Source organism: Capricornis sumatraensis, chromosome 20, assembly GCF_032405125.1.
Source record: "Capricornis sumatraensis isolate serow.1 chromosome 20, serow.2, whole genome shotgun sequence".
Taxonomy (NCBI): Eukaryota; Metazoa; Chordata; class Mammalia; order Artiodactyla; family Bovidae; genus Capricornis; species Capricornis sumatraensis.
The window spans coordinates 55,764,982-56,045,239 of record NC_091088.1 but is presented as its reverse complement, the minus strand read 5'-3'; the positions used below and the strand labels follow the sequence as shown (position 1 = coordinate 56,045,239).

The window sequence follows — 280,258 nt, the reverse complement described above, 5'->3', positions numbered from 1 at the left end:
CTATTTTATTATATTTGTAAAATGAAATTTGGTTTGTTCCCAGTTGTAGGCACTATGATTAAAATGAATAGGAGTAACACAAAATTGAAGTAATCTGGAAGCAAGTCCAGCCATGGGACTTTCTCCCCAAGGTCGTTGGAGATTTCCTGGTCACCACAAATTATGTCGAGATCGAAGAATCAAAAGGGAATCATTTCTTAAAGAGATAGAGGAGTTAAGACAAGTATATTGTTTGCAATTAATACAAGTTACAGAACATAGAGTCCTATTAGATTGTCAATGTTATGCCCAGAGTCCGAGTCCCCAAAACTGAGAGAATAAGACGTCCACAGCAATGCAAAAGCATAAAGGGGTTTATTACTAGCTCGAGCCAGGGCCCAGGTTTTATCCAGCACAGTGGAATCCGACAAAGGCCCCGAGCTCTGAATCACATATACTTTTATACAGACGGTTCTTTGTTTCTGTAACAGCATAGCTGATTGGTTAAACCATACGCGCACGCGGGACTTTTAAACCTCGCATCCCTATCTGGATTGGCTCGGGTCTGGCGGGGGCGGGGGGCTACGGGGATTTTTTTGATTGGTCTAACTACACTGCCTGTGGGCTTGCCCCTTAGAGCCTGTCCTGGCTTCAGTTTGGTCCTAACAGTCAATTTCCTATGGCTGTAACAAAAGGAAGTGGGACACAGGCCTGTATAACATGTGACTGATTATAGCGAAAGAAATAGTTACTATGACCACGACTGGTCCCTGTGAAATGTCCGGTCCAAGTTCCAAGTTCTTCGGTGCTCAAGCAAATGTGCAAATGTCCCATTGTTCAGGCCCCTCCGTTTCTCGAGGAGGATCCTACTACGAGGTGGGGCTAATCCACTGGCAAGCCACCCAAGAAGTCCTTCGTCATGGTAATGTTCCATCATAGTGTCAGTGACCTTCCATGTCACTTGCGTAACAGTCACACACCGTGCTGTTAACATCTTCTGAGCAGTTAGATAACCACATACCATGGGGTCCCCAATCAACAATTGTATGATTAGCCACAAACATTAATTTTCCTGATTTGGCTTGACATTAGTCCCAACGAACAGGAGTATATGTAAAGTTCTTGTAAGGAAGTGAAAGTGAAATCGCTCAGTCTTGTCCGACTCTTCATAACCCCATGGACTGTAGCCTACCAGCCTCCTCTGTCCATGGGATTTTCCAGGCAATAGTAATGGAATGGATTGCCATTTCCCTCTGCATAATGTTCTTTGTTCTTTCCCTAACACTTTCCCTAAAGTCTCAGTAGTATAAACATGGTTTACAGACAAAGAAAGGGCAGTAAATAATCCAAGCAACATCTGAAAATCCTTTTTGGGAGGCAGGGCGAAAGCCCAAGTTTGTCCGCTAAGGTTTATGCACAATTCTGCTGGGCCCACGCACAGGGGAAGGACTTCATAGCCTAAAGAAATGTTAATTAGTTTTCCCTCCTCCCCAGGGTGTGAGGGCCCTTTCACGTTCCAGGGAGGGGGCATGTGGGTGGAGTCAATGGTTGATAAGATCTGTCTTTTCCGGTCCATTCTACGTCCTGCAATAGAGGGGGGTTGCTTTTGTAAGCTCAGTAAGTGTGATTAGTCAGAGCTCGAGCGGGGGAGGTACAGGCCCAAAGACTGAGCATTGCCAGGAGAATGTATTCAGGACTCCGAGGCATTCCCTGTAGAGAGACCAAATTTTCAGCTCGATTAGTAAGGGTTTCTATTTGTCCCCAAGTGGGGAGATCATAAGGATGAGGCCACCGAGGGAGGTGCTTCTTGGAGATCTTCAGAACCGACATGGCCCGTATTGGAATTTCTTCCTCCTGGGGTCCCTGTTGTCCCGTCTCCATTTTGAAGGCTGGGGGACCCCTTGGGTCAAATCTTCCGAAGAGGAAGCCATGTGAGTTCGTTGGATCCATCTGAGGAAATACAAGGATATCCCTTTCTCTGTAAGATTAGTTTCCCCGATTTCCATTTTTTCATTAACCCGTCCTGGTACCAAATGGGCAGAGGAAGAGAAGTGTCCTTCAGTTCCTCGAAATGCTTTTCTGCCCTCGTTAAAATATCTCCCTGTGGTGAGTTTAAAAATTTTAAAACAAAGCTGTATTGACAGTAGTTATAGGTTTAGAAAATATCTTATGTTGGAATTGTTAGGTAGAATAGGGGAAAGGAGTCCCAAATGGCGGTGGCTAGAAGACAAGCAAGGGAAAAGCCCGCGAAAACAGAACAAAAGAAGGTCCGAGGACCGGAGTGAGGACTTCAGGTAGAACAAACAGCTCTCCTGGCTGAGCCCAGTTTGCATAAGGCAGACCCAGGGGGAGGAAAACATATAGAAGGAGGAGCCAAAGCGCTTTCTCTCTCTCTTCCTCTCCCACGTGTGTGCGCTCTTTCTCTCTCCCTCTCTCTCTCCCTCCCCATGAGCTCCTCTACCTTCTTCTCTTCAGATCTTTGGGTTGGCATGCCCTCACGCTTCGAGGATGGATTCTCCTGCTATCTTCTAAATAAAATGGAGCTGTAACACTGATTTGCCTAACAGCTATAACACGGTTTGTCCAAGACCCGAGAGCTGTGACGCGCCGAGGGCTTTAATGTCCGTCGCTCCAAATCTTTGTTGTGACGAGACAAAGAACCGAGGAACATACACTCTCGTGACAGAATCTAGTAAAGTCTGCTTTAAATAAGGAAGACAGTAGTGTTCCTGTGTATTCCCCCTTTTAAAATTTTTTTATTTGCAACTTTAGTGTGTGATGTGCTCATTCGACTATGCCTTGTGCCTGTGGATTATAAGGAATACCTGTAATATGTTTAACAGAAAAAGATTGTAAAAATTGTTTAAAGTGTCTAGAAATATAGGCAGAACCATTGTCTGTTTTTTATAGAACTAGGAGTTCCCATTACAGCAAAACAAGCCAGTAAGTGAGTTATATTCACTTTTCACTTTCATGCATTGGAGAAGGAAATGGCAACCCACTCCAGTATTCTGGCCTGGAGTATCCCAGGGACGGCAGAGCCTGGTGGGCTGCCATCTATGGAGTCGCACAGAGTCGGACACGACTGAAGCGACTTAGCAGCAGCAGCAGGAGTTCCCATTACAGCAAAACAAGCTAAGAAGTGAGTTATAACGTGTTGTGTAGCCTCACCGTGAAGAGGTGTGGCCCAAATAAAAGAAGTATTAGTGTCGATACAGACATGCAAGAAAGAAGATGGAGAAAGTTCACGGCAATGAGTTACATCCATTTGCCATAGTTCATTAGGTTGCAAACCACGAGGATTAATACCTTGTGCAATGAGTCGAAGATGTAGAGGTCTACAAGTAAAGCAATTACTAATAATTTCTTTAGCCTGGCGGTATGGGATTTACCATAACTGGTGTAGGGAGCCAGCACTGTTATACAACAGAGCATGCTGTTCCTCTGGAGTCGCAAAGGAAACCAGTTTATCAGCTTGCTCATTACCGTAAGTCATGGGACCAGGAAGACAAGAACGTGCTCGAATATGTGTAATATACACGGGAGAATTGCGGTTTCTAACAACAGATTGTAGTTCGAAAAAGAGTTGTTGAATAATAGGTTGATTGGAGTTTATGGTGGAGGTTTCTATATTTTTTAATACAAAATATATAGAATCAGAGACTATATTAATGTGCGGGGGACGACCCGTGAAGGGTTAAATCCTGGGAGCTGCTCCACAGGTATGCGGAGCCTTAGGCGTTGTCCTAAGCTCCCTGTCCCGCCACCCTCAGGAATTTCTGTGGCCCTTAAGGCTCCAGGTCGTCTTGCTCCAGGAGGTCTTGTTCTTGCAACATGTCTTAGAAGATAGATTACTTATTATACTCTGTACATAATGGTAGGGGTCTGGTGATTGTATTTTGAGATTAAAGAATATCCCTATACATGTCTTAAGTCACGTACTTTACCCTATAAATACCGTGGCCTAATAAAGGAAGGCATCAGACATAGTGGGTCTGATCCTCTCAACCCCATCTTTTGTCTCTCTCTCTTATTTTTCCATGCGGGGACGCTCCGTTTCTCTCCCCTTGCAGGTGCGACTCTTGCTTGTGCTGGCCGCGGCAGGTGGCGCCCAACGTGGGGCCAGAGATCGACAGCTTCTCCTCGCCACTGCTCATATTAAGTCGAAAAGAGTGAGTATATAAGTATACTAGCGACTATCAAGGAAGGAGCAGTAAGGTATATCGTTGAGAGTATAAATATGGGACAGACGCATAGTCGTCAACTCTTTGTACATATGCTATCTGTAATGTTAAAACACCGGGGAATTACTATTTCTAAACCTAAATTAACCAATTTTCTTTCATTTATTGAAGAAGTTTGTCCTTGGTTCCCCAGAGAAGGCACGGTGAGCTTAGAGACGTGGAAAAAGGTAGGGGAACAAATTCGGACTCATTATACTTTACATGGCCCTGAAAAGGTTCCTGTAGAAACTTTATCTTTTTGGACACTAATTCGGGATTGCTTGGATTTTGATAATGATGAATTAAAACGTTTAGGAAATTTATTAAAACAGGAAGAAAATCCTCTTCATGTTCCTGATTCGGAGCCCACGTATGCTGTTCCCAAGGGAATTAAAGGTGACCCTCCCTTTTGTAACTTGTCGCGTCCGCCAGATAATGATGATTCACTTTCCTCCACAGATGAGGCAGAATTAGATGAAGAGGCTGCTAAATACCATCAAGAAGATTGGGGTTTTTTGGCACAAGAAAAGGGGGTGTCAACATCTAAAGATGATTTGGTTGAATGTATAAAAAATCTCACTGTTGCCTTGCAGAACTCAGGAATTAAGTTTCCTAGTAACAGTTTAAAATCCCCTTCTGCTCCCCTTCTCCCTCCTGCCTATGCTCCTTCCGTTGTTGCTGGTCTCGATCCCCCTCCGGGGCCTCCTCCTCCTCCTCCATCTGAGATGGTGTCTCCGCTACAAAAGGCATTGAGACAAGCACAACGACTTGGTGAGGTTGTCTCCGATTTTTCCCTTGCTTTTCCTGTCTTTGAAAATAATAACCAGCGTTTCTATGAAGCACTGCCTTTCAAGCAATTGAAAGAGTTAAAGGTCTCTTGTTCACAATACGGTCCTACCGCTCCATTCACTATTGCTATGATAGAAAATCTGGGTACTCAAAATCTACCCCCAAATGATTGGAAACAAATAGCTAGAGCTTGTCTTTCAGGGGGAGATTATTTATTATGGAAATCTGAATATTTTGAACAGTGTGCCCACATAGCTGATATTAATCGGCAGCAAGGTATACAAACCTCCTATGAAATGTTGATTGGTGAAGGCGCTTTCCAGGCTACTAATACTCAACTTAATTTTTTGCCTGGTGCATATCCACAAATATCAAACGCAGCCAGACAGGCATGAAAAAAACTTCCTAGCTCCAGTACTAAGACAGAAGATCTTTCAAAAGTCCGACAGGGACCTGATGAGCCTTATCAGGACTTCATAGCACGACTCTTAGATACTATAGGTAAGATAATGTCAGATGAAAAGGCTGGGATGGTATTAGCAAAACAATTGGCTTTTAAAAACGCTAACTCTGCCTGTCAAGCTGCTTTACGACCTTATAAAAAGAAGGCAGATCTGTCTGATTTTATTCGTATTTGTGCTGACATTGGACCCTCCTATATGCAAGGCATTGCTATGGCAGCGGCATTACAAGGAAAAAACATTAAAGAGGTACTTTTTCAGCAAAAAGCCAATATCTCCTTTTATGGTCTTACTACGCAATATCCTATGTGCTTTTCTTATCAATTACAGCATCCTCACTGTATACAGGTGTCAGCTGATATATCATATCCTCGAGTGACTATTTCTGGCATCGATGAAAAAACCGGGAAAAGATCGCATCGTGACGGAACTGGACCTCTCGACATTCCGTTTTGTGGCAAACATCTAAGCATCCGCATAGGAATAGACACTCCTTGGACTTTATGTCGAGCCCGGGTTGCGTCGGTGTACAACATCAACAATGCCAATACCACTTTTTTATGGGACTGGGCACCTGGGGAAAAGCCTGATTTTCCTAAATATCGAGGACAGCATCCACCCATTCTCTCTGTAAACACTGCTCAGATATTTCTAACAGAACTGTGGAAACTTTTTGCTGCTTTTGGTCATGGTAATAGTCTATATTTACAACCCAATATCAGCGGGAGTAAATATGGCAATGTAGGAGTTACGGGGTTTTTATATCCCCGAGCTTGTGTCCCTTACCCATTCATGCTGATACAAGGCCTTATGGAAATAACATTGTCATCAAATATTTATCATTTAAATTGTTCTAATTGCATACTTACTAATTGCATAAGAGGTGTTACAAAAAGAGAACAAGTTATAATAGTAAAACAACCTGCTTTTGTAATGTTACCAGTTAAAATAACTGAAGCTTGGTATGACGAGACTGCTTTAGAATTGCTACAATGCATTAACACGGCTCTTAGCCGCACTAAAAGAAGTGTGAGCCTGATTATTCTGGGTATAGTATCCTTAATCACCCTTATAGCAACTGCTGTTACTGCTTCTGTATCTCTAGCACAATCCATTCAAGCTGCTCATACTGTAGATTCCTTGTCATATAATGTTACTAAAGTAATGGGAACACAAGAAGATATAGATAAAAAAATAGAAGATAGATTATCAGCTTTATATGATGTGGTTAGAGTTCTAGGAGAATAAGTTCAGAGCATTAGCTTTCGCATGAAAATTCAATGTCATGCTAATTATAAATGGATTTGTGTTACAAAAAAGGCTTATAATGCATCTGACTTTCCTTGGGATAAGGTGAAAAAACATCTACAAGGAATTTGGTTTAATACTAATGTCTCTCTAGATTTATTGCAATTACATAATGAAATTCTTGATATTGAAAATTCTCCTAAAGCTACTTTAAATATTGCTGATGCTGTTAACAATTTTGTGCAAAATTTATTTTCTAACTTCCCTAGCTTGCATTCACTGTGGCGAAGCATAATTGCTGTGGGCGCGGTTTTGACTGTTGTGCTTATCGTGATTTGTCTGGCTCCTTGTCTTATTCGTAGTATTGTTAAAGAAGTTTTACATGTCAAAATTCTGATACATAAAAACATGTTGCAACATCGACACCTTATGGAGCTTTTAAAAAATAAAGAGAGGGGAGATGCGGGGGACGACCCGTGAAGGGTTAAATCCTGGGAGCTGCTCCGCAGGTATGCGGAGCCTTAGGCGTTGTCCTAAGCTCCCTGTCCCGCCACCCTCAGGAATTTCTGTGGCCCTTAAGGCTCCAGGTCGTCTTGCTCCAGGAGGTCTTGTTCTTGCAACATGTCATAAAAGATAGATTACTTATTATACTCTGTACATAATGGTAGGGGTCTGGTGATTGTATTTTGAGATTAAAGAATATCCCTATACATGTCTTAAGTCACGTACTTTACCCTATAAATACCGTGGCCTAATAAAGGAAGGCATCAGACATAGTGGGTCTGATCCTCTCAACCCCATCTTTTGTCTCTCTCTCTTATTTTTCCACGCGGGGACGCTCCGTTTCTCTCCCCTTGCAGGTGCGACTCTTGCTTGTGCTGGCCGCGGCATTAATGGGATAAGGATGTAGGCAAATAACTTGAATAAGAGCATATAGTTCATTTTGTTGAGCAGAAGGAAATTTAGTATAAAGGACTTTATATTCCTTAAGAGACCAGAATGAAGCTTTGGCGTTTTTAGTCCCAACTGTATAAAAAGCCTCGGCCTGTGGTACAGGCTGTGAGCTGATAATGTGAGAAACAATAAATTCAGTATTTTTGAAGAAATTCCACAGCTTACCAGAAGAATAATGAAATGAAATTTCTCCAAAATATTCCAGAAAAGCTATTTGGAAATCGGTGGAAGTTTGTAATGAGTTCTCAAATTGAGATTTATTGATAGGTATTATAATTTTATGAGGATCAGAGCCGATTAGAGTTGTAGTCCTATTTCTTCCATTGATAATGATTAGAGCAATTAAATCAGGTAGGGGGTAAGTGACTTTATTCCCCTAAAACGAGTATAGATCCAGTCTATGGCTGTTCTTGTTGGGCAAGAAGTCCTGTGGGAGAAAGAGGAGAGGGGAGTATCAATTCCAGAGGTAAATCCATTTTGATGCGAGTAGGAAATTGTTTTTGTGATTTATTTTGCACCAAATAGAGTTCCTCTCATGCCTCTTGAGAAAGTGAACAAGGGCTATTTAAATCAGGATCTCCTTTTGAAGTATTAAATAGGTTATTCAGTTGATAATTAGCAATGCCTAAAGAAGGTCTGGAGAAGGCGATGGCACCCCACTCCAGTACTCTTGCATGGAAAATCTCATGGACGGAGGAGCCTGGTAGGCTGCGGTCCATGGGGTCGCTTAGAGTTGGACACGACTGAGCGACTTCACTTTCACTTTTCACTTTCATGCATTGGAGAAGGAAATGGCAACCCACTCCAGTGTTCTTGCCTGGAGAATCCCAGGGACGGTGGAGCCTGATGGGCTGCCGTCTATGGGGTCGCACAGAGTCGGACACGACTGAGCGACTGAACTGAACTGAACTGAAGGAAGCTCTAATCCAATTTGTATCACCTAAGAGCTTTTGAAAATCATTTAAGGTTGATAATTTATCAGTAGGGATCTGAGTTAGTTGGGGAGTAGAACATTGTTTATTAACAACAAACCCCAAGTAATGGTAAGGTGTAGAGGTTTGAAATTTTTCAGGGGCAATGATTAATCCAGAGCTTTTAAAGCATAGTTGAGCTATATCAAACATGTGTTGAGTTTCTAAGATAGATGGAGCCGAAAACAATATATCATCCATATAGTGAATAACAAGAAAGTTAGGAAATTGCTTTCTCACAGGCTCAAGGGCTTTGGCTACGTAGTACTGACCCATGGTGGGAGAATTCATCATCCCCTGTGGCAGTACAGTCCATTGGTACCGCTTATGAGGTCCGATATGATTAGGGTAAGGGAGAGAGAAAGCAAATCTCTCTCGGTCTAAAGGGTGTAAAGGTATATTAAAAAAGCAATCTTGTAAATCAATAATAATAATATGCCAACTTTGAGGAATAGTGGTAGCTGATGGGATTCCTGGTTGTAATGCACCCATAGGTTTCATAGATGCATTAACTTTTCTAAGGTCTGTTAGGAGATGCCATTTGTTAGATTTCATTTTTATACCAAAAATAGGAGAGTTCCAAGGAGAACAAGATTCCTCAATATGCTTTAATTCTAGTTGTGTATCTGTAAGTTTCTTAGCTACCTATTATTTCTCTTTCCTGAGGGGCCACTGCTCTATCCAAATAGGCTCGTCATTCTTCTGAGTTGTTTTAATAATTGTATTGTTTGTTAAATGAGCAGTGGCCCCTCAGAAAAATGTGGAATGTATATCTGAGTTTGCCATTGCATAAGTAAATGTCTTCCTATTAGATAAAGGGGTGCCTCTATCACATAAGGTTTTAATGTTGCAGGTTGGCCTTCTGGTCCCTCACATGGATAAATTTGAGTACTCTGATAAATCTCTTGTACTTTGGTTTGAGAAATCCCTGCAATTCGGCAAGAATTTTTTTGTAGAAGCCAGGACTGGGGGCCATAAATGTTTGGAAATAACAGTAATATCAGATCCAGTGTCGAGGAGACCAAAAAAATCTTTTACCATTAGTTTTGATATTTATAGTTGGTCGGGCAAATTCGGGTACTAATGATGTCCAAAAGGACGGTTTTTGATCTGTACTGCTGAATCCGCCCGTCCGTACATCATTAGAAGAGTTAATAGAAATGTAAGGTAAAAGGAGTAATTGAGCAATTTTATCCCCCCTTTGAATTGCCATAAAACCTGAGATGACATCATAATTTGAATTTCTCCTTTACAATCTGAATCAATTACTCCAGGGTGAACAGTAATTCCTTTAGAAATCAAACTAGATCGGCCAAGTAAAAGACCAAAGGTTTGTTGGGGGCAGGGGTCCAAAAAGTCCGGTAGGTATTCTAGAGGGGACTGCCTGGGGGTAAAGGAGAAAGGCATTTAGGGCGGGTATATCGACTGCAGTGCGGCCAGCTGTTGAGGGTTTGAGGGAAAAGATGGAATTTGCCCCTGGTTTTTGTTGAAAGGGACCTGGGGGAGTCCCCTGCTTGGAGTTTCCCCGGAATAGGTTTCCCTTCAACGTCAAATTTAGATTTACAATCTTTGGCCCAATGCATTCCTCTACGACAGTGAGGGCGGATTTTTGGAGGTTTTTAACTTTCTTAAGGCAGTCCCTTTTTAAATGGTTCTTATCTCCACATGTAAAGCATCCTTCATTTCCCTTTCTTAAGGCAGCAACCATTGTTTCAGCTAGCATTTGCATCTTTTGAGATTCTGATCCTAGATTGTGACAAGCCTTCAAATAATCAATAATAGTCCCTGTCTCATGAATTGGAGCTATAGCTTTTTGACATTCCTGGTTTGCATTTTCATAAGCAAGCGATTTCTCTAGTTGCCTTTTGGCTTCTTCTCCAATTACAGTATGTGAAATAGCAGTTTCTTTAGAGATACCAAGGGAACATTTCATGCACAGATGGGCTCAATAAAGGACAGAAATGGTCTGGACCTAACAGAAGAAGAAGATATTAAGAAGAGGTGGCAAGAATACACAGAAGAACTGTACAGAAAAGATCTTCATGACCCAGATAATCACGATGATGTGATCACTAATCTAGAGCCAGACGTCTTGGAATGTGAAGTCAAGTGGGCCTTAGAAAGCATCACTACGAACAAAGCTAGTGGAGGTGATGGAATTCCAGATGAGCTGTTTCAAATCCTGAAAGATGATGCTGTGAAAGTGCTGCACTCAATATGCCAGCAAGTTTGGAAGACTCAGCAGTGGCTACAGGACTGGAAAAGGTCAGTTTTCATTCCAATCCCAAAGAAAGGCAATGCCAAAGAATGCTCAAACTACTGCACAATTGCACTCATCCCACATGCTAGTAAATTAATGCTCAAAATTCTCCAAGCCAGACTTAAGCGATATGTGAATCGTGAACTCCCTGATGTTCAAGCTGGTTTTAGAAAAGGCAGAGGAACCAGAGATCAAATTGCCAACATCCGCTGGATCATCGAAAAAGCAAGAGAGTTCCAGAAAAACACCTATTTCTGCTTTATTGACTATGCCAAAGCCTTTGACTGTGTGGATCACAATAAACTGTGGACAATTCTTTAAGAGATGGGAATACCAGACCACCTGACCTGCCTCTTGAGAAATCTGTATGCAGGTGAGGAAGCAACAGTTAGAACTGGACATGGAACAACAGACTGGTTCCAAACAGGAAAAGGCTGTTAATATTGTCACCGTGCTTATTTAACTTATATGCAGAGTACATCATGAGAAACTCTGGACTGGAAGAAACACAAGCTGGAATCAAGATTGCTGAGAGAAATATCAATAACCTCAGATATGCAGATGACACCACCCTTATGGCAGAAAGTGAAGAGTAACTAAAAAGCCTCTTGATGAAAGTGAAAGAGGAGAGCGAAAAAGTTGGCTTAAAGCTCAACATTCAGAAAACGAAGATCATGTCATTCGGTCCCATCACTTCTTGGGAAATAGATGGGGAAACAGTAGAGACAGTGTCAGACTTTATTTTTTGGGGCTCCAAAATCACGGCAGATGGTGACTGCAGCCATGAAATTAAAAGACGCTTACTCCTTGGAAGAAAAGTTATGACCAACCTAGATAGTATATTCAAAAGCAGAGACATTACTTTGCCGACTAAGGTCCATCTAGTCAAGGCTATGGTTTTTCCTGTGGTCATGTATGGATGTGAGAGTTGGACTGTGAAGAAGGTGAGCACCAAAGAAATGATGCTTTTGACCTGTGGTGTTGGAGAAGACTCTTGAGAGTCCCTTGGACTGCAAGGAGATCCAACCAGTCTATTCTGAAGGAGATCAACCCTGGGATTTCTTTGGAAGGAATGATGCTAAAGCTGAAGCTCCAGTACTTTGGCCACCTGGCGAAGAGTTGACTCATTTGAAAAGACTCTGATGCTGGGAGGGATTGGGGGCAGGAGGAGAAGGGGACGACCCAGGATGAGATGGCTGGATGGCATCATGGACTCGATGGACGTGAGTCTGAGTGAAGTCCAGGAGTTGGTGATGGACAGGGAGGCCTGGCGTGCTGCAATTCATGGGGTCGCAAAGAGTCGGACACGACTGAGCGACTGAACTGAACTGAACTGAATCTAGCTAAAAAATCAGCATATGTTTCATTGGGTCCCTGTCATATTTTAGTATAGCTACCTGTAGGCTCCCCTTGAGGAGTAATTCGATCCCAAGCTTCAAGAGCCACTGTTTTTAATTGTTCATGTAACAAGGGAAGGCACTGTATTTGAGCTTCTATACCATCAAATTGGCCTGTACCAGTTAACATTTCAAAAGTAATTTGATTTGGGGGAGTGCCAGCTCAAGCATTCCTGCTAGCATCATCTCTGGCTATATCACAAAACCACATCATCCACTGAAGATATTCTCCTGGTTTACGGAGAGCTTTTATTAAAGTTCGCCTGCTGCTGCTAAGTTGCTTCAGTCATGTCCGACTCTGTGCGACCCCAAGAGCTGGCAGCCCACCAGGCTCCCCTGTCCCTGGGATTCTCCAGGCAAGTACACTGGAGTGGGTTGCCATTTCCTTCTCCAACGCATGAAAGCGAAAAGTGAAAGTGAAGTTGCTCAGTCGTGTCTGACCCTCAGCGATCCCATGGACTGCAGCCTACCAGGCTCCCCCGTCCATGGGATTTTCCAGGCAAGAGTACTGGAGTGGGGTGCCGTTGCCTTCCCCAAAGTTCACCAATCATGGGTAATAAAATTTCCAATAGAGGATGTTATAGAATTTAGAAGTACTTTAGTAAAAGGTGAACATGGGCCATACATAGTTATAGCTTTTTAAATTTGTTGCATGTGATAAAAGTTAATACCCTCATATTGAGGTATTATGTGCCCTTGAGCATCAGGATTTCTTAAAACTGGAAAGGCGGAGAAACCATTTGCTTCAGAGACCTGTGATTGCAAAGCCAGCAATTCAGAGAGCCTCTGTCATTAAGGAGAGTGAGTGGGTAGATTATTGTTATTCAGAAAGGTGTTGTCGGTTTTAATGTCAAAAGGTGTCTTAGGGGAGTTGTTGCCAGAATCATTAGGTTCTAGCAAGGGAGGGACTTTGAGATTTGTGCCCACTGGCAGGGGAGGAGCGCTTGGAGCAACCAGGGCAGGGCTTGTAGGAAAATTCTGAAATATTTTTATTTTGTTCTAATTGGGCCCTTCGTAAGGTTTCATCGTCTAATTCATATTCATGTAATAAGTGTTCTGCCTGTTGCTGAATATCAGGAGGGCTAGAATTACGTTGAAATGGCAAAATCACGGCTTCAGTGAGAGCCCATAGAGGCCAAAAATCTATTGGGATATTTTTTCCCTGTCTGGTGGCACGTTCAACATTCTCTTTGGCCTGGTGCCAAATTTCTAAATCAAAACTACCTTCATCAGGGAACCAAGGGTTACATTTAACTGCTGTCCGAAGGCAAGCCTCTATTTGCTGAGACAAAACTGAAAATCCCTGAACTTTAAATAAGTGCTGAAGTAAAGTGGAAAAGTGATAGGGCTTTCCAGCCATTTGACCCATGTCTAAGTACTTACCCGCCTCAATAAGCCATGGGGTCACTCCGTCCGAATCTGCCACATGTACCAGGTACCTGTTCTGGGCACCACTTGTTGAGGTCCTTTAATGGACCGGAACCTGGTGGTCCGGAGTCGATGATAAGAAAGTAAAAGAGAGAGAGAAAGAGGCTGATATTCCTTGGTTTATGCAGAAAACCAATCAAGTCCTTTGACACAGGGCTGTGTCACTCACGAAGGCACCTGGCGCCCTCTCAAGGGGGGTGAAGGCACAGGGCACCTTCTTAAGAGGGTCTTAGAAGCTTGGGCAGAAGAGTGGGCATGACAGGTCTCTGCGCTCCAGAGAATTAGCCTGAGAGAGAGAGACAGAGAGACAGAGAGACACGGGATCAAAGCTCTAATGGAGCAATGTTGTTTTATTCAACATTGTGTGGGTATTTATACTGTCTTACAAGATAGCTATTTTCAGCAGAGATAAAATCAAAACTTATAAGTTATCAAGGAAACATGAGGTCATCCATATGAAAGAGAGAGGGTTGTAAATAATCCCTTTTACTGTATGGTTCATAAAAAGGAAGAGGGTCGTAAATAGTTACTTTTCCCAGCATGGAAAAACAAACGAAGGAAATGCATGCATTCCTCAGTCCCACCCCCGCCCCGCCCCGAGTATTTGCTACTCCACTTAATTCCTGAATATTCAGGAATTAATAAGGGACAGAGGATTCATGACAGATCCAAAACAGCACACAGGAAGCCTCCTGTTAAATGCTACCTGACAGTAATAAATCTTCTTACGTTACATTGTATGATAATTGTTACTAGGAATAATATAGATATTCTAGTGATTGAATGGAGTTCCTAAAAATCTAGTCTATCCTAGTGAAATGTTATCAGTCATAATTCTAGTTATTATCTGAAGGTGTTGTATGTCACAGCAGCAACCAAGCTACTTTGTCATTTGCACTGTAATCAGATTTTAAACATGCTTTCTTCTTTTGTCCTTATAGACACAGTTTCACTACAATGCCTTTGCAAAAATGCGTCCTCTTCAAGAAGGTATATAAAAAGAGCTTTTGGATAAATACAGGTTTCTGACTTTCAGACCATAATGCTGAACTGGGGAAGAAACTGAAAAATTCTAATGAAAAACCTGATGGCTTCATAGAAAGTTAACAAAAGGACTGAATGCACTGTTTATATTCACAGGACTGAGTGAACATGGTTATAATTTTTGTGGTCTCTATCTGAAAATTTACTGGCTTATCATTTATAATGTGTCCCTAGCTTCTTGGACTTCTATATTTGGATCAAATGCTTTTCTATCATATGCATGCTCCTATGCTACTTTTAGAAATCAATCCCAATTGTTGAGTTTCTGGCCAATTACTTGCATCTAATACGCTTGGGTTACTGGGGTAAATTTCTCCACTCCAAGGGTCTAATTGTTTGGCCCTGAGGAAATTTATTTTAAAAGAAAGACTATAGTCATGCTCAGGTCACTATTGAACTTAGTAGATGAAATCCCCTCACCTGGCCAATTAACAATGCCTGCCCTGGAGGACCTGGTGAGAGTGGGCATGGACCACCTGGAGTACCTCCATGGGAAGGCCTTGTCACTCATCTTCTTGGGATTCCTGCCCTGGAGGGACACCATGCTGTTGTGTGCCATGCTGGATGCCCACCCCAAGATGCAGTGCTGCCAGGAGACCCACATCATCCCCCATGTGCTGGCCATGCACCAGGCCTGGTCCAAGTCTGTCAGGAAGCATTTAACAGGAGGCTTCCTGTGTGCTGTTTTGGATCTGTCTTGAATCCTCTGTCCCTTATTAATTCCTGAATATTCAGGAATTAAGAGGAGTTGGCAAACCGCTCCCGGGGCTGAGGAATGCATGCATTTCCTTCGTTATTTATGACCCTCTTCCTTTTTATGAACCATACGGTAAAAGTGATTATTTACAACCCTCTGTCTTTGATACAGATTGCCTTATGAGTAAGTCTGGAATTTTGATTATCTTTGCTGAAAATAGCTACCTTGATGCTGGGAGGGATTGGGGGCAGGAGGAGAAGGGGAAGACAGAGGATGAGATGGCTGGATGGCATCACCAACTCGATGGACTTGAATCTGAGTGAACTCCGGGAGTTAGTGATGGACAGGGAGGCCTCGCGTGCTGCGATTCATGGGGTCGCAAAGAGTCGGACACTACTGAGCGACTGAACTGAACTGAACTGAACTGAAGACTGTATATATACCCACACTATGTTGAATAAAACAACTTTGCTCCATCAGAGCTTGGGTCCCTGTGTCTTTCTCTCTCTCTCTCTCTCTCTCTCTCTCTCTCTCTCTCAGGCTAATTCTTTGGAGCGCAGAAGCCCACTGAGCTCACTTTCTTGCCTGGGCTTCTAAGACCTTCTCGAGAAGGCACACTGTGCCTTCACCCCCTTGAGAGGGCTCCTGGTGCCTACGTGTAGCAGTGCAAGCTCTGTGTCAAGAGCTTTATTGGTTTTCTGCATAAACCAAGGAATCTCAGCCTCTTTCGCTCTCTCTTTCTTATCGTCAACTCCGGACCACCAGGTTCCGGTCCATTAAAGGACCTCAGCACAAGTCCAGCCAGGAGAAGCTGCAGCTGGATGAGGTGGGCATGACCGATGAGGTGCTGGATGTGGCCATGCAGGCCTTCAGCCTGGCGGTGAGAGCCAAGCACGGCAAGCCGGTCGGCATCCTCTGCCACAAATGCCCCTCCACACTCGAGTTTTCCGTCTACCTGTTGCACCTCCTCCCTGCCGGTGGTGCAGGACAGTTGGGCCTCCACGTACTCCATGGTCACCTGCCACATCACCATTGCCAGCTTCAACCTCGGCAGCTACCACGACTACCTCACCAAGTGGAGCCAGGCCATGCAGGTGATGTATGCCCTGTGCATAGAGGTGGGCAAGGACACGTGCCTGCCTCTGTACTAACAGCAGGTGGCACTGCACCCTGGTGCGCCCTCTAGCTCATCCTTGACCTCCTTGCCACCACCTGGAGCAGTACTGACCTGTGTGACAAGGACTTCATCAGCAAGCCCAGCAGCATTTCCCAGTCCAAGATCGAGTGATCCACAGCCCAGGTCATCACGCCTGTGGATCTGGACTCTCTCTCCAAGTGGACAGGCCACATCCCTGGAGATGTGCCCTAGGACATGGTCCAGGTCCCCCCTGCTGGCTCAGCTCAGCTATGACCCCTACACAGACCCAACCCCATCATCATCAACAATGCACACCAGGTCTTGAAAGGGGACTGTAATCAACTAGCCATTCTGAAAGGCTGTTTTCAAATGAACAAGAATCACCTTGTTAGGAAAATTAAAATGGAAGTAGTCTTGTTCAGGTTTCAGAAGTAGGGGAGCAAGCCTCTGACCAACTTCTGGCCTTTGCCTGAACCCTGCCTGAACTACATGCCTGCCCACAAGCATACCAATTGTTACCAATAAGTTAGATAAGAAAGGGAGTGAGTCTTGGGAATTTCTTAAGGCCCTGGAGACCTGGCCAGTCCCCCAGCGTCTAAGGAATCTTGTGACTTACAAGGTGAAACAAACAGCATTATAAGTTAAAGAAAAACCAGAGATGCACTTTTGCACATCAGTTAGTGGCCTGGGATTATAAGCGGGAACCCCCAAAGCTGCAATATGAAGTCTCACCTGTGGATGCACCACCTGGGACCTTTTTCCCAACTGGGACTCCAAATTGCTGTTATCTGGGGCTTCCCAGTGCTGTTCAAGTCTAGATGTAGGTTTTGGCCCAATTTGGTGGTGTAAATCTCTCCCTCTTGTGGTTACATCTCTCTATTATTTCTATTTTTTGGTTTGCTTGTTTAATGACCGTATATTGAAATTGTCACATAACCCACTATTAAATATTGAAATTGTTCAGTGTGTGTGTGTGTGTGTGTAATGAGTGATTTCGCTTGTTAAAAAAATCCTTCAAGACTAAAACAAAAATAAAACTTTTGGCAAAATACACCTTCTCTCTCCTAGGAAGCTCATGATTTCCAAATCTCTGCAAATGGTTTTGTTGCCAGAAGAGAAGAAACTGCATTCAAGTGGAAATATGACCTCTAATCCAAGAATATTGCTTGCTATTCATCGCCAAAACAGGACTGCTAATGGGGAATGTATTTGGATATGTTTGCAAAAGATGAATCCTTGAAAACTTACCTTGAAATACTCTCTCACGACAATCCAAGGTAAAGAACCAAGAGTTTGGAAATAGTCTGGCTTTTGAAACGTTTGTTGTTCGGTTGTGTCCAACTCTTTCTGACCTCGTGAACTGCAGTACGCCAGGCTTCTCTGTCCTTCACTTCTCTCCCAGAGTTGGCTCAAACTTATGTCCATTGAATCAGTGATGCCATCCAACCATCTCATCCTCTGTCATCGCCTCCTCCTCCCACCTCCAGCATCAGGGTCTTTTCCGATGAGTCAGTTCTTCAAATCAGGTGGCCAAAATATTGGAGCTTTAGCTTCAGCATCAGTCCTTCCAATGAATATTCAGGATTGATTTTCTTTAGGATTGACTGGTTTGATCTCCTTGCTGTCCAAGAGATTCTCAAGAGTCTTCTCCAACAACAGAGTTCAAAAACATCAATTCTTTGGCAATCAACCTTCTTTATGGTCCAACTCTCACATCTGTACATAACTACTGGAAAAAGCATAGATTTGACTATATAGACCTTTGTCAGCAAAGTGATGTCTCTGCTTTTTAATACACTGTCTAAGATCATAGCCTTTCTTCCAAAGAGCAAGCGTCTTTTAATTTCATTTCAAACTTAGGTATTTTATATATTCCCCCTTGAGAAATTTTTTTAAAGAAATGGATTTGCCATCCTCCTTAATTTGCAAGACCGCCTTGGTAGCCTGGTTTGCTGGGACAAGGCTCACTGCCTGTGCCTCCTCTATTGACTCTTACTTTTAAAATCAAAGAATCTAAGAGTTTAATATATGAGGCTCTCTTTGATTCCTCCTTTGTTCTGATCTCGGGTGGCCTTAGCCTCCAATGGCTTGAAGTGGAGCTTCAACAGACTGAGATCCCAGAGACTGAGGACAAGTCACAGCAGTGAAAGCACCAGATCCTAGCCACTAGACCTGTGGTCAGTGACAAGAGCCCTAGCCCTTCAGGTCTGCAGAAGAGAATTTCCACCAAGATGGAAAGTAGTAAAGCAGGTAGAGTATTTATTAAGAGGAAAAAGCGTAGTACTTGTGGATGGACACATGGGCAGACTCAGAAGGAGAGTCCCTGTGTTGCAACCTCACTTCAGTTCAGTTCAGTTGCTCAGTTGTGTCCAACTCTTTGGGACCCCATGGACCGCAGCACACCAGGCCTCCCTGTCCATCACCAACTCCCAGAGTTCACTCAGACTCACGTCCATCGAGTCCGTGAAGCCATCCAACCATCTCATCCTCTGTCATCCCCTTCTCCTTCTGCCTTCAATCTTTCCCAGCATTAGGGTCTTTTCCAATGAGTCAGTTATTCGCCTCAGGTGGCCAAAGTATTGAAGTTTCAGCTTCAGCATCAGCCCTTCCAATAATATTCAGGATTCATTTCCTTTAGGATGGACTGGTTGGATCTCCTTGCAGTCCAAGGGACTCTCAAGAGTCTTCTCCAACACCACAGTTCAAAAGCATCAATTCCTCAGCACTCAGCTTTCTTTATAGTCCAACTCTCACATCCACACATGACTACTGGAAAAAACGTAGCCTTGACTAGAGGGACCTTTGTTGGCAAAGTAATGTCTCTGCTTTTGAATATGCTGTCTAGGTTGGCCATAGCTTTTCTTCCAAGGAGCACACTCCCTTTAATCTCATGGCTGCAGTCACCATTTGCAGTGATTTTGGAGCCCTCAAAAATAAAGTCTGTCACTGTTTCCACTGTTTCCTCATTTATTTGCCATGATGTGATGGGACCAGATGCCATGATCTTAGTTTTCTGAATCTTGCATTTTAAGCCAACTTTCTCACTCTTCTCTTTCACTTTCAAGAGGTTCTTTAGTTCTTCTTTGCTTTTTGCCATAAAGGTGGTGTCATCTGCATATATGAGGTTATTGATATTTCTCCCAGCAATCTTGATTCTAGCTTGTGCTTCATCTAGCCCAGCATTTCTCATGATGTACTCTTCATCTAAGTTAAATAAGCAGGATAACAATATACAGCCTTGACATATTCCTTTCCCTATTTGGAACCAGTCTGTTGTTCCATATCCAGTTCTAACTGTTGCTTCCTGACCTGCATATAGATTTTTCAAGAGGCAGATCAGGTGGTCTGGTATCCCTATCTCTTGAAGAATTTTCCACAGTTTGTTGTGATCCACACAGTCAAAGGCTTTTGGCAAAACAGAAGTAGATGTTATTCTGGAACTCTCTAGTTTTTTTTCAATGATCCAATGGATGTTGGCAATTTGATCTCTGGTTCTGCTGCCTTTTAAAATCCAGCTTGTACATCAGAAAGTTCACCGTTCACGTACTGCTGAAGCCTGGCTTGGAGAATTTTGAGCATTACTTTGCTAGCGTGAAGTGAAGTCGCTCAGTCATGTCCGACTCTTGGCGACTCCATTGACTGTCGCCTACCAGGTTCCTCAGGAGAGAGTCCATGGAGTTTTTTAGGCAAGAGTACTGGAGTGGGTTGCCATTTCCTTCTCCAGGGGACCTTCCTGACCCAGGGACCGAACCTGGGTCTCCTGCATTGCGGGAAGACGCTTTACCATCTGAGCCACAGGGAAGACGAGTGCAATTGTGTGGTGTGTGAGGGTTGTACCCTCATGGCAGTTTGAATTACTTTCATGGGGCATTTCTTCTGAGTTTTCTTTGGCCAAGCATTTTGTCTTGCCTGGTTCACAGTCCATATTTGCTGTATCTCAGGATCCTCCCATCTGTGTACACACATCTCTTAGCCCTGATGGATTCTACAGAAGGGACCTGTGTAACCTGGCCTTAGTTAACAATACTCCCGTTTGACCTCCAAGGAGGCTTTTTGTACATGTGAGGTCAGGGAGGTCTCCCAACTTTGAGAATGAGAAATATGTGGTCTGGGAAGGGCCCAGCCTCCTCCCTTAATTGTCCTGCTATTCTCATCTTGGAGCTTTGGTTCAAAGGGAATAAATCTCCAGTCACTTTACCCTGGGGTTGGGGTGGAGGAAGAGAGGGCATCTGCCTCTTGCCTCAGTTCTACTCAGTTTCAAGAATTTCTAGGGTTCCAGTGGTCAGGACACAGCACTTACACGGCTGAGGACCAGGTTCAATCCCTGGTTACAGAACTAAGTTCCTGCAAACTGCACAACTCAGCAAAATATACAGAAAAATAAATGTATTAAAAAAAAAAGACAACAGCTCCCTCACAAGACTGTCCCCAGCCTCCTTTGGTCACCAAATCTCAAAATCCCCAAAATAGAAATTATTAGTGTGGCAAAAGGGAGAAAAGGGAATAAATTTCAAAGGACCATCAGTTCAGTTCAGTCGCTCAGTCGTGTCTGACTCTTTGCGACCCCAGGGATCGCAGTACACCAGGCCTCCCTGTCTATCACCAACTCCCAGAGTTCACTCAGACTCGCGTCCATCGAGTCAGTGATGCCATCCAGCCATCTCATCCTCTGTCATCCCCGTCTCCTCCTGCCCCCAATCCCTCCCAGCATCAGAGTCTTTTCCAATGAGTCAACTCTTCGCATGAGGTGGCCAAAGTACTGGAGTTTCAGCTTCAGCATCATTCCCTCCAAAGAAATCCCAGGGCTGATCTCCTTCGGAATGGACTGGTTGGATTTCCTTGCAGTCCAAGGGACTATCAAGAGTCTTCTCCAACACCACAGTTCAAAAGGATCAATTCTTCGGTGCTCAGACTTCTTCACAGTCCAACTCTCACATCCATACATGACCACAGGAAAAACCATAGCCTTGACTAGACAGACCTTTGTTGGCAAAGTAATGTCTCTGCTTTTCAATATGCAGGATGTGGCTAATATGTACAACCAGGACCAAAAGCAGCCTACTTCTGAGCTAGGATCTAAGGAGTCATGTGATAATGGACTACAAATCTGAACACAGGGAGTGTGTCAGCATGGCAGGGACTTCCCAGGTGGCTCAGTGGTAAAGAATTTGCCTTCCAATGCAGGAAATGTAGGAGACATGGGTTCGATCCCCGTATCGAGAAGAACCCATGGGGAAGGAAATGACAACCCACTCCAGTATTCTGGCCTGGGAAATTCCATGGACAGAGGAGCCTGGTGGACTACAGTCCATGGGGTCTCAAAGAGTTGGACAGGACTGAGTGAGCAGGCATGAAGGTCAACATGGGGACTACAAGTAACAGTGCAGTATAATAAAATAACTTGTCAGGTCTTTGCCCCTGGTCCTGTAATTTCCCAAGTTATAGGACTGTCTTTGGTGTTCAGGAGTTCCTGGACCCCTTCAGAGTTCATGCCAACACTATGGCCCAGCTTGGGGGCCCAGTCATCCCAATGACCAACCTTGCAATTAGGAGATGAAGCTTTGGCCAGCCTGTCATCTAGGGATGGAAGTAAGGGTAGACATTGAGTTCAATATCATGGCCCGTGATTCAGTCATGCCTGCTGATGTGATAAAACTCAAATGAACAGTTTGAACACCAATGACCCGATGCGCTTGCTTCAGCATGGTTGAGGGTGATATGTCCTGCCTGACTCTATGGGGAGAGAACATGGGGGAGCTTGCATGTGGAACCTACCCTGTCTTCGACCTAGAACTCTCCCTTTGGCAGCTTCCAAATTGTGGCTCTTGCTATAATAGTAATAATCATAAGCAGAGTATTTTCCTGAGTTCATGAGTTATTCTAGCAATATACCCAATCCGAGGAAGTCATGAGATTCTGAATTTGTAGCAACTGGGTCAGAAATGTGAGTGGAGGGCTTCCCTGGTTGTCCAGTGGTTAAGAATCTTCAAACGCATGGAAACACGGGTTCGATCCCTGGTTTGAGAAGATCCCACATGCCTAGGAACAACTAAGCCTATGTCCCACAACTACTGAAACTCATCCTCTAGAGCTCGTGCTCCCCAACAGTGAGAAGCAGGAGCACTGCAGTGAAGAGAAGCCCCCACGTGCTGCAATTAGAAAGCCCGTGCACAGCAACAAAGACCCAGCAGAGCCAAGAATAAACTTAAAAATAAAAATTAACAAACAAACAGGGACTTCCCTGGTCGGCCAGTGGTTAAGATTCTGAGCTCCCAATGCAGGTGGCCCAGGTTCGATCCTGCATCAGGGAACTAGATCCCAAATCCCGCAACTAAGACCCAAGGCAGCCAAATAAATAAAATTTTAAAACAAGCAAATAAGAAGACAATGAAGCATGAGAGTTTCATGGCCTCAGGCACTATCCGTGTCTCTGATCTCTCAGGTCTCCAATACTCCAGGCATGCTGGACCACCCTCCAGAAGGAGGGTACATTATTATATCTGTACCTCCTTGAAAGATGCTTTATGGAGCCTCTGGTAGGACCTAATAAGAAAGAAGTACAGAGTCCTAGGAGCAAGGCCACGCCTCTAGAGCAATAGAAAAGCAGCTCCTGGTTTTTCTATTTTTAAACAGGGGAACCTCGCGTGCTGCAGTTCATGGGGTAGCAGAGTCGCACACCACTGAGCAACTGAACAACAATTTTTCCATGGGTCAGAGTTTGGGGGGATGGTTTCTGGATGATTCAAACACATTACATTTATTGTGCACTTTATTTCTAATCTAATGCTGCTGCTGATCTGTAGGAGACATCAGTCTACATGAGCCAGAGCTTGGGGACCCCTGGGCTAGAGGATGATGCAAACCAGGGACATCTGTGACTTGCTTTCAGAATATCTGAAGCACTTGGGTTTTCATTGATTATTTTTTGGCATGGTCAAGCTTGCCATTGGAGGACTCTTTGAATTTTCAAACAGAGCCCAATGCCGCAGAAACCCTGCAGCATCTCAAAATAAAGCAATATTATAACCCAAAGAAAACAGGTGATTTCAAGGGCAGCTGAGCTAGCCTGCATGAGCCACATCCTTCACAGCCCCCAGGAGATGCACACACGTGACCTCCTGCTGGCCTATCCTGTTCTGTGACCCTCAGCTCCCTCTAAACACAAGTTCAGGCTCTCAGACTGCACTCACTGACCACAGCCAGACAGCCTTCACAGAAGTCAAATTATCAGAAGGAAATTGCTCTGGATGGGAACCAAAGGAGAAGGAAAACAATGTTATGTCCCAAATTGGTGGCCTTAATGCCTTCTGTGCTTTAGTTGCCCAAGACATGTGGAATCTCCCTGAACCTGTGTCCCCTGCATCAGCAGACAGATTGTTATCCACTGTACCACCCGGGAAGTTAAACACAACCTTCATTATGTTGAAAATTTTTATCAAAAGCTTTTTCTGCATCTCTTGAGATGATCATATGGCTTTTATTCTTATTGACTGATTTGCAGATATTGAAAAATTGTTGCATCTCTGAGATAAATTTCACGTGACCATGATGTAAGATATTTTGAATGTATCATTGGATTTTGTTTGCTACTATTTTGTTGCAGATTTTTGCATCTGTGTGCATCAGTGATATTGACCTGTAACTATCTGTTTTGTGTGTGATGTCTCTTTCTGGTTGTGGTATCAGTATCTGGTTGCTGGCCTCACCGAATGTGTTCAGAAGCATTCCTCCCGCTGCAATTTTTGGGAATAGTTTCAGAAGAATAGGTATTATCTCTTCTCTAAGCGTAGACTTTTGTTTGTTGGAAGTTTTTAAATTTCTGATTCAGGGACTTCCCTGACAGTCCAGTGGTTAGGATTTTCCCTGCCAAGGGCCCAGGTTCAGTCCCTGCAGAGGGAATTAAGATCCTGCAAGCCATGCAGTGCAGCAAAAAATAATAATAAATAAATAACTGATCAATTTCAGTACAGTAAGTTCCTTACATGCAAACAAGTCCCATTCCAAGAGCATATTTATATATCTAATTTGTTCATAATCCCAACAAATTTAGCCCAGGTACCAAACTAACATAATTGGCTAAATAGCACTGGACTGTAATAGGTCTATAATAGTTTCCACACAGCTAACAAATAGAAAACAAACACAAAAAATGAAGGAAACATTTTTAATCTTACAGGATAGAGCCTTGAAAAGTGCAGTAGTACAGTACAACAACGGGCATACAGGGCCTGGCATCGAGTGAAAAAGCAAGGAGAGTTACTATCTTTCTAGTTGGGAGAGAGGATATTCCCAGAGAAGTGAGATGCTGCCAGATGTGAGAGTCTGTGCTCCCGCAACCCAGCCCTGACCCCTCTGTCTGTGCCTCCCCCCATCCCAGCCCTGCTCATCTTGGCTAGTTCTATGTGTTAAGGTGTGCCCCTCAACACACCTTGCTGGGCTGAGCACTTGGAAGGGCAAACCTGGTGCTTTTGTCACTGCTGGATGTAGCTCAGTAACTGTGGCACTGAGGACAGCACCAGAAGAGGGGCTGCTGCCCACACCCACCCAAACTCCCTGAGTGTTTGATGAAGGTGACTCCCCCGTAGATGTCACCTCTATGACCCAGGACATGGTCCAGAGCAACTCCCACCCAGGCATCAGGGGCTACTGGTCATGCTGTTTTTTTTTTTTTTAATACTGACTTTTCTGTATGGTTGCGTCGGGTCTTCATTGCATCATTCAGGATCTTTCATTGCTGCGCACAGACTCTCTAGTTGTGGCACGCAGGCTCCATAGTTGCAGCGCGTGGGTTTAGGTGCTCCTTGGCACGTGGGATCTTAGTTCCCCGACCAAGGATCGAACTCAAGTCCCCTGCTTTGCAAGGCGGATTCTTAACCACTGGACCACCAGGGAAGTCCCCTTGCTGTTCTTGAATAGTAAGCATTCCTTCCCAAATCGCCCCCATCGGAGAGCTGTCTCCCTGGGCATCTCTTCTAAGAATGTGGACTTAGGCAGGAGTTAACAGAAGCAGCCCTACTTCTCTTCGGCAGCTATCTGCAGATACCTGCCCATCTCCTGCAGGTGGCGCTGTGACGCATTTGCATCGCGTCGGGGAACACGGATGAACCCTCGCGGCTCATCTGCTGACATCCACATTCCATTTTCAAACATCTGAAATAGTGCGGCGCAGGACAAATACGGTGGGAGCCACTTATGTAATTTCAAGTTTTCTAGCAGTCATATTTTTAAATGTAAATAAGAAATGGGTGAATTAGCACAAGAAAGGATGCTCAACATCATTAATCATCAGGGACTGACTGCAGCCCGTCAGGCTCCTCTGTCCATGGGGATCCTCCAGGCAAGAATCCTGGAGTGGGTTGCCATGCTCTCCTCCAGCGGCCTTTCCTGGGATAGAACCTAGGTCGCCCGCATTGCAGGCAGATTCTTTACTGACTGAGCCACCAGGAAAGCCCAATCATTAGGGAAAGGCAAAGTAAACCCACAATGAGATACCATCTCACACCCACTAGGATGGCTATCGTGAAAAAAAGGAAAGAAAATAACAAGTGTTGGCAAGGGACTTCTCTGGTGGCCCAGTGGTTAAGACTCTGCACTTCCAACACAGGAGGCGTAAGTTTTATCCCTGGTTGGGAACTAAGGTACCACAAGCCTCGGGGCACAGCCAAAAAATAAAGATAATAAAATAACAAAAGAATAATTAAATATTAAAAAAAACCAAGTGTTGGCACGGAGGTAGAAAGTTGGAGCCCCTGTGCACTGGTCGTAGGGATGGGGATCGTGGTCATGGGTGTGTGGGTGCAAATGGCATAACCAACAGCACAGCACTTCTCAATTAACTAAACAGAATCACCCACAGCCCAGCAATCCCACTTCTGAGTATATACCCAAAAGAATTTTTAAGAAAAGGCTTCCCTCGTGGTCCAGCGACTAAGGCTCTGCGCTCCCAATGCAGGGAGCCTGGGTTTGAGCCTGGGTCAGGGAACTAAATCTCACGTGCCACAGCTAAGATTGGAACAGCCAAATATATATATATATTTAAAAAGAAAGAAAGCAGGGATTTGGACAGATATTTGTACACCCTTGTTCAGAGCAATGCTGTTCACCATCGCCAAAAGGTAGAAATGACCCAAGTGCCCATTGACAAATAAACGAAATGTGGTTGTTCATACAATGAAATATTATTCAGCCTCAAAGAGAAAGGAAACTCTGATACGTGTTGCAACATGGATGAACAAACCAGTCAGGAAAAGATACATACCGTGTGATCCCATTTACATGAGGTTCGTAGAGTAGGCAAATTCATAGAGACACAAAGCAGAAGGGTGGTTGCCAGGGGCTGGGAGAGGGCAGATGAGGAGTTGTAAAACAGGCGCATTTTCAGTTTTGCAAGATGAAAACACATTCACACCACAACGTGAATGTATTTCACACTACTGAATGGTAAACTTTAAAATATGGTTAAAATGGGGGCTTCCCTGGTGGCTCAGCGGTTAAGAATCCACCTGCCAGTGCTGGAGACACAGGTTCGGATTCCTGGTCTGGGAAGATCCCATGTGCCTTGGAGCAACTAAGCCCGTGCGCCATAGCTTCTCAGCCTGTGCTCGAGAGCCCGGGAGCTGCAACTGCTGAAGCCTGTGTGCCCTAGAGCCTGTGTACCCTAGAGCCGGTGCTCTGCGTCAAGAACAGCCACCGCAGCAAGTCCGTGCACCACAGCTAGAGAGTAGCCCCTGCTCTCCGCAACTAGAGAAAAGCCCGTGCAACCACAAAGACCCAGCACAGCCAAAAAGAATCCATTTAATTTAAAAATACACACACAGGGCTTCCCTGGTGGCTCAGTGGTAAAGAATCTGCCTGCCAAAGCAGGAGACACGGCTTCGATCCCTCATCTGGGAGGATCCCACATGCTGCAGAGTCACTCAGCCCGTTCACCACAACTACTCAGCCTGTGCTCCAGAGCCTGGGAACACCAGCTACTGAGCCCACATGCTGAAACTACCGAAGCACACGCGTGAGAGTCCATCCTTCAACACGAGAGAAACCTGTACACTGCAACTAGAGAGGAGCCCCCTGCTCGCTGCAACTAGAGAGAAGCCCACGCCGTAAGGAAGACCCAGCACAGCCAAAAATAAATAAATAAATATTATTTTTAAAAAATACAAACACAAAAACAACAGCTAGGAGAAAGGCACCCTGACTTCCCCTTTGGTGGTGATTTAGTCACTAAGTTGTGTCTGACCCTTTAAAAATGGGTAAAAGGGTAACTTTTATGTTATGTGTCTCACCACGGTAAAGGAAATTTACAAATAAACAGGTGAAATTAGCTTTAGTCATATTTTATTTATCCCAACATACCCCAAATATTATCATTTCAAAATAGAATTAACTTTTACAATGATTGAAATACTGAATATTCTTTTTATCAAACCCAGCTTGGAAATTCAGCGTGTGTGTTACACTTACAGCAGACCTCAGTTAGAGCTAGCCACTCTCCAAGTGCTTACTAGCCACCTGTACACATCTCCATCATATTTGCAAAGACACCAAGAGTTTCTCTGCAAACCTCCCACGGCATCTAGAAACACACACACCATTCAGGGACCCACCCCTCAATCTCATCTCAGACACTTTCAGAGAAAGCACTTGCTCAAGGAGCACATGACCGTACCAAATTGGACATCTGCAGGTCAGTTAGACCTGCAAATCCCTCCCTTCCCCTGTCTTCTTACATAAATTTGCGTATCATTCACATGTCCATTGGAAGCACACTGGCAGGGCCTCAGATAGTCATCTCAAAGTCAGGGGGGCGGTGGTGGCCGGGGACTGGACTGTAGGCTCCCTCCAGTTTCCCTTTCAGCTCTCTGTCCTCCTCCTCTTCCTCGGTGTTCTCCTCTGCCTCCTCTTCCAGGAAGGCCACCAGTTCCTCCCGCAGTGCCCCCATCTCCAGTCCCAGGCTGCACAGCTGGCCCAGCAGCTGGACATCCACTCGGCGGAGGTTCCCCTGGGGTGGGAAGGGGCAGTCATGGGCGTGCCACTCCAGACGGCAAAGGGTTAGTGTGCCTCTGCCTGGAAACCTGGGTGGGAGCAGCTCCCAGCTCAAGTCCCAACACAGATTCTTTGCCTGACCAATCTTTAGTCAGGGTCCTGAACATTTTCTAGGGCCCATCAATTCTTCTTTGTATCAGTAAAATCCAGTTTTCGCAAGAATCCCCCTCCTTGTATGTTTTGGGCTTCCCTGGTGGCTCAGACGGTAAAGAATCTGCTTGCAATGCAGGAGACCCCAGTTCAATTTCTGGGTCGGGAAGATTCCCTGGAGAAGGGAAAGGCAACCCACTCCAGTATTCTTGCCTGGAGAATTCCATAGACAGAGGAGCCTGGCGGGCTACAGTTGATGGGGTCGTAAAGAGTTGGATGCGACTGAGAGACTAACAGCACCCTCTTCCATATCTGATCAGATTCCTCGTCCTCCCCACTCCTCCGTCCCCCAGGTAATGGCTGATCACCCTGGCCTGCCTTCAGCAAGAATCCTGCTAGATCAGTTTAGCCAGACTCCCTCCTTACCCCTGAGGTTGACTCTTAGGAATTTTTCTTTTTTTTTCCCCCCTTTCGGCTGTGCCACTTGGCATGTGGGGTCTTAGTTACCCCACCAGGGATCGAACCCAAATCCCCTGCATTGGAACCTCTCTGAGGCTTAACTACTAGACCTCCAGGGACACCCCAGCCTCTTAGGGATGTTCTATCCCCTGACCCTGCTCCTTGGCTGTCAATTCCCAATTGCCCGTGCTATATTCAAGGTTCAGCCCAATCTCTCTCCTCTACTACAAAACCCCATTACAACGGGTCTTTATACCTACAGCCTTGCCATCTTTAGCTGCTGCTGCCGCTGCTGCTAAGTCGGTTCAGTCATGTCCAACTCTGTGCGACCCCATAGATGGCAGCCCACTAGGCTCCTCTGTCCCTGGGATTCTCCAGGCAAGAATACTGGAGTGGGTTGCCATTTCCTTCTCCAATGCATGAAAGTGAAAAGTGAAGGTGAAGTCGCTCAGTCATGCCTGACTCTTAGCGACCCCATGGATTGCACTCTACCAGGCTCCAATTACTTTTTCTTTAACAGTCCCGGCCTACAGCATGCGGGTGGACCCCTCACTGTGTCCCTGGACTCTGTCAGCCTGCTTCTGTCCTGTCTCCCACTGCCTTGGTCTCTCCATTTCACTGTCCCCCGCTTTCTCCACCTCTCTGGTTCTCCCTGTGTCTTGAGTCTTAGTCTCCGTCTCTCTTATTAGGTCTCCCCCTCTTGTTATCCGTCTCCATCTCTCTGTCTCTGCTTGGCTGTCTCCCTCTCTGTCTTTCTGTCTGTCTCTATTTCTCTGCCCCTGCCTTTGACTTTCTCCCTCTCTGTCTTCCTGTCTGTCTCTATTTCTCTGCCCCTGCCTTTGACTTTCTCCATCTCTGTCTTTCAGGTTTAATACGAGCCTGCCTTTGGCTCTCCGTCTCTGCTTTCCTTCTCTTGTCTCTCTCTGTCTCTGGCTCTATTACTGTCTCACTCTTCGGGTCGTTCTGTGTCTCTGTCTGTCTCCATCTCACCCTGTCTGTATCTGTCTCTGCCTCTATTTCTCTATTCCTGTCTCTCACTTTCTGTCGTTCAGTCTCTGGCACCTTTTATTTTCATTCATCCCCATTCATTTATCCACTCCCCATTCCCCCATCTCTGATTCCTCCGAACCCCTCACTCACCAGCTCCTCCCAGATCCACAGCAGACTCTCCCTGGCACCTCCAGCGCCAGCCCCTGGGGACGCGAGGGTCTGACCCACCTGCTCCACTGGGGGGACTCCCCTCAGGGCGCGCGGGGGTGGGCCCAGCCCCGGGGGCACCAGTCCAGCCTGCCTCAGCTGCTTCCAGAGCTCCATAGCCTCTGAACTGCGGCAGCCAGCAACAGGAAGTAGCAAGGTCCAGAGTGACCTAGCCCCTGGGTAGCTGGGGGCGGGGGGAGGGGAAGGGCAGTGGAGGGAGGAGCACCCCCTGGCATCACAAAGTCCGTTCTCCACAGAGAATCAGCAGCTTCGTGTGTGTGTGTGTGTGTGTGTGTGTGTGTGTGTGTGTGTGTGTGTGTGTGTGTGTGTTTTAATTGAAGTGTAACATCAGGTCTGCTCACAGGGATCCAACCTCAGCCTCTCTGGCCGGAGGTCAAACTCCACCCCTCCCTGCCTCTTCTCAGATGGACCCCTCACGGGTGAGCGGCTGCCCCGCCTCTTCTTGCCCCGCCCCTCCTGGGTCCCGCCCACTGCTCCTCCCCAACGCCCCCTGCAGCCCTCTCCTCCGCTTGCCTCTATCTTCCCCTGCTTTGATCCTTGCCCGTCTTCTCCATCTGACCCTTGCAGGGCTTCCCAGAACCTGTGCCTGAAGAGCCAGGAGTGGCTTCCAGGAGAACGGTCCCTCAGCCGGAGTTCCTTGGTGTTCAAGCTGCTGGCCCAGGCTGAGCAGCAGTTCTGCCAGCCCTGGACCTGTCCACAGACATTATCACTAGCAATTGAGGCCTCTCCATGAACTGCAGCACACCAGGCTCCTCGGTCCTCTACTACTTCCGGGAGTTTGCTGAAACTCATATCCATTGAGTTGGTGATCAATCCCTGGGTTGGGGAGATACCCTGTAAAAGGGAATGGCAACCCACTCCACTATTCCTGCCTGGAGAATTCCATGGACAGAGAAGCCGGATGGGCTAAAGTCCATGGGGGTCACAAAGAGTTGGACATGGCTGAGCAACTAACATTTCCTAATGCCAGTTACAGAATCTAGGCAGTGACTTACTGTACAAATCTTTGATTTTTCTGCATATTTTCAAATTGTCCTACTAAAATGTTAGGAAGCTATGATGCTATTGGTCTCTGTCTCTCAGTGGAGACAGTTGATTCCTTTGGGAGAGTTCACTGGTTGAGATTTTCAACCGATGGGAGTTGAGTGAGTGCTCACGACTGGTGGAGAGTGTAACAGAGCTTGACTAAGCCTTTCCCTCCAAAGATGCGGTTCTACTGCTGTAAGCAATGGAAAGTAACTCAAATTCATTTAGGCAGAAACGGGGATCTATCTTTAGGAGCTCTGGGGCAGGCCAAGAGCAGACAGACATGCTGGATTCAGGCTTTGAATGATGTCTTTGTTGTTGTTCAGCTGCTCAGTCATGTCCAACTCTTTGCGATCCCATGGACTGCAGCACACCAGGCTTCCCTCTCCTTGACCATCTCCCAGAGTTTGGACTCATGTCCATCAAGTCAGTGATGCCATCCAACCATGTCATCCTCTGTCATCCCCTTCTCCTCCTGCCTTCAATCCTTTCCAGCATCAGGGTCATTTCCAATGAGTCAGTTCTTTGAATCAGGTGGCCAAAGTATTGAAGCTTCAGCCTCAGCATCAGTCCTTCCAGTGAATATTCAGGGTTGATTTCCTTTAGGATTGACTGGTTTGATCTCCCTGCTGTTCAAAGGACTCTCGAGTCTTCTGCAGCATCACAGTCTGAAGGTGTCAATTCTTCAGCTCAGCCTTTTTTATTGTGATGAAGTCTTTAGCAGCAGTAGTAGTTTAGTCGCTAAGTCGTGTCCGACTCTTGCGACCCCATGGACAGTAGCCTGCCAGGCTCCTCTGTCCTTGGGATTCTCCAGGCAAGAATACTGGAATGGGACTCGGGTTTTCTCAATCTCTCTGCTCTCTTTGTCTCTTTTGTTGTCTGGTATTATCCATATGGATGTAGGAGAGTTGCTGGAAGTCTCGTCTGTGGTAGATTGTATTATTTTCAAAATATTTTCTTCCCTCCCACTGGTCCTTTCCTTAGGAGAGGATTTTGTTTCCCTCTTCCCCACTGATGAGTTTGTTGTGCAACTTGTTTTGGCCGTGACTCCTGTTGGCCTTCGTTTGTACCCATAGGTTTCACGGGGTTCCGGGGACTGCTCTCTCCCTTTGACCCTTCAAGGATAAGGGTGTAACGGAGCCTCTCTGCGGCTAGTTTACAGGTGTTTCACCATCCCTCATTGGATACCCCTCACTGTGTAAGTAGTGCTATTATTAGATGCTCTATTACCTTACTTGTGTGTGACTTACTTTTCTGCTGGGATCCTGACTGACACAGAATTCTATTGGATAGATCTACCACAGTCTTTTTTTTCTTGGAGGGGCTTCCCTGGTGGCTCAGCAGTAAAGAATCTGCCTGGCAAGGCAGGAGATCTCTGGGCGGGGAGGATCCCCTGGAGCAGGGAATGGCAACCCACTCCAGTATTCTTGCCTGGAAAATCCCTTGGACAGAGGATCCTGGTGGGCTACATGCAGTCCGTGGAGTTGCAACAGAGTGGACACGACTTATCGACTGAACAGCAAAACAACCGCCACCACAATTTATCGGCTGTATCTCATGCTCTGCTGCTGCTGCTGCTAAGTCACTTCAGTCGTGTCCGACTCTGTGCAACCCCAGAGACAGCAGCCCACCAGGCTCTGCTGTCCCTGGGATTCTTCAGGCAAGAACACTGGAGTGGGGTTGCCATGTCCTTCTCCAATGCATGAAAGTGAAAAGTGAAAGGGAAGTTGCTCAGTCGTGTCTGACTCTTTGCAACCCCATGGACTGCAGCCCACCAGGCTCCTCCATCCATGGGATTTTCTCTTTTACCTTCAATCTTTCTCAGCATCAGGGTCTTTTCCAATGAGTTGGCTCTTCACATCAGGTGGCCAAAGTATTGGAACTTCAGCATCAGTCCTTTCAATGAATGTTCAGGGTTGATTTCCTTTAGGACTGACTGGTTGGATCTCCTTGCTGCCCAAGGGACTCTCAAGAGTCTTCTCCAGCACCACAATTTAAAAGCATCAATTCTTAGGCTCTCAGCTTTCTTTATGGTCCAACTCTCACATTCGTACATGACTACTGGGAAAACCATAGCTTTGACTAGACAGACTTTGTCAGCAAAGTGATGTCTCTACTTTTTAATATGCTGTCTAGGTTTGTCAGGAGAAGGCAATGGCACCCCACTCCAATACTCTTGCCATAGCTTTTCTACCAAAGAGCTAGTGTCTTTTAATTTCATGGCTGCAATCACTGTCCATAGTCAGCATCTAAGATCTGTTAGGACTTCCCAGGTGGTCCAGTGGTTAAGAATCCACCTGCCGGCTGCTCTCCAGGCTTTGCTACGCCGCCCAAGGACGACAAGAAGAAAGATGCTGGAAAGTCGGCCAAGAAAGACAAAGATCCAGTGAACAAATCTAGGGGCAAGGCCAAAGAGAAGAAGTGGTCCAAAGGCAAAGTTCGGGACAAGCTCAATAACCTAGTCTTGTTTGACAAAGCAACATATGGCAAACTCTGTAAACAAGTTCCCAACTATAAGCTTATAACTCCAGCTGTGGTCTCTGAGAGACTGAAGATTCGTGGTTCCCTGGCCAGAGCAGCCCTTCAGGAACTCCTTAGTAAAGGACTTATTAAACTGGTTTCAAAGCACAGAGCTCAAGTGATTTACACCAGAAACACCAAGGGTAGAGATGCCCCAGCTGCTGGTGAAGATGCATGAACAGGTCCCACCAGCTGTACATTTTGAAAAATAAAACTTTATTGAAAAAAAAAAAAAGAATCCACCTGCCAATGCAGAGGACACAGGTTTGAGCCCTGGTCTCGGATGATCCCACATGCCTTGGGGCAACTAAGTCCCTGTGCCACAACCCCTGAGCGTGCACAGTCTAGAGCCTGAGCTCCACAACAAGACAAGACACCTCAACAAGCCCGCACACCACGACAGAGGAGCTCCTCGCTTGTCACAACTAGAGAAAGCAAAGCCTGGGCGCAGCAACAAAGACCCACCACAGCCATAATAAATGAACAAATAAATAGAATCTTCAAAAAGAAAATATAAATCAGACCATGGCATGCCTGTGCAAATGGAATAAAGCACAGTCAATTTCTTGCCCACTTCTCTGACCCAGTCTCCCACACCTCTGTGCAAGCTGGTCCCAGCTCGGGCCTTTGCACTGGCTGTTACCTCTGCCTGAAACACTTTCCCCGGAGGCCCTTGAATGGCTGTTTCCTTCTCATCCCTCAGTTCAGTTCAGTTCAGTCGCTCAGTCGTGTCCGACTCTTTGCGACCCCATGAATCGCAGCACGCCAGGCCTCCCTGTCCATCACCATCTCCCGGAGTTCACTCAAACTCACATCCATTGAGTTGGTGATGCCATCCAGCCATGTCATCCTCTGGCGTCCCCTTCTCCTCCTGCCCCCAATCCCTCCCAGCATCAGAGTCTTTTCCAATGAGTCAACTCTTTGCATGAGGTGGCCAAAGTACTGGAGTTTCAGCTTTAGTATCATTCCTTCCAAAGAAATCCCAGGGCTGATCTCCTTCAGAATGGATTGGTTGGATCTCCTTGCAGTCCAAGGGACCCTCAAGGGTCTTCTCCAACACCACAGTTCAAAAGCATCCATTCTTCGGCGCTCAGCTTTCTTCACAGTCCAGCTCTCACATCCATACATGACCACTGGAAAAACCATAGCCTTGACTAGACAGACCTTTGTTGGCAAAGTAATGTCTCTGCTTTTGAATATGTTGTCTAGGTTGGTCATAACTTTTCTTCCAAGGAGTAAGCGTCTTTTAATTTCATGGCTGCAATCACCATCTGCAGTGATGTTGGAGCCCAAAAAAATAAAGTCTGACACTGTTTCCACTGTTTCCCCATCTATTTCCCATGAAGTGATGGGACCGGATGCCATGATCTTCGTTTTCTGAATGTTGAGCTTTAAGCCAACTTTTTCACTCTCCTCTTTCACTTTCATCAAGAGGCTTTTTAGCTCCTCTTCACTTTCTGCCATAAGGGTGGTGTCATCTGCATATCTGAGGTTATTGATATTTCTCTCACCAATCTTGATTCCAGCTTGTGTTTCTTCCAATCCAGCGTTTCTCATGATGTACTCTGCATAGAAGTTAAATAAGCAGGGTGACAATATACAGCCTTGACGGACTCCTTTTCCTATTTGGAATCAGTCTGTTGTTCCATGTCCAGTTCGAACTGTTGCTTCCTGACCTGAATATAGGTTTCTCAAGAGGCAGGTCAGGTGGTCTGGAATTCCCTTCTCTTTCAGAATTTTCCACAGTTTATTGTGATCCACACAGTCAAAGGCTTTGGCATAGTCAGTAAAGCAGAAATAGATGTTTTTCTGGAACTCTCTTGCTTTTTCGATGATCCAGCAGATGTTGGCAATTTGATCTCTGGTTCCTCTGCCTTTTCTAAAACCAGCTTGAACATCTGGAACTTCATGGTTCATGTACTGCTAAAGCCTGGCTTGGAGAATTTTGAGCATTACTTTACTAGCATATGCGATGAGTGCAATTGTGTGGTAGTTCGAGCATTCTTTGGCATTGCCTTTCTTTGGGATTGGAATGAAAACTGACCTTTTCCAGTCCTGTGGCCACTGCTGAGTTTTCCAAATTTGCTGGCATATTGAGTGCAGCACTCTCATTCCTCACCTCCACTTAAAAGTCACCACTTCACAGAGGTCTTTATCGATGGCCCTGTGCCTCAGTCACTCCCTATTATATGGCTTGTTTTTATTTGCCTCTTATCAAACACTGTCTGCAATTATCTTGCTTATTCATTTGTTTCTTAACCATCCTCTCACTGACTGGAATGTTGGCTCCATTCCATTCCTTGGTTCCATGGTAATCTCACAACTCAGAACAGTGCCTGCCACATGGTAGGGACTCAGTAAATATTTGTAGAATGAATGAATAATTCTATCCACAAGACTTCGTAATGAATTTTCCCTTGAGATGTAGCCTTGAACTCCAAACTGAAATTGCCAACACACCACAATACTAGTCTTGAAATTCTGCCTCTGTCCCTTACCTTGAAATCTCAGATCACCATCTATTCGATCTTTACCTTCCCTGAGCCTGCTTTAAAGAAAGATGCGGGGCTCCCCTTGTGGTCAGGCTGAATGATGGGGAGACCACAGAAGGGACTTTCCACAGGAGAGAGTGAGCAGGGAAGTGAGGAGCCTGCACATGTTAATTCTGGACAGAAAGAGGGGCTGCATGCAAGGACTCAGAGGGGATCTGAGCCTCTTCTTGCCTTCCCCCTCCCCTGCAGGGCAGGAAGCTGACCTGGAACACAGGGGTCAGTCTCCCCAGCCCATTCACCCTTGGTGTAAGGTCAATGTCCTCAGGGGCCTTGTGAGACCCTAAGGAGAAGTTCTGCAGCACGGAGGTAAAGATGAGAAAGGGCTGGGAGCAGGCCAAACTCTCACCCAGACAGAGGCATTTTCCTGCAGGTGTAAGGGAGAGAGTGTCAATGAGGGGAGCCCTGCAGAGCACTTGGTTGCCCAACCTCGAAAATCTAAGGATATTTGCATGCTCATTTACATAGATTTACATGTCAAGTACTTCTGATTCTATGTTGGTGATGGTTAGTTGCTAAGTTCTGTCCAGCTCTTCACAACCCCACGGTCCTCTGTCCATGGGATTTTCCAGGGAAGAGTACTGGAGTGGGTTGCCATTTCCTCCTCCAGAGGACCTTCCCAGAGGGGTAGAGGGGAGCTGAAACCTCTGGCCCACTCTGGTGCAGGCAGGGACTTGGCTGATCAAATACTGACCTATTTCTGCTCAGTGGATGCACAGTCCTTGCTCTAAGCTTCTGAGTGTCTGCACTCTTCTGGTCACTTTGACCCTCCTCCCAGGCCCCTGGTCCTGCCCCGCATCAGCAGTCAACAGAGTCAGCCTCCCAGACCCAATCCCCACACCCCAACCCATGGAAGTAGTCTAGTCATGCCCACATCATGATTGATAGAGACTTTAAATAATACCCTGCCCACCTTTACACCCATTTTTCTGAGTCTCATGACCACTCCTCACATCGTCCTGCCACACGAGGTCAACTATCACCAATGGGTCCACCATGTAGGTGGAGCCCTGAATATCCTCGACCCACTTTAGCACAGGCTGTGTCCACTGGAGTAACCAAGAGAAGGACCAGCATGTTCCTGGGTTGAGCAAGAGTTTCATCTGCATCTTGTTGACCCGCAGTCTCGTGGGAAGGAAAGGAGCCCAGAGAGCTGCCTTGTGTGTGTGGCAAAGTTCATTACTGTTCGTTCATCAAGTATTCCCAGTACATCTCTTGGTGCATAAACTTCTCTGCCACATTGAACTTGGATGGGATTTCCTTTATCTGGTGAAATGAGGTCTAAACTTATGCATGTCATGCATTTCCCCCTGTTTCTTCATATATCAGGAAAGAGTCCCCATTAGCCCCCATTTCTACATGACTGTTATGGTCAGGGATGGGCATGTTGCATGAGCAGGAAAATAATAACCTTTTAATTTTAAGTTGTTGAGATGTTCAGATTACAGCCAAGCCCTGCCCTGACCTCCACAGAACATGACTTCCTACCCGGCCTTGAGCAAGTAACCTGCCCACCCAGCCAGCCTCTCTTGTTCCACTTTGACAACAGAGAATGATTCAACACTGAGATAGCGACTATTTTTTAAGTGATCAAAGGAGGAAGACAATTTGATCCTCTTGACAAGAGCTGAAAAGATTATTAATACTCAGTGTAATATCTTGGTTAAAAATTTAAGAATTTACTGTAAAATATGGAGGAGAAAAACATTTCCTTAGTTTGATTTACAGTTGAGAAAAATATATGGTAGACTAGCCATAAACTATCTGGAATAGGCAATAGCCAGCATTCAGCTTCATAGAGAAAATAAAAATATTCTCCTTAAAGTTAGGCCTTGGACAAGATTGCTCACTATCAGTGCTATTGCTTCACATGATTCCAGAAGGGCTAGTCCTTGATATTTGGGAAAACATGACATGTGACCTTAACATAAGAAACAATTAAGTCAAAATATCATCATTTACAGCTGCTAACATCAGTTCACTCCACTCCAGTACTCTTGCCTGGAAAATCCCATGGACGGAGGAACCTGGAAGGCTGCAGTCCATGGGGTCACTGAGGGTCGGACACGACTGAGCAACTTCACTTTCACTTTTCACTTTCATGCATTGGAGAAGGAAATGGCAACCCACTCCAGTGTTCTTGCCTGGAGAATCCCGGGGACGGGGGAGCCTGGTGGGCTGCTGTCTGTGGGGTGGCACACAATCGGACATGACTGAAGCAACTTAGCAGCAGCAGCAACATCAGTTATTAGGAAAATCCAAGAGAAAAAAATGAAACATTGTTAGGTATAAAAGTAGTATAGGGAATTTGTTCAATTATGACAGAAATACACACCCCAAAAGATGAGTGGATTTCTGATATACTTAGTAAGACAATTTGAAATGCCTTTAGAAGAGTGCTCTGGACTGAAGCCTGTGCTCCCAAAATTTATATGTTGCAGTCCTGATGCCCACCGCGGTATTTTGAGAAGGGATCTGGGAGGTAATTAGGTTTAAATTAGTTCAGTAGGGTGGGGTCTCCCTGAGAGGAGAGCGTTCTTAGAAGAAGTGAGACCACGGTCCCCAGGCTTGCGAGTCCACAGCAAGATAGTGGCTGTGTGCAAACCAGGAAGAGACCTCATCAGAACCTGACCATGCTGGCTCCCTGATCGCAGACTTGTGGCTTCCAAAACTGTGAGAAAATGAATTTCTTTTGTTTAAGCCACCCAGTCTACGGCATTTTGTTACAGCAGCCCACAGCTGAGCTGACAAAGAGGTCCTACAAACAATAGCCACAATCTTCTCCCATGTTTCTTAGGAATAAATTTAGCAAAAAATATGCAAAACCTAGTTTTAGAAAAGTTCAAGATGCCAGCAGTGGTACAAGGACTAAATGAACACACTGCCTTTTATGCTGCTGCTGCTGCTTAGGATATATCAAAAATGGGCTTCAGGTGGTGCTCATGGTAAAGAATCCGTCTGTGAATGCAGGAAACATAAGAGACGCCTGTGAGATCCCTGGGTCCTGGGTCGGGAAGATCTGGAGAATGACATGGCAATCCACTCTGGTCTTCTTGCCGGGAGAATCCCATGGACAGAGGAGCCTTGCAGGCTGCAGTCCATAGGGTCGCAAGAGTCAGACATGACTTAGCGACTAAACCATTACTATCAAAGGTGGAGATTTGGCAAAGCATCAGAATCAAAATACAATTTTAGATTAATCCTAGTAGAACCCCAGTGGGATATTTTGGGACGTTGACAAAATAATTCTAAAATACACTCAAGAAAAATAAAATGTGTTACAAACAAAAAAAGGAAGAGTAATGTCCCCTAGAAAACACTAAAATATATGTACAGGTATAATATTAATAATTCAAAGAATATTATATAGCTGAAAAAGACAGATTGGAGAATCAGTGTGAATATGGATTATTACTCCCCCAAAAAGAATGCCAAAACAGAAATAGACCTGAGGAGAATAACCACTTCAAATATGATGAATTTCAAGTCAGTGGCTAAAACTGAATTATTTCATAAATGAAGAATACAGAATAACCCTAGGAATGCATATTGAATCAGGGTTAACCGAGGACTGAATATTCCTCACATTTCTGTGCCTTAAGTGTCTCATATATCTCACTCTAGTCTTGCTTATATTTTTAAATATGAAATCAGCTAACAAGAAACAAATTAAGGAGTTTTCTTTCTTTTTCTTCCTTTCTGTTCCCTTCCTTTCTTGTTACTTTTAATTAAGTTACCTACCTATTATCTATTTACCTACCCACCACCTACCTTTGTGTGTGAGCAAATATTAATAGAATCAGTAAAGGCCATCCTCTGTAGTACTAATAGGTCAGGTTTAGTGGTGAATTACGGACGATTTTCACCTTTACTTCATACTTCAATTTTTGTATGAAAATGAGAGAAATGTCGTTATTTAATCTTGAAAGGAAAGTTGTAAACGCCTTTCCCCATTCTTGCCACATGGCAGGTGCTCAGTACTGGATCCTTGGTTTGTCTGTTCTCTGTGTGCAAGTATGTTTCTCTGCCTCTCACTTTATCTCCATCACTGACTGAGTCTCCGTCTTCCTTCCCCATCATACCCCATCCCTATCCTTCCCCCTCACACTGTTCTTATCTCTGAAGTTGTCTTGCTTTCTCTTCCCTTTAGACTCCTCATCTTTTCCCAAACTGTTCACACAGGGCTTGGAGTTGGATCAAGAGAGAGAGTCACATACAGAGTGGGAGTGAGCAGACATTCCCACGGAGGAGAAAGAGCATGACTGACTTATGGAGAATGGAATGAAGACTTGTGGCTTCTTGAACTTGCCCTGAGCATCCAGGAAGCAGCCAGGGTAGAAGGCATCTGGCTTCTCAAAGTGGCGTGGGTCATGGAGGGCAGAACTCAGGATGGAGTACACAGTAATGCCCTAAGAGGACGTCAAAGACAAATGGGCCATCAACAAAGAGCGGCTGAATCCTCAGCAGATAAGGAGCTTCACCTGCTGTGTGGCTCTACAGTTGTTGGCAGGAATGTTGAAACAATTCTGCCCTATTTGGTCAATAGTGTCCCATCCCTCCAGGTATCCTCACCAACCACCCTGATTCCTCCTCCCCAAGACCCTGGGTCTTCTTTATGATCCGTCGACTGAAAGGTTCACATCTGACTCAACAGAGCCCTATAAGAAGCTGACTCCAGGACTGGGGCCTGAATATAATCGGGTGGGTGCTGTTCATTGGGCAATTTGATACTCTTCATTGGGCAAATTGATACATTCTATCAACTTGATACACAAATATCAGGTGTATCTAGATGCACCTGATCACCTAGATATCTAGGTGATACACCTAGAAACACCAATACTCAGCAGCATAATCAAGGACGAAGATAAGAGTTAGAACATAGGCATTGACCTGAAAAACATATCTACAGAGTATGGTTATATTTCAAAATGAAAGCCACACACACAAATTGCAAATTGTATTGGTATGGACATAAAGACCCGAGGGGAAGGTGACATGAACGCAGGGCACATAAACTGCACAGTAACAGATGCAGTAGGGCCCACTCATTGTGTATATAGGTATATATAAACATATGGGTTCATATAAAGGAGAGAGTAGAACACAGATTATAAAACCAGTCAGCTGTATAACAAGTTTCAATAAGTACATGGTACTTTTTTCAGCAAACGTAACATCTTGTAAAGGTAAAAAAAAATAAAAAGAACAAAAGGGAGAGGACTTTTCTCTTTCTAAAATCTCCCTCCCTCCCACAAAAATCTGGAAATAAGAATTCTTCTTATAGTCACGAACCAGACATGAACCATAAGACTGGGGGTGGCCAGCACCTTCCAACCAATATTCTCTGGCCCTTCTGGTCTCACCTTTGGGAGATAATATCCCCGGAAGTGAGTGTCCCTGATGGCGGAGTGGGGTAGGCCAAGTGGGACAGAGTCACTGGATCTCCGAATCTCACGGATGACGGCATCTGTATAAGGCATATTTACCCGCTCTTCCAGTGCTGGGAGACAGGGTGCACCATTACTCTGTCGATTTGTGCCTGGACTTCCTCTGAGAATGGTTAGGGTGGGAGGTGGGTATGTCGATAAATATCCATACCAGTGGACTCAACCAAGTGACCTAAAAATGACCTGCAGCCTGATGGGAGGATCTTGTACATTCTTTACTAAAGATGTTAGGCTACCATTCCTTCTTAATGAAAGCATCAAAAAGGAAGTTAGAAGCTTCTTTGAGGGAAGTCTTGTGTGGTGTTTCCACTCTAGTTACAACATGAGGATAACTTGGATAAAGATGGGTGGGTGGAAATTCATTCAACACTTCAGGGTGTGTTTTTTTTTCTTTTCAGCTAAAAATGAGTTGCAGGTAAAACGGGTGTCATCTCTTTTTGTCCCACTCACATGCTATGTAATTTTATGTATGTCACTCCCCACTCTGGCCCTAAATTCATTCTTGTTAAATAACATGTCTGACCAGGTGAGAGCATCTCCAAGTCGGATCTGCAGAACATTAACTTGAACGGAGGGGCTCTTTAATTAGTTGTAAATGAGCAATTTACAGACTAGTAAATGGGCAATTTACAGACTGAAACAGACTGGCTCCAGATAGGAAAAGGAGTACATCAAGGCTGTATATTGTCACCCTGCTTATTTAACTTCTATGCAGAGTACATCATGAGAAACTCTGGACTGGAAGAAACACAAGCTGGAATCAAAATTGCCGGGAGAAATATCAATAACCTCAGATATGCAGATGACACCACCTTTATGGCAGAAAGTGAAAAGGAACTAAAAAGCCTTTTGATAAAAGTGAAAGTGGAGAGTGAAAAAGTTGGCTTAAAGCTCAACATTCAGAAAATGAAGATCATGGCATCTGGTCCCATCACTTCATGGGAAATAGATGGGGAAACAGTGGAAACAGTATCAGACTTTATTTTTTTGGGCTCCAAAATCACTTCAGATGGTGACTGCAGCCATGAAATTAAAAGATGCTACTCCTTGGAAGAAAAGTTATGACCAACCTAGACAACATATTGAAAAGCAGAGACATTACTTTGCCAACAAAGGTCCATCTAGTCAAAGCTATGGTTTTTCCAATGGTCATGTATGGATGTGAGAGTTGGACTGTGAAGAAAGCTGAGCTTTGAAGAATTGATGCTTTTGAACTGTGGTGTTGGAGAAGACTCTTGAGAGTCCCTTGGACTGCAAGGAGATCCAACCAGTCCATTCTGAAGGTGATCAGCCCTGGGTGTTCTTTGGAAGGAATGATGCTAAAGCTGAAACTCCAGTACTTCGGCCACCTCATGCGAACAGTTGACTCACTGGAAAAGACGCTGATGCTGGGAGGGATTGGGGGCAGGAGGAGAAGGGAATGACAGAGGATGAGATGGCTTGATGGCATCACTGACTCGATGGACGCGAGTCTGAGTGAACTCCGGGAGTTGGTGATGAACAGAGAGGCCTGGCGTGCTGCAATTCATGGGGTCGCAAAGAGTCGGACATGACTGGGCGACTGAAATGAACTGAACTGAACTGAAATGGGCAATATACTTCAAAAAGTCAAGTTTTTTGTCAAACTCAAAAACCATGTACTTTCATAGACTGGTAAAATCCACTTCAAATGCTTTGTGCTTTTATTATAAGTCCCAATAGAAGTGATTTTTTATTTTTCAGACTACTCAGGACAAAAGTTATCTGTCTTAGCCCATCAGACAACCACCTTCCCGTACGGCCTCAGGGACACTCACCCCTCCATCGTCCCCACCTCCCATAAGCCCAGCTCACCTGAAGACATCGGGATTTTTAAGAAGGAGTAGAAACCCATAGCTGAGAGTGGCGCTGGAGGTCTCTGTGCCAGCAATGAGCAGTGAGAGCACCGTGTTAAGGAGATTTTTCTGGTGAAACTCACTCTCAGGATCTGAGCGCTCCGAGAGACAGTGATGGGTGCTTCCTAAGGTCTCGCCTTGCAAAGATTTCACTTTTTAGGGTCTTCCTCCCTCTGTACCAGCACCATGTTCCTCTGTGCCCGTCATTCTCTTTGGTGATCTGTTTTTCTCTAGCCAAGGCCTATAAGATACTAAAAGGGTGAGCTCTGGAGCCAAAGCTCTGGATTTCAAACTCAGGTCCTACCATCTTTGTGCAAGAAATAAAAATTCTATGTGCTTAGTTCATCATGTGCGTTGTCACGATATAATGTATAATAAGCTCAATGGGCTTCCCTAGTAGCTCAGATGGTAAAAAAATCTGCCTGCAATGCAGGAGACCCGGGTTTGACCCCTGGGTCAGGAAGATCCTCTGGAGAAGGAAATGGCAACGCACTCCAGTATTCTTGCCTGGAGAATTCCAATCTGAGGAGCCTGGCAGGCTACAGTCCATGGGATCACAAAGAGCTGGACACAACCGAAAGACTAACACTTTTACTTTCCAGCCCAATGAATGTAGAGTTTAAATTGCTGACATTGTTGTTCTTGTGTTGTTGCTTTCCTGTCTTTGGGTGTCGTTGCACTCCTGTTTGGCCCTTGCAGCTGACATTCCAGGGATGCGAATGAAGACATTGAACAACTGGTATGGCACTTGCCAGGCTTCCCTGGTAGCTCAGCTGGTAAAGAATCTGCCTGCAATGCAGGAGAGCCCACTTGGGTTCCTGGGTAGGGAAGATACCCTGGAGAAGGGATAGGCTCCCCACTCCAGTATTCTTGGGCTTCCCTGGTGCCTCAGTCAGTAAAAAATCTGCCTGCGATGCTGGAGGCCTGGGTTGGGAAGATTCCCGCTGGAGGAGGGCATGGCAACCCACTCCAGTATTCTTGCCTGGAGAAGCCCCATGGACAGAGAGCCTGGTGGGCTGCAGTCCATGGAGTCACAAAGGGTTGGACACGATGAGCCACTAAACACAGCACAGCACATGGCACATGCCCGACCAATCAGAACAGACATTGGTCTCTATCATCTGAATATACGAGGAGCCTGACCAATCAGAACAGACTGGACTCTCAGAACTGGGGAAGAAGGGAGCTGTGTCTCAGAGAAAGCTTACTGGACACATGTTAACTGCTTAATTACCAGCTCTTTAAAGGCTGCTGGAAGGAAGGCTTGGGGAGGCATAGGAAAAAATAGCTGGGGACTGTGGATCTTGGCTTTCTTCTAATCCTTAGGGAAATATTTCAACATTTAAAAAACATGTAATCGCACCCAAAGATATTAGTTCAATGTCAGTACGGTTTCCATCACTCTGTTTCCCATCCTCAACGCCTATCTGGGCCAGGTCTTGCCTTGTCCATGTGAAGCAGCAAGGAATCCTTGAGGTCCTTGGGGCCACTGGGATCCAGCGTCTTCTGGCGCCTCTCCACGTTCTCAGTGATAAATCTTTCACCTCTTGGATCATGCTGTACAAGCACGTGTGTGTGCCAGGAAAGTGTTTTCAAGATGCCCGGGGAGATTTCAAACTCCTACAGGGTGGCAGACAAGGCCCCAGACCCATTATATTCGCTGAACTGGTTCTGTGAGTGTTGATGTTCTGAGCTGCACATATAGCAACATCCAAAGGCTATTATTTACCCCACAGACTTGGAGGGTGTGGCTCCCACCTGAGCACACTCACACACACAAACTCACACACATACACTGACACTCACACACACACACACTCACACACACAGTGTTGCATGGATCTCTGAATCCAGCCCCAGTCACTGTCTCATCTGCTGAGGTTTCTTCTCTCGAAGCCCATCCTTGTCCAAGGCCTGATTCTGACACCCAGACTGACGGATGGCTTCACCTGGGAGGGGTCAGGGCTTGGAGTGCGCACATGAAACTGATCTCTCAATACCTTCTGCCTTTGGTGATCAGGACAGAAATCATCTGACCTCTTCCCAGGGTCTACCCACCCTGATTCCTGGCGCACCGTGGAGTCTTTAGCCTCACCTGGCTATAGAAGGGGCTGACAATAACAGAGCCCTCATTCATTAAATGTAGGAGCTGTAATAATTGAGGGTCCTGGTAATTAAAGTGCTCGTCGAAGACAATGGAGGAGATGGTGTTCGCAGTGATGGAGTTAAAGAGGAAGTGGGGATCCAGGTAGGCCCCTGAGGAGGAGAGGTCTGTCATGGGGGTCCCCTGCAGTGTCCTTCTAGGGGACTGACCTGACTGGTGCCAGCCTAGCTTGTTTGATGGTTTTCCTCTTTTCTTCTTTGCTTTCATTGTTCCTCTCTGTCTCCCCGGAATGTCCACATCTGTGTCTCTTGTAGTTTTTCTTGCTCTCTGTCTTGGGCTGACTTTCTCTGGTCTTATCTTTGACTCTATTTCAGGCTCACCCCTTCTTCTCTGTTCTCTCTCCAACTCCCCATCTACCCTCACGGCCCCTCTCCTTGACCTCACTGGCATTCCATGTTCCTCTGACTCTGTATCTCTCTACCTTTATCTTTGTACGGCTTTTTCTTGCAGCTTCTGCTCCCGGACTCACTCATTCATTCAGTGGCCTCAGCATCTCTCTGTCTCTTGTTTTCTCTCTGCCTCTGGTCTCTTGTGCTTCTGGCTGCTTTCTCTGCCTGTTTCTCTCTCTGCCTCTGCTGGTCTCACTTTGTCTCTCTCTCTACCATCTTCTGTTTTTCTGTTTATTCCTGTCTATCCCTTCTCTCTATTCCTGAACCTGTCTCTGCATCTCTCTCTCCCTCTCTCTCTCACCCCATCTCACCCCCACCTCCACCCAGCCCACACTCACCCAGCTCCTCCACCAGACACTGAGCCCCCTCCTTGATTCGTTCCTCAATACTCCGCTTCCCCATCCCAAGTCCTTCATGGTGGTCACAGAGAATTGCTGTAGAACCTTCCAAGATATTCCACTGGCAAACCCACACCTGATGGTGGGGCGTGGAGGGAAGGTTTTGAAGGCACATGGGATACTCCCTCCCCCTCTCCCTAATCCTCACCCTCGTCCCCCACTCACCTGTTCCCTGGAAGACAGGGTCAGTGATGGCGATGTGCCCTCGGCCAGAGAACGCCACAGCCTGATCCACCAGGGCCTCCCTCATCGCCTCGTACCCCCACAGGATGACAGCGGGCCGAGACCCCAGGTGTACGGTAAAGATATCCCCGTATTTCTCCTGGAGCTATGGGGGCAGAGTCCAGGTCTCACTCTCTGATTCAAGAGAAGGCTCTCCACCTCACCCCTGCATCACACCTCCCAGCTAGCTTGCCCTGCAGGGTGCAGCCCCATCAGGGAAGAGCAGAGACTGGAACTCTGTGGTCTTTTCCAAGCCTCACATATATCACCTGACCCCCAGCATCCTCCTCTCTTGGCTTTTCCAAGAGCCCTCCCAGCTTTGCTTTTAAGAATTACAGAGACTCCCCACATCCAAGCTATGGAATCTCTCCTTCTCAGCACACACAGGACCACAGCTCAAAGTCTCAAGTCTATCAGAATCTCTCTCTCCAAAGGAAAGCCTCCTACACTGTTGGTGTAGCCACCATGGTGCAGCCACCATAGAGAATAGAATGGATGTCCCTCAAAAATACTAAAAATAGTTTCCGTGTGACCCAGCCATCCCACTCCTAGGCATATGTCTGGAGAAAACCATAATTCAAAAAGATACCTGCACCCCAGTGTTCATCGCAGCACTATTTACAAAAGCCAGGACGTGGAAGCAACCTAAATGTCCATCGATAGAGGAGTGGGTAAAAAGGTGTGGCCCATATATCCAATGGACAATCACCCAGCATGAAAGAGAATGAAGTGACGCCGTTTGCACTGACACAGAAGGACGTGGGCCTGGCAAACCGAGTGAAGGAAGGCAGATGGAAAAGGCAAACATGTGGTGTCACATATACGTGGAATCTAAAAAAATGGTACCAGAAAGCCTATCCAGAAACAGTAATTGAGTCACAGATGTAGAAAACAAACTTATTTACCTAGAGGGAAAGTGGGGAAGGGTAACTTGGGAGACTGGTTTGACATATACTCAGGCTAATATACAAAATAGGTAACTGATAAGAACTTGCTGCATAACACAGAGTGAAGTAAGCCAGAAAGAAAAACACCAATACAGTATACTAACACATATATATGGAATTTAGAAAGATGGCAATGATGACCCTGTATGCAAGACAGCAAAAAAGACACAGATGTGTATAGCAGACTTTTGTATTCAGAGGGAGAGGGAGAGGGTGGGATGATTTGGGAGAATGGCATTGAAACATGTATACTATCATGTAAGAATCGAATCGCCAGTCTATGTCCGATGCAGGATACAGCATGCTTGGGGCTGGTGCACGGGGATGACCCAGAGGGATGTTGTGGGGAGGGAGGTGGGTGGGGAGTTCATGTTTGGGATCGCATGTACACCCGTGGTGGATTCATGTCAGTGTATGGCAAAACCAATACAGTATTGTAAAGTAAAATAAAGTAAAAAAAAAAAAAACTTACTGCATAACACAGAGAAGTCTGCTCAGTTCTCTGTAATGACCTATATGGGGATGGAGCCTAAAAGAGAGTGGATATATATGTGTGAGGGCGGCTGGCTCAGTTTGCTGCACCAGAAACCAACATGCCATCAGAAATCAACTATACTCCAATAAAAAGGTAATTAAAATTGTGAAACAGAAATGGTCACAAATACAAAAAAAGAAACTTACGGTAACCAAGGATAAAAGAAGGGAGGGATTACTTGGGAGACTGGGATTAACACATGTACATTAATATACATAAAATAGATAACTAATAAAAATTTACTGAACAGCACAGGGAACTCTACTCAATACTCTACAGTGACTTATATGAGAAAAGAATCTTAGAGTGTGTGTGTGTTAGTCACTGAGTCATGTCCAGCTATTTGTGATCCCATGGACTGTAGCCCACCAGGCTCCTCTGTCTCTGGGATTTTCCAGGCAAGAATATTGGAGTGGATTGCCATTCCCTTCTCCAGGGGATCTCTCAACCCAGGGACTGAACCTGGGTCTCCCACATTGCAGGCAGATTCTTTACTGTCTGAGCCACTAGGGAAGCCCATAAAAGGAGTGGATACATCTACATGTATAATTGATCCACTTTGCTAGCCAGCAGAAACTAACAAAGCATTCCAAATTAACTAGACTCCAATATAAAGTGATTAGAGAAACAAGACAGGACTTCCCTGTGGTACAGTGGATAAGAATCCTTCTGCCACTGCAGGGGACACGGGTTTGATCCCTGGACCGAGAGGATGCCACCAGCTACAGAGCAGCCAAGTCCATGCACCGCAACCACTGAAGTCCACATGCCCAGAGCCCGTTCCCCTCAACAAGAGAAGCCCCCACAACGCGGAGCCCACACACCTCAGCTAGAGAGGAGCCCCTGTTCTCTGCAACTAGAGAGAGCCCACAAGCAGCCTCAAGACTCAGCTCGACCAAAAATTAAAAAATGTATTTAAAAAAAGAAGGCCTGAAGGAGCAACTCTTTCACTGCACCTTCCAAAGTCCTAATGATCATTGTCTATCCTTACTATGACTACTTTTTGAAAACCCATTTGGCACTTGTTATTAAACTGTACGGGGAACTGTGTTAAAAGTTTTTTTTTCTTTTTTAATAAAAGACTCTTGCACCCTAATGTTGACTGCAGCACTATTCGCAGGAAGAAACAGAAGGAACAGAAAGCAATGTACTTGTCCATGGACAGAGGCTTGGGTAAGAAGATACGGTGTATGTATACAGTGAAATATTACTTAGCCATAAAAAAGAACAAAATAATGCCATTCGCAGCAACATGGATGGACCTAGATTATCAAACGAAGTGAAGTAAGAAAGAGAACAAGTATCTTACGATGTTGTCAATATGTGGAATACAGTTTTTTAAAATGATACAAATGAACTTATTTCCAAAACAGAAACAGAGTCACAGATGTAGAAAACAAGGTTATGGTTACTGAGGAGAAAATATAAGGCAGGGAGGCAGGACAGGATAAATTAGGAGTTTGGGGTTAACATACACACCCATATATATTAATATAAAACAGATAATCAACAAGGACCTCTATACAGCAGGGAACTCTACTCAATATTCTGTAATAACCTATATGGGCAAAGAATTTGAAAAGAGTGAATATATGTATATGTTTAGCTGAATCACTTCTCTGTACATCTGAAACTAACACAAGAGTGTAAATCAACTATGCACCAATAAACTATTTTAATAAAAAAAAAAAGGTACTTCTCTCTTCACTCAACCCATCCTCCACTACTTCTCATAGGAATTCTGGTAGCTTCTCTGTCCCATATCTAGGGCCAGATCATGGCTGGAAGAAGACAGCTCCCAAGGGAGTCTGGGGAATCCCATCCGAAGTTGATCTGCCTCCCCCAGCTCCCTTGCTAACTGGGAGCTGTTTCCCATTCACCCCACCTCCTGGTGCCCCTTCCATCTCACCGCCTGCAATGATTTGAGTAAATCCTTGGGGTTCATTTGCAAAATGTTTCCTGGGAAGGGCAGAGGCCAATGTCCAGTGGGGAGGCAGCCCCAGGAGGCAGGGCAGCCCCAGAGGAGCAGGAGGCCAATGAAGAGAATGAAGAGCAGGATGGCAGAGAGAGCCATGGTCCATGCCTGCCTTCCATCCGATGTTCCTCTAAAAATTTAGGTGTCTCTGTTCTTTGTTATTTTGCCCGATGGGTGTGGAGGTTGTGCTAGGATCCTGCCTTGGCAAAACTTGTACTAATTCTCCAGAGGCAAGAGAGAGCAGGGGTTGCAGAGGCCACGAGGTTTTATCATCTCAGCAGATGCCAAGCCAGCTCCCACGGGCCTCTGAGGGGCTGGAGTCGTCTTGGTGGGCGATGCCATTGAACAGAGAGCACGTCCCCCATGGAAGAGGGGTGGTGCCAGCTGAAGGAAATCGTGGAGGCTGCACTTAGGGTGGGGGCCCTGCAAGGGTGGCTCTCAGACATTTTATCGGTGAGTGGCATTGCAACATAAGAGATTAAGCTTAGCTGGCCAGCAGAAGCGGGCGTCCTGTGCCCACTGGGGACAGGGGTGTGTCTGCGCATCTGTGAAGCGTGAGGTGCAGAGGAGGAGGCGGGGTCTGATGGAAGACCTAACTCCGTGTGGTCTGGGTTTAGGGGTTCATTGCTTTTTTCATTCATCCATCAGCAAATATTGTAGATACCTGTCACCTACCACACACTGCCTCAGGTGCTGACGGTAGAGTGTTAAACAAGACAATAGGTTTTCCCTCAAGGAACAGGCAGTTCTCACCTTCTGGAACGATCTCCAGTGATCTGACAATCTGTGAGTCATCTGTAAGCTGGCAGGGATCACCACCAGACCCAGGGATGTCAGGCTTCTGATGTTTATTTGCAGCTCGGGGCATTGGAGGGGGGATGTCAGGGAATCCAAGACCCCTGTATAGAGCCACACAGCTCAGGGGCCGTGGGCTGAGGTCCTTCATGGGAGGAGGGAGGCGGGAGAAGCAGGAAGATAAATAAGAAGGAGGACCACTCTGTGTAACCCATGGTCTACAACATGGATGTACCTCAAAAACACCACACTAAGTGAAAGAATCCAGACACGAAGGAACACACATTGTATGATCCGTTTATGTGAAATGTGCAGAATAGCAAGTTCACGGAGACAGCAAGCATTTGGTTTTGCCAGGGGTTGAGCACAAGGGAAAATGGGGAATGACTACTAAGGGGTACCAGGTTTTCCTCTGGGTGATGAAAATGTTTGAAACTAGATGATGGTGATAGCCAGGATTGTGAATGAACCAAGTGCCACCTCATTATACACTTGAGATTGGTTAGTTACAAGACATGAGCTTCATCTTCATTTTAAACTCTATCTCGGGGACAGAAAGGAGCTGTGTGAAGAGTTTAGGTTCAAGAGCCAGGGACCCAGAGTGTGAATCTCACTTCTCCACCCACTAGCCAGGTCACCTCAGACCATGCTGGCCATTGCATGCCCTCTGTTTACTCATCTGTACAATGGGCATGATCATTGTACTCACTGCATAGGGCTACTGGAAGGACTCAAGTGAGCTCATGGATGCACAGATTATGGAGCCCAAGGTGTGGAGAAAGGGAGGCTGTGGTTATTCTCAAGAGGGGAATAGTCACCTGTGTAAGCTCTGGCCTCAGATGCAGAAATGCCGAGAGATACTGAGGCAAGTTCTCATTCTTTGCCTCATTTATTTAGCCAAATATATATATCTATACATCACTTGTGGAATTCTATTAATAGGTGAAAGGAAAACACCTCCTTGAGTTTAGAAGAGTGCAAAGGGATGGAAGGAGGTGAGACGCAGATGGGACTTTCCCATGGAGGTGGCATCGATGGAGGGGAGGAATGCTGGCTCACAGCACAGCTTTTCCAGAGGCAGAAAGACAGGGAGAGAGTTCAGGAGCCATTCTCTGCAGAGGTGGGGACACATATGACCCTGGCATCCTTGATCGCCTTCCCTCAGCCCCTTTGACGGGGCAGGAACTGGATCTGGTAGTTTGGGGGCACGTTGCCCACCCCACTCTCCTGGGGAGTAAGGTCGATGTCCTCAGGGGCCACGGGGCTGGCCACGGAGAAGTTCTGGAGGATGGTGGTGAAGAAGAGGAATAATTCGGTGCGGGCGATGCCTTCGCCAAGACAGATACGCTTCCCTGTGAGGACAGAACAGAGGTTCACAATGCGGACACGAGGCACAGACTCTCGGGTCACGGTGTGCATCGGGGCAATGCACATACTTTGCCTTGTCACACCCCACAGCCCAGACACCTGTGTTCATTGCAACAAAGTTGTGTGGGATTAGCCTTTAACCTGTAGTCACAGTAGACTCTTAGAGGATTTCAAAACTCTCTGAAAGCCAGTGCCAATTATGGGCTGAATGTACCTTGCTCATTTTTCTGGGACAGAGTTTGTAAGCTTCTGTTCAATTTCCAGAGAGTTCTGTGGCCCCAGAGAATGGAAGGATGCTTGACTCTATGTGTGTGTGTGTGTGTTCATCTGCCTGCACATACAGACTGGTGCATATTTCTGACTTAATATTTTCATGTCTGTCATACCTAATATGGGAAGAATGGTACCTATCTAGTAGGGCTCTTTTGAAGATAAAGAAGTTAGTGTTTTCTAAAATTTTTAGAAGACCTGACCAGTTCAGTTCAGTTCCTTTGCTCAGTCATGTCCAACTCTTTGCAACCCCATGGACTGCAGCACATCAGGCTTCCCTATCCTTTACCATCACTGAGAGTTTGCTCAAACTCATGTCCATTGAGTCAGTGATACTATCCAACCATCTCATCCTCTGTCACCCTCTTCTCCTGCCCTCAGTCTTTCCCAACATCAGGGTCTTTTCAGATGAGTCAGTTCTTCTCATCAGGTGGCCAAAGTATTGGAGCTTCAGCTTCAGCATCAGCCCTTCCAATGAATATTCAGGCTTGATTTCCTTTAGGATTGACTGGTTTGATCTACTTGCAGTCCAAGGGACTCTCAAGAGTCTTCTCTAGCACCAGAATTCAAAAGCATCAATTCTTCAGTGTTCAGCCTTCTTTATGGTCCATCTCTCACTAATGAAAAGCCATAGCTTTGACTATATGGATCTTTGTCAGCAGAGTGATGTCTCTGCTTTTTAATACACCGTCTAGGTTTGTCATGGCTTCTTCCAAGGAGCAAGCACCGTTTAATTTCATGGCTGCAATCATCATCTGCAGTGATTTTGGAGCCCAAGAAAATGAAATCTACCAGTTTCCACTTTCTCCCCATCATTTTGCCATGAAGTGATGGAACTGGATGCCATGATCTTCATGTTCTGAATGTTCTTTCACCCTCATCAAGTGGCTCTTTAGTTCCTCTTCACTTATCTTCTTTGCCCTTCTCTTCTGTAACCCACATCCCAGTCTTCCTGAGTTCTTTCTCAGATGAGCCATGCCATCTCCACATTCAGGCTCTGCTCTTGCTTCTCCTTCTGAGAGAACATGCCTTCCAGTGGCTGGTTGATACTCCCCCATGATGTCATAGCTTAGAAGACACTGTTTAGGGTAAGCTTTTCCTCACCGACCCACCAGGAGTAGTCAGTATTTCCTATTTGATGCTCCCAAAGCCCCCGTTAGAGCAGTTGTCATAATCATGATTCGTTACATGAATAAGAGTGGGCCTCTGAGCACTTACTTTAGTCAAGGAGTTCTAAGCCCATGGAAACATTTACTCATTTAATTATAGACTTTTCTGTAACCATATGACCCATGCTTATCTCCCTTGTTGGGCTGTAAACTTCCTGGGGCAGGAACTGTGTCTCTTCATGACTTGTCTGATGTGTTATCTTCAACCTCTGATAAAATGTTTGGCTCATGGTGGTGCTCACCAGATTTGATACCTGTGTGTAGAGAGGTATAATTGTGCCCCTTACAGAGCTGTGCCTTTGGGACATGATCTTGGTTCTCAAGCCCCCTCTAGCATTGGCGTGAAGATGAGATGAGTTAATACAGGTAAAGCAACTGGCACAAATAAACTGCTCAATGAACAAAGACCTCTCTTTGATTGTCTTCAAGAGGTCACAGCACCTGCACTCTGGAATGCGGGCCCAGCTTACCTATGGAGAAGGGCATAAAAGCATCATTTTTCTTCACTGCCCCATTGGCATCCAGAAAGTGGTCAGGGTTGAAGTCATCTGGTTTCTCAAAGTAACGCGAGTCATGGAGAGCAGAGCTCAGGATGGGATAGACTTCTGTGCCCTGAGGGAGGGTCACAAGATTGAAAGATATCGTCATTTCCTCCTCCAACCCACCCCTACATATAATAAACCAAGGGTGAGTGATAAAACCGAAAAGAGGTCAAGGTTGGCAGATGAGAGAGAACCCAGGAGACCCACACAAGGGAGAGATGGGAGCCCAGTGAGGTGCTGTACCTTGGGGAGGATGTACCCTCGGAAATGAGTGTCTTTAGTGACCATGTGGGGCACACCAATGGGGATGAGGTCCGCAAATCTCTGAATCTCATGGATGACTGCATCCGTGTATGGCATTTGGGCTCTGTCATCCAGGGCTGGAGGGCGATCTGAGCCAATCACCCGGTCAATCTCCTTGTGGACTCTCTCTGCACAGAAGAATGGGACCAGGGAACCTCATTTATGTTTCTATGCTGGAACACAGTTCAATGTTCTATGAACCTTGGTCCGTTCATTTCCAGGCCAATGAGCCCAGAAAACCTATAGGAAATGGTTAGATCATTGACACCCCTCTGAGTAACAAGCTTGTGGCAGGAGGTGAAGTAGGAAAACTGTGAGTTCTCATCCGCTGGTATCTAATGAATGTTATGGATCCTCTCCCAACATACACAAGCAAACACACACACACATGTGCACCCCAGTTTTGCTCAGAATTTCAGACTAAGAACTCAAGGCTATGAACCTATCAAAGTTCCTCCTCTAAGATGAGTAGAAAGTGAGCTAATATTTATTGCGTGTATATTATAGACAGGCACTGTGCTAGGTCCTCAGGAATATAGCTGTGAAATACACCAGTGGATTAACCCATAAACAGCTGGGTAAATACATGAGTACATCAATCGTAGATCGATCGGTAGATCAATTCATGAGTGGAAAGACTGGTAAATGGGAGAAGGCTAATGAGTGGATGCATTATTAACTCATCAAAGGTTAATTTATTAGTAAATGATCCATAGACATATAAATAAGTGAACTTGATGAACCAATGACTCGTGCGAATGGCTGGGTGGCTAAATTCACGGAAGAACATGTGAACGAGTACATTTCAAGGGACAGGTGAGCAGAGGAATGAATGGGTGGTAGGAGGGACTGAACGACAGACGTATGAATCAAGGTGAATAAATGAGTGAATTATTAAACAAACAAATGAAAAGACAGATGGATGAGGATGGAGTGAAAAACAAGCAATGGAAGAATTAAGGTCTGTAACCAATTTTAGAAAAACAGATGGACGCATGAAGGAAGGAAGGAACAGACGACTCAGTGACAAACAGTTCGTTCAACGAATCGCTGTTTCAAATGATCAATAGATGAGCCAGTCTGTCCAAATAAAGCATGGATATATATATCCTAGATGAGTCATAGATGAAAGAATCTGAGTGCACAGGTTGATTGATGAGTTGAAAGGACAGATGGATAAATGATGGGTCGATCTTTAAGTGATAGGAGAAATAGTAGGAAAACAGATGGACAGATTTTTTTTTTTTCTGCTACACTGTGCTACTTGCCAAATCTTAGTTTCCTGACCAGGGATTGAACCCAGGGCCATGGTAGTGAAAGCACTGAGTCCTAACCACTGGACCTCCAGGGAACTCCCCAGATTGACAGATTCTTCGTTCATCCACCCACCAACAGGGCTGGCTTAGTTGGGTAGATCATTCAAGACCTGCACTGCTCAGGGGACTTCCCTGGTGGTCCAGTGGTTAAGACTGCACACTGCCACAGCTTGGGGTGCAAATTCCATCCCTGGTCAGGGGTCAAGTGAAGAAGAAAAACAGAAACAACCTTCAGGGCTCCTGGTATAAGAGGGGAATGCTGCCTCTCTCATTCACCAAAGACCTCTAGCCCCATTTCTGTACCTGCAAAGGGCTCAGAACCCCTCCGCAGCGTCTGTCCCCAGCTTGCCCACCTGCAATGTGGGGGTATTTGAGCATGAGCAGGAACCCATAGCGAAGCGTGGTGCTGGTCGTCTCCGTGCCGGCAAAGAACAGCGACAGAGTAGACATGATGAGGTTCCGATGATTGAACTGGCTGCGGGGGTCGGACTTGTCCTGCAGCCGGGTGGGTGGGGTGCCCATCAGGGGAGGCGGGGCCTGCTGCCCTCACCTCTTCTCTCCGGCCCCTCCACCTGGTTCTGGGTCTCACACCGTCTGGCCCTTTCCCCTTTCCTCTATGCTCTGTGTGTCCACCGTCTCTCAGTCTCCGTCTCAATCTCTCTTCGCTCTGTCTCGCTCTGTTTCAGTCATCTCGCATCTCTTTGGCGTGTTTGTCCCCCTTCCTCTCCGTCTCTTTCTGCCTCTGCGACTCTTCTCACCAGCTGCTGCAGTTTTCCCCCTTGTCCTGTATTTCCACGCCTCTGTCTCCTCCCTGCCATCTCCCCACTCTGTCCTCTCTCCCTCTGCTCCCTTACGACTCTCCCCTCCCCTCTCCCTCCCGCCGCTGCTCCACTCCTTTCCCGTCCCTTCTCACTCCGCATCTTTTGTTCTCCTCCCTTCCACCCCCATTGCCTCTCCCAAATCCCACTTTTTCCATGCGGAGCAGGTAGCAGTCAATGAAATCCCGGGGGGCACTGGGGTCGAGGGTCTCACGGTGCTTCTCCACACTGCGGTCAATGAAGACGTTGACTTCCTGCAGGTTTTTGTAGATTTGCCTGTGTGAGCCAGGAAAGTACTTCAAGAAGCTGGAGTAGAGCTCGAACAGCTGCAGGAGAGAAGGGGCTGTGAGGCTCTTCTGGGGTTGAGCTAGCTGGTCACAGAGAGGGACAGCCCTCCTGGCCCCCAGTACCTTCACAAGGGATCTCTGTTTTCTTGCCTCTCTCTGCCTCTCTGGGGTGTCTTGGTCTCCCTGTCCCTGCCTCTGTCTCCCTCCGGCCCTAACTCTGTGTCTGAGCCCCTCACTCACTGCTTGTGTGTCCCTGCTGTGTAAGAGACCTCACTTTTCTCTTTCTGCATCTCGCCCCTCTCCTTGTGTCTTGTTAGTCTCCGGCCCACCTCTCTCTCTCCTTTCCACCTCTCCTCATCTCCGTGGGTCTCCTGCTCATCCACCCTCTGCCCTGTCCCTGCCTACCCCAGCCAGTTTATCTGTTCTGCTCAAACCTCTCTCTGTCTCTTTCCACCTCTTGCATCCTTGTGTGTCAGGCGTTGATAACATGATGCTTACACAGAATGAAGCTGCTGACTATTTGGGAGCATATGTCTATTGCTTTGCCTAATGAGAAATGTAACATCTAACTTGTTGCCAACAGTTGCAAAAAATGCAGGATAATATAAATTATGCTGTGGAATTTCTCCTTCACCTGTCCTTCTAGAGATAACATGGTTAACTCTTTGGCAGATCTCCTTCCAGACTTTTCCCCTCTCGGTGGTTCTCTGTGAGAGGAGAAAATTGAAACCCCATGTTGGACTTCTGCATGTACTCATCTGAACTTCCTTCCAGATTTTCCAGGCCTGACTCTCCACTAGGACGTCATGGGAATTTGTATTTTCGATATTCGTTCCTGTGACTCTGACCTGCACTCTCGGTTGAGAACAATAGCCAGGCAGACTTTTCTGAAGTTTCACTTTTTAATTTAACATACAATAGGGGTGGGGCTTCCCTGGTGGCTCAGAAGGTAAAGAATCTGCCTACAATGCCGGGGTCTGGGTTAGATCCCCGGGTCGGGAAGATCCCCTGGAGGAGAAAATGGCAACCCCTTCCAGCATTCGTGCCTGGAGAACTGCATGGACAGAGGAGCCTAGCAGGCTACAGTCCATGGGATCACAAAGAGTTAGACATGACTGAGGACTAGCACTTTCACTTTTCACAATGGGGGTATTTCTAGGTTGACTGGGAAAGACAAACTTTATCATTTTGTTTTAAACGAGGAGCATGCTCATGTGTGTGTCTTTGATTCTTCTCTCTGTTTCTCCCTCTTCCGTCACTCCCCTTTCTTCCTCTCACTCTCTCAGTCCTGTCTCACCATCTCTCCCTTCCCCCAGTCTCTGTGTCCCTGTCTCTCTGTCTCTGTCTGTTGTCTTTGCCCTTCTTCTGGCTGGAAGCTGCATTTCCAGTTCACAAAAGCAAATCACCCCTCTCCCCTGCCTGGATGTCCACCTGAGCTCTGCCCTCTCAGACCTGGCTGGACAAGGAGCTGATGAGCACGAAAGATTGGAATAACAACTCCAGCAGCCTCAGGAACTGAGGATCTCTGTAGTCAAAGCGTTTTCCGAAGACAATGGAGCAGATGATGTTGGCGGTGATGGAGTGGAAGTAGAAGACGGGATCCTGGAGGGCGCCTAGAGGGAAAGGGGTGGGTCGCAGGGCACAGACTCAAATGCCTGGGGACCTGTCTCTGTGTGACTCTCCTCTATCACTCAGTCACAATAAATAAATTGAAAAAACAACTGGCATCGTAACAGCCAACACTCACTAGCCTGGAAGTTGTGCCAGGCCCTATTCTAAGCACTTCACATATTATTTTATTAAATTCTCATCTCAGTCCTGTGAAGAAGGTACAGAGCAGATGTTCAATCAATTGCATGTGCCATTTACATAGCTCAGTTCTCCTGGTCCCTTAACTGTCCGCCCTGCCCACCCCCCATCTTTTTCGTCCACCTCTAGAGTTCTCTGGTCTTTTGGGAACTGTTCTGCACTTGATTGTTGATGTCTAGATGTGCCAAGCTCGCCCCAGTTGGAGGGAGGGTGGGCTGTGCACCCAGGAGTGTCAGCTCAGTGCAGTCTCTCTCCCTGGGGCTCGCCTGTCCATCGCCTCTTGTTCCCTTGCACACCCTTTCCTGAGCCTGTCTCTCTCTAATCTTCGTGCCTCAGTTTCTCTCTGTCGTTGTTCCTTCCTGCCTCTCTGAGTCTCTTCTCTTTTTGCCTCTGTCCCTCCATCCCTGTCTCTTTCTTCCTCTCTGTGTCTCCATCTGAATCCCTCTGTCTCTTCTTGTCTTTCTTCTGAGTCCCTCCGTCCTTCTACCTCTATAGCTCCCTGTGGCTCCGCCTCTTCCTCCCAGACTCTCCGTTTATGTCTCAAAATCTCTTAAGAAAGCATCTTGTCACCTCTATGTCTCAGACACACGTTTCTGAGGAATCCTAAAACCACTGGAAGTGCCCACTTGAATTTCTAAGAGCAGAAAACCCTGACTGCGCCCCCTTGCTCACTGCCAGTTGTTCACCTAAAGAAAGGAAAACACAATTTGTCCTTTAAAAAAAAATGTCTGTAGTTTTCTCTTTTTCTCTCTTTACTTTCTTTTTATTGAAGTCACATTTTGGCCCTTGACAGATGCAATCAAACCATGGACTGGTTCGCTTGAACACAGGCAGTTGACGTGCTATTTGCTGTCTGAGTCGTCTTCGCGTTCCTCTTGACACCGCACTTCTGTATCTCTCCTGCCCCTGCATTTCTCACCTACCACCTCTGCCCCGGCTCTCTGCCCCTCTCTCTGTCCCTGCTCCTCTGACGGTCTCCCAAGCTCTGTCTCCTCTCTGTCTCTACACCTCTCTCTCTGCCCACCTATACCCTCTGTCTTTGGGCTACAGTCCTCACACAGCTTGCCGTGTTTCTCTCCTGCCCACCCCCCGCCCCAGGGCTCACCCTGGGATTTCCGCAGCTCCTCCACCAGACACTGAGCCTCCTCCTGAATCCGCTCCTCCACGCTCCGCTTTCCCATCCCGAAGTCCCTCATGGTGGCCAGAGAGAATCGCCGAAGGGCCTTCCAACGTTCCCCATTGGCAAAGACAACACCTAGGGTTTAGGAGAGGCTTGGGTTGCAGAGGAATTTTCAAGGAGACTCTGGGTCCCGCTCCACCCCTTCCCTTCCCTTCCCAGCCTCACCCTCCCCAATCCCCATCCTCCAGCCCCTGTCCCTTCCCAGTGGCCCTGAGGCCCTTACCGTGTCCCTGGACAACTGGGTCAACAACGGCGATCTTCGCTCGGCCAGAGAAGACCTCGGCCTGGTCCACCAGGGCCTCCCGAATGGCCTCTGTCCCGCATATTACGACCACTGGCCTTGGCCCCAGGTACACCGTGAAGACATCCCCATATTTCTGTTGGAACTGCCAAGCACACCCACAGCCAGGGTTGCTATTAGTCGGTATGCACCTCTGTCGCCATCTCCACTTTTAAACCAGTAAAACACGTGTGTGTGTGTGTGTGTGTGTGTGTGTGTGTGTGTGTGTGAGTCACTCAGTTGTTTCTAACTCTTTGCGACCCCATAGACTGTAGCCCATCAGACTTCTCTATCCATGGAATTCTCCAGGCAAGAATACTGGAGTGGGTTGCAATGCCCTTCTCCAGGGGATCTTCCCAAACCAGGGATCGAACCTGGGTCTCCTGTATTGCAAGCAAACTCTTTACCATCTGAGCCACCAGGGAAGCCCTAAGACACTTGTATATAGATTGGTGATTAGACACTTGCATATGGATTGGTGACTAGACAGTTGCATATAGATTGGTGACTAGATACTGGCATATAGATTAGTGATTAGACACTTGCATATAGATTGGTGACTAGACACTTGCATATAGATTGATGACTAGCCACTGCCCCAAGACCTTACACCCCAGTCTGCCTTTTTGCTTCCCAGAACCCAGCAGTTAAAAGATTAACCCATGACCCAGCCCAGTCCACACTGGTTGGCTTGGCTGGTGTCTTAAGCAGCGTGTGTGTGCTAAGTCACTTCAGTCGTGTCCAACTCTTTATGATCCTGTGGACCGTAGTCCGCCAGACTCCTCTATCCATAGGATTCTCCAGGCAAGAATACTGGAGTGGGTTGCCATGCTCTCCTCCAGGGGATCTTTCTGACCCAGGGATCGAACCAATGTCTCTTACATCTCCTGCATTGACAGGTGGGTTCTTTACCACTAGCACCACCTGGAAAGCCCCCCAAGAATCACTGATGGTTAAATATTCCTATTAATAATTTCACCCAAGCCCAGGTGATATTAGTTGAGTCTGGTGAGATCTCCCTGGCATCTCAACTAAAGAATCATCCTTCTTGGAACTTCCCTGGTGGTCCACTGGCTAAGACTCTGAGCTCCCAATGCAGGGGCCCATGTTCAATCCCAGCTCAGGGAACTGGATCCCATTAAGTATTTGCATGCTGCAGTGAAGAGCAGCTAAGACCTAGCACAAGCAAAATAAATAAATAAAATATTAAAAAAAAAAATCATCCTTCTTGTGACCCACCTTCAACCCCCATCTGCCTCCTAGCAATTTCCCCAGAGAACCACCCACCCACTTGGGAGGCATGAAGGTAAAGTGATGGCCTTCTGGGGGTTATCATGAAATTTGAAAAGTCATAAGATCAAGTCTTGCCACTGGGGCAACAGCTCCACAGTGTTTATTGAAGCTGGAGGCAGGTATACTGAATAACTCAGCCACTTCATTCCCAGAAACACACTCAACTAAAATGCATACATGTGCTCAGCAAAATAAAAAACAAGGAGATTCATAGATGCCTTATAATAAATGCTCTGCAACATAGGGAATAAACAGCTAGTGATGAATTCATATTGTGGACTACTATGCAACCATGAAAAAGAACAAACCACTTCTACAACCAACAACAAGAATGAAACTCACAGATGTAATGTTGAGTGAAAGCAACTAGACCCAGAAGAGTTCATATGTCATAATTGTATTTTATGAAATTCAGAAACAGATAACAGGAACTTATAGTGTCAGAATAATAGGAGGGTAGTGACTAGAAGTGGAGAAGGCAATGGCACCCCACTCCAGTCCTCTTGCCTGGAAAATCCCAAGGGCGGAGGAGCCTGGAAGGCTGCAGTCCATGGGGTCGCGAAGAGTCGGACACGACTGAGTGACTTCACTTTCTCTTTTCACTTTCATGCATTGGAGAAGGAAACGGCAACCCACTCCAGTGTTCTTGCCTGGAGAATCCCAGGGACGGGGGCGCCTGGTGGGCTGCCATCTTATGGGGTCACACAGAGTTGGACACGACTAAAGTGACTTAGCAGCAGCAGCAGTGACTGGAAGGGGCCTTAAGGGGGTATCTGGGCATGAGCCAAGTTGTTACGTATCTGTATGTCAACTCCATCAGTATGTTCATTTGAGAAAATTCACTGAACTGAGCACTTAGGATTTGTGTGCTTTACCCTAAAGGTTAAACTTCAATTACAAATTGACTTACAGAAGAAGAAAGACCAACAACATATGATATCACTTATATGTGGAAGCTAAAGTATGACACAGTCAGGGAACTAAGATTCTGCATGCTGCACAACGTGGCCAAAGAAATAATAATTAAATTAAGTAACACAGTGTGAAGGAATAAAAGTGACACAAATGAAACAAATATGACACAAGTTAACATATCTAAGAACCAGAAACAGAATCGCAGACACAGAGAACAGACTGGCTGTTGTCAAGGGGGAGGACGCGTGATCGGAGAGGGAGGCTGGGCAGAGCAGATGCAAGCTTTCACATATGGAAGGGATAGACAATGAAGGCCTATTGGACAGCACAGGGAACTATGCTCAATATCCCAAGATAAACCATAATGGAAAAGAAGATTTTTTAAAAGGAATGCATGTATATGTACAACTGAATCACTTTGCTGTACAGCAGAAATCAGCAAAACTTGGTAAATCAACGATACTGCAATTTCAAAAACTGATTTTAAAAGTTGACTTAAAATTATAAAATGGTTAAGTTTATTGAAAACTCTCACAGTGATCTCTGCAAACCTCTCTTGCTGGTCTCCTTACTTCCTTTCCTGTGCTACCCACAATCCTTTCACTGCACACCCCACCCTATCTTGAAACCAGAGCGATCTGATTAAAATGTAAGTTAATTAATATCCCTAACCTGTTTCAAACCACCCAGCACTCCTACTCCCCTGAGTAAGACCTGAAGTTTCCCCACGGTAGACAGAGCCTACGTGATGTTGCCCATCACCCCTCTGACACCTCCACCCACTCACACAGGTCCTTTGATCACACAGATCCAGGCTCCCTGGGGCTCCCCAAACATGCTGAGCTTGCTCCTGCTTCTGAGTTCTGGCACTGATACCTGTCACTCATTGATGTCTTCCACAGGCATCTTTCAGGGTGTCTGATCAGCAACAAGGCAAGATGGAGCCTTTTCTCCATCACTCATTCTAAAGTAGCTTCAAGTAACTCTGGTCACTTTTAAAATATATATATTTATTTTTAATTAGAGGACAATGATTTTACACCATTACATTGGTTTCTGCCGGATGTCAACATGAATCAGTCGTAGGTCCACCTATGTCCCTTCCCTCCTGAACCTCCCTCCCCGCTCCTGCCCCATCCCACTGCTCCAGGTTGTCACAGAGCCCTGGTTTGTAGCTCCCACCACTCTTGAAAATATCACCTCGCTTTATTTTAATGATAGTTCTTACCAACCCAATATTTCCTTCTCTGTGTGTGTGCCCTGTCTAATGCCATATCATCAATGCCTAGAATGTTTCTGGGCACACAGAAGGTGCCCAGTAAGTTACCATTGAATGAATGAATAGATCGAGTATTAATGAGCACTTACTGTATACCAAGCTCTACGCACTGTCTAGTCCTCACAACTCTCTTATGAGGCAGGCATTCTTATCATCACAACCTCATCTTGCTGAAGAGAAGCTAAGATTCAATGAGTAAGAGTTGAATCTGGAACACAAACCCTCATCTGTCTGACTCCAGAAGGATTTGGATATAAATCATGACACCTACTAACCTATGACCTCTCTTTCCTTCCCTCCCTCCCTCTTTCTCTCCCAACCTCTCTCTCTCTCTCCAAAGACGCAATGGGAATGGAGAATCATGGGGAATTCCCTGGTGGTCCAGTGGTTGGAATTCCAAGCTCCCACTGTAGGGGGCACGAGTTCAATCCCTGGTTGGGGAATTAAGATCCCACACGCCGCATGACACGACAGGAAACAAAGAGGATCACGGACACACAGAGAACACTTGCAAGGACTATAGAAGAGATTTAGGGGGTCTGAAACTAGCAAAAATTTATGCAAAATGTATGGAATATTTGCGGGGGAGGGGATCCACCGTGCCTTAAACTCCCAAAGGATTTAGTGATCCCCAAGTTGTCAGGAGACACAGGAGAAGGGGTTTCGATCCCTGGGTTGGGAAGATCCCCTGGAGTAGAACATGGCAACCCACACCAGTATTCTTGCCTGGAGAATCCCATGGACAGAGGAGCCTGCCAGGCTACAGTCCATGGGGTCACAAAGAGTCAGACACGACTGAGTATGCATGTGATAACAATAAATAAAATAACAAATTGTTAGGCAGCTTCCATCTATGAAGGAGAAGAAAAGGCCTCTGTGCTGGACTCGCACATCCCCTCTGTGAAGTCCCAGGGTGTAACTACAGACCAGTGCCTTCCCCAGGCTGCCCTCACTATCTATTTCTCTAAGGTGAAGGCCACATCTCTTCTAGCCCACAAGGCGTTGTAACCAAGACCTGATGAATTCCCTCCACGATACAAATAAATCCAGCCACACAGTTCTGAGTGAAGAAACTAAGTCCAGGTATTTCCATGAAAGTCCATGGTGTTTACCCTTGCGATGAAAATGAAATAATATACACTTGGGGCCTCCACATCTGTGATAAAACACTCTCCCTTAACATCAAAGGGTGGTCCAGTGGTTAAAAATCCACTTTCCAATGCAGAGGACACGGGTTCGGTCCCTGGTCGGGGATCCACATGCCACAGAGGAACTAAACCAGAGGGCCGCAGCTAAAGAGCTCTCGAGCTCCGAGCCTGCGCACTCGAGCCCGTGCGCTCCAAGTGAAGCTGGCACAGCGCAGCTAGAGGAAGTTTGCACACCACAGCAAAGAGCCAGCGGAGCTCAAAAAAAATCAATCACGTGACAAGCCCAAGACTCAGGAGTGTGGTCGCTGCAGGGGTTGAGGGGAGGGGACAGAGGCACCTGGGGCTGCTGGAAGTTACTGTCAAGTGTTCCCTAAGCCTAACCTGTCGGGGAGTGGGCTCACGGGTGTAGATTACATGGTGGGTGTGCTCGGTTGCTCGGTGATGTCTGACTCCTTGCAGCCCCATGGACTGTAGCCCCCCAGGCTCCTCTGTCTATGGAATTTTCCAGGCAAGACTACTGGAGTGGGTTGCCATTTCCTACTCCAAGGGATATTCCCAACAGAGGATTTGAACCCACTGACAAGCAGATTTTTTACCACTGCACCACCTGGGAAGCCCATGGATTACATTATTAATACATAAATAGATCATCAGTCATGAAATCGTGCCTAGAGAGCAGCGATGCAGGACCTGGTAAACACTCCAGTGTCAGCTACTCATTGCACGTTAACGTTTATGATTAGTAAGAACTTTGGACCTGGCCTCCCATTCTGTTCTCCCTCCCTCCTCCTCTTTGTCTGGCGCTGGCTGGGACCAATCTTTGACAGCTTTTGTTGGCAGAGGAGAAACCTATTGACGGGTACTACCACCCCTTTTCTCCCTCTCTCCCTGTGGCAGGCGGGGACTCGGGAGAAGGGGACAGAGGAGCAGGGGTTTCTACACCCCTGGCTCACACCCAGACACCTCTTCACGCCCGCCTGCCCTCTCCAGGGACAGTGCCCACACCCTTCCAGATGAGCAAGGGACGCCTCTGACTGCCTGATCGCCATCCACCACACTTCAGCTCCACATCCCTTCCTCACCGAACTCCCCACAGCCCACCCCTGAGCCTGGAAGGGTGCCTCACATCTACTGGTGAATGATCCCCAGGGACGGAGGCAAGCAGCCACCCTCAGATCCCGCCCCCCTGAGTCTCACCCTCAGGAAGGATTTGAGCAGGCCTTTTCTGTCCATCTGCAGTAGGTTCCCCAGGAAGGGCAGAGGACGGGGGCCAGGCGGGAGGTGGCCTCGGGCCTTTGGGCGGCCTCTGGCCAGGAGGATCAAGAGTCCGGTGAGCAGCGCAAAGAGAAGGAGCACGCTGAGCTCCATGGCCGAAGGTTGACGGTCTTCCAACCTGCTGGGCTTCTGGCTGAGCCTTTTATACTAAGCTTGTCCCCACACCCAGTTATGTAACATCGTCCGTTCCCTGGCATCCTCCAGGAGTGTGAACTCAAACAGAAGGAGCACACACTTCCTGCTCCGACAGTCAGCTGACCTGCTCCCCTGATACCTCTACAGCCCCTCCCTAGATGCTGGCAGAGACACCGCGGTAGCAATGACAAGGTCCACATGAGTCGGTTTACTTTTGTGGGCATGGAGAGCACCCGCTGTCTCCCTGCTTTAGCTGTGTTAGTGGGTTTGTGTTTACATACTTCGGTGCATACCTGCTTGCGTGTGTGTGCTTGCGTGATTCTTACACGTGAAAGAGGGTTTGTACTTATGTGAACATGCCTGTGTGTTTCTGTACATGAGTGTGAGCGTGCTTGTGCATGTGTCTCCACACGTGTGTGGACTTCTATGTATTTATGTGGGGTCTCACACCTGAAGGTGTGTCTGTGTTTTCGCGGTGGTGGTGGTGGGGTGGGTCTGTGTGTGTGAGTCTGTGTATGTGTGTCTGCATCCCAGCAGTCCCTGTCACTACAGGGCTTGCAGACACTCAGCCTTTCTCTCTCCAGCCCGCCTTCCTTCACCCCCCCTTCTGTGAGAGCCACAGATGGGAGAGGCGGGAGGAACAAAGCCATAGGGCAAGAGACAGTTCTCAGGTCTTCAGATCTCTGATTGCCCTGAGTTTCCTCCCTGCCTCCTGCTCTGTCTTCACAGCTGCAGGAGTTTTTTCCGTCCCTCGAGGATATGTGTGCGTGTCCCTCTCTCTCCTGCTATCTCTCTCTGTCTCCGTGTCTCTGTTTAACTCTGAGCTCCAGGAGCACAGAGACTGCGTGCAGTTTGATCAATGCCCACTGAGCTTGCCTGTCTCCAGCATTCCCCTGAGCCTTTGGCAGGCTCAATTTGTATTTACCAAATATGCTCATGATTGTGTCTGTGTCCACTTGTGGCCTGGGTCTGACTTTCCACCTCCCTCTGTCTCTCCTCTTTAGAAGGAGGGTGGCAGTCTCTTTCTTGCAATGTTAGGCAAACGTCTTGAGAACCCAAAACTCTGACCCCAGCAGCTGAGTCAGACTCCTCCAACCCAGTGTCCCTTGATCTCTTGAAGAGGTGGGACCTATACTTTCCTGACCTTGGAGAGAGGCCACCATGAACTTTCCTCAACCCAGGTCCTGGGTTCCGCTGTGCTGTGTGAACTGGCACTGAACTTGGGTCCTTATTCCAGGCCCAGGAATCACTGATGGGGAGGCATGAAGTGCTTTATACAGAGGAAATCACCTGATCTTCACTCCGTTAATGGAGTGAATCACAGAGAGGTTAAGATCTTGCCCAAGGTCACACAGCCATCCTGTGGCAGCCTCAGGAGTCAAACCCAGACAGTCTAGCTCCAGAGTCTGTTCTTCCAACCGTTTGACTGGGCTGCCTGCAGAGAGAGAGGCAGAGATGCAGAGTGAGATAACAGACAGAGAGCAGCAGAAGGGAAAAGAAACGGAAAGGGTGAGACGCAGAAGAGGGCAGAACGTTCTAAGGGAAAGACTTCTCTGGGTAAGTAAGCGACGGAAAAACCTTGGTTAAACAAGCTGCTTTCTTTCCTACAGGGCTTCTCAGAGCCCTTAGATTGCTAACACGAGCTGTCCATAACTCATCGAGAGGGGAGGGGACTTGACAGGAGCTCCCAGTCTGTTTGGAGGTCGCATCACAGTCTCTCGGGCAAGTGTCTGCTGCTCTTTGAGCTTCAGGTTTGTGCATCAGGAAAATGTGGGTACCTACCCTGTAGGATATTGATGAGAATGAAAATGAGACCCACTGTGCAGGGGGCCTGGCCCATAGCAAGTGTGCTATGGATGCATGGTGGCCACAGAGAGAGACTCAGGGACCAAGACTGAGGAAGGCAGAGAGACAGACCCAGAAGGAGAGGCTTGAGACATGACTGAGGGGCACCCAAGACAAGGCTATGGTGAGACCTCAAGGACACAGCACACAGTTACTCATCCACTCAACAAGCAATTATTGGGTACCTACTGTGTGCCAGGCCCTGTTTTAGGCACTGGGGACACAGCAGTGAGCAAAACGTGAGCATCTTCGCTCTCACAGAGCTAACATTCTAGAGGGAGGGTCAGATAACAACAAAATGGTGATACATTCAGTAAATTCACATAGTGACAGGCAGTATACAGGCATCAAGCCCTGGGCTGTCCTTCCTGGTTGTCTTATCACCCGTGCGCATTTTGTTTGATCAACATCCACCTACACTGGGTACATGGTAAGTTTGATAATCACCCCGGGAGTGTGATAAGTTTTATTGTCAGGGAAAGAGGCACAAAGGTCGAAATGGTGATACCTGTGATTGTGCGAGGACAGCCATGGCGAAGAGGCAGGCAGAGAGATAATGAGACATGATGAGGGAAACACAGAAGCCCAGGGACGGGAGGACAGAAAGACAGACATGAACATTGGAGAAACGAAGGCACTGGTAGTTGTATAGTTGCTAAGTCATGTCCAACTCTTTGCGACCCCATAGACTCTAGCCCTCCAGACTCCTCTGTCCATGGGATTCCCCAGGTAAGAACACTGGAGTGGGTTCCATTCCCCTCTCCAGGGGATCTTCCCGGCAAAGGGATCGAGCCCGTGTCTCCCGCATTGGCAGGGGTGTTCCTTACCACTGAGCCCCCAGGGAAGCTCTAAATGAAAGCACACTAGAGGACAGTGAAGGACAGACGTGTGTCCTGAGAGAACTGGTGAGGAGCTGAGGGACTAGCGATGGGCTAAAGGAGGGGCTCTGGGCTGAGGGAACCCACGAGGGGCTCAGAGAGCTAGTGAGGAGCTGGTGGAACTGGTGAGATTCTGAAGGGAAAGTCAGGGGCCACCTGAGGCAGATTGAGAGGCTCAGGGTAAAGCAACGTGACACTCAGAATCAGAGACATAAAAACACAGAGACACGGAGAGACCCAGAAGAGAGGGCAACACCGTGCGATGAGACCCAGGGCAGCCGCAGTGACAACTGCCTGTCCAGAGACCACGACGGACAGACAGGTGGGTGCTGGTGTCTCGGGCCACCCCCCGTCGCCACAGCTGAGGGCCTGGCAGGGCCAGTGTTCACGGGTCGCCTGGGCCCAACGCCCACGGTCATCGCTGTGTGGCTACCAGGCAGTGTGAGGCTGCTGGAGAGGTGGGTGCCTTCACTGGGCACTTTGGGCACAGCCATCGCCCAAAGGACCCTGTGGGTCAGTGGTGAGATGGGGGCATCCGGCTCAGGGGTCACTTCACACCCAGCAGGTCCCCTGCAAGATGCAGCTCAACCCAGTCGTTAAGTGCTCAGGCCCTAGAGTCAGAGGTTGCTGTTGTTTAGTCGCTCAGTCCTGTCCAGCTCTCTACGACCCCCGGGACTGCAGCATGCCAGGCTCCCCTGTCCTTCATCATCTCCCGGAGTTTGCTCAAACTCATGTCCATTGAGTCAGTGGTGCCATTCAACCATCTCATCCTCTGTCATCCCCTTCTCCTCCTGGCTTCAGTCTTTCCCAGAATCAGGGTCTTTTCTAATGAGTTGGCTCTTCATGTCAGGAGCCAGAGGACCTGAGTTCAAACCCCAGCCCCACCAGCACTGTCTATATGCTGGCTCGTTCTCGAACCTCTCTGTACCTCTCTTCCCTCACCTGTAAAACGGGGATAATGTCCAACCCCATCCCCAGGGATGTTGTGAGAGTTCAATCAGGTGTTACAACTATACGTGTTAGACCCTGGTGGTCCAGTGGCTAAGACTCTGCACTGCCAATGCAGGGGGCCCAGGTTCCATCCCTGGTCAGGGAACGAGATCCCACATATCACAACTGATGATCCCCCATGCTGCAAACTAAAGATTCTGCATGCCACCACTAAGACCCAGCACAGCCAAATTAAAATTAGAAATAATTTTAAAAAAAGAAAAAGCAACTTGGATAGATCCTAGCATGTAATTCCCATTACACACCTGTTTTCCTGCTAAAGTCAGTTGAGACATTGGGAGGTTTGCTCCAAACCCTCTTTGCCCATTCGCACGTGAAGGTGCACGATGGCTTCGGAGGAGCGCTTGTAGCGGCATAAGGGCACATCCCTTCAGGAAGCCAAGCACCCGGTGTGGCTGAGCCCCTCTGCTGTCCACCTGGGATTATCTCACATCGTTGCCCATCGGCTGTGTGCTCCGCTTTGTCGCTCAGTCGTGTCCGACTCTTTGCGACCCCGTGGACAGTAGCCCGCCAGGCTCCTCTGTCCACGGGGATTCTCCAGGGAAGGATACTGGAATGGGTTGCCATGCCCTCCTGGTTAGTCCGCTATACCCCAATACAAAATAAAGTTCAAAAGAAAAAAAAGGCAATTTTTAAGATATCTAATATTCTTTGTATACCTTTATAAAGTTTTTTTAGCATAAATAAATGTCAAACCAGAAAAAGAAGAAGTTAGTCACACAGAGTCACACATTGCACATGATTCCATTTACATGAAATACCCAGAACTGGCAAATCTGGGGACACAGAAAGCAGTTCAGCAGTTGGCAGAGACTAGGGGAGGGGAGAATGGGATGTGCCTGCCTAATATATACAGGGCTTTCCTTTGGGGTGATGAGAAGGTTCTGGAACTAGACAGTGTTTTACAACATCGTGTGTGTACTTAATGCACTCAATTGTGCTTTTAAAAATAGTAAACCTCATGTTATGTTTGCTTTACCAAGATAAAAATTTAATTAATAAGATCCCCACAAAAATCAATTTTATTAAAAGCAAAAACAAACCAAATGTGTGATATAGTGCATTCTTGTCAGAAACGTGCTCAAAAACAAGATCTAGGCATCATCTTAGATTGGTGATGAGTCTAAATGATATTTCTAGAGCTGCAATTGAAATGTGCCACGAAAATATCTGTGGTTTCTGGGGACTTCCCTGATGGTCCAGTGGTTAGGACTGCAGCAGGATTGAATGGGTTCCATTCCTGGTGGGGGAAATAAGATCCCAAATGCTGCAGGGCATGGCCAAAGAGAAGAAAATGTCTGGTTTCCATTGGTGACAAAGCCACTGTTACTGCTGACATGACTGCAATCTGCCTTCATAATCGGGAGAAAGGCTAAATTTCAGAATGAGTTTAGTGAAAAACATGCAACTTTGCTTTCCATCCAAGTTCCTGGGGGCCCTGAAATCTAGGGCTGCCTGGACCTCACTTAAAGACTTCCAGGTCTACAGGCTTCAAATCTAGGCCCTGGAGTCCTGTTAGCCTGGATTTCAACACTGTCTCTGGCACATATTAGCTTTGAGAAGTGACTGCCCTCCCTAGGCCTCCATTTTGTCATCTATAAAATGGGGAATGTTTTTTTTTTTTCTCATCGTTTTTAAAATTTATTTATTCTTAATGGAAGGATAATTGCTTTACAGTATTGTGTTGATTTCCGCCATACATCAACATGAATCAGCCATAGGTATACCTGTCTCTTCCCGCTTGAACCTGCCTCCCACCTCCCACCCCCATCTCACCCCTCTAGGTTGTTACAGAGCCCAGGTTTGGGTTCCCTGAGCCATATAGCAAATTCCCAATGGCTGTCTATTTTGCATGTGGTAGTGTGTATTCTTCCTTGCTACTCTCTCCATTCACCCCACCCTCACCTTCCCCTTCCCACCCCCACGTCCCCAGGTCCATTTCTATGTCTGCATCACCACTGCTGCCCTAGAAACAGGTTCATCAGGGCCCTCTTTCTAGACTCCGTATATATGCGTCAGTATGCGACGCTGGTCTTTCTGTGCCTGACTTACTTCACTCTGTGTAATAGGCTCTAAGTTCATCCATCTCATTAGAACTGACTCACATGCGTTCCATTTTATGAGTGAGTGATATTCCTAAAATGCGGCGTTCTAAAATTGTTTGTATGCACTACATGAGGAATGTGGCTACTCAATGAATCACACAGGTCACACAGCACACTAGGAACCGTGACCTGGGGTCAGGAAAGTCCACGGTGGCACCTCTCCAAGGTCAGGAAAGTGCATGTTTCACCCCTGTGTTGAAATGCACCATAAGACCAACAGGAAACAAAGGTCAGGAAGCTGAAGAGTTTGCAATGTGTAACTCCCCCGTCCCTGTAGGGCACAGATTGAATGTGTCTGGTGTTTCCAGTGCCCAGTTGGGCGTTTGGGTCATGGCAGGGGCCCAGAAGAATATTGTGACATGAATAACAATTTTCTGGGGTTTAACTGTGTCACCCCCACAATTGATACATTGAAGTCCGACTCAATGGACATGAGTTTGAGTAAATGGGAGCTGGTGATAGACAGGGAGACCTGGTGTGCTGCAGTCCATGGAGTCGCAAAGAGTCGGACATGACTGAGCGATTAAACTGAACTGAATTGAAGCCTTAACCCCCAGTACCTCAGAATGTGACCTTATTTGAAGATGCATTCATTCATTGCAAATGTAAACAAGTTAAAAAGAGGTCCTTAGTGTGGGCCCCAATCTGGTTTGACTGGTGTCTTTATGAAAGCGGTAGTTCAGGACACAGACACATCCCAGGGAGAATGCCATGGGAAGATGGAAGGCAGAGATCAGGATGATGTTTCTAGAAGTCACGGAACATCAAAGATGGCCAGCAAACCACCAGACACAAGGGGAGAGTCCTAGAATAGATTCTCTCCCATGGCTCTTGGAAGGAATCAACTCTGATGACTCCATGGTCCTTGTTACAGCGGACTTAGCAAACTAATATAGACTGGGATGACCCCAGATGGAAAGTCACATGATATATCAGTTTCCTATGGCTGATATAAAAAACAATCACAAACTCAGTGCCTTCAAATAACACAAACGTATTATCTTACAGCTTATTTATTTATTTAGCTGTATCATCTTACAGCTTTTTTATTTATTCTTATTATCTTACACATCTTCAGTTTCTAGATGCTGCATCTCTTGGTTCATGGCCCCTTCCTCAGTCTTCAAAGCCAGGAGCGTAGCATCTTCTTTCTTCTCTGACCTCTGCCACTGTCCTTAAATCTTCTCTGTGTCTGATCTTTCTGCCTCTTTCCTTTTTTTTTTTTTTCCCAGGAGGACATACCACATGGCTTGCAGGAACTTCGTTTCCCAACCAGGGATAGAACCTGTGCCTCCTGCAGTGGAAGCATGGAGTCCCAACCACTGGACCACCAGGAAATTCACTCTGCCTCCCTCTTATAAAAACTCTTACTCTTACATTGGGTCCATCCAGATAATCCAGGTTAATCTCCCCACCTCAAGATCCGTAACTTTGTCCCATCTGCAAAGCCCCCTAGGCAATGAAAGATATTTTAACATATTCTCAGGTTGTAAAGATTAGGACACAGAGATCCTTGGCACAAGGTGGGGAGATACTACACAGGACTTTGCAGGCTGGGTCCATGGGAAGTGACCCTGAGATGGACATTCGTGCATAAGACCCCTGTTGGTTCTCATCACCAACTCAATGGACATTAATGTGAGCAAACTCCAGGAGACAGTGAAGGACAGAGCCTGGCATGCTGCAGTCCATGGGGTCACAAAGTCTGCTAAGTCAGACACGACTTAGCAACTGAACAAAAACAAATTCCTGAGGAAGGACCTGGGAGCCATGGAATGGCTTTGAGCAGGAGAGTGAGATGGTCAGATGTGTGCTTGGAAGGGATCACGCTCTGGCTACTAAGCGGAGAGAGGCTGGGAGAACAGCTTGCCTCTCTCGACCTTGGCACAGGTTCATCCTCCCACCCCACCTTCCTGATCTGCTGCTTGGTCTCCAACATCATCTGATCCATGACCTTTGACCACTGTTTGGACTCCCAGGATGAAGACTTCCTAGGGCTGCTGGCTGAACACTTGCAGCAGGTGGACGATTTTTGGGTGAGGTATCTGCTGAAGCCACCCCAACGCCAATCGCACAGACCTTCCTCCAAAGTCCCTTCTTTCAGTTCAAACGTCTGCCAACATAAATAAGCCTATACATGTGTTCAGCTCTTGGTTGGATACTGGAGACACACCAGGAGCCAAGATATACCTAGCTGTGTCATCATGGGGCCACAGTCCAGTGGGGTAGACAGACATGTCACCAAACCTGATAGCCCAGAGAGACCAGGACCATGACAGATTGAACAATCATTCAGTCCATGCTCACTGAACCTGCTATCCCGTGCCAGCCTGCACAGGCCAACCTGCGGAAGACACAAGGGTGGCCCAGACAGCCGTAGTGGCCCTGACCTGGCAACCTTGAACTCTTTAATCAATATGAATTGACTAGAGACCAGAGGAGAATTTCAGGCAAGGCTTTTTGGGGGGCTTAGGCTGCAATACCAAAAAATGAAAATAGGAAACAAGTTCCTTTGCTCTCTCCAAGGGGGTGGGGCAAGCTGGTTTCTTAAACCGGGTGAGGAGGATAGGGGCGGATAGGTGGATTGGCCAGGAGGCGTAGCTTAGGTGGTCTGCCCACTCCCTCGGCGGTGCTGTGAGCGGGGCGGACCATGCGCAGTACCCTGCTTTTCCTCTGGGCATCTCAGAAGTTGTTGTTGGTTTGTGGCCTCTTTGTATCTTTTTCTTCCTAATTGCCCCAACTGCGCATGCATGTAGTTATTTTCAGCAGCTTCTACTTTGTTTTCTGTTGCTCCCGGAGATGTTTGTCCAAGAGCTAGCACTCCAGTAAAGGGTCCAAGGTCCAAGCCAATCTCACTGGGACCTGCCCTCACAGAACTCTCATCCCAGAGGGGAGATGGAACAGTCAGCAGACAGTGACATGTCGGGGGGTGCGGGGCGGGGGGAGCTGATGCTCACGCAGCCGTGACAGCACAGAGAAACTGCTTGTCATTGTCTGGAGGTCAGGGAAGGCTTCCTGGAGGAGGTCACATCCAACGTGAAACCTCAGTGATGAACAGGACTAAACCAGCGAAAGTGAGAGGAAAGACGGGGAACAGGGTTTCAGGCAGAGGGAATAGCATGTGCCAAGACACATTCTCTCCAGGGCCTCTTCCCCCCAAGATACAGAGCCTTCTCCCTGCTTTTCTGAGCCACTTTCCTGGTCCACGCAGCTGTCTCTTTGAGGTCTTTGAGAAACAGAAGGAGCTTGTGGCTGGAGTGTTGAGGAAGCGTGAGGTTTCCTTGGACCCGGCTCAGTCCCCGGGATTTCATGGGTGCCTTCCTCACTCGCATGCAGCAGGTGAGACTTGGAGCAAGAGGCAGTGCATTCTGGGATCTAGTAAGCTGAGGGTCTTGGGGTCTGAGGGTCTCATCTTTGGATGAGACTCAAGAGACTTGGGCCCCAGATTCCCCACTCTTTCAGTTTACTGTGTGAGAGGGTACAATTCCCCGCCACATCTCTGAGCCTCTGGTTTTCCATCAGTAAAGTAGAAGTTCTGATGAGGCAGCTTTTGTTCTAGCTCTGGAACTATAAACAGGCTTCATTTTGGGTGTCAACTTTGTTCATCTGAGAAGGATTCTGAGGTTTAGTATCAAAGAGTTCTGTGATTGATTGGTGATGCCTGCTGTGGTCAGAGAGTCAGAAAGGAGACGTGTAATCAAGGATCTGAATAGATCTTTTAGCTATCTGAAAAGGCTCTTTTGGCTCCTCTCTAATTCCAGCATCCTGTGTTTTTGCATATAGGAGGAAAGGGACCCCCCCACACTCAGAATTTAGGAAGAGAATTTGCTCAGTTGTGCTCTCGACATCTTTTTTGCCAGGGTGGAGACAAGCAGCACCACCCTCAGATATGGGCTCCTGGTCCTCCTGAAGTACCCACCAGTTACAGGTTAGGACCAGTCCTTTCTCTTCTGATGTTGTCAAGCTAGGTATAAGGATCAAGTTCTAATAACACCTTGCTTGGAGGCTAGGGGAGTGGGGTGGGGTGGAGTACCCATTTTTAAAATTTACTTTTCGATGCCCTGGGTCTTCCTTGCTATGCATCAGTTCAGTTCAGTCGCTCAGTCGTGTCTGACCCTTTGCAACGCTATGAATTGCACCACTCAGGGCCCAGGCGGGCTGGCTGACTGAGCGCAGGCGGCTGCGAGCCGGCTGGCTGACTGAGCGCAGGCGGCTGTGAGCCGGCTCACTGAGCGCGGCCGACAGGAGCTACCCACGTCCGAGTTCAGGGGCAGCAGCCTACAGTGCCAGGCTGCATTGGCGCAGGAACAGCCGAGAGGAGCTACCCTGCATCGGAGGTCAGTGGCGGCTCGGAGGAGCTACCCCGAGTCCGAGGCCAGTGGCGGCTGGGAAAAGACACCCCGCATCCTAGGTCAGGAGCGGCCAGGAGAAGTCACCTCGCGTCGAGGCCAGGGGCGGTGACCTTGAGCCACCCCGAGCGCGAGGCCAGGGACGGCAGTGGGAGGAGCCACCCACACCCGAGTCCAGAGCCGGCAGCTGGGAGGAGCAACCCGAGGAGTGGTGGCTGTGCAGGCACAGGAGGTCCTAGAGGAGGTATTCCACGTTGAAGGTCAGGAACGGTGGTGGTAAGGAGATACCCCTCGTCCAAGGTAAGGAACAGTGGCTGTGCTTTGCTGGAGCAGCCGTGAAGAGATACCCCACGCCCAAAGTAAGAGAAACCCAAGTAAGATGGTAGGTGTTGCAAGAGGGTATCAGAGGGCAGACACACTGAAGCCATACTCACAGAAAACTAGTCAATCTGATCACACTAGGACCACAGCCTTGTCTAACGCAATGAAACAAAGCCATGCCAGCGGGGCAACCCAAGATGGGCGGGTCATGGTGGAGAGGTCTGACAGAATGTGGTCCACTGGAGAAGGGAATGGCAAGCCACTTCAGTATTCTTGCCTTGAGAACCCCATGAACAGTATGAAAAGGCAAAATGATAGGATACCAAAAGAGGAACTCCCTGGGTCATTAGGTGCCCAATATGCTACTGGAGATCAGTGGAGAAATAACTCCAGAAAGAATGAAGGGATGGAGCCAAAGCAAAAACAATACCCAGCTGTGGATGTGACTGGTGATAGAAGCAAGATCGGATGCTGTAAAGAGCAATATTGCATAGGAACCTGGAATGTCAGGTCCATGAATCAAGGCACATTGGAAGTGGTCAAAGAAGAGATAGCAAGGGTGAACGTTGACATTCTAGGAATCAGCGAACTAAAATAGACTGGAATGGGTGAATTTAATTCAGATGATCATTATACCTACTACTGTGGGCAGGAATCCCTCAGAAGAAATGGAGTAGCCATCGTGGTCAACAAAAGAGTCCGAAATGCAGTACTTGGATGCAATCTGAGAAACGACAGAATGATCTCAGTTCGTCTCCAAGGCAAACCATTCAGTATCACAGTTATCCAAGGCTATGCCCCAACCAATAACGCTGAAGAAACTGAAGTTGAATGGTTTTATGAAGACCTACAAGATCTTTTAGAAGTAATACCCCAAAAAGAAGTCCTTTTCATTATAGGGGACTGGAATGCAAAAGTAGGAAGTCAAGAAACACCTGGAGTAACAGGCAAATTTGGCCTTGGAATGCGGAATGAAGCAGGGCAAAGACTAATAGAATTTTGCCAAGAAAACTCACTGGTCATAGCAAATACCCTCTTCCAACAACACAAGAGAAGACTCTACACATGGACATCACCAGACAGTCAACACTGAAATCAGACTGATTATATTCTTTGCAGCCAAAGATGGAGAAGCTCTATACAGTCAACAAAAACAAGACCGGGCGCTGACTGTGGCTCAGATCATGAACTCCTTATTGCTAAATTCAGACTTAAATTGAAGAAAGTAGGGAAAACCGCCAGACCATTCAGGTATGACCTAAATCAAATCCCTTATGATTATACAGTGGAAGTGAGAAATAGATTTAAGGGCCTAGATCTGATAGATAGAGTGCCTGATGAGCTGTGGAATGGGGTTCATGACATTGTACAGGGGACAGGGATCAAGACCATCCCCATGGAAAAGAAATGCAAAAAAGCAAAATGGCTGTCTGGGGAGGCCTTACAAATAGCTGTGAAAAGACGAGAGGTGAAAAGCAAAGGAGAAAAGGAAAGATATAAGCATCTGAATGCAGAGTTCCAAAGAATAGCAAGAAGAGATAAGAAAGCCTTCTTCAGCCATCAATGCAAAGAAATAGAGGAAAACAACAGAATGGGAAAGACTAGAGATCTCTTCAAGAAAATTAGAGATACCAAGGGAACATTTCATGCAAAGATGGGCTCGATAAAGGACAGAAATGGTCTGGACCTAACAGAAGCAGAAGATATTAAGAAGAGGAGGCAAGAATACACGGAAGAACTGTACAAAAAAGATCTTCACGACCAAGATAATCATGATGATGTGATCACTAATCTAGAGCCAGACATCTTGGAATGTGAAGTCAAGTGGGCCTTAGAAAGCATCACTACGAACAAAGCTAGTGGAGGTGATGGCATTCCAGTTGAGCTTATTTTAAATCCTGAAAGATGATGCTGTGAAAGTGCTGCACTCAATCTGCCAGAAAATTTGGAAAACTCAGCAGTGGCCACAGGACTGGAAAAGGTCAGTTTTCATTCCAATCCCAAAGAAAGGCAATGCCAAGGAATGTTCCCACTACCGCACAGTTGCTATACACAGGTTTTCTCTAATTCCAGCAAGCAGGGGCTCCTTTTTCTTGCGGTGTGTGGGCTTCTCTTTGTGGTGGCTTCTTCTGTTGCAGAGCATGGGCTCTAGGTAGTAGTTGTGGTGCACAGGCTTAGTTGCCTGTATCATTTGGAATCTTCTTGGACCAGGAAAATCGAACCCGTGTCCCCTGCATTGGCAGGTGGAGTCTTCACCACTGGTCCCCCAGGGAAGACTGGATATCCGTTTTAGAGCCTGCAAGGTGACTGCCATTAATGCAATCCTGGGCTTGAAACCTGGGAAGTTGAGGGTAGGGGTGGGTGCCCAGGATGACAAGCCTTCCCATGGTCAGGACTTCCTTTTTCCCACCCTTTTCTGAATGGAGCAGAACTCATACAGCAAGAGATTGACCGTGTAGTGGGGCCAGAGAGGTGGCCCTGCCAGGGGTACAGGGCCCAGACGCCACACACAGATGCTGTCCTCCATGAGATCCTGAGGTTTGCTGACATCCTACCTCTGGGCGTGCCCCGTGCAGTCACCCAGGACACCCAGTTCTCGAGATACCATATGCCCAAGGTACAGGCTGGGTATGGATCCTCTGGGTTCAGCTGGTGTTTCCAGCCTCCTAGGTAGAGCTGCAAGACTGGGCCTCTCAGTGTTAGGTTCCTGGATCCATCCATAGTTTGACCCTCACCCCAACCCAAAGAGGTCTGGGATTGCCAGCCCCTGATGGAACACCAAAGCACAACCGTTGAGAACTAGGCCTCTGGAGTCACCTAGAATCCCTGTACCTCCACTGCCCAGCTGTGCAATTCTGGGAAAGTGACTCAACCTCTCTGAGCCTCAGCCTTCTCTATGATCCAATGGATATAATAATACTACCACAATACTCTGTATGGTTGTGAGGATTCAGTGGATTGATGGTTCATAGTAAATGCTCAAACATGTTAGCTATTTTGGTTGTTTTTCCAACTATTGTCAACACCAAAGCCAGAGTGGTCTAATAACTCCTCTTAAGTCATATCCCTCCTCTGCTTGGAGAGCTTCCCTGACGGCTCAGTGGGTAAAGAATCCCGCCTACAACGCAAGAGCCACAGGAGACTCGAGTTCGATCCTTGGGTCAGGAAGATCCCCTGGAGAAAGAAATGGTAGCCCACTCCAGTATTCTTGCCTGGGAAATCCCATGGACAGAGGAGCCTGGTGGACTTAGCCCAAAGGGTCGCAAAGTGTCGGACACAGCTGAGCGACTAATCACTCCTCTGCTTAACTCCCCGGTGGCTCCCTTCTCTAAGGACAGACCAAGTGGACCTGCATCAGCCGCCCTCCAGCCCCCTCTGTGAGCTCACCTCCTGCCTTGTCTTCCTGGCTAACTCCAGCCCACCTGACCTCATTGTCCTTGCATGTTCCAGGGCTTCTCTCATTTCAGGGCTGTGCACCGGGGGAATGCCCTTCACTCAGAGACTGTCATGGCTCACTCTCTCCTCTCCTAGAACTTGCTAGAAGTCATCTTCTCCAGAAGGCCTTCCCTGGCCCTCAGATGAACAAGCACATAGTGTAGAGAAAAGTGTCTGTCTGATTTCATCCACATGGGGCATTTGCGTCAGTCACCGTGAAGGAGAGAGGAGGCTCCTGGGAAATCGTGTTTTGCCTTGGAGTTGCCTGGAGTGAGAAGTCCCAGGTCTACGTCTACTCTTGTTGCCGAAACTCAGCCTGTGTTCACCACTGCCAAAGAGAAACATGGAGACGGAATTTGGAGTGAAGTAGAAAAGAGTAGCTTCAATTTTTTTTGCCAGGCAAAGGGGGCCACAGTGGGCTGATGCCCTTAAGACCATGTGGCCCACCCTGGAGAGGGTAGTAAGGAGTTTTACGGTGTTCAGGGAGCAGAATGTGGTCAACTCATGGCCAGTTCTTGGACTGGCTGGCATCAAGGCGAAGTTTCAAGCATCGTCAACCTTCCGGTTTCAGCCAGTCCAGGGTCCGTGTCCTTGTGGTCAGCGCTTTTCATCTGGGTGGTGGGTCTTCTTTTTCATTTGGGGTGGGGGGAGGTCTTCTTCCTGTAAGAACAGAAACAACTTATGAGTGTGTGTCGGGCTTTATCTATGTCTTTCAGAGAACCAGGAGTTTGGTAACTCTTACGTAGCTGAGTTACCATCTAAATTGTTACAGTTCCTTAGCCCAACAGCTATCCTGTTTCTACAGCTTCACTTTTCCCAGTCATTAACTCTTGAGTCAGTATTTTGCTTTGGGGCACCAGGGGCTTGAAGACAGTTTCACTGTTGTGAGCACAGCGTGTGTGAGGTTGGTTTCCTAGAAACAGACGGCGAGATGGAGATATGCATGCAGGAGTTTCACCAGGGAAGCCTCCAGGGAGTGACCCCCTGGGGCAGCGGGGTTGCAGGATGGGGAGCAAGTGGTAGTGGACTGTGACTCGGCTGCATAGAGGCCCCGGTCGGTCCCATCTGGGGGCTCTGCGACTGTGGGACCCACAGGGCTGTCCCAAACCAGAGCAAGGGACTGGCTTCATACTCCTGTATCAACAGTGGCTGGTCATGGCTTTCTGCGGGGAGGGGCCCTGACCAGGGCAAGGTAAGCTTCCTTTGTCAAAGGCAATTCTTGGAGAGGGATCGGGTCTGAGTTGTTAGCAGCAGACGTTCCCAGGAGCTAGAGTTAATGCTTCAGTCCCGAAGGAGGTGTGGGCGGCCACCATAGTGTCCACTACGTGGGGCAGGACACCAGGGGAGGTCCAACCTTCTCTAAGTATGTGGAGATGAACGAACAACCATTAGATAAAGCGTGCTTCCTCCTCCTTCCCTGACAGAGAGAACTCCCCAGTGACGTGAAAAGCAAAGTTTATCTGGATAGTCTCAGACTTCCTCAAAGGAATGGGACAGTTCCGGGGAGAGCTAACCCTGGCCCCAGACCCGTGCCTGCCTGCTTTCCTTCCCACGTACAGCTCCACCCTACACCGCAGCCTGAGTGAGCCAAGCTCCATCCACACCCATATCCAGCCGCCCCTTTATTGAAACCCTTTGTCCCTGCTTCTCTTTTATGGTTACTTGTTTGTTTTCTTTTGTCACTAAGTTGTGTCTGACTCTTTTGTGACCCCATAGACTGTAACCCACCAGGCTCCCCTGTCTGTGGGATTTCCCAGACAAGAATACTGTAATGGGTTGCCATTTTCTTCTCCAGGGGATCGTCCCAACCCAGGGGTCGAACCCAAGTCCTGCTTGGCAGGCAGATTCTTTGCCGCTGAACCACCTGGAAAGGTTATATGTCCCTAATAATTATCCCATCTGTTTGATGGTTAAAAAAAGAAAATGACAAATGACAAAGAACTGAAAGAACTAAGGCACAAAGGCCAACTTCATTAACATTCTAGTAAAAATTTTACAAGGTCAATAGTAAAAGAATTGATAAAATTAGGATTTAATGGCTTCAATGATCCTTTCAATTTTATTATTTTTAGGCATCGAGATTACTGTCTTTTTTAGAAGGAGAAATTTGCTTTAGGGAAATTTGGCACAGGGTGATATGTTCAAGGTAGACTGAGTCTTGTTCTAAAATCAATTATCTGTGTTCAACTTACCATGTTATTAAATTGCTTTAAGTCTCAGTTGCTTCATTCGTCACACATGGATAACAAATTATTTCAAAATATTGTTCTAGGAACTAAATAACTTCATGTATAACCTACTCAGCTTGCAGTTTCTGTCATGTATTACAATACCTCAGAGCCACGTGCCTGCATCTGAACCCTGGCCATGACTCAGAATCTTCATAACACTGGAACAGTTACATACTATAGTTGAGCCTGAATTATTTTTTGTGTATAAAAATGAGGACAATAGTATATGCTTCTTGGAGTTTTTATGAGATTAAGTAGGGTATAAGCAAAATATTTAAAAGAGTCTAAAACATGGTAACAATAAGGAAACACTAAGCACTTATTTATAGGTGGTAATATCAATAAATGTTTCTCTTTACTTCCTCCTTGTATTAGAAAATAGAGGTTTAAAAACAAGGGTGGTCAGAAATCATAGAGTTCCCAGGTGACTCAGTGGTACAGAATCTGCCTGCCAATGCAGGAGACTTGGGTTCGATCCCTTAGTTGGGAAGATCCCCTGGAGGAAGAAATGGCAACCCACGCCATTATTCTTGCCTGAGAAATCTCATGGACAGAGTAGCCTGCTGGACTGCAGTCCATGGGGTCACAAAGGGTCTGACGCGTCTGAGGGAGGTGGACATCAGATCAGAAACCAGCGCCTCCTCCACCTTTTCTCTTTTAGGGCCGCAAGCTATCACTAGTAAGGGTTAAAATAAATAAGCAGGGGTTTCCCTGACAGTCCATTGGTTAAGGCTTCGCCTTTCAGTGCACGGGGTGCAGGTTGAATCCCTGGTCAGGGAGTTAAGATCTCACATGCCTTGTGGCAAAAGAAATAAAATAAAATAGAAGCAATAGTGGCTTCCCTGGTGGCTCAGTGGTGAAGAATCTACCTGCCAATGCAGGAGACGGCTTCCGTCCCTGGTCCAGGGAGATCCCACATGCCTTGGAGCAACTAAGCCTGTACAGCACAACTATTAAGCCTGCGCTCTAGAGCCCAGGAGCCACAAGTACTGAAGCCCGCATTCCCTAGATAGAGCCTGTGCTCTGCAAAGGAGAAGCCGCTGCAATGAGAAGCCCTTGCACTGCAGCTAGAGACTATGAAGGAAAGTTACACGGCTCAAATTAGCCTGGGATTAAAACTCCCCTCCAGGTCCTCCCACCATTCTATGCAAAACAAAGAACTCTCTCACCTGAAGGGGAAAAAACGGACGTTAAGGTTGATTACACCCAGCTCCCAGCCGTCCAGCCTCTGGCTGATCTCCAGAATTCCTTGCCCCAGCCATTTAAGAGATAGCTGCTCCGAACAACCTTGGAGAGGAACAGGCCCCCTTAAGACAGACGATTTCCACATATATGCCTGCATATACTTACTCTGTCTTGGGTTAGTGCAGCAGCTCACTAATCTGACTGCTGCCCCTTCTCTCCTCATTAAAGGTGATCTGTTCCTGTAAAGCGCCGGTCTCAGTCTCATTCTTTTTCTGAACCTCGAACCTCGCCTTCTCTAACTCCATTACCCTACAGAATAGCCCTCACTCTCCCCAACTAGAGAATGCCCACAGGCAGCAACAAAAACCCAATACAGCCAAAAATAATAAATAAAAAATGTAAAAAATAGAAGCAATAATGTACCAAATTCAATAGACTTTCAAAATTCAAATATACACTTTAAAAAAATCTTTAAATAAATAAAACTATGCCTGAAAACAAATCTCCCTAAATCTGAGGATAGATCTACCTGGATACACCACTTTTTATGTGTGGAGTGGGGACTTTCTTCCCCCTTCAATAGCAAGGGGTGAGTAGTGCTAAGGAGGAGAGAGGCTGCCAGGGGAGTGCCTGAACCTTGGTCCTCAATGGCCTGAAAGTTCCCAAATGTCCTTAGTGTTGACTGGGATGTTTGCTTGTTTGCTTGAATTAATGACACATGTACTCTTGGGTGGAGAGGTTAATAAATCTATACATTGCTCAAAAGCCATCAGAACAGGTAAACATGATCTGAAACAGGCAAGTGTTTTCACCAAGGGCTGAAATCTGTTTTTGTGGTCAGAAACCATGTAAGTAACACCAGAGGAGCCACCAGCTTTTATAGTGCATCTTTGTGATAATTAAAAAAAAAATCTTCTCTGAGCAAGTGACCTGTGGATTGCATGGTAAGAACAAAAAGAGCCCTTCTGGGATTTCAGTCCTGCTGTGGTGACAGCCCATGTGATTGTTGTTGTTGTTTAGTTGCTGCTAAGTTGCATCCGGTTCTTTTGCAACCCCATTGACTGTGGCCCACCAGGCTCCTCTGTCTGTGGGATTTCCCAGACAAGAATAAAGGTGCAGGAGTGAGTTGCCATTTCGTTCCCCAGGAGATCTTCCCCACCCAGGAATCAAACCCATGTCTCCTGCTTTGGCAGGCAGATTCTTTTCCACTGAGCTACCAGGATAGCCTGCTCCATGTGATAGCCCTGAATAATAATAGTCATTTATTGTCACGCGAGTGTATGTTCCTCGATTTTTTGTCTCTTCACAACAAAGATTTGGAGTGACGGACATTAAAGACCCTTGGCGTGTCACAGCTCTCAGGTCTTGGATAGACCGTGTTATAGCTCTCAGGTCTCGAATGGACCGTGTTATAGCTCTTAGACAAATCAGTGTTACAGCTCTATTTTATTTAGAAGATAGCAGGAAAATCCATCTTCGAGGCGTGAGGGCATGGGCGGGGGGAGGGAGGGAGAGAGAGAGACAGACAGACAGAGTGCTAGCTTTGGTCTTCTATTTATATGTTTCTCTCTCCCTGGGCCTGTCCTATGTAAACTGGGCCAGCCAGGAGTGTTGTTTGTCTTACCTGAGGTCCTCACTCTGGTCCCCAGACCTTCTTTTGTTTCATTTTCGCGGGCTTTTCCCTTCCTTGTCTTGTAGCCACTGCCATTTTGGACTCCTTGTCCCTATTTTACCTACCTGACATTCCCCCCTCAAGAGATGGGAGGCCCAATTCTTTGGGATTAGGGGCGTCGAGGTCTTTCTGGCTACTTCCTGCCTAACTGGGGCGGCGAGGGGTATTGGGCCTCCCCCTCTTGCTAGTCTCAAGCCCCAGAGTCCTTATAGCGGTGTCCATCTAAGGGTGAGTGGTATTTTCCGTGGTCGGCTGTAGTTTTACATCTTTGTTGAACTGGCACTGCATGTTGTAGCTTGTTGACCTGGGCAGAGACAAAACAGGTTAGACAATTGACAGTACATGGAACAATCATAAGCGTCATCAATATAGCATAACAAGGACTAGTAGGGGCATTAGTCAATTTTAAATTCACATCGCCAGGATGGCTCAAGTCCCTCCTTGTTCAGGGATCAGAAGATCTATCTCCTGTCTGTTTTGGAGTATAATCTTTGTCAAGGTGTGTTGGCTCTTTAGAGCTGTCCTGAGAAATCTTATCCCCAGAAACTAGATTTCGGGTGTGTTCATTAGAATGGCACTCATTGGTAGTCCTGAATAGGTATCTGAGATCTCCCAGGGGCTCACAGGTGTATTGAGTGTCCTCTTCTGTCTTCTTCCATGGCTTGACTCATGAGTAGTGAATCCAGGAGTCATGTCCTGGCACCTTGACTGCTGTGGGGGTAGAAAGTATTACAGGGTAGGGGCCCTTCCATGTGGGCTGGAGTTGAGCTTTTGGAGACCCATCTTTCCAGACTTTAATTAGGACTTGAGTCCCTGGAGCATATAGTGGTGACTCTTTAGAATCTTTTGGGTCCTGGCTCATACCCCACAAGCGTATATCTTGTTGGAATTATCAATGGCCATGGTATAAGACTGGAGGGTCTGAACCTCTGGATCTAGGAAGAGGTCATTGACATAAACGAAAGGTCTCCCATATAGCATCTCATAAGGACTGAGACCAAGCTGTTCCTTAGGGGCAATGCGGGGGCGGAGGAGAACTATCAGTAAAGCCTCCATCCATTCCAGGGAGATTTCCTGGGTTATCTTTTTTATCTCTGATTTTAAGAATTGATTGGCTCTTTTTACTTTTCCCGAAGATTGAGGCCTCCAGGCACAATAGAGATAATAAGTAATGCCCAATGCTTTAGAGACCCCTTAGGTGACCTTAGAAGTAAATGATGTCCCATTGTCACTTTGTAATGACCTGGGCAGACCAAGTCTTGGAATGATTTCATGGAGCATTTTTTTACCACCTCCTCAGCCTTCTCAGTCCGGGTGGGAAAGCCTTCAGGCCATCCTGTGAATGTATCTATCATGACTAATAGGTATTTATACTCTTGAGAAACTGGCATCTGGGTGAAGTCCGTCTGCCAGTCCTCCCCTGGGTAGGCCCCACGTCGTTGGATGGGCTGGGCCAGCTGGGGTCTTCGAGCTCCTTGGGGGTTGTTTAATTGGCAAGTGGGACAAGAGGACACCACCTGTCTTATAGTTGTTTGGAAGCCTGTTCCTCTGAAGGACCTTTTTAGTAATCTTTGGAAGGCCTTTTCTCCTAAATGAGTAGTGGCATGTAAGGAGTTAACCAATTTCCATTGGAGGTTCTCAGGCAGAAAAAGGAGTCCCTCCTTTTGGAACCACCCCATATGATCGTGTTGAAAGCCCTCACTCTTAGCTTTAAGACTCTCACCTTCAGTATATGAAGGAGTTTCTGGCAAATTAGTCTGTGGAACGAAGGTGGCAACCCCTATTAGGTCATGGTTCTGTAACGCTGCTCTCCTAGCTGCCTGATCAGCTGCTTGGTTCCCTCGTGCCACTTCTGTGTTCCCTTTTGGTGTCCTTTACAGTGAAACCTCACTGAAACTTCACTGGGCAGATGGACTGCCTCCAAGAGTCCAAGAATTTGATCACCATATTTGATTGGGGACCTCGGGTGGTCAAGTGGCCCCTTTATTTCCAAATAGCCGCATGTGCCTGTAGCACCAGAAAGGCATACTTGGAATCAGTGTAAATGGCTATTTTTTTTTTTCTTTTCCCAGCTCTAAAGCTCAAATCAGGGCCATGAGTTCAGCTAACTGGGCTGAAGTACTGGTGGCAGAGGCTTAGCCTCTATGATCTCAAAATTGGAGACTACTGCATACCCGGCTCTTCTTTTTCCATCCAAGACAAAGCTGCTTCCATCAGTGTACCAGATTTCCTCAGGGTTGGTCAGAGGATCTTCTGACAATCCTTCTCGGGGTTTTGTCCAGTGGTCCAAGGTTTCTAGACAAGAGTGAAAGGGGAGAGAGCCCTCGGGGGTAGGCAGGAGGGTGGCTGGGTTAAGAACCTCACAAGGGGATATAGTGAGGCCTGGATTTTCCATCAGCATTACTTGATATCTGAGGATTTTTTGATCAGACATCCATAAATGGCCTCTCCCATTTAGGAGTTGTTTTACTTGGTTAGTTTGCCTCCAAAGAAGAGTTTTAAATCATCTTCTATCATGATTGCAATAGCTGCAAAATTTCGAAGGCAGAGGGGCCTGCCTCGGGTAGTTGGATTGAGCTTTTTGGATAAGTAAGCTACAGGCTGGGGCTCCTCTGCCTTCTTTTGAGGAGTTCCCCATATCAGTGGGATTGAATCATCTCGTCCCTTTAAGCTTTCATATAAGGGTTGGGCAATTAGACCATAGTTGGGTATCCAGATTCTACAATATCCAGTTAGTCCCAGGAAAGCTCCCAGTTGTTTTCAAGTTGTGGGGGAGGGCAACTGGAGGATTCCTTGTACCCAATCAGAGGACAGCCTCCTGGACCCATGTGTAATCTGAACTCCCAGGTAAGTGACCTTTGTCTCGACCACCTGTGCCTTAGCACGGGAGACTTTATATATTTTTTCTGCCAAGAAGTTTAGAACCTGAATTGCATGTTGTTGGGCACTTTTCTCATCTGGAGAGCAGATTAGTAGGTCATCTACATATTGTAATATTTTCCCATTAGGTCCCAGGTCCAGATCTAGGAGATCCCGGCTAAGGGCCTGTCCAAACAGGTGGGGGCTATCTCTGAACCCCTGAGGTAATACTGTCCGAGTCATATGTAGGTGTTTTTCTCTTGGGGCCTCCCACTCAAAGGCAAAAAGATATTGGGATCCTTTAGCCAGTGGTATGCAAAACAATGCATCTTTGAGATCCAAGACTGTAAACCACTTGGCACTGGGTGGGATTTCTCCCAAGATTACATAGGGATTGGGTACTGTGGGATGGAGGGGGACTACAGCTTCACTTATGATCCAGAGATCTTGAACCATTCGCCAGGTTCTGTCTTTTTTCTTTACTAAGAGGATTGGGGTGTTACATGGCAAACTGGTGGGGACCAATAGCCCACAAGCAAGGAATTTACTTATTAAAGGCTGTAGTCCCTCTCAAGCCTCTCTTTTGAGAGGGTATTGTTTCCGGTTAGGAAACCAAGTGGGATCTCGGAGGACAATGATGACTGGTTCAGCTTGGTGGGCTCGTCCAGGAATCCCCTGGTCCCACACCTGGGAGTTAATTTTGTCTTCCCATAGTTTTTGGTCCTTCTCTATTGAAGGTGTAATGGGTTCTTCAGTAGTAACCAGGAGCTGCAGGGCTCTAGGGGCTGAAAAACTTTTCATCACCAGGGTGGTTCCCAGTTTAGTGAGTATATCTCTTCCCAATAAGGGAGTAGGACACTCAGGGACCACCAGAAACTGGTGGGAAAATATTTGTTCATCCCAGCAACAAAGAAGAGCTCGGGTGAATCTTTTAGTAGTTGCTTTTCCTGTGGCACCAAAATGGTACAGGTTTGGGAGGAGAAGGCTCCGGAGTAGGAGATCAAGACAGAGCAGGTAGCCCCTGTGTCAACCAAGAAATTTTCGGACCTACTTGCCACATCCAGTTGCACCCTTGGCTCCAGCCCCGTAATGGTTATCTGTGACAGGCGGGCTGGCTGGAGCGGGCCGCTTCAGTCCTCTTGAACCATCGTGAGGGTAGGCTTGGCCCTTGACCTTGAGGCTCTTGGGTCCCGAGGGCAGAGTGCCGCCCAATGTCCCAGTTGATGGCATTTGTGGCAGCCGTTTTAGGAGACTTGTCACGGTTTGGACACTCTTTGGCCCAATGACCCGCCTGTCTGCAGATCAGGCATTTGTCTCGTGCCTTGTCCTTTAAGGACTCAGGGTTTGCCATAGGGCTTTTCTGGAGGGCGGCCAGCATCTTGGCATGCCTTCTCTCTTTCTTTCTCTCCTTCTCCTGGGCCTTGGCCTCCTTCTCCTGTTCCCTGTTATAAAAGGTATTGGTGGCTGTCTGGACCATCTCATCTAAAGAGGCAGCAAGGTCCTGCTGCTGTAGCTGTTGTAACTTAACTCTGATAGCTGATGCACATTGGGACAGGAATTTGTCCTTTAAAATCACCTGCCCCTCATAAGAGTCTAAGTCCAGATTGGTAAACTTTTGGAGGGCCTCTTTTAGCCTTTCCAGAAAGGCAATGGGGTTCTCATTGGGCTCCTGAGTTATTGCTGAGACTGGGCACAGTCCCTCAAGCAATAGGCTTTTTTCTGTTTCCATGGGTGGACTTCCTTAGGGGGTGAGTCTTTCTGAAGCTTATCCTACCCAGAACTGTTGCAACCTGAGAGCCAGGCGTCCCCGGGTCAGGGTGCAGATCCCCAGGCAGGCTGAGGCGTGACAGCCTCCTAGAGATCGAATCCCCAGGCAGGCAGAGGCGTGATGGCCTCCCGAGAATTGGGTCCCTGGGCAAGTCAAGGCGTGACGACCTCCTGGGACCCCTGGGACTGGCGGATCCCCGAGCAGGTTGAGGCATGACAACCTTTTGAGGACCAGATCCCTAGGCAGGTCAAGGCGTGATGACCTCCTGGGACCCCCGGACTGCAGTTTGGGCGTCCCCAAGGTCTCCAGCGTGACCAGTGGGGGGTAGAATTAGGGGTTTGGATATTATAGTGTATTTCTCTCCCAAGGCCAGCTATTTTCTGGTTGTCTTTCCAGAAGATTGTAGAGGCAACCTTGTGGGTCTGGATGGGGCTCAGGAAAAGAGCATGAAACAGGAGGGAAGAGGGCAGAGCACAACCTTTGAAAGAATGACATAGTACAAGGGTATAATGTAAACCAATTAAAAGCATTTGGGTCTAAGATGACAAGTCAAATTCAAGTAAAACTTAATCTCCAATCTATAAACCAACAGACACACCCAGAGGTGGCAGGAGAGCTCCAAGGCACTGTGAAACAGATGGAGGAATGGGTGGTTCCCCAATGGCTGGGATGATCCTCCCACTCATTAGCATATGAATTCACCCCTGTTACAAAACCTAGCCAGGCCGCATTCAATGACAAGTACCCAGGCTTTTCTGTGAATCTTAACAAGTCTACCTCTTATCTATCGCTTTGACTCTCAATGAATTTTTGTAATGCGACCTCAGAGCCTGAACTTTATTAGTTTTGGCCGGGCTTGAGTCCCCGGCGAGAGCTGAAGGACAGGAGGAAAAAGCAGTGGGAAAATGTGCCAAGGAATCCCCTTCATAGCCCGCCGGGAAATTTGCTAAATATATAAATATCTAGATCTCTATTAGCTAAAAACGGTGCTCACCGTTTCTTTGGTCTGATCCTTGGCACAGAGAAGAGAAAGGACAGAAGAACCCCCACCGGCTTGTATAACAGCTACTGGGGCTCAGCAGATAGTGCCTTTGGGACTTGCTGAGGAGTAGCCTCTCCAGAGTCCCTCAGTTGTGCCCCCTGGTGCCCGCCTGTTCGCGGGAGGTTGGAGGAAACAAGAAACGAGAGATTGTAAAGGAATTAAGATTTCGTTAGGCATGTCCCTCCAGCCAGAGGAGCGAGGACCTCCTACCTTAACTGGAGGTCTTCTGGGATCTGAGACTGGGCCGCGTGGGCTTTCCGCTGTCCCGGTTTCCAGCTCGATGGGCCTTCCCCTGCGCTGGATTTTCTTCGCGTTCCGCGTCTACCGCGGGAGCTTCACTGAGTTGGCTTCCGGCTGTGCTTGGCCTCTTCCACGCGGAGGTTGTTTCAGCCAGGTTATATCCAAGTCACGGCACCATAGATGTCACGCGAGTGTATGTTCCTCGATTCTTGGTCTCCTCACAACAAAGATTTGGAGTGACGGACATTAAAGCCCCTTGGCATGTCACAGCTCTCAGGTCTTGGACAGACCGTGTTATAGTTCTCAGGTCTCAAATGGACCATGTTATAGCTCTTAGACAAATCAGTGTTACAGCTCTATTTTATTTAGAAGATAGCAGGAAAATCCATCTTCCAGGCGTGAGGGCACGCGGGGTGGGGGGTGGGGGCAGGAGGGGGGGGGGGAGAGAGAGAGAGAGAGAGAGAGAGAGAGCAAGAGAGAGAGAGAGCGCGCGATCTAGCTTTGGCTCCTCTATTTATACGTTTATCTCTCCCCGGGCCTGTCCTATGTAAATTGGGCCAGCCAGGAGTGTTGTTTGTCTTACCTGAGGTCCTCACTCCATCCTCCGACCTTCTTTAGTTTCATTTTCCCGGGCTTTTCCCTTCCTTGTCTTGTAGCCACCGCCATTTTGGACTCCTTTTCCCTATTTTACCTACCTGATATTTACTGAAGGTTTAGCATGTGCCAACTGATTTCTCACTATTTTATGGACTCTTGTGAACAGGTGCTATGCTTATGCCCATTTTGCAGATGGAGATACTGAAGTTCAGGGAGAAGTCGCTTGCTGGGTCTTCCAGCTGGGAAGTGACAGAGCTAGGATTTGAGCCCAGGTCTGCTGACTTTGTTATAGCAATCTGATGGCAGGTTGGAAAAGACTGTCCAGACATGGTGCGTTTCAGAAAGGAGTGAGTTTATTAAGGACAAAGAACAGAGATAATGCGAACACTGCAAGCAGAGCAGACCATTCTTCTGACAGACAGGGAGAGCCAACTCTTAGAACACTGGGTCAGCTCAAGGGAAGAATCGATGCCTTTCATGGGCTATTAGCCAGTTTTTATAGCCTCAAGATAAAGAAAACTCCTGCTGGAAGGGTGGCATTAGGTGATTGGTTAGGGCCCTATAGGATGAGACCAGGGGTGGGCACTTTACCTAATATGGAGTCAGGAAGCTGGCTGGTAAGGATCAGGGGGGCTTTTGGCAGCCATTACAATGGGGCTCATCATCTCTGATGAGCTTGGGGCAGGACTCTACATCTATGGTCTTGGTGCAAGGCCTTGCACCTGTGACCTTGGTTTTGGGCTCCACAGACCCCAAAGTCCGCAGTCTCCCCACCCTGCTGTTCCCCAGGGCTGAGTAGACCGGGGCTTTGGGGTCACCGTGTGAGAAGCCCCACCTCTGGTTGCTTTCCTGGGTATGGCAGCCATGAACATCTGGACAGACTCCCTTCACAGGGCACCACGGTGTTCCCATTGCTCCACTCCATTCTCCACAATCCTGACCAGTTCCAGGATCCCTCCTCCTTCCAGCCCGAGAGGTTTCTGGATGCTAACGGAGCTTTTCAGAAGAGCCCCGCCTTTCTGCCCTTCTCTGCAGGTCAGTGTCAATGACTTTGTCCAGGCCAGGGCCTGCTGTGTGACTCCAGGGAGAATCCCTTCTCTCTCTGCACCTCCCTCTTTAACACTAGCCAATGATTTTGTGATTGCTGGTGTCAACTTAAGCACAACCTAAAAGTTGTGACACAACCTAAAAAGTTGTATAGACACAAGCTAAAAGTTTGAGAGTTATGTTTTATTTGGCAGAAATTTTTGGTACTTAAGCCCGACAGACAGCATCTCAAGTAACCCAGAGAATTGCTCCTAGGAAGTGAGGGGAAGAGCCGGATGATATAGAAGTTTTACAACAAAGGGAAGGTAGCCTGAACAGTAAGAGATTATTGTTAATTAAAGGAAACCAGATATCTGAAGTTAAGGAATTTAGTGCTTTTCTATGTATGGGATTGGGGGCAGGAGGAGAAGGGGACGACCGAGGATGAGATGGCTGGATGGCATCACAGACTCGATGGACGGGAGTCTGAGTGAATTCCGGGAGATTGTGATCGACAGGGAGGCCTGGCGTGCTGCGATTCATGGGGTCGCAAAGAGTTGGACACAACTGAGCGACTGAACTGAACTGAACGGATGTATGGGAAAATGCAAGAGTCTGGGCTCACTGAAATAATTCCTTTCATATGCATCTCCCCTATCGGGAGCCAGTATCTTGTGTTTATTCACATCCTGAGTTTCTCAGAGTTCACCATAGGGAGTGGCTGCAGCCTAATGGCTGTGGGATCACTGGTATTGTTCTCCTTCCTGGGTCTCCTCAAGGCTCAGAAGTTCACATGGAGGGCTGGAATCGCTGATCACTGTGACATCCTTGTTTGCCAGTTTGGCAAGAAAGTACTCCATTTCTCATTGGTTTGGAAAACACATGCTGGAGACCAGGCTCAGGCAAGAAGGGTAGGTGGAAAGCACAGACATACCCTAGCCACAGTTAATCCTGAGGTCAGTTCTCACTCAGGAACTATAGATTGTGCCAAGCCTGTGGAAAACACTCGAAACGTTTTTGTTGTTTTGTTTCCCCATTTGCTAAATAACGATTAAAAAAAAACAACAACTAACTAAACATAATCCTCCAACTTCCAGGTAAAATAAACAGCACATTTAATTCAAAATACAAAATGCTTTTTAAATGATCAGTTTTGTTCAGTTCAGTTCAGTTCAGTTCAGTCGCTCAGTAGTGTCCGACTCTTTGCGACCCCATGAATCGCAGCACGCCAGGCCTCCCTGTTCATCACCATCTCCCGGAGTTCACTCAGACTCATGTCCATTGAATCCGTGATGCCATCCAGCCATCTCATCCTCGGTCGTCCCCTTCTCCTACTACCCCCAATCCCTCCCAGCATCAGAGTCTTTTCCAATGAGTCAACTCTTCGCATGAGGTGGCCAAAGTACTGGAGTTTTAGCTTTAGCATCATTCCCTCCAAAGAAATCCCAGGGCTGATCTCTTTCAGAATGGACTGGTTGGATCTCCTTGCAGTCCAAGGGACTCTCAAGAGTCTTCTCCAACACCACAGTTCAAAAGCATCAATTCTTCGGCGCTCAGCCTTCTTCACAGTCTAACTCTCACATCCATACACGACTACTGGAAAAACCATAGCCTTGACTAGACGGACCTTAGTCGGCAAAGTAATGTCCCTGCTTTTGAATATGCTATCTAGGTTGGTCATAACTTTTCTTCCAAGGAGTAAGCGTCTTTTAATTTCATGACTGCAGTCACCATCTGTGGTGATTTTGGATCCCAAAGAAATAAATTCTGACAGTTTCCACTGTTTCCCCGTCTATTTCCCATGAAGTGATGGGACTGGATGCCATGATCTTCGTTTTCTGAATGTTGAGCTTTAAGCCAACTTTTTCACTCTCCGCTTTCACTTTCATCAAGAGGCTTTTTAGCTCCTCTTCACTTTCTGCCATATGGGTGGTGTCCTCTGCATATCTGAGGTTATTGATATTTCTCCCAGCAATCTTGATTCCAACTTGTGTTCTTTCCAGTCCAGCGTTTCTTCGCATTTCCTCACCTGTAAAGCGTTTCCTCACCTGTAAAGTGGGGTAATAAAAATGCCTGCCTCACAGACCATTCAACAGATTACTTATCAAACATCTACTACATTCCAGGCTCTGTGCTAGGTGCTGAGAATACCATAGCGAACAAACAGGAAAAGTACTTAACATTTGCAGAGTTGACATTTATGTGTGTTGAGGGAGGGAGAGGGGATAGATAATAATTAAGAGACAAGAAATAACTAAATGGTATGGGATACTTTCGAATTGTGGTGCTAGAGAAGACTCTTGAGAGTCCCTTGGACTGCAAGGAGATCAAAACAGTCAATCCTAAAGGCAATCAACCCTGAATATTCATTGGAAGGACTGATGCTGAAGCTGAAGCTCCAATACTTTGACCACCTGATGTGAAGATCTGACTCATTAGAAAAGACCCTGATTCTGGAAAAGGAAGGGGATGACAGAGGATGAGATAGTTAGATAGCATCATTGAGTCAACAGACATAAATTTGAGCAAACTCCAGGAGACAGTGGAAGACAGAGAACCCTGGCGTGCTGCAGTCCATGCAGTCACAAAGAGTCGGACATGACTTAGTGACTGAACAACAGCAACATGGAATGTTTGAAGGTGACGTAAAAAGCTGTGGGAGAATAAATTAGAGGGGCAGGAGTAGTGGATGGGGCCATCTGTGGTTTTCAACTCGGTGATTTGGAAGACCCTGCTAAGAAGGGGACTTTGGAAGAGAAATTTGAAGGAAATGAGAAAGCGCTGATGCAGAAATCCCAATGAAGAGTTTCAGGCCCTGGGAAGAGCCAGTGCAAAGGCCCTGGGGCAGGAATGTGCCTGCAGTTCGGAGAAGCAACCAGGTGGCCAGTGTGGCTGGCAGGATGAGTGAGCTTGCCAGTTATGGGAGAGGTGATAGGATTGTTGGCAGAGGACTTTGGCTCATTCCTTGAAAGAGATGGAAGCCGTGGAAGGTTTTTGAGCAGAGGCGGACACGTGGTCTGACATATTTTTAAAAAATCCCACTCGCTGCACACCTGTATGTCCTCAAAGTGCCATCTCCTCTGAGGCACGTGCAGACAGAGGCAGGGCCCTGGTAATCCTTTTCTCCAACTCCCAGCCAACACCCAGACCCAGCAGGGGCTCAGCCCTAGGACTGGGTTCCCACCCGTGTTCTTGCTTCTGAGCCACAGCCTGTACCGGGGAGAGGGCTCACATGCTTCCACCTGTCTTTGGCTTAACTCTCAGTCCTTGAGTAAACTGATGATGCAAAGAAACCTTGCCGGGTGGGTGAACCAGTGAGCCCTGTTTGTTAACATCAGCCAAGAGACTTGCTCTCTGCTGCCTTCTGTGGAGGGATGAGTTGTACAAGGATGACTCTTGCCCAGGATGGCATGGGGATAGTCCGGTTAACTGCCTCTTGCCCTGGCTTAATTATTCTTTGAATTAATTCATTCACTTTTTTGGCTGTGGCATGTGGGATCTCGGTTCCCCGACCAGGGATGGAACCGGTGGCCCCTGCACTGGGAGCCTGGAGTCCCAGCCACTGGGTCACCAGGGAAGTCCCTGGCTCAGTTACTAATAGCACCTCTTGCACTCTCACAGCAATTTGGGTGTAGCAATAAATTATAAGGTCTAGTTTAAATGATTTTACAGCCCAGTTATCTGGGGGTGGAGGGTGAATTTAGGGGCTATAGAAACAAAGAAATAATATTTATTTTTATCATATTTATCATAATTAAATGTTGGAATCGAGCTCTTCAAACAACCAGAATAGCTGGGCTTTATTAACCACTCCCTCTATGCCAGACAATGTTGTAAACATTTTACAGTTATTAAGTCATTCCATCCTCCCGTGACCTCAGGTGTAGGTACTGTTATCTCCATGTTACAGTGGAGGAAACTGAGCCCCAGTGGTCGCCAGCTGGTAGGTGGGAAAGCCAGGACTTGCCAAGACCCACATCCCCGTGCTATGCTGTTTCTCTCATCACAGAGCCACTACAGTTTAGAATTCTCCAGCCATGAGAACCACAACCTGTATTTATCTGCTGCTCACAGGGACCATCTTACTGAAGCTTTACAACAAGCCTGTGAAGTAGATATCATGAGCCCCCTATCAGATTTTTTTCAAATTATTGATTCATTTATTTTTAATTGTGGTAAAATATGCATACCATAAAATTTACCACTTGGAAGTGGTGTAACATAAAATTAATCGTTTTTAAGAGTGCAGTTCAGTGGCTTTAAGTACATTCATGTTGGTGCACCCGTCACCACCTGCATCTGCAAAGGTGTTGTTCATCTTGCAAAACTGTATCCGTTAAAAAACAACTCCCCATCCTCCATTCCCCCCAGGCCCTGGCACCCACCTTTTCACTTCCTGTCGCTGTGAATCTGGCTGCTCGGGTTGCCTGATGTATGAGGAACCACGCAGCATTTGTTCTCTTGTGACTGGCTTACCTCAGTTAGGGCCTCCCTGGTGGCCCAGCTGGAAAAGAATCCGCCTGCGATGTGGGAGGCCTGGGATTCGATCCCTGGGTTGGGAGGACCCCCTGGACGAGGGCATGGCAACCCACTCTGCTATTCTGGCCTGGAGAATTCCATGAACTGTGTAGTCCATGGGGTCGCAGAGAGTCGGACACAGCTGAGTGAGTTTCACTTTCACCTTTTACTTCACTTACCATAATGTCCTCAAGGTTCCTCTATGGTACAGTATGAGTATAATTTCCTTCCTTTATAAGGCTGAATAACATTCGCTGTATGGATATACCACATTTTGTTTGTCCAGTTATTCCTCTGTGTCAGTTTATTTATTCATTTACTCATTTACTTAACAAATTATACACCTAACACAGTAGCTGTGGATAAAACTGACAAAGAGTACACCGCCCTCAAAGCATCTACATTCCTGTGTGTTTGGAAACAAATACTAAGTAAAAAGCAAAAGATATGCCATATCAAACTACTATATATAAAATAAACAAGATCCTAGTGTATAGCACAGGAAACTATATTCAATATTCTGTGATAAACCATAATGGGAAGGAATATGAAAAAATATATATGTGTGTGTGTGTGTGCATGCTAAGTTGCTTCAGTCGTGCCTGACTCTTTGCAACCCTTTGGACTGAAGCCCACAAGACTCCTCCGTCCATGGGATTCTCCAGGCAGAATACTGGACTGGGTTGCCATACCCTCCTCCAGGGGAAGTTCCCCGCCCAGAGGTCAAAACTGTGTCTCTTATGTCTCCTTCATTGGCATGTGGGTTCTTTACCACTAGTGCCAGCTGGTTAGTCACTCACAGTCTTTGCAATCCCGTGGACTGTAGTGCTCCAGACCCCTCTGTCCATGGAATTCTCCAGGCCAGAATGCTGGGGTGGGTTTCCATTTCCTTCTCCAGGGGATCTTCTTGACTCAGGGATAACCCAGATCTTCTGCATTGTAGGCGGATTCTCTACCATCTGGGCCACCTGGGAAGCCAGGTATTTATACATATATATATATATATATATATATATATAACTGAATCCCCTTGCCGTACAGTAGAAACTAATACAACACTGCAGATAAACTATACTTAAAATGTAAAAATACAAATGAAAAATATATGGTGTGTCAGATGGTGGTGAGTGCTGTGATCAAAAATAGAGCAGAGAGAGGACAAAGGAAATGCTAGGCAGAGGGGGTGGTAGTTTTAAATAAGTGAGGAGAGGCTGCCCTGAGAAGGAAAGTCTTTGAGCAAAGACCTAGATGTGATGAGAGTGGGAGCCACCTGGATATACTGGGGGAGAGCATTCCCAGAAGAACCAGCTAGTGCAAAGGCCCTGAGGTTGATGGGCCCACTGTGTTCAGAAACAGAGAGGGAGCCAGTGAGTTTGGAGCAAAGTGAAATATCAATAACCTCAGATATGCAGATGACACCACCCTTATGGCAGAAAGTGAAGAGGAACTAAAGAGCCTCTTGATGAAAGTGAAAGAGGAGAGTGAAAAAGTTGGCTTAAAGTTCAACATTCAGAAAACAAAGATCATGGCAACTGGTCCCATCATTTCATGGCAAATAGATGGGGAAACAGTGGAAACAGTGGCTGACTTTATTTTTCTGGGCCCCAAAATCACTGCAGATGGTGACTGCAGCCATGAAATTAAAAGACGCTTACTTCTTGGAAATAAAGTTATGACCAACCTAGATAGCATATTCAAAAGCAGAGACATTACTTTGCCAACAAAGGTCCATCTAGTCAAGGCTATGGTTTTTCCAGTAGTTATGTATGGATGTGAGAGTTGGACTATAAAGAAAGCTGAGCACTTAAGAATTGATGCTTTTGAACTGTGGTGTTGGAGAAGACTCTTGAGAGTCAGCATCAGTCCTTCCAATGAACATTCAGGGTTGATTTCCTTTAGGATTGACTGGTTTGATCTCCTTGCTGTCCAAGGGACTCTCAAGAGTCTTCTCTAGCACCATAATTCAAAAGTATCGTTTCTTCAGTACTCAGCCTTCCTTATGGTCCGGCTCCCACAACCATACGTGACCACTGGAAAAACCATAGCTTTGACTAAACAGACCTTTGTTGGCAAAGCGATGTGTCTGCTTTTTAATACTCTGTCAGGTTTGTCGTGGCTTTTCTTCCAAGGAGCAAGCATCTTGTAATTTCATGGCTGCAGTCACCATCTGCAGTGACTTTGGAGCCCAAGAAAATAAAATCTGCCACTGTTTCCATTTTTTCCCTATCTATTTGCCATGAAGTGATGAGACTGGATGCCATGATCTTCATTTTTGGAATGTTGAGTTTTAAGCCACGTTTTTCACTCTCCTCTTTCACCCTCATCAAGAGGCTCTTTAATTCTTCGCTTTCTGCCATGAGGGTTATATCATCTGCATTTCTGAGGTGGTTGATATTTCTCCCGGCAATCTTGACTCCAGCTTGAGCTTCATTCAGCCTGGCATTTCACATGATGTACTCTGCATAGAAGTTAAATAAGCAGGGTGACCATATACAGCCCTGATGCATTCCTTTCCCAATTGTGAACCAGTCCATTGTTGCATGTCTGGTTATAACTTGCTTCTAACCCACATACAGCTTTCTCAGGAGGCAGGTAAGGTGGTCTGGTATTCCCATCTCTTTAAGAATTTCCCATAGTTTGTTGTGATCTCTGCAGTCAAAGGCTTTAGCATAGTCAGTGAAACAGAAGTAGATGTTTGTTTGGAATTCTCTTGCTTTTTCTGTGATCCAGTGGATGTTGGTATTTGATCTCTGGTTCCTCTGTCTTTTCTAAATCCCCAGTGTTTTTGCTGGCCTCAGGCTATCAATAAGCAGTGTTTGTGGTTGGACTGGCCCTTGGAGTTTTTATTATGAATGCAAGATGCCCTTCAGCAATAACCATCAGGAAACTTTGAGGGAAAAAACATAGAGATTTATTATTTACGAGACCTAGAAATTACATAGCGCAGCTCGAGCCACTCAGTGAGGTCTCTGGTATAGATGGGGAGTGGGGGGGAGTGCGGAGGGGTGGGGGGCAAACCTGGGGTTCTGCTTTTATTGGTGTCAAGAATGGGCACCTAGGGTTTCACTGGCCCACTCCTCACTGGTGAATTCAAAACAGAAGAGCATGAATTTAAAGTGTGGGAAGACAGGGGACTTCCCAGGTGGTCCAGTGGCTAAGACTCTGCGCTCCCAATGCAGGGAGCCTGGGTTCGATCTCTGGTCAGGGAACTAGATCCTACAGGCCATAACTAAAGATCTCAAGTGCTGCAACTAAGATCTGGCACTGCCAAATTAATTAATTTAAAAATCAAATGAAAATAAAGTGTGGAAAAATAAATGAAGTGTAAGAAGAGAAAAAAGCAAGCAACCCAAATGATCTAAAGTTATCCATGTCAACCAAGAGCTCTAAACATTGGAGAAGGAAATGGCAACCCACTCCAATGTTCTTGCCTGGAGGATCCTAGGCACGGGGGAACCTGGTGGGCTGCCATCCCTGGGGATGCACAGAGTCGGACACGACTGAAGCTACTTAGCAGGAGCTCTAAAACAAAGGGCCTCAGTGGGAGAAGGTGGGCTGGCTCTTCACCCAGTCCTGTGACTGGTAATGTGTTTATTTAAGAAAGGCACCTTGGAAGCAGATACCTCTGAAATGGATGCCTCTGACAATCAAAGCTTAAGTCAAGCAATTGCATTACAAAAAAAGTAAAAAGCAAAGAAAACAAAACAACCGTCAAGGTTTACCCTACACCCAGGAACAATCTCCAAGAAGTGATATTTACCTGGGCTAATCCTGAGCTCATATCTTTCAGGCATTGTCTCATTTTACACATGGCAAAACAGGGGCTCCAAGATATGTAGGAACTGGCAGGGGCAGAATTAAAGACAGGTCTCTGTTATGCTTAGTCATTCAGTCTTGTGACTCTTTGCAACCCCATGGACTCTAGCCCTCCAGGTTCCTCTGTCCATGGGGATTCTCCAGGCAAGCATACTGGAGTGGGTTGCCGTTTCCTCCTCTAGGAAATCTTTCCAACCCAGGGATTGAACCCAGGTCTCCTGCATTGCCGGCAGATTCTTACAAGCTACCAGGGTAGCCCAAGAATACTGGAGTTGGTAGTCTATCCCTTCTCTAGGGGAATCTTCCCGACCCAAGAATCGAACCAGAGTCTCCTACATTGCAGGCAGATTCTTTACCAGCTGAGCTACCAGGGAAGCCCCATAAAGACAGGTCTAGCTGAAGTTTAAGTCCATGCTCTTCCCTGCTGTTATCACACTGACACATGGAGCTGGAGTTCTTAAATTAGAGACCTTTAGCATTTTAAGACCCACTCCAGTACTCTTGCCTGGCAAATCCCATGGACGGAGGAGCCTGGTAGGCTGCAGTCCATGGGGTTGCCGGGAGTTGGACACGACTGAGCGACTTCGCTTTCACTTTCATGCATTGGAGAAGGAAATGGCAATCCCATCCAGTGTTCTTGCCTGGAGAATCCCAGGGACGGGGGAGCCTAGTGGGCTACTGTCTAGGGGGTCGCACAGAGTCGGACACGACTGAAGTGACTTAGCAGCAGCAGCAGCTTGCCCTAGAGCCCATGACCACAACAAGAGAAGCCAAAATGGGACCTGAAATGAGAAATGAGAAGCCCGAGTATGGAAACCAGAGCAGCCCACGCTCTCCACAACTAGAGAAAGCCCACCTTCAGCAACGAAGACCCAGTACAGCCAAAAATAAATAAATATTTTTAAAAATAATAATTAAAAAATAAATATGTGGAGTTTCTCAGCGCATCTTTTTCTGTTCTAAGGAAGCATTAACAGCTAGTTAGACCTAGAGGAACAGGAAAGCTCACAGGGACTGTGAGCACAGTCAGAGGGAAGGAAGGTACTCCAACAGCCTTCTTCTAAGGGAAAGACTGCTCGGTCCCATTTTAACGCCCGTTGGAAAGGGAGGTCCAACAGACTGCTAAACCCAAGAAGAGTAATAAGTGTGTGCTCCTTTAAGTAGCGGTATTTGAAAAAGCGGGAAAAAGACCTAAGGTCTCCGAAGAAGACATGCAGATGGCTAACAAACACATGAAAAGATGCTCAACATCGCTCATTATTAGAGAAATGCAATCAAAACCACAATGAGACATCACCTCACACTGGTCAGAACGGCCATCATCAAAAAGTCTATGAACAATAAATGCTGGAGAGGGTGTGGAGAAAAGTCTTGCACTGTTGATGGGCATGTGAATTGATACAGCCACTGAAGACAGTATGGTGATTCCTTTAAAAACTAGGAATAAAACCACCATATGACCCAATAGTCCCACTCCTAGGCATATACCCTGAGGAAACCAGAGTTGAAAAAGACACATGTATTCCATTGTTCATTGCAGTAATATTTGCAATAGCTAGAACATGGAAGCAACCTAGATGCCCATCAACAGATGAATGGATAAAGTTATGGTACATATACACAATGGAATGTTACTCAGCCATAAAAAGGAACAAATTTAAGTCAGTTCTAATGAGGTGGATGAACCTAGAACCTATTATACAGAGTGAAGTGAGTCAGAAAGAGAAAGATAAATATCTTATTCCAGGGCACATATGGAGAAATGGTTCTGAAGAATTTATTTACAGGGCAGCAATGGAGAAACAGACATAGAGAATAGACTTATGGACATGGGGAGAGGGGAGGAGAGCGTGAGATGTATGGAAAGAGTAACGTGTAAATTTATATTACCATATGTAAAATAAATAGCCAACGGGCAATTTGCAGTATGGCTCAGGAAACTCAAACAGGGGCTCTGTATCAACTTAGAGGGGTGGGATGGGGAGGGAGATTTGAGGGAGGTTCAAAAGGGAGGGGATACATTTATACCTATGGTTGATTCATGTTGAAGTTTGACAGAAAACAACAAAATTTTGTAAAGCAAATTATCCTACAATAAAAAATTTTTAAAAATGTTATTTGCTCAGTCATGTCCAACTCTTAGGGCCTCCGTGGACGGTAAAGACAATAGCCCTCCAGGATTCTCTGTTATGGAATTCTCCAGGCAAGCATACTAGAGTGGATTGTCATTCCCTTCTCCAGGGGATCACGCCGACCCAGGGTTCGTCCCGAGTTTGCCGTATTGCAGGCAGATCCTTCATCAGCTGAGCCACCACGGAAGCCCTTTAAGAGGAGGGCTGGAAGACGGAGGGGGCGTGGTCATAAGAGACCCGGCGGGTTGGGTAAGATGAGCCCCTTCCGGTTACACAATCCTAGCAAGATGGCGGCGCCCAGGGCGGTAGGTGACCGAAGCTTTTCGAGTCCCCTAAATTAGTGTCCGCTCCGCTGTCTCTGCCTTCAGGACCTCTCTCGGCGCCCAGCGGAGAAGGAGCGAGAAGGAGCAGGGGTCTCTCCCGCTAAGCCTCGCTCTGGGCGCGGAGACGTGTGGTCGTCGGGAGCCTGGAAGGATCGGTGCGGGTCACAGGCAGCGAAGGAGAGAAACCAATGGGGAAGCAGGGCGTGCCGACTGAGAAAGTGCGCCAGACCAATCAGAGGGAGGGATCCGACGGGCGCTGGGAGTCTGGGAACGGACGACAGTGGGGCCTGCAAAGGATGAGGGTTTGGAAGAAATTGGCAGAAAAACTGAGGTTTGAGGTCCAAGAGTAGGTGAGGGAAACTCATGGAATAGTTAGGAATTTTGATGGAAAAGCCAAGAGGTGAATTTGGGAATTCCAAGGGAAACGATCTAGGGGAAATTAAGAGGAGAATTTGCAATATTGTGGAAAGAATTTAGGAGGAATTCGGCAAAATCAAGGAATGGACCTAGGAAAATTAAGGTTGGGAGCTTAAAAGGAAGTTTAAGGAAAATAAGTATGTGGGCAAAACTATTGGGAGAATTTGGTTAAATCAAAAAGAGAAACTGAAGCAGGTTAAGAGAAAACTTTGGAGGGGAACTTGAAGAGAGTTTGGGAGCTTCAAGAGGTAAGTTAAGGATGGTTTGGCGAGAAATTAAGATTATATTTGGGAGCTTCCTTGGTGGCTCAGTGGTAAAGCACCCTAGACCCCATTTCTCAGCAACAGAAGTCACAGCATCAGAAGCCTGCACACTGAAATGGAAGAGTAGCCCCCCCATCACAGCAACTAGAGAAAGCCTGCACAGCAACAAAGACTCAGCATAGCCAAAAATAAAAAAAAATGTTTTTTAATTGTTATATTTTGGGGAAAGGAATGCCTTATTTAAGAAAACTCTGGTGGGAAGTGGATAAAATTAAGGGGAGAATTTGTAGTACATTAAGAGTTCAGATAATAGAGGTTTGGTGAGAGGCTAAGGGCTTGGGGGAAGTCAGGGGGAGACTTTAGGAAAACCAGAAGACCCTTGGGCCAAATCGAAGATAAACTTTTTTGGCAGCGCTAGGTCTTGGTTGCTGCGTGCAGGCTTCCTCCAGTTGTGACAGGCAGGGGCTACTTTAGCTGTGGTGCACTGGTTTCTCATTGCAGTGGCTTCTCTTGTTGTGGAGCACAGCCTCTAGGTCAAGTGGGCTCAGTAGTTGAGGCACATGGGCTTAGTTGCTCCCCAGCATGTGGGAGCTTCCCAAACCAGGGATCGAACCCACGTCCCCTGCGATGGCAGGCAGATTCTTAATCACTGGACCACCAGGGAAGTCCCAAAGAGAACTGAAGATTGATTAAAGGAAAGAACTTGGGGAAAGCCTGGGGAAATTTTGCAGATTCCAAAGAACTGGAAGGTCCTAAAAGAGAAATGAGCAGGGAAGCATTGAGGAGGGAAGATTTGGGAGGAAAAACGGGGGAATCTGCGTGTGTCTCTCAGGAGGCTCTGGGCTCAGCTCCTCCTCCCCTTTCCTCCCCAGTCCCTGCGGCTAGTGGCCCCGGTATGGAACAGGGGTACCAGCGGCATCCGTGGCCTGAGCAAGGCAGTGGACCCGGAGGGCAGTCAGAGGAAGGGGAGGACGCTACTCCAGTTCCTGACTGACCGCTTCTATGACGTGGAGGCTGTGAGGGAATACCTTCTCCAGAAGCAGGTGTTGAAGGTGCAAAAGAAAAATCGGTGAGAACCCACTGACCTGCCCAGCCCCGCTGTCCAGGCCTCCCCGGTCTGCCCACCCTGCCCTTGCCACTCCAGGAAGCCCTAGGGCTTCCAGTGCGAACCTTGCCCACGTGCCTCTTCATCTCCAGCCCACATGCTTCCCAAACCCTCCAGCTCATAGAGGCAATCCATTGCCCACTGTCTCCTCTTGGAGGTCTAGCTGGCGCTTCAAACCTCACATGGCTAACAGCAAACCTTGGTTTCCCCCTAAAACAGCCTTCTCACCCCTAAGCCTTCCTCATTCCAGTCAGTGGCCCTTCCATTGTTCAGACCACATTCTAAGGAGTTATCCCTGATGCCTATCTTTGCTTCCCTTTCCTCCACATCCAGTCCATCAATAAAACACCAGAATATCCTAAATTTGACCAATGGTCACCTTCTAACTGTCCGTAGCCTGGTTGGAGCCCTTTTATTTTATGGTTGGATGACTGCAGTTGTCTCCTATCTGGTCACCTTTTGGCCCCTGTTACAGTCTACACAGCAGCCAGAGGACTCGTAAGAAAGGAAGATGAATAACATTACCATTTTGCTTAAAATCCTCTTATGGTTTCCGACTGCAACTAGAATAAAAGCCAAACTCCAAGGCCGAAAATCTGGCCCCTTACTGAGCTTTGAGACCTCCACCAGGGATGCCCACTCACCTCTGCCAGCCTGGCATCCTTATTGCCATTTGTTCATCTTAATTCGAGCCTCTGAGCCTTTGCAACTGGCTTTTCCCTTGACCTGGCAGACTCTGACCCTGACCTCTGCAATCCCTCTCTCATTCAAATCTCTCCAGTTTCGCCTCCTCCAACACGCAAACCAAATCACTACCTCCATCTGCCATCCCGACCCGAGCCACCCCTAGTCTGCTCCCTCCGTATTAACTTCATCACGGAATTGCTACTCCGCGATTTGTTCTTAACTTGGCGGTTGTCTGTTTCCCCTGTGAAATAACTCTGCAGTGGCAGGGACAGTGATCCGCCTTGGTCACAACTGTCCCCCAGTGCCCAGCACTTCAGAGGCCCTCGGTAAATATTAGCCATCTGACTCAGAGTGCCTGCGTATCTCAGTCCCGTGCTGTGGACTGTGACCCTCTCAGCAGCACCCGGGCCTGGCAAGGGGTGTGGTGCTTCAAGGCTCACCCTCGGCTACTCTTCTCCCGGCAGGTCCTTCACCTACATCGAGGAGCGATACGGCCCCTACGTCGCAGGGGCCTATTTCGTCTTGAAGCAGGGAGGCGCAGTCAAGTATGAGGGCAAAGGTGTCAGAATGGGGGGAGTGGGGAGAGGCGGGAGAGCCACTTTCTAAGCCTGGGGCTCATCCGTCGGATGGGCTCATGTCAGTCCGACTGGCTTCTGTGCACACCCTGGTCTCTGCCCCCTCCTGGCCATGTGGCTGGGGCCTTGTTCCTGAGCTTCAGTGTTGTCATCTGTAAAATGGGATGGTGGTCATGTGTAACCTACAAGGTGTGCTGAAAGATTCAGACACTTTGCAGTCTGGACACTTGTCATGGGTCACAGGCCAACATAGCATGTGTGCTAGGTCAGCGCTGGTGTGTCTTTTCTTTCTTCCTTCCCCCTCCACCGCCTCTTGTTTTTCCCCCTTTATTTTCCTTCTTTTTTGAAAACACAATTCACATAGGCTTCATCTAGCCTTCCTCTTGGTTCTGATTGAGATTTTCACTTGTTTTGAGCACTTCCTCCAGGACCTTCCTTAGAAATGGTGTACCTGTCTGTAAATATCTCAACATTCACCCATCTCCAAGGATTCTTGTCTCATAGCTCTTTTTTCTCATGTTAATATCCATAATCTCTTCAACCCTCAACTTCCAGGTATGTACAATGGCCAAGCACTCCCTCTTTGATGGGGTTGTCAGGGGACCCAATGAGACCAGACATGTAAAGCCCTTAGCGCAGGGCCTGGTGTTTAGTGAGTGCAGCAGGTTCTCTGATACGGTGCTAGGAGTGTTATTAAGAGGTTGGAAGGTTGCGGGACCCTGCTGACACTCCCTCTCTCCCAGGTTTCGGGACAGGGAGTGGATGCGGGCAAATGAGCAGGGCCTTTCCTCTCTTGAGTTCCGGAAGCTCCAGGAGGTGCCCGTGGAGGCTGTGGATGCCAGTGGTTGTGCCATCAACTACCAAGGCCTGGACAACCTCTGTGAGTGGGGTGGGGTGGGATGAGGTGGAGACGGGCCAGGCTCTGCCCTTTCGTGGTGGGCTCCAGAAGGGCCGTCAGTGCCATCCGCCCTCTGCCCCCTGCAGTGGCCCTGAAGGAGCTCCAGTCCCTATCGCTGCGGCGCTGTCCCCACATGGATGACTGGTGTCTTGGCCGTCTCTACCACCTAGCCGACTCGCTGCAGGAGCTCTCGCTGGCCAGCTGCCCCCGCATCTCTGAACGGGGCCTCGCCTGCCTCCACCACCTCCAGTGAGACCTCAACTCAGGCTGGGCCCCAGACCAGGGGAGGGCAGTGCCCCCATCCCTGCCTCCTGGACAGACCTAGAGCTGGTGGTGGGTCAGCATAGATGAGCTGCGCAGTGAACCTCTGGGAGGGTGGGAAGACTCAGTCTTCCTGCCTTTTTGTATTAATGAAATTACAAGATATTTACACTGTTGTGGGACAGCAGGAGCCAGAGGTGTGCAGTTTATAATGAACACAGTGGGTCTCATGTACTTGAGCAAAGATTCTATTCGAAAGCTGGAGGTCACCCCCCCACACTCACACACACAGACGCCATCCTTACATGTGACCCCCCGCCCCCGCCCCCCCATCTTGCCTCCTCTCAGGAACCTCCGCAGGCTGGATATCTCCGACCTTCCTGCCGTGTCCAACCCGGGCCTCACTCAGATCTTGGTGGAGGAGATGCTGCCCCACTGTGAGGTTCTGGGGGCTGACTGGGCACAGGGCCTCAAGGTGGGGCCAGAGGAGCAGTCCCCGGATGCAGCCGGCAGCCCCATCCCCGCCTAGCCTTCGGCCCCTCCCCATCAAGCAGCGTCTCGGCCAGGCTGTGCTGAGCGCCCAACAGCTCATCCTTCTGGCTCTGTTGGGCTCACTCAACTCGGGGGGTCGGGCTGGGCTGAGGGGAGGAGAGCCTGAGCTTGGGACATTTGTTCTCCGCTGCCGGGGTACTTGCTGGCTGCACCCAGCCTGAAGCTCCCAGCTCCTCAGCTTGTCAGGTACCCCTCTTCACATGCTTCTCTCCTTCCCAGTTTCGGGAGCCCCCTTATCCAGCCTGGGGGAGGTAAGGGCCCTGGCTGCAAGTAGCCCTGGGGAGCTGCACTCTCCCTTGTGACTGCCCCGCACCGAGCCCACTTCTCTGGCAAGAGACTTCTCTTGACTTGTTAGAAGTCGGATTATCCCACTTGCATGTGCTCCTGTTTCCTGCCAGGGGGCACTACTGGCATTCTATAGGGCTAGTTCTTCCCTGTGTGGGACGACTCGGCTCACTGCAGGCTGCAATATGCCTGGTCCATACCCACTACCCGCGGGGAGTCCCACAGCGTTCCCCTTATTGAGTTACTGACGCTCAGCTCCAAATTCAACGTTGTTTGCTCTGAAAATTGATCTGGGCCTTTGAAGTATTCTTTGCTAACTGGCCTGATAAGGGTTGCCAGTAGAGGGCAGCCAAGAGATGTTCCTCAAGGGAGGAAAGGCTTTTGCTTTCTGGCTCAGCTCAAAGGTGCTTGCTCAGCTGCCATGCAGCACGTGGTGGTGCAGGGCTCCCCGTATCTGCTGAGGTGAATCAGGTGGTCAGCAGCTTCCCCTGGCGCCCTCCACCCGCCCCCAGCCCCCCGCAGAAGACAGCCTCCACTGAGGTGTCTCTCGGTGAATGCCCCTCCACCATACCCCTGAAGGTGGATTTCCAGTAACTCCCAGGGCCCCTTACCAATGAATCCCCTCCTTACTTCACTTTGCTGTTACAGTCATTGATTCTCTATATTAAACTTTCCCTGTTCAAATTACTGTGTGGCTTTTCTCTCTAGACTGGATCCAGACTGATAAGAGCCTTGGCATCTGGAGTGTTCCCAGAGATAAACTCACAAAGTGTTCCCAGAGATAAATTCACAAAGACAGGATTTGGGGGTTGGTTCGTTCCTGCCTTTGGCTCGACTGCACTACTGAGCTCCGTGGCAGTGGGAAATGAGACATTAGAAACCCATGGCCTAAATGTCATCAACAGGATGAATGGATAATGATGCCTTTGGCTTGAGTCCACGGCTGAGCTCCTTGGCAGTAGGAAATGAAACATTAGAAATCCATGGCCTAAATCCCATCAACAAGATGAATGGATAACAAAGATGTAGGGGGTATATGTGATACATAGTGGAATACTACTCAGCCATGAAAAAGAACGAAGTAATGCCATTTGCGACAGCATGGATTGACCGGGAGATTATCATATTAAGTGAAGTAAGTCTGACAGAGAAAAATATGATATCACTTATATGTAGAATTTTTTTTTAATGATACGAATGAACTTCAAAAACTCATAGACTTAGAGAAAAACCTATGGCTACTGGGGGAAGGAGAGGAGATAGCCTGGGAGTTTGGGATTGACATGCACATGCTGCTATATTTAAAATAGACGGAGTTCCTTGGTGGTCCAGTGGTTAGGACTGTGCTTCCACTACTGATGGCATGAAAGGTTGCTGCTGTGAGCTGTGTGTTTCACCAGGATTTGTGACCTCTGGAGGAGAGGATTTCAATCTGGGGTCAGAGATGAGGCTTGACTACTTGGGGAACTTTTTGTATAACCAAGTCTCATTAAAATACAGAGATAGGGAAAGCTTCTGACGCCGACATCAGACGGGAACAGAAAGAGTGCCCCCTTGCTAGTTTTTAGCAAGCAAGTTTTTATGTCTGTTAGAAAGCTATTAATCAGATAAGAGAGACACCTCAAGGCTGAGGGAGTTTCACCAGACCTCTACCCCAGCCATAAAACAATTGATAGGAATACTGGTTTGTTGAGCCATTATCAGCCCAAGGTTTGGGAAAAGAGGAAAATGTTAGTCTTGGGTGGAACCATTTTGAAGAAAGGCAAATTCTAAAGCAAATACATAGTTTAAAAAACATTTCCACAAGAAAAACATTGGTTAGCTCAAGGCAGGGCGTCTGCCACTTGCCATTTATTTCCTCCTGCTGCTGGGGAACCTCTAGCCTTCCTGCCTGTTACCCTCTCAGGCACACGCTCAGTCCCTGGCTGGGGAACTGAGAGAGGCCAAATAAAAAATAGGCTAAATAACCAACAAAGACCTTATGTATAACACAGCAAACTCTGCTTCATGTTCTGTAATTATCTAAATGGGAAACGAATTCGAAAAATAGCTAACATGTACATGAATCACTTTCCTGTACCCCTGAAACTAACACACTATTAATCAACTATTGTTGTTTAGACTCTCAGTCGTGTCCAACTCTTTGTGAACCCAAGGACTGTAGCTCACCAGGCTCCTCTGTCCATGGGATTCTCCAAGCAACGAGACTGGAGTGGGTTGCCATTTCCTCCTCCAGGGAATCTTCCCAACCCAGGGATCAAATGTACGTCTCCTGCATTGGCAGGCAGGTTTTTTTGGGTTTTTTTAAACCACTGAACTACCTGGGAATACTCCAGTATAAAACAAAAATTTAAAAAGTAACAACCCAAGGCATGCTGCAGGATCACAGAAATGTTATCGCCTGGGGCTGTGATGAGATGCCAGTGAGGTGCCACGTGCCCTAGGGGGCCCTGTGGCTGCTGGGCATGACGCTGGCAGTAATGACAGCTCTAAAGATAGGGTTGGGCAGACTCCCTCAAGCGCCCAGCTCAGTCACCCCCCTTGGAATTGGCAAGCTCCCATGACAGCATTTCCCCCCGCCAAGGTTACTGCTCATAGATACTGCTGAAAATACAACCCAGTGTTTAGGTTTGTGGGTTGCTGAGTTATGACACTTGAATTCCCCAGTCTGGACAAGTTTCTTCTCTGGTGGTACTGAAGGTGCTGACTGGTACACAGTGGGATCCAGAAACCTGGAGTCAGATCATCTGGTTGGATCCAGAGGAAACAGACGACCTCGAACCCCCGAGTTCCTGGAAGCCTTCCCTAACAATGTGGGGAGACCACCTGTGATCCTGCACTTGAAAACCCGGCCATGACCTCCCCTGGGGCAAATGCCTTGAAAGGGAGATCTGCTTTTCTTGAGACTTACCACAAGCGCCCCCTGCTGTCACTAGACCACAGGTCAAGCCTCAGCACGATCCGGGGAGCCGGTGCTCACGGCGACCCAGAAGGGAACAGCTCAGCTCTTACACAGAAGGGCAAGACCTGCAGACAGATGTACAGTCAACACCCAAGAAGCCGCACGGGAGCGGCTTCTCAGGGTGTTAGGCCAGTGAGAGCGGACTTCATACTGCACGGAGCGAAGCTCACTGATACAAGGGCGCTTACTGGAGACTCTGGATATAATGAGTTAGCGAGTGCAGCTGCTGTTGTCCTGACAGTTTTCTTGGTTGGCTGACTGGAACTTGGGACTCAACAGTGACCTATGGTTACTAAGGTGAGAAACTCGAACTGCCCAGGCATAAACTGGAGAGGGAGATCCAAAGACCCGGGGAGGCGAAAATGCAGGCTGGGGTCCACATTCCACCAGAAGGCACTACCTCTTTTAGTCACTCGACATGCGACCTCACCTGCTTCAGTCGCTGGATGGTTTCTCTCCTCACTGGCATGGCTGCCGACTGAGGCACACAGCAACCGAAACTGTCTGCCCCTGCTCTCTGCTCTGGGAGTAGCTAGATGACCCGAGAGTCAGGGGGCGAGACACCACCCCAGCCCAGCCTGGGGGTAAAAAGGCTTGCAGACCCCTTCCAGGGGCTCTCAGAGCCCTGCCCCAGCCCACTCTGGCTTTTACTCCATCAATAGTCCCCACCTTCTCCACACGCTCTTCCTCCATCTGGTCCCATGGGCTCCATTACTCAAACTGCTGTTGCTGACAGACAGGGTTCCTGCAGTGATTTGAACAGTTCCCAACCCAAGTGGGGGGTCAGGCCAAGCTCACCTGCGGGCGGGGGAGGGGGGTTCCCTCACTCTCACCCCAGGCTCCAGGAGGTCTAGGATGAGCCGGCCCCACCGGCCTGCCTCCCCAGACAGCTGTAGCAGCCCCAACAGCAGAGGCCCCTGTAGGGCAGGGCCGTAAACACAGGCAGACACCCTCTGGTCCCAGGCGGCCGGATGTGAGCGTTCCCGGAGTCACCGTACAGCTGTAGGCGGGGCCGGCCCAGGGCTGGAGAGGGACCAGCAGGGACGGACTGCGGCCCTGCCAGGCACCCAAGGGAATGGGGTGGGGGTGCGGAGGTCAGCCCAGCTCCAGGGCTCCCGGTGCCCCCACCGGCCACCCTTCAATGCCCCTGGCTTGGCTCCCCCTCCACCCACTCGCTCCCCAGCTCCTCCCCAGCTCTCGGCCTCTCCCTGGCTCTGGCTGTTCGCCCACTCCCGGCTCTCTTGCTTCCACCCCGAGTCCCTCCACCTGCCCCTCCACATTCTCTCCCCACCCCTTCCCCCCCGGGGTCCCCTTGTCTCCTGCGGCTCCACCTCTAGCCTCTCCTCTGGGCCTCCCTGAGCCTCTCTCTCCACCCGCCCTGCCCCTGTGGTCTCCCCGGCTCTCTGCTTCCTCAGCCAGTGTCTTCTCCTCCTCACTAGTCCCCTTCCCCGCCCCAACCCTGACTCCTGGCAACACCCCCACCTCTGGCAAGGCCCCCTGCCCTCTCAGCACATTCACTGCCCGCCTCCTCCCCTGGCCAGGCCCAACCCCTGGCCTCAGGGTTGGCCACTCTAGGGCTCTGCCTCTCCCTGGGTCAGTCTGACACTTCCCAGCCCCGGCTCAGCGGCCCTCAGCCTCACCCTCCCTGGGACTCTCTCCTAGGCCCCCGGTTCTCCCCTCCCGGGTCTGCCGGTTCCCGGTCTCACCAGAAAACCAGCCCTGACACGCCCCAGCCCCATCCCTCAGGCCTGCCTCATGCCCTCCCCCGCTCCCCTTCTCCCTCTGCCCCGCCCCAGCCCCTCCCGGCCCCTGGGGCCCTCCCAGCCCGCAGCAGCTCCCCTCCCCGCCTGTGGACCGGCTGGGCTGGGCTGGAGAACAACACCCGCACCTCCGGACCGCGGAGAGAGCCAGACCGAGGCCCGGAGCGCTGGAGTTGGCCGGGGCTGGCCCCAGAGGTAAAGAGGGAGCAGTGCCTGGGGTGGGGCCTGTCAGGCGAGGACATAACCCGTGTGATCCCGACTCCTGGTGGGGCCGGGTGGGGGGGCAGGAATGCCGGAGTCCCTGGTCTCTAGGGTGGGGATGGGGAATGGGGAAAATAGAAGGCTCTGGGCTGGATGGAAAGAGCCAGGTGCCGGAATGGCAGTGGAGCAGGGATTCGCCGGTCCAGGAAGACCGGGCGTCGGGTGGTCGGTGGAGGGCTGGGTTAGGGTCCGGACCACAGAAGCCTCACAGGAGTTGCCAGGGCCTGGCCCGGCCCCCGCCCCAAAGGCCTTGTGTCTCTTCAGCAGCTCCCACAGCCGCCCCTTCCCTGGGCCGGGTCATGCGCTGCCCCAAGTGCCTTCTCTGCCTGTCAGCGCTGCTCACACTCCTGGGCCTCAAAGTGTACATCGAGTGGACGTCTGAGCCCCGGCTGGGCAAGGCCTACCCAGGACCCCGCAGCACCCTGCCAGGCCCCACGCCAGCCAGCGCCGAGCCCACCCTGCCGGCCAACCTCTCAGCCCGTCTGGGCCAGACTGGCCCCCTGCCCTTGGCTTACTGGAACCAGCAGCAGTGGCGGCTGGGGACCCTGCCCGGAGTGAACAGCACAGAGGCGGAGGGCTGTGGTGCTTGGGGGGCCGCCGCCGCGGCTGAGATCCCAGACTTTGGTTCCTACCCCGAGGACCTCCGCCGCTTTCTGCTGTGGGCCGCCTGCCGGAGCTTCCCACGGTGGCTGCCTGCAGGCGGCGGAGGCCAGGTGACCGGCTGCAAAGATCCCGGTGATGTCCCCTTCCTGCTGTTGGCTGTCAAGTCAGAACCAGGGCACTTTGCGGAACGACAGGCCGTGAGGGAGACGTGGGGCAGGCCGGCCCCCAGGGTCCGGCTGCTCTTCCTCCTGGGGTCCCCGGTGGGCCAGGCAGGGCCGGACCTCGGCACCCTGGTGTCCTGGGAGAGCCGGCGCTACGGTGACCTGCTGCTCTGGGACTTCCTCGACGTCCCCTTCAACCAGACGCTCAAGGACTTGATGTTGCTGGCCTGGCTTGGCCGCCACTGCCCCGGCGTGAGCTTTGTCCTGCAGGCCCAGGACGACGCCTTTGTTCGCACCCCTGCTCTGCTGGACCACCTGCAGGGCCTGCCGCCCGCCAAGGCCCGGGGCCTCTACCTGGGTGAGGTCTTCACCCAGGCCAAGCCTCTCCGGAAGCCAGGAGGACCCTTCTACGTGCCCGGGTCCTTCTTCGAGGGCAGCTACCCGGCCTACGCCAGCGGGGGCGGCTACGTCATCGCGGGGCGCTTGGCACCCTGGCTGCTGCAGGCAGCGGCCCGCGTGGCCCCCTTCCCCTTTGGCGACGTCTACACTGGCCTGTGCTTCCAGGCCCTGGGCCTGGCCCCCAGGACCCACAAAGGCTTCCTCACGGCCTGGCCGGCAGACCGCACTGCTGACCCCTGTGCCTTCAGAGACCTGCTGCTTGTGCGACCCCTCAGCCCTCAGGACAGCATCCGGCTCTGGAAACAGCTGCAGGACCCTGGGCTCCAGTGCTGAGCCCCGGAGGCGGGGGCGGGGAGGGGCGGTCAGGGCAGCCCCTGAGGGGTGAGGAAGGAGGTCCTGGAATGGAGGCTACTTGAGCCCCTGCTGGGCCTGTCTTTTCGTTTTTGAAACAAAATATGCACACTCCGCATTCTGAGACCCTGAGTCGTCTCTCTTGTCTACCGGAACCTGGGGTAGTGTACAGGGCAAGGCTCTGCTGCCCCCTGACCTTCACACCAGATGCTGCCCCCAGCCTGGGCGAGGTCTGCTCTAATGGCCCAGCTGTCATGCTGGACACCAGCTCTGACCCGTTCTTCAGGAGACCAGAGGTCATCTCTGGAGGACCCCAGCCCCATGCTATTCGCTGAAGCTGACCCTCCAGCTTGTGAGAAGAAGATGACAGCTCAACAGCCTTGGCTTTACTCATCTCCAATGGAGGAGCTAGGGGAGTCCCAAGCCAGCCATGCTGGCCTCGCCTCCCATGTCCCCACTTCAGGAAACAGAAACCAGATGTGGCAGGGAGCCAAACACAGAGACACAGTTTATTCACTGCGTGCTGGCCTCATTCTGAGTCAGGTTCCACAGACTGACCTGCCACATCTAGCCCCAGCCCTCAGGGGTGTCCAGTCCCAGAGGTGCCCTCGCCCAGCCCCTGGGAGAAGACCGTGTAACTCAGGGTGGAGAAGGGGCTGACCAAGGACCCCGCCCAGTGTAACAGCCTAGCGGAACAGGAGCCGCCTCAAGTACTGCCTGGCTCCTGAGTGTGTTGGAGGCAACTGTCTGAGGAAGCTGGCACCCTGCCAATCCCGTCTGCCCCTCAAACTGGGGCTGCCTCTTGGGGTAGTTGAGGCACGACCCCAGGGGCTGTGGGGCCTCACTTCTCGAAGTGGTCCAGTGGGTAGTGTTCGCCGTAGGTCTGGAGGTGACGTGCCAGAGACTCCTGCTGCTTGCGGAGCTGGGCAGGCATCTCCTGATACACGTCCGAGAAGATCAAGTTGGGGTTGGGCTTCAGCTTCCGCTCAGCCTGCTCAAAGGCCTCCATTACCTGGGAGACAAGGGGTGGTGGGCAGGCAGCCCATCCCTCACCCAGGAACCTACCTCCTCCTGTGGGACCTCGGTGAGGGGTTAAGCCCCCTGAGCCTCAAGTTCCCATGCAGACGATGGAAATAATCACCCTAACAGTGGTGACAGTTAACACCACCAACCCCAGCTTCTCCATCCTTAGTGGAACCAGGCACTGTACTAAGAACACAGAATCATTTTGGCCTCTCAGCACCCTTAAGAAGCAGGCAACTCAGGAGAGGAGTGAGGCAGAGAGAAGGACGTGTCCATGATGTCAGAGTCAGGAAGTGCATGCTGCCCAACACCAGGGTCCACCCTGCCCACTGGGCTGCAATGTCCCTGGCATCTGATGACCAGGGCTGAGAGGGGCAGTGCACAGACTCTGGTGGGCACTCACACTGCATTTGGAGTAAGTGCAAGGCCTCAGACAAGCTTCTGAGGCAGGTACCCCGTATCCCTCTTCAGAGAGGAAAGAGCTAGGGCCAGACATCTGCTGGGACACGGCCAAGATGCACGTGTCTGGGCATTGTGACATCAGGGCTATCCCCAAGGCTCCGTTCAATGGCACTCCCCACCACGCCCCACAGCTGGGCTTCCCTGGTGGCTCAATGGAAAAGAATCCTCCTGCCAGTACAGGAGATGTGGGTTCGATCCCTGGATTGGGAAGATCCCCTGGAGAAGGAATACGCCAGTATTCCTGCGAGGGAAATCCCATGGACAGAGGAGCCTGGTGGGCTGCAGTCCATGGGGTCACAAAAGAGTCGGTTGCAACTGAGCGACTAAACAACGAACACCCCCCAGCCTCTCCATTCTTGCAGCGCTCCTTATGAAGCACCATGGCCCCTGGGGTGGGTTCCAGCCGAGGCGGGGAAGCCCTGCCTCACCTTCTTGCGGGACTGCTTCCTCCAGGCCTTCTCCTGCTCGTCATCCCACCAGCCGCGGCTCTGCAGGTGATGCCGCAGCCGGGAGATGGGGTGGTCCTGCTTGTCCCAGTAGTTGACCTCGTCCACTGAGCGGTACGCCGAGCTGTCATCACTGGTGCTGTGGTGCCCGATCCTACAGGGGGAGGGGAGGCCTGGGTCAGGCTGCGGCGCCGCAGGCAAGGGTCAGGAGGGCAAGGCTAGACTAGGAACAGAAGAGTGGGAATGGAATGGAGGCCAGAGGGTGCGGGGCAGCAGGGTCGTGCTGTGGGGACAGTGGCCAACGTGGGGGAGAAGCCGGGGACAGGCTGTCACACTTGGGGGATGATGGGGGCAGCCAGCAGGTACCTGTAGGTCATGGCCTCAATGAGGAAGGGCTGGTTCTCCGCCACGGCCCGCCGCCGGGCCTCCTTGGTGGCGTTGTACACAGCAAACACATCATTGCCATCCACGCGGATGGACAGGATGCCGTACCCGGGGCCTCGAGCCGCTGTGGGGACAGAGAGGCCAGCCAGGCCCCAGGGCTCAGTCGAGACCTGAGCCGGGAGGAGAGGCGAGGGGAGCGGAGGGGCGCCCAGCAGGGCCCTCACCGATGCCGTCCCCGCGGTATTGCTCTGAGGTGGGCGTGGAGATGGCGTAGCCATTGTTCCGACAGAAGAAGATGATGGGGCACTCGAGGGTGGCGGCGAAGTTGAAGCCGGCGTGGGCGTCCCCCTCACTGGCTGCCCCCTCTCCGAAGTAACAGATGACCACCCTGTTGGCGTTGGCCCGCTTGGCTGCGTAGGCTGCCCCGACCGCTGCAGGAGCAGAGACATGTGCGTCTTACCTGCGCTCACACCCGTGTTCCCTGACCCGGGCCTCTGGGGCTCAGGCTGGCAGTCGCCAGGCACTGAGGGGAAGAAAACACCTGAGCCCCCAAGAAGCTCCCCACCTGGTCTTCTCCCCTCAGCTGACTGCAGCTCCATCCTTGCAACCACTCAGGCCAAAACCTTCAGCATCCTTGAGTCCAGTCATTCCTGTACCCGCTCCACCTCCAAAATGGGAGTTAACATTTGACCTCTTCTTCAGCTCACCCTGGTGGTCCCAGCCCTGCCTCTTCCCTGCGTGCCTGAGCAGCCTCCCCGACTCCTGCTCCTCCCACCCACGCTGTTACCCTCTGGTTAAACCCTGAGCCAGGCCGACCGGGGACTCGCTCCTCTTCCTCCCCCAGTGGGGGTCCTCTGTGGGTCCAAGTGTGCTCAAAAATCAAGAGCCCGTATCACACCCGGGCCGTTTTCCCTGTAGGCCTTATGACGCCTGACATACTCCATGTGTTATCTGCACCAGATGCCGGCCATCTCCCCCACCAGGGTCAGCACCCAGAGGCCTCAGGGTTTTACTGCCTCTGTTCACTGCACCTAGAACGGTGCCCAGCACAGCGCATGGACTCCGGACGTATCCAACTGACTGACTAAACTGCTCACCCAAACGGAAGGTGAGGGCCCAATCCCACCTTATGGAAATTCTACGGGATGGAGATCAATGAAAATGCTACCTCCACGCAGAAGGCTGCCCTGTCCACCTCCCACCTCAGACATAAACTGCTCTTATCTAAAACTCACTAGGGGCGAACGTGCCTGGGACTCTGCTAAACCCTGCACATATCAGCTCAAGTGTCTGCCCTGGAGCAGCCTGACTTTGTCTTTGCACACTGTGGCCGCAGGCCTGGCCCCAAGCGGGTCTGCTTCCCAAGCGGTTATCTTTAATAGAAGTCACACCGGCTGCGCTAAGCATCGTGTGCTTCTAGAGTCTGCTTCGGGGGAGTCAGACTCCGAAAACAGAGGAAGACCAGGGTTGGGGTAGAGAACCTGGGCTCTGGAGCCACCTGGTCCACAACATGAGAGCCAACTCTTCTTGCGACCTGCCAGTGACCTTTAGCGAGGAACCTGGCACACACTCAGTTCCACATGGCTGGCTGTGCTGCTGAGCAGACACAAGGTGAGCACAAGCATGGGAAACAGAGAGCGACTGTGCCTGCTGAGCGCCACCAGAGCCCTCCCACGAGGGTCCCAGAAAGAGAGATCTTCTAAGTCTAGAGCCCAGACCAGCGCTGGGTCCTTGCGCCCACCAGGAGGCCCCGGTGGAGAGGTGAGGGCCCGAGGAGGGAACGTCATCAGTCTGCGTGTGCCGGGCCTGGGCGCGCATTCTCACCCTGGGGGATCTGCGTGGCCAGCGGAGAGGAGATGGTGACGAAGTGGCGCTCCCTGCAGCCGTAGTGGACGGGCATCTGGCGCCCCTTGCCCAGGTCGCTCACGTTGCCGTAGCACTGGGCCATGAACAGCTCCAGGGGGTAGTCCCGGTACATGAGCACACCTGCAGCAGGAGGAGGCAGGGTTACTCTGGTGAGTGGTATGGGGGCAGGCCAACCCCTGAAGGCTACCCCCTGGCCTGCTGCCAGGCCCCGCCCCTGTGCCAGTACAGTCAGGGAGCCGGAGCAGAGCAGGGAAGGCACGTTCGGATGCTCACAGGGACGGTGCGCAGAGCAGAGAGGCCTGGCTCAGGAGGGAGGCTGCTGTTCAGACCAACTGGCCTCTGCTCAGGAAGGCCACATGGTTTCAGTTTTCAAAGAAGGAGAAATTCAGCTTGCCTGTTTTTTTCTTTTGAGAAGCTACCTGATTTTTAAGTGTTCCTCTAATTCATTTACTTAAAAAAAAAAAAAATCATTATGAACCAAGTAAATGTATGGGCCATGTTCATGACTCCTGGACTAAGGGAGGAAATATTCAAACCTGTTCTCAGCAGTAAAACACCTGGTGGACACCCACCTCATCATCAAAAGCCACAAGCACACACCTCTCTGACCTGGGCTTCACACCACCCGGATGGCAGGGCTGGCGGGGGCCCCATGCAGCCCCTCCAGCGCGAGGCCGGCAGGGCAATGGAGACAGGCTCCGGGAGCGCCGCCATCCTCAGTGCCCTTGTTCTCCCCACTCCAGAGACGGGAGACACCGAGTCAGCCAGGCGAGCAGCTGCCCAGCCAGGATGGGCAAGCAGGGTCGGCCTTTCCTCCTGCCCTGCACAGGTGCCCCTGCAGCTGCCAGGACGCAGGGCGTTCCAGGACCCGGGCAGGATGGCTCACTCCTGCAGAGGTGGCCAGGGCCCTAACGGCCCCCGTGTGCAGAGCCCAGCTGGCGCCCGCGATGCCAGGCCCTGCCTGGAGCCCTCCCCAGAGAGAACCCCTCGGCAAAAACAGCGGGAAGCACTCGGCAAACCTGGCAGGGCCTGGCTTGTGGCCCAGTGCCCGGGGAAATGTAATGATGCTGAACCAGAGTCATTATCATGGGGCGTCTGTCCTCCCGGAATGTGTGGGGGTGGGGGGTCTGGTGCAGCTGAGAGAGGAGACAATCTGAGACGAGATGGCCATGCCAGCTGGTCCAGGCTCTGGACAGACATCCTGGCCAGGCCACACCTCCCTGAAGAGCTGTTCAGGGTGCGAGGCCCTGGCCACAGCATCGCGTCCAACTTTGAGGGCTTATTGTGCACCGTATGCCCTGTGCTGAGGGCTTCATGTCATCTGCCCAGTGAAACTGTCTTGGGAGGGGTCCCCATCCCACACGGTGAGGACATGAGATGAGGAGGCTGAGGCAAGGTGCAGTTAAGCAACCTGCCCAGGATCATGCAGTACCTAAGAGGAAGGAGCAGATGGGGCTCCCTGCTGGGTCCTCACGCCAACAACTGCTCTGGAAGCCCCAACTTCAGCTCCACTCTCCCCCCAGTCTCTCCTAAACGCTCATCCGTCTTCTTCATTCCTAGTCTGTGACCCTTCCATCCTCTCCCCCGTTCACTTAGAAATGGTTAGAACACACCGTCCATCTGCTTCTGCTGGGTGAGTGACCTGGCACCTGGAAAGAGGCTGGCAGAGCCCTGCACATGTAGACAGGGCTCCCCCAGCCCAGCCTGCCCTCACTGTAGGCTCCTGGCAGCCCCACCACGCAGGAGTCACCACCCCATCGTCATCTCTATTTCTAGATGAGAAAAATGAGGCTCAGAGAATCGAAGTGACTTGCCCCAAATCTAACAACCAGCAGGGCATGGAAAGGTTAGGGGCACAGGCGCTTAACTACAATATCGCCAGGCCTCTCGGAGGTGAAGCACCCTGAGGCTTCCCTGGCATCATGCCGCTCACAGAAGGGCACACTGGTAACTATGTAGGCCTCACCTTCTGAGCAGGCAGGACTGAGCCTGACCTGTCACCACGGAGACCACAGATCCAGAGCCCCACTTCATATGGCCCAGCTAAGGTCAGACATACCTGCCTCCCGATACTGGCCAAACACTAGGTCTGTGTCGTCCAGGGCTGCCGCGCTGCCCACGTGCGTCCCCTCTTCGCCATAGTTGGTCATGTAGAAGGATATGCGGCCCTGGGGGTAGAGGGGGGCCCGGGGGCCCGGGTTCAGTGAGGCTGGGCAACGACAGACAAGTATGCAAATGCTATCTGCTGACTCTGTGATTCTGCAGATGCTTCCTGAAGGCCGGCTCTGGGCCAGGTCACGCTGGCATTCCTGCCTCCATGGAAGAAGTGCCAGGTTGGTCAGAGCCAGGGTGATGGAAGCTGAAGGTGTACCCACTCCACCATGGAGAGGCATCATGGAGCAAGGCCTAAGGTGAGCAAATGTGGGGATGGTGGCGGTTTCCAGAGAGCCCACAACAAAGGCCAGGAGGCCAGAAGGGCTGGGATGTAAAGTGTGGCAGGGGGCGGCAAGGTTGGAGAGAGAGGCACCTGCTAGCTGGATACACCAGTGCCCAAGGGGAGCCCCCCTTCCTGAATCCCTCAATCTCAGGGCCTGGAAAGGCAGGTCCCCAGCCTCCCTTATAGTCAGAAGTGGCCACCGGACACAGTTCCAGCCAGACAAGTGGAAGTCTGCTTTTGCTTTCTTGATCAAAAAGATCACTGCAGTGCTGCCATCCATTTCCCCCACTTTGCAGAGCCATGAAGCCTGGACCTGTGGCAGCCATCTTGTGAACGTGAGGCAACAATTACAGGAAAGTCAAGCTGCCCAAGATGATGAAGCAGAAAGGTAAGAAGTCTGGATTCCTGACTGTGGTACTGAGCAGAATGGATTTCTAATTAAAGACCTAAGGACAGAGAGAATGAGAGGGGAAGTGATAGCAAGGAGAACACTGTGGGTCTCGTTTGGGTAAACGGGTGGATGGTGGCACCCATCACTGACCAACGGCCTAAGGGAGAAAGAGGAGCAAGTCTGGGAGGAAGGTGCTGAGGTCAAGTCTGGACAGGCTGAAACTGGTGAGGGACACCCAGGGTGAGAAGCCAAGTAGATCTGGGGCTGAGAGGTGACGTCTGGCTGGAGACCCGGGAGCCTGGCACAGAGATGGGCGGTAAGCAGGACTGCATGAGAGGTAACACACTCAGGCCAGGCTCTGCAGGACGCCCCGTGCCCAGACCTAGCCTCCCGTCACAATCCGGGAACCGATGAATAATACTTGCTTCCAAGTGGAGAGCCAATTAAAAGTTAATTGACCGCGCGGTGCCAAGTGAGTGGGTGGATGCTGAGCGCTTGGCTGGGCTGTCTAGGTTGGCGTGGGGAGAGCCCTGAGAGGGGGGAATCCCGAGGAAACGGGACCTGGGCTAGTGGCAGAGGCCACTGGCTGCCTATCCAGCGTCCAATCCCTCTTCTCTTTACTAACAGGTCTCACTGCACCAGCAGCCACTGCCCAGACTAACAGACTACTTTCTCAGTGTCCCTGGCAGCTGGGAGTGACCAGTGACACCTGTGGTGTTATTTGGTGGGACTACCTAGTTCTATAAATGTGGGCGTGGGGAGATAGCTGGGCAGTGCCGTGTCTGACCTTCCACCTTCCACTTCCTGCCTGGGGTGAGACGTGATGGAGGGCTCCAGCAGTCACTGGGTTCCTGAGGGGCCCTAGAGGCTAGAAGCCAGCACTGGCTGTCCAGTGACATTGTGGTGCATCAGTCCTGACCACCTGTTTCCACATTTCTTTTATGCAAGAGAAGGAAACTACTAATCTGTTTAAACTATTGCTTTTATTTTTGTCAGGATTTGGGGGGTGTTGAGGGAGGGCTGACTGCTACTTATAGCTGAGTGTCATCCAAGCTAATAAATGCTGGAACCTGATGGCCAAGCTGATCTTACTGAGGGTCCCCAGTGTTGGCCAATGGACAAGTGACCTGATGTGTGGGTCTCACGGAACTCCCACTCCCACCTTCTGGGATGTGTTCTCTTGTTATTTCTACTTTTTTTCTTTAATACACTAAAGAAACTGAGGCAAAGACAAGAAAAACCATCTGCCTAATGTCCCAGTCGTGACTTGGGTCCATGTCCTCAGGTTCCAAAGGTCCCGTGTGCACAGTCAATCCAGGGGCAGGAAGAGCCCATGAACATGAGCGGATGGGAGGCGGGGCCTGGCCCTGAGGCTGTGCAGAGGGGAGCAGATGGCTGAGCGCCACAACGGGAGACAGGGCAGACAGGAAGGGCCGGTCTTGATCTTGTGGACGACAGGAGCCAAGGGAAGTTTCTGGGCAGGGTGGCGAACCCACACACAGCGCTGCTGTGAGCTGGCTGCCCGCATGATCTGCTTGGAACTGTCCTCGGTGGGCCTGAGGCTTCAGTCCACAGTGGGGTCACCTGGGGGCTTGATGCAAGTGCAGATTCCCAAGCCCATCCCCGCTTCTGACCCAGCAGTGGTGGTGGAAGCTGAGGGACAGCCGGCATTCTCCCACTTTTCTAACAGGAACCCCGTGCCCCTGCTCTTAAGTCTCTGCAGCCCAGAAGGACAGACACCAGGCCTCTGAGCCCATGGTTCCCAGGCATGGGCACATGGCCCCGGCCTGGCCTGTCAATCTCACGGGTTGGCTCAGAGAGGAATCTGTCTGTGACCAAAGCCTGGCCAATCAGCATCAGCCCTGGGCCTTCTGCTGGAATGTTAGGGACACTCTCTTTCCACTGCTAAGCAGAGGAGATAGTAACTGTGAGGCTGGTATCCATGACCAATGCGTTTCACTGTTTCTCAGGCTATTATGTGCACCGCCATCAACCCTTGCAGCAACCCCATAAAGTAGCTAGAGACCAGCAAGCTGAAGCACTGGGAGGCTGAGCAACTTTCTCACGACCACAAAGCTGGAGGGTGACAGAATGGACTCCGACTGCAGTCCTGCTCCAGAGCCTGCACCCCGAACCCTCTCACTGCCCCTTCTGTGAGTCTGGAGCTTCCAGAGACCACTGCGGCTTGAGCATAAGGGAAGCCGAGGCAAAGCAGCGTGGAAAAGACACTAGGTGAGAGAAACAGGTTTGATAACATTTTTTGAGCCCCAGGGTACAGCCGTGCCTGAAATAGGGCCTTGTAGACTTGCAGCTATTCGAGTCAGCAAGCTTCCTCTCTGCTGACACTGCTGAGCCTCGGTCTCTGTCTGCTGAAGCTAACACTGCTGGGTGTCCCTCCACAGCACACTGGACACAGACACTCCAGGAAGAGCCGAGGGCCGCCCTGTTCTCAGGACTGCGAGTGTCTGAGACGAAGGGCCATCCAGTCTTCTCCTGTCTTGCCGCCCCCAGCACAGCTAAGCCCCAGCCCAGCAGACAACAGGCTTCCTGTGATCCGGTTCAATCTTCTGCCCTGGGGCAGGACCACCCCTCATCTTCTTCCTCCAGAGCCCCAGGAGAACCCCAGGAGGTCTAAGGACCACAATTCAGGGATCTCCATTCCACTCCCCCTTCTCTGGGTGCTGTCTTTTGGCCTAGACACAGGTAGGGTGGGCAGGGCCTCAGGTAATCCCAGGCCCCCTCCCCAGCCCATCCCCACGCACCTGCCTCTGGGACTCATAGAGGATGCGGTCCATGGTATTGAGCAAGGTCATGCTCTTGTAGAATTTGAGCACCTTCTCCTGGGGCAGCTGCAGACAGAGGCACAGACAGACATGGGCCATCTGGGGCCAGAGAGGAGATGGGCAAGGGGCTTGGGCGTGGGAGGCACGAAGTTGAGGGAGGTGGCCTCTTACATGGGGATCCTCGCTGGGGTTGATGATCTGGCCCTGCCGGTCCATGACCCGGTAGATGGGGATCCCAGAGATGACATTGGGCTGGATGAACTCGAGCTTGTCTATGAACTCCGCTGAGGCCCCTGGGAACTGCGGCTTGTCATCCAGGGACGAGAAGTGCCGCTGTTGCTGCCACCTGTGGGGGTGCTGGGGAAGAGTGTGGAGCAGAACACCCAGGTCAGGAGCAGCAGAGAGGCTCCCTGTGCTGACAGGCAGTGTTGCTGGTGATGCAGCCGCCAGGCCGCAGTGGACTCTGGGGCCTGACACACAAGGTCTCACTTCCCGCTCCATCACCTTCCCAGTGTGTGACCTCAGGCAGGTTCCTATAACCACCCTGAGTCTTGGCTCCTCAGCTGTAAAACTGGGGTGAAAATCATAGCATCTATCACACAACGTTGTTGTAAAGCTTAAATGATCTAATAAAGTGGCAGGTGGCTCAGGAACTGGTAGCTATAAGAGGCCCAAATTCCTCTCCCGGCATTCACGGACTCTCAAGGCTGACCGCAGCTAGCCCCTCCTCTCATCTCCCATGGTGACCCCCCCACACACACACCCAGATGTGCTCTTCACCGACTCCTCTACCCACAAGGAGACCACTCTAAGCCAGTCTCTCAGCTTAGCGTTTACGTCTGGGAGCCCTTAAAAGTCAGCCTGCCTAGGCTCAAATCCCTTGCTGTGACCATGGGAATGAGCGTCTCCCTCCTCAAGTCTCCCCTTTCTCACCTGTAACATGGGGAACACCTCATGGAAACACAGGGAGGTTTAGACAAAAGCACACGTATAAAACGGTGAGCAGAATATTTATACCTACCATGAAGGTGCAAAGTAATGCTGATCCTCGTTTCTACATCTCTGCTCTCATCTACACTAGAAGGCCTCCTCCCCCATCTCCTGGCAAAGAGCTCCACATGCTTCGCTGCCCTCTCCAGTCCTAACCCCCTCCAGGAGCCTAGACTGACTCATTCAACAAATATTTGAGCACCTGCTTCGTTCCACAGCCCGTGCTGGTCTGTGGGGACCTAAGAGAGGCAAGACACCTGCCCCTGCCGTGCAGCAGGGAAGACAGATCCCCAACAAGTAACACTGGGGGGCCAAGGGTGATGTGTGTTCTTCCAGGGGAAGCTGTGGGGTGACAGCAGAGTGGAAAGAGGGGACAGTTCCCCTGAGGAAGTGATGTGAGAGCTGGGACCTGAAGGATATCTAGGAGTCAGGGAAGGCGCATTCGAGGCCGGGGTAACAGAACACATGGGCTTCCCAGGTGGCTCTAGTGATAAAGAACCCGCCTGACGATATGGGAGATGTAAGAGACGTGGGTTCGATCCCTGGGTTGGGAAGATCCCCTGGAGAATGGCATGGCAATCCACTCCAGTATCCTTGCCTGTATTCTGCCTCAGATATGCAGATGACACCACCTTTACAGCAGAAAGCAAAGTGAAACTGAGCAGCCTCTTGATTAAAGAGGAGACTGAAAAATCTGGCTTAAAACTCAACATTCAAACAATGAAGATCATGGCATCCGGTCCCTCCACTTCATGGTAAATAAATGGGGAAACAACGGAAACAGTTAGAGACTTTATTTTCTTGGGCTCCAAAATCACTGCAGATGGTGACTGCAGCCATGAAATTAAAAGACGCTTGCTCCTTGGAAGAAAAACTATCACCAAGCTGGACATCATATTAAAAAGCAGAGACATTACTTTGCCAACAAAGGTCTGTCTATTCAAAGCTATGGTTTTTCCAGTAGTCATGTATGGATGTGAGTTTGACTGTGAAGAATGCTGAGCACTGAAGAACTGATGCTTCTGAACCATGGTGTTGGAGAAGATTCTTGAGTCCCTTGGACTCCAAGGAGATCCAACCAGTCCATCCTAAAGGAAATCAGTGCTGAATATTCATTGAAGGGACTGATATTGAAGCTGAAGCTCCAATACTTTGACCACCTGATGTGACCCTGATGTTGGCAAAGACTGAAGGCAGAAGGGGACGACAGAGGATAATATAGTTGGATGGCATCACTGATTCAATGGACATGAGTTTGAGCAAGCTCCAGGAATTGGTGATGGACAGGGAGGCCTGGTGTGCTGCAGTCCATGGGGTCGCAAAGAGTCGAACACGACTGAGCAACCGAACTGAACTGATTCTTGCCTGGAGAATCCCATGGACAGAGGAACCTAGCTGGTTACATACAGTCCATGGGGTCCCAAAGAGTCAGACATGACTGAAGTGACTTAGCACGCATGCACGGCAGAATAGGCAGAAGGCAGAACGTGAGGAGTGGCATGTATCTGTGGAACGTGGGAGGAGTCCTGTGGGAAACACTGCAGCCCCCGGCTCAGAGGCGGCCTGGGAAAGCCCAGGAGAAGGCCACATGCGCACCAGGAGAACTGATCCCATTTCTCAGCTCTCCAGTTAGCCCTGAACCACCTCAGTGTTACAACAGAGCCCCTTTATTAAGCCCAAGCAGGGTGCCAGGCTGACGTCCCGAGACACAGCCCTCACTGCTCAGAGCACGTCCGGGAGGCAGGGAGCACTTACTCTCGCCCTTAAGACGAGGAAGCCGAGGCTTAGGGTGGCTGTATCAATTCCTGCACCAGGCCCCAGAGCTAAACCAGACAGATAAAGTCGAGACTGGGCTTCAAACTTGGGCAGCGCTGACAGCCAGACCCCCAAGCCCAGGTTCCCCGCTTCCCACAGGTCCCCAGGGTCCTCTCTCAGCTGGCTAACCGTGGCTTCACCTCCCAGAGGAACTGAAGCATACCACCTGGGCTCGTCCTGAGCTGGGTCTCACAGGAGGGTGCGCAAATGGGTTCCCCACCCTCCCTCCTTTAACTGAGGCAAAGAGGCCAGTGGGGGAATGTGAACGAGCGTGCTTTTCTCTGCATTTGTGCTGGTGAAGAAATAAAGCAAATTATGCTCCGATGGCAGGGCAGCTGTTCAGCTCTTGCAGACCACCCCCCTGCTTTCAGGGTGCTCACGCAACCACCTGGTGGTGTCGTCTCCCCCACACACACCATGAGCTCCGGAGGCAGGGAGCATGTCCACGTGGGTTTACAGGGCACACACTTCAACAGGGAATTACTGACCCAGTGCATGAATATTCACTGGCTTGGAGTCAGACCAACCTGGGTTCCAATTTCTTAGCTCACTGCACAGCCCTCTGCAAAACACGGTGTCTCAGAATGTCTTCATCTGCGAAAAGGCTGCGCAGGGTTACCAGTAGTGCCTCAGATAAGGTAGGCAGAGGGTTCAGCACAGGTGTGGAACGCTCAAAAACTGGTAGAAGGGAGGAATAAACCAAAAGACAGGCAGAGAAATGAGAAAAACTGACTGGCACCTTGGAAAGATGGGGAAAACGGGAGTGAGGGAGAAGGACTGCCTGCGTTTCAGACCAGATGATAACTCCAGACCAGGCCCCAGTGGACACTCGAGACTGAGGTGCAGCGGAGACTCCATCTGGGGAGGGGCTCCGGGACAGGAGGCCAGGGGCCAGCAGGCCCCAGGAGGACAGTCACATGGCTCAGAGCAAACCCCAGGGTCAGGGCACGGCTATCTGCCTCCAGAGGCTGGAGGGTTACCAGCAGGGCGCTGTCCCTGGAGCCAGGCCTTGGCGGTGCCCCCGCATCCGGGGCCTGTAGAGATGAAGGTGGTACCCACGCCAAGGGTACTGTGCTGATTCCACGAGCTTTCAGAGGGCTCCACACAGTGCTGGCCCTCAGGAACGGCTCCATTACGGGGTGGGGGCGGGGCGGGGGGGGGGGTGCGGCGGTGAATCACATGCAGAGGATATATGCCTCTCCACCCATTTTCCCTTCTTTTTGGTGCAGGTGGGTTTGTCCTGGTGGAATCCTGCAGAAACTGCACGATTTACACGAAGCCTTGAAGCCATGCCCTCTCCCAGCACAGGACCAAGACATGCTCTGGACGGCCAGGTCTGCCCCAGTACTAATGGGCAGTACTTGTGGATGCCATAGCACCGTAGTTAAGGCCAAGGACTGCGAGTCCACCACTGCTTCCGGGATGTGCAACCACAGGTCCCTCCGTTTCCTTATGCGTAAAGGAGGCTGGTATGCAGATTAAGGACCTCATGCCTGGCATATAACCAATGCTGGACAAATATGGGTAGCTAACAAGTGCGCCTGATGGCTACTGCGGTCAAACAAGGCGTCAGTGAATATTTGCTCTAAGTCAGGCCCTGAACTGAGGGCTGGAGACGATGGGGAGAGATGGATGATGGACACTGAACACAGGAGTTACTATCAGGAGGAGCGATCTCAGAGGAGGCAGGATTGTGAAGGGTTTGGTCAGTTAGGGTGAGGGCTAGAGGGCTGAGTGGACTGTGCTTGAATCCTGGCTCTCCAGTCACGTCACATTGGGCAGGAGACTGCCTCCCTGAACCCAAGAATTTCTATACCAGTTGGTGGTGGGAGGGTAAAAAGCACCTGCTATACCTGGAGAAGGAAGCATTTTGCTATCTGTATCACTTGTAAGAGGAAAAGCCTCGGGGAAAAGGAAGAGGGAAGCTGAGGCCTCCAGGATGAGCAGAGGTGAGCCAGGCCAAAAACTGGGATGGGGGAACATGTCAGTTCTCCGGAAGGACAAAGGCTGAGGCCAGAGGAGAGACCCTGGCACCGTGGAGACCATCTGGCTGCAGCACGTTAATGACAGCAGTTACGGACGTGCGTCCGGGCCACACCAGGCCCTTGCTGTGTGATGAACCCGAGGAGGGCACCATGACCACATCGCCGTTAAGAGAGGTGGCCCCGAGGCTCAGAGGGGTTAGGCAACTTGTCTGCGATCCAAGGAGATCGGGAGCGGTGATGTCAGCACATGAAGCCAGGCAGCCTGACCACTACAGGGAAGCTGGAGAGGATGGTGGGGTCCAGCCTGGGACGGCTCTGTGGATGGGGCCAGGGAACCGGGTCCTCTGAAGGAGGTCCTCTGATGGCTAAGGTCACCTCAGCCAGCACTCTCTGGGATCTGAGGCACACTGCCCTCAAAGAGAGCTAAACCCTGGCTCTACTTCCAGCTGAGGAATGTCAGTGCCCTCATTAGTGGCCTCCCTTTCCTGGGGCCAGAGCGGGGTGGGGCCTGGCTGGGGAGGCCAGGGAAGGGTGGAGACAGGTCAGGCTTTTTCTGGCCTCAAGGACCCAGGAGGTTTAGGAGCACTAAGCTCCCCAAGGCACTGAAGGTGTAAAGCATCCTTGCTTTGCATCAGTCAGAACCACACCAGTGTCACTGTCCCTGGAGAAAAACAGCAGCTCCCATTTCTTGAGCCTTCACGGAGCGCATGGTGTGGGTGGCGGTAGTGGTTTAGTTGCTAAGTCGGGTTTGACTCTTTGTGGCCCCATGGATGGTAGCCCGCCAGGCTCCTCTGTCCATAGGATTTTCCAGGCAAAAATATTGCCATTTTCTTCTCCAGGGGATCTTCTCCAACCAAGGACTGAACCTGAGTCTCCTGCTCGGCAGGAGGATTCTTTTCCACTGAGCCACCAGGAAAGCCCTAGGTATGTGTCATAAGCGCTTCCTAAGAACCGTTTCCTTTAACCCTCACCTCTCTCTCTGAGGGAGGCACTGCTACTGTCCCTGTTCTACAGATTGAGAGTGGCAGTCGGGGTGGGAAAGCTTCTCTGAAGAAATGACCTGTCTGCCCACAATGGAAAGACCATATCCCTACCAAGGCAGTGGGAACTCACCCAAGGGAAGGGAAAATGCCAGTGGGGCTGAAGTACAGGGAGGGGAGGGCACCCCACCTTGCCACCAGCCCCAGGCAGAGGCTGATGATGCACACCCAGTCTGGACTAAGCAGGATGCGGTAAGACCTGAACCGAAGTCCTGCCCCTGCTCCTCCGGGCAGTTCTGGAGTCCAGAGCTCCAAGTTCAGACCTCACCTCTCTGAGCCTCAGTTTCCTCCCCTGTAACAGAAGAAAACTACCAGTACCGTACCTTGCAGTGTTAAATATAACAATGGTGTGAGTTGGCCCTGTCAATGAGAAAGCGCTTCATTAAGACACCGCCAAGAGGGAGACGACGAACTACTGTTTCATGGTGCAATATACTCTGGGCACCAACCACATGGAGATGCCGCCCAGAGCCCTGGAGTTCTAGAGCCCCCAGACACATGCCTGAACAGCAGGGTCCGAGAAATACTATTACTGATAATTCACACAGACCCAGCTTCGAGGTGCTCCCTGACTCCCAACTGGGCAGGAGGCCCTCTAGTCACCCCACCTGCTAAAGCTCAGAGAAGTGAAATGACTTGATCGAGATCACACTTGCTTCTTGGGGTGGTGGCTGAGAAAACAACTCAGGACTCCAGGACAATCAAGTTCCCTCCTCCTCTTCTCCCTGAACAATAAGACGTCTGCTAGAAACAGGACTGAGGGTAGAACCAGCCAAATGCCTCCGAGGCAACAGGGCACAGCCTGAGTAAAGGGCAGTGAAAGGAGAGGCAAGCAGGAGCCAGAGGTGGGGGCGGGGGGCGGGATGAGAAGCCTTCCTCCCAACACAGCCTGCCCCAACAACCCAATCAGTCCACTACAAGCACAACCTCCCAACCTGCCTCCAAGATACTATCTCCTGACTCCACCCTGACTGCCTAAAACTGCATCATCCAGTATGGCAGCCACCAACCTCTTCTAGCTATTTAAAGTCATTAAAGTTAAATGAGAACTTCAAGTGCTCTGTCACACTAGCCACATTTGAAGGGCCCAGGAGCCATGGGTGGTTAGTGGCTACTGTACTGAACAACGTGGATATCATCACAAAAAGTCAGCCTGCCAGCCTCCTCTGTCCATGGGATTCTCCAGACAAGAATACTGGAGTGGGCTGCCATTCCCTTCTCCAGGGGATCTGCCTGAACCAGGGATCGAACCTGTGTCTCCGGCATTGGCAGGAGGGTTCTTTACCATCTGAGTCACGAGGGAAGCTGCTACTGGACACACCAGGTCCCAGATCTTTGAGTAAATGCTACTACTCTTTTCTCTTCCCTCCAAAAAAAAAAGGTTTGTTTTTTTTTTTTTACACTTAAAAACAAGTGAGATAATTAAAAGTGGAGAAGACGAAACAGGGACTCTAAAAATACACAGAGAATTCCCTGGTAGTCCAGTGGCTAAGACTTCACGTTCCCAATGCAGGGGGCCCAGGTTCGATCCCTAGTCAGGGAACTAGCTCCCTCATGACACTAGGAAGACCCAGTGCAGCCAAATAAATAATGAAAGACCATTGCCCCCTGCTTCCCTCCCCACCAACAGAGCTCACTTAAAAAAAAAAAAAAAATGGGGGGAAGGCAGGAGGGAGAGTAGCAAGGAGTCGGAGCCAGAAAGGAAGCAGATTTAATCAGCCGTGAACGACGCTTTCCCTTCTCCCACTCAGTCAAGCTCACCCTCACTCCACAGGCTCAACCAATGGGCCCAAGGGATGGAGCTGTGGAGGATCTGACTGCTCAAATCAAACCCAAACCCCCACAGAGACCAGCCCAAAGGCAAGGACTCTCCCACCTCCCTCTTGCTCCAGTAACCTTTCTGAAACTACCTGCTTCAAGTGACTCCCTTCTTAGGTCTTCCCGCACATTATTCACAGCCCATCCTCCTCCCATTTCTCCCTCTACCAAGAGCTTCGTCCCAAATTCCGTTTTCCTTTCCTAATGGTTTGGGATAAGATGGTCAGACCCAACCCCACAAGGTCTGGACAGAATTCCCACCAAGGCCTTCGCCAATCCAGGCCTTTCCCAGGTCACCTCCCTTCTTCTCCCCCCATCTCGGAGGTGAGTTTTTGTCCCATCCCTCCAACCTCACTTTCAACAGTGGCTAACACTCCAATTGCCCTCATCATATGCCAGATTCAGTTCTTAGCACTTTACATATTTAATTTTCACAACAACTCTATGAGGTGACCATCGTTATCATTTTACAGAGAGGAAAATCAGGTCCAGAGAAGAGCAGTCCCTTGCTCAAAGCTACAGAGCTAGAAAAAGGCAGATTACAGAACACGGCCTCACATGATTTAGCATGAGCCAATCTTCTTAATCACTACTCTGTTATATGCAAAATCTCAGTTCACAGCTTTTCTCAAGTCCCCTGCTTCTGTCCCTCTAAACAGTGGTTCCCATCTACATTTCTGCTGTGCGAGCATGCCATTAGCAGCATCAATCTAAAGGGAGTCTGCTCCTTTTGACAAGAAACAAGGCATTTCTCCACTGTTTCTAAGAAATATGGACTAAGCGCTTTGCCAGGACCTCTCCCCTCATTAGTTCAACAAATATTCACTGATGACCTCCTCCTTAGAGTGACCAAAACCAACAAGGTCCTTGGCTACCGTTCTATACCGGAGGCACAGGATCCACGACTTTTTATAAGTATTTTATCTTTATTTATTTGGCTGCACTGGGTCTTAGTTATGGCATGCAGGATTTTTAGCTGCGGCATACGAACTCTTTAACTGCCGGCACGTGGGACCTGATCAGGGATGAAACCCAGGCCCCCCGCATTGGAAGCGCGGAGTCTCAGTCACTGGACCACCAGGGAAGTCCCAGAAAGATTTTTTTTTTAACGCAGTTTATTTAAAAATCAGAATTGGAGCAAAGAAACACGGGGCACCATAAAAGTTCCTGAAAGGGCAACTGATGTCTCTCTCCTCCTCCTTGAAAGTAGACCGTATTGAGAAGAAAGTCTTTCCCTTACAAACACAATTTTCTCCAGCTCCTGAGGGGAGAGGTCACACCCTTCTCCCGTATCCTCCAAGCGGCCTCCCCTGGGGATGGGCGGCAATTAACTACCTCGCTCTCTCCAAGTTTTCTCCCTCCCTTAGGGTCACAAAGGAGCTTCCTGGCTTTTCTTCTCCTAAGGAAGTGGAAGTTATTCCCTTGCATGTCCTGTCCAAGTGGTTCTCCCAGCCCTCGTCCTTTCTCTCACAGCCTTTCCTTCACTTCCTACAGGGACCTAAGGGAACCCCCTCACTCTGAAGACTGCATAAACATTCCTATACCTCTTTCGAGAAAACTCTCAGGTGCCCCAGGTACTCACAGATCTAGCCAGCCCACGAGCCCCAAGCAGCCGCAGGAGCGGGAGGCCCGCCCGTCCCAAGCCTCGACTTGGTCTCCAAACCCTCGCCGCCGCAGCCGCCACCGCCATCTTGGCTGACCATCCCTCGGAGATCCGCCCCTCTCCTCGGCGAGAGCGGGGCTGCCCCTTCATAATCCTGACTCAAATGCCAGCAACACCCTGCCAAGAAACCATACGCTACTAGTTCTGCAGCCTCTGGGACACACATGTAGGTGCATAAAGCCACCTAACTTCCCAAAATTACTCTGACCGCCTCACGTTAGTTATTCCTGTAACCGGCAAAGAAGAGGACAACCCGTCTAGAGCCTCAGGGTTTCAGGGCCGGGGGCCTCGGGTAGGACGAGCTCATGCCAAGGCCCGCCCACTCTTCTCTTCTGTCCAACGGCTTTCCTGGACTTTCGAGGCCGGAGTGGGAGGGTCCAGATTGTTAGTAAACGCCGAGCCACGTGCGGGCGCCACTCCTGGAGCCCCCGGGTCGGCGCGTGCGTACTGTGTACGCACCTCGTACGCAAGCGCGCGCTTCTGGGCGGAAGCAACAAGCCCGGGCTGCACGTGGGCTCCGGAGCTATGGAGGGGGCAAGGCAGACTGAATCGAAGATTCGGGCTGATTCTGGGACAGAGCCCAGCCCTAGGGGCCCCGGCTGTAGCCTCCGGCACTTTGCCTGCGAACAGAACTTGTTGTCCCGGCCTGATGGCTCTGCCTCTTTCCTGCAAGGTAGGAACTACTAGGTTGTATTATTTGGTGGGGCGGGGGGCGGTTACAATGTATCGCGCTAGCGGGTAAAAATCTCTCCTGAACTGGTGCAGTTCTTGCCGGGGTGGACACTACTGCATACGCAGGTAGACATATATCTCTCCCTTCAGACTAGCAAGGAGAAGATTGTTAAAGTACGCAGAATGGGAGAGGGCAGACCGCCTCTAAAGAATGAATACTCCAGAATAGGGGAAATATTCTTACCCCGGGGTCTCCCTTGACTAGGTTCCTCTCCGGTTTCCCACACACGCACCCTGGGTCCATACACCCCAGGCTGAGGCAAACCTGTTTGTTTGCATAAATACCCAGTGGACTGTCAGATCACCACTTCCGGTGTACTCCCTAGTCCGCTGGCAGATCTTTTATCCAAATAGTTACTTCTCAGGTGGATGGTGATGTCCCCAGCCCCACCTCTTGGGTAAATGTCCCTTTGACTGGGATACACAACTCTCCTTATATCCCTAAGATTGGAGCAGTTCTTACCTATTAGGGAAATATCCCCTTTTCCTAGCTAAACAACTCTGAAACTAGACTCAGTTCCCTGACCCCTCTGAGGGAAATGTTTCTCTGGAGATAGGCCTAAGGGTCACCCCCATAAATGTTTCAGACCCTGCTCTAGGGCATTACCTGAAACCCAAATACAAAACCTGCTTTCATTCATTCTTTCATTGAACATGTACCTTTGCTTAGTGTTGTTCTGGACACTGAGAATAAGTAAATAAATTTTTTTAAAATCCCTGCGGTAACGGATTTGACATTCTTATATTCTAGTCAGAGAGACAGGCAAAAGATAAGTAAAATACGTAGTAAAAAACTGGAGAAAAATACAGTAAGGGTGTAGATTGGGGTGTGCCAGAGAGGGTTGCAGTCTTAATTAGGATGGTCAGGAAAGGCATCAACTGAGATGGTACCTTTTGAATAAACACTTAAAGATGGGACTTTCCTGGTGATCCAGTGGCTAAGACTGAGCTCCCAATGCAGAGGGCCTGGGTTCAATCCTTGGTAAGGGAACTAGATCCCACATGGTGCAACTAAGAGTTCGCATGCCCCAACTAAAGATCCTGCATGTTGCAGTGAAGACCCAGTACAGCCAAATAAAAAAATTTTAAGGCAGTTTTTTTCCCTAAAATTGGCTTTTTGCAGGGGGAGCAAACCCTAAAGAGATCAAGAGGAAAGCTTATGAAGCATTAGGAACCACAGGGCCCTGAGGCCAAAACTTGCCTGGTGTGTTTGAGGAACAGTCAGGGGGACAGGGGTGCCTGCAGCGGTGACAGGAGGTGGGGTGGAGATAAGGAGACCTGCCCCTCATATAAAGTCTAGTGACTGAGAATGGAGACCTGTGACATGCTCTGAATATATTTTTTTTTTATAGATTTTAGACTTTCTGGCTGCAGTGTTGATGGCAAAGGGCACGGGGGAAAGGAGGAGAGGAGGGTGGCGCAGACCAGAGTGGAAGCAGTACAGGTGGTAAGAGTCTGAAGGTAAACTGATAAATTGCAGGTGGTTCAATATAGATGGAGAAGAGAACTTAGAACTTAGCCCTTTGCCTTCTAGCCTGAGTGGAGCTAGGAAAAGACATAGAGAAGGAGCAGCTAGTAAGGTAGGAGAAAAACCAAGAGAGGGCAGTGACCTGGAGCCCAGAGAACGTGTCTGAAATGTAAGGACCAACCAACTGTTCTGGTCCGGCTGAGAGACTGAATCACGTGAGGATGGACTAGACCTGTGGGTTGACAACCTGGCTGTCTGTTGTAGGTGGTGCAGCCAAGAGTCACTCTGGGACTTCCCTGGTGAAGATTCTGAGCTCGTAGTGCAGGGGATACGGGTTCGATCCCTGGTCCCACAAGCTTCCACATGCCTTGCATCACAGCTACGTGAGCCCACACACCCTAGAGCCTGTGCTCCACAACAAGAGAAGCCAGTGCAATAAGAAACCTACATATCACAACGAAGACCCAACGCACAGCCAAAAATAATAAGTAAAATGTAAAAAAGAAAAAGCTGTTCCGGTGGAGGGGTGGAGTCGAGGAAAAGAAAGAGTCAGTGAGCGGAGACAGCTCTTCAGGAACTTTGCTGTAAAAGGATAGGATAGATGGGCGAGGAGTTAGATGGATGTGGGGTCCAGAGGGGAGGGAATTGCTAGAGCCATGGCCTCAGGAAGATGAGAAGAGAGGCACTCTTGTGCCCAGGTGAAGCACAGACAGTGCCTTTGGAGTAACACGAAGGAAGACCCCAGTGTGGATCTATTTCTGCTTGGACAGTTGCCTCCTCCAGGGTCCATTCTCCTGGAACCAAGAGAGTCCCTCAGTTGTATAGCAGCTCTTCCTCGCCAGCCCCAGAACAAAAAAAGCCTCTGCCAGGGATCTCTCCAGGCTTAGCTCTCTTGCTCAGTGCAGGTGCCTGGAGGTTCTTAGAATTTAAGAAATACTGAGCCCCTTGTATGTTCTAAAACCCCAAAGCCCAGGACCCTGGAGCAGGGTCCTCTGCACACCCTCACTAGACTCTCCAGTGAGGTTAAAAATACCAAGCCCCAGAACCCACCTATGCCAACTAAGGCCAGCCCTCTTTGTCCTTATTGATTAGTTGCTCAGTCATGTCAGCCAGGCTTCTCTGCCCATAGGATTATCCCAGCAAGAATACTAGAACAGGTTGCCATTTCCTCCTCCAGAGGATCTTCCCAACCCAGGGATGCCAGCCCTCTGTATTATTAAATGATCTGCTGTAGCGATTCTGGTTGCAGGCCTGTGTTTTGAAACCGTGCTGGAGCTCCATGTCTTCCCACTGCAGGTTGCAGGCCCAGCTGCACGTTAGAATGGCCTGTTGGAGCTCTGAGACTCCCAGTGCCTGAGCCTCAGCCCCCAGCAATGGGATTAAGGCTCTCTAGGGGAGGGGCCTGGGCATCTAGATCTTTCAAAGTTCTGCAGTGAGCCCAGGGTGCATACGGGGTTGAGAACCACTGTGTTCACTAGTGGGTTTTTGTTTTTGTTTCCATCTTATTTCTGTTCTTTGGTCAGGTCATGTGTTAGCTGTGGTGCATGGGCTTAGTTCCTCCACGGCATGTGCGATCTTAGTTCCCTGATCGGGGATTGAACCAGCATCCCCTGGATTGGAAGGTGGATTCTTAACCACTGGACCACCAGGCAAGTCCCCTTTAGTGGTTCTTTGTAACTGAAATACAGTAGAAAATCTCCGAGTACGTCAAAGCAGTAACAGTAAAGAGCTGTTTTGGGAGGCGTTCGTTCCATTTATATCCACACAGATTTGTGTGAGTTTTGGGTCCTGAAGTGTATTTGAGTCTAAAATATATTTCTTACAGGGAGTTAGGATCAGGAATATTTGGAAACTGCTCTTGTAGTCCAGTCTACCCATTTTGCTAATGGGAAAACTGAGGCCCAGAGAAGTAAGCAAAATCAGCTGAGATTACAGAGCCAGGAGGAAATAAGCAGGTGTCAGGACCCAGCCCTAGATATTCATCCATTTCTCAGGTGTCCTGACTGCTACAGAGTTTGGGGACCTGAGCCAGAGGGAAGAGAACTCAGCCTCGGGGGAGCTTTGGAAGGAGAAGTTGGGACCAGCAGCAGTAAGAAGGAGGAAGGTTAGCACTGAGGAAGAACTTCCTGTTAAAGTTAGTAATAGTAGCTAAAGTCCTTTGGGCACTCAGCAACTTAGCAGGCAGCATCCTAAGTGTTTCTCTTTTTATCTAATTTAATCCTCATAGCTGTGAAGGATGTCCTATAGGTGTTTGCTTTTTTTTTTTTTTTTTTCCACTGCACTGGGTCTTAGTCCCAGCATGCAAACTCTTAGCTATAGCTTGTGGGATCTAGTTCCCTGACCAGGGGTTGAACCCAGGCCCTCTGCACTGGGAGCTCAGTCTTAGCCAGTGGACCACCAGGGAAGTCCCAGGAACGTACTGTAGTTATCCTCATTTTACAGATGAGGAAGTAGAAGCAGAGACATGAAGCAAATGCTCAAGGAATCGCTGCCAACAAGGGGTGGGCCAGAGTGAGGGTGACATGGGGACCCCTGGCCACCCAGCTCAGGGCCCACAATGTTAAGTTCCTCGTGTCAGACCCCAGAGGCAAGGAAGATGTGGGTGAGCTCGCCCATGCTTTCTCCCCAGGGGACACCTCCGTCCTGGCCGGCGTGTACGGGCCAGCCGAGGTGAAGATCAGCAAAGAGATCTTCAACAAGGCCACGCTGGAAGTGATCCTGAGGCCTAAAACTGGACTGCCTGGTAACTGGTCCTCTCGCCCGGTGTCCCCGTCACTGCCCTTTCTGGTCTCCACTCCTCTCAGCTCCCCTCAACTGTTTCTTTTTCTCCAGCTCTCTGCCTGTACGTCTCTTATCACTTTTCTCCCTGTCTCTCTCCATCTTCTCTCCCTGCTCCCTCCTCCTTTCCTGGCTCCATCTCTCCTCCTTTCCATTAATCTGTTTTTCCACGCTTTTACTCTCTGCCCCCCTCACTCCCCAGGACTGGGTGCACTGCGATGGGGATGGACAGCAGCACTGGACATGGGAGAGCTCTGAGGTTCTCCTCCCCCGGAGGCTCCCTTGGTGGGTGCTGGAGGTGGCGGGCATCAAGTGGGTGGCAGTCAGGCCCTGCCTCCCTCCCACTGGGACTCCTCTGTCATCCCTTTTTTCTGGAGGCTTGGGTGGGGCACATGGAGACAGGTGAGCCAGCTGGACAGGAAGAGCCTGACAGCCCAACCCCATCCCTGATTTCCGCAGGCGTAGCGGAGAAGAGCCGGGAGCGGCTGATCAGAAACACATGTGAAGCGGTGGTACTGGGAGCACTGCACCCCCGCACCTCCATAACTGTGGTGCTGCAGGTCGTCAGCGATGCTGGCTCTGTATCCTTTCCTCCAGGAAGTCCTCCAGGAAGTCCTCCAGAATCTCACTGATCGCCGACGGCCATGTACACACCCTCTCCAAGTCTGCTTGACAGATGTCAACTTGTAGGAACAGGAAACACGGCTTGAGTGTTTACTGTGTGTCAGGCAATTTATACAGTGTGGACAACTCACACTTCTAGTAACTGGCAGTGCCAGGACATGAGCCCAAGCCATGTGGCTCTAGAGCTCAAGGCCCCTAGCAGCTGGGTCCTGTTCTCATGTTTCAGGTGAGGAAACCAAGGCCACGAGAGGAGAGGTCGCTTACCCAAGGTCACACAGCTGGAAGGCAGCAGAGGCTGAATTCACACACAGGCCCATCTGACTCCAGAGCCTATGCCGTTGACCTCATTTCTGACCCTGAGCTTGGATTTGAGGCTCAACAGGGCAGGAGCCCTGAGCAGGCAGAGCCTTTGGTTCGGTAGCTCAGCCTTGGAATGTGGCCACGGTTTGGGTGCGAGAGGCAGAGGCCCAGAAATGGGCATTTCTAGACAGCTTTGTGGGTGGGTGTGGCCCTGCACTGGGCAGATACTTCACAGATGGGGGAAGAGGCGCACTGTGAACCCACTTCACAGATGGGAGATAACGGAGGGTCAGTGGCAGAGGTGGGGCTGCCTGACTGTAAAGCTGGGCCCTGGGGAGGAGAGGAAACTGAGCTGGGGCTGGCTGGCTGACTCAGGCCTGTGCTCACCCTGCACAGGGCCAGGGCCGCACCTCTCCCCTGGACTGCGGGCTCCCTGAGGACACTGACTCCTCCCTCCGTCATCCTGCCAGCCTGCCACCCGGTAGCACTGCTTGCTCGATTCCCCAGCCCCAGGCCTGGCTCTGCCACTGCCTCCTTGTTTTATCTTGAAAGGCTTCTGGCCTTTGTTTCCCTGAAGGTGCATACCTGCCGAGTATCATTGTGATCCCTGACTGAGGCTGAGAGAGAGTAAGTAGCTTGTTCAAGGTCACACAGCCTAGGGGTGGCAGTTCACATTTGGAACCCAAGGATACTAGATCCCAGGATTATTCTGCCTTTCTGTGATCAGTTAGCTGTCTAGTGTTCACAGGCACTGGCTGGTGAACCAGAGGCATGGATGTGTTCTGCTGACCAACCTTCGGTAGAAACTCTTAACATGGGAATTCCCTGGCAATCCAGTGGTTGGGACTCTGCGCTGTAACTGCCGAGGGCCTGGGTTCAGTTGCTGGCGGGGGAACTAAGATGCCACAAGCCACATAGTGTGGTCAAAGAAAAAAAAAGGATGAAAAAAGAAACTTAACCACGGCCTGTGGCACTCAGCTCCTGGCCTGTTGCCTGAATGCCGCCTGCATGGCCCTGGTGGACGCCGGTGTGCCCATGCGGGCCCTCTTCTGTGGGGTCACCTGTGCTCTGGACTCTGATGGGACCCTCATGCTAGACCCTACTGCTAAACAGGAAAAGGTAAGTGTGAAGGGCGGGGTGGTGAAAGGCCCTGGGCAGGCACCCTCCCTCTCCTCCTCTGGGCCTCGCTTCTCCAAAACAGTTGGCTGGTACCACCTCACTTGCTCAGCCGGCAAGCTCTGCTCTGTTCCTCTGGGCAATTGTTAGAAACCCAGCTCTAACCTGCTGAAGCGACAAGGGAGTTGATTTTAAGAGGTTCAAAAACAAAAACAAATCTTAGAGTTTCTTCTTCAGTGGCTCAAGTTCACAATGTGCTGGGGCTCCAGTTATTCCCAGTTATCTGCTCAGGACTGTGACAGTCACTTCCAGTCAGGAAAGCGGAAAGAAACCCCTTGGGAGCTTCAGATGTGGGGGGAGGGGAGTGGAATTGAATGCAGGGAACTGGTCACAACAGCCGTGTTGAAAGAGCTGAAGAAGCAAAAGGGAAGAAGGGAGGACCCCCCCCAAGACGAGAAGCCTGAGGCCAGCTCCTACCGGGCACTGTTGGGGACATGGGCGCAGTCAGATCTAGATGAAAACAGAGACAGTCTGCCTCTGGCCTGGCTGCTGAGGTCCGCAGCCACCCCATCTCCATGACAACTGTGGTGGGTGATACGCCCCAAACTCCTGTGAGGACCCAGGTGCTGCTTTCTGCTTCCTCTCGTCTCCCACCAGATTCCCACTAGAACCAAACTGGCAGGGGAACCTGGGAAATAGAGCTTGCTGGCTTCCAGCCCCAGAGAGCAGAGCACTGCTGGGAGGCACTGAGGGATGACCATCACCGTGGCTGCCCCTCTGGTGTGGAATACTGTGCTTTGGAAGCCCCTGTCGGAGCCACGTGGTGGGATCACGTGAGGAGCGATTCCGCAGGGAGGGGGTGATGTGTAGACCCCTCAAAAAATACACTTGGTACGTGAGGGCCTGGCTGCAGGAAAGGCAACCCTCCCCCCAACCCGCACACACACACACCCGCTTTGGGGCCAGCTGAGATTGTATCTGAAGGGAGGGTCCCAGGTCTTCCACCTTGTACCTCTTGTTCCTAGGAGGCCCGGGCAGTCCTGACTTTTGCCCTTGACAGCGTGGAACGGAAGCTGCTGATGTCCACCACCAAGGGGCTCTACTCTGACGCCGAGGTATCACTGCATAATTGGGGGTGAACACCAGGCCCTTTGTGCCCCCCTGACACGAGGTCCAGTCACTATTCTAAGAGGCTTAAGGGGAACCCCTTCCTTGCATCCCTTCTGCAAATAGGTTTTAAACTTTGTGGCCATAGAATCCTTTTTGGGAATTTTAAAGGGAAGCCCAGTTGATGAGAAGAGGGGCTCAGGTGGAAATCAGGACACGGGGCACTTGAAGGCCTCCCAGCTTCCAGCTCAGAGCTGTGCACCCTGGAGTTCGGGGTGTCTGAACAGAGTTTGGCACCTGTTGGGCCAAATGGTCACCAAGAACATTTACCACCTGGCCCTCCTGTGAAAACGTATACGTGGCAGTAAAGATTCGGGGTCTTGAGTTCCATGCCTTTTAAGAGTATTTGGAGTCACAGGGCCTCTGGGTCTAAAATTCCAGTCTCTCTGGAACCTGGGAATGCTTCTGGGAGCAGGATGCCTGACACTGTTGGTCTGAGGGCCTGGAGCTGTTTAATCAGCCCTGAAGCCTTCTCTAACGAGGCCATGAAGTGGGGAAGGTGGGAATGCACGTGGAGTAACCCCCTCACCACCACCCTCCCCTGGGGAGAGGGGCTCCTGGTGAAAGGGGAGATGTTAAGTTTGGGGGGCTCTGGGAGTCAGGTGGGGGCCCCGGCACTGACCGACCCCCCCCACCCCCGCTCCCCTCCCAGCTCCAGCAGTGCCTGGCTGCAGCCCAGACTGCCTCCACACACGTCTTCCGCTTCTACCGGGAATCGCTGCAGAGGCGTTACTCCAAGAGCTGAGGCAAGCCAGGGCAGGCCGCCCCTCCCGCCACCTCCAGCGTCAAAGAAGCCAGCAGGCCGGCCCTGCCGAGAAAAGAGTGGCTATAGCCAGCCCCCTGGGCATGGGGGACCCCACCCCACTCCAGGAAGGCACTGGTAGGGTAGTGCATTCACTGAATGAAGCTACTCATTCTAACAGCCCCATGAAGCCAAGACTGCAGTTAGAGTGTGCAAGCCCTGCTGGGTGCTAAGGCCTCAGCAGTGAATGAGTCCCAGGTTTGAGGAACGGTGAGGTGATAGACAAATAACAGTAGTGTGTGTTGGATGGTGGATGGTATTTAAAAAATAAAAAAAATTTTAAAAAGGGGTTTAGGTGAGTTCATGGTGGGGGAAGGGGACACCTTCGTGGAGAGGGGGCATCCGAGGGAAGTCCAGGAGGAGGCCAAGGATGAGCTTAGGGACTCATGGACACGTGGCAGGGAGGACCCCTTGGCAGAGATAGGCAGAGGTTCAAAGACCAGCAAGATGGTTGGTGTGGCTGGAGCAGAGGAAGGGAGGGCAGGAGGGAGGAAATGGTCAGGGAGACAACAGGCTTCTTGTGCCTTGGAGGGCAGTCTGCCTCTGAGCACTGCCTTTATCCAGCAACCCCCTGAGGTGGGGCTATTATGATCCTTATTTTAAGGTAAGGAAACAAACTTAGGAGCCAGTTAACTGGCAGAGGTCACTAGCTAGTTAGTGGTGGGACACAGGTCCCTCCTCAGAGTCCAGACCCAGAGCCCCCACTATTCAGACCCCAAGAGAGTCAGCACACTCTGGACCTCAGGTCCCTGACAGTGAACGGAAGTGGCTGAGGCCTGTTGGTTCTCAGTCGGGTAGTAGCACCCCATAAGGGGCTTCTGGAAAGAGGTATATTTTCAGTTCTGATTTGACTGATTCCCACAGATGGGCCACATGCCTGCCAGATCCTGTCTGCCACTGACATTTGGGGGGTTATGGTAAAAATGACATGTTGGGGAAGGGGGTCCTTTGCTGCAGCTTCACATGGGTGCACTGACTCACAATTGGCCCTTTGGGCAGGTGTCATTTTCATCCCCAGTAACCAAGGAAATGCATAAATAGCTTGAAATTACACTCTGAAAACAGGAGAGTATAGACAGCGAATAATGTTTGCTTCTGGCAGGATTAAGTGGCAGTGCGCCTGTGCACGCCAAGTCACTTCAGTAGTGTGCCACTCCACAACTGTGGACTGTAGCCCACCAGGCTCCTCTGTCCATGGGGTTCTCCAAGCAAGAATACTGGAGTGGGTTGCCATGCCCTCCTCCAGGGCATCTTCCTGACCCAGGGATCAAACCCACATCTTTTCCATCCCCTACATTGGCAGGCAGGTTCTTTACCACTAGCGCCACCTGCTGCTGCTAAGTCGTTTCAGTTGTATCCGACTCTGTGTGACCCCACAGACGGCAGCCCATTGGGCTCCGCAGTCCTTGGGATTCTCCGGGCAAGAACACTGGAGTGGGTTGCCATTTCCTTCTCCAATGCATGAAAGTGAAAGGTGGAAGTGAAGTCGCTCAGTCGAGTCCGACTCTTAGCGACCCCGTGGACTGCAGCCTACCAGGCTCCTCTGTCTATGGGAGTTTCCAGGCAAGAGTACTGGAGTGGGATGCCATTGCCTTCTCCGAGCGCCACCTGAGAAGCCTCAAAATGGTATTAAGTGGAGTGAAGAAAACTAAACAGCTCTCACTTCATTACTTGATAATATCCGATCGGCAGTGGGGGTTGGCCATGGCATGTGGGATCTTAGTTCCCTGACCAGGGATGGCACGTTGTCCCCTGCATTGGACGTGTGGAGTCTTAACCACTGGACCACCAGGGAAGTCCCTCAGGCCCAATTCATGTATCTGACAAGCACATTAGGCACAGGGCTATTTTGCCTGCTAGCACTTTGATGCTTTGAGGCTCCAGCCGTCCCAATCTCAGGCTGTGGGATGCAGCTGCCTTGGACCCCAGGTGGGCCAGTGAGAGGGTGCCTGGCAAAGAAGACCTTGGTGGCGCCAGAGCTGCCCGCTCCCACTTTCCTCCCCCAGGAGGGGGCGCCTGCACGGTGGAAGCCAAGAGATGGGGAGACCAGACCATTTCACTTGACACCCTGAATCCAGTTCTGTCAGTTTTCCCCCCCTTTTTTGTGTAAAAGAGTTGGGTTTCTGCCACTGCTGTTAAAGGAACTCAGGAGGAGACTGCTGTGTAGACCGTATCATTCATTTGGGCTCTACAACTGCTCCAGCTGTGGGGGAAATCAGTTCCATTTTGCAGATGAGGAAAAGTGAGGCTCAGACCACAGGGTTACACGGTGAACTCAGAGGAGGAAGGACCTGGAACCTCGCTTTCCCTAATTCCCTGCCGACTACCCATGGAGAGATGGAGAGAATGTTCTGCCATCTGGGAGCCAGCCCTCCGAGCCTCCATGGATTCTCCCTTCTCTGGCTCTGAGGTGTCCAGGAACACCCCGGGGGACAGCCTGTCACTCTGGCCCCGCCTGTCCACCTGCCCACACACTCAGACAGACACAGGTTTGGCGGCAAGAGTGTCTGGTGTTTAATCGCTCTCTGCGGCCTCCAGGAAGGCGCGGGGAGAGGGGGCGGCCCAGCCCACTCCCGTTTCTGGATGCTGCCGCTGCCGCCCCGTCCGCCGGGGACTCTCCACTCCGACCGCAGACGCGCTGGGCGGCCGGCCTCTGGATTCACAGCGGGGGCCGCAGGGGCAGCTAGGGCGGGTCCCGGGAGGCGAGGTAGGCGGCCAGGGTCACCAGGGCGGCCGCGTACGTGCACACGCCCAGCCCGACGGCCAGGACCCCCAGCAGGAAGGCTCGGCGGGAGGCGGCCCCTGCCCCCTGGACGTCCCCCTGGGCCCAAGCCTTGTTGGTCTGTAGAGGCGTTGGGCAGCGGTGACTCAGGCGTCCCCTCATCCCACCCTGCTTCCCGCAGCCCGACCCCTCCGCCACCCCCCACACCCTTGTATTCATATGTTCCAAAAACAGTGAGCAGCTACCGTGGGTCAGGCACAGCTGGGCACTGGGTTTACTGGGTGACTAATAAAAATAGACATATATTACTAGATGCCGCAGTTCTAACTCATTGAGCCTCACAATGACCCTGAGGTAAGAATTAGTCATCTCCATTTTAGAGATAAGGAAAATGGGGCACAGGGAATTTAAGTGGCTTGACCACCACCTTAGGGGGTGGGGGGAGGAGGGGCAGGCCTAGGAGTGGAGCTCACTGCACTCCCCTCTGTGACAAGCACGCCTCATTTCACTCCTGAATATTTCTACGAATCCTCTTCATCACTTCCCACCCCCTACCCCAACCTACCCAAGCAGGGCTCCTCTTGTTTGTTTTCTTTCAAATGCCATTTTCTCTTTTATATCCAGTCCCCTCTCAACCCCACCCAGAGACTGACCTTCTGGGCCAGGCAGAAGGCGGCGATGCCCAAGGGCCAGAAACAGCACAGCATGGAAAAGACAGCCAAGCCGAGGTGGTCGTGGGGCAGCAGCGGGGAGAGGGGGCCGCCCCCACCCCAGTCCGAGTCACTGTCACTGGATGAGACATCCTGTGGGCAGAAGACAGCCTGAGTGGGCATCTCCATCCCTCATCCTTGCTCCACTGTTCTGCTCCCCATGCCCTCAAAGATACCAAGAGAAAAATGTTCCCAGAGATAGACTCTTGACCCCACTATATCCTGGATGCCTCCGAGGGGAAGCTTTGGACCCTGCCTCCTGAGAAAAACCTCACCCACGCTCAAAAGCTTTGAGTTCAATTTCAAGAAGTTCACAGGTCCAGCCATGGGTGGGTATTACAGCTGCTCATAAGCCCTGAGTTATAAACCCCTAAAGTAGACACACAAACCAATGGGGATCAGAACCTGCAAAAAAGATGGAGATTAGAGGAGAGAGCTCTGGTGGCCTGAATTACTAGGACAAACCTGCCTGCTGAAACCACAGGTTCTAGGTTTACATATATATATATATATATATATATATATGTATCAGTTCAGTTCAGTTCAGTCACTCAGTCGTGTCTGTCTCTTTGTGACCCCATGGACTGCAGCATGCCAGGCTTCCCTGTCCATCACCAACTCCTTGAGCTTGCTCAAATTCATGTCCGTCAAGTCAGTGATGCCCTCCAACCATCTCATCCTCTGTCGTCCCCTTCTCCTCCTGCCTTCAATCTTACCCAGCATCTGGGTCTTTTCCAATGAGTCAGTTGGAATGTATATGTATATTTAATCTTGCATCAAATAGCTCACAAGATTTTAAGGAGTTACTGTAAGGCCAAAACTGAAGTGAAAATCAAAATTAATTTAACAGAGAAGGTCCCTTCCGCCCAGCAGGCATTTCCTGATCCCAGAAAAATTAATCTTTCATTCAGACCCTGAACTAGATTAAAAATGATCTCCGAATGGCAGTGCCCCTAGGCAGTTGACAGAAGCAGACCAAATCCTTTTTGGACAAGGTACTTTCATTCTAACCCTCAAAACCATTTTTCAAATACAATAACCAACAAGCCATCAAAGATAACCAGGTACACAGGAACCATGGAGAACTAGCAAAATAATAAGGCCCTGAAAGTCTTCAAATACTGGAATTATCAGACACATAACCATGTCCAAGTGAAGCTTACTGCCACGGTGTGGCAGACTGTTTCTAAAAATGGTCATAACCACCTCTCCCCTCCCACAGGCTCTTCTTACAGTGTGACTGATAATCTTCCCATCAAGGGGTGAGGTCTGTGTCCACTTTCCTTGAGTCTGGGCAGGCTATGATTCATCTGTAATTGATAGAATGTGGTGGAAATAATACCACACGACTCACAAGCCTAAGTCAGAAAAGGTGAGGCAGGTTCAGCTTTGTTGAAACACTCCTGCCAGAGGGCTAGAGGCACATTCAGAGTGCTGCCCTGAAGCTTACGTTCTATGAGCCCAAACCAGCCCACATGGGGTGACTCCTGTGGAAGCCCTGAGACCACATTAAGAGAGAGATACCCAACCAGACCCCCCTGCTGCTTCAGGCTCTGACTGTTCCAGTTCTGGCTACTGGCTGGCCTCGACCTCATGAAAGACCCTGAGGCAGAATTACCCAAGTCCTTCCCAAATTCCCAACCCATGGAAACCATGAGCCATGATAGTGATTGTTGTTTTAAGCTACCAAGTTCTGGGTGATTTCCTAAACAGCAGTAGCAACAGGAAAACCATGCTTTGCAAATAAAAGACAAGCTTGAGAATATGGACACAGAATAAGAAATGATTAAAAAATGACATTAACTAGGGAGGGGGAGAGAAAAAAAGAAAGAGGTGCAGAGACGCATCAGCTTTAGAGAGATGGACAGAGAGAAAACAAGGGGGTCAGAAATGATTGGGAAGAAAGAGCCAAAAGAAACAAAGATGAGAGACGAATCTGGAGAGAAAAAGGTAAAGAAACCGGGGGAGAGGAAGAACAGGAAAAACCACAACTGGAAACCCAGGAACATGCATGCAGTTGGGAAGTGAGACTCCAGGCCAAAGATGGGCACTCCACCTGCCAGCCTGCTGGATGTTGGCCACAGCTGGGTTTCCCTCCAGTCCCCTCCCCCAGTTCCCACTAGGGAGCCTTCCTTAGTGCTGCTGCTCCTACCTCAAAGTCGGGGGTCCCTGGCTCCCCTAGTCCTGCACTCACAGAAGGAAGAGATGGTGGCAGGAACTGCCAACCCTTCAGCGACTCCGCAAAGGCTGTCTCTCGAAAGGGAGGCCCCAGCTCAGGCTCACCGGACTTCTGGATGGGAAGCTCACCACCCACCAGCAGGGGCTGTTGGAGTTCTCGAAGACTGGGGCTGTCCATGGCTGGGGAGAGGCTCCTTCCTAGGGGAAGGGGAAAGAACAAGACAAGCTGTTAATAGTCTCACCTTCATCTCTCCCCTGACTCCTGGCTTTGGAGAGACTCCAGGCAGAGACTAGGTAGCTGAACCATCCTAAGACCCATTTAGAGACAGCAAAACTGAGGTCTAAAGAGTTAAAAGGGACTTCCCTGGGGGGTCCAGTGGCTAAGACTCTGCACTCCCAATGCAGGGGGCCCAGGTTCAGTCCCTGATCAGGGAACTAGATCCCACATGCCTCAATGAAGACTGAAGATCTCACGTGCTGCAACTAAGACCCAGCATGGTCAAATAAATAAATAATTTAAAAAAGAGTTAAAGAGGATGGTCCAAGTTGTGTGTGTGTGTGGGGGGGGACCTCAGGAATCTGGACATTCAGTTCTAGGCTTCTCTCTCCTCAGGGCAAAACCACATACCTGTTCCACAGTTATTCCAAACCATGCTTTACACACTTACTTGGCCCATGAACTACACACCCATCCTGAGTTCACACTCCCATCCCTCTCACGCACAGCCATCCCCAGTGATGCTTAGTCCACACACCCCCTGTGCCCCCCAAGCCTGCATACTCAATACCCAAGTCCCCTGCCACACATACCCAACCAGGCAAGCCCAACCCCCACCTGCGCACACTCATGTCCCAAGGGACAGTTTGCCCCAAACAACACGAGCTCCCAGGAAACACCCCTCTGAGGCCTGCAACCTTCTTACACATTCACCCCAAATAACTCCTTGTACATTCATCCTAATCCCCTCAACATCAGAATTTCCCCAGATGTACGTGTATGCACAGGCTTCCCACACATGCAGGTGGAACACACTCCCGTTTCCATCACTTCCCCTGCACACCTGCCCCAAACACCAGGGTCCACACACCCCTCTTACTCCACCCACATTCATGACCCACACCCACCTGCTCCCCAGACACCTCGTGTTTGACAAGAATCCACCGCTGCACCCCTCCCCCAGAACACCACCAACCCACCACACACTCCACTCAACCATAGAGAATATTCTTCTGGCCCTCACGATCGCCCGGGGGGAAAGGGGGGTCCCCAAGTCTCCCGCCCTCAGTCCAAACCTGGCTTGAGCCGATTTCCTCGCCAAGGTTTTGCCTCCCTGTCCCTAAACCCAAGACCTGGGGTAAAAGCGGTGCCCCCGGCCCGCAGCTGCGCCCCTCACTCACCGCCCACAGCCATAGGCCAGGACCTCCTGAGTTCCCTGCACAGACACCCGACCCGACCCTGCCGCCCAGGGTGGGGGCACTCAGTGAGCCCCGCCCTCCCCGGGGTCCAGGCCTGCCTGCGGGCTCGGGGTTTCGGCGCTCAGCCCAGTACCCCTCTCAGCGCCCCGGGCCCGCAGCGCGCGGGGGCGGGGATAGGGGCGGAGCGACGGCGCCCGGGCTCCGCCCTCCGCGGAGGCCCGGGGATGGGGCCTTGAAGGCCGACGTCAGCGGCGGGCGCGGACCCCTACCACCCCCGGTGTGGAGGAGCGGGCGGGAGTCTCTGAGAACAGCGGGCCCTCACTCCGTGAACCCAGACCCTAAAGCTGCAGGACGGAGGAGGGAGCACCCCGATTCTCCAGGGCCTTCCCGGCTTGGCCCCGCCTCCAGCCCACCGCCCTCCCCGCTGCCCAACAGTCAAAGCAGCAACCCCAGCTAACTGTGGGCACGGTTCTTAGTGCTTTACATACACACGTTATGTATATACACGGACACGTTTATTCCTGAGAACGACCTGAGAAGCACTATCACTGGTGGTCCTGTCGTGCCCAGGAGGAAACAGGCGCCGAGAGTCAGAGCTTGCCTAAGAGCGTGCGGCAGGGTCAGTGAGTGCAGTGACCCACGCCCTGCCCCTACGTTAGATGCCCTGCGTTCATCATCTCACGGATTCCTCTCGATCTCTCTCCCTATTCTGCACATCAAGCAACTGAGGCTGAGGGATGTGTGTGAGTTCACTGATCCGAGGTAAACAACTAGTACCAGGACCCACAGGCAGATTCTAACCCAAGGCTGTATTTCTTGCTGGCCCACGTAGAGGGATGAAAACAGAGGCAGAAGATGAGGTGGGGGCTTCCAGGGAGAGGGCCGGCGGTGGGAGTGGGCCAGGGATGGTGTGCTGGTTATCAGGTGGTACAGGTGGTAATTATGAGTTACCTTTTGGACCCACGCAGACCTGAGTTCCTTTCCAGGCTCTTCAAAGCACTCACTGTGTGACCTCTGGATAGTAGCATCATCTTTTTGAACTGCAGTTTCTCCATTTGTAAAATAGGGTAAGTACTCCCTGTCTCTTGGATTGTGATCGCATATATAAAGCGCTTAGATTAGGTGAAATTAACACATGTCCAGCATTTGCCCCAAACTAGGCACTCTGAACGCGTTTAATAGTGCTTAGGCATAGAATTATTTATTAATATAGCCATCATCTTCAGTCTGATGAAGGGACTCTTCTCGCCCTACAGGCCTCGACCTCCTTTAAGGAGGCCACCAGCTTGCACTGGCTTCCCTGTCTCTCGGAAGCCTTCCGTCTCACCAGTCCCAGACAGCCAAACTGGAGGATTCCCTTCCTAATGTGGGGCCGGCCAGAGTTCTCTCGCTCCAGGGCTCTGGGGCTCTGTGCCAAGAGTCCAGACGCTGGAGTTGGCACGGGCCCCACTCCCAGGGAGAGCAGATGGTGTCTGGAAGTGCACTTGGCTCAGCCAGATATTCTGGCTGACAACAGGCGGGGAGACCCGCGGGAGGATAGAGGAGGAGAGGGAGCAGAACTGTTCTATCAGGAGAGATAACCTGTTACTCTTTATTATCTCCTTAACCTTGCTCTTATCACTGTGAAACATACTACATACTTTGGCTGTTTGTAGTTTGAATTCCCCCACTTCAGTGCCAGCTGCAGCTGAGCTGGGATTTGCTCTCTTTTGTTCACTGCTGTGCCTCGGGGCCTAGAACAGTGCCTGGGTGCAAAGCAGGCCTTCAATACCTATTTGTGGCATGGGCACATGAATTGTTACCAGCTTCCCTTTTTTACTGAGGCTGAATCAGTACATTTTACTGAGGCTGAATTTACTGATTTTTACTGAATCCCTGAGCAATCCTCCTGACCCCCTAGGCCACCCTAGAGATTTTTTTTTTTTTTTTGGTCACTCTGCATGCAGGATTTTATTCCATGGATGGAATCTGCACCCCTTGCAGTGGAAGTGCAAAGTCCTGACCACTGGACCACCAGGGAAGTCCCGCACCCTAGAGATTTATTAACTTCACTACATTCTCTGGCCACCATCAGCCTTGTACAGTCTCCCTGCCCCTTCCAGCGTTCTTGGGCTTTGTGGTGGTCCAGAAATACTGAACATGAAATCCCAGCCAGGATTATGAACAGAAGCCTAAGCCACTGAGTGAAAGTTTGATGAGGAACAGGACATGTATTTAGTCTCAAAGGATCCCCCCACAGATAACTTATTACAAAGGGGAAAAAACAGTATTAATGGACAAGTCAGCAGACACCACTTAAATCAGGTGGTGGAAGTGAACATCACCAGTACGGAACAGATCAACATCGTGTGCCTACCGATGTGCACTTGAAAAGGAAGGACATGACATCATTTCTATGATGCTTCTGCCCAAAATGCATCATCTGAATCTAATCACGAGAACATATGGGACAGAGCCAAATCGAGGGACAGTTTATAAAGTGGCTGATCTGAACTCTTCAAAAATGTCAGTATTGGGACTTCCTTGGTGGTCCAGTGGTTAAGAATCCACCTTGCAATGCAGGGGATGATGCCAAGGGATAACTAAGTTCGTGAGTTGCAACTATGAAGCCTGCACGCTCTGGAGCCCATGTGCCACAACTAGAGAGCCTGCGTGCCACAACTAAGACCTAATGCAGCCAAATTAAATATATATTTTTTAAATGTCAGTGTCATGAAAACAAAAACATAAAAATCTAAAAGTTGGCAGCCTGTTCTAGGTTAAATGTGACCAAAGAAACATGACGGGCTCCCTAGGTGGCACTAGTGGTAAAGAGCCCACTTACCAATGCAGGAGACATAAGAGGCTCAGGTTCAATCCCTGAGTCGGGAACGTCCCTTGGAGGAAGGCATGGCAACCCACTCTGGTATTCTTGCCTGGAAAATTCCATAGACAGGAGCCTAATGGGCTACAGTCCATGGGGTTGCGAAGAGGTGGACATGACTGAAGCGACTTAGCCCGCATGCAAAGAAACATGAATCTGCCTGCAATGTAGGAGACCTGGGTTCGATCCCTGGGTTGGGAAGATCCCCTGGAGAAGGAAATGGCAACCTACTCCAGTATCCTTGCCTGGAAAATCTCATGACAGAGGAGCCTGGCGGGCTGCAGTCCAGGGGTTGCAGAGTCGGACACGACTGAGCGACTAATACTTACTTACTTAAAGAAACATGACAAATAAACACAAAGTGTGATCCCAGATGGAGAGCAGATGGTGACAAGGTGTTTTACTGGGACAATGGGAGAAATTTGAATATAAACTATGAATTAGATGATAGTTTTCTGTCAATATTAAATTGATACTTGGGGAAATGTTAAACTGGTATTATGGTTATATAGGAGAATCCTGTAATTCTTGGAGAATTTTACTGTTAATATTATGAATATATGTATATGTGTACAAATATGTGTATATATGTGTGTATATACATACATATATATATGAAAAGAAAATCAAGTGAAAAAATTGAACAAAACTTCACAAAAAGAGGAAATCCAAGGTAGCAATGAACATTTAAAAAATTACCCAACTAATCATCAGGCAAATGCAAATTAAAATCACAATGTGATACTAATACAACCCCATCAGAATGGCTAAATGGTAGAAGAAGCCACCAGGAAGTACTGGTTAGGATGTGGAGCAGGGGAACTCTCATACATCTAAAATTGGTTCAACCACTAGGTTGAATGAGCATCCAAATTGGTTCAACCACTAGGAAAACTCCTGGGCAGTTTCTACTATAGCTGAACATATCTTGTGTGTGTGTGTGCGTACTTAGTCATGTCTGACTCTTTGTGACCCCATGGACTGTAGCCTGCCCAGCTCCCCTGTCCATGGTATTTTCCAGACAGGAATACTGGAGTGGATTGCCATTTCCTTCTCCAGGGGATCTTCCCAACCCAGGGATCAAACTCATGTCTCTTGGGTCTCCTGAACTGGCAGGTGGATTCTTTACTAATGACCCAGCAATTCCAGTCCAATAAGATATGAACATATGTCCACCGGAAAACAGGTTCCCATCAACAGACGGATAAAGTACAGCATCTTCACACAGAGGAAACTATATAGCAATGAGAATGAAAGAACTACAGCCACGTGCAATGGCATGTGATAAATTTCACAAAGCACTGAGCAAGAGACAGCAGACACAGAGTAAGACATACTGCGAGATTTCATTTATATAAAGTACAAAACCAGGCAAAATTAATGCATATTGTTAGGAGTCCAGTTAGTGGTTTCCCTTGGGGGCATCCTGGATGAGGCATGAAGGGCATCCTTGGAGGTTAGTCATGTTCTTTTCACGAGTTGATTTCTGGTTACCAAGTGTGTTCAGTTAATGAAATTTAATTCAGCTGTTCACTTATGATTTGTGCACTTTTCTGTACATATACTGCCAAACATTTATTTTTGAAAATGTGAGTTTGATCTAAAGATATGGATAACCTTCCAAGATGTATCACTGAGTGAAAAATGCAAGATGTGGGAATTCCCTGTGGTTCAGTGGTTAGGACTAGGCTCTTTCACTGCCAAGGACTTGGGTTCAATCCCTGGTCAGGGAACAAAGATCCCATAAGCCACTCTGCTTGGCCAAAAAAAAAAAAGCCAAGATATAAAAGAGGATGAACAGTCACTCTAATAATGAGTACAGCATTTCCTCCAAAAATTAAAAATAGAATTACCATATGACCCAGCAATTCCACTTCTTTGGGTGTATACCCAAAAGAACTGAAAGCAAGGTATTAAAGAGATGTGTGTATACACCCATGTTCATAGTAGCTGTATTCACAGTAGCCCAAAGGTGGAAGCAACCCAACTAGATGAATGGATAAAGAAAACAGAATGTATATCTAAAATGGAATATTATTCAACTTCAGAAAGGAAGGAAATTCTGTGATGTCCACTTTGTAATGTACAGAAATACTAAACCATTATGTTGTGTACCTGGAACTAACATGGTGTTGGAGGTCAACTATGCTTCAAAATAAATAAATAATTGCCATATAATTTTGAAACACAAGGAAATTCTGACATGCACTACAGCATGGCTGATCCTTGAGGACATTATGCTAAATTATGCTAAATGAAAAAACCCAGTCATAAAAGGACAAATATTGATTCCACTCATATGGGGTACCTACAGTAGTCAAATTCACAGAAGTAGAAAGTAAATAGGGGGTTTTCAGGGGCTAGAGGAAGGGAGGGAGGGATGGGAGTTTTTGTTTTATTGGTACAGTTTCAGTTTTGTAAAATGAAAAGAGTTCTAGAGACATTGCAGAATTATGTGAATGTACTTAAGGCCACTGAACTGTTCACGTAAAGATGGTTAAAACAGTAAATTTTATGAGTATGTTCTCACAATTTAAAAGACTTTAAGAATAAAAACTACATAAAGAGATATTCAGTGCACTTCTTGTAAAAAGTATATAAAATGTGCCATCTCAGTAACAACAACATGAACAATAAAAACCATCAATAATAACAAACATTTACAGTGCTTCTTATGTGCCAGGCACTACCCTAAATTCATTAGGCATTTGTATTATTATTATTAGGCATTGACATTGTTATTATTGCTGCATAACAAAATCCTCCAAAACTTCAGTGGCTTAAAACAACAAATACTACCATCAGACATAGTTTCTGTTGGTCAGGCTTTGTTGGCTGACTCTGGGTCAGGGTGTCATGAAGTTACAGCTGGCATGGTGGCCAGCTGCAATAGTCACTGAAGGTTTGCTGCAGCTGAACCATCTCCTTCCAAGATGGGTCTCTCACATGGCGCTGGTTTGTTTGGCTTTGGTTCTTCCTCATTTGGGTCTCTCTGCTGTCGCATCATGGTGGCTGGGCTCTCTCAGGTGAGCCATGCAAGAGAGAAATGGAGATGGAGTCCCCATGCCTTTTATGGCTTAGTCTCAGAAGTCACACAGTAACAGCTGTACCAGGAGCTACTGGAGCAAGTGACAAAGTGCAGCCTATACTCAAGAGCGGCAGGCTCCACCACCTAGTGAAAGGAGTGTCAGGAATCTGTGGACATGTTTTAAATGTCCAGCTTCATATGTTCATTAAATTCATAATCTAACAGGGTGGGTACCATTACTCATGCTCCTGTTACAGACGAGGGAACTGAGAGGTTAAAGGTCAAATGGAAGGGCCAGAACTAAGGCTTAAATCCAGGTAGGTGAACTGGGAAGCATTTTCTTAATCACTAATATTATCAGTGGGAAAGAAACCAACTGAAGAAAAAATATTTAAGAAGGAGCTTTTTATGAGACTTTTGTTTGTTTGTTTTTGGGCCATGCTGTGTGGTATGTGGGATCTTAGTTCTGAGACCAGAGAACGAACCCTGTGCCCAGTGAAGTGGAATCAGAGAGTCTTAACCACTGGACCACCAGGTGAGTCCCATGTATAGGACTTTGATGACTGGCTGGACATGGGACGTGATGGAGTTGAGGATGACACCCATGACCTCCATATTCCTTTGATACTGGGAGATGAGATGTGTATCCAAGAGAAGTGAGACAGCAGGAGGTGAAGAACATAAAGTTTTGGGACAGAGCAAGAGAGAACTATGGGCTTCCCAGGTGGCACAGTGGTAAAGAATCTACCTACCAATGCAGGAGACGTGGGTTCCATCCCTGGGTTGAGAAGATCCCCTGGAGTAGGAACTGGCAACCCACTCCAGTATTCTTGCCTGGAAAATTCCATGGACAGAGGAGCCTGGCAGCCTACAGTCCATGCAGTCACAAAAGAGTCGGACGCAACTGAGCACGTAGCACAAGACAGAACTATAGTCTGTTTGGTTTAAGGATAAATCATTTTGCCCTAATTTCTTCATCTTAAATAAATCTGATAATTACCCACCCTGTGGGATATCTGTGGGCTTCCCTGATGGTGCAGTGGTAAAGAATCCACCTGCCAATGTAAGAGATATGGATTTGATCCCTGGGTCAGGAAGATCCCCTGGAGAAGGAAATGGCAACCCACTCCAGTGTTCTTGCCTGAAAAATCCCTATGGACAGAGGAGCCTGGCGGGCTACAGTCCAAAGGGTTGCAAAGAGTCAGACACGACTGAGCACACACGTGGGATAGCTAAGGATTAAAGGAGATCATGCTTGCAAAACAATCAGTTTACAGTGGCTGGCACAGAGAAATCACTTGATAAATGGTAGCTTTCAAATATACCTATTAGTGGAATATTATCGAATTATATACCTATTTTTTTTTCTATATAAATACTATCTGTGGAGCCCTACACCAAGGTCACAAGTGTAAAGCCTTGTACCAAGTTCACAAATGTGAGGGCCCGTACTAAGGTCATCTCAGGAACTGACCAGAGCCCCCATATCAACGATTGCCATGAACGCCCTCCAGATCTAAACCACTCAATTCCTTGATCCCATATTAGGTAAAAACACCCACTCCATTATTCACCCTATAGCATCCTAACTAATCACCTAATGCCACCCTTCCGGCAGGAGTTTTGTCTTGAGGCTATAAAAATCGGCTACTAGCCGATGAAAGGCGTTGGCTCTCTCTTGAGCCAGCCTGCTGTTCTAACAGTCAGCTCTCCCTGCTCTGTCAGGAGGTAGGCCTGCTGTTCTAAGGGCATCTCCCTCCCGAATAAACTCTATCCTCCTCTCATTCTGCCTCATGTCTGGAAATTCCTTTCTAACCTGCACACAATCCACGACACTATCCTATTGAAATGTTGCCCCCCTCCCTATCACTTTGAGCTGGTGACTCTTAACTTTTGCTGTCCCCGTTTTACAATAAGTAGGGGAATAAGTTCCCTCTGGACTCCTGGTCTGGGCTGGAGGAATAAGGCAGGAACTAAGGTTCAAATGAACTTGGAGGGTGGAGAAGGTACTGCTCAGGAAATCAGAACGTGTGAGTGCCTGACTCAGTCACTCCCCTTGGGGTCATGACATGGATGAGATAACTGAGACTTAGAGCTGTGCAGGGTCCTGTTACTGACAGAGTCCAGCCTTCAAAAACAGGATTTTCTGCAGATAAAGTGGCCTCAGTTCCTCATTTCTCTTACCCCTTCCCCCACCCCACCCACTCATTGCTCAGAATCAGCACTAACAATGAAGAAATGGGCGGTATTTCTGAGAAGGAAGTTGGATTTATCAGTCTTTGAGGAGCTTGGGGGAACTCTAAAAAGGAACCCCGCCAACCAGATTAAGTTTATTTCCAGTTAGGAGGCAAAGGGATGCATCCAAACTTGTGAGATTGCCCCGTAGCTCTGGCTCAAGTCTATCTTGCCGTCCCTGTTGAGAGACAGTTTGAGGGGTAATGGGGCATGGATGGATTTGCTTATTCTGTTATAAGACTATCTGAGACAGACAGTGTTCAAACTTCTTCGCTACGCTCAACATGGCCCGCCGCAAATGGCTGAACCTTGGGTCGTGGCTGGAGAGGCTTCTTACCCAAAAATGGAAACGGGTGGGGAAGAAACAATGTCAATCACAGCATAGTCCCGCCCCCCAAGTGCCGCTAGGGCCAATTAGCAACCCGCAGGGCGGGTGCAAGGCCAGGGGAGGAGGCTGCCGTTGCCCCAGCAACAGCCTGGGAGGCAGGAGGCGGGCGCGGTCTCGGAGAGATCTGCGCCTCAGCTCTCTCGCTGCCAGGAATGTCCTAGGAAAGGCGTGAGCCAGACCTGGGAAGTCAGCGCCTGCGGAGAGAGGGACAGGTCAGGCCCATGAACTCCAATCCCCGCCAGCGCTCTCGCCTCTCCTAACCGTTAGGTACTCTGAGGTAGGAATAAGGCATGCGCGAACTCACAGGCGGAGCTGAGGCGCCCAGCGACGCATGCGCCTCATGGACTTGGGGGGGCGGAAATCTGACGTGGGAGGCGGAGCTTTTGTGTTGTGGGCGGAGCCATTTGGGCCCCTGGGGCGGGACTTTCCGCGGCGTTGAGCCTAGGAAGTTATTTTAGAGGCAGGCAGAGTTACGCGCCAGCTCTTTGGAGCGTCCATTTCTCGCCCCTCATTTTTCTGGGACTCTCCTGGAGAGGCAGTTAGTATCATGGTTGAAACCGCAACCTCAGTGGTTTGACGAAACTAGCTTGGAATCCCACGTATTGCTCCTTACTTGGTGGGCCTCAGTCTTCCCTTCTATTAGGTGGAGATAATTGTAAACTTTTCTCATAAGGCTGTGATTATATTTTCCCCTTTCAGGGCAATGGCTGAGGTGCACGTGATCGGACAGATCATGGGGGCCACCGGTTTCTCGGAAAGTAGCCTGTTCTGCAAGTGGGGCGTCCACACAGGTATTCCCCGACATGGTTCATTTCCCCACCGAAACCTCTCAGTCTAGCTGCTCCACCTTCTTTCCTTGACCCCTTGGCTCAATCCCTGGTCCTTAGCTTCCGTCAGTTCTCAGGACTCCTATCCCTGACCACATTCTGTTCATGCGAGTCTCAGGCTCCCTTCTTATCCCTTCCCATCCCACCTCTGGGAACTCTTGAGTTCTAGTCTCTCAATACACATTCCCTGAGGGCTTCCTATGGTGGTGCTAGTGGTAAAGAACCTGCCTGTCAATGCAAGAGACATAAGAGACATGGGTTTGATCCCTGGTCTGGAAGATCCTGTGAAGGAGGGCATGGCAACCCACTCCAGTATTCTTGCCTGGAGAATCCCATGGACAGAGGAGCCTGGTAGCCTACAGTCTATAGGGTCACAAAGAGTCAGACATGACTGAAGAGATTTAGCACACGCAGCAAGGATAGGGGACTATAGGCTTGACACACCCGCCTACCCCCAGCACACACTCCCAATCCTCAAAACACTTAAAACCCCAACAACACTATTTGGCTTCCATTCACTGTCTTAGAGGTGCTTTGGCCTTGGGTGACTCCCCCATCTTAATTCTTTGCTTTACCATCTCCATTTATTGAATTCTTAAGGTGAAATGGAAGTTTCCATCTTGCAACTAAGAGGAGAGACCACCCTCCTGTATTCATATTTCTCTGTGAAAACATAGGAACCTGGTTCTGATCGTCATCCAAGTCCATCCACATAAGCCCAAGAGGGACCATGGAGGTCCCAGTTTTCATGCCTTTCCATCAGAGGCAGTAGAGGGTTGGTGGTTAGTGTGATAGGGCCACAGGTCACCAAGTCTGGGCTCAGATACAAACTCCCTTACCTATTAATTGGGAGCCTTTGGACTTGACCTTTTTGAGCCTGTTTCCTTGTCTGAAAATGAAGCTAATAGCACCTAAGAGGCAGCAGAGTACTAAGAGGTTAAGAGCAGAGACTACCTGGATTCAAAACCAGCTCCTGTTTATTAATTATGTGACCTTGGGCACTTGTCTTTGCCTTGATTTCCCTGTCAGTACAGTGGGAATAATAACACTGTATACCTCCCATGGGGTTGTTGTGAGGACTACATGAATATCAACAGCCCTTAGAAGAGAACCTGGATTTGTAAGTCCTCGTAAGTGTTGCCTGGCTTGTGTAACAGCTGGATGGGCTCTTGTTTCTAAGCCTGGGATATGTTGTCTAGCAGAGATACATGTCCATGAAATGGGTGTGCCCATTGTCATCATCATCTTTTTAGGTCCAGAGTCCTTTGTGATTTCGCTGGTGGATAGACTAGTGGCTGAGATTCCCTGGGAAACTGGGATCCTCCAGTTGAGTGATTAAGACAAGCCTGGAATCAACTCAGTTTCCAGCGCCCTACCACTCATCTGTTCTGTGACCCTGCCTCAGTTTCCTGGTCCGTAAAATGGGACTATTTGTCCTTCATAGCAGTGTCAGGAAGTCTTGTATGTGAGAATCCTGACTCAGGGTCTGTTGCTTTCCTCACTTGGCCCAGAAGGGAGCAGTAACCAACATGATTTTTATTATTTCAGGGGGCTCTTCGCCAGGGAGAGGAGGTTAGTTATGCAAGAGAGAGTCGAGAGGCAGTCAGATAAGGGGCTTGGTCTCTGCTATCAGTCAGAACTCTATTTGAGGAACTTCGCTGGTGGTTAAGACTCCACACTTCCACTGCAGGGGATGCAGGTTCGATCCCTGGTCGAGAAACGAAGATCCCTGCATGCTTCGAGGCACGGTCAAAAACAAATAACAAACAAACCAGAAACAAACCAGAGCTCCATTTGAATTAGCTCCACTGTGGGACTTGGTCTGCTGCGGTCCTGCTGTAGCCTCAGCATGGAGAACAGTGCTTGGCACAGAGAAGGTATTCGGTAAAGGTTTGTGGAATGAATGACCAAGTGCCATTCCTTCTCAGAGTCTGTTTCTTTACCTGTAAGATGAGGATTGTATTAGCCCCCACCTCCTAGGATCATTTCTTTGTCCAGCAAACACGTATCAAACACCTTCTGTGTACCAAGATCTGAGTTTGCGATCCTAGGGATCCAGTACTTTATAAGATCCCTGCTCTCTGGGGGCTCACAGTAGGGGAGACAGAGAATAAATAAACAGATAAAGACATGAGTCTAATGATTACAGATCGTGTACTAGGTCCTAGGAAGGGATGAGCTGAGAGATGATGTGAGAGGGACTGGTTAGTTTGGGGATAGAAGAGTGAGGGAGAATACCTTGTGAAAGTAGCGCTTGAGCTGATCCCTGAAGTATGGGGAAAACAAGTCTGGGGACATCCAGGAGCAGGGTTTTCTAGGCAAAGGGAACAGCCAGTGCAAAGGCCCTGAAGAGTGGAACAAAAATAGAACCAGTGAGGCCAGAGAGTGGTGAGGAATGAGGAAAGTGATGAAAGATGAGCTCAGGAAGGTGGTGGGTGGGGGCGGGGAGTGGGCACAGGCCAGGCCTTGCAGGGCCTGTGGGCTATGGAGGAGAATCTGTAAGCAGGGGGTGGGGTGGGGATTAAGAGTTCCAGAAGGTGGATTAAATGAATTCATTACTAAAGCGCTTAGCACAGCGTCTGGCATTTGCTAAGCACTCAGTGCATTTTCACTATGACTGTCACCCTCGGTAGGACTGCTATTACGATGCACCTTTCACGATATGCTCTGTGCTTTTGTTCATGAAGGACACCCTTGGCCCCATCTTAGTCCTCGGACTAGGGCCTCTAAATGTGGAATGAGAATAGTAATATAATAAAGTGATACCCAACATTTTTTAAGCAGGCACTATGCCATGGACAATATTCTTAGTGCTTCGTGTGTATTAATTCATTTAATCATCTCACAAACCTGTGAGGGATGCATTATTATTATACCCACCTTACAGATGGGAAGACTGAGGCAGAGAAAGGTAACAAGCCCAAGGTTGCATCAGTTCAGTTCAGTCGCTCAGTTGTGTCCGACTCTTTGCGACCCCATGAATCGCAGCACGCCAGGCCTCCCTGTCCATCACTAACTCCATCAAGTCCGTGATGCCATCCAGCCATCTTATCCTGGGTTGTCCCCTTCTCCTCCTGCCCCCAATCCCTCCCAGCATCAGAGTCTTTTCCAATGAGTCAACTCTTCCCATGAGGTGGCCAAAGTACTGGAGCTTCAGCTTTAGCATCATTCCTTCCAAAGAAATCCCAGGGTTGATCTCCTTCAGAATGGACTAGTTGGATCTCCTTGCAGTCCAAGGGACTCTCAAGAGTCTTCTCCAACACCGCAGTTCAAACGCATCAATTCTTCGGCGCTCAGCCTTCTTCACAGTCCAACTCTCACATCCATACATGACCACAGGAAAAACCATAGCCTTGACTAGACGGATCTTAGTTGGCAAAGTAATGTCTCTGCTTTTGAATATACTATCTAGGTTGGTCATAACTTTTCTTCCAAGGAGTAAGCGTCTTTTAATTTCATGGCTGCAGTCACCATCTTCAGTTGCATAGGTAGGAGGAAATAGTGCCAGGATTTAAATCTAGACATTTGGCTCCAGAATCTACACTTTGCAATCCTTGACCACCACCCACCCCCGGTTCCAGGGAGAAAGGGGGTCCTGCAACCACAGTGGGCTCCCCTTCCTGAGGACTGTCCCCTGCCCCTCCCCCTGACCTCATCCATGTCCTGGCTCTCACTTGCAGGGGCAGCATGGAAGCTCCTGTCAGGCGTGCGGGAGGGCCAAACACAGGTGGACACTCCCCAGATAGGGGACATGGCCTACTGGTCCCACCCCATCGACCTGCACTTTGCCACCAAAGGCCTTCAAGGTGGGTTCCCAGCCTGGACCTCAGGCTAGACTAACAAGAGGTGAGTTAGCGGCACCCACATGCTACCAGAACCGGAACCACCAAGTGCTGGCCCTGCTTCCTGTGCCTTTGGGTCCCTTTCCTGACCAGACTTGGCCCTGGAGAGGCTGAGCTGAAACCTCCCCGGGCCAGCTCTAGAGTTCATTAGAACCAGGGCAGAGGCCAAGGTGAAGGGGGCAAGGTCAAGGGGCGGGCCGGGGGAGAGGGACTTGGCTTTCACAGAGACAAAGCAAGAGAGTCTTCAATCAGAAGGATGCTGGGAGGCACTTCCTGGAGGTCCAGGGGTTAAGATGCTGTGCTTCCAATGCAGGGGGCCTGGGTTTGATCCCTGGTAGGGGAACTAAGATCCCACACAATACTTGGCTCAGTCAAAAAAAAAAAAAAGGAGGAAGCTGGGAGAGGGTTAAGAGAGAGAGAGGTGAAGGCTAGTGGCTGTTCTGCAAGCAGGGCTTTTCTGCTGCTCAGAGGGTAAATGAACATGTGAGAGAGGAGGGGTATCAGAAAACCTTTTCTGGAGGAATATTTGTGTCGTTAGAAAGGAGTAGATTCCAGGAAATAGGCTAGATAAATATGCCATATATTTCTATCATATAAATAATAGTTACTGAGTGCCTACCCTGTGTCAGGGGGTGCCAAGGAGATGTCAGTGATGAGACAGCCCCTGCTAGCCCAGCTCTGTTCCCACACAGATCATCTCTGGGGAGAGAAAGAGCTACCCTGAGTGGCAGCCCAGAGTGGGCAGGCCTGGGTGAGGGATCCTGGAGGACTCTGGGAGCCCAGAGGAGGTGCCTTACTCTGCCGGGGAGTTCAGGGAGGGGTTCCTGGAGGAGGGGGAATGTTTGGTTTTGCTGGGAAGAGTCAGTAGGAGCTATTAAAATAGAAAGATGGAAGAGGGTTCTAGGCAGAAAGCCATGTGTGGAAGGGTCAAGGGGGGAGGTGAGTCAGGGGTATTTGGAGGATGGAGGGTGAGCAGGGGGACTACACGGGGTGATGTGGCAGGGGACAGGGAACAGGCCCTGCAGGATCTTCAATGCCAGGCCACAGAGTGGAGGCCATATCTGGGGAGCCAGAGCAGGTGATTGACAAGTCAGATTTTGCTTTTAAAAGATCTCTCTGGGGACTTCCCTGGTGGTCCAGGGGTTGAGGATCCATCTTCCAATGCAGGGGAGATAGGTTCAATCCCTGGTCAGGGAACTAAGATCTCACATGCTGTGGGGCAGCTGGGTCCACGTGACTACTGAGCCTGTGGGCTCTGGAGCCCTAGTGCCACAACAGAAATCCCATGTGCCACAACTGAGACCTGACTCAGCCAAACAAATAAATAAACTTGAAAAAAAAAAAAAGATTGCAGTTAAAAAAAAGATCCCTCTGGCTGCCTCACAGGTGACAGATTGGAAGGTGAGCCAGGCCACAGTCCTTTCAGCTCTTAAGGATCCCAAATATCCTTGCTGTTTCTTTTCTCATTCTATTAGGAAATCCCATTAGCTCCACCTTTGGAATGCATCCTGAATGTCATCACTCCCCCGACCCCCATCACCTCTCACTAGGCTGTTACCATAGAGTCTTTACTGAGGTGTCCCTCCTGTGAACACCTAAGTCAGGCCACATTCCTCCTCTGCTTAGGACCCTCTGTGGTCCCCACATCACTCAAGGTAAAAGGCAAAGCCTTACCATGGAAGGACAGGGCCCTGCTTGATCTGGTTCTGTCTCCCCTTCCCCGTCTGCTCCAGCCACATCAGTCCCACCAGGCAGCTCCCACCTCAGGGCCTTTGCACTAGCTGTCCCCTCTGCTGGGAGCACTCTTTCCTAGATAGCCATATAGCCCCCAGTCTCTTCCCTCCTTTAAGCACTGCCTCCGATGTCACCTCAGTAAATTTTTTCTTGATCACCGCCTTCTAAAACTGCATGCCTACCTACTCCCACCCTACCCAGCTTATTTTTCTCCAGAGCAGTTATCACCATCTGACATACCCTATAATTTGCGTATTTACTGTGTTGGTTGTCTAAGATGTCAGCTGCACAAGGGCAGAAATTTTTGTCTGCCCTGTTGACTGCTGTATCCCCAGCTTCTAGAACAGGGCCAAGCTCAGAGAGACTCAGAAAGGAGGGTGAAATGGGGCTGGATCTCCCAAGCACTTTGCCTATAGGGTGAGGAGCTGAACTGTATCTTGAGTGAGGAACTGAGAAATCTATGGAAAGGGGAGAAACATGCTTCCAGCTGCCAGGTGAAAGATGATGAAGGCAAGAAAGAAGGCCCTGAGGCCAGGAAAGAGGACAGGGTGTGGCCATGGGGAGGGAAGGAAGGAGGCATCCAGGACAAGGCCCACCACCCTCACCTGGGGACTGGGCTCCCCAGATATTCGGACACAGAGAAGGCCAACAGAGAGTTCAACAGAGGCCAGACCTCAAGGGTCTAGAATGTTGAGGTTGGACTTTATACTGAGAGCATTAGGGAATCATGGAAGGGTTTTGAGCCGAGGAAGAACCTGGATTCAGAAAGATCCCTTTGGCTGCTCTGTGGTGGTCCAGAGGAGGAGGGTGGGGCAGAAACCTGGCAGGGGGTCTTCAGGAGTAAGAGGCTGGACTGTACCCCTTCACCTTTCCACCCTCCCTCCTATCCTGCAGGCTGGCCCCGGCTCCATCTCCAGGTGTGGTCCCAGGACAGTTTCGGCCGCTGCCAGCTTGCAGGCTATGGCTTTTGCCATGTGCCCAGCAGTCCAGGCACCCACCAGCTGGACTGCCCCACGTGGCGGCCCCTGGGCAGCTGGCGAGAGCAGCTGGCAAGGGCCTTCGTGGGTGGCGGGCCTCAGCTGCTGCATGGAGATGCCATCTACAGTGGGGCTGACCGCTATCGCCTGCACACCACCTCCGGGGGCACCGTGCACCTTGAGCTGAGCCTGCTGCTACGCCACTTTGATCGGTATGGGGTTGGATGCTGAAGGAGCCTATAAGAATGGCTGGCCCCCAGCCATGTCTTGGGACACCGCATAAGGGGCAGGATGGTGCAGTGGTCAGAAGCATGGGCTTTGGAGACTGTGAGGCCTGACCCAGCCAAGGCTGGTGCAGCTTCTAACCTGACTAGCACCTCAAGCCCAGTGGCTACCCCTCCCAAGTCCAGTTTTCCCATCTGTAAAATGGGCCAGTAGGTGTGTGGGCTCACAGGGGTTGGGTGCAGAGAAGCTGCTGGCACGTGGAAGGGCTCAATAAAGATGTGGTGCTTTTTAAGTGTGGGTGCTTTTTTGACCTTCATCTGTCAGACGTGGGCCGGGGGTGGGGGGATTCCTCCTACTGTTACCCTCCTCCTCAAGCCCCCTTCCCTTGCCCTCTGCCTCAGCGTCTGACCCCCTTCTCCACTCTGGGTGATGCTCTTAAGGGCCCCCACTCCTTGGAGGTTCCCCCCGTCCCGTGCCCCTTTCCCCAGTGGCTCCTTAGTTTCTGGCTGACCCGCTTCCCCTCTGCCCCGGTTCCCCACTCTCCACTCGGGGCAGTCCACCTCGGAGTCCCTGTATCCTGCGTCCCCATTCTCTGAGCCTTCCGCACAACGTAGGTCTTTATGCTCTCGCTGACCCCCGGCCCAGTACTCAAACCCACACGCATCACTGCCGCCCGCTTCGGTGGCGCTCGACCGCCAGGAGGCAGCACCCTGTTGGTGGGGCGGAGCCGGGTGTCCGCCCCCTCCCCCCGGGCTTAAGGGACCCCCCTTGGAGCCCGCCCACGCAAGATGCGGACCGTGGCCCGGCCCCCCCGTGCCCTCCCCCTGAGGGCCGCCCCCGCCCCGCGCGCTTCCTGGGTGGGGCCGGGGCGGCTTCAAAAACCCCCGCCGCCCCTGCCGGTCCCAGCTGCCGCCGCCCTTCGCGCCCCAGGCCGTCCCACCTCCCTCCTCCCGCCGCGGATCCGCCAGACAGCGAGGCCCCCGGCCGGGGGCAGGGGGGACGCCCCCTCCGGGGCACCCCCCGGGCTCGGAGCCGCCCGCGGGGCCGAGGAGCAGCCCGAGGCCCCAGAGTCTGAGACGAGCCGCCGCCGCCACCCCCGCCGCCGCCGCCGCCACTGCGGGGAGGAGGGGGAGGAGGAGCGGGAGGAGGGACGAGCTGGTTGGGAGAAGAGGAAAAAAAGTTTTGAGACTTTTCCGCTGCCTCTGGGAGCCGAAGGCGCGGGGACCGCAACGCGCAGCGCTGCTCCGCGAGGCAGGACTTGAGGACTCCAGACAGCAGCAGCCCCCGCCACCACCACGGACGCTTGCTCCCTCCCTGCCGCCTACACGGCATTCCCCAGGCGCCCCCATTCCGGACCAGCCATCAGGAACCGCAAACCCGATTCCCGCGAAGACTTGACCCCAGACTTCGGGCGCACCCCCTGCACGGCCCCCCAACTCCCCAGCCTCTCTCCTGAGCCCCCGCGCATCCGAGGACCCTTCTCCGGTATCCGGGATCTCTCTCAGACTTGCCTCAGCTTTCCTATTCAAGACCACCCATCTCTAGTACCAGAGCTCACCCATCTCGGTTTTTTTCCGTGGGATACCGAGAACCCACCCATCAGAGCCTCCCCTCCAGCTCTGCTCCGTTCTCCCTGAAGGCCTCAACTCCCCGCAAACAGACCCTCCTACCTTTTCCTCGGGAGACCCCCACCCACCCCAGCCCCTGTAGGGGCGGGGCCTCCCTCTTCCCACCCCAGTCCAGCTCGCGCTCTCGGCTGTGCCGGGGGGCGCCGCCTCCCCCATGCCGCCCTCGGGGCTGCGGCTGCTGCCGCTGCTGCTGCCGCTCCTGTGGCTACTAATGCTGACGCCTGGCCGGCCGGTCGCCGGACTGTCCACCTGCAAGACCATCGACATGGAGCTGGTGAAGCGGAAGCGCATCGAGGCCATCCGCGGCCAGATTTTGTCCAAGCTTCGGCTCGCCAGTCCCCCGAGCCAGGGGGACGTGCCACCCGGCCCGCTGCCCGAGGCCATACTGGCCCTTTACAACAGTACCCGCGACCGGGTGGCCGGGGAAAGTGCCGAAACGGAGCCTGAGCCAGAGGCGGACTACTACGCCAAGGAGGTCACCCGCGTGCTAATGGTGGAATACGGCAACAGTGAGCTCGCAGGGGCAGGGGACCCTGGAGGGGAGCCCCCAGGGGGCGCCGGAGTGCAGGGGTCACGGGGAGGAAACTGCTGGTAGAGGAAACTGGCTGGAGGAAGAGAACGCCCGGGGGCGCCGGGAACGTGTGTGGGGGGAGGGGTCCCAAAGAGGATAGAGCTGAGCTCCCTAACCCCCAAGGTATCTATCTGGTCTTGAATAAGAGATAGTGAGTGAAGTGGACCGCTTTTAAAGGGCGACGGGATCATGCGAGGATCGTGCGGGGAGTCCCTTAGAGTGAGAGAAGCGAAGCCATTCGAAAAAGACTTCCCCTTGCAGGGTGCTCGAGAATGCAGGGGTCGTGGGAGCGGGGCTGCAGAGAGGGAGCTCGCTTTGGGAGAAACTAGCACCCCGGCATTTGGAAAAGGAGAGGTAGTGGGGAAAGCTGACTCAGAGTTCAGGGGCCGTGAGGCAGGAAGATTCAAGGACAGAAAAACAGAAGCGAACCCCAGAGGGGTGCCAGGAAAGTAGAGAGAGTGGACCCGCATGCACAGGACGCGAAGAACACGCGAGACTGGGAGAGGGCTTAGAAAGAGAGGCGGGGAGGGGGTGATAAATGTGAGGTCGGAAGGGGACGCGAGGTTGTAGGGTGCGGGAAACTAGCGGGAGAGAAGCGGAGACCCTAGGATGTGCCCAGGAGGTGGGGGCGGGGGGTGCCCAGGATGTGCCAGGAGGTGCTCTGAATATTTCCCAGACGGACTGTAAGAGGAGGAAACCCAGAGAGGAAACGCGCGCCCCCAGGAAACCTACAGTACTGGGTCGTGGGAAGGGGTTTACAGAACGGGAGGATAAGCGTGGGAAAGGTAGACCTGGAATGGGGTAGAGGAGCGACGGATGGTGTCATGCTGGGAGCAGCAGGGCCCGCCACCCTCCCGCCGCTGGCTGGGAGAGGGCTGAGTGAGGAGTCTTAGTAGGGAGAGATAGGTGGGTGGATGCGACTCTGCGAGACCCGGGGGAAAGACCGAGCTGGTAGGGGGTTGGAGAAGCCCCACGTGGGTGCCACGCGCGGGCGTGGGGGAGGAGCCTGCGCTTCCGGAAGGAGCAGGAGGACCCCGCAGAGCTCTGCGGAGAGCCTAGACCCCAAGCTCCTAGTTCCTCTCTGCGAGGCTGGGGAAACCCCAGCGTCCGGCTGCCTAGCCCTCCCTTCCCTTTCCTTCTTGTGCCTCGGGGTTGGGGGGTGGGGGTAACGGGGCGGGGATCGCGCGCGGAGCCTGGGGCGAGACGAGGCAGGTCCGGTCCCCGCCCTCGCGACGGCGGCGACTCCCGCCCTCTTCACCCCCAGCTCAGGGCGGGGCTACCCTGGGCCCGCCCTGTCGGCGCCCGCGCGGGTACCCAGGCGTCCCGCTGGGCCCCGAGGCTCGGGGCGAACCCCGCCCCCCGCTTTTAGTTTCCCTCGTGGGCAGTAGACGTGTGGGTCTCAGACCCATTTGGGCGCCCAGTTGCGGCTTCAGTCAAATGACATCCCTACAGCCTACCCACCCACATCTCTGTCTCACCTTTTCCGTCGACGCTTCACCTTCGTTGGAGAGGTTTTTCCAACGCTGACACCTTCAGTTGTTCTTCAGCCCTCTTCTGCCTCCATCTCGCTCCCAAACCCTCCGTCTGTTTTCGCATTTGTCTTCTGCCGTTCCGTCTCTCCCTCATCCGTGTTACTCTGTCCCTCTCTGGGTCTCCTAGTTTCTCTCTCCATCTCTTCCCTTTTTCTCTCTTTTTCTCCTCCATATCCTACTCTCCATCTCTCCCTCTGACCCTTCCTGCTCCCTGTATCGCCCTTCCTCCCTATCTGTCTCCTGGGCCTGGGCTCTACCCTTCCGTTTGGGTCGGCTGAGTAACTCTTGGGCCAAGATAGGGCTTATTTGTGAGGGAGAGGGGCCAGCCCCCAAGAGAGGGAGGAGCAGGGGGAAGGAGGCGCTCAAGAGGGTCTTCCTCTGTCTTTTCTCAACATGTCTCCACCATTTCCATGCCCCCATGGCAGAGGCCTAAAGAAACTGCTCCAGTTGATCATGGCCTGCCCCCTTCAGTCCCAGTCCCCAATTTTTCCTGAACTGGGAGTCTTCTTAATTTTGTTTCCCTTCCCCCACCCCTGAAGCCATCCTTATCTAGAATGAACTTGGCTTTCTATAACCAGTTAAGGGAGGAAATACTACTAATAATAACAAAAATAATGTCACATTAGCAGGGAGGGAGCATAGCCTAGGGATTAAGAGCATAGCCTCTGATCAGACTGGCCGAGTTTGAATCCCCACCCCACACTGTAGTTTCCTGGCTGTGTGGCTTAGGGACAAATTGTTTCATCTCTTTGCCTCAGTTTGCCCATCTATAAAATGGGTATACTAATAGAATCTTTCTCATGGGGTTGTTGAATACACATTAGAGTAACTACTGTATGCAGACTCTGTGCCACATACTTTATCTGCATCATCTCATCTATTTCACACTGGCATCCTGACATCAGTCCTTGGCTTATAGGTGAGAATCCGGCACAGAGAGAGGAATTCATCTGCCCAAAGTTCCACTGTGCTTCAGTTAGGAGAGCCTGGGTTGGGAGGCAGAGAGCTTGATGTCAAGTAGATTTAACAACTCCAAGAGGGAATGTGACTTGCCCAGGGTCACAGAAGGCAGCAAAGCCATAGTCTCATCCAAGCGCCCTTTATTTCTCTGCTTCAACATAACTTGGCATTTGAGGCTCCAGGAGCTGGGGAGGCCTGAGCAAGCAGAGCAGCCCCACCCTCAAGCCGGCTTTGTACTGAGGGGCCACTTCCTACCTGATGAGAGGGAAGAATGGATAGGACCCTGTTTAAAGAGCTAGAGGAATTTCCCTGGTGGTCCAGTGGCTAAGACTCCAAGTTCCCAATGCAGGGGACCCAGGTTCGATCCCTGGTCAGGGAACTAGATCTCACATGCTGCAACGAAGTGTTTGCATGCTGCAACTAAAGACCCCACATTGCACGAAGCCCGAAGATCCCACACCGCAAGTAAGACCCTGCACAGCCAAATAAATAAATATTTAAAATAATAATAAAGAGGTGGAAACAAACTCAGAGAGGAGAAGCTAGTCACCTAAGGTCACACAGCTAAAAAGTGTCAGGGTCGGAGTCCAACCCAGAGCTCTTCGATTTGGGGTACACTAGCTCCCCTTGCCCCTTGCCAAACACTGACAGCCCCCCACCCCGACTCTTTCTGCCTAGAAATCTATGACAAAATGAAGTCTAGCTCGCACAGCATATATATGTTCTTCAACACGTCTGAGCTCCGGGAAGCGGTGCCTGAACCTGTGTTGCTCTCTCGGGCAGAGCTGCGCCTGCTGAGGCTCAAGTTAAAAGTGGAGCAGCACGTGGAGCTGTACCAGGTGGGGGCAAGGGTCCCGGAAGGTGGCCTGGGCTGAGGGGGTCCCAGGACGGCTGCAAGGCTGGTGGCTGCAGGGTCCACGCGGACCAACCCTGAAGGATGAGGGAGCACAGAGTGTGGAGTCTCCTAGAGCCTTAGAATGTTAAATGCTTAGCAGCTGGAATTTTCAGAGCTGGACTCTGAAAACTCAGGACAAGGAAAGTTGGAATCTTTGAAAAGTTGGAGACTTTCAAAACGCCCTGTGCCCACCCAGTAGCCACTAGCCACATATGGCCATTTAAGTGGATTAAAATTAAATAGAAGAAAGAATTCAGTTTCTCAGTCTCACTGGCCATAGTTCAAGTGGCACGTAGTCACATGGGGTGAGTGGCTGCTATTTTGGACACCACCGATAAAGCCCATTTGCATCGTCACAGAAAGTTCTCTTGGATAGCTCTGTTCTAGAAGAGTCTCCAGGAAGAGTCCAGAAAATCTGGATGTTCTTGAAGGTTATGTGACCTAGACGCCCTGTCAGATGGAATGTTAGATTCAGTGGTCGATGTTAGATTTTTACGATGAGGAAGCTTTGATATCAACTGCTCGGAATCTAGAGAACTCGGCTTTATGCTGCCAGTTCCTAGGGCGTCATCATTCCTCGTGGATGTCAGGCGTTTGCAACGTCTAGGTTTCTGGCTCATCGGACTCCTGGGTTTGTTGAACTTGACTCTCATAAAACTTCTCGGGTTCATAGAATGTGTAATTCTTGGGGTGCCACCAAGTGCTGGAGTTATGGAATGACTTCGAACATAACTTCTAGAAAGCGATAGACTCTCAGAATTCAGAGCTGTATCGTCAATGACCTCTATGATGTCAGTAGGGGAATTTTAGCCTCATGAGCTGTCCAAGCTGAAAGGAACTGGGCATTTCATCAATGAGGAAACTGAGGCCAAAAAAGAGAAAGGAATTTTCCACAGCCATCCCGGGATCAAGGGTGGAGGCTGAAATGCCTAGGTGCCTTGAGCCCCAGCCTGGAGTTCTTTGTCCCCTGTCGTGGGGTTGGGTGGTTTCTATGAAGTCTCTCAGTGTGGATGTCTGGGAGGTGGACTGTCTGATGGACTGCGTGGAGACCCGTTTTGGGGAGCAGATGGAGTGAGGGGTGCAGGATACATGGGTGTGTGTGGCAGCCTCTACCCACTATCTCACCCAATTCTTCATCCCTCAGAAATATAGCAACAATTCCTGGCGCTACCTCAGCAACCGGCTGCTCGCCCCCAGCGACTCACCGGAGTGGCTGTCCTTTGACGTCACTGGAGTTGTGCGGCAGTGGCTGACCCACAGAGGTGAGGACCACTTGTCTGCCCCACCTCTGTTTTGTAACCCATTATTAGTCCTGGGACCACCCTGCCTAGCACCCCCTGCCTTGTGTTGGTGCTGAAGAGCCCAGACCTGGCTCTCCTCCCAGACACTCACACCTGAGTGATTAATGGTTAATCTATTTCTTGAGCACCTGCATTGTGCTGGGTGATGCTGGAGACACAGAAGTGACGGAAACAGCTTCATCCTGACCTTCAGGAAGCTTGTGCTCCATTGCTTGGGTTGGGGGACTTGGGGAAAAGACCTGAAAACCAGGTAGTAATGTCCCAGCGTGGGCAGGGTTGGGATGGGGAGCCCAGAGGAAGTGCCTGATGCAGCCTGAGAGGTCAGGGAGGGCTTCCTGGAGGAGGGGATATTGGAGCAGGTATCGAAGGGATGCCTGGGGCCAGCCTGGGATAGGAGGGAGGGGCAAAAGAGTTCAAGGCAGGGGGATAGGCTGTGCAGAGGCCTCGAGTCCAGGGAAAGCCTGACACACCTGTTCTGTCTGGAAGAGGACTATCTGTCCTGTCATGTTGAAGGCCCCAGTGCTCACATCTCCCTTCCTAGTCTCCCTCTCATTCATTCCTTCACTGGGGTAAATGCTAGTAGGTTCCTGCTCTCTGGCTGGCCCTATGCTGGTGGGGTGGGGGAATCAGAGGTAACCATGACAACCTGTAGGCCTGCCCTCATGGGACCCGCACTCACTTCTAGATACCCAGGAAATCTTGCCCAAAGCCCTAGCAGGCCATGATGGCCAGCGGAGGCCATAAGTACTATAGGAACCCAGAGTGGGCACCCTTACTCCTCTGAGGCGGTTCAAGAGAGCTTTCTGGGTGAGAATGATTGTGTTGAGACTCATGGAAGAGGTGATGGTTTGGCCAGAGGAAAGGATGGGGGTTAGGGAGCAGGTGCATACTGGGATGAGCGTCCTGAGTTGACTGTTGAGTCCAGAGCACCCGATACAGGGTCCCACACAATAGTGGGTGCTTAGGAAAGCATTCATTCAGCCATTCATTCAAGAAACCTTTCTTCTGGGATGTATGTATACATTCAGCTAATTCACTTTGCTGTACAGTAGAAACTGAACACAGCATTGTACAGCAACTACACTCCAATAAAGGTTAATCTAAAAAATAAGAACTGATAAATACTGCTATGATTATTAGATATACATATTCTTTCAAAAGGGCTTCCCTGGTGACTCAGATGGTAAAGAATACGCCTGCAATGCAGGAGACTAGGTTCAATCCCTGGGTTGGGAAGATGCCCTGGAAAAGAGAATGGCTACCTACTCCAGTATTCTTGCCTGGAGAATCCCATGGACAGAGCAGCCAGGTGGGCTACAGTCCATGGGGTCGCAGAGTTGGACACAACTGAGTGACTAACACACTGTTCTTTCAAAAAATGTTAATAAAAGCCGTTACTTTTTGTTTTGTATGTTAAAAAAAAAGAAGGAAAACCTTGTGCACCTGCCTTGGGACAGGAGCCTAGGTCCTTGCATCCCATCCCAGTCCTGTCTGTGGGCCTTGGCTTCCTCATCTGTAAAATGGGGAACTTTGGTGAGGATTAAAGGAAATAACGCACAAAGCGTGTTTAGAACAGGGTCTGGCGCCCAGCACACTCAGGAGATGTTTGTTTTTAAGACAGAGGGCCAGGCCCAGCAGGGAACAAGAAAACAAGGTTCCCTACCCCCATTGTATCCTGCTCTCCACTGAAAACAATGAGGGGAATAAATAGCCAAAGACAAATGTCAGAGCTACAGAGATCAGTGCTTTGGAGAAAAAAAAAACGTGCTGTCACAGTGGGGGGAGGGGCTGTGTCCAGGAGGGCTTCCTGGAGGAGGTGACCTCAGAGCTGAGACCTGGAGGAGGAGAAGGAGGCTGCAAGGCCAAGAACTGGAGGAAGAGGGTGCAGTGAGGGGCCAGGCAGGGGAAGGGGCAGGAAAGAGATTCCCCCCACACCTCAGGGGTTTGCGACCTCCTTCCTCTCCTGCCCACCCGCAGGGATGGGTGAGCTGCCCCCCTCATGCTGGCTTCCCTCTCCCCACTCCCACAGAGGAAATAGAGGGCTTTCGCCTCAGTGCCCACTGTTCCTGTGACAGTAAGGATAACACGCTTCAAGTGGACATTAACGGTGAGGCCCCCTCCCTGCCCCCCACCGACGCCCAGCAGTGATGTGTGTCTGTCTGTGTGTGTGTCCTCCCCTGCCTATCCCTGTCATCCATCCATCTGAGTGTGTGTGTGTCCCCAATCCTCCCCACCCCCCTGACTCCCAAAACCAAAGCAGGGTTCAGTTCCGGCCGCCGGGGTGACCTCGCCACCATTCACGGCATGAACCGGCCCTTCCTGCTCCTCATGGCCACCCCTCTGGAGAGGGCCCAGCACCTGCACAGCTCCCGCCACCGCCGAGCCCTGGACACCAACTACTGCTTCAGGTGAACCTTGCAGCCTCCTGGGCTGGGGGCGTCCTCGCCATCTGCTCAGCGGCCACCGCAGGTTGGGCACCTGGCTGGTGCTCTGCTTGGGCTAGCGTCTCCTTCAGCCTGGAGGGCTCAGGGCATGAGGTCCGAGCCTCGGATGCTGGAGTGTGTGTGAACTGGGAGTTCTCGGATGTATCGGAGATTTATTAGAATGTGGAATGCCGAACGTGTGGGACTTCAGTATTGGAAAGTCGCTGTGTTAGATCTCTGCGCTGTGGGCAGGTTGGGGTTTGAAAACGTTGGGATTCTAGGATGTTAGAATTCGGTATTAATTATTGAAATCTGAGAATGTTGGATTCAAGAACTGTTGGGTTCTTAGAAGTTGGGAATTCAGAACTGAAAGATTGCCTGTGATGGGTACCATTGACCGACTGGAATCTCCCATTTTGGCAGGTTGGAGTCCTTGAATATTAGGTCCAGAATGGTGGAATCCTGTGTTGAACTTTTAGCATCCATAAATGTTGGAGTTGGTGAAAGCCAGAATACTGGCACCTTGGAACGCTGGGACTCAGTCTTACTTATATATTCTTGATTGCACTGAATCTTCACTGCTGCTCGGGCTTTCTTTAGTTGAGGAGGCGTCTCTTGCTGAGGAGCACGGGCTCTAGGTGCTCTGTCTCCAGTAGTTGCGGCTTGCACACATGGATCAAACCCGCGTCCCCTGCATTGGCAGGTGGATTCTTAACCACTGGACCACCAGGGAAGTCCCAGTGCTAGAGTCTTGTTAGAATCTTGGAAGCCTGTGATCTTAGAAAGTGGCAGCTTGAACCTCTGGGGAGATGGGCTCAGAACTGTGGAATGCTGGAATGCAGTTTCAAAATATTGGAATTCAAGAATACCAAGATCAAAAAAAAAAAAAAAACAGAATGCCAAGATCCTCGAGAGTGGGGATGTGGGAATTCTAGAAAGTTGGAAAGCTGTTGCTGTGTTAGAATCTTGAGATGCCAGTGTATTGCAGTCTAAAAAAACTGCGAAGTTGTAGTCTTGGAATTTTGAAATTCAGAGTTAAGAATATGGCAAATTTAGAATGATAATCTGACCTTGGCCCGCCTCTGCTAAGTACTTTGATGGTGCCTTTGGCCTTTGTTGCATGCACGTCTCCTGTTGGAAAGTCAGTTCTGTTTCCAAGGTCCTTCATCACTAGATCCTACCCTCTGCCCAGCAACCTTATGAATGAATGGATGGATTGAAGTCTGAGTGCCAGCCCGCTGTAACATTAAGAGAGAGGCAGCCAGCCACGTGAGTGACACGGTGTCACTTAGGAAATCTTGCCAAAAAAATCAAACCTGAAGCCCATCAATAATGGTAGGTCCGACTCCCAATTTTCCAGAAATATAAGGACAGAGAAACAGGTTAAACAGCCACCATGGGCATGCAGCCTGCAACATCTAGATTTCGGGAAACCTGACCCAGTTTCTTCAACAAATACGATACAAAGGGATAAAATAGAGAGATGAGTTTATTAGATTTTTAAAAGAATCTTAAAAGATGTGTCAACCAATAGCCATGTATAGACTTGAGTCTTTATGTATGCAGACTGTTTTTACATTTTTATTTATTTATTTGCTTTTTGGCCTCGCTTCACGGTTTCCAGGATCTTAACCTGACCAGGGATCAAACCCATGTCTCCTGTCTTGGAAGCATAGTCCTAACCACTGGGCCACCAGGGAATGCCTCAAACTTTTTCTTTTTTTTTTTTTTTCAAAGATATTGGGACTTCTCTGGTAGTCCAGTGTTTAAGACTCTGTGCTTCCATTGCAGGGGATGTGGGTTTGATCCCTTGTCAGGGAACTAAGATCCTACATGCTACATGGCCTGGCTAAAAAACAAATAAATAATTTAAAAGATAGTTATGAGATAGTTTGGAAAGTATGGACTCTGACTAGATATTTGATGATATCAAGGAATTACCATTAATTTTTTTGTGTGATGCTGTAAAGTAGTTTAGATTTCCTTGGAGATAGAAATATTTATGGATGAAATAATACGGTGGATGACGTGGGTTTCAAAATCATTCGTCAAAGGAGAGAAAGGGGATGCGGGGAGAAATACAGTGAAATTGACCATGACTTGATGTTTGCTGGAGCTGGATGGTAGAGACACAGCAGTTAAATATAAGATTCTCTGCTTTTGTGTATGTCCCATGCCTGTGCTGTGCTCAGTCATGTCTGACTCTTTGCGACCCCATGGACTATAGCCCGCCAGACTCTTCTGTCCATGGAATTTTCCAGGCAAGACTACTGGAGTGGGTTGGTGTATGTCCGAGACTTTCCACAATAAAAAGTTATTCTTAGCTTAACCACTATCTCCACTGGGAAGCCTCCGTGACCCTTTCCCCAACATCCAGGGTTAGAGAGTAGCTCAGGGTCACCTGGAGGGCTTGTTAAATGTGGCCTGCTGTCTCCCAGCCATCCCCACCCCCCAGTTTCTGATTCAGTGCATCTGGGGTGGGGCCTGAGAACTTGCATCTCCCACAAGTTCCCAGGCAATGCTGCTGCTGCTGCTCCAGGAACCCCACATGGAGAGCAGTTGAGTTGGGTATTGGAATCACACACTTCAAATCAGAGGATCTCAGCACCCCAGCAGAGCTGGACCAGAAATGATAGATTTTTCTGGACAGTGGTTCTTCCCCTTCTGTGAATCTAGGACCTTTTTGAGAAGCTGAAAGCCAGGAACCTTTCCCCCCAGAATATGCCTATACATATACACATATGTGGGCTTCCCTGGTAGCTCATCGATAAAGAATCCGCCTGCAATGCAGGAGCTACAGGAAACAAGGGTTTGATCTTTGAGTCGGGAAGATCCTTCAGAGGGGGAAATGGCAACCCATTCCAGTATTCTTGCCTGGAGAATCCCATGGACAGAGGAGCCTGGCGGGCTACAGTCCAGGGGGTCACAGAAGAGTCAGACATGACTTAGCAACTAAACAACAACAACACACATCTGTGTGCATGGTTTAGAGAGCTCAGACCCCTCCCTGAGCCTATCCATGGACTTCCTGATGTCTCCTCGGCCCTTAACAATATCTTATTTGATCTAACGTCCTCTGCATCTTTGTATAGATGAAGGAACTGAGGCCTAACCAGACTGAGGAGGGACCAGGCTGAGCTCACAGGAATCTTAGTTTCCTGACTTCCTTCTAGAGGTCCTGTGGCTCTTGAAAAGGCCTTGTCTTGCCCTGGGAGAGCCTGTGGCATCGCCTTCTCCCGCTCTGCTTGAGCTGACTTGGTTGTGCTGGGCAAATGAAGTCAGAGACCTCTGGCCCTGAGCTCTACCACCTACAGCCTACATTTGAACAGACAACATCCCCCTTTCTCTAAGGCTCAGTTTATTCCTCCTTCAAATGGGAATAATAATGTAAGACCTGCCTTGGAACTTCCCGGGTGGTCCAATGGCTAAGACTCCACACACCCAATGCAGGGGGCCAGGGTTCGATCTCTGGTCAGGGAACTAAGATCCTCATATAGCAACCAAAGAATTCGCCTGTTGCTGCGAAGACCTGCCAAATACATATTAAAAAAAAAAGAAGACTTGCCTTGTAGGAAATTCTGTGTCGATTTTTAAATAGGAAAATACATGCACATGGACCAAACCTAGAAAGGATATTCAAAGACTCTCCAGTTCTGACCCCTCAGTCCCCCTCCAAACAGACTTTTATTATATTCTTGCGGGCTTTTCTCTAGTGTGTGGGTTTCTCACTGCAGTGGCTTCTCTTGTTGCAGAGCACGGGCTCTCGAGTGCACGGACTCCGGCAGTTGCGCACATGGGCTCAGTAGGAATAGTTGTGCAACAAGGGTTTCGTCACGCCACAGCATATGGGGTCTTCCCAGACAAGGGTGAAACCCCTGTCTCCTTCATTGCAAGGCAGATTCTTCACCACTGAGCCACCAGGGAAGCCCGAGGACTGACTTTTGCATCTGAGCCCGGGACAGAGATCATGAGTACATGGCAGTCGTCTTACCCACCACCATTCTCTGATGTGCTTCTGAAAAGTCTAACATATTGATCAATTAATTTATACAGCCAACACTTGCTAAGCACCTGCCGTGTGCTGGTGACTATTGTAGGCAGTGGGGACACCTTTAGGGACAAAATAGACAAAAAGTCCTGTCCTCAGAGGAAGACAGGAAAGGAAGAGATCAATCTCTAATAAAAGAGCAGGTGGCAGTAAGTTCTAAGAAGGAATATAAATCCAAGGAAGAGGAAAGAAAGAAATCATTGTGGTGATTTGTTTTTCCTATTCTGATTTAAACTTTTTATTATGGAAAGATTTAAATGTATAAGCAACCAGGATGGTAAAATGAACCCCCATACACTCTCATCTAGATCAACAGGCGTTAAGATTTGCCCCCTTTCAGTTGCAGACATTGGTATATTTCCTTGCAGAACTGAAATGTCATTACGCTAAATGGAATTAACTATCTTTTTTTTTTTTTGGCTGTGCCTCATGGCATGTGAGATCTTTCCTGACTAGGGACCGAACCCATGCCCCCTACATTGGAAGCACAGGGTCTTTACCAATGGACTGCCCAGAAAGTCCCTAGCAATTAACAATTATTTAGGTTGGTATTTGGGGAAGGATCATCCAGGAAGGTCTCTGAGGCAATGACATCATTTGTTTAACTGATATTTATTGAGCACCTACTGCATGCCGCGCAGTGTTGTAGGAGGGAAGACATGTGGAGTATGTTTGAGCACATGTGTAAATGGAGTGAAGAAACAGCCAGAGAGGGTATCTGTGGGAAGAGCAAGCCAGGCAGAAGGGACAGCACGTGCAAAGGTCCTGGACTGGGACTCAGGAACAGCAAGGATGCTAAAGGGGCCAGAGGACAGTGAGAGGGGGAGTGGGGAGGGGGTTGAGATCAGCTAGATCTGGTAGCTCCTTGAGCCTGTGGCAAGGACTTGGGCATTGCGCTTGTTCAGAGCAGAGGGGCAACATGACAGTCTCTAGTATGTGGCCCCAGAAGGCAGGGCTTTGTCTGTTTCGTTTGTACTGAGTCCGCAGTAGACCCCAGCCCAACACGCAGTAGTTCAGTAAACATTTGTTGCACACTTAGATGTCAGTACACATGGACCTGCACTGTGTTGTTTATGTTGTAGCGTGTAGATGCAGTGTGATCTGTGTAGCTGTCCCCTGTGGACAGTCATTTGGCTTGGTGTTTTTTTTTTGGCTGCACTGTGCAGCATACAACGTGGAACTTCCTTGACCAGGGATCGAATCCATGTGCCCTACAGTGGAAGCTTGGAGTCTTTGCTTGTTTGTTTTTTGTTTCTTTTTTTGTTGTATTGAAGCTTGGAGTCTTAACTACTGGATGTCTCCCTGGGAACTCCTCATTCGGCGCCCTACAGGTGTGTTTTGAGCGCTGCCTGAGATAATGCTTATGAGGATGCCCTTAGTGCAGTGCTGGACTAGAGGAAGTGCTTTATCAGTGTTAGCGATGATCGCTACTATTACAGTTATTGCTGTTATTACCACAGAGAGTGCCAGGGAGACCAAGTTGGATACCGTGCTGGAGGGCAACCAGGGTGAAACACACACACTGCAGGGGAGGAGGGGCAGCCTTCTGCTCTCCTGACGGTGTTTTTCCCTCCCGCCTGCAGCTCCACAGAAAAGAACTGCTGTGTTCGTCAGCTCTACATTGACTTCCGGAAGGACCTGGGCTGGAAGTGGATTCACGAACCCAAGGGGTACCACGCCAATTTCTGCCTGGGGCCCTGCCCTTACATCTGGAGCCTGGACACGCAGTACAGCAAGGTATGTCCGGAGCCCGACACCCCCTGCACCCCAGCTGGGGGTGGGATGGGGGTAGCAGAAAGCCAGGGAGGAGAGGGAGAAAGAGAGGTCAAATCAGATGAATTGGCGAGATGGTAGTCAGAAATACAGGCGAGAGGAGGGTTGGAGGGGAGGTGATAATGGGATGGGAGAAAAGCTCGAGGCAGGGTCTGCAAAGTTAGAGACTCAAGGCAGTGGGAGACAGAGATACGGGGAGACCTAGTGGTAAAGAACCCACCTGCCAGTGCAGGAGACACGAGACAGACGTGGGTTCAATCCCTGGGTCAGGAAGATCCCCTGGAGAAGGAAATGGCGGCCCACCCGAGTATTCTTGCCTGGGAAACCCCATGGACAGAGGAGCCTGGCAGGCTACAGTCCATGGGGTCACAGAGTCGTACATGACTAATGTGACTTAGCCCGTGGAGACCAGTAACTTGGGCAAGGGAGGAGGTGGGGAGATGGAAGGAGAAAGAAAAGGAGACAGATGAGAGAGCAAAAGGCAGGAGGGTAGAGAATTCGGAAAGTGGAAGGAGAAAGATAGTGAGATACGAGCCAAGAGTGGAACATGGGGAGAGGCAGAGAATCAGAAAGACACGGAATGAGATAAGACAGGGGGAGATGGGGAGAGGCTGGCAGGGTGGCGGCATCCTCCCCACGACCCCCGACCCTGACCCCGCGCACCCGCCCCGCAGGTCCTGGCCCTGTACAACCAGCACAACCCGGGCGCGTCGGCGGCGCCGTGCTGCGTGCCTCAGGCGCTGGAGCCCCTGCCCATCGTGTACTACGTGGGCCGCAAGCCCAAGGTGGAGCAGTTGTCCAACATGATCGTGCGCTCCTGCAAGTGCAGCTGAGGCCCCGCCCCACCCCAACAGCCCCCGCCCCATAGGCCCCGCCCACCCGGCAGGCCCGGCCCCGCCCCCGCCCGCCTCACCAGGACTGTATTTAAGGACACAGCACCCCGGCCCCCCCCATCAAGCCCACCTGGGGTCCATTAAAGGTGGCGAGAGGATTGGGTCTCTGTGTCGTTGGGCGCCAGAAGGCGTTCTCCCTTCCGACGTTCTCTCACCCCCTCCACCTCCATCTGCCTCCTCCTGTCTTCGTCCACCATTCATTTGCCCCTCTTCACACAAAAACTTCCTTTGCGCTTGTTATGTTCCTCACTACTACTGAACATTTAGATTTATTTATTGTTAGGTTTCTTGACTGAGCACCTTGGACCCTATTTTAAGTGTCTTACATTAATTAACTTTTGAAACCACCATAACAAAGCTCTGAGATAAAGAGATTGATAATACCCACTTTAAGAAAACCGAAGCCCAGAGAGGTTAAGGAATTGTTCCTGCCCACTAAGAACCTACTTTCTGGGGAGGAGACAGACATAGTAGCATTGTGCAAAAATAGGAAAGCAGGATGGGCTAGAGATGGCTTTGGGGAGGAGGGAGGGCTTCTTGGAGGAGGTGGCATTTGGGACTTGAAGGAAGCCAAAGTGGCAGCTTGGAGGAGGATGGGGGAGGGTGTTCTTGGTAGGAGAACAAAAGCAAAGGCCTGGAAGTGAAGATGAACTTGGGGTAAGCTACACAGGAAAGAGGCCAGTGCGGTTAGAAGGGAGGGGCATAGGGAAGGGTGTTAAGATCTGAGTCAGAAAGTAACACTCACAGGCCAGAGAGTAATAACAACAATTCTCCATGCCAGGTATGGAGCTTCTAGCTCACGGCATTCTCCCCACAGCTCAAGAAAGCAGGGGTTGGCAAACTATCTCCCGAGGCAAATTCTGACGGGCTGCCTGTTTCTGTAAATAAAGTTTTACTGGACCAAAGCCACGGTCGTTCCCTACTGTACTGTCTGGCTGTTTTAGTGCTGCAAGGGCAGAGTTGAATAGAAAGTGTGCAAAGTCAAAAACCTTTATTATCTGACCCTTGATAGGAAAAGCCTGACAATTCCTGCTACAGGGACCATTTGCTCCCCACTCCACAGATGGGAATACTGAGGCACAGAGAGGTTAAGTGACTTGTTAAGGTCACACAGCTAGCAAATGGCAAAGCTGGGATTCGAATCCAGGCAGCTGGAGTTGAGGGTTTATGCACACGACTTCTGCACTGATCCCACCTTCCAGAGCCCCATCAAGGAACCTGTGAGAACCTGTTCTCTGAGCTGTTTGTTCCCATCTGCTGGGGTCTTGCTGGTGAACTCTGCCCTGCTTCCTCTTTCTCTGGCCTCTCAGTTTCCCCTCTTCCTCCCTGGTTTCAGTTCCTATCTCTCCCTGGCCCTCTCCTTAACCTGTTTTGCCCAGTGACCCCCGTGGGGGAGGATGGTGTGAGTGCTGAGCTTCCTTTGTTGGGGGCAGGGGGACAGCAGCTCTAGGTCTGGATGTATGAGTCCCAGCATCTGCCCCCTTCCAGCCCAGACCAGCGGTAGACGTGTGGTCACTCCTGCTGCCCCAGGTCTGGGAGCCGTAAAGGGCCAGGCATGAGATGAGGGACCAGAGGAGGTCTCTATTCAAGAAAGTGTCGCCATTGTTAGCAGCCTCTGGTGTGAAGATGCCAAGGACATGAGGATATGAATAGTAGTCACTGCAGCCCCACGAGGATGTGGCATACATATGCACACATTCACACAGAGGTTCAGATATGGGTAAAGGTCCCACAGCGTCGCCTGAGTGCCACAGTGGACACACAGACACCTGCGGGACCCGAGTCACTGGCTGGGAGACCTGGTGCCAGTGTGACACACTGCCCCATTCCATGCACACAGCCCAGCCTTGGAGTTCCGCTGGGACACACCATAAGCAGAGACTGCAACGGGGACACAGCAAGACGCAGCGACACAAGTCTTTCCTGTGGGGTCCTGGTCACAACCAGCGCACAGCAGACAGAGAGGAAGAGCAGTGTCACGCACACACTCCTCGCAGCATCCGAGCCGCTCAGGAAATGAAGCAGAGACTCCGGTTGCGACCCACCAGCAGTTACACAAACATCCTCCAAGGGGTCACTGTCACCCACAGGCACAGCGTGCACGCACACGGCCTGACACGTCACGGCCCCACCCAGGTGCGTCCCACACACGGAGGCCTGACACGTCAGGGCCGCACGGTCGTGCCCACTCGGCCTGACAGCTGCCGCTCCACACGCTCAGCCCGGGGAGTCCCCCCGCGGCCCTCCGGACGGCGGCCGCCCCGTCATACCCAGACGCACTGTCACACCCCGGGGCCCAGACGGAGAGTCCCCCACACCCGGACACACCCCCGGGGCCGCGGCCCTCACACGCCCAGCTCGCGCCCGGGCCCGGGACAAGTCCCGGCCGCGCGCTCCCGCGGCCGCCGAGCCCCGGCCCCGCCCTCGGGCCACACCCCGCCCACCTGCCCGGGCGCCGGGGGCAGGGAAAGCCGCGGGCTCAGCACCTTCCGGGCCGCTCCCGCACCGGGCCCCCGCGGGAAGGCCGGACCTCGCAGGATCGGCCCCCAGCCAGCCGCAGGGGCGAACCCGGGGGTTCGGGGGGGGGGCCCGCTCCCCTCCCCCGCCTCCGCGGGCAGCCCGGGCGGGGAGGGAAGTCGTGGGGGGAGCCTGGGTTCCGGCTGGAGCCCCAGCTTCCCGTCCAGCCCCCACGGGGCAGGAAGCAGGGCCGAGGGAGGCCAGCCCAGGCCTTCCTGCCCCCTCCCCCAGACATGCCTGGGACCTGGGACGGGGTCAGCGAGAGAGGGAGAAAGGGAGGGGCGCGGTGAGAGGGAGGACAGAAAATCCCCTTCTGCCTCGATCTCTGGACATCAGTGTGCGGTGTCTTTCGTTTCTACTGTGAATGTGTGTGTGTGTGTGACTGTGCTGCATTCGTGGCGCTTGCACCTGCTTTCTGTTTCTGCTGTACAAGCTGGTGTGCACTCTGGTTTCTGTGTCCTGACACCATGTGACCCGGTTAGCCTGTGTGTGTAAGTTTGTTGTGTCCCTGGGGTGTGTTATTTCTCTGGATTTTTCCCTCAATACTGTGCTCTTCTCTGGGGGTAAATTTGTACATTCTTAGCTTAAGTTTGAGTAGAAGTGTGTTTATGGGTCTGTGAGAAGTGTGTTTCCAGGAGGTACAGTGTGTGTGTGTTGTGTTTCCTGCTCAGGCTGTTTTCAGTATGTGTGTGTAACAGTTCCCAGTGTGTCTGTGGGCAAGTGGCCTCTGGGTTACATTGTTTCGTGATCAGTGTGTGTGGCTGGTATTCTGAGCATGTTTGTATCTGTGGGGTGTGTCTGCCACATGCTTGCTGTCCTCGCGGTGTGTGTGCATGTCCATCTCCGGGACTGGTGTTCTCAGCCTCTGTGGGGTCTGTGAGCAGGTGGGTCTGCATTCTGTCCCCACATGTGGGCTGATGACTTCAGTGTGTGAGCAGCTGCATGGGTCTCTATTTTGCACTGTTGCTTTGGAGTTTTCAGTGGAGTGTGTGTTCACGTTCATGGGCAGCTGCGTGTGCAGGGCTGCATTTGTGCTCTGGTGTCTCCAGGGCAGGGGGGCATCCTGTGTCCCCAGTGAAGCCGCTGGCGTCCCAAGCAACACGCCTGGCGGCCTCCGTGCCGACTGGAGGCTGGCTGTGTCTGCGGCCGCGTCCCCTTGCTGGCTGGTGCCACGTTGGCTTGGGGCTGGCTGTGGCGGGCAGGGCAGGGCAGGGGCTGTGGTGGGCACTGGACCCACGCCCGGACCTCGGTATAAATATCTTGAGCTGCTGGCGGCTGTGTTTACTCGGCCCCAGTCCGGGGGTGGTAGCAGCCCGGCAGGTCCTTGGGGGCGGGGGTGACCAGGCCACAGCAGAGTCACTTCCTTCTGGCCAGACAGGCCACAGCCTCGCTGCCCCTTCCCGCCCCCTTTCTGGGTGGGGGCGAGGTGGTGACCCCTCATCCTGGGCTCCCAGGGACCATCAGTGAAGCCCTGACCCGCACATTCCCGTTGGGCTTCCCAGGATCTGGGAGAGAGACCAACAGAGTGGGAACGAGGAGGGTGGGCCAGGAGACAGCAGAGAGAGGGGTAGGAAAAAATGAGGGTGAAGCCAAGAGGAGCAGCAGCTGGGGCGGGGAGCTGCGACAGAAAGGTATGGGGAAGCAGAGACTGAGGGAGGGAAAGACAAGGAGAGAGAAAGGTGGGGGGCAGAGCAGTGGGAAGAGAAGGGGCTGGGAGGGGAGATACTGACAGAGCTGCAGAGACAGCGCCCCCAGAGAGACGACGGAGCAAGGGGAGGGGCAGAGGAAGGAGGGGACAGTGAGCAGAGGGGCTGGGGCAGGCTTAGCCCTGGCGGGAGGCACAGAGGTGTCAGATGTGTGTGTGTGTGTGTGTGTGTGTGAGGGGAGCCGGCTGCCAGCAGAGCCCGACCAGGAGGACAGACCGGAGACACGGGGGTGGGGGCCGGATGCCCCCAGAGGGGCTCTCCCCTCCCTGACTCAGCCTCTCCGCCCACCCCAACCCCAAGGAGCGGGAGCGGAGGGGCAGGCGCCTCTCTGGGCACCTCGGTGTCTCACCGGCTCTGACGGGGGTGTGTCTCCGGGCTCCACCTCTGTCTCAGGCACAGACGCTCCTGCTCCACCATCTGACTAACCCTAATTCTGACTCAAAATGCTGTCTCTCATCACTTAAAAAATTATGTAACAAATTTATGTATGGCACAGTATATCACAAATTTAATGATCAAAAGGAAAATGTACAGGTCATCCGGGGCCGATACTTGTGGTATGAAAGACCCCTCACCACTTGAGGGCATGAACACGAGCACCTGAGACAAACATCCCACCCTCTTCATCTTTCCAAGCTGGGGGTCTGGCTGACGGGATAGCCTTGCGCCTCCTCTGAGATGCACCGTCGGTGCTGAGAGTATGCACTGCACGGGATATCTGTGATGGTCCAGTGATCCAGGTACTGACTAAACACTAGAAGATTCCATGCGTCTGTGGAGAGGAACGGCAGTGCCTAGCATACCAGGAGGGCCCCAAAGGCGTTATCCACTGTTGGCGGCCTCAGCAGCTGACCCTCCTTCAGTCGGTACCCCCGAGAAAAGGGTGTGTCCGTCCACGCTGCGTGGCCCTGAGAGTGGACAGGCAGGCCAGGAGGTGATCTCGAAGACTTGGCCTTGAGTATGTGACATCTCCTTTCTGGGCTGCCCATGGCCCACACATGGAATGGGACGGAGACCCTGCTTCCTGGGGCTGTCTGGAGGTTCAGTCCAGCATCAGGCACCTGGCCAGGGCCTGGCACAGGACCGAACTGCTCAGGAACTGGAAGCTTCCTTATTCAATAATCTGAACTATACTGACCACCCCTCCAACTCCAGCCTCCATCCAGCTTTCACTTTCTGTGTCTGGCTCTAATTCCAGTTGACCCAGAGGGCAGAGCGGAGCCCTGGGTGTCAAGTGCTGTAGCCCCAGGAGTCCTGGGAGTCTCCCTTCACCCTGGGCTGCATGCTGGAGGCAGTTTTGAGAGGGCTTTCAGGCCAGGCCATGGCCTGGCTCATGGGAGTGAGGGGTCCCCACACCCCTCTTCTCCAGCGTATGGCCTGTGTCCTCCCCCTGCTAGCAGCCAGCCCCTTCTGTGTATGTCTGCTGGGGGAGCATGAGCTGAGTGCGGGGCCATGGGAAGGCGGGACGCCTGGGTTCCCACAGGCCGGCTGCTGAGTCACCAGGCGGCCATCTGGCTCCCATTAGCCCAGGGCGGCAGGGGGCTCCGCGGGGCTGGCTCTGTGGCTGCCTGGGGGCAGGGAGGCTGGGGCCGACTGTGTGTATATGTGGGATGACTCAGGACCCATGATAACAGCCTGTGCGAATTCGGGGAGTGTAAACAGGAGAGGGAGAGGGAGGTGGAGGAAGTGAAGGAAGGAAGGGAGGGAAAATTGTGGCTGGGAGAGGGATGCTGGGAGGGGGGAGAGTCCCCCCTACCCAACCTAGCAGGCCCGTGGTCCCACGTTGCTCCTGCCCACCTTTCCCAAACCTGAGCCCTGAGGGAGAGGTGAGAGCAGGTGGCCACTTCCAGGGTCTCCCCGCTGTCCACAGCGAGGCTGGGTTACTCAGCAGCCAGGCTCTGTTGCCCACAGCAGCCAGGATGGGGGATGCTCACAGCCTGGGGAGGAGGCGGGGATCCTGAAACCCAGAGATAAAGGCAGAGAGGGACAGAACCAGCAGAGGCTTAGAGAGATGGGAATGTGTGGCCATGGGTCCCGAGAGCTGAATCCACAGGAAACAAGGTACCAGGCACGGAGGTGCACCTGCGAGCCTGAGACGCCAGTGCAGAGCGCAGGAGAGTCAGGGCAGGGCTGGCGGCGGGGCAGAGTGGGAAGCGCTGCTCTGAGGTCAGCCTGGCCAGCTCCAGCCAGAGGGCCCCTGGCCTAGGTCCAGGGGAGGATGTTCATCCCGGGCCCTGTGGTGGGGACAGGGGCCAAGGCACAGAGGGAGGGGAAGAAAGAGAAAGGCAGAAAGGAGAAACAGGGAGGTAGGGAGAGAGAGACAGAGATAGCAGGAGCTAGAAAGGCAGAGAGAAAGAGGTTGAGGTGGGTGATGAGGGGTAGGGGGATGCCCAGGCACAGCTGGGGAGAGGGTGTGGAGACCACCACCAGGCTTGGTGGCACCGGGCAACCGCCCGCTTCTGCTTAGAGAAAGTCCCTGAGCTGGCCTCGTGCGGGCGGGAGGCGGTGGGCGGCCGCAGCCATCAGTCCCCGTCCAGCTCCGGGCTGGGCGCGTCCTCGGGCTCCTCCTCGTCGAAGTACCTCTCCTCCTCGTCCCGGGCCACGATGTCCAGGTTGTCGAAGTCGGGGTTGTCATCCACGGTGCTGCAGGGGGAGGGGCTGTCAGGGATGGGCTCTGCCTGCCACCGGCCTCCCCACTTCTCACCTGGTGGAAGAGCTGGGGCCCGGGGTGCCCCCGAAATCAAAGGCCGTTTGCTGGCAGCTATAAGTTGGAGCTAACTTACAGTTGGGTTAGGCTGGGTCTCTGAGGGCTTCACACAAAAAGTAACACTTGCCAAAGACAGATCTTACAAGACAACTCCTGGTTTCTCTTAAAAAGCTGGAAGATGCGGTGACACATGGGCCCACATTCCCCAGAGGCAGTTCTTCCCAACCAGGAAGATCCTGCCCCCCACCCCCACCCCAGGGAACATTCGTGGTAACTGGGGACATTTTGGTTGTTACAACTTGGAGGCGGGGGCTCCTGCTGGTGTTCAGGAGGTACAGGCCAGGCAGGCTGGTCAACGCCCGCCGCACGCAGGACAGTCCGCACAAAGGATTATCTGGACCAAAAGGTCCACGGTGCCAACAGGGAGAAACCTTGTCCTCAGGCAGCCAGGGGTCCTGTTCTGAGGACCCTCCCAGGCCTGCTCACACTCTCCGGTGCACGAAGCCTTGTCCAGTTCAACCCCCTCGCCTCTGATGAGACCACCTGGCTCCCTCCTCACCCGCCCTGTGGCTGTCTGTGCCCCCCAAGACTCCTGCTCCTGCCCCCTGCAGGGAATGCTCTTCCCTCGCCTACCCTTCCCCTGCTGCAGGTCTCTGCTCCAATGTCACCTGCTCAGAGAGCCTCTCCTGGCCACCTCATCACCCACCCCCCTGCTTTTTCTTTCTGGCTCCCTCACTAGACCTTTCTTGCCTTCCTCACTGGAGTGGGACGCCCTTGGACAGAGAATCCTTCCACTGGTTTTGTTCCCTGCTTGATCCCCAGAGTCTGGACACGGCAGCGCTGAGAACCTAGTGGTGAATGCAGGCCAGCAGCTCCCTCCCCCGACCCCCACAGATGGCACAGGCTTTGGCCCACACCACACCCCATGCTGGGCCTGACTTTCTCATGGGCACCTGGCTTTATGGTGGCAGTGGTGTCCTTACTGAGTGCCCAGGGCCCACGCACTCTACTCACTGCTTTGTGTGGAGCCCTGACAGTGATAAATGTCGAAGTGGATCAGCCAGAATTGCCTCTAGAGCTGGGGATCCCAGACTGGACCAGAGATGCTCTGGTACCAGGGGCTGGCGTGGCCGAGGCAATGAGGACCCCCATTCTACTGATGAGACCCGAGGGGCTGCTTGTTCACGTGTTGTCGGGGGTGGGGCCTCTGCTGCCACACCTGATGTTTCAGACCACAAGGCGAGGCTGCCACAGTTAACAAAAAGCATCTATCTTTTCACTCTGATACTTCACTCGCCTGTGTCCTTTTCCTTGATGCAAAATCTCTTTTCTCTCAGGTGGCCTGGGAATCTTTTCCCTAGAGTTGTACTGGAGAAATGAACAACGAGCACAGCAAGGGCGCCCGGCACAGGCCCCTCCACACCAGGCGTCACCCTGCAGTGATTACTGCAGCAAGAGGAGGTCTGCGGTCCTGGGGACACATCGTATCAGGCTGCCATATCATCTACCCGGACAGGAATGTTTTGGTGGTCTATCAACGTGGAGCTGAACGTCAGCCCCACTCAAATCCCTCTTTCGGGGGAGGGGACAGAGGCTCAGAAATCAACAAAGCTGCTCCAGGGTCACCCACTGACCTCTGATCACCCCTAAGCTGGGTGAACCCAGAGCCCCTGCCCTGTGGGGTGCCGGGCTGGGGGACCAGGGGCGAGGGCAGGGGAGCACCTGTAGTCAAAGTCCCCATCCTTGCCATCCAGGAAGCGCTGGTGCATGCGGCTGGTGAACTCCTCCCGCAGGATCAGCCGCTCCTCCGAGTCGGGGACCCAGGCCTCCGAGTCGTTGCCAGGTCTATGGTCTGTAGGGGAGATGCCCAGGGTGGGGGGGTGTGAGAGGTACATAGAGAGCTGCATCCCTCATGCTGGGCGGCCCTGGGAACAGGACAGTGACCGCGATGGCCCTGTCCCTACCTTCCCAGGGCATACATCAAACCCGTGACAACGCAGTGTTTTGGAGGCCACAGAACAGGGTGGAGACCTGACACCTGAAGGAGGGCGGTCAAGGGAGGGCCCTCCAGGCGGAGGGAACAGCATGAGTGAAGGCCTGGAGGTGAGGGATGTCCTTCGAGGAGGGGGACAGGGATGTTGGAGAGGATGGAAGGGCCGGGGTGCTCAGGGCAGGCAGGGGAGGATGTGCCATCTGTTCCTGCAGGTGGTGCCGCCAAGGAGCTACGGCACACAGGCTGGGGCTGGGTGTGCCGATGCTGGGGCCCCCTGGCCACCGGCCCTCACCTTCCTCATCTTCGTCCTCCTCATCGTCCTCCTCCTCTAGGCAGGCCTCCTCCTCCTCCTGCTGCTGGAGCAGCCGCTGCTGCAGCTCCCGCTCCTGGTAGGACTGGAGCAGCAGGTCGGAGAGTGGGCAGGTGGGCGTGCCGGGGGGGCCGGGCTTGGGCGGCCGGTGAGCCGGGGTGCGGGCGCTGAGCTCCTCCTGGGTCAGGTACTGCCCAATGTACTGCTCGTACAGCAGTGGGGCCCGGAAGCGCATCTGCTCGTCGCTGAAGTACTCGCCCCCTGCATGGAGGAGAGAGGGTGGGCGCGGGGTCTGGGTCGGCGGGTGAGGCGAGGGTTGGGTGGGGGTGAGCATCTGGGCAGACCTGTGTCCACCCAGCCGTGGAACCATGCTGACTGGAAGCTGTAGACACACAAGTGTGTGACTGTCCAAATTCAGGAATGCAGTGAAACATGCACAGATGTCTGAGGTTGTGACCACGAGGACTCACGAACATGTGTGAGCACGTGAACATGACCAGGCCTGTATCTACATGTGGACTCAGGTGTCCCAAGTTTGTCGGGTCCAGTCATGTTGTTGGACATTCTGGCCCCTGAGGCCCTGGTGGCCTAGGGCCCATGTGCAGCTGTGCTGGCAAGGATTTGCACCCCATGTGTGCATGCACATGCGTGCATGTATGCGTGCACACATCAGCACACTGCTTGGGCCCGTGTCTCGGAGCTGGTGAGCAGGGCACTGTGGGCAAATACACTGCACAGGGGAGCTGGTGTGTAGACCGTGCATGCCTGTCTGCTGAGCCTCCTTCTGGCTGTTGCCTGGACACGCCTGCACTGCTGGGCATGTAGGAATACATCTGCATGGAGCAGGTGTGCGTGTGCACCAGATCAGGCCTCGCAGGGCGCCTGGCCAGGTGTGGGCGTCCCTGTTGGTCTTCCAAACCCCACACCTCACCCCTCAGGTGGGCCGGGCTTCCCTGCCCCTCAGTCTCAGGGCCTTCCCACCTCCCCTAGCTGTCTGCCCCTGCAGAGGCAGCTCTGTCCCTTAGATAGCAGTTCAGCCTGCCCAGCCCCGCCCTCGAGAGCCCTATGCTGGGCTCTGTCTTGTCCCCCCTCTTGCCTCCATAGCTGTTTCTGGTGTTCCTCACCAGTCAGTCTCTCTCTCTCCTTATCTCTCACTGGCACTCTCTCTCTCTCTGGGTCTCGGTTTCTGCCTCCCCTCCCCTGCCCCTGTCTGCCCCCGTCTCTCTCTCCCCCCGCTTCCTCAGTTTCTACTGTCTCACCCCAGCTCCTTCACTCTCACCCTCCCTCAGCTCTTCACCCCTGCTCCTCATCTGTCACTGTGTCCCTCTCCAGTCCCCCTTCTCTATAGCCTGTGCCTTCTCTCTGACTAGAGCTTAACTCACCCTCTCCTTCATTTGCTCTCATCTTTTAGCATCTTTTAGTTCTGGTGTCTTCGGTCACAAAGCTGCTTGTAATTACATCATGGGCAAAAGGGTAACAACGTTACACAAAAATTTCAAAAAATTTAAAAATTAAAGAAAAGAGAAAAAGGTACTGATATTTTCTTTCGTGTTTTGTTTTTTTCCAAGATTTTTTGAGGTGGACCATTTTTAAAGTCTTAACTGAATCTTGTTACAACACCGCTTCTGTTTTGTAATTTGGGTTATCGGTCGGAGGGATCTTAGCTGCCTGACTGGGGATGAACCTGGACCCCTGGACTGGAAGGCGGAGTCTGAGCCACTGAACACCAGGGAAGTCCCACTGATGTTTTTCTCCCTGCATTTCACACGTGTGTGTGTTTCAAGAGGCCTTTCCTGAACATACTCCCCTGGGTTTCTGGCAATGCCTCTTTGTACAGTATCAGGTAGGGACCTAGTTTTCCTGAGGGATGACCAGTTATCACTGTGCTGGTCACTGTGTCCTTGACCCGCTGGCCTGAAATGGCACTTCTGTCATCTGCAAAATTCCAGCCCTTCTCACTGCCTGTGCCATTCTCTACCCGTGAGTCCCTGCTTGTCTCTCCCTATCGCGCCCTGTCACCCCACATTTCTGTCTCCGTCTTTCCGGGATCTCCATCTGTTTCTGCTCTCGCACCCTTGTTTCTACTTCCTCTGCCGCAGTCTCCCCTCCCGCTCAGCCCGTGTGCCCCCACACCTTGGATGAGCTCACGCAGGGCAGCGTAGCGGCGGTTACGCAGGCGGGTGCGCAGCGTGCGGGGGCGGGTGGTGCCTTGCCGGGCCACCTCGGCACAGTAGAAGTCTGCGCGGTGGTCACCACGCAAGTGTCCAAAGCAGGCCAGGTGCTCCTCCCGGAGGCCTGTGCGGAAGCGCTCCAGGAACACTAGCGGCTTCTCGTGGTACAGCTGGCCCAGGATGGCCACCTTCTCCCGCTCCGTCAGGTCGGGCTCGCCCTGCTGCTGGCTGCACACGGGCAGGCGGCTGGCAGCCACCGCACGCAGCATGGCACTCACCGCCGGGTCCTCCACTTCAGGGGGGTCGGCATCTAGGGCCCTTGGGGTTCCCTCTGCTGCTTCCGCCTTGTCCTGGGGTCTGGGCAGGACCGGGGTCCAGCTCAGCTCCCCCCAGTGCCCAGGACTGGGCTCTGTGTGGCCTGTGGGGAGAGGGGAGATCAGTCACTCCAGGGATGGGAGAGGGGATAGGGGGAGTGGGTGACAGGGACTGAGTGCTCACTCACTCACTCGTTTCACATTGAGTGAGCACCTGCTATATTCTGGGCACTGTTCTAGGCCCTAGAGAGACCAACCTAAGCAAGAGATTGACAGTTCAGTGGGGAAGGCAGACAAATGGAAACATGATTAGTGGAAACAATAGTGTGTTAGGTGGTTCCAAGAGCCGTGCAGGAAAATTAAGAGGGAAGGAGGAGGGCTGGTGCACTGGGATGAGCCAGAGAGATGGTATGGGGAGGGAGGTGGGAGGGGGGTTCAGGATTGGGAACATGTGTACACCCGTGGCAGATTCATGTTGATGTATGGCAAAACCAATACAGTATTGTAAAGTAAATTAAAAAAGAGAGAAGGAGGAGGGTATGGGGGTCAGGCTGCAGTTTTAAGTGGACAGTCAGTGAAGGTCTTGCCAAAAAAGTGACATTTCAGTTAGAGACCTGAGGCCATCAGGGACTGAGCCATGAGATTTCTGTGGGAAGTGGCAGAGGAAAGAGCCAGGGCAAAGGCCCCGAGAGAGAAGTGTGCTTGGTGTGTTTCCTTAGTCCTTGACCACTTCAGTCACTGATTCACTCTATTTTGCCTTTTCCCTTGTTCATGAAATCTTCCATACATTCACTAACTCCACTCATTCATCCATCCTTCTCTCCTACTCACACACATCCATCTAACCACTCTTCAGCAACTCTAAATCTGTGCTGGGCCCTGAGCTGGGCAACGCTGAAGACCCACTGAGGGATCCAAATCAGCTCCCAGGGAGCACCTGGTCTGATGGGAGAAGACAGACAAGGTCAAAGCCAGTACCGGCACTGGAAACAGAAAAGCTGAGGGCTGGGCAAGGCTTGGTGAGAGCTGTTTTCTCAAAAGTGGTGGGAACTGGAGCAAGGCTACTGCAAGCAGGAAATAAGTGAAGAGGGGAAGTATAGACAACTCCTTTAGGTAGCTTGACTGGGATGGGGAAGAGAAAGAGGGTGGTGATTATGGTGCAATGGGCTTCAGGGAGCGTTTTAATCACTGAGGCAAGAGAAGACTGGGCTGGACCATGTAAGGGGCTGTGGAAGAGAGGGTAGATTAAAAAGATGCTTGAGAGGCTGACTAGGACAAGTCATGGGATTGAAGGGCTGGAAGGTGAGGAAGGCATTCAGTTAAGGTCCAGGCCTCTGGCCAGTAAACTGGTGAAACTGTCCCTGACACACAGGCATGGATGAGGAGCACATTTGGGGGAAGATGTTGAGACCAATTTGGGACATGGATGTATGACAGGCCCGGAGACACCCACGGGAAGGCATTTATGAGACTGCTGGTACCTGGGGCTGGAGACTTCTCAGGAGAGAAGTGTTGCTCTGGGGACAGTTACAGAAGTCATCAGAGACACGGAAAGCGGTGGAGCTGAAGGAAATAAGTCACAGGGAGGGTACAGGAGAGTGTGTGAGGGATGAAAAGAGAGGAGGGACTAAGAAAGAGCCATGACTGGATGGGAAGGAGGCTGTGAGAGGCTAAAAATGGCCCCCCAATATAGCCACATCTTAATTCCTGGAACCGGTGAATGTTAACCTTACACGGCCAAACCCCCCCTCCACAAAACTCAGAAGGTCTTTGCAGATGTGATTAAGGTATGGACCTTGAAATAGGGGGATTCTTTTGGATTATCCTGGTGGGCCCTAAATGCCATTACAAGTGTCCTGTCAAAGCGAGATCTGATGGACCCAGAGGAGAAGGCAAGGTGAAGACAGAGCAGAGATTGGAGTGATGTGGGATCAAACCACGGAATGCGAGGAGCCACCAGAATCTAGGAGAGCTGAGGAATGGGTTCTCCTTAGGGCCTCCTCGGCCCTGCTGACACCTTGATGTCAACTCAGTGATACTGATTTCAGACTCCTGGCCTCCAGAACTGTGAGAGAAGAAATTCCTGTTGTTTTAAGCCACTCAATTTGTGGTCATTTGCTACAGCAGCCATGGGAAACTAATGCTGGCTGAGCAGGAGGAGCCTGAGAGATAGGAAGGAAATCAGAAAGAATGGTGTCACAGAAACCAAAGAAAAACATTCAGTAAAGACAGAGGGGTCAATGGCATCAAATTCTGCAAGTAGTTTAATAAGAAAAAAAACCTGAACCGGGCCATGTGGTTTAACTACAGAGTGGGGCTTCCTTGGTGGTACAATGGTTGAGAATCCACCTTGCAATGCAAGGGACACCGGTTCGATCCTTGGTCTGGGAAGATCCCACATGCCTTGGAGCAAATAAACCCATAGGTCACGACTACTGAGCCTGTGCTCTGCAACAAGAGAAGCCACCACAGTGAGAAGCCTGTGCATCGCAACAAAGAGTAGCCCCTGGCTCTCCACAACTAGAGAAAGCCTGCATGCAGCAACAAAGAGCCACCCCAGCCATAAATAAATAAATAAATACATAAATCTTTCTTAAGACAAAAAGAAAAAAAGAAAAAAAAAACTACACAGGGAGGTCACTGGGGACCCTAATCAGTGCAGTTTCTGAAGGTAAAAGTCAGACAGCAGTGGGTGGGAAGAGGAGGCAAGTGTAAATGACTCTTTGGAGAAGATTAAATGGTATCTGGAAGGCGGCATGGAATCAAGGGATAGCTTTTTAGGTTAAAACTTGCAAAACAAAAGCATTTTAGGTACTGATGGGAGAGGCATCAGGAGAAATAAAGATTGAAAACGCAAAAGAGAGCACAGAAATGGATTAACGACCCTGAGTAAGCAGATGGGACTGTGGACTTTCGGAGAAAGGGAATTAGAGTGAAATGTGGGGAGGCGTTAGCAAAGAAGAGTTTGCGTGGGAGGGGAGGAGTCAAGGGAAGGAGGTAACATGAGAAAGCAAGGTTGGCTGAGATAATGCGAGAGTTAGCCCAGGACAGGGACAGGTTTGCTAGCCTGAGTTAGCCTCGTAAGGAAACGGGTTAGCCCGGGACACCGAAAGAACTGGAAGAGGTTACTTTCGGGGGAGGCGATGGGATAAAAGAGGTCAGCCTGCCAAGACAGGGGTTAATCTGGACAAAGCGGTGAAGCGGACAGGTAAGGCCGAGGACAGGTGCCCTCTTTTATACAGTCCTCCTTCACCTTCAAGGGGAAACATTTCACAGTGACACTGCAGCCCCACCCTCCTGCCGCCTCCGCGCGGTCAGGACCTCACCTTCACCAGGTTCCCTCGCCGCGGTCACTACGGCCTCCATCCCGATTGTCTACGACTTGTTACCCGCCGTGGCGAGCTCCTAACACCAATTCCTGACGCAGGTCCTTAGAGGCCACTTCCGGCTGAGTACATTCCTGGGACCGGGTGCTCCACGGCATCAAAAACCAAAGTTCCGGGACGAAGGCGGCCCTTCCTCTGCGCACGCGTGCTGCTGCCCGACCCCGCCCACTCCAGCCGGGCAGGAAAAGGGCGCCAGGGCCAGAGAGGCTCTTCCGGGCCACCCCCGCCAACCTGAACCGCTACGAAATTGTGGGGTTTCAGGAGGGAAGCAGTGTTCAACCTGTGCACTACTGACCCGAGCCCAGCATGCTTCATTTGGGAATGGATGAATCACCACCCTTCATGACCTCTGAGTGCTTGGGCTCTGGTTTAAACCTGTCTATCCTCTTCACCACCTCAAAGAATATTTGCTAAGTCTTGTAGCATGCCTGTCATCACACCCAGTCCCTGGTTAGCACGATTGGTGGTGAGATCAGAGACTGAACGTCCCACTTTGTTTCCAGGACCTGAAGAATCTGCAGGTGTGGAAAGAAGACCTTGGTCTTGATTTGCCCTAGGTGGTAGGTAAGGACTGGCATTCAAACCACTGACCAAATGGGCAGGGCTGATGGACCCACAGGTTCAGCTAAGGGAGCTGTCCGTCCCAGCCTGGAGGGCCCAAGGTAGGTTTCTTTCTGGGAGTAAAGGATACCCTGAGACCTGAAAGATGAGCAGGAATTAGGGTAAGAGGGAGGTAGAGAAGGGTCTCATGTAGGAAGTGGGCAAGGCAAAGCCCTAGAAGGGAAGGCGGGTATCCATAGTTCTGTTTGCTGCAAGGACTTCAGTATAGTCAAGGAGTGAAGTGAAAAGTGAAGTCGCTCAGTCATGTCTGACTTTTTGCGACCCCATGGACTGAGGAGCCTGGTAGGCAAGAGTGCTGGAGTGAGTTGCTATTTCCTTCTCCAGGGGATCTTCCCAACCCAGAGACTGAACCTGGGTCTCCCTCATTGCAGGCAGACGCTTCCATCTGAGCCACCAGGAGTAGGAAAGTTCAAACTTGGCCCTGACCAGACTGCAAGGATCGGAGACTCTCATGAATCTATGCAAAGTTCCAAATACACATGCGTTTCCAAGGCAGAAGTTCATGGCATTTAGAGCCTAAAAGGAACCTGTAGCTCTCCCTGAACAGCTTAGTGATCGGAAGTTTGAAAGGGGATTGGCAAAAGATAAAGCCAGTGAGGTCACCAGGCCCAAGTATGTGGGCCACGTAAGCCGAATTAAGTAGCTTGAGCTCCTTGATCCTGCGGAGAGCTAGAAGAGGGTGAGGGCATCAGGGTAATGGACTGGAGGACAGCGAGATCTGTGAGGAGGCTGATGCAGTAGCCCTGATATTATGGCTGAAAGCAGAGGAGTAACTTCCTATTTGCCCTCCCATGATAAGGGATCTGGAGCAAAGAGGCTCAGTTGCTGCTTGGAATAGGTGGGGACTGATCACACTTAGATGTTGCCGAGAGAGACCAGCAGAGGGCACTCTTGCCCAACACATGGGCCTGCATGCAGCAGGGGGACTTCCCAGGCTAGAGGGCCTGAGGCCCTGAGGCCCTCTCAGCAGGGAGGCCGCTCTAGGATCACTTGTAGCCGTTAGGCATCAACCTTGGCTCCGTCTCAAGTCAGATACCTCACATTTGACCTCAAAGGTAGTCAACCTTCCTCCTCCCTTTTTTTGTAGCCCATGTCCCCTTCAGAAGGCTCTGAGATAGTTATGTGAGGGAAGAGGTAGGGCTGAACTGGCTCCTCCTGCGTTCCAGCCTTGTCCCTCACAAGGGGCCAGGAGCACAGCATGCCTAGAAGAAATGACTCAAGTTGCCAGGGAAGGACAGGCTGTGGGGATGCAATCCTCTACCCTAGATCATTCCCACTTGAAAAAAATTTTCCCCTTACTTCAGGAAGCCCTCACCACACCCCGCACCCAATCCACGCACTCACAGCTGATCTCGACGCTGTCACCATTCCATGAGAGGTCTGTGTCACTTCTGGACTGGGAGCCCCTTGAGAGCAGGGTCCAAGACCACCTTTGCTCATGCTGTGGTCTTAACACTGTCCAGAGTGGGTGGCTAAGAACAGAGCAAAAACTGACACTTACTAGCTGGGTACATTAGTTCCTGGAACCCCACTAGCCTGGATCCAGGGGCAGTCAGGAACCATCTTAAGTCTAGCACCCAGGCCAGACCTAATGTAGATGGGCAGTCACACCCAGGGGTGACCCCAACAGTCCAGCCCTAGTTCCCAAACACTGGCCCTACCTTGCTCTCTGCTGAGGGACCTGTTACATCCTTTCTATTCACAAATTCTGGGAGGGGCTTGGGTGGACTGAAAGGGGCAGAAACCAGAGAACCACTTTAAAAGTGAACTAGTGGATTTTAAACTGAGGGCCCCAGGTTTAAGGGGGCACACCCAGCACCAAAAATGTGGAAAGGCACACAAATCCCACCAGTCCATCCTAAAGGAGATCAGTCCTGGGTGTTCACTGGAGGGACTGATGTTGAAGCTGAAACTCTAATACTTTGGCCACCTGATGCAAAGAGCTGACTCATTTGAAAAGACTCTGATGCTGGGAAAGATTGAGGGCAGGATGAGATGGTTGGATGGCATCACCCACTCAGTGGACATGGGTTTGGGTGGACTCCAGGAGCTGGTGATGGACAGGGAGGCCTGGCGTGCTGCGGTTCACGGGGTCGCGAAGAGTCGAATACGACTGAGCGACTGAACTGGAACACAAATCCCACAGTAAGTATTTAATGAATGAGTAAATAATGTCCCCTTGTAAAGGCCCCCACCCCAAGTAAAGGCCAACTGCAGTAACACTTCAGCGTTGAAACCCTGCTTCCTTCCTGCTAGGAGGTGTCATGTCATTTATTGAAAACAAAACAAAAACAAAACAGGGCAAACACATTTCTTAATAAGTGCAGTTTGTTAAAAGTTCTGTTAAAACATATGGGTCAAGGGGAAGTAAAAATAATCAGAGGATCACTGTAGGAAAAACCTTCAGGTCTGGCACTGGGAGACCTCTGGAGAGGAGCAGTGGGAGAAACTTCATGTTCTGAAGGGTAGGAACCCCCCAACTCCCTTCTTCCCTCTTACCCCCTTAATCCCACGAGAAACTACCAAGACACCCGGAATAAAAGGTTTCAAGTTCAATAGTCACACTCTCTCCAAATACAAAAAGCAGGTACAATTCAACTCAACACAGAAGCTTGTGTGCAAAGTTACGGGAAACTGAGACATTGTATAAAAAGTTAGGTTAAAGATGATTCTGTGGTTTTGTTTTGTGTGTGTTTTGAGGGTGTGGCTCTTCCTCTGTCACCTGAACTCAGCAAAGAAATGGTTATCCTGATGAAATATCAACAGCCGACCCACAGTAAAAACGGACAAGTTCTAAAAATTAAAAAAAAAAAAGCATAATTACCAAAAAAATATCTGTCACTGCTTCCTCCCTCTGCATTTTGCTTTTTAAAACTTGTGTTTTTTTAAGTTTTTGATTTTTTTTTTAAATCCTGAAAAGTAGACAGTAAAACAGCTCCTGGAAGAATTTACAACCAACTGCATGAGAGTCTGAGAAGCTGAGGGCCTAGAGCAGGGCTGGGAGGAGAGGACAGGAAGGGGCCCTGCCCTCAGCCCTGTAGCCTCACTGTACGACCAAGGCAAGGGGCAGGGGGGTCTTTAGTCAAAAAGGAGGAATGGAGGAAGAGGGTAGGGGGACGAACAGAAAATAAAAGGTCATTGTTGCCTGTTGGAATCCAGAGGAAATGCCCGGCCCTGTGTGGGGGAAGAGCCCCTCAGAGGGGAGGCAGCCTGGGAGGACCCATCCCCCAGCACCACGGGACCCGGGAGGGATGGATGAGGAGGACTGAGGTGGGCGCTGGTGGAGGAAGCCGGCAGGGGCCTCCAGGGCACGTGGCTACTGTGCACTTGTGCCCCCCTGTGTGTTCCCGGAGTAGCTCCCGTAGTCATAGTTCCCGTAGTACGGCGGCCACTGGCCCTGGTTCTGATAGTACTGGTTCCACTGCTGGGCGTACTGGGGGGAGAGAAACCAAGAACGCCACATGTTCATTCAGACCCACATCTGGCTCCTCCCGACCACCCCCCCACCATGGTACAGTGACGACAGTCAACACACAGGTCTCCTGACAGAGAAACCAAGGTACCTTGGGAGGACAAGTGAATGACCTGAGGTAGCATGGGTGGGCAGTTCGAGACTGAAGCCCAGGTCTCCTGGCTTGCCAACCTACTGCCCTTTCAAGTGTAGCTAGATGTGGGTGTTACACCACAACCAAAATACTCAAAAATAGGTACAGGGGCCTAGCAACAACCAATCAGAATGGACACTGGCCATGGTGCTGAAGCAGGGTTTGCGGCCCCCTCTGCTTGCTGCACTGGGGAGAGGAACTACAATGGCAGTTCCTACACTCAGCAGCCAGTGTGGCAGTGGTCACCAAATGGAATGGCTATACTAGATGGATACCATCTTTTAGGGATAAGCAAGGACATGAGTCTGGGAATACACATCCATGTGGGGCCCCATTTTACCTTTCCTGCTTCTGGCACTTACCTGTTGATACTGGTTATAGCTGGGCTGAGGGTAGGTCTGTGCTGCGGGGGGCGGTGGTGGGGTGTAAGGGGCTGGATTGTAGCCGCCGTAGCTCCCATAGTTGTAGGCAGGTGGTGGCGGAGGCGGAGGTGGTGGGGCTGTGTAGCCCTGGCTGTACCCTCCCTGGTTGTAGGGAGGTGGCTGGCTATAACTCGGCTGGAAAGTGGAAGGGAAAGAAAAACCAGGTCTCTGTGAAATAGCCAGCTCAGCTGGGATGGAGGAAGGGCCTTTGTAAGCAGTGGGCCCACAAAGGAATGTCACCAGGAGAGGTTGTTCATGGGCTAAGAAGGGGGTGGGTCAGCTCTGTGACCTGGCAGGACAGGGGAGGATGCAGAGCTCTATCCTGGACTCTAATCCCAGGCCTGAGACCCTCGGGAACAAGGCACACAGCATCTCTTGAAAACCTAGGTGTTTCCCCACCCCCTGCCCCTGTAAAATGAGAATTACAACAGAACTACCCCTTTGGACTGCCTTACGTATTCAGTAAGCTTACGTGCACACTCCATTGAGCACAATAAACGGTGGCATTTGTTACAGCAAGACCAACTAAGGAAAAGAGCAGTGGCAATTTCTAAGTGCTCCCCATGTCCAGGCTGTATCCTTAACTCATCTGACCCCTGATCCAACTCTCTGAGGTAGGTTCCATTGGCTTTGTTTTATAGAGAAAAAAGGGGAGGCCAGGGAGGTGAAATCAACAGGGCCCAAGTCACACGGGCAAAAAGTCGTGACTTGCCTCTAGGTCCGCCTATTTCCAGAGCCTTGCCTGCAAAGCTATAACGTTATCTTTCCCTCACAGCAAACCTTTGAAGTGAGTTCTACTAACAACTCTAGGCCTTTATGAGGAAAACAAGGTTCTGAGAGGTAAAGCTGTTTGTCCAAGGTCACAAAACCAGAAGGTTGTAAGGCTGGGGTTTGAATTTGCATCTGCCCAGCTCCTGTTCTAGGAAATATTCTGGTTAGACTGGGACTAGACCATGCACCTGTATCCCCTGGCAGCTGCCTCCAGGCCTGGCGAGTGGAAGGTTCACAGTAAACAGGGACCGCTGGTTACAGGGCCCGTGCACACCAGAGCTGAGAACTTGAGCTGAGCCTGGAGCTGCTTAGCAGTGAGGCTCTGAGGGCAGAGGTCAAGTCCTCACCAATCTCAGGGTCTGTCTCCACATCCTAAAGACGAAGGGGTCACCCCTTCTAGTCTGGGCAAGAGGTAACTCCAATGCAGTGCTCTCTTGGGAATTCAGTGAGGCCAAGGACAATACAGCCAAGAGAAATGCACTTGCTCATGACAACAGTCGGCCCTGAGGGTGACAGAACAGGTAGGTTCCCCATTTACTCTGAGTCTGGAAGGATCTGGGAATATCCAGGGTCTGTTCCAGCTGAAAGCACTGGCGACAAAGGGAGAAAGGGCAGGGCTGGCGCTAAGAGTGAGGACCCGTGGCCCCACCTCCTCTCACCTGTACACACACACACACACACACACACACGCTCATCCTCTCACCTGTGGAGGGCTGTAGCTGCTGACAGGAGGGGTGCTGGTATTGGCGCTCGAGCCAGGGATGTTGCTGTTCTTGTTGTAGCCGCTGGCCCCTGGGGGGTTCCTAGCAGGGCTGTAGGTGGGTGGCGGTGGAGGCTGCTGTGGCGGCGGCTGTGGTGGTGGTGGCTGCTGTGGCGGAGGCTGTTGCTGGGGAGCCCGGTTGTAGCTGCCTCGGTTGTTGGAGTTGTTGTTGTCCCGGTTGTTGTTACCCCAGCGGTTCTGGTTGTAGCCACCACCTCCACTGCGGTTGAAACCTGCATTGGAGAAGCAGGTAAGAGGCCACACTGTTGTGACTGGTTAAGACCCTCAGGCGTCGGGCTGTCTTGGGGACTGCTGTGGCTCCAGCGTGACCATGCACAGAGCAGGTCCACTGAACAAGTCAAGCACCCCCTCTGGCCTTCCCCAGAGCCCTGGGAGAGCCCAGTCATCAAGGCCTGCTGACAGGTTTGTCCTGCCCATTGGACTGTGGGCCTGGAACCAGAGCCGTCTTGGTTTCTACTGTGTCTCCAACATCTAAGTGCTTGGCCTAATGAGCCAGCCTCTCCCCAAGTCTTTGGCCCGGAATCCTTTCCCCTGCCCACTCCTGGTGGCTTCAGAACCTTAGCTTAGGCATTAGCACTTCTGGGGGCCTTTCCTGAGCCCTGCTCCTCTGCAGGCTGAATCACTGGAGCTCACTGTACCCCTGGGGTTTCCCATTCAACCCAGCATCCTTCTGGACTGACACTAAAGGGTGACAGAGTCTGGGTCATGGCTCTGTCCCCTAAACCATCCAACACAAGACTGAGACCCAGTAGGGCATACTTATTAAAATCACGACCATACACTTCAGACACAGCACAACTTCGTGACTAAGAACTTGGGCTTTGGATCCACCACTTAATACCAACCATGGATTCACTTGGGTGAACTGAGCAAATTAATCTGTCCAAGCCTGTTTCTCCATTTGTTTTAGAAGCAAAAACAGTCCTAATATTTCCCTTGTGCCAGGTCCTGAGGTGGGACCCAGGACTGGCCCTTCTTCTCAAGGAGCTCATGGTCAGATGAGGGGTACGAAAGACTCACAAAAATAATAGCAATGTGACACACAAATGGGCAAGGCCTTCAGGGGTAATGTTGGTGGGGGGTGGGGAGGGAAGAGATGACAGTGGGAGTTTCCCTGAGGCCCCAGACTTTATCTCAGTTCTCTACCAGGGCTCAGCCAACAGCTGGTGCCAAGGAAATGTCACCTGCTGACTGAGGAAACAGTCAACCCTGACCCCGGAACCACAAGCAGGAGAGTTCAGTGTGAGATGTCTCACCTCCTCGGTAGTTGCCTCCTCCACCGCTGCCTCCTCCTCGATTTTGGAAGCCTCCTCGGTTGCCCCCTGGGGGACCTCGGTTGTCATAGCGCTGGAAACCACCGCCACCCCCGCGGCCCCGGAAGCCACCCCCGCCGCGGTTGTCAAAGCGCTTTTCAGGCGGTGGTCCAGCCCTGCGGCCCTCCTCGTTGTACTGCCTCACCAGCTTGTCGGCTTCCTCTCGCTGCAGCTCAATGAACAGCACCTCGTCCAGGAAGTCCCCAACGTCAGGCAACGTGAAGTTGGCTAGGAGGAAGGGAGGGTGCCAGAGGGAGAGGAAAGGCGGTCAGCACCTTCCGAGGGTTAGTCTCCTTCACCCCCAGGACACTGGTCTGCCAGAAGGGAGGAGGAGTAGGGGACCACAGTGTGAGCAACAGAGGAGAGAGGGTCCCAAGCTCTGCCTCCCTGACAACAATCAGGGGCTAACAATGACCCTCTTCTCCTTTTTCTGAAGAGGTGACTAAATTCCACCAAACCGATGTTTGATACCCCAGGAACAAGCCAGTCGAGGAGAAACACCATCCTTGTTTATTATGGAGACGCCTCACTGAGGCTTGCTCAGCCAGCCCATCCAGTGGGTGCCAGGGGCAGAAGGCCACGCAGGTCTCCCACACCCTGCCCCAGCCCCATCTAATCTGAAAAGCCTGCCCCACCGGGGTATGGGCGGCTCTTTCAGTCACAGCGGTACTACACAGGCAAGGAGCAAAGCAGAAGCGAAGAAAGAACAAAGTCAAAAAAAGAATACTCAAGCAGCTGGGGCGGGAAAAACGGGGTAAGACACTTTTCCCCTTAAGGGCCTTGCCATGATGCCCCCCTGGGAATCGCTCATCTCCTACCTTTCATTTCTAAGACTGCGTGATCTGGGACATCCTTCCCTTCTTCGTCAGTGCGCTTTATTGTTCGGTCTTTCAGGTCCTCATCAGTGGGACAAATTACAATGGCTTTGCGCTGGAAGCCTTCAAATGGTCTCATTTTTCGTCTCTGGGCTGACCCATAAACATTTGTCTAGGGGTAGGTATCAGAAGAGGCAAGAGGTGGCACATTACAAGTTGGTTTTTCCTCTAGAGGGTATTATGTGGGCCAGGGAGTGAGAAAAGGATACCAGTTCTCCTAAGCAGAGAAACTCAGGAAACTGCTCCTCCTTCACTTCTAAGATTCTTGAATCTACCCTCAGAAAACGAAGTGACTTGGGAAAGTGGCTGCTGACAGTCACAGGACAGGAGATTCCTAATGTCTGAGCTTTGCTTTTTAATCCTATTTGTTCTTGGTATTGTACATTACAGCTCTCTTGGCCCCTATTCTAAAAGTAGCATATGCTTACTGTAAAAAAAATCCAGAGTACAAGGTGTCAAGTATAGAGTAGGAGGCCCTTCATCCACCTACTGCTGCTGTTCCTACTTCCCAGAGATAACCTGTATTGAATTTCTTATGTATTTTTAGAAGTATCTGTGTGATTCTTAAAACCAATGGAATCAAACAACACACACTCTTTGGAAGCCTTTTTTTCACTCAACATTTATCATTTTTCTGTGCTGGTGCTCTCCCTTTTTTTGGCCACGCTGTGCAGCTTGCATGATCTTAGTTCTCCAACCAGGGACTGAACCCCAGCCCTAGGAACCAAAAGTGCCAAGTCCTAACCATTGACCGCCAGGGAATTCCCTGGTGTTCTCCTTTATTATTTGTAGAACAGATGCCATGATTAACCAGCCCCTTTGACAGCTGTGTAGATCATTTTCATCAACAGTTTATTTTATCCCCTTAGTCCTGCTCTGAAACACCAGCTGCACCCACAGGCTTCTAAATTAGGGTGCTTGGCAAGCCAATAGCTTGTGCTGTTTGGAAGTGCAGTTTTGCTAGTAACTTCCTCTTTGCTCCTTCTAGATGGTTAAGTGCATCTTGGCCTGATGCTGGCAGAGAGATACTCTAGGACACACATGACTGAGAGCACAACAGCTTCCGTTCACTGCGCACCTCCCACGTGCTGGGCCCTTTGGGACTGGGGCCCAGTCTATCAAACCCCAGTGGTCCAAGGACTCAGCCTATGCACCTGAATCACTTGGACACGACTGAAAAAGACAGCAGCTGGAATCCCCCATAGGGGTCTTCCTCAACCCCCGTCTCTGAAGTGGGGCCCAGACACACATACGGGTGTCCTTTTCGCATTCTGACACACAAAAGAACTGGAGTGATAAAAGGAATACTGCATTTAAACAACTTTCAGTGGCCCTGAAAGGTAATCAGGGGAGAAGCCACAGAGGGGAACAGATCTGTAAAGAGGCCTGCATGTACCAACAGACAAACAAATATTATGTTTTAAGATGCAGCCTAGTGGGGTGGAAAAAGCCCAGCATCGAGTTCCAGTGTGGCTACTCGCTCACCACAGCCAGTCCGTGTTGTTGCTTCATCCATGAAATGCGGGAGAAGCCTCTCTCCTGGACTTGGTGAAGACTGACTGGAAAAAGGACCACAAAGCAACTGACCATGTGTGAGGGATCCCTGGAGTAGGGGCTCCGTTGTGGCCTCCAGGATGGAAGCTGCCCAGAGAGAGACCAGTGGTGCAGGGCAGAGGCTTCGCACACCCCGGATCTAAGGTGACCTGGTTAAGTCACACCACAGGGCCCGGAGTGAGTGACTTCCTCTCAGAGCCTCAGTCTATCTACTAAGTCTCAAACCCTGAAAGGGGAAATAAGAGGAAAATCATATGGTCACTACTAACACTGAAGGAGCTCAGGCGAGTAAAGCCCTTGCTTAGTCCAGGGTCTGGCCCACAGCCGACACTCAACAAACGGAGGTCGTGGCTGGTGAGACGGCCGATGGCTGGTGGCCATCACTGGATGGCTGCACTGGCTCTTCTCACTGCATGCTTGAGTTCAAGCAACCCGGACCAGGTGAAAGTCAAGCTGCGGTGATTCCCATCAGGAGGACAAAGTCAGTGTAGAAATCTAGGCTCTGGGGAAGAGGCTCGAGGTTGAAATCGCAGCTGTGCCCTCTATTTGTGAGGATGTAGACAAGCCACCTAATTAGTCTGAGTCTCAAATTTCTGCATCTGAAAGACGGAGATCCTACCACCCTCCCCCTGGCTCTGGTGGGGATTTGCAGATGTGGAAATGTCTGGCAGGGAAAGAAGTCTGAAATTGGGGCCAGCAGGACTGACGGTGTCCTGGGAGAGGCTTCCCAGTAGGGAGCATCAAGGAAAGTTAAGTTTGAGCAGAAGATGAAACACAAGAGAGCCTATTCCAAAAACATGAGGAACAGAAGCTGGGATGTGGGTCAGCCAGAGGCCAGGGGCTGCAGTGCACACCTGTTGGGAGATCTGGTCAATGGGTGTTCTCTAAACCAACTCGACCCCGTGGCTCTGACACACACAGCAGTTAGAGGGTCTTCCTTGTTTCCCAGGGAAAATGTCTCAACCTTCATTGGGGGCGGAGGTGAAGGCATACACATGCAGTCATCTGTGCCTTTAGCCACACAAACGGTGAAAAAGTACACTGGTTACAAAGGAAAAGTCAAGTCCTTCTCCTCGCTGCTCTTCCTAGGCTCCATTCCTAGAAGCGAATCAGGTGGCATCTGGTCATAGGAAGATAGAATTTGATTTCCAGCTAAATAATGAAGCTTCCTCCTGGCACACAACCCAGATGAGCCAGGAGTGAGTGTGGCCCCAGACATTCTGTGGACAACTGATGAACAGTGGACAACTCATTCCACTGTTTGCTTGCCCATAAGAAATGATCAGTGATCCTATCTGATTCCTCTGAACCTCAAGGACGTGGATAAATGCCTCTTGGGGGTTTTCTATGAAGCAGACCCGCCCTGTCCATGTCCTGATGAGGAGACAGAGAGGAGAAGCATTGCTGTCCAGAGGGACCAGTCCCCATAGCTTCTTGATGGGAAGTATGGGGAAGAGCAGACGGAACTCTTCAACAGCTGGCCTCTATCCTGGGAAGTGGCTAGACACCAAGGGATGGCTCCTCAGATACTTCAGAGGTGAGGTGCTGAGAACCCTCGTGGTGACGGTTTAGAGACTGCACCTCCCTCCCCTCACTCCTTGGCTTGGGGAAAGGAAGAAGAGCATCTAAGTCACACCACACCAGCAAAAATGCAAATACTTGGCTTTCCTAGAGGGAAGGGAGTTAGCTGTTGGTGGCTGTTGCCACAGCAAACACAGTGAGGTCAGAGCCCCTGGGCTGGCCCAGCACTGCTATGGTCACTGGGGGCTGCTGGCGGCTGTTGCTAGGAGACCAACACAACAGCTAGCTCAGCTTTTCCAGCTGTGTGGGCTCCTGCTGCCTCATTCCTGCTCCTCTCAGTCCCACCCTGCTTGAAGATGCTGACTCGAAGGAGGTCTGGGGCTGTCTGTGTTCCCTGCCTCCTGGCTACTCCCCTTCCTCTGTGATATGGGCCAAAGGACAGGGGTTGGGTTTCTCCGAGCAGCTGCCTCGGTAGTTGTGGTGTGTGGCAGTCTGGGGCAGGCAGGAGGGGACACAGCAAGCTGCTCACAGCCTGAAATCTCTAAGAGACACTGCTTCCTGTCAACTGTCCCCCTTCCATAACTCAACAAGGTCAGGCTGGCAGCAGGAGAAACATGCGTGAATCCCACAGAAGCAAGGTTAAAGCTGTTGACCGAAGAGTTCACTCTGGGCTCAGCATGAGGTAAACCCAGTAGAATGAACCATGTGTGCAGACACAGAACTGGTGAGAGTGTCAACAATGGAACGGGCTGAGGTTCTGGGGCTGGGGAGGACAGAAGAAACACCCTCTTCTCCAATGCCTGTCCACAAGAGGCAGTTTACTCTGGGTCCCCACAGTAGCCCTGGGTCTCTGTTTCAGGCAAAGCATGCCATGTGCCCACATGGATGCCAAGCAGGAGTACAACCACCTCGAGCTGAGGCAAGGTTAATGATGCTGTCATATCGTAGCCTCTGGTCACTTGCCTGGCCTGGCTCTGGGCTGCTGGATTCCTAAGAAAACTCCTAGCCTCAGACCTCCACTCTGGGAGTGGCCTGGGCCCTCACTTGTGGCCCTGAGGGGTCTTCTCAGAAGCCTCCAGGAGGGCAGTCTGCTGCCTCACTGAGGCCAGCTCCTGCTCTGCATCTGGTAGGCCAGGACAGTCCAGGCAGTCTCCTATTCCAGAGGATTCCCATTGGCACCTAAAAGAGCCATTTGAAGCAATGTGGCCTACCGCTGCTTTTTCTCCTCAGCTGTTCCACAGCTCTCTCACTCACAGGATCTGAAGAGGACACTCAGATCACCACGGAACGAAGGCAAAAGACACCCCCCACCTTGAAACCTGGCCTTTCCTGGCTTCTGCAGGCACACTCCCCTCTCAAGAAGGGGCATTTCTGGGGTCAAACTAGGTAACAGGAAACCCAGAAAAGCCAAACGTGGGGAGGTCAGACCACTCAGGAAAAACCAGAGAAGAAAAAAGACAGTGCTGGGCTGAGATCCAGGAGCTGCAGGGACTCTGCCTGCAGCTCCAATCCTGGCTCTGGGAACCCCATCTAACTGAGGAGTCAGCTGCACATCGACCTACCCCTCACTGCCAAGGCTGGTGGGGGAAGAAATGCCAGGGTCTGGCCTAGGGCCTGCTCTGAATCTTCTACACACACATCTACCAACACAGGCTTTTCTGGTACACCCTTTTTGATGTTTAAGCCAAAACAGGTCAAACCACTGGCTTTAGACCTCTTTTCAGGCCTCAGTAACCTCTGGTTTGGGGCCCCAAGTCAATCCTCCAATCCGTGGTTAGCCAGGGAACCCTCCTCCCCATCCCACCCCACCTTCAGAGTTTGCGTCCTGTTGCCTTGCTGCTGGCCTGGAGCACTTGGCCTGACCTGCATGTTCCTCCACCAGGAAGCCAGCAGCCCTGGAGACCACAGGGGCACCTGGAAAAGCCCTGGACCCTGTCCTGAGCAAGTTGACACAAGCTGAGAGGGCCAACAGTGAGTCTTTACAGTGCTCAGCAGTTCTGTGCCTGGCTGAGGGGCTGGGGGCCTGACCTTCAGAGAAAGCCCATTTTGCAATGTTGGACGGAGATGTTAAGACAATTTACCCCTAGGATTATAAACATTCTCCACCAGGCCCTATATGTGAAATGGGTTTCACAGCTGATTTAACTAGCAAACTGAGAAAAAGGGAGGCAGGGAATACTTGTGGTATCCAAAAAAATAATTCTCAAGGTATGGACTACAATTCCAAAATGCCCTGACAAGAAATGGGGCAAGGTGAGGCCAGGGTTAATTTACACAAAGTTTTCAAAGGAGAAGAAGGCTGGCTGTACACATTATTGATGGGGCTGGGCTAGGGCAGCAACCCTGAGTGGCTCTTGGACTACCCTGTGCCCAACCACCCCTCCCCCATAAATGCAGTCTAAATATCAGCCCCATTAGTTGTTGTATCAAAATTTAGTATTACGGGATCACATCTGTCTTCCCAAATGTCAGTCTTTAGGGCTTAATCCCAGGGTTGCAGCATCGGTCACTAGACAAAAGTACACCTTTCCAGGGAACTCCTTGGTGGTCCAGTGGTTGAGACTCCACATTTCCACTGTGTGTGTGTGTTCCCCTGCTCGGGGAACTAAGACCCCCCCATGATGCACAGTGTGGCCAAAAAAGAACTCAAGAAAAAAAAAAACACACCCACCTTTCAAGAAAATTAAAAAGTAGGGCTTTTACATGTCCACCTCCCAGAAAAGCAGAGCCCAGTATAAATCTTGTACTCCTCCCCACGACAGAAGAGTGGCAACAGTCCTGCAGGCCTGGCCGACTTTCAGTTTCCTAGCTTAACTGTTTCATCAGCAACCCAGATTTCCACTCTCGGTATCTAACTGGCAAGACTGTTTATCTGTCATGAAGAACCATCACCAACCTAGTAGTCTTTTCTTTTTGTCTTCAGTTCTGTGTATTCCTTTCAAAGGTTGGATATTAAGAAATCAATGTTTCAACTTTGAACACTAGATTACCAGTGTATTATATCCTTTTATAATGCAGGAACAACCTGATGGAAAAGACGCAAAGGGCAAGCTATGTGGAACGTGCCACCCTCCCCGAATCTCCACTATTCACCAACCCAGAAGCTCTGGCTTGTTTTCTGTAAGATGCTCTCTCCTGTGCAAAAGTACCTTGATCCCTTGGAGTTTCCAACCACCTTTCTTTCTTTTCTTTCTAAAAGGTTGTGAGTTAGTTGGGTGAATAATGGATCCATCTATCTACTGCTGCTCCACGTGGCTTGTGGGATCTTAGTTCCTCTATCAGGAATTGAACCCAGGGGCCTCCTGCAGTGGGAGTGCAGAGTCCTAATCACTGGACCACTAGGAACTCTTTTCAACCACTTTCTGATCACGGCTGGGACAGGGCCACACTCATGGAAGGCACTCTAGTTAAGGCTGCCGGATCAGCGCTGCTACTTAGTTTATATATCTGCACACGTATACAAAACCTGCTACTTGAGAAAGCCTTCAGGACAAACGACAAGGATGATGTCTCATGGGGTCCTAACAAGGAACTTTAACCGTTTGGGTCGGTCATACTTTTAATGTGAAGAACCCTGGTCTTCACTGAAATGCAGGTAGAGAACACACGACATATACATGTACCTGACAGTCATAAAAACATGCTGAGAGAGGCTGGGACAGACCCATTCTGTAGATTAACAACAACCTCCAGCTACCACACGCCAGTCTCCATGTTAGCTGTGTGGGCACCATTTTGAGCTGTTTTCCAGATCAGGAGACTTAATAGTTAAAGGATAAAGGCCGCTGCCCACAGGCATGCAGCTAGCGAGTGGCAGAGCTGGGATTCAAGCCCAGGTCTGTTTGGCTCAGAAATCTAAGCCTTTCCATTTCACACAATTGCTCTCACCTGACGATGTTCTTTTGAGCTGCTGTGGGCTTGAGCCAGGTCTGGATTGCTGCCCACTGACCCCCCGGCAGACTGGACTCAGAAAGTTAAGAGTCTGGGACTGTGCTACCATGTATAGCTGACCTCTGACCAATACTGTAGGCCAAGAGTATTATGGGGAAAAAAAAGAACCAGAGAGGACTTTCCAGGTACCCAAAAGGCCCGTTCCCTCTCCTAGGGGACGATGGTCACCAGGAAGTACCTGATCTAGGATATAGTTGCGCTTCTTGCGGGCAGCAATCTGGATGAGACGGTTGAGGCACTGAGTGGCCTGCTGGATCAGGACGTCCCAGCGGCCGGCGTAGTTTCGCTGACGGCGTAGGCCCATTACCTGTGGGCAGAGTGGTGAGGGGTGGGTGGGGGTCCTGTTTGCTAGGCAGCAGGCAGTTGGGGGGGGCGGGGGTAAAGAGGGGCTGCGCTTACCCGCATCTTATCCATGATGGCATTGGTACCCAGGATGTTGTACTTCTTGGAGGGGTTGGAGGCTGCGTGTTTGATGGCCCACGTGGTTTTGCCAGCAGCGGGCAGGCCCACCATCATTAGAATCTATGAGAACAGGACCAAGAGGGGCGCTGTGAACAGTGTGTGCAGCCTGGCATCACCACTCGCTGAAGACCATGAGGGTGACTCTAAACCTCACAGCCACCTCTGGGAAATGGAAGCAGTAACAGTGTCTACCTCACAGTATTGCTGTTGCGAGTGAAAGAGATGAGGGTTGTGAGACTTTCAGCAGAGGGCCTGCTGTTATCATGAATATTAACATTTCTGTTTAGGCAAGATCCAGGGGCGTCTGACAGGGAAAGGCCCATGGAATGGTACAACATTCCTGGAGTCTCAGATGGGGACAGATTGTATGTGCAAGGACAAGCACCATTTCTAGTTAGTACCTTTAAAATTTGGCAAACATTGGATGCAAGTCAAATGCGTAAGAGGAGGAAAATAGTTTGAAGCTACTAACAACAAATTTCAAAGAGGTGTTCATGTGGTTAAGATAAAAGCTCACCAAAAACTGTTAAGGGTAGGGTATCAAAATGCTTACTTATACTGTAAGATCTCAACAATAAAATGTGTGTATAACTGGTACCTAATACAGAAAAAAGCATAGGATAAACTTCAAAACTCTTAAAAGGAAACATTTGTAGATGGTGGAATTACAGGAAACTCTCCTTTATATTTCTTAATTTTCTAGAATAAACGCAAAATCACTTATGCACCAGAAAAACAAAAATTGAGAATCAAGACCAGGAGTACAGCTTTTGCAGCCAAATCAGCTCCAAGCCCAGGTACCATTTTTGTTCTCAGACAGGCTAGGGCAGGAGTGTGGAGCCACACAACCTCCTCCAAGAACCTGCTCACCAAAGTGCCTTTGCACCTTTTTTCTGCTAGAAGGCCTCCTTTCTCAAGATTCTGACCTCACTCAAGGAACAGTGTGGCAACTTCTGGGATCTTTCTGGTATTTAGTTATGATAGTCCAGCCCTCTTTGGCCTAAGCCACGCCCATACCCCTCACTCTCCCCGAAACTAGGACGCTCATCCACACTCAGCTGCAGGCAGGCCTCCTGTCTATGCAGCAGTGTGGCTCTGCAGAGGTGGCCACCCAGGCAGGCTTCCAGGCCCCTCACCTCACACTCTGCCTTGCTCTTTGGTCCGACGGTACCCCGGATGCGCTCACTCAGGGGAAGGTGCTGGATGAAGGTGAAGCCTGGGAGGACAGAACAGTAGGGCTCTGCCCGCTGCCCGAAGTTGAACTCCACTGCACAGTTCTTCACCAGGACGTGAGGATAGAGGGCCTGACCCCCTAAGGCTTCCTTCTGGATTCGGAAGGCAATGCCCATCCACTTCCCATTTTTGGTGAAGGAAAGTTCCACGTCATTTCCACATTCAAAGTCCTACGGGAAAAAAGTCAAAGAAAGGTAAGTTCCAATGCTCTGTGTAAGGTATGAGGAACCATAAGTCAGGGAGCAGACGTAAGGGGTGGAAACAGCTTGCGCCCCAGATTCAAGTGCAGCCCTCCTCAACATATAGACGTGCTCGCCAGCCCCAAGGAATGGCTCAGACCATATGAGCCCAAGGCCCTCTTTGGCCATAACCCAGAAGTGGATGTGAAGTGTGTAATTTTAGGAAGTTCCAAGTATTTGAGTCTTGTGCCTAGCCTAAGATGGAGAGGAAGCTGTCCTGTCCATTCTCAACTCCCACAAGATAATGGATGGAAAGAAATTCACAGCAGGGCCTGTTAAGTCAAGCCTGGCTCCACAAGTGCATCCATTTATATGTTCAACACACGCTCCATGAGTTCCTGCTCTTCTTGATGTATATTCTAGTCATCTGAGCCTGACAAGAGTTCAGAGCCTAGTGGGAAACCAGACAAGGACATTATTCTAATTCAGTGAGAACACCCACGCAGGATCAAGATTCTCTGAGGAGGACCCTGTAAGCCAAGCCCTGAACAATAAATGGGAACAAGCCAAGTTTGTGGTGAGAGAAGATAGTCCTTAAGAGAAGTGCTTATGTACAAATCTGGCAGTGAGAGGACACAAGGTCAGACTGGCTGAAGCATAAAGAACTGGGAGGTGGTTAACTTCAGGTACAGCCGGCGGCTGGAAGGGAGCATATTCATTAATTCAACAATTCATTGAGTCCTTACTGATCAGCTGAGGTTTAGTGTCAAGATCCTGTTTTGGAAGGCAGATGGCTTCAGTTCTATCATTTACTACATCTTCAGTTTCCTTATCAAAAAAGATTCCGCAATACAGCAGAGTTGTGCTAAGGACTAAACAGGTTAATGTATTTCCTACGATGAGAGCATGAGTGGGTGGTCTCACTCCCAGATGCCAGACACTGCTCTGGACTGAAGCGTGGGGGCGGGGAAGGAGTTTAGATTCCTGCTGATGGCAGCAGAGCAGAGCCCCTGACTTGTTCCTAAGAGCAGAACTGCCTGGTCAAAACTGTGTTTCACAAAGATCACTTCAGCTGCAGGGCAAAGGTTAATAATTAAGGAAGACTCAAAATTTGTGGTCGTAAGTAGGCGGGAGCAAAGGCTGAGTGGTATTCCTTCCCCTCCTACATGCAGAGACCACCTTGGGACTTGCCTTTGAGCAGCTGTGAAAGCCCCCTTCCCCCAAGAAGCCTCCTCGCCACCCTCCTCAGGGGTCACAGGGCACAGTTCCACATGGTCCTTCGTGTCTCTAAGCGCCCATACAGGTAGAGGTCATGCAGGGCAGACACACAGACATCCGCTGGACTAACCCTGCCTCAGCTCCTGCAGTATGATCCCTCCCGTATCTTCGCACCTGAGCAAGAATCGCCCCGGTCACTTTTGCTCTGTTGTGGAACTGAACATAGCAGGGGCTAACCTTTCTTATGTCCACCAGCTTCAACTACAGGAACTTACCTCCCTGTACGGAAACCAGCACCCTCAACTGACAAATCCGGCTCAACAGAGCCAACAGTCAAGGAGGCAAGCGTAACGGTGTCACTTCTGCTGAAACGTCTCCAGGTGCCACTCTAGGGCCTGAGGACCCAAAGTCCTAGCTTGGCACTGCTCAAAGTCTGTGTTTTCACAGCCTCACCTCTCACACCTCTCTGTGCTGTCCCCGAGGCGCCAAGTATTTCACTCCTTATGGTTTGCTGAAGTGAGCTATACTGTCCTTTCCACCTGGAAGGTCATCTGGTCCTGTTTTGTGAATGCTGAGAACTCAAGCTCTGACACCAATGTCCTCCCTACTAGTTCCCCTACAGGTCACTGATTTTTCACACCCCTTCTTAACCCTTTGCTCTGAATCTTTTAAAGTGATGCCATCACTTCATGGGAAACAGATGGGGAAACAGTGACAAACTTTATTTTTGGGGGCTCCAAAATCACTGCAGATGGTGACTGCAGCCATGAAATTAAAAGACGCTTGGTCCTTGGAAGAAAATTTATGACCAACCTAGACAGCATATTAAGAAGCAAAGACATTACTTTGCCAACAAAGGTCCATTTAGTCAAGGCTATGGTTTTTCCAGTAGTCATGTATGGATGTGAGAGTTGGACTATAAAGAAAGCTGAGGGCTGAAGAACTGATGCTTTTAAACTGTGGTGTTGGAGAAGACTCTTGAGAGTCCCTTGGACTGCAACTGGAGATCCAACCAGTCCATCCTAAAGGAAATCAGTCCTGAATATTCATTTGAAGGACTGATGCTGAAGCTGAAACTCCAATACTTTAGCCACCTCATGTGAAGAACTGACTCATCTGAGTAAACTCTGGGAGTTGGTGATGGACAGGGAGGCCTGGCGTGCTGCAATCCATGGGGTCGCAGAGTTGGACGTGACTGAGCAACTAAACTGAACTGAACTGATCCTTTAAACAAAGGAAACTGAACACAAAATCTTAAAAAACAGAAGTAAAGATGAACTGGCTGAAGCAAGAGTCAAGGCCCTAAGTTCCCAAGTGTCACACACTCAGAATGTCACGCCCGAATGAGAGCGTGGGGAACACAGTCACGATGATGACACATTAAACTGCTACAACCTCTCTGGAGTTGGACTACAGTCTTGACAGTAGCTATCAAAAATTAAAACTATACCTCTGACTCAGAATTCATGCTTTCAGTAGCATATATCCTACAACTGTATGCCCACAATAACGCAAGAATGTGCAAACTGTTCACTCCAACACCGCTAAATGTCCTCCAACAGGGAAGTGGGAGACTAAATCACACAGGACGTCCATGAATGGGAACATGAAAAGCCCTCCAAGATACTCTGGTAAGTGGGAAATGATAAGCTATCACTGCAGCATCAACTGTTCCAAGAAATAACTTTCAGGTCCACCAGGGGAAACTGACACCTACATTAGAATACTAGGAAGCCACTAAGTAAAATGATGAGAAATTAACCAAATCTCTACTAAGAGAGAACTGATTATATAAATATGGTAGATCAACACAATGACTGCAGATTATATAAAAAACAAAGAAGTCCTCTAGGTAATGATATTAAAAAAAACCTCTAAGATATACAGTTAAACAAAGACAGATACAGAATAACATGTGTAATATGCTACCTTTTGTGTAGAAAAGAAAAATAACCACCACCTTTCCTGTATTTTGATAAAGAAATGCTGAGTACCAGCGGGCTCATGTGTAGGGGAGGGCATATGTGAACCAGGGGAAGGGTCTGAAGAAGACTTTATACTGTATACCTTTCTGTATGTCCGGATATTTTTGAAATCCGTAAGAATTTATTAACTATCCAACAGTGTTTTAAATTGAGCTAGATTTATACTTTCTGTGCAGATGGGAAAGATAGCTGAGATTTACTGTTAAATTGAAAAAAATGCGAGGCTTGGAACAGTATGCAGAATATAGACATGGTTAATTTTTATTCAAGAAAACATGCTTTTTATTAAAAAGATAATGAGATCATGACTGACAAAAGACTGAAAAATTGTTTTAGACTAAAAAGACATGACAAGAAAATGCAATCAGTGATCCTGAACTACAGACCAAATTGCTCTAAAGAATACTGTTGGGACAGCTGACAAAACTTAACCATGGACTGTGGAGTAGATAATAGCATTAAATCAACATTAAATTTGATTACTGTGGTAAGAGAATAGCTTTATTCTTAAGAAATGCATACTAAAATATTAAGGAATAAAGACAGAAAATAGGCATCTTACTCTCAAATAGGTCAGATAAAAATCATATACATACACATACATATATTTGAGAAAAATGGTAAAGCAAACACTAGAATCTGGACAAGATTCTATGAGAATTCTATGGCTTTTCTGTAAGTTGGAAATTCTTTCAAAGAGGGGAGAAAAAAAGACGGACAAAAAGAAAAAAGAGTACCGTGTATATAAGTATGAGGGAGAGGAGGAAGAAGGGAGCGGGAACAAGGCCAAGAGGAAGCATCCACCTGGTTAACCACTCTCCCTGGGGCTTCATGGCATATTTTTACAAACATTTAACTTCCAATGATCATAGTGTTAAAGAGTATTTCCTGAGCATTCATTCTCTGCCAGACACTGTTGTAAGTGCTTCTCATGGTTTACTTTAATGACACAACATGAAATTCTGAGGTAGGTGTGAGAATCCCCACTGAAAGGAAACTGAAACACAGGGAAGGCAGGGCTGTGAGTTGAAACGCAGGGACTGGGTCTGGGCCTAGGGATTCTGGCCCCAGAACCATCAGTCACACTCTATACCTCTGTGAGTGCTGGTTACTGCTCTTGGGAACTAAAGTTCAGCAGCAGTTCAGGTTTCTTCTACCTTGTTCTGTTTTGCATCCACCCCATCCTCCTAAAAGGCAATGCACTACTGGAAGCCTGGCTAAACCAATGAGATGAAGGAAGGGAGAAGTTCTGGGATGAGATGATGCTAAAGTGTGGGCAAGAGCCAACACCACTGCCCTTGAGAACAGACTGGCTATTTCATGGGCTTCCCAGGTGGTGCTGGTGGTGAAGAATCTGACTGTCAATGCAGGAGACACAAGAGACAAGGGTTTGATCCCTGGATCAGGAAGATCCCCTGGAGAAGGAAATGGCAACCCGCTCCAGTATTCTTGGAGAAAATTCCACGGATAGAGGAGCCTGGCAGGCTACAGTCCATGGGCTTGAAGAGATTCGGACAATTGAGCACCTGCGCATGCTGACTACTCCACAGGAAAGAGAAGAAATTCCTTAGTTTGCTTAGGAAATGTCACTCTGGCATCTAGAAGTTGTGCATGTCTGACATCCCCAAACATCTTCAGGATGCCATCTGAAAACTTTGCACAAAAGACCAGAGGGGGGACAATGGCAGAATTTTGCACAAAATGACCACAAACATTTCAGTGGTCACAGAGAAACAGAGGTATGGTGAGAGCAGCCGGACAAAGGGCAGACAATGGACAAAGGTATTCTGAAAAAGATGTTGCAGGTTGACCTCACAGGACCAACATTTGGCTCTGCCAACTCCCACGGGCTGCCAGCACTCACCACAAAGCAGCCAATTACATCATTCTCTGCAAACTTGTCTCCATAGTTTTCAAAGCGGCTATTGGTGGACTTCTTCCCAGTGCCTCCGTAGCCATAGGAGAAAGGCTCTTCGCCTGAAAGAAGAAACAGGCAAAGGCAGGTTAGACCTGAGATGGTCACAATGGCCTTTACGGCAGTTACAAAGTTTTAAATTAAAACAAATAAAAGAAACATTTTCTTTGCCAGTTCTAGAATCAGGTGCTTTTGGGGGAGGAGGTAAGAAAGCTTCCATTGAAAGGAAGCCCTTCATCATGCAGAGATTCTGAGGGTTTGATGGCTTTAGGTGTTAAGTCTGAGAGTTAGAGCTGACCTGAACTGCTTTGAACAGAAAGGGAGAACTGGGGGAAAAAGGGAGGAGGGAAGAGAGAAGCTGGGATGGAGGAAGGCTGTACACTAAGGCACATTTCTTCCCTGTGACATTCAACATTCAGTTAAGTCTCCTAACAGTGTCTGGTGTCTGTTTTTGGTGTCAATGAATTTTGGTCAGAAATCAGTAAAGAGGTTTTGCTTCTGCAGACCACGAGGTCTAACCCATAGGAAAGGTACCGATTTCCTCAGGCTACACAACTGGGTTCTGAAGAAAGATGACTGAGACCCCCCGGGCCCTGAGTTACAGAGATATTAGGCCAGAAACCTAAGTTCTGGCAGTAAAGCAGGCGCCAACAAGCATAAATTCCAGGCCCAGCTCTAGCCTGAATCAGCTGTGTAACCTGGACATATGCTTGACTGTTCTGGGCTTTGTATCTTTATCTGCATCAACTATTCTCCATTTACATCTCAAAACTGAAACAAAGACAAGAGGAGATGACATATGAATCTTAAATAAAACTACTAATACATGTCAAAATGAAAACTGTACATTGCTTTTAACCTACCATTTCTACTCTTAAGGCTCAGACTAATTACATACAAGGAGAGCTCAAGTGTTTTACTATAAAAGTTTGTAATCAATGTAAATGACCTACAAAACATTTATAAATAGGTAATACAATTATAAAATGAAAAATTATGCAGTGGTCAAAAAATCTATACTTATTTACAAAAATATAACCATCAACATTAAGTGGGGAAAAGCAGTCAGTCTACAACAAAGTTCTGTAACATATCCCATTTGAGATTCACAAAGGACAAAGAAACTGTCTCGAAGAATGCAGATGAAAATGCTAACACTAGTTGTTATCTCACAGGTTTAGAAGGATTTTCATTTCCCCTCTCTGTAACGGCCTGAATTTTCACACGGAGCAGGCATTATTTTCACAATCAGAATGTTTACATGATCAAGAAAGAAAGTCTCACCATCGGTCACTGAAATCAGTCACCTGGGGCCAGAAGGTCATTAGGGCCTCGGGAATCTGTGAAAATTCAAAACCTCTCAAGACAGCCCCTCCCTGCCTCTCTCCACCAGCCAGCCCTGGCCCCACTGGTCTTTCTCTTTCACTCTGGGTTAGGTTCTGGACAGAACATTCCAGACAGAACTCAGTGGAACTTGAGGACCTCATTACTCTCACCATGGTTTGAGAACAGGAGTCTACCGGTCTTTTATTTTTTTAAAGGGAACGGTTTTCTGAAGAGAACTTTGGACCCTGTTCTTAAAGATGAAGGATAAATTTTTTGTAGAAAAGTTGTTGTATGACTGTGGTGGTCCTTCCAGTTAAATCCTGTAAGTCTGAAGCTAGGCAGCACCACAAACCTAATCCCTGTGTCTATTCCACCCCAGGGTAGTTCTGTTCTGGGTCCAATGTGGGAGAGAGAAGCTGAGGAAGCTTGGGAATCCAGGCATCAAGGCACCCGCGCTACTCTCTGGACTGCTTGGCTGACCCCCCTCACCTAGCTGAGTGCTGCAAGAGTCCAGGGACCAACCAATGCGGACCACGTGGGGGTCGGGCTCTGTAGACGGAAGGTGCTTCACAGAGATTTCTTCATTGATCTGGGGACAGAGAAAAAGGCGGCTCAGAATTGATTCTCTGGAGGCTGACAATTTAGGAGGCAATACAGGTGGGAAGTGCACAGATGTTAAAAAAACAGGAATGGCTTCTGTGGCTGGGGAACATGTATCTGAGCTATCTGAAGGGCCAGCTATACCGAAACCAGGGCCTCCAGAGGGCTCAGGAGAGTTCAGGGCCAGAGAGATGAGAATTTAAAAATAGTTATTTTTTAGCTTTAATACTTGGTACAAGGCAAACAGGGACTCTCACAACATTTGGTGTGGACACATAAATTGGTGTAATGTCTTTGGAGGGCAGCGTAACAGTCTTACTATTAACAGCAAATGCACATGCTCTGTAACCAAGCAGTTCAACTTTCAGTCTGTCCTAGAGACACACACACACACACACAAAGGGCACGGCGGCGGTCTTTACGTTGAAAAGGAAGGAAGGAAGAGAGGGGAAGAGGAAGGAAGAAAAAACCGCCTGTAAAGTACCAGTCACATTAAGGCACATCCATGCCACAGAATGATACAGCAGTTAAAATGAACAAAGCAGGGCCAATACACTGGTACGGAAAAACGTTCGAGATATATAGTGTTAAGTAACAGGAGCAGAAAAAATAAAAGGCACCTTCTGACTTAACTTTTAATTAGCAGTTAATTATCTAATAATCAACATTTATCTTATTAGTTTGTGGCTTTTGGAAAGTTACTCTAGTAATTGACTTTTGGACACACGATTTTCACATTTTAACATCTCCAGAGTCAGTATATATGTCTTACAACTGATGTCCGAAAGCACTGTTAGTTTAATTGGCAGTTTCTCTAAGCACACAAAACAATGTGCAACTTGGAATCAAGTGTCTTAGTCAAATACGATAACCCTTGGTCTCAGTTTCCACCTCTGAAAAATGGGGGACAACAGTACATATTTTGTGAAGAGATGGTGAAGATTAATGGAGATATCCATGGAAAGAACTTGGCACTGTACCTAGCACATGCAAGGTATTCTATAGATATTAGCTATCACAAATAAGTTTGGATATACAAAGGACACACAAGAAACTGTTAACACATAAAGTATCTCTAGAGGGTAGGATGGGGCTGGGAGGATTTGAGTATAACTCTGGTTTTTACTCTTCTGTGCTCTCCGACCTTTTACTAAACGTGACCAGGTATTATTTTCATAAATACACTTTGACGTGGAACTATGGAGAGATAATGGTAGAGGACATCCGGACAGCAGAACCCTACTTTGCCCTACTCTCACCTGGCCTCCCTTTAACTGGCCAGGGCCAATTCTTTCCAGCTCACTGTTTTTCCAAACAACTCCTCTCCCCAGCTCTACAAACATATCACCCTCGAATGGCTGGCTATATAGCACCTAGGTCAAACCCCATCAAGGAAAAAATCCACTTGATGAAGCAACGTATGGTCGCCTTGCTTTCCCCATATGTTTAGCAATGACCGTTCTCACGAATTCATTTTACTCTTTCTTTGGCCTGAACATAAAATTCATGTTCAAATTTCTTTTGCAATCATGGCTCTGACCAAGGATGGATCTGCTTTCTTTCCCCATCCCTCTGTTGCTCCCACTTACCTTCATCTCAAAGCACACGCGGCCCCTTCTGACCCCGTAGCTGGCACGGGCTCCTGACCATAGGTATGCAAAGCCTTCGATCGTGAGCGGGTAGCCACTACTCCGGTCTCGGGCCACCTTGAAGTGGAGGTCACAGTTATCTGTGGAGGGAAAAGCCTGTAGTTGGCTGATGTTTTAATGCTCCCCAGAGGGACAGGCCAGAGAAGGCAATGGCACCCCATTCTAGTACTCTTGCCTGGAGAATCTCAGGGACGGGGAGAGCCTGGTGGGCTGCCGTCTATGGGGTCGCACAGAGTCAGACACGACTGAAGCAACTTAGCAGCAACAGCAGCAGAGGGACAGGCAGAGGTAAGTTTCCTAAGAGTGTTAACCAAAAGCACACAAGCTGACATGGTGTGGGGATAGGTTCACGAGAAACCAGCCACACCACCTAACCATTCTCTCTTTTAGCACAAAGGCCCTACAATACTGCAAACTGGACTGCGCAGGATGAAAGCTGCCATTCCACAGAGGAACTAGGGTTCTTCACTGGGTTGGGGTCCAAGGATGGCTGTCAAGGGGGCTCCTGCAAATAATACACACATGCCTCTCTAATGGGGCTAGTGGTGAAGAACCCGCCTGCCAGTGCAGGAGACATAAGAGAGGTGGGTTCGATCTCTGGGTCTGGAAGATCCCCTGCAAGAGGGCATGGCAGCTCACTGCAGTATTCTAGCCTGGAGAATCCTATGGACAGAGGAGCCTGGTGGGCTACAGTCCATAGGGTCACAAAGAGTTGGACACAAGTGAAGTGACTCAGCATGCACACTTGCTAGGGAGAGGGTCAATATCCTTTCAAGTGATTCTAGAATTTAAAAGGTTAGAGTCTCAGATGATTTTAGAATTTAGAAAAGATTAATTCCCAACACCATAAACTTCAACCATCTCCCATGCTAACTCTATCAGTGTGGAATATCAGTCATGCTCCTGCTGCCAAGAGCAGCACCAACAGCTGACCCTGATCCACACCCGGCACCCAGGACCACGGTCAGGTGTGCCACAGGTTCCCAGCTCCTTGCGTGGGCCCAGGACTCTGCTGCTCAGACTCCCCACTCTGCCAGGGGCCACCCATGTCTCTAGGAGTCTTTCCTGTCTGTCTCGTCCAGTAGGCTCTCTCCTTTCTCTAAAGGTTGAGTGCCATCGTCTGTACATTTGGCATTTAATCAGATGCTGCTTCATGAACCACTGCCACCCAATACTTAAAAAATTAACACTCCATTTTACTCTGAATCCTTTAGCTCCTGTGATAAAAGGGACTGTATACGAGATGTCTTTACCTCTTTTAAAGCATGTAGCCATTGGTTTATAAACACGAGCTACATAAACAAGCACACGAATGAACTGCTATTAATTTTCTGCTCTGTTGAAAAGTGCAGTCCTCAGACTTGACTGGGCTTCTGGGTGTGTTCAACAATTCAGATTCACAGGCTCTACCACTTAAGAGTCTATCTGAGGAGGCCTGAGAAGGGACAGGACCTCTATATTCGTTCCCCCAAGTATTTAGATGCACGGTCAAGGGGGAAGTCACTTATGTAGAGGAAACAAAACGGAACTGGGGGACAGAGAGCAGGGCAGGCCAGGTTAATGCCTGAGGAGACAAGGTAGCATTGGTTTCACCAGGAACGTGAGCAGCGGATGGAAACTGGGGAAATGGCTGTCAAAGAGTTAAGTTTCCCCAGCAGCACTCAGGTTCCCTTCTTGATTAGATGACAACTTTACAGGGTGTTCAGGGTTTTCCAACTTGCTCTCTGATGAATGTCACTGAAAGTCCCCTGAGGTATAAGAGCAGGATTCTTCCTCTCTGAAGAGAAGCTTGCTTGGAGAAGTAGAATAACTTGACCGAATCTCACAGATAGAGCTGAAGTAAATCTTCTGTCTCCAAACCAACACCCTGACTCCAGGGCTCTGCTGGTTCTCACATCTGAACTAACACTGCTCTGGACGGTGCCAGGTAGGAATTTTGTGAAGGTAAAGGCAGTCTCCTTGCACTGACTGAAGACAGTATCGAACAGGCACTCCAAGGACTCACATGTGTCAATGGCCACAAGGGTGTCGTCAAAGTCATCTTCATCCTCTTCAGCCGGAGGCTGAGGAGATCGCCCCCTGCGTCATAAAGAGGTATCAGTTACAGGAGAACAGACGGACAAGGGAAGAAGGGACCTCAAGTTTCTGCAGGAATTTACAAGTGGCCTACAAGCTGCTTCCTGGATTTCAAGTTCCTCCCACAGATGTTAGCAAAAGAACTCTGGAACCCTACATTCTTGCAATGAGAGCAATGACTATTAACTACCAGGGCGGGGTCAGAGACTGGAGAGGGTGTGCTCTGCTGAAGACGGCCATGAGAATCATTTGGAGAACTTTTTGAAAAATACCACTCTCTCACACCCTCAGATTCTGATCCACCCCTCTACATGCTGAGCACCGCCTTCACACTGAACTCTGCTACTGATGGGAGGTTACAGCAGCCCAGAGGGTACTGGGCCAGGAAGAGCAATCTGTAAAAATTTAGACAAATCTGTTATTATAATCTGTCCTTATTCCAGGCTTCCTAAAACTCCACATCTGAAAGGATTTGAAATGACCCATTTTTGTCTTCTCTTTTAAAAGTGTCCTAAATTATGAACGAAATTTATTCCGACCAAAATACTAAAATGGACTATGTGAAAATACTGGTGGTTTCCAATATATTGGAATAAGGGGAAGGGTAGAAGTGTGGAGTCTAATGCGTAGGGTCCTCCCTGGGACAGTCTGGACGACCTTAGTCTACCATATGCTCAGGTCAGGTCATATGCAGGGCAGTGGGGCAAAGGACAAAAAGGCAAGGCTGGCATCTCACATGTGAACGGCAAGGTGTTTGAACTTCATCCTTCAAGTAATGGGAAGGGAGAAACTGAGGGAAGGATCAGAAGTTTAGCAAAGCTGAATCTGTAGTGGGTATAGGAAGAAATGGGGGAGAGGGAGAGGGCAGGGAGACCTCAGCTCTGCCCTCCTGGCTAGTAAAAAGACCCCGGTGGGCATTGGGCTACAGACATTGAGACCTATTGGAAAAAGGATGACCACTGCCTCACAGACCCACCTCCTATCCTCTCGGTGCTCAAAGTACCCCCGTCCCCGGTTTTCTTCATAAGGCCTCTTGCGACTCTGGAATTGCTGTCTGTCTGGTTTGTGTTGAGATGCTTCGGGTGGGAGGAAGCTGGTGGGTGCTTCTTGCTTCATCTCTGTCTTCACTTCTACAGTCAGGACAAATCCAGACGGTTAAGACACTCAGAAACTCTTCAATTATCAGTTTTCTGGTCCCCTCTACTTCAGGAGATACTGGCAGGATCCTGACTATGGTGATGAGGTCTGGGCAAAGGCTCTTGCTAGGTTCAGTGGAAGCCTGCTCAAGGAACCCAAAAGGCTGTACTGGAGGACAGGGCTACAATAAAGTGAGGCTGGGGATGGCCATCCAGGCCCAGCAGCACCAGTAGTTGATAGGATGAGAGATGTCAGTCAGAAAATTCTCAGGCTTCGTGGGGAGGAGAGGGGAACTTTAGCACTAAACAAGGAGAAGCTCTCTAAGGGCCTACTCAAAGGCGAATGACTGCCTGGGCTACTTTGCCAAAGGCAAGGGAAAGTTGGGAAAACTGGGAGCTGCCATCGCATGCACCAAGTAGGAGGGGGCCCTAAAGACTTCTACCATTTCACAATTCTGCATTCTATAATTTCTTCTCCCAGAAAATCTCTTCACTTCAATTCTTACAGAGCTTCTTCAGTCTAGCAATGGAGGGGAAAGTCAGTTCAGCAGTGCTGTGGTCCCCCATGTAACTCCATGGGCTTTAATCACTATTAGCCCAGAAGCACTCCAGAAGGGAGGGTATGCATATAAGTCAGCCCACAGGTGGGATGGCCTTATTAAATCACCCCACAAATAGGAAGTCAGGATGGGATAACACACTGTGGACCACAAGAATGTCCCAGGCTCAGGCAGATTCCAAGAATCCATGCCTACTGAGAACAAACTGTGGATTCAGACTCACCTCATCTATGGATGCTGTGGATCACTCACATCACATCTACACACTTCAGCATTCAACTCAACACCACCTTGGAGCACTCCCTGGCTCTGGCACACAGACAAAATCTCAGAGAAGGCTCCTCGTTCACTAGGGCAGAGATGGTGCTCACCCACACGGACAGAGCTTCCTTGGTTCCCATCACAGCACTGGGCTCATGGGAGGCCCTGATAAATGTCTGCACAGAAAACAGTCTCCTTGGGCCAAATGATCCCACAAGTCTCACAGAGCCTGACACAAATCTACAGTTTGTAACCTACATTCATTAAAATCCTGAGCCAATCACAAGAAATGTCCGGGGATTTTACTTTGTGGTGAACCAGAATGGAATCAGACAGAACCGACTAGACTGACCACGAAAAGGCACTGGGGCCACAGCACAGTGGAAGGAGCACAAGACCGGGAGTCAGCCCTGGCTCGGTCGGTACCCGACAGGAGGACCCGCTCCCCAAACACTAGGTAAGGAGCGCTGCTGATCAGCCAAGAGCAGTGGCCCAGAAGCCAGTTCAACGTCCTGGATCTAACCCTAGCCCTTGACCTCCCCCATCTGTAAAATGGGGAGAGATCTACATTATAATTTTGCTTTCCAAGCTTGTACTGTAGAAAACTGTTCTACAAAGACACATTTAAGTATTTGGGAAACGCTGGGTTTAAACAATGTGACACAGAGTTTTCCCCAATCCAGGACTTCTCAGCATCTTTCATGAACACAGTGACTCTCCCAGAGGTGGCAAGGTATATGGCGCATTTTTCAGATGCATTTGGCCAAGGAACTCTTCTCTGAGAAGTCCTTAGCAATATCTCCTGGAACAATATTCTTTAGAACATGGCAAATACTAGATTTCGAAGGTCCTTTCTAGCTTCAGCATTCTAAGGTTCTAAGTAGGACTCAGATATTGGCCTCCAGGTCTAAGCTCGCCAAGATGTTGGTACTAACATCTGATGACAGATACTCTGAAGACTCCCCTATCCTAACACTTGCGAATGAGAGAGACTAAGTTCTTCCCTTCAAAAAGATCTTGCCAGAGTGACCAAGCCCAAAGTATTGCCTAAAAGGAAGATACAAAGTTTCTGGGAAGACAGGCAGTAGGCAGAAGGTAGAGGCCACCCACACATAGATTACATTTCCTTCAAAAGAGATGTATCACATGCGCTTTCCTACCTGGGCGATAGGCCTGCTGCTGCTGGTCCATTTCCAGTGGTCTCCTCTCGTAGCCTGACTCGTTCTCTTGCTTGATGACCTGCGTCTCATAGAATTGGTTCTGCATGGTAATATTGTCCATGACATCTTAAAACAAAAAGTGGCCAGTTAGAAGGGTATTTCTTGGGACTAGAGGTAGCTTGTTAATACAAAACGATGCCATCTCCACTGTGGACAATCAGTCTTCCAGAGGCTAAAAGATGTGAAAACACCTTCAGATGGAAACCCACCTGGGCAGTCAGGGGCCCCAGCTGCCTGAAGACAGGCCCTCTTGCCCCTCAAAAGTTAAGAGATCTATCTGTGACTAGGTTCTACAGAATCCTAACACATAAAACCAAATGAAGCACAAATGCTTTGGTTGGAGAAAGGAGATGGGAAAGTTGGAGAAGGGGTCCAACTTGACCTCCCCTCTAAGTCCCCACTGGGGTGGGGGGCAACTCCATGAACACAGTTTAAAAATTACCAGCCCAGCTGTTCTCTGACACAGTATAAAGCTTAGGGAGTTGCCTTTAGGGTACAACCTTAAAAACTGTTCAGAGCACAAACCAGTCCTCTGTCCAACCCAACTGCTATTCCCATCTGCATAGCCAACCCTCTTTATGAATTTCTTCCACCCTGCAATAGCTGTAAAGATAAGGGAAAACCATCTCAGTTGAAGGGGAAATGGGGGAGGAAGGAAAGGAACTGTTAAGAAAACAGGAGTCATGATAATAGTGGCCTTCAGACTCATTAGGGATAAGCCCTAAAATATTTGGAGTTAGGCAGGAAGTGTTTCAGGAAGGTGTTTTTGTGGGTCCAGGAGGAACTCAACTGAAGGGTGGCAAGAATAATAACATCAGGGAATTTCCTGTGGTTACGATTTAGTGCTTTCACTGCTGGGGCCAGGGTTTAATCCCTGGTTGGGGAACTAAGATTCCGCAAGTTGTGCAATGCAGCCAAAAAAGAAGGAAAAACAATATCAACCATTCATGGAGTGGAGCACATACTATACACCACATGCTAGGATATAACTAAGAACAAGTTCCAGCTTAGTCAGACATACACACATTAAACAAATCTGAAAGTAGAAAAATTGTATTGTGTTAAGGGCTATGAAGAAGTACCAGGGGCTGAGATCAGGGACCCAGAAAGTAACAGATAAGCCTGGACTCAAAGGATACATAAGTGACGATAACCCAGTGATGAGAATGGAGAAAACATTCCTGGGGTTGGGGTGACACATGAGAGAGCTCAGAGATAGGACTAAAACCTGAAACTTCTTCAAGGAGAACCCTGTAGCCAAACCCAGAGAGAACTTTGGAAACCTAGGTTGAGTAGCAAGCAGGTTCTCCACTCCAGGGGCAGGCTCTGCAAGGCGCCTCCAGGGCCCTACTAGTGGCTGTGCCAGGACCAGTGAGGCAGAACCATGGGGAAGGAGAGATTATTCTGCTGCTTGCTAACTGATTGGATCCTTTCTCAGAGGACAAATGTATCTGGGCACAAACCAGGTGCGGCCCAAAGGGAGGAAACTCACACAGATCACGTGGTTCGCTACAGGTCTGTTTACCAGGGCTGAAGGCAGGGTTGGAAGGGGCATAAAAGGGGCTCAAAGGATTTTGCTGTAATGGGTAGGAGAGAAAGGAAGACACAGAATAACTCCTTAATTAGAACACAGGGGGCCCTTTCATACCATCCTGTTTCTTCCAGGTCCTAAGCAGTGTTGTTCTTGCCACGAAAGACTCATATCTTTCTTTCCGAGAATCTCTCCTGTGCTCACAGAGGAAGCCTCGCCCAGAGCAGCTTATGATTCTGGGGCCCTTCTCTGTTCTCTAAAACATTTACCTCCTACTAACAGGCAGAACCAGTGCTAAGCCCCTTACACACGTAATCTCATTCATCCCCAAGTGGGGAGGGGGGCACTATTATTACATCCCAATTTTACACACAAGCCAGAGCTCAGAGGTGAAGTGACTTGCCCAAGACAAAAATCTGAGTCTAGAGCCTGTGCCGTACAGCATATCACTTTTCTTTGGAGAAATTTCCAGCCATCGGCATTCCTGCCAGGGTCTTGCCTGCCCCAGGCAGGTACACTGGGCCACTCCTCCTTCCTTGACAGGTCTCTGCAATGGGAAGTACGCCTCCCAGCATCTGAATCCTAGACAACCACCCTCCACCCCAAATCTACCCTCAGATTGCCCTGCTCTAAGAAAGCACGTAAATACCCTGTGCCAACCCCAAATCTAGTCTCTTCCCTGATCCTCTTGCTTTCCTCATTTCTTTAGTCCCACAGCGCAGGGTACCCTCTTTTTCAGGTAAATAATACAAACTCTGGATGCCAGAGTCCTTTCTACTTACTCAACTTTTCCAATCACCATGTCCTGTCCTGCTAGAAAGCCATCCGCTTTTAACTTGATTTACTTCCTCCCATATCAGGGTCTCTTCCCTTCAAAAAGTCACAGATCTACTCCATCCCCTCTCCTTCAGAGTGTCTGATGCAGAGGTTCTCAACCACCCCTGGAGGCCTCTCCAATCCCTAGGCGCACACACACAAAAACTCTGCTTCTGGGGACCGAGGAGCCCTCTCATGGAGATGCTCAGCCCCAGAAACACCACCCCCTTCACCCTGCGGCACCCTGCCAAGTCAACAAGTTTCCTTTCACCCTCCCCATCATACACTCTTCCCTTCCCTATATTTGACACACCAGCTACACACTCTTTTCTTGTGCATGATCCTCTACCCCCCAGATAACCCCTCAACTTCAAACTCCACTGTTATCTACCCCACCCACCCCCAGCTCTCTTTTTCTCCAAACACCCCATACTGTTAATCTAAGACCATTCAGCAGGAGCCGCTGCGTTATCTGGCCCCAGTGCCTTCCTAGCTCAGACCTCCAGGTACTTCACCCAGAGAAGTAGCCTTCTCTCCCCCACCAGCTTCTGGACATCGATGTTCCATATACCGTCTCTAGAAGTCAGCCAAAAAGGGCCCCAGATGGCCAGCATCAAATGCCCAGGCTGCCCATGCCTCAAGGCTGGCCTTTCAGCCCTGGATCTGAGACACCCCCCCCCACACCAGGCCGTCCTCAGACAGATAGGGGTTCCCCATGATAGTCTCTCGCATCCCCTAAAAGCTCCCCAGTCAACCACTAGAACGCACAGTCCGTCAGACCCTCCCTGGCCAGACACCGGAACTCCATCTTACCAACCCATCCCAATAACAAAACATGAGAATTCCCCGGTACCCCATCCAGCAGCAAACTCCAGAATACTCCATCCTCAAAACGGTCCCTTGCCCTGAAAACACGGCTCCCAAGCCTACCCAGCTCCAAATCTTAAGATCACCATCTTTAAGATCTCAGTCTACTAAAAGAGATCCCCTTGTTCTTCCGACTGTCTTCGGTGCCAAAAACCACGGTTTCCGGTTTCTGAGCCGTAGGCTCGGGAATCCTCTACACCCCCACCCCGGACCTTCCTCATCTCCGAAAACGAGAGCCCCCACTCCAGTATCTTCCCTGCGCCGAATGCCAGGATCCACCCTCCGGTCGTCCCGCGGGCCTTGTCCCCCGATCCTTTCCAGCGGCGGGGAGAAGTATCCCCCGATCCTCAGACCGTCTCCCCGACCTCAGGCGCCGGACTCCCGCGTCCCACAGCCCTTCCTCGGCCCGGAGTCCGGGCTCCCCGGCCCCCGCCCCGCGCACTCTCACAATGTCCGTCCGGCCCCGAGTAGCCGCCGGGCTCCGGGTGCGGCTGCAGCCCGGGCGGCGGTGGCTGCGCGGTCCCCTCCAGCTCGGAGCCCCCCTCGGTCTCGACCTCCTCGATGCTGCGCCCGGATCGCCCCGGTTCGTCGTCGGCCTCGAGCTCCCGCTCGTCGTCGGGCTCCTCGGCCTCCAGCGCCGCCTGCAGCCGCTCAGCAAGCTCGGCCTTGAGGCCGCGAGTGTCCAGGCCGCGGCGCTGCAGCTCCTCGCGAAGTTCGTTCACCTTCAGACGGCGCACATCCATGGCCCGGGCCCCCGGGGCGGCCCCCGAGCCCGGCCCGGCCTCCCAGGGCTCTGTCCCCCTTAAACCTTTCCTGTCAGCAGGCGAAGGGGGAAAGGGGGGGGGCCCCCACTCCAATGGCGGCGGCGGCTCAAAATGGCCGCCGCCGCCACCTCCCCCCTCCTCCGTGGCCCAGCGCGATGTAACACAGTTGCCAATTGGCCACCTCATAGGGACAACGGGCGCGGGCCCAAGGGCTCAACCAATCAGAGCGCGTCTTTCAAAAGAACAGCAATGAAAGGGCTTAGGAGCTGCCGGGGAGGAAGCGTTGGACTACGTCGATGCCGGGATCGAAACGGGAGGGCGGGAAAAGGAGGGAGGAGGGGCGCGCGGTGATTGGGTACTGCCAGCGCGCCCGCTCCCGTAGGGTCAAATGAGGGAAAGAGAGTAAAGATTTGGGCCAATCAGTGATGTGGTCTCAGAATGAGCACCGCACGGCCTTCCCTGCGCGGTCCTTTCATCAAACTAGTGTCTCTGTAACACATATTTTGATTGGTCTAAATCTCCCGCCCCTAGAGGAGTCCAAGCGGGTAAAACCACCAGAACCAATCAAATGGAGAGTCGGCAGACCGCCCCGCCCCCCCTACACGATTGCCTTTAAGAAACCGGAAAGAGATGAATTCACTAAGGACCTGCCCCTTGCCGTTAGGGCGGTTTCAAAACAATCTGTCCACCAATCTCAGTTACTGACTTATCTCACTAAAGCTAGTATAGTTGCATCGTTTTAGGAAAACCTAAACAGATTGGCCATTCTGGTTGCAGACGACCTTACAAATTTCGCTGTCGAGGAAGTATGTGAAGTCGAGATTAAGTAAATTATTCTTAATCTGGAAGAAACTCAGTTGCCTGTAAGAAAAGCAACCCTTTGACTTCAGAGTCCTGAAGGTTTGAAAATAAAAGCTAGACTAACAGCGGGAGAAAAGTTATAACGGGGAATCGCACCCTCTCCCCTTTGATAGTACATTTCATCGAGCGCCTCCTTCCACAATTGTAGCTGAGCTGTCTTTATGGTTGGTATCTTACGTGAATGGACGCTCAGCACGCGATCATAGAGCCTTTCCCTCCGGAAAGACCTCAAGTTCAGGGGTCTCTACCCAAATCCTCTATAAATTACTGTTCAGTAGATCCGCCTGTTTGGCGTCAGTATGATAAGCTCAAACACACAGGTCCGTAGTTAAGGCTGTTAAACGCCACAGTTTCACAATGTCTAGCCCTGTCGCCTAACTCAAAAGACACAAAACTTCTGGAAGGTACACTATCGGGATACGCAATGCAAATGCCCGCTGCCCACGGAGCCATATCTAAAACCCACGAAAGCCATACACAACCTCTACTTAGACAAAGGCGCACACACAACATGGATAAACAAATGGCGTGTGTAGGATCAGATGCATCCATTCAGGGGATAGTACACCAAACTGCGATGTAGATGTGCCCATTAAGGTTGGCACAAGCAGGCAGCATCAAATGATATAGACACAGGACAGTTACACTACAAGCTTACACCACGGCAACCTAGACACACAGCACCCACTCAGAAGCGGGACAGACACTCACGTGGGCCCGTAGGTTCCAGTCCAGACACCCCGCCCCTCGCCCACGTCCGACTTCCTCTCTCCTCCCAGCTTGCCACAATGATTTGTTCTAAAAAAGTTTGTGGCCCGGATTGAACTGTTTTTCATTCTCAGGACCTACCACTGGGGGGCGTCCGGGCGCTGCCAAGGGCTCCTCCGTCTGCTGCTAGACACACCCAGGAACTTATGCCTGCGATTCGTGTAAAACACAGTGGTCTTGTTTTGGCAGGAATCCCTTTGTGGGCCCGTGGTTATCGGAGGTACTCTGTGCTTGTGTTTCTATGTGACTCTGAATATTTGGGTCTGTGAGTCCCCTTTAAGTACTGTGTGTGTGTGTGTGTGTGTGTGTGTGTGTGTGTGCGCGCGCTCGGTCATGTCCGACTCTTTGCCACCCCGTGGACTGTAGCCTCCCACGCTCCCTTTGTAGATGCAACTCTTCAGGCAAGAATACTGGACTAGGTTGCGTTTCCTTATCCAAGAGATCTTTCCGACCCGGGGATCGAACTCACATCTCTTGCTCCTCCTGCATTGGCAGGCAATTCTTTACCACTGTGCCACCTGGGAAGCCCCCTAGGTACTCTATATGTCTGAGTATTTGTGTCTGTATCTGTTTTCCTCTAGTTACTCAAGTTTCTTCTTATTCTTGGTTGACCGCCTGCCAGTGCATATTTGTAAACATGTTTGTGTAATTTTGTGTTTCTCTGTCTGAATTTCTGCCTCTGTATTTGTGACCAAGAGTGCTTGAGTTTGTCCATTAATTAAGGAGTCTGTTAAAAAAAAAAAAAAAAGAGTCTGTTACTTTGGGAAATAGGGAGGATCTCTGTGTAACCTTGTGAGTATCTATGTGCTTATTTCTCACTAGGGGTTTCGTCGAGTCTGGCAAGTCCGCTTTTCTTTGTTTGCCTGTCCTTGTTGTCTTTGTATCTGTTCACATCTACCCTCTTTAGTGAGGGGAGCACTCCAAGACCCCACGAAACCCTCTTTTTTACACAAGCTGAGTTGCCTGGGAAAAGGGCCATATGACAGCCGAGTGGAGACAAGAGGAGACAGAAGCATGGTTACAAAGTTTTATGTGATCTGAGCCCCACTGGAGGTGCCAGGGTTCACACTCTGTTCAGGGGGCATAAAGGACTGGCTCGGGGGCGGGGGGGCAATATGGCCCCCAAAGGAGGGATATTGTCCTCTGGGGAAAGGAGGCATCTTTATTGCATTGCACAGGTTTGAGGGGGCACACCCCCACATGAAAGGAAGAGGAAGCAGAGGTGGGTAAGAAGGGAAGGGTCACACAGGAGAAAACTATAAGGTAAGAACCTCAGAATTTTACTTTAGAATTCTAGACCTTTAGAATCTTATAACATGTGAATCTTGGAACTCAGAATGGTAAGACTTAGAACCATGAATTCCTAGACCCTTAACTAAAATCCTAGAAAGAGAAGATGCAGCATAGAACTTAAAGGTGTCCAAAATTAAAAATGATTAGAACTTTGGCATCCAGTTTGTCACCACTAACTGTGGAATATCTATACCATAGATGCTGAGGATCCAGAATCTTGGACCAACAGGATCTAGAGTGCCTTGGAACACAGAACAGAACAACATTAGAATCTTAGAGTTTAATAATCTAGAATCTTGAAGCATATGATCTAGAATCTTAGACACAGAGACTCTAGGTTCTTAGACTAAGCCTTAGAACATCACATCTTAGAACATTAGACCTTAGAAGAACCTCCATCTTTAGACTATTAGAACTTTTGAATTGCAGATGCTAGCATTTTAGATCTTTAAGATCCACAGTCTCATAACAAGGGTTTCGAGGATCATAAAGCCTTAGACTCTGTCACTGATCATCATTAGAATCTTAGGACTTGAGAAGATCAAATCTTGTGGCTTATGATCTGGAGTCTTAAAACCAGAAAAGTTATACTCTAAGAGGCTCAGAACTTCAAATTTTAGAACATATGACCTTAGAACCTCCATGTCTAGAACTGTAGGATTTTTAGAATTGTAGGATCTAGTATCTTACACCCTCAGGACTTAGAACCCTAGAAAAATAAAATCTAAAATCACAGAGCCTTAGATTCTAGAAATAGAATCTTAGAGCTTTGTAACCTAAAATTTCATGGGCTTTATGAAGAATCTCAGAACCAGAAAAATCTAGGGCCACAGCATCTCAGAGCCTTAGAATGTAGGCCTTAGAACTTCTGTGTCTAGAACCTTAGCACTTTCGAATTAGAGACTGGAATTCCAAGTCTTTAGAATCAAAGACTCAGCTCTGAAACTCTGAAACCTCTGAATCTAGACTCTTTAAACCTTAGAATCTAGAATCTTGGAATGTTAGACCTGGGAGGGCCCTCAGGGATTTCAGTCCAATCCCCTTCTTTTACCCATGGGGACACTGAGGTGTGGAAAGGGGAGAGGATCTGTCTGGGACGGAAGTGAAACAGGTGGGAAGAGAGGGCTCTGATTGGGGTTAAGGTCTGGAGTGGGAAAGTAGGGGGCGGGTCCCCCAGTGGCAGTGCCTAGCTTGGGTCCTGAGAGGAAGTCCCAGGTGGAGGGTGGTCTCAGGCGCCGTCCTCCTGCCCTGGGGCTGCTGGGGAGCTCCTTTCTGCAGGCAGGGTGGGGCCAGGGGCTGTAGAAGGGCAGAGGACATAGCGGCCAGCAGGATGGACTTCGGCGGCAGTGAGGCAGCTGCAGGAATCCTTAGGGTCAGGCTGAGTTGGGGGGTCTGCTCCTCCAGCAGCTCCAAGTGGTTCAGAATGACCTCCACCCTCATCCATGTTGACGTAGAGGATTTCCTCCGGCTCCTGAGCAGGGGGCAGGGCCTTCAGCGTATTCTCCAGGTCTTCCCGCAGCTCTGCAAAACTCGGCCGGTCCCGGGGGTTTAGCTCCCAGCACCGGGACATCAGGGCGTACCTAGGGCAGCAGAATGAGGGGTGGGACACTGAGCAGGGGCTCAGACAGGGAGCCTCCTGGGAGCTTGGCATTTTAGGACACTCGGGACTGAGGGCATTTCACGGGAGTGGAGGGAACTGTAGCGGTTTCGAGGGGGGCACCTATGGGGATTTGGGAATTTGCACAAGTTTCTAAGGGGAGTCCTGGAACAGACACTCAGGAGCTGGAAGATGTCTTGGGAAATCTTTCTAGGTGTGGGGTGATGTTCTAGTGAGGTTTTGCTAGAGCAAAGCTTCCCAATATGGCTTCTCAGGACAGACTCTAGCATCAAAGCTTTGCAAGCTGTGTTGGTTTAAAATACAAACTCAGGACTTCCCTGGTGATCCAGTGGTTAAGAATCCGCCTGCCAGTGGAGGAGACACAAGTTCTATCTCTAGCCCAGGAAGATTCCACATGCCGCGGGGCAACTAAGCCCACGTGCCACAACCACTGAAGCTCACATGACCTAGAGCCCATGCTATGCAGCTGCAGCTAGAGAATAGCGCCTGCTCTCTGCAACTAGAGAAAGCCCTCACACAGCAGTGGAGACCCAGTGCAGCCAAAAAATAAATTACAAATTCGTTGACATTCCTCCCTTCAAAAGATAGAGCACTGCATTCTGACTTGGTACCAATGATAGTGTGTGTGAGACTTTTTCTTTTGCCATACCACGTCGCATAGGAAACCATTGAACACATGCCTCCTGGAAGTGCAGAGTCGTAACCCCTGGACTGTTAGGGAAGTTCCATGGTGTATGTGACTTCTGAGACTAGGTTGAAAAGGTATTGTGGATTCCTCCTTGTTCTTTTTCTTGGGATGCTCATCTGGGGGAAGCCAGCCACCATGTCATGAGGAAACTCAAGCAGCACTGTGGAGGGTTCCACGTGGCGAGGAACTGAGGCCTCCTGCCACAGCTGTCAGTGAGCCAGCTTCCAGTCCCAACCTTCAGACTGTAGCCCCCCTGATATCTTGACTGTAACCTCACTGAAACCCTGATTCAGAATCAGCCTGCCAAGCTGTTCCCAGACCCCAGACATTCAGAAACCATGTGAAGTAATAAAACGCCTGTTGTTTTAAGCTACTGGATTTTGGGGATATAGATAACTAAAACACCAGCTGTGCAGCCTTTGGCAAATGATCTTCCCTTGATGTGGGTCTCTGTTACATCATTTACACAGGGGAATACTAATGGTGCCTTGAGTGCCTGCGTGCTCAGTTGCTCAGCCGGGTCTGACTCTTCAACCTGAAGCACTGTGGCTGGCCAGGCTCCTCTGTCCATGGAATTTTCCAGGCGAGAATACTGGAAAGGGTTGCTATTTCCTTCTCCAAGGGATCTTCCCGACCCAAGGATCGAACCCGTGTCTCCTGCATTGGCAGGAGTGGTATTCTTTACCACTGTGCTAACTGGGAAGCCCTACTAATGGTGACAACCCACCTCAAATGGCTGTAGTAAGGATCAAATGACTTAGTTTCATGCAAAGCACCTGAAACCATGCCTTCTAGTAAGTTCTATGGAAATTTTCACTCTTCTTACTCCCTTCAGCTCTTGGAACACCCAAGGAGGACTTGGGGAGTCTGAAGCCCCAGGCTGTCCCCTCCTGACCCAAGCAACATCTTCTCTTTATCCCCCAAGTTCTCTTCTCTATGTATTTCATGGGATGGCAAAGTGTGATAAGCACCACCCTAAAGGATTCTGAGAACATCTCAGGGGAGCCCTGAGAGTTTGGAGAAGTTCATTATAAGGGTTTGGAAGAGGGTTCTGGGTGTTTTAGAGCACGTAGGGGAAGCATGGGTGCTCAGGAGTCTGGATGGAATTAGAATTCTTTGGGAATGGGCACTACAGCCCACAGATAACCTGGCAGGATACTGATCCAGCCTGAATCTGGCACAGAGCAAAGGAAGAAAGGGCACCTTTTGTTCATTCATACCTCTCGGGCTTCCCATGTGGCATGAGTGGTAAAGAACCCGCCTGCCAACACAAGATACAGTGAGAGATGCGGGTTTGATCCCTGGATGGGTTGGAAAGATCCCCTGGAGGAAGACATGGCAACCCACTCATGCCTGGAGAGTCCCATGGACAGAGGAGCCTGGCAGGCTACAGTCCATGGGGTCGCCAAGCATCGGAGACGACTGAAGCGACTTAGCACACCTCTCGAGCTAATAGTGGTTCTGAGGAGCATGGGTGAGGGGCAGATAGGTTCCTCAACAGTCTGAGGGAGTCTGCGCAGGTTTTTCTTTTTTTTGGGTGGGGGGGAGCCGTGCCAGGTGGCACATGGGATCCCAGTTCCCAGACCATGGGATCAAACCTGCGCCCCCTGCAGGGGGAAGCTTGGAGTCCCAACCACTGGACCACCAGGGAAGTCCCTGTGCAGGTTTTAGAGGGTCTTGGATATGTCAGGGCCAGGTGGGGCGCTCAGGGTTTGGGGATGGAATCCCATGAGGTAGGGGAGGGGAATCCTGGGGTCCTCACAGTCCATCCAGACAGTCCACAGGCTGCTTCAGGCGGTTTCCCTGGCACAGGTAGTCATAAATCTCGCTGTTCTCCACTCCCGGATATGGGGTTTGCCCTCGCGTGGCAATCTCCCACATCGTCACCCCAAAGGACCACTGTCGGGGCACAGAAGGGAGAAAATTAGAGGGTCTCTCCTGCACAAAGACGCCCTCACCCAACACACAGATACACCCACACTTACATGTACACAGATGTCTTTGTGGGTGCATCAGAGCTAGTCATGAAACACTCTGGTGCAGGTACACACTTATGGAGGCAACTCGTGTGCACACCTAGACCTGCTCACCCGTGCACACACTTACACACTGCATGGACACGTGGTCTAGGGTCACCCTCCACACCCTAGCTATACACGTGCATACACTTGCCACTGCCTCTCCCAGCCTAAGCTGTCTGCACAGTCCATGAAGCAACCTGTCACCATGCACACATAGCCATGTGCACACACCCCGCCCCCAGCATGTCCACACCACTGCTCACAGACACCCACCACACACGGTCCACGTGGACAGGCCCCTGCTCAGGGAAGCCCTCATGTCCCCAGGAGCCTGGGTCGGTGTGGGATGATCAGGCCATGCCCTTCCCCTAGTCCTGCTGGGACACACGTACCACATCGCTCTTGCTGGTATAGACACGGTCCGCCAGGCTCTCGATGGCTATCCACTTGACTGGCATCTTGGCAATGCGTCCCTGACGGTAGTAGTCCCCGTTGTAGATCTTTTTGGAGAGCCCAAAGTCAGCCACACACACCGACATGTTCTCGTTCAGCCTGCCCAGATTAGGGGAGAGGAATGGGGTCACAGAATTGCCCCTCCACCAGGAAGCCTGCCCTCACTCTCAGACGTGTCTCTGTCCTGCCCTGGCTGTCCTGCTTCGGGGTGGGGATCGGTCAGCCCCCAAACCTGGGAGGGAACTACGTTACTTCTTATACCCTCTGTGAAAGGTGGGTCTGAAAAGGGCTGCTAGGGGGCCTTCCCAGCTCTGGCTTTTTGCCAGATTCTAAGGTCCTTCCCAGGCTCCTTGGGTTGGATTCTCTGATATTTAAAAAAAAAATTTAGTTATTTGACTGCACTGGGCCTTAGTTGCTGCACTCAAGATCTTCACTGCGGCGTGCGGGATCTAGTTCCCTGACCAGGGATCAAACCCAGTGCCCCTGTGTTGGGAGAATGGAATCTTAGCTACTGCACCACCAGGGGAGTCCATTAAAAAAATTTTTTTTGATGTATACTATACATATACAAAAACATGCACAAATCTTAAGTGGAAAGCTCACTGGATTTTCACAAACACACCTATGTAACTAGAACCCAGATTAAGAAAGAGGATATCATGGGGCAGCTGTGCAATGGAATACCATACAGCAAAGAACAAGAACTACAGATCCGTACAGGAACACGGACTGATCTCAAAAACTTCACGCTGAGCAAGAGATGCCAGACACAGAGGAGTCAAAATTGCAATTCCATTTACATGACGTTTAAGAACAGGTGACAGAAGTACAGAATAGTTGTTATCCCTTGAGGGCAGTGGCTGGGAAGGGCAGGACACAGCCTGCGAAGGGCAAAGTAATGTTCTTTATCTTGATTCAGTGGTGGTGGTTTCCGTGGGTCTATGTGCATGCTCACGCAGTTGTGTCCAACTCTTTGCAACCCCATGGACTGTAGCCTACCAGGCTCCTCTGTCCATGGGATTTCCCAGGCAAGAATCCTGGGTTGCTATTTCCTCCTCCAGGGGATCTTCCTAACCTGGGGATCAAACCTGAGTCTCCTGCATTGGCAGGTAGATTCTTTACCACTGGGTCACCTGGGAAGCCCTTCCATGTGTCTATAAATATGTAAACATTCATTGAACTACATGCATAAAATATGTATATTTTAGTGTATGTAGAATAAACATCAATTACTTTTTTTAACAAGAAAGAAAGATTACCAGACCTTCCTTCCTGGGGTATAATTACCCCTTGTAGGGTGACTGAGATCTTCACTTCTAACAGTGTGGATTACTTGTGTTTGTTTTTGCGCCTTATATATGTAAAATTTGAATATGGATTGGATATGAGACTGTTACGGAATTATTGTTAATCTTCTTAGGTCTGAAAACAGAATTGCGATTGTTTAGACTTAAGTCCTTATTCTAGGAGACACCTCTTGAAGATTTAGGAGTGGAATGTCACCATCTTGGCAACTTACTTTCAAATGGTCGAGGGGAGGGAGAGACGGAGAAGAGAGGAAAAACGTGGCAAAATCTCAACAAGGAGGAGATATGGGTGTTCACGGCACAATGTTTTCAACTTTTCTGTAGATTTGGAATTTTTTCAAAATAAAAATTGGGAGTGGGGTATTCCCTGGTCCAGTCGTTAAGACTGCACGTCTGCTTCAGGGGGCACTGGTGCAATCCCTGGTTGGGGAACCAATATACTGCATGCTGTGTAGTGGGGCAGGAAAAAAAGAAAATTATACAGTTTTGCTGAAAGAAGCTGGATAATACCTAAATAAATTGGAAAGCTATGCCATAATCATGGATGAGAAGACCCCAAATGTATAAAAGGCAATTCTCCTCAAACTGACATGTGCATTCCATGGAAGGTAATCAAAACCATTTGTGAACATTTGCACGTCTTATTGAAGATTCTCTGATTCTCCAATTCCAACTTCTTTTTTAATATTTTTAAAAATACTTATTCTTTGGTAGTTCTGGGTCTCAGTTGTGGCATGCAGGATCTTTTAGTTGGGGCATGTGAACTCTTAGTGGGTCAAGCCCAGGCCCCCTGCATTGGGAGTGTGAAGTCCTAGCCACTGGACCACCAGGAAAGTCCTCTCCAACTCCAATTTCTGAGTCCATCATTATAATGAGACTAATATTCTAAGCTTATATGTCACACACACACACACACATAGCCCTTAGACCAGGTTCTGGGCTATTTTTTGCTTGTCCCTTGGAAAGGAAATCAACCCTGAATATTCATTGGGAGGAATGATGCTAAAGCTGAAACTCCAATACTTTGGTCACCTGATGCGAAGAGCTGACTCATTGGAAGACTCTGATGCTGGGAAAGATTGAAAGCAAGAGGAGAAGGAGGCGACAAAGGATGAGATGGTTGGATGGTATCACCGACTCAAAGGACACGAGTTCAAACAAGCTCTGGGAGATAGTGAAGGACAGGGAAGCCTGGAGTGCTGCAGTCGGGGTTTCAAAGAGTGGGACATGCCTGAGTGAGCGACTGAGCAGCAACAACTTAGCAGGGGGTGTGGTCTCTTTATCCAGTGTGGCCACTGCCCAAGTGTACCCCCAGGCAAGACACTCAGCTTGGAGGGGGACAAAGATGAAGCTTAAATGTCACCACCCTCTTGGGTTTCCTCTGCCCTTTTGCTCACATCCTGCTACCCACTGAGCCTGCCCCATCTCCTTTTCTCTGCACATTCCAGCACGTGTGGGATCTCAGTTCAGAAAGCTGGCCCCAACCTCCCTGCTCATCTCTCTCTTCCACTCCTGAGTTCTGACTTGCCTGAAGGGTGTGTGTGTGTTGGGGGGGGGGGGACACCTTCTTCCATCCTGGAAAGGAGGGTTGGGGGTACGGGTGGGTCCCTGAAGAAGGGGGATTCCTGGAAGGCTGGGCACTCACATGCAATTCCTGGCAGCCAGGTCCCGGTGTATGAATCTCTTGGTACTCAGATACTCCATGCCACTGGCAATATCTGCCATGAACTTCACCAGCATCTGGGTGGGCAGGAACTGGGTGGGGGGGGCGGGCAAGACAGGATGAGGTAGAGATCAGCGGAGTCCCAGAAATCCATCCCTCCACCCTACTAGCTCTGCCCTGTGATGCTTTCCCATGCCTCTGAGACTTAAACTCCACCCCTTTCCATATCAGCCCTTTGTTAACCCCTCCTACCTTCCTCTCCTGTCTTGATCTCCCATTGTGCCTGTCCTTGACATACGCTCCAGCAGGGAACCCCCTTTCTGGTCTTTCAACAAGCCATGCTTGCTCCCACCTCTGAGCTTTTGTACATTCTGTGCCCTCTGCCAGGACCACTTCCTCCCAGATCTCCCACTTCCCACCAGTTAGCTCCTCCTTCCATCTCCTCCATAAGACTGTCCCTGTTCACTCAAACGAACTGCCTGGCCTCCCTGTCCCTCATCCTGCTCTATTTCCTTCCTGGCACTTAAAAATTATCATGCTTATTCATTTGTTAACTTGTTTATTGTCTGGTCCCCCCACCTCTGGCAGACAGCTCCTCCACGAAAACAAGCTCTTGGTCTCCATCACTTTCCTAGTGGCTGAGCAGCACTAGGTACCTAATGCGTGCGTGGGTACTTAGTCACTCAGTCATGTCTGACTCTTTGCGACCCCATAGACTGTAGCCCACCAGGCTCCTCTGGCCATAGATTGCACAGGCAAGAATACTGGAGTGGGTTGCCATTTTCTTCTCCAGGGAATCTTCCCAACCCAGGGAGGGAACCCACGTCTCCTGCACTGGCAGACGGATTCTTTACCACTGAACCACCTGGGAAGCCCTTCCGTGGGTCTATACACAAGAAAACATTCACTGAACTGCATGCAACAAATGTGCACATTTTAGAGTATGCAGAATAGACATCCATTTTTTCAAATAAGAGAGAAAGATTACCGGGTACCCCGTAGGTGCTCAGTTAACACTTGTGGTCCAGATAATAAAATGCCCTCACCACTGGCTGGTCCCCAAGCCGGGAATAGAGAAGGAAGCTGTGAAGGTCTCCGTGTTTCATGAAAGGTAAGATGACCACGGGCGCCGGGAAGCCCTCTCGTTCAGAACCCTGGAAACAGACGCCTGAGTCCCGCCCCCCCCAGGCAGTCTTGTCACTGGAGGTGGGCAGAAGGGGATGCCACCCCCACTCCCACCTCTGTTTCTCCCCGCTCCCTCTCAGATCTGGCCTCCAAACTGTTGGGGGGCGGGGGTGGTGGTGGCAGGGACCAAGCGTCAGAGAAGCCATGTCCAGCACTGGTTCCCAGGGATGTTTCTCCAGCCCTCCTGGGGACCTCAGCTATTTCTGGGAAAGGTCAGAGGTCACATTCCTAGCTGAGGGAGAGAGGAAGGGGGGAGCCTGCTCACTCTGGGGTGGTGGGGGGAGGAAGCCTGGAGGTTTGATCTTCCCAGTGCCTGAGGGAGGGTTCTTCCCTCTGGTGCAGCCGGCATGGGGCCTGCTGGCCCACTAAATCTGCCCCTCCCTCACCAATGAGCCTCATGACGTTGGGGTGGTCGAATTCCTTCATGCAGACAGCTTCACTCAGGAAATCCTCCAGCTCCGACCTTGTGCAGATGGCAACTGGGAGGAGAGAGGAAGGTGGAGGAGGCTGAGGGAGGACTCTTTTCCTCCTCCTCCTTATTACCATCATCATCTTCTCCTTCTTCATCAAGCATGACTAGTAAGTACCAGGGGCTGTACTCAGTGCTTGACAATTAACCCATTTAACCCTCTGAGGAGCTTCTATTTCCCCATTTTAAAGATGGAGAAGGGGGCTACAGAAGGATGAGATGGTTGAATGGCATCACTGACTCGACATGAGTTTGAGCAAACTCAGAGAGATAATGAAGGACAGGGAAGCCTGGTGTGCTGCAGTTCACGAGTTCACAAAGAGTCTGACACAATTTAGTGACTGAACAACAAGAAGGATGGAGAGACAAGGCACAGAATGTTTAAGAAACGTGCCACAGCTTCCAAGAGGAACAGGCAGAGTTCAAACCCAGGCAGTCTGGCTCAGGGGTCCATGTGTGGGCTCTGTGCTAGGCTGCTTCCTAGCACACTCCCAGCAGCCCTAGGATGCAGACGATTGTGCCTGTTTTACAACTCAGGACACTGGCTCAGAGAGGCAAAGTGACTTGCCCAGCGTCACACAGCTGGGATTCAAACCCAGGTCAGGAACATAACCCAGTATTCAGAAGGCAGTCAAGAATGAATGAATGAATGAATGGGTGATGACTCCATAACCTAAGTTTTTTACCCCTTGTGATTCTGAAACGATCGTTCCTCCCTCCAGCATGACCCTCTAAGCTCTATCCGTATGTGGAAAAGCTTGACCCTGACCTTTCTGTGCTGCGTGAGCTTGGACGGGACTGGCTCTCACCCTCTCTGTTGATGTAGATAACATGGTTTTAGTCCACATTAACTGTGTGTACTATGTGCCAAACCCAGCATTAAGTGCTTTGACATAATACCCTAGGAGGTAGAAACACTATGATACTTTTTTCCGGGTGAGGAATGATAGGCTCAGAGAGGGGTAGTCACTTACCTGAGATTATAGTGAAAGTGTTAGTCACTCAATCGTATTCGACTCTTTGCGACCCCATGGACTGTAGTCCACCACGCTCCTCTGTCCATGGGCTTCTCCAGGCAAGAATACTGGAGTGGGTTGCCATTCCCTGCTCCAGGGGATCTTCTCAACCCAGGGATTGAACCTGGGTCTCCTGCATTGCAGGCGGATTCTTTATCATTTGAGTCACCAGGGAAGCATACAGCTAGTAAATGATGAAGCCAGGTGTGCCTCATTCTGGACCATCTCATGCTTGCTCTGTATCACATGGGGCTGGCCCCAGAAAACTACATTGCCCAGGTTCCCTTTCCTGCTGTTTCCTGTTGGAATCCGCCAATGGGAAGCGCTGATGGGAGACTGGCAGGTGGGCGAGAGGAGAAATCAGGGCATTTCACCCTCTCTCTTTCTGCTTCCAGTATTGACTTGGTGGTGGCTGTGTCTCCTTTTGTGTTTCAAGCTCCCACAAGGTAGCCCCTAACTCTGTGATGCCTCAATCCCATCAGGGGCCCTGGCTGTGGGCTCTGGTAACTCCGCCCCTTCCGGCCTGGGAGGCGGAAGTGACACACTTGGCTGCTGCTAACCTCTAGGTTGTCTTAACTGCACCCTGCTGTTCCTTCAGTTTTCCCTACACCTTTGTAGAAATCTCCCCGTATTGAGTTCCTTCTGTTGAAGGACCTGGCAGGGACTTAATCTCTTGTCTGGAACCACTGAAGTTCTAGGGTTGGGCTAAATTGCTGTCACCTTTCCTGTTCTTCTACCTCCTTAGGGGCACAGGGGAGGGGCCAGAGGTTAAGGGATGGGGATCCCACATGTGTGCACATGTATGTACATACTCACTCTTCATGGTCTTCACAGCCACCTTGAGGACGGAGTCGTCCTGGTTGAGCTGGCCTTCCATCACAGCTCCGAACTCTCCTGTGGGGAACCAGAGAGAGACTTTGACATGCATGGGGGGGGCACCCCCCCGTTGACTTCAGGGGGGGATGCTGTAGGAACTGCATTTCCTGTGGTTGGGTAGGGGTGGGGAGATGAAGGGCTGCATGGCTCAGGGAGATATGTGTGTGTGTGCGTGTGAGGTGGGGGACACTCACCCTCTCCCAGGGTCTTCCCCAGAGCCACCTTATGCCGGTCCACCATCACGTCCCGCAGTTTCTCCTTCAGCTCTTCGCTGATGCCCAGGCTGTTCACTGCATGGGGGGTGGGAGCAGACAGAGCCATGGAGCAGAGCTGACATCCAGGCAGCGCCTCCAATAAGGATACAGGCGTGCCTCATTTTACCGCACTTCGCAGATATTGTGTTCTTTACATATTGAAGGTCTGTGGCAATCTTGTGTCAAGCAAATCTATCTGGACTGCCAGGGAAGTCCTAAACATAACTTTTATATGCACTGAGAAACCCCAAAATGCATGTGACTCACTTTATTGCATTACACACTGTATCGTGTTGGTCTGGAATCAAATGTGCAGTGTCTCCCAGGTACACCTGTGTATTGTTGTTTATCATTGTTTAGTCACTAAAGTTGTGTCCAACTCTTTGCAATCCAAAGGACTGTAGCCTGCCAGACTCCTCTGTCCATGGGATTCTCCAGGCAAGAATACTGGAGTGGGTTGTCACTTCCTTCTCTAGAGGATCTTCCCAACCCAGGGATCCAACCCGCATCTCCTGCATTGGCAGGAGGGTTCTTTACCGTGAGCCGCCAGGGAAGCCCCATGCCCGTATACCCATTGTTAAAATACTGAAATAATCCTGCATTCATTCAGGATTAGCTGAGCACTCCCAACTCCCACTTTTCCTTTAGACTTCCCATATCTTCCCCCAGAGCAGTAACTAAAGGGTTAGAGCCTGGCACATAATCTTGCAGTAGGGGCACCTTGATTGGTTAACATCCTGCCGTACCAGTTGTTCAAAAATTTTCTTAACTTTTCATTAAAGTATAACCTGCAAAAATCATAAGTGAGCAGCTCAATGGATTTTCATGAACCAAACACAACAGTGTGTGTCACTAACACCCACGTCAAGAATAGACTATGACCTGTCCTTTCAGGGGTGGCCACTTTCCTGACTTTTCTTACCCCAGATTTGTCTTTTCTGTTTGGGGATGTTATAAACATGGAATCACATACTATGTTCTCTTTAGTGTCCGGTTCTTTCACTTAACATGATATCTCTGAAATAATTGTAATGCAGTTGTGTATTGTTGCTGTTTAGTTGTTAAGTGGTGTCCAACTCTTTGCGACCCCTGGGCTGTAGGCTGCCAGGCTTCTCTGTCCATGGGATTTCCCAGGCAAGAATACTAGAGTGGGTTGCCATTTCCTCCTCCAGGGGATCTTTCTGACCCAGGGATGGAACTCATGTCTCCTGCATTGGCAGGCAGGTTCTTTACCACTGAGCCACCAGGGAAGCCCAGCTGCTGTGTGTAGTTGGGTTTATTCATTTTCACTGCTGTGTAGCAATTGTTCTCCAACTTATTGGCCCCAGGATCCTTTTACATTCTTAAAATTATTGAGACTTGAAAAAAGCTTTCTTTTATGTGGGTTGTCTACACAGCAATATTTACTGTGTTCATGAGGAAAACTGATATGATTGCCTTTTTTCATTTTTGGCCATACCACGAAGGATCTTATTAATGATTCCCCAACCAGGAATTGAACCCGAGCCCCCTGCAGTGGAATCTCAGGGTCTTCACCACTGGATCGCCAGGGAAGTTCCCCAGACAAATTTTCAAAACACAAGAATATACAAGCACATCAGTCAACAGAAGGATGATATCGTCACATATTTGGAAGCCTTTGGAAAACTCTGAGGAGCACTTGCAAGAGAAGGAGGGTGTGAAAGGGCAAATGACGTTTTGGTATTATTTTGAAAATAGTTTTGACCTCATGGACCCCCTGCAAAGGTCTTGGGGACCCCCGGGGACTTGGATCACACTTGGAAAACTGCTGCTGCATGTTATTCCCATTAGATTGCTGTGACCTCCTCACTTCCTCTTCCTTCTCCTTTGCAATAAATGTCTTTCCCACCCCTTCGGGTATCTCCCTGGGGCCCCCAGCAGTCTTCTCCCTGGGTGCTAACTCCAAAAGAGGCCTAACTCTGTCCCCCCCTTTTGTTTCTGGATCTGTTTTCCCAACTGGAGAGAAGAAGAAATTTGACTAAGTGGCTGCTGAAGTCCCTTCTTAGCTGGGACCCTCCATAAATGCTACAATCCTCTAACACAGGGTCTGTTATAGTGCTAAGATTCTATGATTTTTAAGATCCTAAGAGTCTATCAAGTGTTAGTTGCTCAATCATGTCTGACTCTTTGCGACCCTAAGGCCTGTAACCCTCCAGGCTCCTCTGCCCATGGGATTCTCCCGGCAAGAGTACTGGAGTGGGTTGCCATTCCTTCTCCAGGGGATCTTCCTGACCCAGGGATTGAACCCGGGTCTCCTGAACTGCAGGCAGATTCTTTACCATCTGAGCCACCAGGGGAGCCTTAAGAGTCTATAGCACTGGATTATAATTTTTTAGGCCGATTATAATTGGACATCCTCTCACATATCCTCTACTTCCAAGAGGCAGTTCAGAGGATGAACTTGAGAGTGGAACCGCCTGGGTGTGAACCCCAGCTCTCCAGCTTACAAACTGTGTGGCCTCCAGTAAGTTACTTAGCCACTCTGTGCCACTGGTAGTGGGGAGGATAACGTGCCTACCTCACTGGGTTGTCATGGGGATTAAATTAAGTGACATGTGTTGAAGCTTAGGACAGCACCTGTGGGACTTCCCTGGTGGCCCAGTGGTTAAGAATTCACCTTCCACTTCAGGGGACGCAGGTTCGACCCCTGCTTCAGGAAGATCTCACATGCCTCAGGGCAGCTAAGGCCATGTGCCGCCACTACTGATGCCTGTGCTCCCTAGAGTCTGTGCTCCGCAACAAGAGAAGCCACTGCAACGAGAAGCCCTCAGACCACAACTAGAGAGTAGCCCGCACTCACCGCAACTAGAGAAAGCCCGTGAGCAGCAATGGAGACCCAGTAAAGCCAATAAATAAATAAATACTTAATTTTTAATAAGGAACAGTAGTAGTCACAGAGGAAGTGCTAAGCTGTTATCCTCAGCATTGTAAGCACCTCATCATGGGCATTTTCTTCATTGCCATGGTCATTGTGTTTATCGTCTTTATCATCATCATCACATGGTTCTAAGAGCCTATGACTCAGAGTTTGGCCTTTCTAAAATTTATTGTGTCTAAGATTCAATTATTCTAAAGTCGTGTGTGGTCCCACAGTTCTGTTGTTCTTAGGGTCCGTGGTGCTAATATTCCAAGGCCTTCAGAAACTTTTGGTTCATGCATCTGCTGAAGCCCAGCAGGCCCAAGACTCGATACTTCTTATTCCAAATCCAGGCAGGGAGGCATGGGGCTCACTTACAGGTGGCTTCAGTGGTCCTCCGACTGTAGGACTTGCGAACACGGTACCTGACCACCAGCTCACCCCTCTCCACGGTTGGTTCAAACACCTCTCTAGGGAGGGAACAGAGAGGAGGTGAGGGCAGGGCAGAGTGACGTGGAACCCCCTCCACTTCCACCAGCAGTGGAAGCAAGCACCATCCCAACCCCCAGACCTGCCAGCCCTCTCCTCCAATGTCTGCTGAGAGCCTCTTGGGCTGCTGCCTTCTGCCTTCCATTCACTCCCCAGATGCTTGTCCTCGTTCTGATTCTTGGTACTCTCTCCTCCTGTGCCAGCCTCCTCACGGTCTCCCCACCTCCAGCCTCTCTACCCCAGTCCAGGCCAGCCTCCCGACCCGCATGGTCCCAACTTACCCATAACGGGTCTCCTTCTTCCGCCGGTGGAAGAGGAACAGGGCCAGGATGAGGGCACAGGCAGCGGCCACCACTGCTCCCAGCAGTACGTACCACCAGGGCCATGAGAAGGCGGGGGCTGGGGGTTCACTCACTGTCAGAGGGCACGCGGGACAGGTCATGGTGGAGGTCTTGGTTCCTTGGGTCCCCAGGGGTGTGGTGTTGAAGGGAGGCAGGTTTAGGTACACTGGGGGATGGACAGGGCTGGACGGGGCATGCAATGGATACGAAAGGAGTGGATGTTGGAGGAGGAGTGTGAGGGGACGTCCTTGGTGGTCCAGCGGTTAAGAATCCACCTTGCAATGCAGGGGATTCGGGTTTGATCCCTGATCGGGGAACTAAGGGGCTTTTCTGATAGCTCAGTGGTAAAAAGAATCCACCTGCAATGCAGGAGGTGCAGGAGATGTGGGTTGGATCTCTGGGGTCAGGAAGATTCCCTGGAGGAGGGCATGGCAACCCACTCCAGTATTCTTGCCAGAAGAATCCTATGGACAGAGGGTTCTGGTGGGCTATGGTCCATAGTGTCGCAAAGAGTTGGACATGACTGACACGAGTGAGCACACACGCGGGCATAGGAAACTAAGATCCCACATGCCTAGGAGCAACTAAGCCCCCGTGCCACAACTACTGAGCCTAGGTGCTCTGGAGCCCATGTGTTGCAACTAGAGAATCCACGAGCCACAAGGAAAGATCCTGCATGATGCAACTAAGACTTGACGCAGCCAAATAAATTATTTGTTTTTTCAATGAGGAGTGTGAAACTCCTAGGATGAGTGTGGAAAGTGCAAAGTGGGATGGATACTTGGGGCGTGTGCAATGAGTGTGGAAGGAGTGTGGGATGAGAGTGAGAGATTGTGTGGGATGGGCTGTGAGAATGGAAAGAGGGCTGGAGGAGCATGGGAGGGCTGTAAGTAAATCTCAAGTGGGGTACCTGTGTGTGATACATGTGATGATTATGCAAGGAGCGGGCACTTGGGTGTGGAAAACTGTTGAGCAGGGAGAGAATGTGTGTAGTGTGTACAAAGCATGTGCAATGGATATGCAAGGAGTTGGAGGCTCCAGGGACCAATGGCCAAGGGACATTTTTGAGGAGTATATGATGACTATGAAAGCGTGTTTTTTTTTTTTTTTTTGGCCACTCCTTGAAGCTTGTGGAATTTTAGTTCCCTGACTAGGGGTCGAACTCATGCCCTCAGCAGTGAAAGCACTGACTCCTTACCACTGGACTTCCAGGGAATTCCCTAGAAGGGCTTTCATAAAGCAAGGGATGAGAGTGAAATAAATGTGCAAAGGGGCATGGTGTGCAAAGGAGTGTGTAAACAGTGCCAGATGAGTATTTGAGAAATTGGGAGTATGTGAGGATTCAAGGAGTATTCAAGGAGTTTTAGATACAAGGTAGGGGCAGTGATTTGTAAGGATGTAACTTTGGTGTGAGAGGAGTGTGCAATGAGTGTGCAAAGGACATGGGAGGGGAAGATGAGCATGAGATGAATGAAAAGGATATGCAAAATAGTGGGAGTGACTGTGTAAGGAGTGGAGGATGAGTGTACCAAGAGTTTGGTGCGGTATGTGCAGAAAGTGGGCATGGGTTAGGATTAGCTCGAGGTGAGGGAATATTGTGTAAGGAGTGTCTAGTGAGTGTGCAAGGAGAGTTGCAGAATGTGAGATCGTGTGGATTGAAAGTCTTTCAGTGCCTGCAATGTGGGATGCATGGTGAGTGTGCAAAAAGTATCAGTTTGTGAATGAGAAGTGTGAGTGTGTATTGGGTTTGGGAAGCCCGTGAGAAGAATGAGGGGTTATAATGGGATGGATGTGAAAGGAGGGTGGGGTTAGTGTGGAAAGGGTATGCAAAGAAATGCAAGAAAACACATAAGGAATATTTAAGGATAGTGGGTTGAGTTAGAAGAGGTGGGGTGTAATAGTGCCAGGAGGGTACAATGGGTGTAGGAGGAATATTTGGAGAAATATTTGAGGAAGACAAATATGAGGGGGATAACTCATCTCTCTGTCCCTCTACCTATCTATTCATCTACCCACCCACCTATTTATTCATTCATCCACTCATCTACCCATTCATTCATCCATCCATCACCCACCCATTCATTCATCCGTCCACCACCCACCCATTCATTCATCCGTCCACCACCCACCCATTCATTCATCTGTCCACCACTCAGCCACGCATTCATTCATTGGTCCATCGACACATCCATTCATTCGTCAGTCCATCCATCCACCTATCCATCCACCATTCACTAAGTACCCACAATGCTCTGGGCCACTCCAGGCACTTCCATCAAGGACCACACAAAACCAAGAAGCAGAGGGTTAGGGTGATGAGTTTGAAGAACAAGAAAGGGATGTGTAAAGAGAATGTGCAGCGATGGGGCCCTCACTGGGCCTTGGGGGAAGGGAGAGCAGGAGAGGGGGTGTGAAAGCCCTTACCCAGCTGGTGGATTGGCTGTCCTTGTCCTGCAAGGAGAAAGGACGGAGAGAGGATATGCTCAGAGAGAGTGGTAAGACATGGGAGAGAGGGAGTAAGGCTCTCAGGAGGCTTCCAGGTAGGAATGGAGCCTACACTGGGGTAACGCCAAAAGGTACAAGGAGCAAGTCACGGGCATCTGGAATAGACGTGGCCCCTGTGGGTAGGCTGAGGGAGGCTGAGCATGGCTTTGCAGCTACCTGGGTGCCAGGGCTCCAGGGGCACAGGGAGGCTCCAGGGTCCATCCCCAGCGGCGGTGTAGGCTGCCACGCACACCGTCAGGTTGGGCACAGACCCCTCCCCTCGCAGTTCCAGGGTCACCTCTCGCTTTAGCCCTACGTCCATCAGCACCTAGGACATGCAAATAAGGCATCAGAGTAGAGCTCCAGCCCCAGCGCTTAAGCCCTCACCCTCAGCCTCAACTCCCCATCTTTCTCAAAGCCCACTCCTCATCTCCAGCCCCTCATCCCCTACCTCTTCCTATCCTTCATCTCTCATCCCCCATCCTGTCCTCTCCTTTCCATTCTCTATCCCTACACTCGTTAAAATATCAGCTTCACCGGGTCCAGGAGTTTGTCTTCTTCACTGCCATATACATCCTCAGGTCCTAGCACAAGGAGGTGTGGAACACAGTACTGCTGTTGAAAGGACTGAATTCTCTTCTTTGCCCCCTCATCCCTCCATCCCCTTCTAATTCCTCACTCTTTCTCCCATCTATCTCTCCATCCCAGGGTGCTGCTTGCTTAGATAGTACCTTCATGTTAATTAGAAAGAGACACCCCTTCCTCAATGTGCTATGCAACTCTCTGCTGTAAAATTGTTCTAGTAAATATGTCTACTGAAATGTTTTGTACATGATTCATAAATTGTTGTTCAGTTGCTCAGTTGTGTCCAACTCTTTGCGATCCCATGGACTGCGGCACGCCAGGCTTCCATATCCTTCACTATCTCCTGTAGCTTGCTCAAACTCATGTCCATTGAGTTGGTGATGCCATCCAACCATCTCATCCTCTGTCATCCCCTTCTCCGCCTGCCTTTCATCTTTCCCAGCATCAGGGTCTTTTCTAATGAGTCGGCTGTTTGCATCAGGTGGCCAAAGTATTGGAGCTTCAGCTTCAGCATCAGTCCTTCCAATGAATATTCAGGGTTGATTTCCTTTAGGATTGACTGGCTTGATCTCCTTGCAGTCCAAGGAACTCTCAAGAGTCTTCAACACCACAGTTCACAGATTCATAAATAGCCATCCCCTAAACTCTCTCCTGGGGACTTCCCAGGTAGCTCAATGGTAAAGAATCGCCTACCAGTGCATGAGACGGAGGTTTGATCCCTGGGTTGGGAAGATCCCCCGGAGAAGGAAATTACACCCCACCCCAGTATTCTTGTCTGGAGAATCCCATGGATAGGGTGCCTGGCAGGTCCCTGGCCACCGTCCATGGGGTCCCAAAGAGTCAGACATGACTGAGCAACTGAGCATGCACACACGCAACCCTCTCGTGGTCCCCTTTAACTGCCCCAGAACGTGCTCTGCAGCACAGGGTGACCGCATTCTACGCAACCTGCCCAACTGTCCTTGTCTGCCTTGTCACCTTCTCCTCCCCAGTCGCCTCCTCCACAGCCACTCCGCCCCAGCCCAGCCAGCAGCACCCACCTCGGGCGTATCCTGACCTCGATAGGCCAGTCGGTACCCTAACAGGGTGCCCTGCAGCGGCGCCCTTGGCTCCTGCCAATGCACAAGGGCTTGGCTCCCATTCCGCATGGCGCTAACATTCTCAGGAGGGCCCAGGGGCACTGGAGGACAGGGAGAAGGGGAAGCTGGCATCCCCACCTCTTCCTGACCCCCTCCCCTCTTCCCAAGGAGTAGGGGCAGGGTGCAAAGGACAAGCACGCGGGCAGCTGGGACAGGTCTCCCATGAGCAGGGGCACAGAGATGAGGTCCAGGAGAGATGCCAGTTGGGGATGGGACAGGAAGGAGAGTGAAGCCACGTAGGGTATACAGGTGAGAGGAGATGCTGGGGGTCATGCTGATGTACGCAAGGGTCAGCGGGGCAGTGAACGATGTCTCCCTGCCACCAGCCCCTTCTTACCTCCTTCTGGTGTCTCCACAGGAAGCCAGTGGGTCCAGGGTGAGGGGCCCTGGCTACTGACACAGGCCACCCGGAGGTGGTAAGGGGTGTGAGGATGGAGGTTGCCCAGCCGCAGTCGATGAGGGGGAACGGACGCTTGGAAGGTGAGGGGCTCCTCTGGGGGGTCTGGCTCTCCCAGCCAGGCGCCCACATTGTCGTCTGACAGCACAGCCTGGGAAGAGGGAGGGGGTGTGAGGTCAGGGTGGCCACACTCAAGGTGGTCAAACAATTCTCAGTGGTAGTGACCCTGGTGTGATGACACACCTTCTCAAGGATGTGTGTGTGTATGACGATTCCATGTTTGATTCCATGTTTGTGCAACACGGGAACCTGGGTTTGCAAAGCGAGGAGGCCACCCAGCTCCACAACGTGGCTCTGCCATCGGTTGCAAAAGCCACTTCAAACAAGACTTTCTCTCTCTGAGCCTCAGTTTCCTCATCTGGAAAATGGGGGCTTAGAGGAGCAAATACACGGAAGAACTGTACAAAAAAGATCTTCACGACCCAGATAGTCATGATGATGTGATCACTAATCTAGAACCAGACATCTTGGAATGTGAAGTCAAGTGGGCCTTAGAAAGCATCACTACGAACAAAGCTAGTGGAGGTGATGGAATTCCAGTGGAGCTATTTCAAATCCTGAAAGATGATGCTGTGAAAGTGCTGCACTCAATATGCCAGAACATTTGGAAAACTCAGCAGTGGCCACAGGACTGGAAAAGGTCAGTTTTCATTCCAATCCCAAAGAAAGGCAATGCCAAAGAATGCTCAAACTACCGCACAATTGCACTCATCCCACACGCTAGTAAAGTAATGCTCAAAATTCTCCAAGCCAGACTTCAGCAATACGTGAACCGTGAACTCCCTGACGTTCAAGCTGGTTTTAGAAAAGGCAGAGGAACCAGAGATCAAATTGCCAACATCCGCTGGATTATGGAAAAAGCAAGAGAGTTCCAGAAAAACATCTATTTCTGCTTTATTGACTACGCCATAGCCTTTGGCTGTGTGGATCACAATAAACTGTGGAAAATTCTGAAATAGATGGGAATACTAGACCACCTGACCTGCCTCTTGAGAAATCTGTATGCAGGTCAGGAAGGAACAGTTAGAACTGGACATGGAACAACAGACTGGTTCCAAATAGGAAAAGGAGTACGTCAAGGCTGTATGTTGTCACCCTGCTTATTTAACTTCTGTGCAGAGTTCATCATGAGAAACGCTGGACTGGAAGAAACACAAGCTGGAATCAAGATTGCTGGAAGAAGTATCAATAACCTCAGATATGCAGATGACACCACCCTTATGGCAGAAAGTGAAGAGGAGCTAAAAACCCTCTTGATGAAAGTGAAAGAGGAGAGTGAAAAAGTTGGCCTAAAGCTCAACATTCAGAAAACGAAGATCATGGCATCCGGTCCCATCACTTCATGGGAAATAGATGGGGAAACAGTGGAAACGGTGTCAGACTTTATTTTTTTGGGCTCCAGAATCACTGCAGATGGTGACTGCAGCCATGAAATTAAAAGATGCTTACTCCTTGGAAGAAAAGTTATGACCAACCTAAATAGTATATTCAAAAGCAGAGACATTACTTTGCTGACTAAGGTCCATCTAGTCAAGGCTATGGTTTTTCCTGTGGTCATGTATGGATGTGAGAGTTGGACTGTGAAGAAGGCTGAGCGCTGAAGAATTGATGCTTTTGAACTGTGGTGTTGGAGAAGACTCTTGAGAGTCCCTTGGACTGCAAGGAGATCCAACCAGTCCATTCTGAAGGAGATCAACCCTGGGATTTCTTTGGAAGGAATGATGCTAAAGCTGAAACTCCAGTACTTTGGCCACCTCATGGGAAGAGTTGACTCATTGGAAAAGACTCTGATGCTGGGAGGGACTGGGGGCAGGAGGAGAAGGGGATGACCGAGGATGTGATAGCTGGATGGCATCACGGACTCGATGGACGTGAGTCTGAGTGAACTCCGGGAGATGGTGATGAACAGGGAGGCCTGGCATGCTGCAATTCATGGGGCTGCAAAGAGTCGGACATGACTGAGCGACTGAACTGAGAGGAGCAAATGCCTTCCAGGGCTGCTTAAAGGTTCAATGTAAGGGACTTCCTGGCAGTCCAGTGGTTATGACTTTATGCTTCCACTGCAGGCACAGGTTTGATCCCTGGTCAGGGAGCTAAGATCTCGAATGCCATGTGGCATGGCCATACAAAAAAGTTAAGTGTAAGATAGCTGGACGGTGCGTGGCAGGTGGTCAGCATCAATAATAATGACATTCAACCTCAGGCAAAAGCAATGTTCCACAATAGAAGTCAGTGGAGGGAATTCCCTGGTGGTCCAGTGGTTAGGACTCCATGCTTTCACTGCCGAGGGCCCAGGTTCAATCCCTGGCTGGGGAACTAAGATCTCGCAAGCCTCTCTTAGCTAAAAAATAAGTGAGAAAAGTGGGCATCTCTGGGGAGTGAGGGAACCTGCAACAGCTGGGAAGAGTCTGTATCTTGATTTAGAGAGTGGTCACACTGGTTAAACAATCTAGGTGTACACCAAAGATTATGAGCATTATATATTTTAATTTAAAAATATAAAAAAGGACTTCCAAGGTGCTCCAGTGGCTAAGACTCTGTGCCCCCAATGCAGGGGGCCCAGGTTCGATCCCTGGTCAGGGAACTAGATCCCACATGCTGCAACTAAGACCCAATGCAGCCAGAGAAATAATTTTTTTTAAAAGCAAAATTTTTTACAAACCTAAACTCATTTGACCCTCACTTTAGCTGTGCATTGTAAGTATGTGCTATGTTTCTGCCCATATACAGATGAAGGCACTGAGGCTTGGAGAGATGGAATCACTGATCCGAGGACACTAGCTTGTCACTGATGAAGCTGGGACCTGAACCCATCCTATCTTCAAACCCTTTGCCCTACTGACAATAAGAATGTCCTTTTAAGAACATCAGTAATGGTAATAATACTCTTCTGTACAGAGATGCAATGCATCTTAGTGCTGAAGAGCACAGATACTGGATCTGGGATTCAAATCCAGCCTCTCCTACTCCCTAGTCCTGTGCCTCAGTTTCTTCATCTGAAAAATGGGATGACAACAGTGTTTCCCTTCTTCACAGGATTAACTGAAGTGATACCCTGTAAGCATGTAGAAAAGTGTCTGTGCAGGGCTTCTCTGGTAGTCCAGTGGCTAAGAATCCACCTTGTGATGACGGGGACATGGGTTCAATCCTGGGTCTGGGAATATCCCACATGCCACGGGGATGTGTGCCACAACTGTCGCACCTGCACTATGCAGCCCCCAAGTTGTGACTACTGAAACTCGCGTGCCCTACAGCCCATGCTCCACGGCAAGAGAAGCCACCACGATGAGAAGCCCGCACACTGCAACTCGAGTGGAGCCCCCAAGTAAGGCTGTGCACAGCAACAAGGACCCAGCACAGCCGAAAATAAATATTTAAAAAAGCAAAAAGAAACAAAAAAAGAGTGTCTGTGCAGATTGAGCGTTTGTCATTATTTTGTGTGTGTGAGATTGTCTGGCCACCAGTGTCAAACCCAGCACATCCTGCACAGCGGTAAAGGCTTCTCCACCCACTTGGTCCCCAGGACTGGCAAGATCAGGATGGGAGGGACCACAGCTGGGGAGGACGTCCGTACAGCCCTTCCCCACAGAACCACAAACCCGTCACAGCCCCAGGGGTGCTGCCTTCACCCTGGGGAGCATCCAGGCAATATAACCACGACACACACTGTGCTGGGAAAGAGTTACTGCTCACAACCAGACTCCATCGGGTCCAAATCTTGGCTTGGATATTATTTGCTGTCTTTTTTTTTGTTTTTTGGTCATGCCACGTGGTGGCTTACGGGATCTTAGTTCCCTGACTAGGGATCAAACCCTTGCCCCCTGCAGTGAAAGCGTAAAATCTTAACCACTGAACCACCAGGGAAGTCCCTGCTATGTGATTTAGAGTGAGTGTTTCTACTTCCCAGGGCCTCAGTTCCTGCCTCTGGAAAATGGGCCTCCGAGAGTCTCTACCTGTCAAGGTGAGAGGTTTACTGACATAATGCCCATGAACTGGCTTGCCTAGCCTGTCAACAGCTAACTTATTTTGAGTGCCAGGTGTGTCCCAAACACCCTGCCAAGCACATTAGTCTGGAATGAGCACCCATGGGGGTCAATTCCTTTTTTTATTCCCATTTTACAGATGCGGAAACAGAGGCCCAGAGAGATCCAGCAGCTTGCCCATACAGTCCCTGAGTGGGGAAACCACAGCAAGGCCTGGGGAGGAGATAGCAGGAGTGGGGGAGGTGGTCTCCTTGCCTGCTCTCTGACCCACACTAACTGACCAGAAGGGGAACCTCGGCCGGGACAAAGGGGACATGGGCGCAGACTGTCAGCCTCCCCCTGCCCACCCCCACTTCTCTTTTCCCTCGCATGGCTGTGACCCTCCAACTTGAACCCTGAGCTCATGCACAGCAGGAAGTGAGACCTGGAGAGGGAAGAGGGCACACTTCTGCTTTTCTTGGGGGACACTGGATGGATGTGGGTTGGGGGTACAGCTGGCGTCTGACCTGGCATTTGAGGTCTTCCCAAATCAGCCCAGCTTCTGGGACTGAATCAGTTTTAGCCTTTTTAGCCACTGGAGAAGGCAGGTCACTTCCCCTCTCTGGGTCTCAATTTCTTATCTTGAAAATGGGAAGATGAACAGTCATTACTGTCTGGGGTTAAAATATCAACTGAATGTGAGGTTGTCCCCAGGGCCAGGGTCTTATAAGAAAGGTAGTTCCTGTTTAATCAAGCACTGGCTCTAAATGGCTTTTCAGAAATGCCCTTTGGGTTTGGCAAGACAAGGGTTTGGATCCCACCTCTGCCACTTCCTGGCTTTGTCCTTGGGCAAGTTGCTTAATTACTCTGAAACTTGGTTTCTTTTTGAACTTTTTGGCCGCACCATATGGCATGTGGGATCTTAGTTCCCTGCTGCTGCTGCTGCTAAGTCGCTTCAGTCTTGTCCGACGCTGTGCAATGCCATAGACAGCAGCCCACCAGGCTCCCCCGTCCCTGGGATTTTCCAGCAAGAACACTGGAGTGGGTTGCCATTTCCTTCTCCAATGCATGAAAGTGAAAAGTGAAAGTGAGATCAAATCCATCCCCCATGTGGTGGAAGAGCAAGTCTTAACCACTGGACCACCAAGGAAGTCCCTGAGCCTTAGTTTCTTCATCTGGAAAATGAGTGTATCCATAGACTCTACTTCACAAAACACTCAAACAAGAATGTGTTAAGCTGTAACACAAGGCCCAGCATATAGTGGTTGTGTTATTGTTTTTGTTCTTTAGTTGCGTCTGACTCTTTGTGACCCCATGGAGTGTAGCCCGCCAGGCTCCTCTGTCCATGGGATTTCCCAGGCAAGAATACCAGAGTGGGTTGCCATTTCCTTCTCCAGGGGATCTTCCTGGCCCAGGGATCGAACCTGTGTCTCCTACATTGGCAGGCCGATTCTTTACCACTGAGCCACCAGGGAAACCTAAGCACATAACGGACATGCAATAAAAACTGGTCATTGGGAGTTTCCTGGTGGCCTAATAGTTAGGATCCTGGGCTTTCAATGCCGTGGCCCAGGTTCAGTCCCTGGTCAGGGAACTGAGATCCTAAAAGCCATGTGGCATGACTGAAAAAAAAAAAAAGAGCTGGTCACTATTCAATATTGTCATTTCCCATCATGGGCATTGTCTCATCCCCACTTAAACTCTCAAATCTCAGACAACTTCAGGCCAGAACCGGATCTCGTATTTGGTTTGTTGGTTGTTTTTCTTATTCTAGAGCAGGAGCAACTTCAGTGCAGAAGGCTGGGTCCAGCTCACCTCAATTATCAGGTAATTTTCCACTAAACATTTCCTACTCAGTGTCTGGCCCTGCACTGGGCAGTAATGGGAACCCAGAGATTTCCCTGGTGGTCCACTGGTTAAGACTCCCTCCAAAAAAAAAAAAAGACTCCACGCTTCCACTGCAGGAAGGGGAACTAAGGTTCCATCCCGGGTCAGGGAACTAAGCTCCCACATGCTGCGCAGCAGCCAAAAAATAAAAATAATTATAATTTTTAAACATAAAGAAATAAAATTATGAGGACCCAGTGGTGGTTGAGCCAGCTCAGCCCTGGCCATCCCAGAGCTCACAGTCCAGTGGAGAGACAGACCCACCCCCAGACAGTGAAAAGCCGGAGTGGTCAGAGATGGGATAGGAGAAGCCCAAGGGTTGTGAGCACCCAATGGTGAATGATGGCTCTGGTCCCTGTTGTTTCAGGGTTTCTATTCTGGCTAGAATCAATATCACCAACACTAAAAAAATGAAAACGGCCAATAGCTTTTTGTTTGTTTGTCTTTTGCCACGCTGCTCGACTTGCAGGATCTTAGTTCCCCAACCAGGGATTGAACCCATGCCCCCGGCAGCAAAAGCATGGAGTCCTAACCACTGGATGGCTAGGGAATTTCCAAAAGCAGTCAACAGTCTATTGCATGCTTTCCAAGTTCCAGATACTATTTTAAGTTTGTTAAATGCAGTCACTCACTGAATTCCTACAGCCAGTCTACCAGGTTGGGACTATCGTTATGCCCATTTTACAGATGAGAGAACTGAGACTCAGGGACGTTGAGTCACCCACCCAAGCTCATGCAGCCAGCAGCTTGTTGGAGCTAGGATTTAAACCCAGGACATCTGGCTTATCCCGAGGTTCTACTGCCTCTCAAACGAATGGCTGGGAAAGGCTGGTTTCCCAGGGAGAGGATGAGGGCTTGCGGCTCTGGGTGGAAGGAGGGCTGAGATGGAGGCGAGGAAAGGCTGCAGTCTCACCTACCTGCAGAATGCAGTGGGTGAGGGGGTAGATGCCGCTCAGGCCTGGGGTCCAAGCCACCTCCAGTTCCGTCGGCTGAGTTGAAACCAAGCGGAGGTCATGGGGCCGCTGGGGGAGCACTGTGGACAGATGAGGGGAGGGACTGATCCTGTGCCCGAAGCTCCTTGCCCGGCCCTCTACTCCAGCTCTGACCTCTGACCCCAAGCCCATACCCTCTGACACCTAGCTCCCCGGCTCCCTCTCCTGTCACCTGTGATGGTGGCCGTGCGGGATGTGGTGATCCCCTTGGCGTTGTGGGCTTCACAGGAGAAAGAAGCAGTCTTGTTCAGGCCTGAGGAGTCATGTGAGGGGGGGCCCGGTCAGAGAGGGGAAGGAGGGTGTTGGGGCCAGGCTGAGCATGCCCCGCCACGCTCCATCCCCAGGATCAGTCCAGCCCCCAGTGGTGCCTGCTTGAAGGGAGTGTCAAAAAGGGAGGTGATGTATGGGGAATGCAGACCTCCACCCCCAAAGACAGGCCAGCTAACACCACCCCTACACAGACCCAACCCCCACCCAGATAGACACATGTACAAGTACACACACACAGACACACACACACAGACACCACAAACATATGCACCAGCATACAGTTATACACACAAATGTACACACTTACATATAGAAATACACATACTCATACCTAGACACAGGCAAACACACAGACATATACACACAAGCACAGACACAATCACACTGAGCCACGCAGACACCCGTAGAGGTGTACACACCTATTAGACGCACACTTAAGAAGCAGGCCTTCATGGGGTTGTGTAAACATACGAGTGTTTGTTCATTTACATGCTCGGTTGCAACCAACTTCTCTCCCCCAAACCCAGTTGCTCTAGCCCCACCGGCCTCCTGGTGTTTCTAGAAGGTACCAAACATATTTCCACCTCGGGAATTTTGCACTTCCATTTCCTCCGCTTGGAAAAGCATCCGCACAGACATCCACCCTCCTTCACACTCTTTACTCAGATCCCACCTTCCAGCCACTCTGTCCCTCCCCAAGCACCTTGTCGAAAACTGACATTCCCTGGTGGCTCAGCTGGTAAGTAATCTGCCTGCTATGCGGGAAAACTGGATTTGATCCCTGCGTTGGGAAGATCCCCTGGAGAAGGAAAAGGCTGCTCACTCCAATATTCGGGCCTGGAGAATCCCATGGACTATCCATGGGGTCATAAAGAGTCAGACATGACTGAGTGACTTTCACCTCCACAGCCAGCCTTCTCCTTGCTTTACTTTCTCTCTTTGGATCTCATCACAGTATCCTTCACACGGTCCTGTGTCTCCTGTTCACTGAGTTGACTCAGGGGTTCAGGGTTTCAGCCCTGCTGTATTCCCACCCCGTCCCCCTCCCCGGGGCCCAATATGGCCTGGTACACAGTAGGTGCTCCATAAATGTTTGTTGAATGAGTGGCTGGATTGGTGTGGATACATTTGTGTACTTATGAGCATTTTAGGGTGTGTATGTAGCAATGTGAGCTTGTGTAAATCCATGGGTGAGTTCGTGGAGGAGTCTTGAGTAACTGTTTTTGAGTGTCAGCGGGATTGCCTTCCATTCCCCAGTGTGGTGGTGGTGGGAACACAGGCAGACACACACATACACACATACGCACACACACAAAGGCACATACAAGTACACAGGCAAACTCAAGAGACGCAGACACGCAAACACAGAGAGACACAACACAGAGCTATACAACGTCCACAGATTCACACACACACACAAAGGCATACAGAAGTAAACAAGCAAACACAAGAGACACAGACACACAAACGCAAAGACACACAACACACAGAGCTATCGAAAGTCCAGATTCACACTCACAAAGGCACATACAAGCACACAGGCAAACACAAGAGACGCAGACACACACAGAGACACACAACACACAGAGCTATACAACGTCCACAGATTCACACACACACACAGCGTCTGGGTGACAGCATGTAAGGAGGACCAAGTCTTAAATCTGTGCGTGACTGCAGGTCTGAATCCATCTGTGTTTGTGTCTGAGTGTCTGTTGGCCTCGCGGCGTCTCCCGCCTTCGCTCTGCGCCGTGCTTGTTCCCACCACCATCAGCAGCTACCCGCAGACACAAAGTTTCCTTTCCTCAGGCGGCAGAGGGAGTGGACGCAGGCAAAGGCGGCGAGGCCGGAAGGGGGTGGGCAGGGAAGCTCCGGGGCTCCGCTGCCCGGGCCGCGGTTCCCAGCCAAGGTCAGGTGCCCGCAGCCCCCGCGGGCCCAGCCGAGGGACAGGACGGCCCCGGGCGGGCTGCCCGGGGAGGTGGGGGTGGGGCGCGGCGGGAAGCCTGGGTCCCCTCCAGGCACCTGGCACGTGGGGGCCCCCGCCAGGGTCACGGCGCGAGAGCCCGCGCGGCCCGCCGCCCGTAAAGGAGCCCGCGGGCGGGAGGGGGTCTGGAGCCGGGTCCCGTTCTGACCGCAGCATTCCTGCCCCCGCGTGAGTCACCCCAGCGGCCCCCCCGCACTTCCGGCCGGCCGAGATCCCCCTAGCCAGGCCCCAGCGGCCTGCACCTTGAGGGAGGGAGGGAGCCGGGGCGAAGGGGCCTGGGACCCCCTCCCTCGCGGCGCGCTCTCGGGCCAGATGTGCTTTCCAGATGTACCGGCCCTCCCCCACCCCGGAGCGCAGTCCGCTTTTTCCGAGGGAACGGGAGGGATGGAAGCAGAGAGAGAGGGGGCACGCCCTGAGTCAGATCCAGGGACAGACACGCACAAACGGACGGAATTCCTAACAGGGCACCACCGCGAATTCCTGCATACACGCACAGTGAATCACACTTAACATACAGGGGCAGTTGCTGGTCCTAAAACGGAAAACAGCAACACTGGTCAACTGCCGCGGAGGGTACTGTCACAAACAAGCAGTGACTCAAAAACATACTGGTTGACTTGTATGTAGACACAGGGGGCTGACATTGACATGTACACAGACACACACATGCCCACATTCGCATAAGCTCGCAATCAAACAAGCCCACGCGGACTGCAGACACCTGTGTGTGTTTAGTCTCTCAGTCCTCTCCAACTCTGCGACCCCGTGAACTGTATGTAGCTCTCCAGGCTCTTCTGTCCCTGGAATTCTCCAGGCAAGAATACAGGAGTGAGTTGCCATTCCCATCTCCAGAGGATCTTCCCCACTTGGGGACTGAACCTGGGTCTCCCTCGTTGTGCTGTGCTTAGTCACTCAGTCGTGTCCGACTCTTTGTGACCCCATGGACTGTAGTCTGCCAGGCTCCTCTGTCCATGGGGATTCTCCGGCCAAGAATACTGGAATGGGTTGCCATGCCCTTCTCCAGGAGATCTTCCCAACCCAGGGATAGAACCCAGGTCTCCTGCATCGCAGGCAGATTATTTACCGTCTGAGCCACCAAAGAAGCCCTACAAACACTCAGTAACGCAATATACACCTAGGCTGAAGCTGACAAACACACCAGCCTCCCTGCAGATTGCGACCAACAAATGCACACTGAGGTTGAAGTGGACAAACACACACAACAGGGCGCAGACCAGGCTGATGTGGATGCGCTCGCACACAAGCACAGCCAAGCCTTCCAAACACAGCTGGACACACTCAGCTCGCTTCGGACGCATTCATCAAGATGCAGAGTGACACAGAAACACACAGGGCTGCTGCAGGCACGCAAGCGTGGAGGCGCTGCCCAGTGCATGGAGGTGACGCAGACACATATACACACGGGCTGGTGAGGACCTCAGGTTCATGCACCAGGAGGTAGTCAGGGCTGGGACTGACACACCAGAACAAATAGAAGCTGAAGGGTATTGTTATTGCCTGCTGTGAATCACACACAGACACATACACTTCTATAGGGATCCATGGGACAAAGCTGTACACCAACATTCTCACCCTGTGACATACATACAGATATCACAGAGATATCCATACACAGACAGCCACAGTGGAAAGGAGGAAGCACACCAAGTTGTCCAATGACCCATCCTGACTCCACAAAGAAACAAAATCCCCACCAAGACACACTCACACCTAGAGGAACACACCTGTAAGCTGACATGGTCACCTCTATACAGTGAGGTGTACAAAACAGCCTTCAGACACACTGTGGCTGTGGTCCAGCACTCTGCCATCTCTCCTCACACACACACACACACTAATCCACCCTCACACAGTGAGTCACAGCTATGGACACACAAAAAGGCCAACACTGAGATTCTTAGTCACACACACAGACACACACTTCCACTGACAGCCCCTGAGAAACTTACAGAAATATGCCATAAAGACCCAAACACGGGCTTCCCTGGTGGGGCAGTGGATGGGGATCCCCCTGCCAATAAAGGGGACATGGGTTCCATCCCTGGTCTGGGAAGGTCCCACATGCCACGGGGTAACTAAGCCTGTGGACCGCAACTACTGAGCCCTCAAGCTGCAGAGTCCCATACTCCTCAACAAGAGAAGCCACCGCAACGAGAAGCCCGTGCACCGCAACGAAGAGTCGCCCCTGCTCGCCGCGACTAGAGAAAGCCAAAGCAATGAACACTCAGCACAGGCAAAAAAAAAAAAAGAGACCCATACAGTGGGACAGATGGCTAAACTGACAAAACATACCTAGTAGTGCGCGCACACACACACACACTCACACACACCCCCGAGACATTCTCTGCAGCTGGCCCTCACTAAGGCACACCCTCATCCAGAGAGGTTGATGCTGACAGAAGCACTGAGACACAGATCCAGAGGGCCAGAGACACACCCAGAGCCTCCCACCACGCCCTCCACACTGGGACACACACAGAGACCCCGCCTGGCAGCTCCCATGCTGATAAGCACACAGATCCTCTCACACCTTCGCCCTCCCGTTTCTCCCTCTTCCTGGGATGGGCTCGGGGATCCATAACCCCCCTCCCCCTGTCCGGGGTCCTGCCAGGCTGACTCAGGCCTGGAGTGAGCCCTGGGCCTGAGTCACTCCCCTGGAGCCCAGCATGCTCGCCGCTGCTTCCTGGCACACTCAGGGCCCCTGGGATGCTGGAATGTGAGCCCCTCCTTCCACCCTGAGAGACCCTCCATCCGGAGCACCCTCCCAGCGCCAGCAGATGAAGGTAGCGGGCTGGGGCTGCTGGAAGCCGATGCCTTCCAAGGTCCAGCCGCCTCCCTCCGACTGACTCAGCCTCCCCCATCTGTGTTCCGTTGTCTCTTGTTCCTCAGTGAGGGGAACTCCCTGGGCCCAGGGTCCCCTAACTCTGCCTGACCACTGCGTGGCCCCCCCAAGCTAGATTCTGCCCCGTGTGTGAGGTGTGGAAAGAGTTGGTCACCCTGAGACGGGGAGGGTGTCATCTGTCACTCAGCCCTGTCCCGTCTCTCTCCTTCTTGGCTTACGTCTGCAAGGAGGAGGAGAAGAGGAGGACACAGTTGATTCCGGTGCCCTGCTTGGGGTCAGGGGCTGACAAAGGGGCATCGGGCCCACACACACTTGGCCATGGAACAGCTCAGAGGAAACCCAGGACAAAGGACGCTATTCAGAGAGGCTGGCGCGAACGGAGGGAGAAAGAGCAGAGAGACGACAGAGAGACAGGGAGACAGACACAGAGAGAGATGGAGAACAGAGAGACGGAAAGAAAGCACGCAGAGAGAAATGAGATCGATGGGGACAGAAACGCAGAGACAGAGATACTCAGAGACAAAGAGGAAAAACTAGAGACAAACTCAAAAGACAGAGAGAGACAGACAAGGACAGAAGGATGAGGAGAGCCTCAAATGGAGGCATGAAGGGCCCCCCACTTCCATCCCGCCTGGCCCTCTGTCCTGAGCTGATCACATCCCTGGACTCACCTGGAACGCGGAGTATGTGCTGGGGGCTGTGGTCCATGGCTGAAGCCAGGGAGACAACATCCTGGAGCCACAGGAGGTCCACAGGCTCTGGGGGTCCCTGCGCCCGGCAGCTCAGGTTGAAGGGAGTGTTGGCAACCACAGTCCTGTCCTCAGGCTCCTCCAGGAAGTAAGGCAGGCCTGGGGGAGCAGTGGTAAAGGCTGGGGTCCCTCTGATCCCCCTAGGGGTCTGACTCGCCGCAAGGATGATGTAAGCTGCTGGGTCTTTGACGCCTATGTCTGAGCCCTCAGGATGCCTCTATTCCCAGGACACAAGGTCCCATATATCCAACTCCTCTCATCAATGTCTGACCCCCTTTCATGTTTCTTTTCCAGAATGTCGCTAAGTCATATCTGACTCTTTTGTGATCCCAGGGACTGTAGCCTGCCAGGCTCCTCTGTCCACCAGATTTCCCAGGCAAGAATACTGGAATGGGATGCCATTTCCTTCCTTCTCCAGGAGATCTTCCAGACCCAGGGAGCGAACCCACATCTCCTGCATTGCAGGCAGCCTCTTTGACCACCGAGCCACCTCATCCCACTTTATCTATGAGGAAAGTGAGCCATCCCCCAATCCCCAGCAATGGGGGATGATAGGGTTAAGTCTCCCGGGGTGGGGGAGAGTGGTAAGTTGCCTTGAATCTCTTATCTGACAACCCCCAAGATAGCTTTTTCCCAAAAAACACATAATCTGCCCCCCCCCAGGCTTGTCCTCAAGAATTTATAGACCCCCTTGCCTGACCCTCCCAAGATGTCTGATGTTCCTAGGCCACATGTTCCTAGGCCTAAGACACCCTGAATCCACCAGCACTCTCTGACCCCTCCCTTAGGATTCTTGCCCTCCCAGGACCTCGGAGCCCAGGGCTCACCCTCCAGCCCCACGTAGCCAGGCTGGGACACAAAGGTCTTTCCTCCTAGGACCACGGCGCACTGGTACCATCCCGTATCTGAGAGCTGCAGAGACGAGATTCTGACAGGGCAAGAAGAGGGACAGAGAGATTCAGGGTCAGAGCTGGGCCTGGCGAGGGGGGTCCTCAGAACTGAAAGCGGGGAAGGGGGTCTGGCCCAGAAACTTGTAAGAGCTAGGAAGTGGGTGCTATTATTAACTCATTTTACAGAAGAGGAAAGCGAAAGCCAGGGTGAGTTACATCACTTGGTCAGAGCCACACAGCTCGAGAGTGACCACATTGCCATCCAGCCCAGGTGGGGCTCCTGCGAGTGAGTGCCCACTTGGCCTCATGTGGTGGAGGTGTGGGGACAGGAGGGACGTGGGTCACGGCTGGTTGGAAGGGGAAGCTGGGCACCTGAGTTGGCTGACCACTTTCCAGTCATCCTGCTCGTCTTCGCCCAGGGGCACCTGGGTCTGGGTGCTGTCTGCCAGTTCTAGGGCCTGTCCATCCCGAAGCCAGGTCACCTCGGGGGGCTCCCCCTGAACCTGGAGCTCACACCGAAGGGTGCCCATGAGTCCTCGGGCACCGGTGATGTTCCCCGGACTCCCCACGAAGGGGGTCACTTCAGTCTGTGGGCCTGCAGGGAGATGGAAGAACGTTAGCTCGGGAACCCCTGGTTCCCTGGACTCCTCGGTTCCACCCCTGCCGGCCTGCCTACGGCTGCCAGGACCCCGCCAGGCCCTTAGGCCCACATAGTTGTTGAGTGACCTCAGCTGGGGGGACAGAGGGTGGAGGCTTCGTGGGGAGGATGGGAGCCTTCCCAGGGGACTGGGGTCCGGCCTCCATCCCGTTGGGAAGTAGGCCCAGCATCTGGCAGCCTCCCACGCCCTGACTGCCCGGCTGGCCTGCCCCTGCTTAGGGTCTCTAGAGACTTCACAGACTGGGCTGGTGGATGGTGGGGAAGAAAACGGGATGGGAGAGAGCTGGGAGAGAGAGAGAGAGAGAAATGGGGAAAGAGAGACAGAGAGTGGAACCAGAGAAAGTCAGGCGGACAGAGAGGAGCAGAGACTCAAGAGGGACCGAGGATGAGAAACGGAGAGACCCACCTAGAGGGGAAAAAGCTGGGGGAGAGACACGCAGAGGGAGAGAGAAAGACGCAGACAGAGACGCTGATAAGAGACACTTAGAGAACAGGGAGAGGGAAAGACAGAGACATGGAGACGCACAGAGATGGCGGGCCGAAGGCAGAGCCCCCGGCCCCGGAGGTGGGGCACACGGACAAGCAGCCCTGGGGTGAGGAGAAGTGGGGGTGGCAGGGGTGAGGGTCTTCCCCTAGGGCTCCGGAGCCTCCTCACCCTGCGGCCTGACTTCGGGTCCCTTCTGGAAGGCTCCTTTCCGGGCAGCACTTGCTCAGCCCCTCTCTGCGAGGCCCCCAGTTCCAGCCCAGCCCCTACCCCTCCCGTCTCCTGTCTGTCTGTCCCACTGTGCTGTGTCCATCTCTTCCCCATCTCTGGGGCTCCCAGTTTCTGTTTCTTGTCGTCTGTTCCTCTCTCAAGGGTCCCCTTTTTTTTTCTTTCCCGGCCTCTCTTGGTTTGTCTCTGTGTCCCCCTTGTCCCCCTCTCTGTCGTCCCAAGGAAACTCCCCGAGCGGGCTCAGGACTCAGCGCCATCCCCCTCAAACACCTGCCATCCGTCCCCCCCCTCTTCCCCAACAGCCCCTCTGCGAGAGGTCCCTCCCCAGAGGCCCCCCATCATCACTCACCCTTGGGAGCCACGCGCCCCCAGCAGCACAACGCCCAGCACCAAGCCAACAGGACCTTGCCCATCCTCGGGGCACCAGGCAGTCAGTGCCAAACTTTCCTCAGAAGTTGCTGGGCACCCCGCGAGGGAGGGGGCAGGGCCGGGCTGTCCCCGACCCTCCCCCCAGCTCCCGGCTCCCCCCGCCCTGATTTGGCGCTGCCCGCCTGGCACAGCGTGGTGGTTGGGGGGTGTCCCTCGCGGGCTCGGCTCAGCGGGCCGCCTTCCCAGCTCCTCTGCCTCCTTCTCTCCCTCCCAGACTTCGGGCAACACTTTCTCCGCCCCTGGCTCCCCGTCGCTTCTGCCTCCGCCCACCAGCTTGGAGCCCAAGAGGCCACCTAGACTTCGAGGGGTTAACACGGAGAGAAGAGGACCAGTTCGGTCTTAAAGGGGCCCTGGAGGGAGGTTGAGGAGGGGGCAGGGGCCCCTGGCGGCTGCGTCCCCGCTCCCACTCCGGGGCCGGCAGGGCAGGGAAGCTGAGCGGCTCTGTACCCCGGCTCTGGGCGCTGTCCCTCTGGGCTCTCTCTCCGTGCTCGTCTGGTAAACATTCCTCCAGAACTCCACTCCCCTCTGTGACGCCCCCCTCCCCTGCCTCCACCCCCAGCCCAGCCCAGCCAGGCACTCCCCCTTTGCACTCGCAGCTCCTCAGACCAGGACACACACACACACACACACACACACACACACTCAGATGTCATCCACACACACAGACACACACGAGAGGCTGGGACAGGAGGAGACACGCAGGGACACGCCGCCCGCCCACACTCAGACAAGCCGGGTCAGGAGCACCACCATTCCTGGAAAAAAGTCTCAGAAACCAGAAAAGGGAGGACACTGCTGTATGGGCATCCCGGGGTGCACTGATTGGGGGGGGTGCGGGGAGGGGAACATCGCCCCTAGTACCAGATAAAGACCAACGTGGGCACAGAAACAGGATGCCAGTGGATGGGCACTCACGGGGGTGGGGGTGGGAGTAGCCTGAAGACCTGGATGGGAATCCTGCCTCTGCCACTAACCCCATGACCTTACAAGGACTGGCCTCCCTAAGCCTCAGTTTTTCCATCTGTAAGCTGGGAATAAGAACAGAACCTGCTTGGCAGGCTCCGGGGACAGGGCACATGCAGTTCCGTTGCACGTGGTAACGACAGCTGACTAGGTGTCCTCGGTTTTTCTGCATCTCCTGGGTCTGTCTCTGGGCGCTTGCATTGCTGTCTCCCTCTGGTGGTTTGGTATCCTGATCCTGCAGATCCGGTGCAGGTGTGCTGGTTTCTCCTGCTTGTCCATTTCCCTCCCCCATGTGTTTTGCACGTGTGTGTGGTCTCTCTGAGCCTGCGTGTTTGTGCAGGACAGGCTGAACTCCCAACTCTCTGCTCTTGGCCGTTCTGCTTCTGTACTGGTATCCCCACAGCTCTTCCCAAATGCCTTTCAGCCTCTCAAGGTCTCAGCCACCCGCCCCCTTTCCTCAGTCCTTTCCCACCAGGACCTTGCCTTGGCCTCCTCCCGGGCCTCCATACCTCCTCCAACCCATCTCCCATTTGTAACCAGAGAGATGTTTCTGAAACTCAAATCTGACCCCGTTCCCTCCCTGCTTAACCCTGGCTCCTCACTGCCCTCAGGATGAGCCCTGGGCTCCTCAACTTGGCACCCAGGGCTGAGGCTTGGCACCCTCCTTGAGCTGTCTTCCGTTTCAATGGAGACCTCAGCATTTATCCTGCCTCCTGAGCCTGACCCTCAGGGTCTTCTCAAATACCTCCTACCCTCAGTAAGTTTCCAGCTGCCATGGAGGATTAGACTCAGCTAATTAACCTCTCTCCTGCCTGGCCCTGCTCTCTTCTCCATGACCTCACCCTGGTCCAGACCCGTCTTCTCTGACCTGAACTCCTGCTCTGGCCTCCTCCCTGGTCTCCTGGCCTCCACTCACCCTCCCTCTAACCAGTCAAGAGCAAGAAGAATGTCTTTTGGGATTTCCCTGGCGGTTCAGTGGCTAAGACTCTGAGCTCCCACTGCAGAGAGCCCGGATTCCATCCCTGCCCAGGGAACTAGATCCCACATGCCACAACTAAGACTCAGAGCAGCCAAATAAATAGATAATGAAAAAAACAAAGAGAGATAAAAAGACTGTGTCTCTCAATCCCAAATCAAACCATTTCCTCCTTTGTCCCAAATCTTCCATGAAAAACCCCTAAACTGCTTGCCTCGTGCCCTCTGATGTCCACCACTTGGCTCCTTTCTCTTGCTCACTGGTCTCCGGCCTCCTCCTGTAGCCCTTTGTCCCCAACCCCTCAGCCCCATCTCAATTGCCCCCTTTCCATGGCATCACTGCCTGGTACTTCCCAGTCAACTCTAGGTCCCCATGTTATTCACTCCCAACACTTTGTCCTTTTCTTTGTTTTTTTTTTTTTTCTCTCTCTCTCTCTATATATATACTTATTTAATATTTTTCTTTTTTTTTAAACAAATATATTTATTTGCTTATTTGGCTGCACCAGATCTTTATGTGGTATCTTTAGTTGTGGCATGAGAACTCTCAGCTGTGGCACGTGGGATCTAGTTCCCTGAGCAGGGATCGAACCTGGGCCCCCTGCATTGGAAGAGCAGAGTCTTAGCCACTGGACCACCAGGGAAGCCCTTGTCCTTTTCTCTGGTGACGCTCCTTGAGTTTTCAGGCCTATTTATTGCAGCAACTGTGTGTCTTGTATCTTCCTTCTCCTGCTGGTCTGTGGGCTCTAAGGGAGCAGGCATTGGATATGTCTTAGTCATCACTCTGTCCCCACCACCCTGTAAAAAACCTTTCATAAAGGGGTCAATTAATTATTGTGGCATTGTGGGGGGGATGCAAATATTTGCAACGATCTGCCCACTTGTTTGAACATGTTGGGGGTCCGTACGCACCTAATGGGCCTGCTGTGTGCATGGCCAAGTCGAATCTGTATTCGTTCTCTCAAAAACTGTTTGCTCGGGATATCCCTCGTGATCCCGAGTGGTTAAGAATCTGCCTTTCAATGCGGGGGATCAATGGGTTTGATCCCTGGGAGAGAAACGAAAGTTCCCGCGTGCCGTGAGGCAACTAAGCCTGAGTGCTACAACTACTGAGCCTCCCAGAGAGACATTTATCAGGATGCGTCATGGGCAGTGAAGACAAATGCATCAAGGGGAGGGAGATCAAGGGGGTGGAGAGTGCTGTTTTAGGGAAGGTGGTCAGGGAAGGCCTCTCTGAGGGTGCGATCAAGGTCCGAAGTAAATTAGCAAGTGAGTGAGTCATGTAAGGAAGGGCATTCTAGGCAGAGGGAACAGCCCGTGCACAGGCCTGGAGGCCGGCTTGTGGAGAACTCCAAGGAGGAGACCCGTGTGGCAGGAATGGATGGGGGTCATGGAGGCGGGTGAGGTTATTGTCAGCCTGGCAAGGAAGACTTTGGGCTTTTGTTCTAAATATGATAGACTGCACTAGGGGGCTATTTTCTCTACCCAGCTTTATCAATGTATAATGGACAAATGTATAAAGGACTTCCCTGTAGCTCAAGTGGTAAAGAATCTGCCTGCGATACAGGAGACCAGGGTTCAATCCCTGGGTCGGGAAGCTCCTCTGGAGAAGGGAATGGCAATCCACTCCAGTATTGTTGCCTGGAGAATTCCATGGACAGAGAAGCCTGGCGGGCTACAGTTCATGGGGTCGCAAAGAGTCGGACACGACTAAGTGACTAACACACACAATGGACAAAAGTGTGTAAACTAGTTAAGGGGTACGACATGGTTCACTACATGTATATATTGTGGAGTGGTTACCACAGTATATTTAGTTAACCCATCCATTGCCTCACATAGTTACCATTTTTTCTGGTGTGGATGGTGAGGATATTTACGATCTACTTTCTTCGTAAATTTCAAGTATACAATACAGGGGCTTCCTTGGTGGAGCAGTGGTTAGGAATCTGCCTTGTAATGCACGGGACACTGGTTCGATCCCTGGTCCTGGAAGATTCCACATGCCTCGGAGCTAGTAGTCTTTGCACCACAACTACTGAGCCCATGTGCCCTAGAGTCCGTGCTCTGCAACAAAACAAGCCACAACAATGAGAAGTCAGAGCTTCTAGAGAGTAGCTCCCGATATATGCAACTGGAGAAAGCCCAGGTGCAACAACAGAAACCCAGCACAGCCAATCAATAAATAAACATGCAATACAGTATTAGCTATGTTCCCCAGGTTGTACATTAGATCCCAGAGTTTATTTATTTTGTAAATGGAACTCTGTACCCTTGACCAAAATCTCCCCATTTCTCACCCAGTCCCTGGCAACCACCATTCTTTTACTTTTTCATTTAATTAATTAATTATAGGTGGTGGTTCAGTCTCTAAATTGTTCCAATTCTCATGACCCCATGGACTGTAGCCCACCAGGCTCCTCTGTTTCTAGGATTTTCCAGGCAAGAATCCTGGGGTGGGTTGCTATTTCCTTCACCAGGGGATCTTCCTGACCCAGGGATCAAACCTGGGTCTTCTGCACTGCAGGCAGTTTCTTTACTGATTGAGCTACCAGGGAAGCCCCCATTAATTATTAATTGAGAGATAATTGATATACAACATTACATTAGTTTCTGATGTACAGAGACATTCAGTATTTGTATATATTGTGAAATGATCACCATCGTAATTCTAGTTTAACCTCCATCACTACACAGTGACAGTTTTTTGTTGGTGTTGTTAACAGAATGTTTAGGATCTACTTTCAGGGGTCTTTCCTGGTGGTCCAGTGGTTAAGACTCTGCTTCCACCGCAGGGGGACTAGGTTCAATTCCTGGTCAGGGAACTAAGATCTTGCACGCTGAGTTGCATGGCAGATAAAAAAAAAAAAAAGAAATCTCTTTTTGGGACTTCCCTGGTGGTTCAGTAGCTAGGACTCCATGCTGCCAATTATGGGGGGAGGGGGCGGGCAAGGGAGGGGGTTTCAGTCCCTGGTCAGGGAACTAGATCCCATATGCTGTATCTAAAGATCCCACATGCCCCAGTTTAAATAAATACATAATTTTAAAATAATCTACTCTCTTAGCAACCTTCATATGTATAGTACAGTATCATTAACCATGATTACCAGGCACCTACTACATTCTATCCCTCTCTGTTTCGTGATTTTTCAGTTTTTTTAGCTTCCCCATATAAGCGATCATACTACAGTTTGTCTGACTTAATTTCACTCAGATAATGTCTACAAGGTCCATCCATGTTTGTCAGAAATGGCAGGATTTCCGTCTTTCTTACGGCTGAACAATATTCTGCTACTTATCTGTGTCACTTTCCCTTTCCCTTTCTTTTTTTTTTGTTTGGCTGCATCACCGTGTGTGAAACTTCCTTGACTAGGGATTGAACCCTTGCTCCCTGCAGTGGAAGCGCAGAGTTGTAACCACTGGACCACAAGGGATGTTCCTGTGTTTCCTTATCCACTCATCTGCTGACGCAGATTTGTTTCTGCGCCTTGGCTATGGTGAATAATGCTGCCGTGGATACAGGGGTGCAGGTATCTCTTGAGACGCTGATTTTGTTTCCTTTCGATATATACCAAGAAGTGGGAAGGGGCTGGATCCTGTGTAACAATTTCATTTTTAAGTTTTTGAGGAGCCTCCAAGCTGTTCTCCATGGTGGCTGCACTAATTTACATTCCCACCAACAGCGCACAAGTGTTTGATTAGGGGAGTGACCTGATTTGATTTGGTTTTCAAAGATCTCGGGCTTCCCGGGGGCTCAGTGGTAAAGAATCCGCCTGCCCGTGCAGGGGACACAGGTGTGACCCCTGGTCTGGGAAGATCCCACTCGCTGCAGAGCTACTCAGCCTGTGGGCACCACAACTATCAAGCCCCTGTTCTAGAGCCCAGCAACCACAATAAGAGAAGCCACTTCGATGAGAGGCCCATGCACAGCAACTGGAAAGTAGCCCTTGCAGGAGTGAAGACCCAGGACAGCTGTAAATACATAAATATGGCTCTACTGAGACCAGTAAGGGAAAGGGTGATGGGAAACTTTCTAACAGGGGCATCAAGACCTGGACACGCTACATGGGACAGTTTATTATTGATGCTGGCAAGGGACCCAGCACTCCCTAGCGAGGAGCTCTTGCCAGAATAAGCCCGCATCTGGTCTAACTCCCAGTTTACAGGGAATTCCTGGCAATGGAAAGACATCTTCTTGAGTAGACATCTTCACCCCCAAGAAGCCATCAGCCAAATGAGGGATGTGACCCAGTTTCTTCAAGAAATTAGTGGCATTACCAGAGGAGAAAAGGGGGAGGGATAAATTAACAATCTGGGATTAAAATATATACCTGGCTATATATAAAATAGATAACAAGCATCTACCATATAGCACAGGGTACTATACTCAATACATTATAATAACCTATAATAGAAGGGAATATAAAAAAGAATTATATAATTATGTAGATGTATAATTGAATCACTGCATTGTACATCTGAAATTAATACAACATTGTAAATCAACTATATTTCAATAAGAATTTAAAAAAATAAGTAGGATTCAAAAGATTGGGGAATGATTACAGCTTAGAAGATTTCCCTGCTGGAGCAGAGGTAAAGAATCCACCTGCCAATGCAGGAGACGTGGGTTCGATCCCTGGGTTGGGAAGATCCCCTGGAGAAGGAAATGGTAACCCACTCCAGTGTTCTTGCCTGGGAAATCCCATGGACAGAGGAGCCTGGTGGACTACTGTCCACGGGGTTGCAGAGTTAGACATGACTGAGTGACTGAGTACAGCCTCCCAAAGAAGGCACTGCGTGGTGAGCCTTTGAGTGCTGATTTGAGTAAATACGACCACAAAGTACATTTCTGGAAACTTCGGGGAAAGATGAACACTAACTGCGAAAGAGCTAACTGTGATAGGTGTGAAAATGTGGATGTGGTTGTGACTTTTTAAAAATCATTTTGTTTGTTTTCGGCTGTGCTGGGTCTTTGTTGCCGTGCAGCCTTTTCTCTAGTTTCAGTGAGCAGAGGCTATACTCTTGAGTTGCAGGCCGCGGGCTTCTGATGGCAGCAGCCTCTCCTGTTGTGGAGCACAGACTCTGGGGCACTCAGGTCCGGGAGTTGTGGCTCCCGAGCTCTAGAGCACAGGCTCAGCAGTTGTGGGGCACGGCTCAGCTCCTCTGTGGCATGTGGGATCCTCCTGGATCAGGGATCCAACCCATGCTTCTTACTTTGGCGGGTGGATTCTTTACCACTGAGCCACCCGGGAAACCCGAGTTGTGATTTCTAAAAAGTGGCTTTTAGGGAATTCCCTGACAGTCGAGTTGTTAGGACTCCAAGCTTTCAGTGCTGAGGGCATGGGTTCAGCTGGGGAACTAAGATCCCGAGAGACACATGGCAAAAAAAAAAAAAAGAATAGATTTTAAAGGCGGAGTTGCTTTAATAAGTTAGGAGCCTTTGCTGGGGATAATGAAAGTTTTGTGTATAGGTAGTGTGATGGTTATACATTGTGAAGGTATTTTATACACTTACAAGTGGTGAAAATGATAAATGGATATATTTTACCCACTCCCTCCCCAGAAAAACTGAAGACCACACTAATTGTAAATACTTTTACTTTGGGGTCCGATAATTATTGTTAAGCCATTCTGAGTTTATGTTCTTCTTTGCTTGCTACTGCAATCATTCTAATATGTCAACTTTCATATTAATGCAGTACAAGGTCCATCCTTCCATAAATAAATGACTTTGCTGGTATTTCTGGTTCCAAATTTTCCTGAACGTGAACTAGCAAAGGAAAGCTAGTTGTTGCCTTAATTAATTAATTAGGTGGCACCTTACGGCATGTGGGAACTTAGTCCCCTGAGTAGAGACCGAACCCAGGCCCCTTGCACTGGGAGCACGGAGTCTTAGTCACTAGACCACCAAGGACATCCCCACTGCCTTAATTTAAATAAAAAGAGCAAACCTCAAACCTCATTCATTCCTTTTCGTATCCTCCTGACATAAAAAGCGAGTATTCAGTCGATAAGTCATGTCCAACTGTTGGGACTCCGTGGACTGTGGCCCACCAGGCTCTTCTGTCCAGGACATAAAAAGTAGCAATAATAATAAATCCAAGAACGTAACATATATTCTGGTGCCTGTGAAGTTCCAGAATTTTTCACATCCCTTCTCTTAAATTAAGTAAATATTTTATTGTTTTCTTTTTTAATTATTTCTTTGGCCATGCCATGCGCCATGTGAGATCTTAGCTCCCTGGCTGGGGATCAAACTGATGCCCCCTACTCTGGGAGCATGTTAAATTGCGTGTCTTTTAGATGCTCAACCCTCAGTGAAGTCATCATTAACTAGAAAGTGGCAAAGTTAAGATGTGACCCAGTCTCGTCTTTCTATTTTGTATCATATCACTGTTCTGTGCTACCTTTGTAGAACTTAAGCCAAAAGATAGTGATGACATCATGGAAAATTAAAAACAAACAAACAAACAAACACCTTTAGCCAACAATCTGTGCACTGCTGAAGCTTTCAGAGGCCTATATCTGCAATCTTTTGCTTGTTTTGGCTCTGCCGAATGGCATGTGGAATCTTAGTATCCTAACCAGGGACTGAACCTGTTCCCTCCACCTCACCCTCAGCAGTGGAAGGGTGGAGTCCTAACCACTGGACTTCCAGGGAAGTCTTTGAAATTTGTTTTAAAATGCCTTAACAAAAAATAAAAAGAGTTGGATGGGCAGGTGGATAGAAACGTACTGATGAAGCAGGGCAACCAAGGTGGGAGAATGTAGGTGGTGTCCCATGGATGTTCCCGAATAATCCCTTCAACTTTGCTGCATTTTTGAAAATTGTCATAACAAAATGTTGCAGGAGAAGGGGGACTTCCCTGGTGGGCCCAGTGGTTAAGAATTTGACTTGCAATACAGGGCACTCGGGTTCGATCCCTGGTCAGGGAAATAAGATCCTATATGCCACGGGGCAACTAAGCCTGCAACGGGG

The 280,258-nt window shown here is 50.2% G+C and overlaps 13 protein-coding genes, 2 non-coding genes and 2 pseudogenes across 21 annotated transcripts; 8 read left to right on the top strand and 9 right to left on the bottom strand.

The window, feature by feature from the left end:
- The first annotated feature begins 15,188 nt into the window (after positions 1–15,188).
- LOC138096816 (protein-tyrosine sulfotransferase 2 pseudogene) lies at positions 15,189–17,024 on the top strand (annotated as a pseudogene).
- Positions 17,025–28,365: 11,341 nt separating this feature from the next.
- ERICH4 (glutamate rich 4) lies at positions 28,366–30,494 on the bottom strand. Its single transcript, XM_068993076.1, has 2 exons — positions 30,321–30,494; positions 28,366–28,587 (listed from the first exon to the last, which is right to left on the bottom strand). Exons 1-2 carry the CDS (start codon positions 30,492–30,494, stop codon positions 28,366–28,368), a joined length of 396 nt encoding a protein of 131 aa, XP_068849177.1.
- Positions 30,495–31,603: 1,109 nt separating this feature from the next.
- Positions 31,604–34,122, top strand: LOC138096814 (small ribosomal subunit protein eS25-like). The gene is made up of 2 exons (XM_068993074.1): positions 31,604–31,619; positions 33,740–34,122. Exons 1-2 carry the CDS (start codon positions 31,604–31,606, stop codon positions 34,120–34,122), a joined length of 399 nt encoding a protein of 132 aa, XP_068849175.1.
- A 2,481-nt stretch (positions 34,123–36,603) lies between these two features.
- LOC138096813 (cytochrome P450 2B4-like) lies at positions 36,604–50,546 on the bottom strand (annotated as a pseudogene).
- A 1,046-nt stretch (positions 50,547–51,592) lies between these two features.
- On the bottom strand, positions 51,593–66,657 carry LOC138095843 (cytochrome P450 2B4-like). The gene is made up of 9 exons (XM_068991768.1): positions 66,417–66,657; positions 60,528–60,690; positions 60,230–60,379; positions 58,768–58,928; positions 57,178–57,354; positions 56,564–56,705; positions 54,835–55,022; positions 54,520–54,661; positions 51,593–52,594 (listed from the first exon to the last, which is right to left on the bottom strand). The coding sequence occupies exons 1-9, from the start codon at positions 66,585–66,587 to the stop codon at positions 52,404–52,406; spliced, it is 1,485 nt and encodes a 494-aa protein (XP_068847869.1). The 5' UTR covers positions 66,588–66,657; the 3' UTR covers positions 51,593–52,403.
- A 3,718-nt stretch (positions 66,658–70,375) lies between these two features.
- TRNAG-GCC (transfer RNA glycine (anticodon GCC)) lies at positions 70,376–70,448 on the top strand. The gene has a single exon. It is a non-coding gene; the product is annotated as a tRNA-Gly (tRNA).
- A 33,498-nt stretch (positions 70,449–103,946) lies between these two features.
- Positions 103,947–109,661, top strand: DMAC2 (distal membrane arm assembly component 2). 3 transcript variants are annotated; one of them, XM_068992292.1, is made up of 6 exons: positions 103,947–103,964; positions 105,535–105,731; positions 106,919–106,955; positions 107,007–107,013; positions 107,773–107,909; positions 108,537–109,661. In XM_068992292.1, the coding sequence occupies exons 1-6, from the start codon at positions 103,947–103,949 to the stop codon at positions 108,627–108,629; spliced, it is 489 nt and encodes a 162-aa protein (XP_068848393.1). In that variant the 3' UTR covers positions 108,630–109,661. The 3 variants fall into 3 exon arrangements, with proteins under 3 accessions (XP_068848393.1, XP_068848391.1, XP_068848392.1); XM_068992290.1 differs by lacking the exon at positions 107,007–107,013 and adding an exon at positions 108,014–108,176 and having other exon boundaries at positions 106,919–106,999; XM_068992291.1 differs by lacking the exons at positions 106,919–106,955; positions 107,007–107,013 and adding an exon at positions 108,014–108,176.
- A 4,214-nt stretch (positions 109,662–113,875) lies between these two features.
- B3GNT8 (UDP-GlcNAc:betaGal beta-1,3-N-acetylglucosaminyltransferase 8) lies at positions 113,876–115,504 on the top strand. Its single transcript, XM_068993494.1, has 2 exons — positions 113,876–113,942; positions 114,273–115,504. Exon 2 carries the CDS (start codon positions 114,308–114,310, stop codon positions 115,502–115,504), a length of 1,197 nt encoding a protein of 398 aa, XP_068849595.1. The 5' UTR covers positions 113,876–113,942; positions 114,273–114,307.
- A 556-nt stretch (positions 115,505–116,060) lies between these two features.
- Positions 116,061–134,657, bottom strand: BCKDHA (branched chain keto acid dehydrogenase E1 subunit alpha). Its single transcript, XM_068992546.1, has 9 exons — positions 134,545–134,657; positions 125,486–125,671; positions 125,294–125,380; positions 121,763–121,871; positions 119,662–119,823; positions 118,062–118,268; positions 117,820–117,961; positions 117,436–117,607; positions 116,061–116,534 (listed from the first exon to the last, which is right to left on the bottom strand). Exons 1-9 carry the CDS (start codon positions 134,650–134,652, stop codon positions 116,364–116,366), a joined length of 1,344 nt encoding a protein of 447 aa, XP_068848647.1. The 5' UTR covers positions 134,653–134,657; the 3' UTR covers positions 116,061–116,363.
- Positions 134,658–135,150: 493 nt separating this feature from the next.
- EXOSC5 (exosome component 5) lies at positions 135,151–143,813 on the top strand. Its single transcript, XM_068992720.1, has 6 exons — positions 135,151–135,298; positions 139,455–139,568; positions 140,063–140,184; positions 141,506–141,646; positions 142,669–142,758; positions 143,463–143,813. The coding sequence occupies exons 1-6, from the start codon at positions 135,151–135,153 to the stop codon at positions 143,553–143,555; spliced, it is 708 nt and encodes a 235-aa protein (XP_068848821.1). The 3' UTR covers positions 143,556–143,813.
- A 2,458-nt stretch (positions 143,814–146,271) lies between these two features.
- On the bottom strand, positions 146,272–149,400 carry TMEM91 (transmembrane protein 91). Its single transcript, XM_068993405.1, has 3 exons — positions 149,197–149,400; positions 146,988–147,137; positions 146,272–146,295 (listed from the first exon to the last, which is right to left on the bottom strand). The coding sequence occupies exons 1-3, from the start codon at positions 149,398–149,400 to the stop codon at positions 146,272–146,274; spliced, it is 378 nt and encodes a 125-aa protein (XP_068849506.1).
- A 9,873-nt stretch (positions 149,401–159,273) lies between these two features.
- On the top strand, positions 159,274–166,913 carry B9D2 (B9 domain containing 2). Of its 2 annotated transcripts, none has more exons than XM_068992971.1 (4): positions 159,274–159,429; positions 159,852–159,943; positions 163,660–163,785; positions 166,450–166,913. In XM_068992971.1, exons 2-4 carry the CDS (start codon positions 159,856–159,858, stop codon positions 166,761–166,763), a joined length of 528 nt encoding a protein of 175 aa, XP_068849072.1. In that variant the 5' UTR covers positions 159,274–159,429; positions 159,852–159,855; the 3' UTR covers positions 166,764–166,913. The 2 variants fall into 2 exon arrangements, with proteins under 2 accessions (XP_068849072.1, XP_068849073.1); XM_068992972.1 differs by having other exon boundaries at positions 159,281–159,364.
- A 904-nt stretch (positions 166,914–167,817) lies between these two features.
- Positions 167,818–183,445, top strand: TGFB1 (transforming growth factor beta 1). 2 transcript variants are annotated; one of them, XM_068991746.1, is made up of 7 exons: positions 167,818–168,894; positions 172,127–172,287; positions 173,488–173,605; positions 175,674–175,751; positions 175,905–176,052; positions 181,699–181,852; positions 182,563–183,445. In XM_068991746.1, exons 1-7 carry the CDS (start codon positions 168,540–168,542, stop codon positions 182,719–182,721), a joined length of 1,173 nt encoding a protein of 390 aa, XP_068847847.1. In that variant the 5' UTR covers positions 167,818–168,539; the 3' UTR covers positions 182,722–183,445. The 2 variants fall into 2 exon arrangements, with proteins under 2 accessions (XP_068847847.1, XP_068847846.1); XM_068991745.1 differs by having other exon boundaries at positions 175,902–176,052.
- Positions 183,446–187,429: 3,984 nt separating this feature from the next.
- CCDC97 (coiled-coil domain containing 97) lies at positions 187,430–197,975 on the bottom strand. The gene is made up of 5 exons (XM_068992357.1): positions 197,826–197,975; positions 194,148–194,603; positions 191,997–192,275; positions 191,434–191,563; positions 187,430–189,647 (listed from the first exon to the last, which is right to left on the bottom strand). Exons 1-5 carry the CDS (start codon positions 197,863–197,865, stop codon positions 189,527–189,529), a joined length of 1,026 nt encoding a protein of 341 aa, XP_068848458.1. The 5' UTR covers positions 197,866–197,975; the 3' UTR covers positions 187,430–189,526.
- Positions 197,976–200,694: 2,719 nt separating this feature from the next.
- On the bottom strand, positions 200,695–233,176 carry HNRNPUL1 (heterogeneous nuclear ribonucleoprotein U like 1). Of its 2 annotated transcripts, none has more exons than XM_068993489.1 (15): positions 232,782–233,176; positions 229,060–229,185; positions 226,919–227,072; positions 225,872–225,945; positions 223,807–223,946; positions 222,107–222,206; positions 220,241–220,353; positions 214,898–215,164; positions 213,699–213,821; positions 213,478–213,606; positions 206,217–206,385; positions 205,342–205,626; positions 204,008–204,297; positions 202,474–202,668; positions 200,695–201,939 (listed from the first exon to the last, which is right to left on the bottom strand). In XM_068993489.1, the coding sequence occupies exons 1-15, from the start codon at positions 233,074–233,076 to the stop codon at positions 201,823–201,825; spliced, it is 2,577 nt and encodes an 858-aa protein (XP_068849590.1). In that variant the 5' UTR covers positions 233,077–233,176; the 3' UTR covers positions 200,695–201,822. The 2 variants fall into 2 exon arrangements, with proteins under 2 accessions (XP_068849590.1, XP_068849591.1); XM_068993490.1 differs by having other exon boundaries at positions 232,888–233,011.
- Positions 233,177–235,800: 2,624 nt separating this feature from the next.
- AXL (AXL receptor tyrosine kinase) lies at positions 235,801–271,507 on the bottom strand. 2 transcript variants are annotated; one of them, XM_068991773.1, is made up of 20 exons: positions 271,259–271,507; positions 269,912–270,134; positions 269,477–269,577; positions 268,572–268,748; positions 262,956–263,036; positions 262,709–262,824; positions 255,823–256,033; positions 255,387–255,526; positions 253,939–254,089; positions 253,702–253,728; positions 251,218–251,350; positions 250,826–250,917; positions 247,510–247,605; positions 247,256–247,333; positions 245,341–245,433; positions 244,816–244,937; positions 243,752–243,861; positions 240,739–240,898; positions 240,088–240,224; positions 235,801–237,599 (listed from the first exon to the last, which is right to left on the bottom strand). In XM_068991773.1, exons 1-20 carry the CDS (start codon positions 271,320–271,322, stop codon positions 237,248–237,250), a joined length of 2,664 nt encoding a protein of 887 aa, XP_068847874.1. In that variant the 5' UTR covers positions 271,323–271,507; the 3' UTR covers positions 235,801–237,247. The 2 variants fall into 2 exon arrangements, with proteins under 2 accessions (XP_068847874.1, XP_068847875.1); XM_068991774.1 differs by lacking the exon at positions 253,702–253,728 and having other exon boundaries at positions 271,259–271,323.
- Positions 271,508–273,847: 2,340 nt separating this feature from the next.
- Positions 273,848–273,920, bottom strand: TRNAG-UCC (transfer RNA glycine (anticodon UCC)). The gene has a single exon. It is a non-coding gene; the product is annotated as a tRNA-Gly (tRNA).
- Between the last annotated feature and the right edge of the window lie 6,338 nt (positions 273,921–280,258).

Bases quoted from the DNA above. Each gene is read 5' to 3' on its own strand.
- TMEM91 (XM_068993405.1), bottom strand. From the start codon at position 149,400: ATGGACAGCCCCAGTCTTCGAGAACTCCAACAGCCCCTGCTGGTGGGT. The intron at 147,138-149,196 runs GTAGGAGCAGCA...TTCTGCCCACAG, and splicing joins CAGGGACCCCCGACTTTGAG to GATGTCTCATCCAGTGACAG. The intron at 146,296-146,987 runs GTCAGTCTCTGG...GACCCGCCCTAG, and splicing joins CCTTCTGCCTGGCCCAGAAG to CTGCCCCTGCGGCCCCCGCT.
- B3GNT8 (XM_068993494.1), top strand. From the start codon at position 114,308: ATGCGCTGCCCCAAGTGCCTTCTCTGCCTGTCAGCGCTGCTCACACTC.
- LOC138095843 (XM_068991768.1), bottom strand. From the start codon at position 66,587: ATGGAGCTCAGCGTGCTCCTTCTCTTTGCGCTGCTCACCGGACTCTTG. The intron at 60,380-60,527 runs GTAAGGGCCTCA...CCTAAACCCTAG, and splicing joins CCCAGTTGTCCAGGGACACG to GTGTTGTCTTTGCCAATGGG. The intron at 52,595-54,519 runs GTAAGCTGGGCC...CTGTCCTCACAG, and splicing joins TTTTATGCCCTTCTCCATAG to GGAAGCGTATCTGTCTTGGC.
- EXOSC5 (XM_068992720.1), top strand. From the start codon at position 135,151: ATGGAGGGGGCAAGGCAGACTGAATCGAAGATTCGGGCTGATTCTGGG. The intron at 135,299-139,454 runs GTAGGAACTACT...CTTTCTCCCCAG, and splicing joins CTCTGCCTCTTTCCTGCAAG to GGGACACCTCCGTCCTGGCC. The intron at 142,759-143,462 runs GTATCACTGCAT...CTCCCCTCCCAG, and splicing joins GGCTCTACTCTGACGCCGAG to CTCCAGCAGTGCCTGGCTGC.
- ERICH4 (XM_068993076.1), bottom strand. From the start codon at position 30,494: ATGGAGCTCTGGAAGCAGCTGAGGCAGGCTGGACTGGTGCCCCCGGGG. The intron at 28,588-30,320 runs GTGAGTGAGGGG...TTCCCACCCCAG, and splicing joins TGTGGATCTGGGAGGAGCTG to GGGAACCTCCGCCGAGTGGA.
- BCKDHA (XM_068992546.1), bottom strand. From the start codon at position 134,652: ATGGCGGTGGCGGCTGCGGCGGCGAGGGTTTGGAGACCAAGTCGAGGC. The intron at 125,381-125,485 runs GTAAGAGGCCAC...CTCTGTCTGCAG, and splicing joins ACCCCAGCGAGGATCCCCAT to CTGCCCCAGGAGAAGGTGCT. The intron at 118,269-119,661 runs GTGAGAATGCGC...CTGCTCCTGCAG, and splicing joins GGCCACGCAGATCCCCCAGG to CGGTCGGGGCAGCCTACGCA.
- DMAC2 (XM_068992290.1), top strand. The intron at 105,732-106,918 runs GTGAGAACCCAC...TTCTCCCGGCAG, and splicing joins AAGGTGCAAAAGAAAAATCG to GTCCTTCACCTACATCGAGG. The intron at 107,910-108,013 runs GTGAGTGGGGTG...TGCCCCCTGCAG, and splicing joins CCAAGGCCTGGACAACCTCT to TGGCCCTGAAGGAGCTCCAG.
- CCDC97 (XM_068992357.1), bottom strand. From the start codon at position 197,865: ATGGAGGCCGTAGTGACCGCGGCGAGGGAACCTGGTGAAG. The intron at 194,604-197,825 runs GTGAGGTCCTGA...CTCTCCCCACAG, and splicing joins GGCGAGGGAACCTGGTGAAG to GCCACACAGAGCCCAGTCCT. The intron at 189,648-191,433 runs GTGCTCCCCTGC...CTCCCCCTGCAG, and splicing joins GATGGGGACTTTGACTACAG to CACCGTGGATGACAACCCCG.
- AXL (XM_068991773.1), bottom strand. From the start codon at position 271,322: ATGGGCAAGGTCCTGTTGGCTTGGTGCTGGGCGTTGTGCTGCTGGGGG. The intron at 270,135-271,258 runs GTGAGTGATGAT...ATCTCCCTGCAG, and splicing joins GGGGCGCGTGGCTCCCAAGG to GCCCACAGACTGAAGTGACC. The intron at 240,225-240,738 runs GTACGTGTGTCC...GTGCCCCGACAG, and splicing joins ATACCAGCAAGAGCGATGTG to TGGTCCTTTGGGGTGACGAT.
- HNRNPUL1 (XM_068993489.1), bottom strand. From the start codon at position 233,076: ATGGATGTGCGCCGTCTGAAGGTGAACGAACTTCGCGAGGAGCTGCAG. The intron at 225,946-226,918 runs GTGGGTCTGTGA...TTTATGACGCAG, and splicing joins GAGCACCGAGAGGATAGGAG to GGGGCGATCTCCTCAGCCTC. The intron at 202,669-204,007 runs GTGAGAGGATGA...TCCACTTTCCAG, and splicing joins GCAGCTACAGCCCTCCACAG to CCGAGTTATAGCCAGCCACC.
- TGFB1 (XM_068991745.1), top strand. From the start codon at position 168,540: ATGCCGCCCTCGGGGCTGCGGCTGCTGCCGCTGCTGCTGCCGCTCCTG. The intron at 176,053-181,698 runs GTGAACCTTGCA...TCCCGCCTGCAG, and splicing joins GACACCAACTACTGCTTCAG to CTCCACAGAAAAGAACTGCT. The intron at 181,853-182,562 runs GTATGTCCGGAG...CCCGCCCCGCAG, and splicing joins TGGACACGCAGTACAGCAAG to GTCCTGGCCCTGTACAACCA.
- B9D2 (XM_068992971.1), top strand. From the start codon at position 159,856: ATGGCTGAGGTGCACGTGATCGGACAGATCATGGGGGCCACCGGTTTC. The intron at 159,944-163,659 runs GTATTCCCCGAC...TCTCACTTGCAG, and splicing joins CAAGTGGGGCGTCCACACAG to GGGCAGCATGGAAGCTCCTG. The intron at 163,786-166,449 runs GTGGGTTCCCAG...CCTATCCTGCAG, and splicing joins TGCCACCAAAGGCCTTCAAG to GCTGGCCCCGGCTCCATCTC.